Genomic DNA, 226,137 nt, shown 5'->3' on the forward strand with positions numbered 1-226,137 from the left:
TTAGTGTCGAAGTGTCCTTGAGCAAGACTCTGAACTCCAAATTGCTCCCATTCTGTTGCCACCATTGGTGTGTGAATATGGGAAGTGAGGATGCTGGCGTTGACTGTTTGCCGCTTCACCTCTGAATTTATGGATGAATGGACCATTGTAAAGCGCTTTGAGTAAGCACTCTGTGCCTAGAATAGTGATATAAAAATGCAATCCATTATTAGAATGAAAATGTGTCATTTAAATCTAATAATGGAGGCTCTCTGTGGCTCCTCTCACCGTTTACAATACAAACAATGCTTTATCCCTTTGCACTCGTGGCTTGAGCAAAGAAACATTTGAAAACCCACTGAGGAAGGGCAGGCCTCCTGGCAGAGATTTGCGTTCTACTGTGTAGGCACCTTTCTAGGGACTGTTATTTCCATTCTGACACACCAGCGGTAAAACCCCATCTACTCCAATGTGAGGTCTTCGGAAAGCTACAATTAACTGTGCAGTGTAGTCTCGGGAGTGGCTTGGCACTAAAGTCTGGAACTTTCATTTGACTCTGACGGTGTCAAGATTAATAAGATGGACATTTGTGGGTCAGTTCTTCCACTTTCTCGGTTAGATTAACACCACCATGTTCAAAAGGCTTTCCTCTCATTCATAATATTTTTTTTCTTTTTTCATGTGCTAACTAACTAAACCATTAATTCAGAGAGAGGAGCCGTTTATAATATATAGAGCCCCTGGATCCCTCTGTACAATATGGGGGGGTCAGTGGTGGGGAGGATGGCTGTTCAACACTAATGGCCCCCTGTGTGTGTGCCATCCCATGCAGCCATTAATCTCAACGAGGAGTAAAGTGGCTCAAGCCCAGGTGCATTCTCAATGTTCCCCCTATGTTTTACACAGATTAATAGAGTTCTGTCTTTGTTGGCACCGGGCACTTCACTCTAACCTCTTTGGTATTTAAATGGCTCATAACTATGCACTCACCTTTGCTTTGACATTGCTTGATTTCTATCATCACGAATGAGGCATCATTTTGAAATGCACTTTTGCCTTCCCACTCTAAATACCGTCATTTTCTAAAGGGGTCACTCTTTTTTGTGACTGCACATATATGACATTAGACATTAGTGACACAGTGTGACTTTTTACATTAAATTGCGGTTTCTCAAGCCAAAACGGGGAAAGTCTTGTATTCAAAGATGTCAAACGAATTTTAACTTTTATAAAGAAATAGTGTGTAAACATTTTACAGATGCCATTGTTTAAGCAGCATGGTTAATGGATAGTAATGCACTGCTCTTGCTTTGCCACAAGGAGGAACCATTGAATACAATTTGAAGCCCATTGATTATGAAGAATGTATGGCACAAAGGCCTTGGAGCCTTTTATCATAATTTTTTGTAACAATTGCACTAGATGGCGCAAGTGCACAATCCTGTAATCACCCACTTTAGAGACTCCATACTTCAAGAGCCAAGTGACTGAACCAAATGAGAGTATCCACTCATACTGTATCTTAGTTAAAAGCATCACACAGCAGTTGCTATACATTACTGTAACTCACTTTTCCTTTTAGTTAACACACATTAGACAGGTTGCTGTGGGCCAAAATCCCAGGTAAACATCAACATGGCCTCGCATTCATTATCACCTAATCAGTTATGCACAGTTCTAACCAATTGTGCATTGTGTTCAATGCCTCATATGTTTTATTTATGCATCATATCCTCATACTGAGATAATTGGAGGGGGGGGGGGTGCACTGATTACAGTACAGGTTCATTGCCGTCTGTGGCAGCCAGACAGGACAATTTCACATAAACAGGGGAACGACCACAAACTCTTTATCATTTAATCGCATTGATATTCAATTATTTTTTGAAAAGACTGTGCCTTCTTGTCACGATGTACATGCCTAGCCCTCAAGTGTACGCACGCACGAGCGCACACACACACACACACACACACACACACACACACACACACACACACACACACACACACACACACACTCTCTCTCTCTTTACACTTTAAGGGTTTCTAATTAACATTCCACTCACAGGTGAATGGGGACACTAACGGCATTTCGGGATCTATTAAATTACCCTGAAATCACGTTAAACAGAGAGAATTAATCCTTCCGACTGAAATAGATCAGTGGATAAGAAAATTCTCTTTTAAACAAAGAGCTGTGGATTTAGCGGACAGCAATGGGTAATGGGTAATGGGCACTGAAGAATGGGCATACTCACCCTGATACTGATACTGAATGAGTGTAGCTGTGCACGTCTAAAATGTGACATTAAAGTACACTTCAAATCCTTTCATCTCAGAAAGTTGAGTTGTTCAAACAATGTGCTCCTGGCTCTCCGAGTGCAGTGGGTTATCATTGTGTAGTTAGTAGTTATCTAGTTATGTATTAACCCATTTTGACCTGGGAACGATTCTACAAATGTATTCTAAATCCTGACAGTTTTCTGATTTTTCAAAAATAGCAGACCTACAAGCTCGTAGCGCGCCACTCGGTGGTGCGCTATGGGCTTGTAGATCTGCTATTTTTCAATAGCTAAATTATAACCTAATGTTTAAAACAACAAAAGGGAGTTAACACCCCAAAATGGGTTAACATGACTAGATGCTCTCGCTCTTTGGTTTATTAATGTTCTATGGATGCCCTCAGCCTGGGCCTCAGGTTGCTACAGGGGAGCCGCCACATTTTTATGTGATAGGATATTCTTTTTTCACATTTACCACTTCCTAGCATCCCTATATTCTGAGGGGAACTTTAGCCAAACATTGCCGATCCATGCAAGCTTGTAGATCGGCTATTTTTGTTTGGTGTAGAGCAGTGTGGAGCAGTAAGTATTTACTGTGTTTACTGTAAGCGGCTAAATGTCTGAAAATACCCAATAAACACAATACACTAGGGCATTAAGCAACTAGTCGACTAGTAAATCCACTAGTCGACCTTGTTGGTACTAGTTGACTAGTAGGCCTCAAAATCAGGTAGATTATAGTTATAGTAACCAATGTACACAGTTTTTAAATGTACAAATATTTATTTCCAAACAATTTACATAGGCCTATTTGTAGTTAAACAACTAGTCAACTAGTAAAAATAGAAGTGAATGCCCTACAATACACATTCATTAAATACACATTTTGTGTCCTTTTTGGAATAGCATAATATGAATAATGTAAATTATTAAACTGAGTATTCTTGCTGAAAAACTAGACTGAATGGAGAAGATGTGGGATCAAGACATGCTGCAGCATCCGAAGTGTCTGTGATTTGCTAGAGTGAAAGCTAAAGAGAAAAAGATCAATACGTTGCAAATTGTGTGTGGCTTCACTGTTTGATGTAGCGCAGACTTCAAAGAGCATCTGCTAACACCATTGTCAAATGATCTGTGAGATAGAGATGAAAGACACAGCCTAATATTTGAGTTAGCAGCGTTTGATTTAGAGATGGTCACCTTCAAAGGTATACGCACAAAAACCTCTGTCTACCACCAAGAGTTCAACAGATTTTAGTCACTCATGCCCTGAATTTGCACAACCATAATATCAATGAGAGAGCAGATGACCATCATTACTGAAGCTATAGCCTTTTCAGAGTCATGCATGCATAATTAAGAACAGCAAATATTAGCAGAATCGTTCCCAGCCTTAAGATAAGGATCTCAATCAGTTAGCTTTAAGATAATCTGAATATTAATGGACATGTCTGTCAGCAGGCAATATATTGCCAGCATCATTGAACTGATAGTATAGGCCTACTTAAAGGATTCAACATATCTGTGCTGTGGACAGTTCAGAAACCCATGACATAATCAATGTGGAATCCAAGCTAATAGAAACGGCAGGCTTTAAATTCATAGAAAGTTAGCATGCATAGAAGAAAAAAAAAGATTTGAAATCTCCAAACTTGCCTATACCGATGATGTCAACGATAGGTGGGTATCTGAATTGTCCACAGCCCTCCTCTGAAACACAGAGTGAGTAGACAAAATTGTTATTATAATGAGCATTAGTGAGTAGATTGAGTCCCAATCTTTATTTATTTATTTTTATATCATTTTGACTACCAAATCCTGCCGGGTCCATAATGAAAAAGCTCTATATAGGTCTACTCCATTGTGGCCTGTCTTTATTAACAATGTGCCTGATTACAAATTGCTGTGAGCTATCTTGGGCTGTGCGTTGGGTTTCCCTGACCTCGACAGAACTAATGTGGAAAGACAGGCTATCAGATTTTTCATCAGTGTTTGGGTGGATGGCTGCCCAGCCAGGCAGAGTTGGCTATAGGCTAGGGAACCAGACATCCCTTATCACCAAGGCTCTTTCTGTAATAAACCTAATGTCTTCTTCGTATACTAGGGTGGGGGGCAGATAATGGGTTTAAAAGTGTTTCAACTGGTCAGCCAAATGAGATGTATGCAAATATGTGATATTATTACACTAATTGTAAATATGTTCTTGTTCCAAGTGTAAATATGTTCCAACACCACGAAGGTTAATTTGACTTTTAGGATACACAAATAAGTCGGTGTGGCCAAAACGCACAAATCATCTACATGGCAAGGCATAAATGACTATACCTAGAAATATTCAGAAATTGTTCATGGAAAGGGAGGGGAGATATGAACTATGAAGGGAGCAAAATTTCAAACGGCTTGGCACCACTCTGAAGAGCATGTGCATATCTGTCATACTCCGCTGTAAAGCTATGGAATGGTTTACCAGAGAATGTCCAGCATGTGTAATAATTTAATTCCATTTAAGAAAAAGTACAACATGTTGCTACTGAAAAATTGCTCTCATTTCACATGCTTTTTTGGTTAAATCTTTGTTAGCCATGGATGTGCGTGTTTTAACAACACCAACATGCTGTTCCCTTGTTCCAATACCTTAAAGGCCTATTCATAGTCTGGATTTTCGGTTGTGAGGTGACCACCGCTCCGGTGGTGAGCTGACCACCGGAGCTGAAATAACGTTGAGCGGTGGTGAGTAAAAACAGAGAGAAGGGCTGGAGCGGTGGTTTGCTCTTCATCGCGGCTCGTGACGTCATGTTGTAGTTCGGTGGTCACCTACCACCGAAAATCCAGACTATGTATGAGCCTTAAGTCTACCTCTCTAAAGAGTTCAGTTCAGTCCTCCTCACAGCTCTTCATCCCCCCACAGACTCTAGCTTTGTTAACTACATTAACAAAAAATAAGTCTAGCAACAAAATGAAATGTGAATATACAGTAATTGTCAGTATCTCTTATAATGATATTGGATTATCTGGACTGTGCGTATATTCACGCAAGACTAAGTAAAACAAGTCAAAACCATACAGCTTAACCGTTATGTGATATTGCTTTGGCAATATCACATATTGCAGATATTGCCGTGGCATTTAGTCGAGGGGAAGTGGCTCAGGGGTATAGCGTGGTCGCTTGTAGTTGGTATTCTATGTAAACGCTTTGGATGAAAGCGCACTATAGCACTTTGAGATTCCGAGGAATGTAAAGTGCATTAGAAATAAAATCCATTATTATTATTATTATTATTATATAAATGCATCACTTACCATTTTACCTGGAAGAATGGTATTCAAAAAGTATTCAAGTTTCTGGTCGTTTTGTTCCTTTGAACATACACTTGTGCAAGTACACTTTTTCGTATGGATGACATTAACATTTACCAGAGTACACTATGCTGTAAGATATCTTTACTTTTATTCAATAGTCTTTCAAATACTTTATTCAATTATTTGATAGGAATATAGGACTATATGCAGTGTGTACCGGTAGACAAACGGAGAACAGCTATCCGATGCAAATCCGATGTGGATGCTGATTTGCAATATCTGTCTCTAGAAGGACTTTTGTGGAAATATGAGATTAACACACTGTGATATACCGATCGATAACAATAAGTGTACCTATATAATCCTCTTTGGAGTGAGTATCCTGCCACTTTCAAACCTTTAAGTCCTTTTGTTACAATTACAAGTGTAACAGACTTCCCCAAGTTCCCATACCACCACAAAATTATCTCCTGAGCTCTTTTTATTAAATAATTATAGATTAACACTGATACTGATTTTATTCTCATAATGTGTCACACACTGTTGATTTTGTAGACTAAAACTATGACAAAAAACTACCTTTTTTCACTGTCAAAAAATAAAATAAAAACTAAGCTATGATGACTAAATATATTGACAATTTCAACGAATAAAAACTAGACAAAAATTTTAGGGAGGGACTAGAGGAGAAGACATCCAGTAGTTTGGTTGCGCTCGGTTGAAAATAGCAGATATACAAGCTCAGTGCAACGTGTTGTGAGCTTGTAGATCGGCTATTTTCATCATGCAACCAAGTGTAGAATCACATTTAGTCGACTAAAATCTTATGATATTTAGTCGACTAAAACTAAACAAACATTTCAGATGACTAAATATTAAATTGGCACACACACAGAGTGTGCCAAAGTTGGCCTTCGGCTGAATGCCAAGAAAACTGAGGTGATCATTGTTATGGCCCTATGTGGCCTTAGTGTTGTTGTGGTTTGTGTTTAATCCACCGTCAGTGTTTTTCAGTGCTGTATCTATAACCAAACATCCACCTCTCGCAACAACATGAGGCACTGCTCTGAAGGAAGTCAAGGACTTCAAGTACCTGGGCACATGGGTCAACTCAACAGAGCAAGATCTAAAAGTGAGGAAGGCACTTGCATGGAGGGCCCTGAATAGCATGGCCAGTGTATCGAACTCCAACCTCCCCCACAAATCAAACTCAGCTTCTTCTATACAACGGTTGAATCTGTTCTCCTATATGGCAGTGAATGCTGGACCCTGAAGCCAACTCTGCAGAAGGCTCTAGACGGGTGCTACACCAGAATGTTACGTGTAGTGCTCAACATCAGCAAGAGTACACATGTTACCTACGAGAATCTGTATGCTGGAATATTCAGGGTGAGTGACAAAATAGCAGCCAGGAGAATGAGACTTGCAGGACACTGCCAAAGACACCAGGAGCTGCCAGCCAGCACATTGGTGCTGTGGGAACCAACACATGGGCACCGGTCACGAGGGCGTCCCATACTAAAATATGTGGATGTACTCAAGAGAGATGCATGGAGCGCAAAGCACCAACAAGCTTGCCGGATGTATGGAGAACCGGGATGACTGGAACCGACGATGGAAGGCTCGTCTGAGGACGACCTAGTGAGAAAGAGAAACCAGCACCAGCAGGTGCTGGCCAGGAACACATGTGGGATCCTCGATGTAGTGGTGAAGCCTGGATGGTTCTGCTGCCTTACACTGGTCCCTCCATCTCACCTTCACCCAGGAAGCCTTGGAGGTGTCGGCTGGTGTTGTGCGGAGCAGTTCCTGGGCCTATGTGGCAAAAGGGCGACGGGACTTGAGGCGCGTGTGCTGTGGTGTCTCCGTGACGACCTTGTGGAGGAGGTGGGATTCGCTCAACCGTGCCTTCTGAGCAAGGGCTAGTGTGGCCACCTCTCCCCTGACCTCTGCAGGGGCGATTCCAGCAAGTACTGGCAACTGCAAATGAGTAAAATTTGTATAACTACAAAGCGTACAAAGTGTACAAAGCTCGTACACTACATCTATGCTTAAAATCAGACTCTAGCCTGCCAATCTGAGGGAAGTCAAGTGTGGGATTAGAACTGGCAGAAATTTCTAATCCACCCACTGTCACAGCAAAAAAAAAAAAAAAAGGGGGCATGCTTCAGGCTCTCTCTTTCTCTAGCTCACTGCCACTTCCCTCAGTATATTCATGTACTGGTTAAGTCTTCTGACAAGAGGTGTTATCTTCAAAGGTAGATCTGAAGTCTTGTAAGATCTTGTCTCACAGATAGTAAACAGAACATTACTCAAAGCAGTCAAATTTTAGATTATATCACAAGTGCCTGCCCGCATATGAAACGGCCATGAAAAATCAACGACGGCGATGATACAGAGAATTTGGCAAATATTATAACTTCACCAAAGGCATGCATCTCTACGCCTACGGCATGAGCAGAATTGCCTTTTAGGTGAATTATCATTTCTGTTCCCCATTCTCATGATGAATATATATATTTTTTCATCAAGAGAATGGGGAAAATAAATTATATATAATTATATATATGTATATATATATCGTAGAGTTAAAGTGGTCGTGTTTAGGCATTAGCTTAGAGATGGTATTGAAATAAAGTCCAGGAAGTCTTTGCAAAATTACAAGTTTTCAGCCGCTCAAGTAAGATCAGAGTAATTGCATGAACGTCAACAACTGTCATTTGGGCAAACATATGTAAGTAAAGCAGAAAGAAAACAATTCAGTCCTTCAAAGAGTCTTGGATGCCAGGTTAACATATAGCATCGGTCTAAACCACATGCTCTTAAGGGAACCCCTTTTGGTGTTTTAAGCATTATGTTATGAAAATGTGGCGCAAATCTTTGAATATATATTCCTTCAGAGCGAACATTTTTTAACTCAAATCTGTGTCTGTGTCCGTGCGTGCAATATAGTATATTTTGACTTTGGCGGTATTGCTTTTATTTATTATTTATTTACTATTGGTGATGCTCCGTGCAGCATAGCATGAAGTAAACAGCACATGATAAAAAACTTGCATGGAGCATTGCATGCATAGCCACCTCCATAGGGATTCATTTACAACTGAAACCTATTCACGTGGATCAGACTAAAGCGTAAACCTTTTGTTTTTTATCTTTGGCAGTCTAGCTATACGGCATGTGCACAAGTCGGTTGTGAGGGGCCTACAAATGGCCGGCCTCTCCAAAAGGAGGGCCAAGCGGTCAGCAAGGTTACTGCTCAGTATCAGCCATTGCTCAATTTGGAGGAGGCGCTGTTTCCTTTATCCATGATTTATTTCTGCTGTCTGAGCAGTATGTCAACTGTACTCATGTATGTAACAATGTTTTGCCTTCTATGCACGTTGTAACTGGCTGTTCTCCTATATTGTCTGACTGCCCTGGCAGTTTTTATGTCCTTTATATACAAAGTATTCCTGTACGTCTGATTATGCGGACATAAATTAACATTTCAAATGTTCGTGCTTGTGTAACTGTTTGCTTATGACAGTATGACATCACTATTGTATGCTCCGTGCAGCATACCATGAAGTACACAGCACATGATAAAACATGCACAGAGCATTGCATGCATAGCCACCTCCATAGGGATTAATTTACAACTGAAACCCATTCAGGTGGATCAGACCAAAGCGGGTGGAGACTAGGGTGGAGGAGTTTGTGCAAACATCAGTAGCAGCAAACTGCTGCAGTTTCATTACACACATCAGCATATATAGGGTGACTGTGAATGTGTGAAGGCCTCTTAAATTGGCCGCCAAACAGTTCGCTGATGGCCTGACGCAGCATAGCATATGAGCGTTGTGTCAGAACTAGGTTATAGAGCTACTGTAGTTATAAGGTTAGGTTAGAGAAGTAGGATATGTTTATCTTTAAGGTCAAGGTGAGGATCTGGGAGATCAATAATTAATTCCGGATTCGGGTGCAGGTGTCCAGTAGTTCAGCTGGTTTGTGCACATGTCTACAGCTGTGTCATTCGAGAGGACCTGAGTTCATTTCTGACTCTCTGCATGTCTCATATGACTCCCTACTCGCTGACCTTGGTTTCCTGTCCCTTTACTACACTACAGCAAAAATAGCCAAAAAAAAGAATAAAGGAAAAAATAAACAACAGAAGTAACAGAGAGAGAGCGAAGCGACTACTGCATAAATACAAAATACCAGAGTCAAAATTAACAATGTTGACTGTGAAGATTTTTTAAACTTTCTCCACACACATTGCACGCACGCACTCAAATGCATGCAACATGAATGCACAATTTAGGCATTTAGTAGACACTGGTATCTGGAGTGACTTTTGCACGGCTTTGCATTTGGGAGCAGGTGGTGCGAGTCATGGGCAGAATGACATCTCAACAGACAGTCCGTCCGTCTGTCCGTCTGTTACCCATGCCTCCATATATAGTCATGCCTCGTGACATCATGTATCCATATATGGTCACGCCTCGTGACATCACATCTCCATATATGGTCACGCCTCGTGACCCTTAGATCTCATACATGGTGCCTTGTGACACGTCACGCCACCATATATCCATAACCATTGAGAAGACTGGATCATCACCTAGATCTGCATACACTCTATGGAGCCGGCCAGCAACTCTACATCTGACCTCAAACCCTTAGATCTACTGTCTTAGAACAGCTGACCTGTTCTGACATTCCATATGTTGATCCTTCCCCACCAGTCCTTCCTGTTTTGATATTCCATATGTTGATCCTTCCACACCCGTCCTTCCTGTTCTGACATTCCATATGTTGATCTGACCAAACTCAAGATACGCTCCATATATGCCCATGCCAAAGTCTTCCGTCACCCAGGAGGATGTGTGCACGCACCCCTCGTCCTCAGCACAGTACTGTACTTTACTGTGCTCTGTTCTGTACTGTAGTGTACTGTGCTCTGCACTATACTTTGATTATCTTTGGAATTTTATTATTTTGGGCTTGTGCCCAGGGTGCCGGCCCGGTTCCAGTGAGACGCCCGTGTCCAAAACGGTCGAGAAATGACAGAGTTACGTTGTGGGGGTCGACTCACCGGGGATCCCCGGATCATCCAGACCCCCAGGAACGCACCCAGGGCTCGTACTGTAGTGTACTCTGTGCCACTCTACTCTTGTTGCAGCTGTCCATGCTCGGACACAGAGACAAACACACATATACTGTACACACATAGTTGCGTATTGGAGCAGAGGCACCGCTCAAAAAGCTAAGCAATTATGCTTTAGTGTTCAAGTTGAATGACACTATGAGAACAACTGGTGGATCCGAAGAACTTTAGATCGGTGTGCAAATTAAAGACACCCCCCCCCCCCGGCTGCCTCACAGAAGAGGACAGCATGGACAGCTATATTATAGCTCCGGTGTGCATGCACCTTTTATCCGAAGGGCGATTGCTTCCTCATGTGAAACACAATAATGTGGGAGATTGCAGCAGCCACAGCCCAGCCCTGACAAAGCCTCACCCGGGCCCATGCTGGGTAGATCTGCCTTTCCACTTGGAACTAATAGCCGGCAGCTGGCACGGCCGTCTGTCTGTCCAGCAGCCTCCCATTGCTTATAAAATACACAATAAAATCCTCAGTGTTAATTACTCAGAGTTAAAAAATGGACCCAATAGAATAATAATATCAGCCCTGATGCACGTGGTTCGAATTACAGAGGGATTATAGGTTTGTTTGGGGCCTGACTCCTCTAATTAAGATTTGGGTGGGGGGGAAAGAGGTCAGAACAACAGGTTAGGGGATGGTCAAAACATATCCTTCCTACTTTTCTGTCATCCCTAAAATGGACCATGCAGTTTCTTAAAATAGACAGTCATTTTCAACCTTATCCAACCCTATTAAAATTGGCTTGGGAGGGCCGGCGGGCATACCTCTGACTCAGCCATGACCATATAAGGAGTTCCCAATTCAGTGTGTTGCCTAACCTCTATGTGTCTGTGCCTCTCGTTGCTCAAGCCCGCCAGAGCCTCTGAAACTGTAACTGTTTTTTTTTTGTTTTTTTTGCCCAACTACTGCTGTAGTCTTTTCTCACCAAGTGGGCAGTGGCATAAAAAAGGCATTAAACTAGCCTTAAAATAAACACTGCGCTGAGAAGGATTCGATCCCGAGGCACTGGGGTTGAAAGTCTAATGCTTAACGGCGCCATCTGATTTAGCAGGGGTTTTGGGAGTTATATAATGCGGTCCACTCATGTGATAATGGCATTTTTATAGCACTTTTCCAAGTGCTCAAAGCGCTTTACAATGGTTCATTCATTCATACATTGGGGGGTGAACCGGCGAACAGTCAACGCCAGCGTCCTCACTTCCCACATTCACACACCAATGGTGGCAAGCTCACCAACCGACTCATTGGAGGCAATGTAGGGTTCAGTGTCTTGCCCAAGGACACCTCGACATGTGGACAGGAGGAGCCGGGATTCAAACCACCGACCCACGGATCATTGGACGACCTGCTCTACCTCCTGAGCCACAGCTGCAGGCAGTTCCGCGTAGGTCACAGAAGGGGGGTGTCGCCAGTTGTGTGTGAGATCAGGGAGGAGATACAGAGGTACACAGACAGACGCGTACTGTACAACGGGTACTCCCGTAGCCCCAACACTATATATGACTCAGACATATTGGTCGATTGGGTAGTGCGATGTAGGTGTGAAGGCCGCGGAGCGGCCCGAACTCGGACTAGTCTTCGTATAATTGGTCAGCATTGATGCTCATTATAAGATGGTACCATCTCTGTCTACTTGCTTCATGTCTTATTATGTCCAAAACCACTGCAGCTGCGCCGCTGCCTTCTTTAGTAACTATCTGTCTGACGAGGAGCAAGAGCAGCCAATTATACAAATAAACGCCAGTAAACTGGGTGAAAAGCTGACATTTCACATATGCGTGTGGGCACACACAAGCGCACACACAGAAGCACACGCACGCACGTGCACGCACGCACGCATACACACACACACACACACACACACACACACACACACAAGGGATGGGATGTTTTCCATAGGAGCCATATGTTTTTCACTTCTGATTTAATGGAAAAGATAGGAGTCACTCTAGGCTTTTTTATCCTGTGGATGGACCGGTTTTATCTAATCCATTCATTCTGGTATATGTGGACCAGTACCGGATCTCTACAATTGGGATTAAGTGGAATGTTGATTTATTTTTATGGAGTGGTTCCTCGGAGGCGAGCTGTGTGTGTGTGTGTGTGTGTGTGCACCTGTTTGTAATCCCCAGATATTTTTCACATTTATGAATATTATTTTGTGCCCTTGTGAACATTTTTCATATTTTGTGAAGCTATCATCTCAGGCCTGTCAAACCGTAATCCCTCCATATTCAGGCAAGTCTGTCTGTATCTTATATATCTTTCTTTTAGACTATTTTAAGAACACGGTTCAGGCACAGGCCATGTTGTATGCAAGTAACACATCTGCCTACCTAGAGAGAGAACAAACAGGTGCTCAATGAAGATGAATGTTGAGTTAAAAACGTAGATTGGTGCTTATAGGATCAACGGAAACCAGAACTTCAGAGATCTGAGCACTCGAAAAATAATGGAGGAGAGGGCATACAATCATTGTACTTCAAATCATGCAAAAGCCTGCCTACCTCTTTGACGTGTTAATAGTGTCTTTGGTTCATTGTGTGGGTCTGTGTTTGAGCAGAAATGATGAAGGTAATACATCAAATGCATATAGAAATAGTCATCTAGGATCATTAGTAATCTAAGAATCATCCATCTAATACGTAGAATATCCATACATAAGGTGGAGTCTGAAGAGGTGAGTTTTCAGATTACGGTGGAAGATTGGGAGTGAGTCTACAGTTCTAATTGCAATGGGGAGTTAATTCCATAGTTTTGGAGCCAGAAGGGAGAAGAGTCTGGGACACGTGGAGCGTTGTCCTGGATAACTCACACTTTTGTAAAACTGCCTTTCTTGTACTGCATGAGTATTAGTGACTAACTAGAAAAGTCGCTGGTAGTTTCCGCAGTCACTTACATAGGCAACTCCCACTAATATTGTCAGCCAATTACAATGTCTATGATTGTAAAACATAGATTGGTTACGTAACCAACAACAGCCGTACAAACGTTATGCAAAGCTCGGCCAATCACAGCGGAAGTTAGGTAGGTTACTCCGGAAGAAGAACAATAAAAAAGTGTGAACATTTTTCATGAATATATTTGTATTGCTGTCAAATCTTGCTGATGGGGACTTGGGGGTAGTTTTCGACTTAAACAGACATGTGTTTGACCTCATGGGCCAGCACTATTGTGAGGGTCTGACTTGAATACTTTGTTGGTGACCCTGACTACTAATATTGTTGTGTGGTACAATCATAATATATAATATATATTTTTCAGCTCGGAGTAGCCTACAGTTGAGGGGCACGCCCTCGTTTTCAATGTAGTCGAACATGTGCCCAACACAAGCAAGATTGTAAGATTCCCTTTACGTCCTGAGGAAAAGTTGAGCCCTCCATTTGTCATTGTATCATAGTCTCCTGATGCGCACACATCATGCACACGCTTCATGTAACATCACGTGATTGCCGATGGCTTCCAAAAGAGCCTTTCCAGTATATGTTTATTCCAGTGAAATATTTTGAAATGTTTAAGCACTAAAACTGAGGAAATAGGAATAGCCGAGGCCTACTACAGCTCTGCATTATATGTGTGAGTTACTAGAAACAATGGCTCTTCATGACGCACGCACGCCGGCCGGCCGGCCTACACAGTAAAGTCCTAGGCGTTCCTTTGACTCACATAGTCCTAGTTAAAAGGACATTTCACAGTGTGTGTGTATATTCCACCCCCTCCCTGTCATCGCCTGACACCAATACAGCGACACATTAAGATCGATGTCATTGGAAGATGCAGTGTGACTCGGGGAGAATCCTGCACACGGTGAGGAAGTCAACGCTCCAGATTATGTTGCTTTTGTGCCAGACGAAGCACGTTATGAGTGGTGTGTAAAGTAACTAAGTACATTTACTTAAGTACTGTACTTAAAGGACCACTTCATCACTTTTCAACTTATCTTCATATAATTGGTCCTCACTTATGTTCATGATAAAATAAAATAAAAATGTCCTACTCAGTTTGTGTCTTATAGGAGGGCTGTGGGCAGTTCAGAAACCCGTCCACCAGGCCCTATGAGACACAGGCCGAGAAGATTTTTTTGGGCATTTTATCATGAACATTCTTTTTTCAATTTTCCAATTTCCAATACTTTTACTTCTTATACTACATCTCAGAGGCAAAAACTTTTACTTAATAATTTGAAATCTTTAGTTACTTTGTAGATTTTGATTATTATTACAAAACATTATTACAAAGCCCATCTTCTTGACTCCTATTAATATGCTCTTCACATTGTTCTGGAGGAGCGCGGGGCACAAAGCCCCACAGAGTGGAGAGGAGAGCGCGCGCATCACAAAGACTTCATCTGCACGGCAAGACGCAGCGTCGGGGTAGATTCTCTCTCTCTCTCTCTCTCTCTCTCTCTCTCTCTCTCTCTCGCACTTTGAGGGGGGGCTGAGGTTACTTCTTTCTAATCTCTCCCACGCACGGCACGCACCCTGATACTTCTTACCATGGGAATCATTGTGAACCCCACATGAACATAATTTATGTTGGTTCCTGCTGCTGCTGCTGCTGCTGCTGCTTTGGCGGAGATCGAGGAGCGCGGATGCGCAGCTTCAGTGGATCTTCGTGGGGGGATGCGTGGACAAACTGGACATGGTTATACGCGGGCGAAATATGACAGGTAAAGTAATGTCATTTTTGCAACTGCAAAAAGAGCCTGGATTATCTGGATATAAGCCTATACGCACGGAAATTGGGAATAACTGAGTGAGTGAGTGGGGTTTATTTGGAGGGGGGGGGGGGGAAGCCGCGGGGGACACAGACACGCACGATGGACACTGCGGAGGTGCTTGTCTGCGCGCTGGTGGTAGTGATCATCGTGGTGTCGTTGCTGTCCAACGTGCTGGTGCTGATCTGCTTCCTCTACAACCCGGAGATCAGGCGCCAGGTGCCGGGCGTGTTCACCCTGAACCTCACCCTCTGCAACCTGTTGCTGACCGTGTCCAACATGCCGCTGACGCTGGCGGGACTCGTCGGCCAGGGCCAGCCGGGAGGCGACGCCTTCTGCCGCGCGGTGGGCTTCCTGGAGACCTTCCTGTCGACCAACTCCATGCTGAGCATGGCGGCGCTGAGCATCGACAGGTGGATCGCCGTGGTGTTCCCCCTGCGCTACCACTCCAAGATGCGCCACCGGGACGCGGCGTTCGTGCTCGGCTACACGTGGGCGCACTCCGTGTCGTTCTCCACGGTGGCCACCTGCCTCTCCTGGGTGGGATATCACCAGCTGTACGCGTCGTGCACGCTGGTGGCCACGAACAACGCCAGGGACAGGGCGACCAGCGGCGGCGGCAGCCGGACTCCGTTTGTTATCTTCACCGTGTTCTTTCACTCCTTCACGTTTCTCCTCTCTTTTATAGTGCTGTGCGTCACGTACCTCAAAGTGCTCAAAGTGGCGAGGTTCCACTGCAAGCGGATTGACGTAATCACCATGCAGACCCTGGTGCTGCTGGTGGATATTCACCCGAGGTGAGGTGTCGTTGGAATATATATGTTGATTGTGTGTGTGTGTGTGTGTGTGTGTGTGTGTGTCTCTGTCTGTCTGTCTGTCTGTCTGTCTGTCTGTCTGTCTGTCTGTCTGTCTGGTTGTCTGTCTGGTTTTCAAACCTTTTCATTTCAAGGGCCCCCTACCTCTATACCTATCTATCTATCTATCTATCTATCTATCTATCTATCTATCTATCTATCTATCTATCTATCTATCTATCTATCTATCTATCTATCTATCTATCTACGTCCCATGCATGCTGTTCTGCATGCAATAATATGAAAATGAAATAATGGCTGCTTATTTGTGTTCCAATTAGCATTCACTGTGCCACACAGACCTTCATAAAATGGATAATCATGTTGTAAACAACAAAATCTCAAAATCAGATCAATAGGCTACGACAGAACAACCGCAAACATTTATATTGAATGCCTCACCCTGAATATTCAAAGAGGCTTTGCCCCTGGCCCTGCTCCCTCTCCAATACAGTAGCAGTGCAGGTTTTCAACCCTTTTCATGTCAAGGGCCGTCATTTATTCTGCATTTGAGCCACAGACCATTTGATGAGATTTAGCCTCTCGGAGCCAATACTTGGAATATGTTGTCGTCGGATAAGATTTTGTCCACAATTCCATGCTGTATTGATGTTCAAGGTTCAAGGTTCAAGTTTATTTAGGGCAAATTGGGTTGCAGCATAGACAGTATACATTAAACAATGAAACAGTACAAATAAACAAACAGTTCACATAGCAGATACCAAAGTACAAAGGTGCACATAACCATTAAAGTGCAGGCGTTAAAGTGCTATGCGATAGGTCATAAAAAGTGCATGTGCAGACATAAGGCACCAGATGTGGTACCATTATAGGAGAGACTCGAGAGAACAGGCAAACATTGATCAAAGTAATTATTATTCTTACATTCTCTAATTGTGTGTAGACTTCTTGTTAATTAAGTAATGCAGATGTTTAACAATAATTTAACTCTTGAGAGCATAAAATGAAACCAAATGGGTCCAACTGCCCATTTATACGGCTGGGGACCACCTGGAACCCCCCACAAGGACCACTGGTTGAGAAGCACTGGTTCAGAATGCTATAGTGCCATGCAGACATTTGAATAGCACTCATGCTCATGCTCAGTATTGGCGAGGGATTCCTGGAATCTGATTGTGTTGAAATGCTGCTGTGCCACAGACAGCAGTAAAAGCTTCCTGATTAGCACATTACACGTAATTCAATAAAGACCGTGCAACATTAACATTGCTGAGAGAATTATGTGTTGGTGGTTTGGATTTGCCCAAATGTCATCATTATATTGGGGAAGCATTTGGCAAGTTAATGTATAATATAAACGCAGTGGAGTAAAGTAACTAAGTACATTTACTTAAGTACTGTACTTTTGGAGGTATTTGTACTTTACTTGAGTATTTCCAATTTGCAATACTTTTATTTCTACTACACCTCAGAGGCAAATATTGTACTTTGAGTTATACTTATTATAACAAAACATACATTAACCACTTCAGCCCTATACATTTCAGCCATTTGAGAATAGCCGATATACAAGTTCACAATGCGCCGTGATGCGACGCATTGTCATCTTTTAGATCTGCTATTTTCAAAAAATAAATTATACATTTGATAATTTAAGTACTTTACACTTTTGATACTTTTACTTAAGTAAAACATTTGAGTACTTTTTCCACCACAAACTAAACAAAGCCAGTACAATATTTGTCACGTTGGTGTACTCTTTGGCCCATATAGACATATAAACATAGACGCCTCTTCCGGTTCTGGGCATCTGTATCTCAACGGAAGGCAACAAGGAGGCAACGGCGATATTGGCTGTATAGCTTTCCCAAGATTCCTTGCGAAGCATAGCGGAAGCAAAACGGAAGAACGGAAGGGGACGTTCGGTAGGCCAATCAGAGGCGCGACTCCCTCATTCCCAGCAGCACTTACTTGCCTCCAGGATTCCGCTTGACTTCCTCCTCCCGTCGGAGACAGGTCGCTCCAACAAACTGCAGCGACCAATGAGGCATCTATATGTTTTAATATCTGCTTTGGCCTGCAGAGTACACATATGTGATGTCACTGATCACATGCCCCCAAGTTCTAGACCTCCAGTTCTAAACAGAAGGGAGACACTTGTTATTTCCACACAACTCTAAGGTACGCGCAGACAAATGTATGCATGTGCACACACGTTCAAAGACACAAATATGTGATGATAGACAAATGCGCATATTCTCTCTCTCTGTCTCTCCCTCACAGAAACACAGGCATGCATGCACGCACACAAATGGATGCATGCACACTTATACAAATGTTGTACAAATAATGAGACACATGCACATTTCACATCTCTCTCGCACGCACGCATGCACGCACGCACGCACAGTTGTAATCCTGGAAGGTGGGTGGCAGCTTTCATCTGATCAAAGTCTTTGGCATTCATTCTACCCAGCATATAGATCTATAGACCTCAGAAATCAGCTCTGCCACGTCCTTCCTAATTTACCCCCAGCACACAGCACATAGCCTTTCACATAACATCCACGCACACACACACACATGCGCACACACATACTGTACACGCACGCACGCACGTACGCACAGTGTGGAGTCTCCTGTGATCTTTGTGGCTGTCAAACCTAGCACATTACAAAGACACCAGGGCTGCTGTACTGTACTGTACTGTACTGTACAATTTACAATTTAGGCATTTAGCAGACGCTCTTAATCCAGAGCGACTTACATTTAAGCAAGAACAAAAGCATGGGAATACATCACATAAAAGCATTTATCATGAAACATGCGTAAGCTAAGAAAGTAACAGTGGAATATCTATATAATGAAATATACATGCACTATACATATAAACTATACATATTTACTACTATGCTATACATATGTACTATGGCGTGCTATGACTATATACAATACAATTATAGTGCTGTCTACATAACATGCTATAAGTCTGTGTCAAATGCTATCTAAGTCAACAGAAATGCTATCTAAGGGGTTAGGGTAAGTGCTATGGGACATGATGGAGTCTGAAAAGGTGGGTTTTCAGGCTACGGCGGAAGATTGGGAGTGATGCTGCAGTTCTGACTTCAATGGGAAGTGCATTCCACAGTTTTGGAGCCAGAAGGGAGAAGAGTTTGGGACGTGTGGAGCGTTGTCCCGGCGTTTTTAGTGAGGGTACTTCCAGCTTCCCTGCGTTGGCTGATCTGAGTGCGCGGGAGGGTTTGTAGGGTTCAATCATACTTGCAAGATATGGGGGAGCCATACCTTTGGTTGCTTTGAATGCCAGCATCAGAGTTTTGTATTCTCTGCGGGCAGCGACTGGGAGCCAGTGGAGGGAGCGGAGCAGGGGGGAGACATGTGAGAATTTTGGCTGGTTGAAGACCAAGCGAGCTGCTGCATTTTGGATCAGCTGGAGAGGCTTAAGTGCACATGCTGGTAGGCCAGTAAGGAGGGAGTTACAATAGTCGAGTTTTGACAAGACTGTTGTCTGGATTAGGAGCTGGGCTGATTCCTGGGTGAGGAACGGTCTAATTCGTCGTATGTTATAGAGTGTGAACCTACAGGATCGTACTGTACTGTACTGTACTGTACTGTACTGTACTGTACTGTACTGTACTGTACTGTACTGTACTGTACTGTACTGTACTGTACTGTACTGTACTGTACTGCAGGGGTATAGGCAACATTTGGCACCGGTGCCAACATTGGCAGCAAGGATGGTGATCAGTCGAGTTATTGCTCTGACTCTAATGATCATTATAACAATGTGAGACAACATTTGTAAAAGGAAGGGAAAGGGTTATACTTGTGGACAATCAAAATTAGTTACAATTTTCTGTGTGGTGTCATTAAAATGAACACTTGGCACACTGCCTATTTAGAAAATACAAACATGGCACTTTGTTTCACTGTACTGTACTTTCTGCTGTGCCTTGGCAGTGTTCGACAGCGCTGCTTGGAGGAACAGAAGAGGAGACGGCAGAGGGCCACGAGGAAGATCAGCACCTTCATCGGGACCTTCATGATCTGCTTTGCTCCGTACGTGATCACCAGGTGAGTTGAGGAGACAGAGAGGCCCTCCGGGAGCGTGAGAGGAACAAAGGAAGAGAGAGACCTCAGTGGAACACTGCGGCAAGTCGTTTTGTTGCTGCTGGTATCCCCAACCCTCCCCCCAACACACACACACACACACACACACACACACACATACAGTACACACACGCGTCATGCGCACGCAAGCACACACACAACCCCTCTGCCCCCCATCCCCCCCCCCTTTGCTCGCTTCACCCAAGTCCAGAGCCGGGAGATGAGATTGGCTGACCTTGTGATAAGTAATATGCCGCCACTCTGCTGTTGCTTGCATTAGCACTTTTGCCGACCCGCCCCCCCCCCCCAACCCCCTACCCCCCCTCTGGTCCGAGAGATGCACCACTGTATAGCCTGATTCAAGCTCTGGTGTCACACGCCAAAAACAGCTGGTCTACAAGCGACACGTTGTGAGCTCGTAGATATTGGCTGGTTTTGGTGACTCCGGTCAGTTTGGTAGAAATCAGGCATAAGTCAGTTGGCGTTCCTCGCCTCCCATCAATCTATCTCTGAGCTGAGAGAGATGACCGTCCAAAGCTGTCAACCCAGCCAGACACACAAGGGATACATACTTAATTTATTTAACACATTAAAGGTAGCCTATTGGCCTATATAACCATGCAGTAGGAATTTCCTGTAAAACAACCGTAAGCCCTCTCAATCAGAAGCATTCTCACTCACAATATTGATGCTTGGTCAACGTACAGTACTTTTCACAAAGATGCAAGTCAAATGGTGCTGCATTGGCAGAAGCTGCCTTGAGTCCTATGAGTTGTGCCCAAGAGAGGCGCCAGTGCAAGCAAGCCATGCGACCCTGACCCTGTTTTAAGCTTCGAATTCTGTTTGTTTGCATGTAGTTGATGCTGTTTTTGGTGGCGTTTTCAACGTTGAGTGCACATTATGTGTCATGTGACACAGACTACTCTGAACGTTTAAAAGTGTCTCTAAGGGGTTACCCAGTGCGTTGATCCATGGCGCAAGTGGGTCCTGACCAAGCTTCAGTACATCTCCCGTGTTGGGAGTGAGAATTTACATTACTTATGACCCACTAGAGTTGTGTGTGTCTGTATATGTACAGAGAGAGACCCTTCCTTCTACCCCCGTTTTCTTATCCTACTTTGATCGGTGCGTTTGACATCGACCTGCGGGCAGTAAGTGTGATTGAGGCGGGAAGGAGTGTCCAACCTTGTATGTTGTGTTCACAAACCATAAGTGACTACTAGTTTCTTACTCCGGTAAGAAACTAGGCAGTTTGCCAGTTTCTTAACAGATTTACTGTAATACACTAAAAGCACCCGGCGTAGGGTCTCTCCACCAGCGGCTGGCCAGTTTTAAGACTCACACAGTGTGTGGCCGTGTATAGTAAAAGCTTTACTGCGTGGCGATTGGTGAAGGAGCTGACTTATTAACCTCCAACCCTGTGCGTGCATGCACGCGTGTGTGTGTGTGTGTGTGTGTGTGTGTGTGTGTGACTGTGTGTGTGTGATTGTGTGTGTGTGTGTGTGTGTGTGTGTGACTGTGTGTGCGTGTGTGTGAGTGAGTGAGCGTCTATACTGTATGCGTGTTCAGCCGAGTGTGACGGCTGCTGCTGGGTTGCGTACTGTAGTATAGTATAGCCGACCTTCGTGCTGACACAGCTTGATTGCAGTCAGTGTAATCACACAGAGTGGATATACAGGAAGGTAATGGACAGATTTTACCGCTTCCATGACACCACATAAGTAATAGTATAGCGCTATATTAATGAGGCTAATAATAGGGAAGTAGGAGGGAATGTAATTGGTATTAATTTGCAACATCATACAGATTTTTTAACTGTCTTGTTGATCAAGACTGTAACTGTTTTCATACTTTTAGTTTTGAGTGTATACTGTGTGTGAAAGCCGAAAGACGTCTTATTTAAGTTGATCATGAAGTAGATAAAAGTCAGATGAATGTAGCGAATAATTTTGTCAGCGTGTTGGCACATCATGAATATCTCGTTGTCGCTGGCCCATTGTCTTCATCTGTTTTTATTCCTGAGTCACGTATACCGTGCTAACTGTTAAATGATAATTGGTTGCCTCACCCTCTCCACTGCTTAGACGTGTTTGTTCTAGTGTTTGTTCTCCCAACGGGACTGACTCATTATTTTCTGACGGAGAAAAAAAAAATTCTGCTGCAGCAGAAACGGCTGCAACCGGAGAAATGGGAGCAGGGGAGCTTCGGTGCAGATGAAGAACAGCCTCATAAGCCAAAAAAAGTATATATCAGTCAGACGGTCAGGGAGAAGACGGCCCCACTGGGGACAGCTGCCTACCTTCTGTCCAAAGAGTATTGATGTATTGTAGCCTAAAGCTCTAGTGGTTAAAGGGATAGTCTTTTCAGGATATTAAATGAGGAAGGACAGAACTGATTCTAGGAACTTTGGGGGCTGGGGGGGGGGCTACAGAAGGTCCCATGTGGCCCTTCTGACCCACCTCGTCACCACAAACTAAAACTTGGACTCAACAATCAATCAACACACTTAGAATATCACGGTGATGGCTCAGGACTGAGATGCTTGGAGAACTCTTGTAGACAGCCCAAGCCCCAGAAGGGGTAATAGGCATAGGTAGGTAGGTAAGTAAGTAAGTAGGTCTTACTAATTATAGAGGGTTTATGTGGTTAAACTGAAGTGATATTGATGATAAATTCAAAATTTTAGTATTCTGCGGCACCCCTGGACTTGCGTCATGGCTACCTAGGGTGCCACGTGGTGAGAGACTCTGATCTTGTGGAGGATGTCTTATTGAAACCAAGAGAAGCCCATTGTTTGTTTGTTTTACTTTATAATTTTTATCCCACGATTTTGCAACACATTTTTTCAAACGGTGTCAATTGTCTAATGTAATCCTGGGCGCTACACTTCCTCTGCCTGTCCTCATGCTTCCTTCTATGCATGAGGAGTCCAAGCCGCTTCTTTTCACCTGACAGGGGGGAGTTTCCCCGGCCGGACATAGCGCGTGGAAGGAACATGTTATTCTGACCAGTTCCTTTCCCCTCCATCAGGCGACCCGGCTGGCCAGGGGGAGGTAGTTTAGAGACCAGGATTACTGCATGTTTTTTTTGAGGGTATCAGGGTACCTACCCTTGGAGACACGAGGAGAACATGCAAACTCCACACAGAAAGGCCCTTTCGCCAACCCCGCCTCAGATATAGGCACTGATGACACGGAGGAGAGAACACGCCCCCAAGTACTAAGGTACTTGCAAGTAAAGATGCGGCAAGGCTTTACAACATTACCTCCTATATGAAATAAAGTTAAACTCCCTGACGGTGAATTATCTCCCGACAATGACTACCTAGCCAGATATTATCCCTTACATATTCAAGACTGATCTCAAGGCTTCTGCAATTTTATTTTAATAGCCACAGTGTGAAATACTGAGTGAATACAGCGAAAATTATATTATTTTAACAAATCTGTATGCCAGCTAGAGTAAGTTTTTTGAATTTATTACATGGCTTGGTTGAATGCTTGATTCTGATTGGTCAATCGCTGAACTCAGCGGTGTGTTATTTCTTGATAACAGACCGCTCCGCTCTATAACAGACCACTGCCTAATCAAACCCTCAGAGCACCAGCTGCGCCCCACTTGATTTAATGCAGCCATAACACACACACACACTGTGACACCATTACAGCTAAACATTGCTCTCAAAAATGTTTTGGAAAACATTTGAGCTAGAAATAGACTAGCAGTACCCGAAAATGGATTCTATTTGATCAACTCACTTCCTTGTTTTCCAACAGTGCTCCAGCCCTGCATTTGGGCAGACACAGCCAGCACGAATACTTTTTTTGTGTGTGTTTTGGATCAATTTATTATTTCAATTAATGTTAGGTAGCCATGTAGTAATCGGGATAATATCTGGCTAGGTGGTAATTGTCGGGAGATAATTCACAGACTGGGAGTTTAACCACCGAGGCGAAGCCAGCCTAGCCAGATATTATCCCTTACATAACTAGCACATCTGTGTGGTCTCCCTGCCCATTGAGAAATTTCGATTTGGTAATATCGATAAAGTTTTGTGAAACACACAGCTCACCAGATCAGATGCACTATATGATCTTTATTGCATTTCGGACATCGTTGAAATTACCTCTATCCGCTGGGAGAGGAGACAATGGAAATGGAAAATAAAACATATGGCTTTAAGCCCTTCCTAGGAGTGGAAACAGAAAATAATTATCTTTCATTGCCACACAGTGAAGTGGGTGATAAAACACTTCAGACATCGCACATGCTTAGGGTACTACTGAGGGGAGAAAGCGCGATACAAATCCAAAGTGTCATTCATTCAAGCACACACTTAAACATTCACGTCACATTTGTAGTTAAATTGCAAAAACAGCCCATTAAACATATCATTGCAAACAAAGGGATTGAATAAATCAATTGCCCTAGAAGAACCTAAATTAAAATAGCAGACAAAGAAGCAGAACATTGGACTGCATCATTAAAATGAGAGAAGAAGCGGCTTGACAGGTCAGACGCTCTTTAATTCTTGCGTGAGCTCTAGCTCTGGGTTCCCCCAGCCCGGGGCCTTTGGTGGAAAGAGAGCTTTTGGAGAGTCATGTTTAGCATAGGCCTACAGTCAATATATAGAGACAATTTGTAGGGTGAAATGTTGCCCTTCAGGGGCCAGGTGATAACATGTGCCTCTGAGGATAGACATATTTCATTATACCAAGAGTCAAGGTACCGTTGGGGAGCACGGTGGTACTGTCATTGGGGACACTGGGGAGCGCTGGGGGTGTGTTCTCTTCTCATCAGTCATCAGTGCCCATACCCTAGGTGGGGTTGGCGAAAGGGCCTTTCTGTGTGGAGTTTGCATGTTCTCCCCGTGTCCCCAAGGGTAGGTACCCTCACAAAAAACATGCAGTAATCCTGGTCTCTAAACTGCCTCCCCCAGGCCTGATGGAGTGGAAAGGAACTGGTTGGAATAACGTGTTTCTTCCACGTGCTATGTCCGGCCGGGGAAACTCCCCCCGTCAGGTGAAAAGAAGCGGCTTGGATGCTCATGCATTGGATGAGGTCAGTCCGTTGCTCTCCCCAGGTTGGCGAAGCGAGTGTAGAGTCCAGGATTGCATTAGATAATTGACACTGGGTGACAAAATGGGTTATAAAATCGTAGAAAAAAATAATAATTAAGGTAAAGAAGTAAACGGGTGCAACAAGGCCCAGACCGCTGGCGTAGAGGTCCAGTCACAATGTAGCCTGACCCGCGTTGCAGGTTCGAGTCCCAATTCCGATGGCTTTTGCTGCGTGTCACTCCCCATCTCTCTCTCTCCATTTCCTGTTAGCCATAAAAAGCCCCAAAGAATATTTTAGGAGAAAAAAAAGGTGAAACTTGATGGTGTTAAATGGGAAAAAATAGGTGCAACTTAATGGTGTTAACTTGAAAAATAAATCAACGTTAAGTTGTCATGTCCACTGCATTCTTGTCTTTTACAGCATTTTGATTTGTCTCTCTGCTTCTGCTTGCCTGCAGGATCGTGGAGTTATTCCCGTCCGTGCCTATCAACCCTCACTGGGGAATCGTCTCCAAGTGTTTGGCCTACAGCAAGGCAGCATGTGACCCCTTCGTGTACTCCCTGCTCCGATACCAGTACAGGAAGACGTGCAGCGACATCATCAACCGGGTACTGAAGCGTAGCTCCTGGAACGCCTCTGGACGCGGGCATGAGAACCCAGGGAACAGCATCCAGGCAGCGGAGTGACAGAGTGCTCAGCGGTGGGATATGGTCTGAGGGTTGACATGGCAGCTGTCATGATGAAGGGGTTTGTGACTACTAGTCTACTACTGACTACTCCAGTGAAGAAGGATACTGTGCTGTTCCCACGAAAGCCCAGTACAACTTTGCTTGGACAGCACTGTTGTCGATTCCTATACATATGAATACATAGGAATATTAGCTGTGCTTTGTCTGTGTGGTGTGTGCACAGATCGTGCACAGAACAGATCGCGCACAGAACAGATCGGTGCAGTGAACTTGTTGCGAGGTGGTATAGCTTGAAGAGACAGATGGTGTCAGAAGAACAACAAACTTGTAAACTCGTAATTAGGGTAGCTCTTCAGGTTTGTAGCAGTCTGTTTATGTTGTGGTACCTCTAGTTATTTTAATGCACTGTGTGTTCTTGCTATACATCTGAAAAGGAACAGGTGCTGTTTTACCACGGAGCATATTGTCCATGGCGGACAAATAGTTTAACTGTGGTGTATTGAAAAGGTAGCATTGAAAAGTAGCATAAGTCCAACTTGATACAAACTTGAAGTCAGTCCATTAATTATATTAATAATGCAGATAGAGATCTGGTATTGAGGAACGCTACTATACTGAAGAGCATGCCTCAGAAGAACTTAATTGTCAGTTTCATTTGACAAAAAGTTGGTGGTATGTCGTGACTATTTTACTCAAGGCCTACCAACCATGGAGCATGGAAGTGATTATTTTCGAGTCTTTCACCAATGAGCCGTGTGTGTGTGTGTGTGTGTGTGTGTGTGTGTGTGTGTGTGTGTGTGTGTGTGTGTGTGTGTGTGTGTGTGTGTGTGTGTGTGTGTGTGTGTGTGTGTGTGTGTGTGTGTGTGTGTGTGTGTGTGAGTCTGAGTCTGAGTCTGAGTCTGCGCGTGTGTGTGCGTGTGTGTGCAACTGTGCATGTGTGCGTACATGCGCTCTCTGTGTCCAGCTGAAGTTCTTATCCGTTGGTCCGTTGGTCCAGTGCACTTTTAATGGGAAAATATGGTCCATCAAACCAGCTCTGCCATGCTGTCGTGACTGGCGTGACGTGTGCCCCTCAGGTTGTTTGGTCAAGTGGAGCTTAATTGACAGCACTTGCCTTGGCTTTTGCTCCACCCGGAGGACAGATCAACAAGAACGACTCCTCTGTATTTCTCGCCGTCTTGGCTACACTGAGGAAAATGTACTTTTTGTTCTCATTCGCTGTCTCCTTTGCCTCCATAGGGTAACCAGTGCCACATGTGTAACTAATGCTTAATATGAAATTCTTTGTCGCGTGAAGCCTGATTTATGCTTCGTCTTATGGATCGGCTCATTTCGGTGCGCACCACCTTACATGCGATTAATTAGGGGTCGCTGTCTTGCGCTCCACCGCCGTGTGATGAATTATAAATCAGGCTTAATGGAGCCAGGTGGCCCCCCACAAAGGAAACTTCAATCAACACTAACATGTTTGGTATCATTACTGTAGCGTTATTAATTTAATGCATAATCTGGTCATTATGCAGCTTTTAATTAGACACGATGCTGCCTCTCAACTCTAATTCTCATAATGAACGCATACTTTGTACATATTTATTTAGCTCAATTAGTTGTACAGTACTTTACAAACATTCCTTGGAGACAGCTAAGTCTACGCTATAAGCATCTGATGATTGACAAGGTTTAATCCTACCCACATCATGCCACTTCTGTTTTATTGCTCTTTCAGTTTCTGCAACAGAGGAGGCGGCCATGTCTCCATATCAAAGGGCTTTGTGATTGGGCTTTGATTGTTAAAGAGTTGATTTGAATAGAGTGGGTGTTTTAGAATATTCACAGCCTTTATTTAAGCCTTGAGAAATCAATATGCAGAATATATCTGCCAATATTTTCATTTCTCACCTACCTGCTTTTCGGTTTAGACACACTGGGCCGTATTTTGCATGTCTTAATTTCAAGGTCTTATGACTTAACTTAAGACCTGGAGGTGTGGCCAAGCAATGCCACCCATTGACTGCCACGACTGTTCAGGCCCTGTCCATTCATGTGCCAAGGGGGTATTTTAAAGTGAGGTGCCTTATTCAAGGGCCAAAAAGTACCCCAATTTATTACCAATTATTAATTGGATGTATGGGCTGTCAATGGGAAATTGCGGCCAGTTACCACCTTGCTGGCAAGATGGCCGTGGTGTGCATATATGGTCAATGGCAGTGAACCGATGGATTTGAAAAGACGGAGATCTCCGTCTATGGCAGTCGGTGGTTAAGTTATACGACCTCGTACTTAAGTCACACAAAATAGGGCCCACTGAGTGGCACTGGGATAATAGTACGGGAATACGTTATACGTCGGAATGCATTAAAATTGTCAAGACAGTCAATTATTTTTACAGATTCAACATGCAACGTGCCAAAGTAATTTTCACAACACTAATTCCACAGTAAAGCTATAAGGATCAGTAGCTACAATACAGGAATGTGGCATCATGATTCATGATGATTTCCACAGTGCTCAAAACCGAATAATAAATCCACATAATGGTATATGTCTTACATTAGTTTGGATCCTCCTTGTACTATAGGGATGAGTTCAACAGTACTACTGTACAGTATAACCATCCAAGACAATGAAAATGCCTTAAGTTATGTTATAGCAGTACCATTTTCATTCAGAGATGAATTGAAATGGGGAGAAATGGAGGGGGAAATCTATATTGAAATCCTTACAGACAATGAGTTCAGAGATTACAGTAGATATAGAGCCTGTCATTGCCTTATTAAGTTCCCTTCATTATAGCATTGAACAGAATCTGTTTTCTCTTTTCACATTCTGCTTTCCATGGCAACTTCTTGCTGATGTTTTGCACTGATATAGAATAGAATTATTTTTCTCATTAACGATAAATATAGTTACTAATGTGTCAATAGTTAGTGAAAACAAATACAACATATGGAAACTAAAACAAACTCACAAAAAGTGGAGAAAGATTTAGGTAAAATATGTGATTAAAGTATTTTTGTGTCTTTTGATATACATGTAATTTATGACAATAATGTATTTGTTAAGGTGTCGAAGAATGTGCTGCTTCTAATGCATTACAGTATTACACTTTAATTATTGTTGATAGTTGACACTGGATTGAGTGGTATTTATATGCCTCATTTTATTACAGATGTTGACTTTATGCTTCAAAGAGGTTGATTTTCTTTTGTGTTTGTTTAATTTATTTATGTACCGGTACATCTTTATTTATTCTACCTGGTTGGCTTGATACTGCTGCTGATGCTGCTATGATGAGGACTATGGTGTTCCAACCGAGTTGGCGATGATAATGATGATTATCATAATCCCGCTGATGGTACAATGAAGCAATGGAGAGGTGATTTTAAGAGTGATTATGAAGAGGAAAGGTTATAATGATGATTAAAATACTGTTTTTGTGCTTTTATCTGAATAGTCCAATGCTGTCTTTACTACATATTTAAAATACTTACAGTAACATCAAAGCTGCTTCTTATTACTCTCTGTAATAAAAGCCCCTTAAACATTTGTTTGTTATGTTTGCCACTTACGATAGCCCAGAATTCACCTCTGCAGTGTATCCATGGTGACACCGGAGAAAGCATAATTATGCCTTTTCCCTCAAAAGTACATTTTTTTCCCCCTCAGGAAATATATGTGGAATGGTAAGTGAAGAGTGTGGGTGGGGGTTATGAGAGCCTCAGCCTTGCTCAGCCATTCAGGTTGTATTTTCTAGATATGCTTTGTGCAAAAGAAAAGCTTCCCCCCCCCCGCCCGGTTCACACCACGACAATGCAGGTGGTAATGAAGCCTCTGACTGTGGCTGGCTTAGGAAGGCATGGCTGCAAATTACTGTGATTTTTAACACCGAGAGGCTGGAGATTTCCCTTCAGGGGCCACTGGCCACAAGTCATATGGCTTAATCATCACTTTAGATGCTACCTGTGTGGCTGGAACAGTTGTTGTTTTTCAACCTGCGGGGTCGACCGACCCGGCCCCATAGGTGTGAAACAACTTCAACTACACCTCAGAGAGGAAAGCAAATGTCAATAAATAAACCCTTTGTGACTCAACAAGCAATGGATTGAATGGCATTCATGGCAACAGTTCTCAAAAACAATGAGTGCCTTTCAATATTTCTTTATACTTTGTCGTATAACAAATAACATATTAGCTTACATCGTATCAATCACGTTGTAATGCATTGTGATTGTGAACTTGTAAATCTGCTACTTTTGGAAAATGTTCGAAAATCTTGGATTTTGTTTGTCTGTCTTAAATATATATATTTTTTTAAAGGAAAGAAAAGAAGACAATTGAAAAAAGCCAGGATGAAAGTGGTTAAAACAGATCTATTTTCCATTGCAAGATGAGACACACTATTCACGGCTAAATTATTCGGTTCATGCTTATGCTTTCTGTTGTGAAGTGATTTCAAGAGCCAGTTTAAGAATACAATTCTTTTGAGACACATGGAAAGGCTTATATATAGAAAAATTAATTATGAAATAACCAGACACATCAAACCAATGGGGGACACATTCAATGGAGAAAAGTTCTCTTTTGGCAGTTGGCATTCAGCAAAAACACCAATTTCAACTGCCCACAGAGACGAGCTGTATAAAAACAGCTTTTTCACAGATAAACATGTTTTCGAAATGTCAATGTGACTTCTCCCTCAGCATCTCCCAACAAATAGCTTCAGGGCTTAAAAAGCTCCAACAACTCTGCATTTAAATGACATGGACAATTACATATTTTATGGCATTTGTGATTCCAATTTTCCAGCACAGAGCACACTTAACAAAGTTATGTCCTTGAGTGACAGTCTATGCTATATAATACGTGCCTTTTACAAGAGCTTTCAAAGAATAACTTTTTTTCTCACCAGCAGCCACCAGACCACAGTAGCATACTGATCACCAAACATGCCTCTTCGCCTCAGCAGAGTTTTCTCTCTGATTGCTTGGTCAGGCAATCAGAATGATTGTAGTGCTTTTCTATATGTGGACCTGCATGGTTCATCACGTTGTCCTTGAGCTGTTGTGCTGAAGTATCCTCAAATGCTCATACACATACAAATGACAGTGCTACCGTGCCTGAGGTGTTATATTTCACCGCTGCCATTCAAAGAACCCTAACATCCATATTTTGGACATGTCATGTGAACATCGTAGTCGCAGATGGGATGTCTGAATTATGGGCAGCCACAGTGGGCGCCCCCCGGGCCCTCACTTCACACAAGTGTGATTTTTACATGAATACAATACTCCTTTGGGCCTGAGAGCATGCAACATGCACATATGGATTATCACGCTTGCAATATTCCACGTATAGGATATGATTACACAACGTTTTTCCCCAAGAGCGTCCTTCCCTCTGTTTGTTGATCTGTCCCCTTTGATGTCCTTCAAGTCTGCCCGAGCCCCACCATGAGCCTAATCTGCCTTAGCAGCTCAGCAGCGCTGGTGGAAGCTGGAAGGTTAAGAAGAGCTGCTTGAACGCTGCTTCTTGCCACTCCGCTCCTCCGATATCCAGACAGACCATGCATGCTCACACTTCAAAGGTTGGGACAGACTTCTGAGGAAGAGGGGGCTGGCCTTTGAACCGCAGGCAGGGGTCAGCTGTTCCCTGTGTCTTTTTGCACATGCAGCTATACAGCAGACACGCTGGGGTTTCATGCAGCATCCTCATCCTCATCCTCTGCCACCAGCCAGCCATCCACGGCACGCTGCACCTCCCTCCGGGAATCTTATGCAACCCATGTGGGAGAGAAGGCTGCAGCTCAAGCTGGAGCTGGAGCGTAGAGATTCCTGCATGCCCGGTGATGAGACTTAATTGGGTCCAATAGTTTAGGAAAATCATTATTTGTGTGTGTGTGTGTGTGTGTGCATATGCGTGTGCATGTGTGTGCGTGTGCGTGTGTGCGTGTATGGCCCTAGATCCTATAGAATATAAAAATCACACCTGTGTGAAGTGAGGGGCGCTAATATATTAAAGTCTAACTCATGTAGATTAGGTGATGTAATGGTGATGTAAAACAAACGGTGACAAAACAATTAATGGCAATTAATGTTTGTGTTAGGGACAAGATGACGTAAATTTTCCCTTCATTGTCAATGGCGTTTTTAAAACAAACATTAAACCTGTATATAGGAGGGGCTAGCCCCCCTCAACAACATGCCAGAGAGTTTAACAGCCTGTTTAGACTCTGGCTCGCCCTGATTTGTTAAAACCCTTCAATCTGGTATTCCATAAAGTATATCTACAATATAAAGTGGCACATCTGTGGCAGCCTGCGGGCGTGCAGATATGCCCATACTGTATATGGACTTCACTTACTTTACATTTGCTCGTTGTCAACGCAATAACCCGGGCAAAGATGGGCAGGCTAATGGATTGTGAAGCGCTGTGTTATCTAAAAACCCATTATCAACACATGCCTAGTACAGTTTGATGCAATGCATTACACATGCAGTGTAATGTCACATGCCTCTTTCACAGCTCTTGGGAAGGTCAGAATGAGTGTAAAGTTTCACTGTATCCTAACAGTAAGCCTACTAAAAAGAAGATGCATGTTTGAGGACCCCCTAGCTGAAAGAGAGATGAAGCAGCGACCCCCACTATACATAGCCTATTGTATAAAACTGTGTTGCAGATAAATGTTTTTGTGACTTTCATACTGTAGCCTATGTTTTCATAGATTTCATACTGTAGATTCATAGATCGTCTCCACCTACAGGAAATGTGTTGACTGCGACCATGAGACCCGTTTCTGAATCGGTCTATACTCTAAGGTATCCGAGGACCCCTACGGGTCCCAGACAACCCCCCTGTTGAAGACCCATAATTTAAACCAATGCATTACATTAGTACTATACTTGTGTCAGGCCTACTCTCCAAGTTTGGAATCTGGGATTCTATATATCATTCTAATGATTCTAATAATCTAACCATGAATAAAATAATAAAGTTTCCTATGCTATATGCCACCATAGGTTGAAGGTTGATAATGGGTAGCCTATCCTAGCCTGAAAATGCATTTTCTTTTTTTAAATAAAGAGCTGTAGAGAAATGGAGACATATACTGAACAAACACTCTATAGCAATGTATAGGCATACTATTCAGAATATATAGCTATATAACACTTAATAATAGTGGACAAAACTGTGAGTTGAAAAAAACAAAATACTGTGTTATTGTCAGATACTCCCTGGTGGTTATTGGTAGATACTCCCTATTAAGCAAGCTTCACGCGGGCTCTTTAAACTCCTCTAGTCGCCCCGCCCCCTACTCCTAAACACCGCAGTGCAGCCGCGCAAACAGACGATTTGTCACACTCACAACTCACAACAAACAAGCTCCATAATGTTTAAACTAAAACTAGAGAACTTGTAATGTAATGTTCCGACTCATGGAAGTTGAATAGAGTTGTCAGTGTCATCTGGAAGTGTATACTGCCGTTGAGTCACTCACACACTCACTGTGACAGCTGAAAGACATTATTTTGCAACTATTCACCAGGTGAGTTGTATAATGCAATAGACCAGAACTGTGTGTGTATAATGGCGCACTTTCTATTTAATCTCTCAATGTATTTCAAGGCATGTCAGTGTAGCTCTTTTATAATGTGCATGTTTTAACAACAAAACTGAAAACTAAACTAGAGGTAAAAGAAGAAACGTATACTAGGGAAGATGTTTGCTTCTTTTCCTTTACTATTATACCATTTATTTGTTTGATTCAATTAATGCATTTACCATTAATGACTTTGTCATGCTGTAAGAAGCATGATTTTACATCCCATTTGGGCCATTTCACTTGACTTGACTATTGAAGGAAAAGTAATACTGCATAGGCTATATATGTTATCTACACCAGTGGTTCCCAAACTTTGTCATGTCAAGGACCCCCAAATCGACACTTATCACCCTGCAGACCCCCATTTGAAAAGGTATGACAAGGACCCCCATAAGTGAAGACTTTTACAGCTCCAGCAGTGATTCTCAAACATTTAAATTTCAATGACCCCCAGTTTGAACTGAATTAGGCTACTAGCCCCCTAGCCGCAATTTGCAACTCTAGATTTTTTTATAATGGGATGAATCTAGAGTTGCAACAAGCTCCATCCACTTCCTATTCATAATTTTTGGTTTGTGATCTGATTGTCTTAAATGACGTTAAACTCACCAACATTACAGCTGTAGTCCAAGCTTGAATTATCCTCTTTCAATCTGCCGAGCTTGTTTTTCATAAAAATCCACCGTAGAGATGTCATGAGCTACTTTCTGTCAAGACATCCTCTGCAGGTGATTATTTTTCTAATCTAGAGTTGCAAATTGCGGCTACTAGCCCCCAATTTAATGGCATTTCTCTCTGGGACCACAATGTGTAAAATCAATGTTAATTTAACTATTGAGTGTACAAATGGTTCCATTTATACACTCTGAGTTACAGACCCATAAGGGTCCATTTGGTTCCTAACTATCATTTAGCTGGGGACCACTGGAACTCCCTCAAGGACCCCTAGGACCCCACTTTGGGAACCACTGATCTACACTACATAGCCTTTGTCTACTGTAGCTCTAGGCCTATATAAAAAGTAGTCTCCTCTGCTCAATCTAGGCAGACATTATCATTTTCTTTGGTAAGTGCTGTTCTACCAGTATTCTATAAAGTATTACACAATTGACAGTAATACAAGCATAAGATTTAAGAATACTACATTGATATAGTATATATAATATTCAAAATAATTTATGAGAAATATAAAGGGTGTGCTATTATACATCCCTCTGCCCAAGTTTGTTGAGCGTCAATATCTCATTTGGTTTAGAAGCAATTGAAAATACAAATGACAACATGTAGCCTACTTTGTGGTTGAATATCCGTCAGCTATCCAAAATAAAACTGAGTTTACCGCGGCCTGTTCAGTGACTGTATCTGGCTCTGGGATACTGGGACTCCTTTTCCACTGGTTCAGTTCATTTTGGTTCTTAGTCCATGTGCCCGAAAATTGGAACGTTAATTATGAATTGAGTGGTCAAAACCATACCTATATTAGATTGTAATCACCATGAAACTTCCCCAGTTGATTACTTACACGAAGACAATGATTTATTGTATTACAAAATGTATTTATTTATTTTAAGTATGCAAATGAGTAAAATACCAGAAAATATGAAAAAGCTACTACTGATCCTATAAACAATTTAATATAGGTATGGTTTTGCATGCTCAATTCATAATTAACGTTCACATTTTGGAGCTCTGGCTCATGGACTAAGAACAAAAAATAAGTTAACTGGTTCCCATTGGGAACCATTGACCAACCGGTGGAAAAGGGGTCTGTACTGTATGTATGATGTGACAGGCATAGAGTTGGGGTAAGATTAACCACTTTTCACATAAATTGTCCTTGAAGCAAGGCAAAATGAGACGGCAGTAAAATCTAAGTTACATTACATGTACCATTATTTCATGATGTCTTCAATCAGTCTATCAATTGACTAAGAGTTATTACAAAGGGCCTAGCTCTGGTCCATAGCTCTAATAATGGGATGCATTTAGAGCTATGTTACTCTCAACTTCCGCCACCTGCATGAATGCAGACCAGCCTCTCGTCTTTAGTGTAAATAAAAATAAAGTTTTTGCTACTCACCAATACAAAGGCGGGTTGTGTCATTAGAAAGCCTACTTTCCTTAGTGGACGCACTCTGAGCCCCCCACCACACATATAAACCGTACTTTTTGGCCAGAAGGGGATTTTTTTTTCACCAGAGAAAAGTATTCTCTATGAGGCAATTCTCTGGGCATTATTGTTAGAAGGTGCAGTGGAGTAACTAAAAGTATATTTTTTTCTGGTGGAAACAAAATCCCCTTTTGGCCAAAAAGTACCGTTTATACGTGTGGTGAGGGGCTCAAAGTGCTTCCACTAGTAGGCAAAGTAGGCTTTCTAATGACACAACCCTCCTTTGTTTTGGTGAGTAGCAAAAACTTTCTTTTTATTCACGCTAAAGACGAGAGGCTGGTCTGCATTCATGCCAGCGGCGGAAGTTGAGAGTAACGTATGTATTTGTATTCAGTTTGTGCTTGAAATGTACTGTAATTCTGCAAACTGTTAAATATTTCAATCAATCAAACATAACTCTAAATGCATCGCATTAGAGCTATGGACCAGAGCTACAAAGGGCCATAGAAATATGACTCCTCAAAACAAAGTTGTTGAGACACATTTTATAAAAATTTTACATCCCAGTTAGACTACTGCAACAGCAACCTCCATGGCATCACTTCCAACGCCCTCAATAAACTCCCAATATGTTCAAAACTCTGCTGCCTGCGGCTGGCGTGATAATGGTCTCTGGAGTGGTGAGCAGGCAGGCAGCCTGCCCGCCCACCACTCCAGAGACCATATCACACCCAGTCCTGCACGACCTCCACTGGCCGCTTGTCCAACAAAGAATACACTTTAAAATGCTGCTCACCACCTACAGTATAAGGCACTCCACAACATACCTACAGTATAAGGCACTCCACAACATGGCTCTCCCTATACCTCTCTGACCTCTAGTCCCGTTCCCTCAGGTCCAGTGATTCTGGCCTCCTGCAGGTCCCCAAGCCAAGGCTCAGAACCTGGGGCGACATGGCCTTCTCTGTGGCTGCCCCCTCTCTCTGGAGGCCTGAAAACCCACCTGTCAGAATTGCCTTTCCGAGTTGACTTTGATTTCAACTTGCTTTTAGTGTTTTATTGCTTTTAATTCTCATCTCATTTGCTTATCTGAGTTATTTTCCTGATACGGTTGTTCTCTATTTTTTCCCTCTAATCGTGGCCCCACACATACATGTAAAGCGACTTAGAAAAGCACTACCGGTATATTAATTCCAACAAGTATTGTTATGATTACTGCCATTGACTCCCGGAACTCCCAGCAGGCGAGGAAAGCACCGGCGAGCCAGATGTATGGATGGACGTGACTGGAGAGACCGGTGGAGGGTTCATTGATCCAGGGAGGAACTAGAGCGATTGTAACTGCAACTGTATTTCTCTATCCATGGGTTCCAAAGCCAAATAGAAGACGACTCGAGGTAGGAACCTTTTTTTGCTGCTGCTGTTGCTTGTGTTTTATGCTGTGTATACTGTGATTCAAGCTGTTGTACTATTGCTTTTTTTTTAACCCAGTGGCTGGGTGTCAATGAAAAATGCAGTAACTGTTTCTGACTCTGGAATTTAATCCTGATGTGAATGTACGGTTTGTATGTTGTGTTGTGTTTGGCATTGAAGGTATACTAGTGAGTTGCAGGGAGCAGTATGTGCATGTGGCTCTTGGTCACTTGAATTATCCTATATGTGTGTGTTTTCGGTTTCGGTTTGAAGTTCAAGCTAGACGTTTTGACATAAAGCTGCTGTTGAAAGTTGTGATCTGTGGCAGAGTGGCTGTATTGATTCATGACTGGCTTGGGGGAAACACCTCTGTTGGGCTGTTTACGGTGCGTGGTATTGGCTGTGTTTGGAAGACTGGCTATATGGGCTATACGAGTGGCCAGAGAGTCCCCTCAACCGGAAGGGATCAATCACTGAAACCCAGCAACGGTTCATGGACTATAAGAACAAGAAGGTTGTGGAATGATAACGAGTACAGGTCTCTTGATAGCTCTTCAATCCTCCTCCCTGTAAGAGAGAAGCTCCAGAAAGTTGGAGTGTTGTGTCTGGTGTCTGGTCATCTGTGTCTGGTCATCTTTTATGATGTTATAATGTCTTTTATAATGATTTAGTACCGGTATCTGCTTTTTCACTGACTGCACGTTTACTGACAAACTATATCCATACTTCAATACCGGTCTTAATGATGGTGAAAACTTTGCTGGAGGGGCAGGCAAACTCCTTGTGAAGTGAACACGTATGGTGGCACTGGGATAGCAATTCATCATATTAAATGATAACAATTCATTGTTTCAAGTTGTAATGTTACTGTAAGGAATTACTATATGTTCTGCTCTGTTCTAGATGGGTTCTGTGCGTGGTCAATGTGCCGCCATAGAGAAGACACTCAATGCACTGGATGTTGATGTAAACAGCGATGGCATAATTGGAAACATTTAATTAAATGTTATTTATGTAAATTTTAGGCTACAAATTCCAATGACAAAAGTTAACACACACACACACACACACACATACACACACACACACACACACACACACACACACACACACACACACACACACACACACACACACACACACACACACACACACACACACACACACACACACACACACACACACACACACACACACAGAGAGAGAGAACTGACACATTGCTATTCATGCCTGCAGGCAGGGATATTCTGTTTTTGCAGCATTTCATTTTGTAAAGAGAGCCTTGGCTGCCTGTTAAAGAAGTCCATTCAGACAAACATTATGGTTTATTAAATAATTTGCAAAAAGTAATGTGACGTATAAAAACCACAAATCAGAGACATTAATGTCACTGAATCAATAAGTAAATAAGTACTGCTGGTAAAAAAGGTTTTGTAACCGCTTGTACGGGTTATTATATAAAGGTCATTCCTCTTCTGGTTTACCACATACAGGGATTTTTACTTTGATATTTAAAGAGTACAGTTGAAAGAGTATGGTATAGTATCTGAATTCAGTGGACAAGACCAGGGTGTGCGTGAGTATGAGTATCAATGGAAAAATAGGACACATTATTAATAGTATACATAATGTGAGTGAAACAAAGTCAGACAGCAAATGAGAAGAAAACCAGGTACTTACGTAACCAGAACACTCCCCCCAAAACACACTCGACCCCATCTCTTCGCCGACCGCTCGCCCCCATGGCTTGTATTAGTTTAACTGAGGTTAAGGTTATAGGAATAAGTTTCAGTTTTGGCATAGTTTCACTGAGGTTAGGTTTTTGGAATAAGGTCAGGTTCATGCATAGTTTTACTGAGGTTACATTTAGGAATACCTGGTGGCTACTGTTTCGAGGCCGACCAGATTTGACCCTGGGCGAGTGTGTTTTGCGGCGAGCGTTATTGTATTCCTTACATTACAGAGCTTATGCCATGGCAAAACCAAACCAAAGAACAAGCATCTCGTTTTTAAAACCACATAAACCCTAGAGTACCTGTTCTGGTCATGTCATAACAAGTGAGCATTCACTAAAAATGGCAAATCTACAAGCTTACAACTAAGCTTGTAGATCAGCTACTTTCGTTAAAAGGATTTCGTGTAGAGGGGGCCTAGAACAGACCCAATAGACTATTATTCACACGGCGTGCCGTGTTGGCATTTTACATTGGAAAAGCGGGATGGCAAACTGGCAACGGCGTGGCATTTCATTAACTTAAAGGACAACTTTAGTTTTTTTCAACCAAGGTTCATGTTTTAGGTTGTTATTAGAGAAAGTAAAAGATGAGTGTTAATTTTTCTTCATTTGTTGCTTTATTTCGTTTTAGGGATTTTAGGTGTTTTTTACAGGGGGGGCGGGGGCATTCGAGCATGGGGCTAAATATGTATTTCTTTACAACATTTTATGGTGATTTATTTTTGTATTATTTACTATAGTCCTAATAAACCCCAGGAAATTACATCTGGCCACAGAAGATCACAGGATGTACTGAATGTGATCTACCTACTGGGGGAAGGCTTATACTGTGTGTGTATAGGCTCAATATGTCAGTTTGTCACATTCAGTAGATCCTGTTATCTAATGTGGTCAGATGTAATTTCTTGGGGTTTATTAGGACTATAGTAAATAATAAAAATAATAATATATAGTAATATTTTGTAAAAGAATACATACTTAGCCCCATGCTCAAATGCCCCCGCCCCCCTGTCAAAAACTGCTAAAATACCCAAAACAAAAGAAAGCAGCAAATGAAAGAAAATTAACATTCAACTTTTACTTTCTCTAATAACAACATAAAACATGAACCTTGGTTGAAAAAAACTAAAGTTGTCCTTTAATGGCAAGATGGCCGCCGTGTGAATAATATGGTGAATGGGGGACCCCAGTCAACAAAGAATTCAGGGTTTAAGTGGTTTTTAAGCATCAGCCAATCTCTGAATGTGTTGCCTGCCTGTAAACGGCAACTCCATCAAGAGTCTGTATATGCATCGGCTCCCATCCCAGGCTATGAGTCTTGATCACAGCCCAATATGATGAGAGCAGAGAACCTCGTCTGCCCTCATCCCATCCGGTCCCTATGTCCCCGTACGTCTTTGTCTGCCAGTTTGGAGCTGCGCCGGCTGCCTCCCGGGCAATCTGAGTGGCTGCTTGTTGAATCTTTCCATGATCTCCTTGATACGCGATAGGTTCGTCCGGTTAATGGTGAAGTCACACCGCGTGGCCCCCATCTCGTAGTCCACCTCACACTTCTTAATGGAAGAGCTGTAGCCGTCTGCCCTGGCCGTGACTCGGTACTCTCCGGGGTTCAGCAGGCGCCAGTAGTCACCGTCAGCCGCTGAGACACAGAGACGCACGCACGCACGCACGCACGCACGCACACATGCAGAAGCATGTGTGTGTGTGTGCACCCACACGAACACACGGCATACAGAAATACAGTGTCAGAGCAAGTTCATGAGAAAGAGAAAGGAGGTGTGTGTGATATGGAGTTGATTTATTATTCTTTATAGGTGACTAAGCCTACATGTATGCGCTAATAATCACAGGCGCATTATTGAGTCGGACTGTTTCCCCTTTTTTAAAGTTGGTACGAACTGAAGTCATGCAGGCAAAAGAAAACATGGTTTCCGGTCTACTCCACAGTATTTGCTGTAAAGAAGTATCCAGTGAGAGTTAATCAGATGACAAAACAAACACAATATGATCTACAAATAACCCAGAGCTATAACTAAACTAACCAAATAAAGTATTACGTTTTACAGTGTAAACATAGACAAAAGCTTGCGCCTATAGGGCAGTCAAAACAAACAAATACTCCCAACAATTTGAGTTCTATTTTGTAGAAGTATATATATTTATATATGTCTCTGCTTCGTCTCATTGGATTTATGCAGCTTATATTTGCCCAGCATGTTGTGTGGGAGTCGCTGAGTGAACTTGTGAACTGTGATCCATCGATTCACTCGTGAAAATGACAGCTATACCTCCCCCCAATCAGAGCTTCGCCCACACCGCGCCTCAGCACAACCGCTGAGCCCAATGACATATGATGGCAGTCATGTCAGTGCCGTTGACGTACAGCTTTGCCCCCCGCCCCGACGGCGACACGTGCGCACATCTGCATTTGCATCAGTCAGTCGCTTTCCGGAGGCAGAAGGGGGAAAGCTATACCGTAATTGGTTGCTGTAAACGAGCCAATATAAAATGCTAATGAGTTGTAATTCCGAGCAGAGTCTGGGAAAACATCCTTCAACATATCGACGTGCATCATTCTCACCACACTCCCTCGCTGTCTCCTCTCTGTTCATTGTCTGCTAATGATTCATTTGGAGTGAGAGGCCACTAGTCATATTTCTTTATGTGCGGTCGGGGGCGTTTCTTTCTGGAGGTACCAAGGTAAATAAAAGGGCGTGCGTACCTTGCTTCCCACACAAAGCCAAGCCTCCGTTTTATTGTAGGGAGGCAGTTGGAAATGAGATGCATTTTTAAGAATTCAAAATGTTCTCTTCGTTGGCCGAAGGGGGTAATAAACGATCTCCGGGAGGAAACGGTGGTTAACGCAAAGTTCCAGGAATAATACCGGTCCTGGAAGTCCTGCTGGCCATTCGATTTCACGCTCTTAAGTACAAAAACATTTTGACTTTGAAGGCAAGCAGCATTTATTTACTTCTTTTTTATTTATTTATGAATTGACAACGACAACCTTGAGGCTATACATTTGATGGCTGGCAAGACTTGAGAGGGTGAGAGGGTTTGCCCATATAAAGTCAGTTTGATGCCAACAACCTCCAAGTGTTGTTAAGTGCTCTATCTATGCTGTTCCATACAGTATCCTAGGAATCAGTGGTGATTGGGTTTTCTGAAAAACCCATGTTTCTATGTCAGTCGTTCTCAAGCGTTTTCATGTCAAGTAGTAGTACCCTAAAAAAAATTCTGTATTTGGCCACCGACCCCCATCTGAAAATATGTTGTTCCAGGGACCCCCCCCCCCCAGAAGCAAAGATTTGAGTTAAAAATGTTGGCTCTGAAAGAATATATATTCAATGATTTGAAACCACATTTTCAAGACTTTTCAAAAATAGCAGACCTACAAGCTCATAGCGCGCCACTCGATGGCGTGCTATGAGCTTGTAGATCTGCTATTTTTCAATAGCTAAAGCATAACATAATGCTTAGTTAAAACACCAAAGGGGTTCCCACCAATAATGGGTCAAGTACAATTTTGATGTATAGTAATTCCAATTTCCAATACTTTTACTTCTTCTCACTCTACATTTCAGAGGAAAATATTATACTTGTACTGCATGGATCCCCCACATTCTGATGAAGACTGTCTCGAAATGTTAATCTATAAATAATAAAGCCTTGACTACTGGGAGCTTTACAGTGTTACTTCTATTTGTTATATTGCCTTTAATATCCACTGTTTGGTCCTGCACCTGCCATCCAGTGGATGTGACAGTTATTATAGTCTTTCTCTAATGGATCCCTCACATCCCCCGAGCAATGCATTTGCATCAACTTGTTATGTGTTAAGTGCTACTATATGTATGCTGCTCCTTATAGTAGGCTACCCTATATAAATGCTCTGTTGGTTGCTGGAGTTGAAAGTGACTCATCCAGAGGAAATAAGCTCAAATGAAGAGCCGAGGGAATCACTTAAGCCCCGGGGTGCTGTAGCTCTCGCTGCTTTCATTGCAAAAAAAAAGCTTACTTGCATAACTTTTCACAGACACAAGACAAATAACATTCGCAAGCATACTAGTGCATACTGGACATTGTTAGGTTGAATATGTTTTTTGCTGTGAACACATTTGTTTCGCTGTTCTTTGCATAAATTAAACGGGCAATGTCTGCTGAATGAAATATGTATTAATCCATATCGCATAGAGAGTAACACAGCTTCTTATGGTGTAGCGCCTAAGGGGCGAGCCAAGATGTATCCGTATGTTCCATCCGTAAGTCCATCCTTCAGTGTTTGGCCACATGCTAATCGCGCAAAACATTTCTCGTGCAATTTATTGACTGTTGTAATTCCATGACGTCATCAATATGATAATGTGACGTCAGAGATTCACAGGGAAACCAATGAGCCGTGAAGGGTTTAATAACGGCGTGCTATGGCTGATAGTGATGTGATGAAGTGAAAGTACCTGTGCGTATATCATGGTTGATTCCCTCGACAGAGATGATGGCATTGGGAACACCACGACCCTGCAGGTCCCTCACAACACCTTTGATCCCACGGTGCACCTGGCGTACATGGAAAGCAGTATGCCTCATCTATCACCAAGCTGTTTAACATAACTTCTGCTCAGTGGAAAATGATGAGCATGTACAGTCACAGTATATGTTATGGTATGTTGTGGTACATGTATAGAAAATGTGGGGGATTTCCCACATCTCCCGATCTGCTTGGAAATGAAGGAAAATTCAATATGCTACAATCCCACTGCTGTACAGTATAGGTCTCACAATAATGGTGTTTTCACTTTGGTCAACAATCCTAACCTGTTCTGAATCATGTTTAAAACAACGCAGGGAGGAATCTGGTCATGTCAACGACTGTGTGTGTGTGTGCACGTGCGCGTGCATAATTTTTAAACAAGTCACGGTCTATTCTATCCAGCACGGCTTGCCAATCCGGACATCGACACAGTTTTCTGCACCACGAAGGTAGTGACTTTAGCCCTATAGTTTTAGACCGCGACGGATGGCGTGTTCGTCGATGCGCGAGGCCATCGGCTGCTCGGCATGGGCACGCACTCACTCACTCAGTCGCCTAGCTGCCCACTCGGGCGTGCCTCACAAGCCGCGTAGCCTCGATGTTGGCGCGCACATGCCTTGTCTTCCAGTGTGTGAAACAAAGTGAGCACCTCATCCCTCCGGCCCATCAAATCTAGCACTAACCGCCTGAGAGCATTCTGACTGACTGGTGGGCAGTAGTTTTTTTACTTTGACATGTACCGGTATATATGATGTGTATGTAATGTACAGTATGATGAAGACTTGTGATTTATTAACGTATATCTCAGCAGAACATATGACAATTTATCAAGATGGTCCCTCATCGAGCGTTAAAATGTAAACACCTGACAGTCAAAGGCACTTTCACTTCAGGGATTTATTTCCAAATGTCAAGAAGGACATTAGTTTACAATAAATCAGCAGCGTCGTGAGTCTTCAAGGAAAGATGCTTGAGCACTCCACAGATAAGAATGCCTCCAGTATTAGAAGTTGGAGCGATAATGCAGTACTTTACACAAAACAAGATTCCAGGTCAGAAAGTGAAGTCACATTGCCTTCCTAAATATAGTTCCAAGATGAGACGCAAGCGTGCGTGGCTGCGTGCGTGCGTGTGTGCGTGTGCGTGCACAGCGTGCACGCTGTGTGTGCGTACCTGCTCCATGAACACAAGCAGTGATTCACGATTGTTTTCCCACTCCTCCGGCAGTTCACTCTCATGAGGAAATTTGTCACAGCCCACGTACATCGACAACTCAAAACAGTTGGTGTGCAAGTAGCTGAAATCATTTATACCTGCCAAAAGAAAAGACAATGACCTGTTGGCAAACAACCAAGTTAAGATTCTTGAAATACTTTGTTAATATATAAGATAAAATCATTCAAGAGTTAAAAGATAGACCCATATTTAACCACTTAAATCCTATATACTTGAACAGTTTCCCCCAGGGTTCTGGTCCGCTTCCTTTTTTCTCTCTATAGCAAATGTCTTTGTTGAAAATAGTCATAACAACGCAGAACTTTGATTGTCTTATTTTCAGTTCAAGTTCAACCCCAGAATAGAGACACTAGGGTTCATGAGGTTCGTTTAAGCAATAACTCACAAGATGCCAGGGTATAGTTGTATATCACAAGGGGCTAATGATGCCCCATATTAGCTGTGATATATTGCGACATTAATGTACACCGATGCTTGTAGTGGGTTATTGCTTCTATAAAATGCTTACCAAATAAGGCCAATTAAAACTGGCCTTAATGAAGTTTAATAACGATGTCATTAATTATTTCATTTTCTACAATAAAGCAGTCCCCGACTGCTGGTCTCTATGCAAAGTTTACATTTAAAATTTCCTTTAAGTTTGACTATTTTATATATTTTCAATCCTGGTCACTAAACTGCCTCCCCCTGGCCAGCCGGGGCGCCTGATGGAGGGGAAAGGAACTGGTTGGAATAACGTGTTCCTTCCACTTCCAACCAGGGAAACTCCCCCCTGTCAGGTGTAAAGGAGCAACTTGGACACTCACTCAGGCATGAAGGAAGCATGAGTTCAAGTCCGTTGCTCTCCCCTTGTCCCCCATATATGGGGACTTGGTTGGTGGAGGGTGTGTAGAGCCCAGGATCACATTAGATGATTGACACAGGGGTGAAAAATGGGTTACAAAATCGTGGGATAAAAATATATATTTAAAAAACAAGGTTTGACTATTTTCGAGTGGTGCAACCACTCCTACAACCAGCAATGTCCGTGTACACCTATGTACCCATGTGTGTGGTATGTACCCATGTGGTCATGAGCACCAGTATGACTATAGGGTACCAGTAGGGGGCGTCAGAAACAGAGAGAGGGTTAGTGCTGCAATGTTGCCTGCTAATGAGAGAGATAGAGAGAGCGAGAGAGGTGAGGTGACACCGATGTGATTTTTGCTATAGAAGTGGTATACAAGTGGTTAAGAAAAAAGTCCCTGGCTCCCTGCCCTCTTGTTTTATTTCATTTTCCAAACAAACCGAACCCTGCAGAGAAAGGCTTTTTAACACCCATGTTAGCTGGAAGCGAGTCAGAAACCCTCGGGTATACTCGGGGTATACGGTCAGGGTGCCAAAACGGAACGCTAACTAACTGCCTGCCGCCGTGTGCCAGACCGCCCCGTTGATGGTGCCGTCCTCCTTGGCGAAGTCCTCCGTGTGGCAGACGCGCCGGCTGGCGTCGGTCATCAGCCGGTGGGTGGAGGCGTAGGAGAAGGCCAGCCAGCGGAAGACGTGGTCGTCCGGCGTGGGCGTCTGCTCCCGGGTCACGCCCTGGGAGCGCGTGCGGTCGTAGGGGAAGGTCACCACCAGCTCGCCTCCCTGGAGGTTCCCGCCCAGCACGAAGGGTATCTTCTCCATCCATGCCACCAGCGCTCTCGTCTCCATGGCAACCTAGGGGTGTGTGTGTGTGTGTGGAGGTGGGGAGATATTAATTTGTGTGAGTACTGAGCCTGGTTTAATGAACTCCGGGGCATTGAAAACAATTTGTTGCTCCGTATTTCAAACTTTCTTTTATGTTATCATCACTGCTGTGGTTTAATAAATTAATGCGCTGCTGCCGCTGCGTGATACTACAGTATCTTCTATTGATTAATGCGCCACGTCTCTGTATGTCTGTAATCCGTTGACACACGTTCCACACCACCACAGGGAGTGCAGTGCCCGCGGTGTCGAGTCCATTGGATAGCCGGTTGACAATTAGGGATCACCCCTAGATCTCCATATATACTGTACCCCTAGATCTCCATATATGGAGCTGGCCTGCCTGACAAAGAACTCTCTCTCTCTCTATCGATCTATCTATCTGAGCCTATAAGGGACACAGACATAATAACTGGGTGGGTCATGCATTTCCAACTTGCATCGTTCCAAGTAGGCCAGTGCCCAATGGGCACCGCTCTAGTCACACAAAAGTAGAAAATAAATCGATCTATAGTACAAGCTCAACGCTAAGCTATGTTTTTATGTTCTCGAACGTGAAAGTGTTTTAACTGCCTGTGGGTTTTATAAATATGGAACCAATGAAAAGTATTAACATAAAGAAAGTTAAGACTAACTACATAATGTGAACACGGGTTCTCTTTTTCTCCATTTCTTGGAAAGTAACGGTTTTGGACATGCGAGGTTTCGCACCCGACAGTGACAAATTGCAATTACCTTGCATTGCGATCTCAAGGGGGGCAGGGGTGGGAATCAGGGCAAGTGACATACAATGTTATGGTATCAAACAGGCATGCAGCCATTTTGCCATGAGCACAGTTTAAAAATAAACAAAGCCTCAAAAGTTAAAGACCCCCCATATAGAAAATACCCTGGTGTTCAATCTAAAAAGAGAACAAATAATCTCCAGCAGCCATTGGCAAGCCCTGCATCATCCAGCTCATATTTGCATTTATATGCGAGCTATAATTAGAAAACAGGATGGGATATTGCCCGCTTTCTCTGTTATGCGCTCACATTGTTTATACCAGCTGTACTATCTCTAAAGCCCTGGCTGGCTGGCAGACGAACGAGGGCGTTATTTTTTCACAGCTTCCTGAGCACAGATGAGGATCCCAGAAGCTTTTCATGTCCCTGCAGCTGCAGCAGCTATTCCTGAGGCTGTGCACGTGACTCTGCTGCTGCTGTCGCGCTCTCGGCACAACGTCAAAAACACCCGCGAGGGGTGAGTCTTTTAATAGGCCTCTAGGCTTGAATTAGTTCACTGCCGCGAGCTCCGTCGAAAAATACCCCCATCTCTCCAGAAATAGATCACGCTTGAATGACTCAACGCAGCATGCTTTGTTTTTCCCCCCCAAGAGGCACCAGCACTGTCTTAGTCTGTGTTTGTTGCATTTCTAAAAGGATTATAGTCAATTAAAGCATGCATGCTTATCAATTACCACACCTGTGTCTTTGCACAGTGAGGGAAATGGCATTCATTCTTTAGTTTTATTACTATTTTTATACAGTCGTATTCTTTATGGGACACCCCCTCCCCCCCCCCCTGGCCATTATGTTTTCGGATAGTCTGTCCATCTTTATGGTACGTCCGTCCGTCTGTAAGTCCCGTTCTTGTGGAGCGCTGCAGTATCCCAGTAACACTGGCTCCTTGAGGGAATCTGATTACATGTCGCACAAATGTCCTTTTGGACTCAAGGATGAACTGATTATAATTTGGTGATTCAAGGCCACTGTGTGTCCACACATGTTCATGAAATTCCTATAAAGTCTTCACTACACATATGCTACTGATTCATCTGGACAGACATGAATGAAAACTGCAAGTGGTTGCAATTATATTACTATATATATACTGCAAGCTTTAATTTGAGCAATGTGCAAATGTGGTATAGCATTGAGATTGTGTATTCAAAGGCCTTGAAGGATTGTGGATACACGCCTGATACAGATCATCAATTTGTCTGTCATCGAAGCAAAAAAATTAAGATTACAAACCACAGCTTGACAGGGTATCAAACTCTTAAGGAGTGAACTACTAACTACTAATTTGTACCCATTATTAATATACGTTTTTATCCCACGATTTTGCAACCCATTATTTCACCCAGTGTCAATTATCTAATGTAGCGCTACACTTCCTCTGCCAACCTGGGGGGGGGGCTTCATGTTTTGAAAAATCTTGTTTTTAATGGATTAAACAAAATCAGTGCACAGCCTGCGACTGACCGTGGCGTTCTTGGACTGGTACCATTCAGGGATGGGCACGTGGTGGTTCCGCATCCTCCGCGGGATCCATTTCTTGGCCTCGGCCTCCCACAGGATGGAGTTGAGGTCCGGGAAGTTGTGGTGGATATCCATTCCGTCCTGGCTCCATCTCCCCAGGGACCAACCGCTGAGCTCCGAGCCCTGCGGGGGGACCCAGCCAGCGGCATGGAAACATATGTTGACAACAACAACATCCAAGAGGATGGGGAATGCCAAGCAACTGCGCAACTGCACTATAGTACACTGTAAAAACCCTTCGTGTAAATTTGGGTCCATGTGGTTACATTCGCACCCCCCCTCGGAGTTACGGATGGATTAATTTACTGTTGACACAGCAGGCCTTAAAGTGACTTGCTGTCTTTCGATGTGCAGACATGCTTTTAATCATGCGGGTTGCTCATTCTTCATTACTGCACTGAAGCAACTCATCACACGGTGATGAGGTTAATTTAGTTAATTTATGCATGCAAGTCTGCGCCTGTGTTTTATATCGGTTCATGTCCTGATAGTTTTCAGCATGATTCTATTACAATGTGTGAAAATGCACTGATTGCACAGTTAATTCTTCAGAGGGGCGTGCGTGCGTGCGTGTAAACCCTGAGGAACATCTGTGGCAAATAAAGGTTTATAACACTTACAGTGTGCATGTCTTGTTTAGCAAGATAATCTTCACAAATGAACACAATTCTTAAGTGGTGCAAACCACTTCCTTAAGTGAACTATGTGTGTGGGTCCCTGCCTGGCTGGGTGGGCGGCTGGGTATGTGTGAGCACGAAAACAGCATGGTTGTAACTGTCATTTCTCAGCAGTTTCGGACACAGGCGTCTCGCCGGAAGACGTTTAAAGCTTTAAAGCTTTAAAATCCATAAGTGGGGTTTTCGCAGACATATTTTTATGTCGTAGAACAAGATGTTAACATCTCTGAAACTCATGTTAATCCCAGAACCTAATTCAGGCATAAAAAGAAAAGAAAAGACAGACGAGGGAAGAGGAAGTGCAAAAACTAATTGGTTTTAGGACTTAGGCAGAACTTAGGCATTATATTATTACATACAGTATATCTTCAATAGAATATATTCATTATTCTGATCCATTTTCATGCAGACACCTGCCATATACAGTAAATATAGCTACATATAAATCCATAGAGTAACTGTAAGGACAGGGTTGTGTTTTCCCCAAGTACAATACAGTACAGTACAGGTCAGTGATGCCCAGCCGGGGGTCTGTACTGTAAGGGTGGAATGCACTTCCCATTGCAGTCAGAACTGCAGCATCACTCCCAATCTTCCGCCGTAGCCTGAAAACCCACCTTTTCAGACTCCATCATGGCCCATAGCACTTACCCTAACCCCTTAGATAGCATTTGACTTAGACTTATAGCATGTTATGTAGACAGCACTATAATTGTATTGTATATAGTCATAGCACGCCATAGTACATATGTATAGCATAGTAGTGAATATGTATAGTTTATTATGTATAGTGTATGTATAGTTTCATCATATAGATATTCCACTGTTACCTTCTTAGCTTACGCATGTTTCATGATAAATGCTTTTATGTGATGTATTCCCATGCTTTTGTTCTTGCCTAAATGTAAGTCGCTCTGGATTAAGAGCGTCTGCTAAATGCCTAAATTGTAAATTGTAAATTGTAAGGGTCTCTCAGACCTACCGCTTCAAAGGCTCTCTCGTACCCGTCGGGGTTGATGGACGGCACCAGGTGGATCCTGGTCTCCTCCACCAGGTGGCGTACCCTGGGGTTGCCGGACAGATACTCCAGGCACATGAACTGCATCAGCAGCAGCAGCAGCTCCCGACCCAGAACCTCGTTGCCATGGGACCCCGCCGTGTAGCGGAACTCTGGCTCGCCTTGTTTTCAGTGCATGTACAGTATGGGGATGAGGAGAGATTATAGGGAATGAAGGAGAAAGATTAACCCATTTTGACCTGAGATCAGATTCTATAAAAGTCTTCTACATCCTGACAGGTTTCTATGTCAGTCGTTTTTTTCGATTTTTCAAAAATAGCAGACCTACAAGCTCTATGAGCTTGTAGATCTGCTATTTTTCAATAGCTAAACATAACGTAACATAATGCTAACACCAAAAGGTGTTCTCGCCCAAAATCCTTTAACCCACTTCAAGCTATACCACTGTTTCCCCAAACGGTGGCATTTCGTGGTGGTCGCGAATCAATATCCCTAGTCTTGTCGTTTTTAATAGATTTTCTAAAGATTTCCACAAACAATTCACAAATTGTCATGAGTTGAAAACAAATTTAAATCTTTTTCAAAATTCATGGATAAAATAAATAAAGACATTTCCCAAATTAGAAGTTGTGAAAATTGCAGATCTGCAAGCTCGCATTGTAGATCTGCTATTTTCAGTAGTTGGGGTCCCGGGCAAATTCCTGATTTCGCTTTTGGGTCTTTAGCTGAAAAGTTTGGGAACCACTGTGCTATACAGTAAAAATTTAGTGTTAATTCCTTAGAGTATATATGTATAGAGACGGCACCCGTGGAGGAAACCCTGAGGCGAAATGGACATAGTGGCCAAATGTGGTATTGCAGTTTGGAGCCAAACACATGAACGCACTGGTCCGTTGACTATCATTGCGCACGTTCATGATGACACGTGAACGCTGTTTCATACGTGAACGCACGTGAACGCGTACAATGATAGTCAACGGCCAGCGTGTTCATGTGTTTGGGTCCAATCCATCCCAAGAATGCACTCTGTTCCTACCCGGATGGAGGAGTGAAATCGGCTCATGCGCTTCTGAGCAACTTAATGCAAGTGGATGGGAGGAGAACTCGGGTGCCGTCTCTATTCATATATACTCTAAGGTTAATTCCAATTTCCGACCGCTTGAAAATGGCCCCGGCTCGATTTTCACCGTCAGAAATCAGAGTGCTCTGCATGTCGTGCACATGTATGATATTGATCGATGTCCTTTTATTTTATGATAAAATGAGTTTTGCTGATATTCTTACCGACTTCATGTTCTCCCGGGTTGTCTGAGATCTCTATAGCGTAGAGCTTGAGACCGTTGTAGCTCTTCCCTATGTTATAGATCCGTGTGATGTTGGGGCACATGTCACCAACCACCTTCATAAGCTGTGAGAGAAGAACGGTTCGTAATTAGCTTGCATTGCCTCATTGTGTATATTAGTTTTGAGCATATCCCCACAACAGATTCTGCATTCACATAAATCTCAACCCTAAAGCCATCATTCAAACTGCAGGCAAGTCTAAAACACACTCTTTGGGACTGGCTGTCCACACGGTCATCATTTTGCAAGTGATCGCTTCGGATTTTGTATCTGCGTTGGTTGCTATGGTGTTGATGTAACTGTTGTAAAACTCTTAAGTACTGAACCCTCGTCTGGTTTGTCAGACAGGTAGTGTGTGCCGGCTGGGTGGTGTGTGACAATCCGGTTGAAGTATACCTTGGTACAGCGGCGGGGACGGACCCGGGAGAACAATAACGCGACACGAGACAGTATCACGCTAAAGGTTCACAAAGTTTATTACACACATACAGGAAATATATAGAGCTGGATCCTAATGACGTGACATTCGTGACAACAACACTTGAGACATAACAACCGCTAACTGCAGCAAGCTGACCTTGCTGTCTGAGACGCAGCTAACTATAAAGTATGCTACAGTTCAGGCAGTACACAATACATATCTAGTACATTATGTATTCACGTTCAAGTACACAGCCATGGGCGATCAGATTACAACAGTAACGACAGAGTCAGCTCACTGTATGGCTCAATCAACAGCATCAGCACATCACACTAAGTTCAAACTGACTTAAAAGCCATGAATTAAATTATAACTGGTATTTAAGACTAAGGCAAAAGGCCAAAGGGCCCAAGATGTACTTAAAAGACCACTTCACCACTTTTCAACCTATCGTCATATAATTGGTCCTCACTAATGATCATGATAAAATACCGCATTTTTTTTCCTACTCAATCTGTGTCTCATAGGAGGGCTGTGGGCAGTTCATAAACCCGTCCACCAGTGACATCATCGATGGGGATTTCAAGCCAATAGAAACGACAGGATTTATTTTCCCGAAAAGTAGCAATGCAAAAATGGAAGCCATCGTTCACACAATAATACAAATCTAAATATATTTTAAAACAAATCTTGTTTAAAAATAAATCTGCCTAACGATGATGTCACTGGTGGACGGATGTCTGAACTGCCCACAGCCCTCCTATAAGACACAGACCTAGCAGAAAAAAATGATGGTGTTTTATCATGAACATTTAGTGAGGACCAATTATATGAAGAGATGTTGAAAAGTGGTGAAGTGGTCCTTTAAGATAAAGGTGAGGTGAGGATACAAGGAGTATAGAAGTGGTGAAGGAGTTTAAATACCTGGGGTCAACTATCCAAAGTAATGGGGAGTGTGGAAGAGAGGTGAAGTGGGTGCAGGCAGGGTGGAGGAAAGTGTCGAGTGATTTGTGACACAAGGGTACCAGTGAGAGGGAAACTGTAAAAGATGGTAGTGAGACCAACTATGCTTTACGGCCTGGAAACTGCAACAAAGAGACAATGCAGAGATGCAGGTGGCAGAACTGAAGATGGTGACAAGGAGCTACAAGATCAGAAATTATAGGATCGATCAGCTCATGCAGGTTAGACCGTTTGGGGGTAAAAACAAGAGAGATGAGGGGTACATTGGGAGAAGGATGCTGAACATGGAGCTGCCAGGCAAGAGGAGAAGAGGAAGGCGAAAGAGGAGGTTAATGGACGCGTTGAGAGAGGACATGCATGTGGCTGGCGGGTGAAAAATATATTTTTATAAGTTAACGGGGACAGGCAAAAACATTCCAGAAATCTCTGGATATTCTCAGAGATGAAGATTTTCGAGTCTGAATGAAACTTCTAAGTTAAAGTATGATGGAGCTGGACTATCATTCAAACTCTGAACTCGCCTGCAAATGCCACCGTGTCGGCGTGTCGCGGGTACGACTCCCGATACCGATGACCGTTGCTGCCTGTCCGTGTATGTCACAACCCGTCTCTCGCGCCACATTTCCTGTCCCACTACCGTATCTATGGAAACGCAGGGATTCTCTTGCATGAAAGGCGGATGCTTCATGTTTGCTTTCCTACGCGGGAGTTCAATCCCTGGTGTTACAGTTGCAATTACCTCTCTCTGTCAGCCTTGTCAGGAGAGGACATAAAACTTACAGATTGTAACTTTAATAGAAACGATCTGATTCCAATCTGAGGATGTAATTACCTGTCTGCTAGCACTTTGGGAGGGGGATGCCCCAGTAGAGGCTTGGAGGAACAAGACAATATATCAAGACAGAAGAGGGAAATAAAACATTTATAGTTATAGATAAATAAATAAGACGGTAACAACAAATGCGGGCAGGATAAAACAGTTTCCCTTTTTTATTAGCTGATAGACGACATTCTCACCAACGAGACAAAACGTTAACACAGCGACCATTGCAGATACAGTAGGTTGACGTGTCTGAATACCCACACATTGGATCTGATCTATAGCCAAATAACACTCTGGACAGCCAGTAGGTTACTAAAGATCTGAAGAAAGCCAGTAAGATGCCCTGAGGGCGAGAAGTGACCTCGCCCTGAGGTCCCTGAGTCAGTGAGGTCAGATGTAGAGTTGCTGAACGGCTCCATATATGCAGATCTAGGTGATGATCCAGTCTTCTCCATGACACGCGCCATATATGGAGCGTGTCTTGAGTGTACAGGGTTTGATGAGGTCAGTTCAACATATGGAATGTCAGAATAGGTCAGCTCCATATATGGAGATCTAAGGGTTTGATGAGGTTATATCAACATATGGAATGAATTCTCAACTAGCCATATATGGAGCGTGTTTTGAGTGTACAGGGTTTGATGAGGTCAGTTCAACATATTGAATGTCAGAACAGGTCAGCACCATATATGGAGATCTAAGGGTTTGAGGTCAGATCAACATATGGAATGAATTCTGTATAGGCCATATATGGAGCGTGTCACGAGGCGTGACAGACTCAAAACAAAATCGTAATTGTTTCCCTTATGTCCAGCATTGCATTCTCCTAGATCCAATTCTTCAGTCAGTCTGGATATAATTTTCCCATAACAAATACTGCACAAAGTACAGACAGTTCCCTTGGCACTCCAGTGAAGCTCTGGCCTCATAACGTGATGACACGGTGTCGTGCATAGATATTATGATGATGATGTTGAAACACCGTGGCAAAGAGAACAATAACAAAAGGCGTCTTGAGTTAATAATGTTCTGACCAATAAAAGGCGCCGGCCCGAGCAAGGAGAAAGGTCAATGCATGTATTTGGATGAGTGCATGACATTGTGGAACAGATGGACCACATCATTTGCAGGTGAATGAGAGCCAAACGGAGATGTCTCCAGTTGCCATGAACTGTAATACTGCAAAACTTGACATTTGTACACTGAGAGAATTCAGGGTTTAGAAGTTGTCAACCCACTAAGTAGAGGTGGGGACAGAGACCCGGTACTACTCCAAAGGGAGACTTAACAACCCATTTTGGCCTGACCTCGAAATTTAAAAATAAATCTTCTAATTCCTCCAGTTTTCTGAAAAAAATATTTTCCCGATTTTTCTAAAATAGCAGACCTAAGAGCTCGTGAGCTTGTAGATCTGCTATTTTTCAATAGCTAAATTATAACCTGTTTAAAACACCAAAAGGGGTTCCCGCCCAAAATGGGTTAATTACTGGATCCATCAGTACCCAAAGGGATTGATTAAAGAGCCATTATTGAATTGTTTGTAAATCAAATTATTTGGTTGAGGTGATTGTATAAACTGCAAAAACAAATGCACAATACAAATGCTTTATGACACATTGAAGGTAAACATGACCGTATTATGAATTGTGGGTGAATTGTGTTCACCAAATCACCAATGAGATACAGCTGTACACTATCGCTTTGCTATTTGTCACTTCCGTCTGATGTATTTCTAGTTTGCAACGCTGAGGAAGGCTGGCATGCGGAAACGCGTCCGTTTCTCTAGACTGCTGCTGCTTTGAATACCTATTAAAAAACATTATAGTGTGTGTGTGCACGGGAGAGAACGAGAGAACACTGACATGAAGAGGAATTACATCAGGAAGAAGGCTACACGAACACGACACGCAGCATTAATGTTAGACATTTTTGTTTACATGCTCCCATGCATGCACCAGCTGCTGCAGGACATCATTAATCAGTCGGGAGTGATTGGGTTTTAATTGCGGCGTGCTGTTGAACGTAGATTTTTGCCAAGTACAATAATTAAAGTTTTTTTTTATACTCAAAACAAGGGAAGACGTGTGAAATGCTTGCCACGTTCTTGGCTAATGGCCTGCTATTCCCTCAACAATTACACCTGGCTCATATCGCCTGGCACAATGCATGACTTGTTCCAGCATTATCTGTTTTTACCTACAGTACTGAGCCACTTAATCACCACTTAAAGGCTGTTCTGTCTGTGGGAAGTACCATGAACTTAATGATATACGGTACTTATCAGGTCGTAGTATCTAGGGGTGAACGCTGCCATTAAAACAACGGTTTGAGGGAATCCTGGCTGGCAAAGTGCCATGATAATACCATCCCATCATTGTCTTGAGGGACTGCGTGTCCTCGCATGCTTTAGATTAGAAGAACCCTTCAGCATGACCCTGGCTTTTAAACATAACCAGGGGACTCCTGGAAAGAAAAATGATGTAAAAGATCTTTTCCAAAACACCTGTCAAAAAGCTCCACCTCGGGACTCTGTCAAAGCCACATTGAAGACTTTACCCTTGGAGGCATTTTCTTTAATGGAGTAGATACCGTGAGCTAGTTCCACTATTTTCAGCCTGTGAGGTTTTGGTATCGGAGAGTTTAAAGTGTGCTCAAGGATGACAGCGGTACTTGGCCTGCGAGTATTAGCCACCTGCACATAGAGTGACATGTAGAGGGAAATGAGGTATTAAAAACAAATGACCACCAATGACACACATTAGCTGCAAACATTTCTTTTTCCTACTTCAAACCTTTTCACTCCAGCTATACCCGCTGTTGCATGCAGTCACCCGTACCGTTTAATGGTTTGTGTAAAGTTGTCTCATTGAGGTTCTCTCACAACAGAGGTTTGAGATGCTGTCCAAGCAGCGGGCTGTTCAGAGGAGCTGCTTAGAGGAGATTATGATTCACTACGCTTTGTACCTTTCATAGCCATTCAGTTACACAGTGTTCACGCTGGCTGGCAAGTACACGTACAAAAAGTCTTTGTACTCGGTACAATGTACAAACGGGCAAACAGGCTACCGACAACGGCATGAATGAGAGAGGCCTCGACCCTCCAGAGACGTTTGATGCAATTTCATTGGCTTGGTATTGCAACACACAGTCAGTGGTGTAAAATAACTCTTGTAAGTACATGTATTCAAGTACTGTACTTTAAATCCTTTTACTTCAACCCCACTACATCTCAGAGGAAACTAGAAAAAGTGTCCTTCTGGGCACAGGTCTCCACCAGGATTTCTTCCTCAGCCTAGTGGGAATATGCGTGCACAGTTTCATCGCAAACGGACGCTGCGTTGAGGAGTTGTGGCGATTTGTACAAAGCGGGCTACTCCTGAAAACTGTAGGAGCCAATCGTGGCCAATCAGGATGGAATATGAGAAATCAAACAAACCTGTCTTGATCACATGACTATGGAGATCATGTGTACTGATTTGCGTGAAATTTGGATAAAATCTGAAGGAGTAATAATAGAAAATGTGTTTTACATATGTCGGCCTCCTGGTGGCGCTATAAAGAGCAGATGTGAAAAATTCCAGGCAAAGGTTTTTCCTTGGCCTCTAGGGAGTTGGCATACAAAGTTATCCACAGATCCGTGCAGTTAGAGGTACAAACACTTTTCGGCCAGTTATAGCGCCACCTTGAGGCTGAGTTGAAATTGTTCATGTGGCATTTCGTCCTCGGCCTAGTGGGAATGTGGGTGCACAATTTCACGGAAATCACGCGATGTGTTCATGATTTGCAGCATTTTGTTTGAAACTGAGCACTCCTGTGAACTTTGGAAGCCAATCTTAACCAATCAGGATGGAGTCTGAGAAATCTGAAAGACCGGTTTCGTTGAATGGCTCTAGAGAGACTGTGTACCAATTTGCGTGATGTTTGGACAAAATCTGTAGGTGTACTGTGCAAAAACTTGTTTTGCACAAAGCGGCCTCCTGGTGGCGCTATAACAGGCCGTTCTGGAAAGTTTGGGGCAGAGGTTCATCGTTGGCATCCAGGGAGTGTGTGTGCAAAATTTGGCATCGACCGGGTTAACGGTGGCCGAGATATAGCTGCTCACGGACACACACACGGACGGACACACACACACACACACGGACGGACACACGGACGGACGGAGTGCAAAACATACTCTCCCCCCATGCCTTTGGCCTGGTGGAGACAAATATTGTACTTTTACTCCACTACAATTATATGAAAACTGTAGTTGCTACTTGCTAGTAGTAACTACTAACTAGCAACTACAGTAGATTTTGATTATCATTACAAAACACACTAACCACTTCAGCCCTACATTACATATTTCGGCCATTTGAAAATAGCAGATCTACAAGCTTCGCAACACATTGTAAGCAAGTGAGCAAGTAGATAGACTATTTTCAAAATGTCCTTTAATACAATTTGAACTTGTAAAATGTGGACATTCTGCAAAATGACTACTTCTGGTACTTAAGATCTGTATTTTGATGCCGATACTTTCACACTTTTACTCACGTACTGTACATTTTGAATACTGCACTTATACTTGTGACAGAGTATATATATCTACATTGCAGTATTGATACTTTGATTTCATGCGATGATGTGAGTACTTCTTCCACCCACTGTTGGCAAGACGCTGCATTCCCATCAACCTGCTCTCGCAGAGGGCACGCACAAACGGCTTTGATGGATGAAACACACGCATCGTTTGAGCAGCTAACACAAAACATCGTATCGCAACATTACATGTTCTGGTGCTGCTGTTGCAGGATTGATCTACGGCTTGAACCTTTCCATGAATAAATCATGCAAAAAAGGCAGAATCGGATATTGCCAGCTTTATTGCAACTTACCTGCCTCATTTCTTTGTAGCTGTGATGTCTGAAGTCTAGGTTGTCTGTAGTTGTGACTTCATTGCGTCTGTGGTAATAGTTGTTGGGGTCTGCAGAGAGAAAACCACATTATGACATCCTGACGTTAACCAACTTAAACCCTGAATTGGTTTCTGACTATTTAAAAAAAAAGAAATTGCAAAGCTCGCAACGTGTCACAACGCGTCACATCGCAACACATTGTGAGCTTGTAGATCTGTTATTTCCACTACTTTTGTGTAACACTCTTGCATGACGAAATGGGGCATTACCTTATGAAAAAACTAAAAACACTATGGAGAACAAGGTTTCTTCCAGACAGTGACAAGCTTGTACGTACAAGTTGTACAAGCTTGTACGTCTGCTATTTTTGAGAACTGTTCCAAACCGCGGCCAACAACACATCTTCTCTTCTGGGCGGGTCCCTGGCACAAAACATTTTCAGATGGGGGTCCTCGGCCAATTCATATAATTTTTTTGTTTCAGAACTACCGATTTAGAAGGCCTTTGTATTTTGTACAATGGAACTCTTAAAGGGTTATACATACTAGGCCCATACAAACCCGTCACCTGGCATTGGACAGCCAAGGATCTCTGCTCTCATGCAGATGCTGCCACCGATAAACCAGGAACGAGGATTCACACGGATGTACCGGGCGACCACTGGCTTCTGGAACAGGTTCCTGACCGGGATCTCCTTTTCCTTGTTGCCAATGAAGATCTACTGAGGCAAGCGCATACACAATCCATTTTGACATGCGGCCTCTGAATTTCACAGACTGTTGGTTTGTCGGTTAGCCGATAACAATGGATTAGGCAATTGCAGATAAATCGTTCCTCCTCCAGGCTATGTGAGGTAGATGCTGCAGGTGGGTTTGGCAAACTAGCCAATCTGAGATATATTTAACCTCTAGGCTATGGGATGTAGTGAGCCTACTGCTTGTGAACGTGCAGCTTGGTTGTCTTCCCGGAGTTAAAGCATTTTGGGCGGGAACCCCTTTTGATGTTTTAAGCATTAGGTTATAATTTAGCTATTGAAAAATAGATCTACAAGCTCATAACGAGCGCCATCGAGTGGTGCGCTACAAGCTTGTAGGTCTGCTATCTTTGAAAAATCGTGAAAATATCGTGAAAGGATTTAGCAGATTTATTTTTAAATTTCGAGGTCAGGCCTAAATGGGTTGCTTTGTTTATACCAAACTAAGAGGGGGAAAAAAAGTGTTGACCAGAAAACAGTTTAAAATTATTTAAATAATTAATAAATAATGTATTTCATACAGTAGTCAGTAACAGATGTTTGACTGAAGAAGTATGGTATGATGAGTCCGCAATATTCCGTTAAATTCCTTGAGAACTAACCTGAATGAAGCTGAATGCACTTCAAGCTTATTTTTTTCATCCGGTCGTGAAATGGTCTCTTTTACTTTGAGTTATTGCTATTTTATAGGCCTGTTTATCTATTTATCATGGTTCCGGTATCATTTCATTGTATCATAAAAACCTATCCAGACAGGATTAATGTTACTGGGCAACGTCTTGTAATGTAATATTCACTGTTGTAATTTGTGACTTTGGCACATGTGCAGGTCAACGTAATTTGTGATTATTTTATAAATATTTGTGTGGTCTAATCTTACACACTAGTAAACTCGTTCATACACTTCCTCCCAAATAATGGGTTGTCTACTCCAGGGGTTCTCAACGTTTTTGGCTGGGGACTCCCGGAAATGCTTTGGCCTTGTCTCTCTTGTCCCTCGAATTTGTATGTAAATGACATCCTGCACATTCTACATTCATTAAAACTCAGATAATTGACACTGGGTGAAAACATGGTTTGCAAAATTGTGGGATAAAAATGTAAGAAAAGAAAACTCTGAACTCTGACTGGGGAGGGAGATAGTTGGGTTATTGCTATTGAGTCTATTCATAGTCTACCGGTATATCATTATAACAATGTGAAAGAAAATATCAAAATATTTTCAAAAAGGCTGCATAATCGCACACAACTCCGCATATTTCACACCATAAAATCTTTTCACATATTTCGCAACTTTTCACATATTCCGCATTTCAACATTTTTCGCATATTTTCGCAACTTCCTTCGCAGGTTTTTTACCACCTTTGCCATTTTGAAAGATCATTTGGCACAAAGGTTGGTAGAGAGGGTTGACGTGGGAGGTGGGAGTTCAGAAGTACATACCATATTTGGCATCATTACCAGAATGAATGCGTGCACATAATTTTAGGCTTAATCAAAAGGTGTTTTTACTTTGTTTTGCTTTCACCATAGCATGGACAAAAACCTTCATTTAAAAAAAATAACATTGCACTAATTAACACCTTTTAGGGTGATGATTTCCCAGCTGGGTCCTGCATCAACCATGTCGTTCATTATCCCTTGCTTGTCATGCTTTAGTTTAGTCGGTTAAATTCCCAGTCAGAATGACAAACTGAACCCCGTTCTATTTTTTGCCATTCGCTTATACAGAGCCCCCAGAACTGCGGTATAATAATAATATAGTTCACATGAGGCAGATGCAAAGATCACAAGATATTTGTCGCTTTGCATATCTGTTGCTCGCACGGTCGTTGACGTCATCAAGTGTGCGTCCATAGTGACGTGTGTCATTGCCAGTTGTAACGTTGTAGCTTTGCATCTGGACGTTGAACCCAGCTCAGCTTCTTCAATTTGTAGCTTTGTAGCTTTTGCAGCAGCTACAAATGTCGGATGCATCTTTGTATCCACATGTCTCTGGCTTCCATTGACAATGAATGGTAGACTGCATCTTTGCATCTGCCCGTGCGAACGCAGCTTAATGTTACGTTCACGCGTATACGTTCATACCTTCTCCACCAAATGATACTTCCATTCGTCTTTGCGTCTGCCCGTGTGAACGCACCATTACAGAGAAGTTGCTGTCGCCTGGTCGTCAAATCTGGGATTTAAAACGCTACTGTGCCTTTTTTAAACTTGGTGCTTAAGTCTTCTGCATTTGAGCACCAAAATGTGGTGCGCTGCATGGTGAGCAACTTTCATTGAAATGAATAGGTGGGGCCGTCCGCCCTCTAGATACATTATAACTCTATATGGCTTATTCAGTATTTGAACATTTTAAAATTGATTTCTGAATAGACACGTGGAGTGCCCCACTTTATTTGGATGATTTTTAACACAAAATATACACATAGATTTATTCAGAAAAAGATGTAGAGTACCCAGCGTTTTTTGGACGATTAAAAAAAAGAAAACGTCTTTGGGCACTCCAGGGGGTTATTATAAAGACATCTGGAGAAGTCCTGGGCATACAATGTTTAAAATGACTGGTTGAAGCAGGCTACGAGGGGAATGATAAGAACTAAAAGTATCTAAAAATAATAATAATAATAATGTCAGGCAATACTTAGCACGAAATCCAATTAGCCTTTAAACCTAATGTCCATCACTCACCAAGTCGTCCGTTCTGTTCTTCAGTGTAACCCAGGTGTGGCTGTCATTGCTCACCAGCACTTTGTATGATGTCACCCAATCACTCCTGGCCGGTGGTAATGAGAGGAGAGGAAGAGAAATGTCTTGTTAGGCTGAGGTGTCCGTGACTAAATGGAGCGGGCGGCACGCCTCCAGACGAGCACATGTCTCCTCTGATGAATGTTGGTTTAGAAACAGGTTAGGTGGTCAAACCGTGACCCTGAGAACATTAGTTACAATCTGCCACGTGTCAGTTCAACTAAATGAGAGAGAAATATGTCGAGCGCACCATTCGTGGATTCTATCTAACTAGTAGGTGTGTAATTGTGAAGAGAGAATTCTACTGCATTCTAAATCAGGAATATGCAGTCAAATTCATGTAATTATTTGAATTGCAGGAGTTCTTTACAGCAGATACGACTTTTAATTCAGTTCATAGTACTGTAGCACCGCAGTAAGGATGAAACAAAGATACAGGTAAGGGTAGAGAACAAGTACCGGAGTAGTAGTAACACTAGTACAAATACTATAGTATAACAAAAGACGAAAGATGGTATAAAGTGGCCTGGCTGTGTAATGAATATATAGGCCTCTGTCTGAATGCAGCAGTAAGGGCGAAAGGCCGTGCTCTGCAAATATGCACTGTTCAGTGATTCCTGAATGTAGTTAGTACATCGGTCTCGAGCTAATTGCCTCACTTTTGGGTTGTCACCGCGCCAAGCCACATTCCTTGTGTGAACCTAACACTTCTTGGCAACAAAATAGTTTCTGATTCTGCCCACAGACTCTGTTCCTTACAGTATAGTAGCAATAGCAACCTTAGAATATTAAGAGAGCAACTTATTCAGGGCACAGGGAGACATGACACCTCCCAACTTCAAGAACACTCGCTCTCATGCGCATAATTGGAACTCATGCACACACGATGGTACCGATCACTTCATTGCACGTTTTTATATGAACACTGCACCTGATCTGTCTGGTTATACTGGTAGGGTGACGGATAAAGGCATCACACGGTCAGTGGGCTATTCCGGTAAGAATTCCCTGGCCTGCTAATTAAAAGCTCTAGCTGCTATGATCAGAAGTCCCAGAGCTGTAACGTCAAGATGGCTAACCCAGCCCTAAGACGGCTAATTGCTGGGAAATTCTGTCCCTGCCGCCCAGGCCTCTCCATGTCTTCTGTGCACGGATATAGTGCAGAACTTGAAGGGAAATTACGTGCATGCGCGCAAACACACACACATACTCGCAACACACACATACTTGCACGCATGCGCATGCGCGCGCGCACGCACGCACACACACACACAGCACTGCTGTAACTACACAGCAGCAGTTTCCAGAGGTCTGTGCCACCCTTTCCAATTAAGGAGTACAAAGGCCAGAATGTGTCAAATATTATTAGAGGTCAGACGCAGAGTGAACGTAGCTTCTTGGAAAAATGTGATAATCAGCAGAAAGTAAATGGTTTGTTTGGTGAACTGCAGGACCTTGTTCCATTCTTCCCCAGATGCAGCTATCTTTTCTTTTTTTACGATCGGATGCTTCAGGAAGGTGTTTTGACCGAAACGTTGAAAATGTAATAAAAAATCTTTCTTTATTGAGCCAAGAGAAGACCATGTGCTATAGTGTCTCTTTTTCCTTACATTTTTAATCACTTGAATGGTCCCTATACACACGATCAGGATGCGAGTGATTTCTTTTTCCCGTGCGATTAATTTGCCTGAAAGATGAAGTGACAGAATTTGTGTTCATAACGAGATAGATTTCTCACCGCGATAAATTAAGGCATCGACCTGTATGGACTACCAACTACAGTATATTAATAATTGTGATGCTAAATACTCCCGCAATACATACCCGCAATATCATTGTCAATCCACTAGCCCCGATACGTTCCCTCAGTCCCTACGCTCATTCTGTAGCTCCGAGATGAGGTCACGTCTTTCCCCCCTCCCACTGCGGTTCAGAAACGGCGTATGACTTTCAGAAAGAACGCTGCTTACCCTTTTCTGCACATTGTATCCAAAAAGTCTGCTAATTGGCTAAACTAATTTTAATTTAGGAACGGCAAAGAAAATCCAAGTTTAAACAGTTAAACAAGCGTTTAAATAGCTTGTTCAAGCTTGTTCAACTTCCTTGAAAAACATGCTAAACAAGCTATTTTTTAACGTTCGTTGAACCGTTTAAACTTTTCTTTGCTGTTCCTCAATTTAAATGAGTTTAGCCCATTAGCAGACCTTCACTTGGGGGGGGGGGGTGCAGTGCGCACTTGGCAGACACTCATACTCAATATCATGGCAAAGTTTCCACAATTGCATTCAAAAAGTTTAACTTTCATATATTATAGATTCAATGCACACAACATAAATGATTTAGTAGGCTATGTATTTATTTATCTTTACACAATTTTGGCTTCCAGCTCATAAAACCCACTAAAATAGAATTAAAAAAAAAAATAATGTGACAAAATCACCATTTACGTCATATTAGGAAATTAGGATCAAATCAATCAAAATATAGTACTTTTGACCGGACCTAAACCCCATTGAGAATCTGTGGGGTATTGTCAAGAGGAAAATGAGGAGCACCAGACCCAAAAACAAGCATCAAGCATCAAGGAAACCTGGGCTTCCGTAACTCCCGGGCAATGCCACAGGCTGATTGCCTCAATGCCACGGCGTATCGAGGCAGTGATGAAGGCAAAGGGATTCCCTTTGAAGATTGACATTTCTCTTTTGAAAGTACCATATTTTGATTGATTTGATGTGATCCTAATTTCTTAATGTGGCATTCAGATTAAAACATTCAATTCAATTCAACATTCATGCTCTGCAAAAACTGAGGAGTAAATGGTGATTTCTTCACAATATTCAAATTTTTTGAAATTCTGTTTTTAGTGGGTTTTATGAGCTGGAAGCCATGTGTAAGGATAAACACATAAATAATTGAAATCATTTATGTTGTGTGCACTGAATCTATAATCTATGAAAGTTAAACTTTTTGAATGGAATTATGGAAACAAACCAACTTTTCCATGATATTCAAATTGTTTGGAAAGGTGCTGTATATATTTCCTTAAGTAAAAGTAGCAATATCACACTAGGAATACTCCGTTACTAGCAAAAAGGCCTGCAGGCCTATTCAAAACTTAACTTCACCAAATATCGAGTAATATATACACAGTAGTTACAAACATAAACAAACATAAAACATTTTCTGTTGTAGCACCCACACTGTGGAATGAACTTCCATAGTGTCAGAGCTTCTCAATCCTTGTCTGTGTTTAAATCACGTCTGAAAAAACTCACTTGTACTCCTTGGCATTTGAACATATTGATTAAGAGTTTCTGCTTCCACTGCACTGTGTGTCCTTATGTTGCCCTGTTTATGTACTGTTGTTGTTATTTCTTTGTGTACAGCACTTTGTTTCAACCTTGTTGTGCTTTATAAATAAAGTGGATTGGATTGGATTGTAAAAGTAGGCTACTCATTATGTAGAAATGTCAATTATTGTTTTTATTATTGTATTTGTAGTAGTGTATTAATGTGTTCATCACTTTAACGTTGCTACTGGTAAAGGTTGAGCTTATTTTAATTGCTTTAAAGTTTAAACTAAATGCTGCTGGCTGGGTAACTTAACCAATAATAAATTCATCATCATGTATCACTTAATGTTTGTTTTGTATTCGTAAATGAAATAAATTGGTTGTCAAATAATCCTAAATTTAATATTTGCCTTTGAGATGTACTGGAGTAGAAGAATAAAGTATTGGAACAATGTAACAAACCAGTACTTGAATAACAGCTGTGCGTGTGTGTGTGCGTGTGTGTGACTGCGCGCTTCGGAATGAGAATGTGAGTCTGTATGCATACCTGCATGCAAATAGACCAAGAGATTTATATCCACCACTTTCACAATGGCAGAACTTTAATGGAACAATTATTCTGTGAGGAAGATAAGAAGCCCGGCAGTGAAAGAACTTAAGAAGCAATAGCGAGTGAATAAAGTTGGTGGGAGGATGGACGACGCCCATCGCTTTGTTCTGGAAGTGCACGAGGGAGGTTCCATGAACACTTGATGTTAGCATTTTTCATGGCAGGTTAGGTTGAAACGCGTCCGATCGTTGCTCAGTCTGTCCATGGAAATAAAACTAAGTGTGCCTGCTGGCTGTTTTCTCAGTTTCATGATAATGTTGAGCCGTGCACCTTAAGGCTGTTGTTTGGAGTGTATTGCAGTGCTTTTGTCTCTGCAGCCATATTGACATGACATAGTAAGGTAAACGCAAGCCGTACCAAATTATGCTAATTAAAGTTCCGTCCCACTTAATGTGGTAGAGCCTTTCCAGTAAGCCAATTATATTCATGTACAGTACAATAGCAGCAACCTGACTCTGGTTGACCTTAAAGGACCACTTCACCACTTTGCAACCTATCTTTATATAATTGGTCCTCACTAATAATCATGAAAAAATTGTGCAATTTCTTTCTACTCAGTCTGTGTCTCATAGGAGGGCTGTGGGCAGTTTAGAAACCGTCTTCCAGTGACATCATCAATGGGGAATACAAGCTAATAGAAATTGCAGGCTTTCTAGTCCTGAAAAGTTGCAATGCGAAAATGGAAGCCATCGTTCTCACGATAATGAAAATCTAAATATTTTTGTAAAAATATCTTGTTTAAAAAAAAATCTGCCTAATGATGATGTCACTGGAAGATGGTTTCTAAACTGCCCACAGTCGTCCTATGAGACACAGACTGAGTAGAAAAAAAATTGTGCCATTTTTTCATGATTATTAGTGAGGTCCTATTATATGAAGATAGGTTGAAAAGTGGTGAAGTGGTCCTTTAAATGGAACACAACATTAATTAGTATCATTGGCAACTGTGTTCAATTTTTATTTCCTGTTGTTCCTGGTGTTTTTAGTTACTTTTCACAGAGATGTACAGTCAAATCCTGAGTGATAATTTAGGTGCACAGAACAGAACAAAACAAAACGACTTATAAAAGGGCCAAGGGCAGGCCGCTGTTCTACATGGTGTGGGGAAAAAAGTTTTGTTTTATTACTCAAGTATATCCTTTACATAGTCAAACATTAGCTGGTGGGCTTTCAGTATATACTATATACTGCACTAGCTTGAGGGGAGAGAAATGTCTCAACGGTGAAGCCAACGCACCGGAGCAAGTCTGTAGGAGTGGCTTTGTAGTTGTACTCACGACCACAGCGAGCTCCTGCCTTGTGTGATGACCCCGGTGAACTTGGTGAGCCTCCTGCCGTCCACCTCAAACCACTGGAGTGGGTCGTCTCTTCCGGCACACCAGCCCCCGTCATACAGGTCATCTTCATAGATGCCAGCCTGCCAGGGGGAAAGAAGCAGCTTAGCTGAGATTCTCTTTCAGACTTGCATGCGCACTATAGGGCTGTGAATCTTTGAGTGTCCCACGATTCGATTCCGATTCTTGGGGTCACGATTCGATTCAACTCGATTCTCAATCCAAAAACGTATTCTCTATTCAAGATGATTCTCGATTCAATACATAGGATTTCATCACAATCTACTCCAGCCAACTGAAGTCACTATGCTACAGTAACTTGAAAATGACATGATGTTTACTGTGATTAGGGTAAGCTTACATTTCATATCACAAACACCATGTAGTGAAAACTCCTGACACCCCTAATGCGCACACACACACACACACACACACACACACACACACACACACACATGCATGAACACACATGCCCACAAAGACTGTGCAGGTGCTCAAGAGGCAGCGCTGCAGACTTGAGACTGGAGTCCGAAAAACAGCAATTGTAACTTGACCAGGACTCTTCTGTTGTGATACTTGACTTGACCTGACGGAATTGACTGCTTTAAAGCTTGACTTGAGACTCTGAGACTCACTGTATGAATGAGCTCATCTACTGCTGGAGCAATAACCGTATCCAAAGAAAAACAACTCCAACTGTGTCACCAATCGCCATCACAGGCCTTCTGTATTTAATCCTATTGCTTTGCGTACAGTTCGGTGTTTGTGTGGTATTTATTTGGAGCGACGTTGTTAGTAACCGATTGTAGTGATGCGCAGGAGTGGGAACTGGGAATTGAACCCCACTCGCCAGATCGACACACAACCTGTTGTGCCAACAGGGCTGAGTCCGATTGGCAAGGGCGTTTGTGGGCCGGGTCTTGGCTGGGTGCCACACTAACATGGATATTTAATTATGGGGATGAACAGAGGTGGAGACTTGAGACTTAACCATATCATTGTGTATTGGACAAATGTGGAAAAAGATCTACATGGGTAATCATATACACACAATAAATGCTTTGATGTGTGGTTTGCATGTTAATCTGTGAGTAGGAGATGAGCGTATACTCGTTAACATGTTACGCCAATACAGCACTTAAACTCTGCTCATCTTTCACATTATAATGAGTAATAGTGTATTATTGTGCATCTAGGCTGAGACTACAAAGTGCTACTGTGTGAATATAGGCGAGGTTATTTGGACTGGCAGGATCATGGCATCGCTGTAGAAGGGAGTGAACAGGGAGTGACTAGGAGCAAGATATATATATATATATATACTGTACAGTAGGAGTGCAGGCCAAATCTCCCAGACAAGCAAGAGTGCTGAAAACCCCCCTGCCTGTCGCTCTCTGATACAGCTGACTGCATCTCTGAATTTTCTCCAGCAATATGCGGATACAGTGCATTTTCCTCGACGTGTCTCGAGGATACATCGCATCGTGGTGACACTTACTTGGCGTCGGCTATTTAGCAGCTAAAAATGTTAACCCAATTATAATGTGTATCAAGCACCACTCCTCCATCCAAAAAAGGCCAGAACAACTAAGTATAGTGCTATGATGAATTGGGGTTGTTGGCTGCTCACAACCTTAAGAATATGCTGACAGCAGGCTGTGTTCATCCCTGTGTTTTGACAGCGTGAGTTGTAAGTGCATTTTAGCAAATATATCTTAATCACTGACAAGTCAGCTGTCACGTCACTTTGAGTTATGCCACTCTCCTTTGGTCTTTGCACTTAAAGCCCACCAAAAAGTGAATAAGGAAGAATCCATGGAGACTTTCTTTTGGACTTGGCCTTAACTTGTGTACAGTGTGTCCAGTGTCCACACAAAAGTAGTATTTCAGTTACCAAATATGCGGTATAACTCAAAATATGCACATGTTCAATTATTGCTGGTGTTGCATTAATATGGATAAATGTATAGTTTGGTAAGGTATCTCAGGTCCCTTCTGTTGTTTATTGGGGAAGCAGGTGTCAATCTGTTATTAAGCAACCTAGCGGGGTCTTTAGAGGACAGACTAAGAGCGAGAGAGAGCATGGAAACGGATAGACTTTAAGAGCTGGTTGTAAGTTCCGTAATCTGAGTGCTATCTGAGAACTGTAAAGATACGGTATGGAGTACATTTATAGTTTATTATAGTGAGTGTTATGGTTTGCAGGATAGTGTGCTTCATATGCTGAGCACTACACAAGTTGTTGCAGAGTTGAGGTGCTCAGGACTTGACGCCAGAGAGTCCATTTGTGCAAATTGTGCAGGAAGGAACTGTGATTACAATACTTCCCCTGAGGATTTCCAATGAGCTCCAACGACGTCCGCCAACGATAATGGCACCATGAACTGAGATTCAAATCCCCCAGTATTATTTTGTTTTGTTTTCTTGGGGTCATCAGGACATTTTATAGGGGTGGCTCGCATGATTTTGTAATACATACCTTTCTGGTACTACATCCAATCCTTGTGATTTGACAGTCGTCTGTCAAATTAATTAGGTTCATGTGCTAAAACTATGACAGTTTTATGCTCGCAATAACGGTATAGGTGTTTAATGAGCTGACCAGGCCTCTCTGTACCTTAACTCTCTTGTAACTCTCTGTGATCTTGTAACAAAATTGAGAAAGGCTACATACAGTATATCTACATTATGCCCCCAAAATAGTAGACTAATCATAGTGAACTACACAACTCAACTGACACTGTCCCGACTCACCACTTGAAGTAGACCAATCAAGTGAGCATGTCTAACAATACTGCACATCATGTTGTGCATTATAAACAACCGATATAGCTCACAACAGGTCGCACTGTTTTTTCCAAAAAAACGCTCCTATCCTAGTGGAGACCAGCTGTTCCCTCGAGGGCCACTTTTTCTAGTTTAACTTATTTTCAATGTGTATAACACTGGTGTGCAACCACGTATGAATCGGGCTTAAAGGTGCATCGTTTGTCTCATGTTTGAGACAAATTCATCATCTGACTATTATATGCTGTCCCTGTTATCAGAATGTTATTAGAATGCCATTGGTGTCTGGAATGAAATTGGAAAAATTGGATAAAAATGCAAATAAACAGAGACTATTGGAGACGAGCCTGGTTCAACAAGCCACATCTGCTACCCCTGTGTTTCTCCTGGGGTGCATTATCTCTGTCCCTCCCTGATCCTCGATCTGCACACAAGACACAGAAAACACACGCCCCAACAACGCATCACACACCCTTCTGTACTCGGAGAGGAGTAAACAAATCAAACTGAACAACGATGGCTTTGTTTCACTGGTTTTCGATAAACACATTGCACTTCTTGAGTGAATTACATTTGTGTGTGTTTCATTAATCATATTGCTCCGATTCGGAGGCAAACCAGACACCGCTCTCGGCTTCAATGTCCTCGAGGCAGTGCCTACAGTAACAGGAAATACCTCTTCTCCTCCTCCCATATGCCGATCCTCTTTATTAGGTTTGGGGATCTGCCCTTCGGTTTGATGGCAGCAGTGCACTGTTTTCTCTCTGCTTACTTCCCTCCCGTTCTGTTACACTGTGACATAAACTGAAGCATATTTAATGTCACCCACACTGAAGTGTGCTGACTCTAGGGTGTTCCTTTGGCTCTGTAGGAGGCTAGCTGTTTATAAAAGATTCTGTCGGTCTGTATATCTGTCTGTATCTTTTCAATCAGTGGATTTCTTCTGCACAGAGTTGCAGATCATTGTTCTCAAGACTGGGGTGCACTGCCAACTGTCAGTAGGCCATAAAAGAAGCACTCCAGAACAGTTTCACATTATGTTTTATCCTTTTTTAAATATCCTAATTGTATAATGGAATAAAGATGTGTCCGCGACCCACGACCCAGTCCAGCACAACGTGGTTCCACCGCGCCTAAAGCCACATTTAGGCTGGTCTGGTGCATCTCAGGAACAGGACTGGTAACCGTATATAGTAGAAGGAAGGCACTGGATCAGTCTCGGACAATTAAAGCCTTTCATTTACAGGGTGCATTCAAACAACGTTTCAATGTGAATACATCTTTGTTAGGTCCTCCCGACCCAGTGTTGGACTTGGGAACCAGTGTCATAGACGTCTGATGCCTTATTGTAGATAAGTCATGTCACATTCTGGAGAACCCACAAACTTCTCATGTGGATGCCAAAATCCACATCTGTCAAAATATTTTATCACAACTGACATTGTTCCATGCAGTTAACATCATTTATTTGAGTCCCTGTTGTTATATCAAATAATTGACTTGAAAACTCAAACCAAAAGATAATGATGATGTTCGACTTGAAAGCGGTATAGAGCGTCGCAGTCCCGCCACCTCGAGAGACCCGGAAAATAAATCGCCGTTCATTTTCCTCATAGGCATTTCTTAAAGTATTTATTTAAAGATGGTTACGCCGCAGACAAAGCCAACTCGGATCGTGACAAATCATGACAATGAACAGCATTTTGGGCCGATCAAATCATTAGAAAGAAGAAAATAAAGGCAGGAGACAACACTATTTGTTTTGTTTTTCTTCTTATAAATTATTTGATCGGCCCAAAACATTGTGTTCATTGTCATGATTTGTCACGATCCGAGTTGGCTTTGTCCGCGGCGTAACCGTCTTTAAATAAATACATAAATATAATGCATTGGGATTTATTTCCTGGGCCAATCGTTGTTCTGAAAGGGGGAGGGGCTGCGACGCTCTATAGAAGGGCCAAAGTGGCCTGTAAGACTAAAGCTCCATCCAGGGACGGCTTCACTGCCACCGCCACCACAACCAATCACATACAAGTCTGGTTACACTGCTGGGAGCTATGCTGTCTTACAGTTATATTAGGTCAAAGTCAGTTCATTGAATGATTTATTACTCATTAATTCAGTGAAGTATGCTTCTAATCATGCTGTTTATTAATTCCATGCATAACATCCATCAATCTACACGATATTCCCCTGCATACAATATGGATCTACAGTAAGTTTGCACCATAAAGCAGCGGTTCTTAACCAGATGTGATGGCGTTACAGGGGGTCCCCAGATAAATAAGAGTTAAGAAACAAATACCTTACAGGTAATGGAACAAATTAATCCTATTGGTCCCATATGTACAGAGATGGTCTGAGGACGAGGGTCTGAGGGTAGAGTCGAAGTGTCCTTGAGCAAGACGCTGAACCCCTAATTGTAGGTTGGTGCCTTCCATGGTTTGTACAATGCACAATCTATGTAAAGCGGCTTGGATAAAGGCGCTATATAAATGCACCATTTACCATTTATTTACCATTTAGGACAATTGTAGTTTATGTTCGTTCACATGCCAGCTGTCTTAATCATGCAAGTGGCATTGCCTGGGGTGTACTAAAATTATGCAGTATGCTTGCATCATCTTTTTCAGTAGACTTGTGTGGCCAAATTATGCGTAATAGGGCTTAAAGATGGTGTGCCAAAGGACCTATATGTCTGTAATATATCACAATTTAAATTTATTCCCAAAACTGCACATTTAAGTGTTAAAAAGTATCTGTATTCATGCAGACACATCCAACAGCTCTATACTGGATGTCACTTTTTCACCGCCCACTTGTGGTCTCAGCGAAGCATTTCTCTCTCCTGTCTGTCCCCATTGCTAAATGGAACTATTGATCTTTTGAAACACTCCTATTAGTAAAGATTGCTTCACAACAACGACTAGTATAGCTTATCTAAGACATAAAAAAGCTTTTTAAATGTGTTAGATTATCAAGGAGATAACTCAGGCATATATCCCCAAGGAGTGGATTTATGGCAATTAGCTTCTACACATACTGAGGTCGTGGTAGTCTGGAAACCAGATGAATCTGCCAGTGCAATAAATAAATAAAAAGCCCTCAGCTAGTGGTGGTGTTGATGATGCGCTCTCCTTTATTTTGTATGGTCTACATGGCGTTCTTTTACTCCAATGGATTCTGGGGGCTGTTGGAAATGTGGGGGAGGTGTTCTGTATAATGCTTTTCAATGCCAAATATTGGCATATTTGGTTAATTGCTAACTAAAAGGCCTTACCTGGATGTTGAGACGACCTCTATGTGCTCCAAGCCCGTATCGTTTGGTAGTCGATGCGTGAAGCTGGAAGTCGTCAATCTTCAGTGTTTCCAGTCCCATTGGAGGGCATTCTAGTTTTAAGGACAAATGTACCTGTTATTGTTGTGGTCATTTCACGTAACGCATGATGCCACTTAAAAATTATGTGGATTTGCTGTTTGACTATTTCTTTGGCATTGAGGGTAATAATAATATTTTGTAAACCAAAGAGAGAGCGTGATGGAGATACATGTGAATGGAGACCTGAGACCTGAATGGAAAGTGTTTGACTGTTTACATTTCTGGCTAATAAGGTATTCAATCAATCTGCATCAAATTTTAACATTCCCCTCTGTCTTTCCCAAACGGCTAAACATCTAATTTGATTGGCAAATCAAAACAGAAAAGGTGCATGGACCCAAACGAAGAGAAATGGAAAGTAATTGTGTGACTGGTGCTTTATTCTCCCGAGTCCTGACACAGCTATACATTTCAAAGCTACCCATGTAATTGATAAATGCACTTGCCGTGAAGCTGCCTCTTTTCTTTCTTTCTTAATTTGCATTTCTGAAGTAAAATATGCACACCTGTCACCACGTTCAAATATATATATGAGAGCTATTTCAGAGCAGGTTGAAACAGCTATAACATAACTTGGTATTCAAGAAGACTCTTAGATAGACTCTTAATAAAAGGAGATGTCCTGGGGTGTTCCCGCGGCACGGTGCTGTGCTGCATGGGGTCAAACCAAGCCCCCAGAACGATTGGCCGACCTTGAAGCTGCCACTACACACTACTGGCCAAAGCTGGAACTGCAGCACGTTCCGGGACGTTCATGGAGGTGGACGGACGTTCAGTGACGTCATGTGAGTCAACTCTGACCTCAGATTTGAGACCGCTCTCAACTTCCGCTCGCACGAGCAATTGAGTTATAATTAGGGATGGAGCTCGATAACAACTACCCGAAGAAAATCAATAAACAAGCTTATTGAGTACCCGTTATCAATAAGCTTTGGGCTTATCAAGCCTGTTATCGAGCATATCGGCCCATGACGTCATGTTTAAACAATCAAGACAAGAGGCAATCAATAATTAAATCTAATCGAATGCTGGCACAAACATGTCAGTCAAAGTGTATTGATACCTGCCAAAGTGCTGCTCGAGTAAACAAAATTAAGCTTTTAAAGTGACTGTACACAAACATATTAACCAGTTAACAGTTTCTTGAATATAATTGTATTGGTAAAAAGATCAATTGCCTTCCGTCTGTTAGAAAATTATTGTATTTGAAGGTAAAAGATATAGTATAGTAAAAGATACTTGTACAGATGACTATTAACCATTTATTGCAAAGCTATTGCATTTAGTATGGCGGTGTGGCTCTGCTCATTTAATATCATATCACATTTAATATCTCAGATTATCTGTTCATCGAGACACAGCTCTGATATCAACAACAAACCCCAGAGCATTACATAAAGACATTACATCAACAACATAACTTTCAATGCATTCCATATACCACATAGCAGAATAACAGAACTAGATACCACATATACCATAGTACAATCCATAAATCACATGTATAATCATAGAATCACGCATTACAGAACTAATGCCACAGGGAGGAGGCCGGGGAGGTGGAGGAAATGTGAACGCTAACATCTGAACAACAGAGACACAGAGTCAGCTGGCATGAAGACTGAGGACAGGGTAGTGACTGCTGAGTGAGTTAGCTGGCAGTGAATGAGAGTGAGGAGAGTTACTTGACATGGAGAGAGACAGCTGATTTAAAGGAACAGAATGAATGGGGGATTATATATTAAGCCTTCTGCCTTCCCTGTCTCAATGAACTATCGCTGCGCTGGATTTGTTCTGTTCAGAATTTATTGTCTCCCATCTTTCAACAAAATAAAATTCTCGATAGTGGGCTCGATAAGAACCCGGCTTGATAAGCCTGAAATTAACGAGTGGTGGTGTTGATGATGCGCTCTCCTTTATTTTGTATGGTCTACATGGCGTTCTTTTACTCCAATGGATTCTGGGGGCTGTTGGAAATGTGGGGGAGGTGTTCTGTATAATGCTTTTCAATGCCAAATATTGGCATATTTGGTCAATTGCTAACTAAAAGGCCTTACCTGGATGTTGAGACGACCTCTATGTGCTCCAAGCCCGTATCGAGCCCGTATCGAGCTCCATCCAGAGTTATAATTGTACTTCCGCCAGTCTTCTGGGTGCTTCAAAACTCCACTGAGCAATTTCCATTGAAATGAATAGCGGGGGGGGTGGGGCTGTCACTCCTGGTCCCACTCCTTTATAGCTTTCTGGGTCAAACACTGTGCGTTCAGACGTTCACACTAGCCGATACAAAATATTCTAAATTAAGCTTTGTGTATGGCACCCCCATATCTTCTGTGTGTGTGTGCGTGCGTGCGTGTGCTGTGCATCTGTAGCTGAGTCGCTGTTGAATTTTCAATCAACACTCATTGTCGTCAAACATGCGCCCGACAAGCGAGGACAAAGTCTGGGGTCGGGAAGTGATGTGCCATGAGATTGTACAGTATATCTGCTATTTTTGAATAGCCAAACAATGAAATAAATGGTTAAAATCTATAAAATGACACGGATGCTTTCCCGTTTTTAATGGGTTAAACATGACACAGAACTGTTTCAATGGAAGCCAGCAACATGAAGTTTACAAAGTAGTACAATTTGTACACTCTCTGCGTTACAAACCTTAAGGGGGCCGCTTGGAATCAATCAATTGCTATCAATCATTGCACCCCCTGGAACCCCCTCAAGGACTCCTGGGTGTTCCCGGGCCCCAAGTTGAGAACCACACAGACTTCAGTGTGACAGCCTGTCCTTGACATCTCTTTCGTCCTGTATAGGATCCATGATCAGTCATGCACGATGATGCCCATCATCCTTATACAGCCCCATGAAACCCCATCAAGGGCAACGTCTTAACGGAATGACTCCCACAGTTTCCACTTCACCCCCAGTGATTCTATTGATTTAGCACAGTGCTCTCACCCCATAATGACCCACTGTTTGAGCGAATTACACCACCACGCGCGTTGTTGAGGCTACAGAAATGCCTTGGCATTTCACGTCAAAAAACTGAATTGAGGAGTCGTGGACCGTGAAACGAGCCCGTGCGTCGCTTCACGATGCTTTCATTTTGCACCAGAGGCCATGTGCAGTTTGTTTGATCATCTTTAAGCGATTACAGAGGGTGAAATGCTGCGCACCACCAAACTAAGCTCATCGTGCGATCAGCTCATCTTTTATACACCACAATGACCATCATCCAGTGAGAGGCTAAACAACAGGCAAAGCAATGTTTTGACTTGTGAGATCCTGGCTGGCCCGGCCCAGCCCAGACTGCTCTCTCTGGGTCAGATCATAATGTTTGGGTTAGACTTCTCTGGACCAGAGCTATGGAATATCAAAGCAAGTATTTCCGACTGGGCATATAGGTCTGTTTGTCCATGCATGCAGCATGTGCTGCAGATGTCACTGTCCGCAGAGCAACACCAGAAGAACTGTTTCTTATATGAAAGAAGACAGGGCTCTCTAGCTCTGGTCCATGTAGCGTTAAGGAGTTCTCCTTAACGCTATGTTACTCTCGACTTCCTGCGCAGGCATGGAATGCAGCACAGCCTGTCGACTGCTGCAAAAATAAAAAGAACGATTTTGCTACTCGCCATTCGCCAATACAAAGACGATGTTGTGGCGTCTAAAGCCTACTTTCCCTAATGGACGCACTCTGAGCCCCCCAACACTCGTATAAAATTCACTTTTTGGCCAGAAAAGAAAATATTTCACCGGAAGGAAAAATCTGGTCAATGGGGTTTTTCTATTGACAAGATCTGTAGAGGCTAGAGGGCACAGTGTAACTTCCAGTGAAATTCAGTATTGTAAGTTATCAATTATTTATATTTTAGACACATGTAAACACAGTTTGAAATCGGTCTGTCCCATTTATGAGTAATTCCATATATAGGCATAACGGTCTGTAGAGTTAAATTAACATGCAGGACGTTGCTGTGTAGAGACACAGCAACGTAATTCCTTCAACAGAAAAGAGCAAGTACATTGACATGTTGAACAAAGAGAGAAAAAACTAATCTCTTCTCTCAGATCCAAAGTCCACATACCATAACGGCGATCTAATTTATGCTCTGTGAGGATTAACCGCATGCTGTCTGCAACCGGCAGACATCTCACTGAAAAGTCGTGGTGTGAAAGTTTTATGAATAGGCCAGGCATTGCGCGAGGCCGCTTGTGTGACCAATTAGTAAAATATTTACAGTAACCCTATACGGCAACGGAACCACATGTGCTGCCCCACTTGTGACCCTGAGCCGAAAAGCCACGTGTGTAGACTACATATTTCGGATCAGCCCCTTTAACCTTGGGGAATTCGTCACGATCACCTGGGCCCTGAGCGGAGGGGATCACAACAACCCATTAGGGTCAACATGACCCTCATAGCAGTCCAAAGGAACAAGGTTAAGAGGTGTAAACGGCCGCGTGCTATCCTGTCAACCATAAATCTTTATCACCCATCTGTATGCCGTTCTCTGCAGGGAGCGTGCTGCAAATCATCCAACTTTGACAACAATGTAGTATGCAAATCACAAGTGTCTCATCATGCGTTGCTATGACTAGGCCATTGGCCACATCAATGCTGAGGGCCAATATCCAAAACATGAGATTGAAGATTAGTCAGCCATGTGTCACAAGCTGTTAATTCCAGTCTTGTGGTGCATTGCAGTCATAATATTATAATAGATTTTATATGTTCGTTCACTTCATAAACAACGTCCGAAATCTCCGGAATATTTTGTCCCTTGACTAATCGATGCGCATCGTTTGATCGTTTTGGACTTTTGTTGTGCTGCGAGCGTGACGTCAATCGGTTTCACGCACGGAAAGGGAGGAGGCGTCCCGGAAAACTTGCCGAGTGGAAAAGAAGTCTAGAAGAGGGCGTTAACCTCTCTGAGTCGAGGACAAAGTGCTGTGCCCACATAATTGACTAAACGAGTGTGACTCCGCTCTGAATCACAGCTCCCAGCGCACGCGCCCAGACAGCTGCACATCTAAAGCGTGTTCCTAAGACTCCGTGATCTTTGTGATTTCCCTCGTCAGTGGGCCGTCGTAAACACAGAGACGTGCTGTCATATATACTGTACCACCACGCATCCCGTCCATACGTGAGATACTTCTATGGAAACATCTTATGACTGTGGTGTTTTCCATGGGCTTCTCAAAGTGGGTTTCTTGACACAAGTCTAGGGTTGCCTCAGAATACTTTGATCATATTTGGAATTTATCAATGTCACTTAAATTTAACCATGTACTACACCCTCTATGTTTGGTACATTCTTTTTCAGCCTGTAGTTTCACCCAAAAAATAGCAGATCTTTTTGGTGAATGTTCCTCCCAGAATAAGAATGCTGGGGTTTTAAGTGGTTAAGTATAAAAGTTATTTTCAGTCTGTCCTAATGAAAACAGTTTTCCTCGTGACATAGGTACTGTATCTTAGTTTGGGGGAAAGATTTACATATTTACGTACCGTTAATATGACAAAAGGTAATGTAATTCAGGCGGTGCCGTGGATGAAAATCTTATTTACAAGGGGTGACCTGAGACAGAAAATGTTCTATACAGCGTTGTGGTTGACCGGCAAAGTGAATAATACAAAATTACAAATCCTTCTGCGGTTGAGTAAATTAATCATTTAATGAATGTGCTCTTGTTCTGCTGTATGCCGGCAAATGACAATTACCCTGTGCTAAAAAAAAATATATATATATTTTTTAATTGCTTATTTTATTTGGAAAGAGCAGTACAGACCAGTCTTTAGTGTCTTTCCCAAGTTTTTCCCCCCTTTTCCCTCCCTCCCCCTCCTCCCCCTGTACCACCATGTCATCCTTTCCCCAAGTGACTCCATCTCCAATGTCTCTGTATAGTTCTCACTTTTCTTCAGATGCATTACGGTGTTGCACATAACAGGGGCATGCTCACTGATATCATTATTTCGGTGTTACACATAACAGGGCCATGCTCACTGATATCATTACTTCAGAAGGAACACTTCAAAGGAGAGAGAACAAGAAAAAGGGGCAAAAAAAGACAAAAGGAGAAACCACGACAAAAAAAACAAAGTTTTGCTGAGGAGAATATTGTTTGTTTTTTAATACTGCATTTGGTTCTTTTGCACGTTTTTAAGAAGCCTGAAAAAACCTGCACACCTGTGGTGAACTCCACTCCAAGTGTTCTGTGTTTTTACGGCCTTCTTCACTTTCTCACACTATAAAACTTAAGCCCACACGTGTGGTCCAGATAAAGCAGCTGCTCCCAAGGGTCGGAGGCATTAAACAAGCAACATAATTCAGATGGCAGGTCAGTAGTCATCATTTCTGACACGAAAACATGATGTAGGTCTAGGGTCTGTGGCGATCCGTATTCTGGCTGTTTGCTGCAGGGCCTATTAGAAGTGCACATGCTGTGCTGTGCTGTTCTGAATTGTGCCGTGCTATTCTAATTTGTGCTGTGCGGCTGTGCCAGATGATGTCCATGCATGAAGTTAATTCTATTAACTAATTCATTCTAGATAAACCGGTCCAACGCTCTGCTCACAGTCTCCAATCATCTTCCAAATGCACAGTAACTTTCTACCTCTGGCCTGAGTATCATTCCCAACCCATTCAGGATGGGAACCTGTTTTGGTGTTTTAAGCATAATGTTATACTTTAGAAAGTCGTATAAATGTGGCGCAAATCTTTGAATATATATTCTTTCAGAGCGAACGTTTTTTAACTAAAATCTTTTGCTTCTGGTAGGTCCCTGGAACAACATATTTTCAAATGGGGGTCAGTGCCGTGGCCAATTACTTAAAATTTTTAGGGTTCTTGACATGAAACATAGGTTTTTCAGAAAACTGGATTTAAAAGCCTTTTTCTTCTTCTTTTTTTAGAATCGGCCTCAGGTCTAAATGGCTTAAGCTTTTTGACGTACGGCGGAGTCATGCCACAAATAACCAATCTACAAGTTCATAATGCACACCATGTTTTGTGTGTGTTTTCACGGCATGGCCCCTATAGCGACCAAGTGCGTGTATGTGTGTGTCTGGTCAAATCTCAGGAACAGCTGAACTAACGGTGCCAAATGTCTTGCGCATGCTGCCTGCAGTAGGCTATGGAAGTACCTCTATATGCATTTCTCCCCATATGTTTAATATATCTCTGCTGTCAGGAAGAAACCACCTATAAACTACAAAATGTTCATTTTTCAGGAAATGAAAAATATGCATTTTTCAGGAAATTAAGAAAACCTTATATTTTTTAAAACAGAAGCAATACCGGCCTCATCAAAGTTAGTTTTGTGACTATACAGTATATTGTCAATTACCTCCGAGAGGGGGAGAGCTGGTGGACTTCGCTGCTTTCACAGACAGTTTGAGGGCCCAATGGAGGTAAGAGGTTTTGTCTGAACCACTTTTTACTACTTTTTTACTACTGTCATTGGTTCACTATTTGTTTAACCAACAACAAACACCAAATTTAGTTCTAAGTGGTTTCCTCCCGACAGCAACGATATTCTTTTTTAATATTTGACCTTACAGTTTATAAAGTCATATGTCATAGATGACGGAGGTCATAGACTGGCCACGTGACGTCTGAGACCAACATGGATTCATGGATCTCAGGCAGGCCCCTGTCAGCCTGTCTTGTGTTCCTTCCTGGGTTGTTAAACACAACGATCGCTTTTACTCTGCAAATCATAGGCTAATAAATTTACTTTATGGGTTCAATCACAGTCCTGGAAGGTTTGAGGTATAGAGATGCTTAAGTTCCAAATCAAGTCCTCATCACAGTAAGTCTGTTTTGTCATTTCACTTGGCTCAGAAGCATGAGGCAGTAAAAAGCAGAATCAAAACAAACTGCAGTGGCCCAGTGAGCCCCAGCTGGACGTTTACCACAGCATCGCTGGCATCGTCGTGGCAATTACACAGTGATCCATGGCAAACACTGCTTCCTCTGCAACGCGGACTTGACTCCGTTTGCGAGAGTATCATCTTTTGTTATTGCCAATATTTCACTCTTAACCCATTTAGACAAAATGTCTTCTAAATCATGACAGTTTTCTGAAAAAACCTATGTTTCTTTGTCAGTGGTGCTCAACCTTTTACATTTCAAGGACCACCAGAATGATCTGTATTTGGCTGCGGACCCCCATCCCAAAATATGTTTTTCCAGGGACCCAGAAGCAAAGATTTGAGTTAAAAACTTTCGCTCTGAAAGAATATATATTCAAAGATTTGCACCACATTTTCAAAAATAGCAGATCTGCAAGCTATGAGCTTGTAGATCTGCTAGTTTTCAATAGCTAAAGTATAACATAATGCTTAAAACACCAAAAAGGGTTACCGCCGAGAATGGGTTAAGGAAAACAAGCACTGAGAGAAGTGCTGAGAAGGGCGAAGACGGTTTTTGCTTTTGAAAAATAACTCCATGGAGGGGATCATGCGTTACTATATCTCAGTCGGGTGTAAAACGTGTTAACTCACCCTCATAAACGGCACCGTACTGGCCCTCCTCGCCTTCTGAAATGCTGTTGGGGCTTTTCAAGGCGCCCTTCTTGCTCTTTTCCGCCTTCCTGTTGGTCGTTTTCCCTGCAGGTAAAAGGAAGGACACTCGTGTCATGGTGTGCATAATGCAAATACGTTCAATGCTTTCGTCCTCTTTGCATTCAGGCAGTGGTGCGCTGCACACAGAAACGAAGTACATTTTCTTCGTACTAGTGTGCTTTTAAGTAACCCTGCAAGACCCACGTTACAATAATACGATTATTAATTAATTAAAACCTAAACATCACCTAAACATCATCATTGATGTTCACTGCAATGTAATTGGTCATGATATTTGCATATAAATACCCCCCACAGAGGCAGAAATTCACACAACTTAAAAATATATTTTTATTTACCTATGACTTTTGACCTTTAACCCTGATAAAAGTAAGTAAAATGTCTGTAATATATATATTTCTTTGTGATCATTAGAATGTCTAGAACATGTTTTATTTATTATTGTGAAATATCCCCCAAATGTAAATAGTAGTACGTCATCATTGAGAGCTAGTCATACATATACACACCTTGTCCTCTGGTCCCAGCAAATCAGGCACAATTTGCTATTTTATTTTACAAATTATATATATAGTATATGTATGACTAGCTCTAAATGATGACGTAAGAAATATGGTCATGTATGTAATCTGGTCCCAGCAAATCAGGCACAATTTGCCGTTTTATTTGCATACACATCAAAAGTGGCGGGTTGGCTGGGACGGTTTTTGGCGCAAAGTAACCTCAGAATACCGCTAATCAACTTACAAATTACACATATATATATAGTATATTTATAACTAGTTCTCAATGATGACGGAAGAAATATGTGGATTAAAGGACCCAATGCCAGAGTGTAATTGGTTTTCGATGGTGACGTAATGACGATATGTTTTAGTGTTGCGAGGCACTGATTGACATATATGTCACAATCCAAATTCGTCACTTACGTATTCATTACGACATTATGTTTCTGGAGTGTATAAAAACAATGGTAGTGTCCAAACAGTAAATCACAAAGCTTTACGTTAGTACATGTAAAAGATAAAGATCTATATATCATTCTTATGTACAGATCACCTAAAACAGACCTTTCAAAATTAAACACTTTTCTCGAAAACATGGTAAAGTATCTATCATCTCCGACTTCTGCAATTATGATAATAGGAGATTTCAATGAAGACCAATATACTGAGAAAGATAGAAGTATAAAGACCTTCATGTCAAGATTAGGCTTTAAACAATTAAATACAAATCCAACTACAGATTATGGAAGTATTTTAGACCATGAATATTTTAACAAATGTGAAAGTATTATTACAGAAATTGGAGTTAGAGACACATATTACTCTGATCATGATTTAGTATTAATATCACTATAGTCTAAGATGAAATACATTTAAAACAATTGACAATTTACAATAAATAATAAAATTATTATACGGTATAACATATTTTAATTCAGTTTATATACCTTTTTTTCATCACATATCAATGATTTATTTTTCTTTGAAAAACTAAAAAGGGATCCAGAATATTTCTAAATTGATAAAACTATTTCTTATATATAGATAGAAACTTGAACCATACTTATTACTTAATAATACTAGGTGTTTACATGCATAAAGTAGGTATAGCAAATAGTTACACCTAATAATTAGACATTTCAAACGTTCCTTCACAGAGATACTGAGATTCCACAGTTTACAGCGGTCGAAAGTACTTGCGCGCTCTGCTTGCACACTAGTTGGCCATTTATGACCTACTAGTGTGCAACAAGCAAGTATGCACTCGACAGAGTGCAGTTCTAGTTAACAAAGTAATCAAAATACCAGCTCTATAATATTTAAACCCCTAAAATCAACGAAGAGATGAGTGAGAAGAGCAGGAGGAAGACTGTCTTTTCTCTCAGAAACTTCATCTTTTACGTGGCTTTTCTCCGAGCCATTCCTTACGTCTTAAAGACGCTGGGCAACATCTGACCATAGCAGCGTGTCTTTGCTGACCGTTTCAGCGCAGCGTGGACTCTTTCAAATGGACTTAGAGTGGAACTCACCTATGCTTTTTATGGCATATTATATAGGCAGCTCCCGGCAGGATCCGCCGGGAGAAACTTTAGGCACAGCTGCTGGACATGAGACAAATTAATTAGAACGACAGAGAGGAGTGTGTGCGTCATTTTAACAAAGGGATGTTGTTACCATATGGTCCATTTGGTTTCACTTTACACTCTCAAGAGTTCTATCCATTTGGTTACCAAATCTCCAGGACCACTGGTGGTCCCCGGACCACTGGTTGAAAACCACTGTGCTGAACCAATGACATGCCATTCAGCACTGATCCCATGTATTGAACCGACTACCTGAGGGGTTCAAAGCATTCAATATACCCAGCATGAACCCAGGGGGTGTGGAAGGGGTTTTTACATTCCTAGAGGAACTATGAGAGCGAGGAATGTGCATTTCACTTGACTGAGTGTCAGGTCATGATAGGCCCCATGCGATAACAATCTTTTACACATCTGAAAGCCCTTATTGTCAGCCTACTCTGCATGCAGGTTATACGCGCCGAACAATGCTTTAAGCTGCGCATGTGATTTAGGCTAATGGTTTTCGATTGTGCTACAGACGGAGCAGCATGCAGCGACGTGATAATGGATGGAATAAACGCTGACAATATCAGGTGCCAATGAACCTTGGAAATGTCAGGTTGGCCATGAAGCGTTGCCAGATTTCACATTAAACGAATTAATGTAAAAGATACAATACAGTACACGGTACAGCAAGGAGAGCTCTGGGAAGACCAAGGCGCAGATGGAGGGATTACATCGACTCACTGGCCTTGCAACGCCTCGGGATCCCCCAGGAGGAAGTTACTAATGTTGCTCTGGAGAGGAATGTCTGGAGCTTTCTGGTGGAGCTGTTGCCCTCGTGACCCGACTACGGATAAGCGGTTGAAGATGGATGGATGCTACAGTATAGATTAGTCCAATTTCATACACGGTACATATTAGGACTAAAACATCACCCTCATCCTACTGTTCATGTATACGATCCAGGGATGGGAATAATCGATTAATTCAATCATTGATAACCTTACCGATAGATTAACTGGTTAGTTGATAAGCAACGTTTACAAATAAATGAAAAAGAATCTGAGAATTGAATCCCTCAATGTCTAACATAAAACAAAAGGAATATTATCTTCCTTAATTAATCAAATATGTGTTTGACCAGTTGCAATACAGGGCCAGGAAATGGCATATTTTTCACGAGGAATAAAATGAAATGAAAAGTGCACCGTCTTGTCTGTCACATCACATGCAAAAGCAGAGACGTTTCTGTGGCTGCCAAAGGTGGGGAGGGCTTTTTGTTTTAACTCGCCCACTCGCGTGTGCAGACAGCATTACAGTCACAGAAAACCTCCCAATGATGGAACCGCAGAATTTTCTGTCAAGTTTAATTGAATAATCTGTTAACAGCTGTTAATGGAAACGGATGATAGCATGACGGTCACAGTCACATCACCTTTATATATCCCTAATTGGATCAGATGCATATATTTCAACATGGTGGCTTCCAGACTTTTCCATGTCAAGGACCCCCAGTTTGACATGCATTATGGAACCGGGTCCCTTTTAGTTCCATTTGTACACTCTCAGAGTTACAGACCCATTATGCCTCCATTTGGTTCCGAACTATCATTTAGCTGGGGATCCCCTGGAACTCCCTCAAGGACCCCTGGGGGTCGCCGGACCCCACTTTGGGAACCACTGCTTTAGCAACTCTCAACAATGACGAGGAAGCTGATTAATCGTCTTCCTTCTCGAGTCACATACACTTGCAGCAGGTGACCCTGAGGCTTATGGATGCCTGACCCATTAAGTCACTGTCCTTGCAGCTGCTTCAAGTTATCTGCCATCGATATAGGACTGCAGACCAACCCTATACTTCATGTTATCTGCCATTGGTATGGGACTGCAGAGCAATGCTCTACCTTCGTGTTATCTTCCATTGGTATATACTGCAGTGGTTCCCAAGCTGTGGTGCGTGCACCCCTTATGGTGCGTGAGCGCCTTCTAGGGGGTGCGCGACATGAAAACTCTAATGGTGGTGCTAAGGTTTTATTTTAAATATATTAACATATTATGCCAATATATGTCAAGCAATGCAGAATATAGCCTATGCTGCATATATTATGCCATATTCAGGTTCATATACATATATGTGCATATATATAAACATAAATAGGAAATATATGTCTCTATATAGCTTATGGAATTTATATTTCCATGTGGGGGTTGTCAGCTAGGTCGGGAGGTAACATGGGGTGCATGGCCAAAAAGGTTTGGAAACCGCTGTTATATAGGACACCAACCCTATACCTTCATGTTATCTGCCATCGTTGCGACGCATTGTGAGCTTGTAGATCTGCTATTTTCAAAATGTTCAGATACAAACTCATACATTTGAAAACTTGAAATGGCACATTCTGCATAGTGAGCACTTTCTACTTTTGGTACTTTACATACATTTTGATGCCAATACTTTTACTCAAGTGCATTTTGAATTCGGGACACATTTACTTGTACAGTACATTGCAGTATTGATACTTTTACTTTATACACTCAAAAACTTTGAGTATAGGCCTACTTTTTTCCAACAAATGCCCTCAATAGTACCTTCATGCCTGTTAGCAACAGCCTGCCAATCAGCGGGCCAGGATGGAAACCTGCCTCCAGACTATGCCCGTATCGTTGCACACGCTGTGAGCGAGCCCCCTCTCAGGCTCATGACAGGCTCCTGCCATTGCTCGCTGCCTTTAGGGGGGAGGATTATGGAGCTCTGCACGTGTGTTTCGCGCAACACGGTTTCGCTAATGCAATCCTTACCGCCGCTGAGCTGCAGGCAGTTGGATAGGCTTATTATACTGTGGAGGCCACACAGAACCCTAGCTGGCTCTGATCGGTGTCCAACCCATTTAGACCTGACGATGAAGATCTGTGCATCTGTGTCGCCTTAGCTTTTAATCACTTTAACCATTATTTTATACTCTAAAATAGCAGATACAAACTCATTGTGAGCTCTGTCAACACCCCCACTCCAACTCTGCCTCCCTCCCCCACAAGAACCTTGAACCTTGTGCAAATCTTTGAATAATATTCACAGCAACCGTTGTTAACTCATATCTTTGCTTCTGCGGGGGGTCTCTGTATGGAACAATAGATTTTCAGATGGGGGTCGGTGGTCACTTAAAATTTGCGCGCGGGATCCTTGACCTTGACATGAAGTAGTTTGAGAACCACTGACTGAAGACCATTGAGGCCAGGTCTTCATGGACTAAGGAGGGGTGAGGTATGACTACCTGGGGCTATTATATTTAGTTTTTTTCTTCTTCTTCTGCACATCCATCACCGTTTCAATTGAATTCAGCTGGTCCTCTTGAGTGCCTAGAAGACACCAGGGTTCTGTCTTACATTTTCCATTTCGATTCATCAAGCAGTGCGGGGGGGGGGGGGGGGGGGGGGGCATGTCAGTTCACTTTGGGGATGAAAGTAGGCCGTCTCCTCCATGCCTTGCCATGCCATGAAATGAAAAGCTGCTATTTGAACTGCTTTGCTTTTGACTCTGAACAACTTTATCCTCTTCTAAATCATATTTCAAATGCTAAAATAACAATACGATACACAATGCCAGGCATTCCCTTTCATTCAGTGTTGTGCCATTAGTCAGCAGCAGAAACATTTAATCAACAGTTAATCAACTATTTTTGTCCCATTAATATTTATATCTAACGTTATTATACAGTTTGATAGCTTGGGAAATTAAGTGAGAACTTTGAGTTCTACTTTTATAGACTTCAATGTTTGTTTATTAAGTTTCTCACAAACATTTTAGCTGTGCTCTTTTTTTAATTATTTCTAGCACAACTTTAGTTCGTTTTAAAGAGTGCTATATGCAAATAAAGTTTACTTCATTGTTGCAGCATTATTTGGCTAGTAATCAAAAAGCTATACAGTATGGCATCTCGTGACAGTTGTCATCACAGTCAAGTAAGAGTTTTATTATCCTAGAAGTTGTGCCCACACACAACTTCCTTGTCACAGACAATGTCTTATGATTGATTCCCATGGTTTAGACTAGGGTAAACACTATTTCTTTTGTATGATTGCTTTTTGTACAGAATTTGCACAGTGGGGTGAATGGGCTTTTAGTACACTCTAGACCATAAGGCTGACGTGTGGAGTGAAAAGATAACACATTTTATTTCATCATGCTGAGCACGTACTGCACATAAAACTCCTTAGTCTTAATAAAGCCCAAACTACACCAAAGGGTCAAATTGCAACTCATTGAGTTGCAATGAGTTGCATCGGTGTGGTCTACCTTAAAAACCGTTTTGTTCCAACCCGACATTTTGGTGTGGTTTGGGCTTTAGACACATCTGTGTCACCTTAGATTTTAAACATTATTTTAAACTTTAGCTATTGGAAATTTGCGAAATCTTTAAATTCACAACGAACATTTTTTAACTCAAATCTTTGCTTCTGGGGGATCCTGGAACAATATATTTTGAGATCGGGGGGTCGGCGGCCAGATACATATCATTTTGGGGGTCCTTACATGAAACGGTTGACGTTGAACACTTGAGGATTTGGCTGCAGTGTGGAAGTGCCTTTATTTACCTGGCTTGGGTTCAGTGGGCGTTTTACCCGTCTTCTCGCTGCTGACCGCCTTGCTCTTCTTGGGCACTGCTTTCTTCCTGAAAGGCCCCTCCTGCATGCCATCGGACACCGAGGCCACAGGCTGAGGCTGCTCCTCTGGCTCTTCAACAACGCGGTTGTACAGGTCTCTGGAAAGCAGTTCCTGTATATAGTAATCCTCGTCGTCCGCTGCGTGGCCCTGACCCAGCGGCCCTGCGAGGATCCCCAGCAGCACCAGGAGAGCGAGGGAGGAGACGGGGCTGAGGCGCCGCCGGTGTCTCGGTGCGGTGGTGGCCCCGGGCGGCGGGGTCGTCGTCGTCATCTCCGGCATCATCATCATCATGGTCGTCGGGTCCCTGCGTCGTCGTCTACTGCCGTTGCTGCTGCTGACAGGCTGCATCCCATCAACTGGCCTCCCCCTTCCTTCCCACTCCGACACGGAGAGTTCACAAAGTTCTCCGAGTGCTCCTAGGCAGCGGAGCCAGAGGGTCCATGGAAGCCTCAGACTGGGAAAAATGCAGGGAGGGGGGTGGGGGGGGGGGGTGGAGGGAGCGATACAGAGAGAGGGGAAGACGGATGGACTGACGGACAGACAGACTGAGAGGAAAGCCGAGAGAAAGTGATTTTCTTCTTTAAATGATGTCAGGTGGCTCAGGTTGTTTCTTTTTCTCAAGTCTTAAACAAATGTTGGTCTACGAAGAAGACCACACAGTGGTTTTGTGGAGTGAGTAGTTGGTACTAGTGAGACACTGTGTAGGCATATGAGGAGGCTGTCTGGGTTGTGGTGCACATTGACACTTTGCTCCACAGGATCTGCTTTCATCTACGTGCCCTCCCACTCGGGGTCTGGGGCAGGGACTGAGTTTTGGAACCGGAGTAAAGTTTGCTCTTTTCCTGGAGGAGTGGGGGGGGGGGGGTTAAAAGTTCCTTTACCCATCAGTAAAGCACCCCAGAGGGCTCTCTCTAACTCATGTCAATTTATACCTTTTTTTGCGTTGACAGATGCAGCCTGGATTCCCCCCCAAAAAGCAAAGACTGCTGTGAAAATCATTGGTTTATTTGGTTGTCACCAGAGCTGCCAGTTCCGCTTCACTTGGGTTTTGAACAACCGAGACACATAAGGACTCACAGCAATTATACTAGTCTACACGGTGTACTCGTGGCGCAGAAATGTAAAAAAACACATTATCCCAGCTTCCTCTTGTGTGTGTGTGTGTGTGTGTGTGTGTGTGTGTGTGTGTGTGTGTGTGTGTGTGTGTGATGCCCAGACCTGTTTGGACCTAGTCATTTACACATTAATGAGCAGTCTTAAGTATAAACGGAGCGACTTTCTCTCTCTCTGTGTGCAGCATCCAGGCATGCTGCAACACAGAGATGGAACTATGCCCTGTGTGTCAGGGCTCATCACATCAGCGCTGTCTGTTTCTCATCGTACCTCGCTCGACTCTCTGCTGGCTCTCTCTCTCTCTCTCTCTCTCTCTCTCTCTCTCTCTCTCTCTCTCTCTCTCTCTTTCACTCATCATCCACACAAACACCCAAGCATGCTGGCATACTACAGGCTCTTTCTCCCACTGTCGGTTTCTCTCTCTCGGTTTCTCTCTCTCTCTCTCTCTCTCTCTCTCTCTCTCTCTCTCTCTCTCTCTCTCTCTCTCTCTCTCCCTATCATTCTTATAGACTCACACAATGCAAGTGCGCACACAAATGATTCTGCATGCCAGCAGCAGAATATGTACTATATAGTATACAATACTGTATATATGCTGTATAGTCTCAACATAATAGTTAATAGTCACACACCCCAATACAATAACAAAGGCTAAAGTCAAGAGTCGTTATTGCACAACGCCTGAGTTTAGTTAGTTACATTTACCCACCTATACCTATATACAGTATACTTCCGTGGTGTGTGTGTGTGTGTGTGTGTGTGTGTGTGTGTGTGTGGAGCCGCCTGCCTTGCAGGCGTCAAATAATTAGTCATCGGGAGGAGTGCAGGGATTCCACGGAGCAACTTGCTCGCACAACCAAATAACTATACTGTATGGGAGCTTGACATTTCATCAACCTGAGGCAAAGCAAATTAAGGGGAAGATCACAGCGGTGCGGCGTGGCCTCGTGGCGCCGCCAGCTCAGTGGGCTTCCCGCTCACCGCTGAGCCTCTGCACGGAACACTTTGAGCCTATTGGTTCATTAGCGGCGGTGGAGGAAGTACTCGCATTTTGTTTACATAAGTAAAGGTATATCAATACTGCAATGCAGAAGAAGTACACTCTGTACAGAAGTGTCCAGAATTCAAAATGTACACGAGTAAAAGTATCAAAAGTCCCACTTAATGTCTAAACATCTTTTGAAAATATCCGATCTACAAGCACACAATGTGAATGTTTGTATTGATTGAATGTATGTTTTGTCTCTATCTCTACGTCGTCCTCAGACGAGCCCTCCATCTGCGTCTCCAGTCATCTCGGTTCTCCATACATCTGGCCAGCTCATTTGTGCTTTCTGCACCAGCACCAGCATCTTTCTTTAGTACGTCCACATAATTGTAATAATAATCAAAATCTACCAAGTACTAACTAGTAACTAAAGTAAAAGTATTGGAAATTAGAATTACTCAAGTAAAAGTACAAATACGTCAAAATTGTACTTGAGTACAGTACTTAAGTAAATGTTCATTAGGTGTACACCTTTTTTTCTTTCGGGGGGGGTGGGGCGAGGGGATACAGTGTGCTGCTGGGTAGAGGGGGGTTGGACGTTGTGCTCAGAAAAGGTCGCTTGGAATTTTTTCTTCTACGCCCCGGTGTGATCAAGAGGCGTCAGCCGGCTGGACGGGTTCTGAATAGAGGCAGGAGAAGCCGGAGGGGAGGGGGGGGCAGAGGGCTTGACGTGGGCAACGGGCAAGCGGAGTGGAATGGACGGGATCTTAGTTGTGGGGGCGGACAGATAGCTGGATGAATGCTCAGCTGGCACAACCCCCCTAACCAACCAGGCAGGCACCCACTCCTCATTTACAGCACGCCCATGTGAGCTCCCCATCGGCTGAGCTAAACTGCTGGGGAGGGAGGAAGCAGGGTGCGAAAAGAATCCGGGGGGCTGAGATGAGGACAGCAGCCATAGCGCGTGTGGGGTGGAGTGGGGGAGAAGGATGCTTTGTGATTTTGACACAGAGGCGTCGAGACAAGATACATCCTCCCACTCTGCACACCTTAAAATAACTATACGGCTTTGCAGAATGTCAGCCTGCTCCCAATGCATGACATACTGGTGAGGGCGGTGCGGGCGAGAAAGCCTGTATTACTGGAGCAATTAGAATGGCTGCCCAGTGTGCGCTTAAAGACTCCACGACAACCACCAGAACACAAGAATCCCCCTCTCTGTGCTTATAGTCAATTAAAAGTTAGACATATGGAGATTTGGGCTGACTTTGCAAGATCACTTCTTTCAGTTCCCCCTGCCATGTATATGCTGACTGAATGCATCTTTACTTAAGTATTTACTTATATTGCACTTTAATGAAGACGTGTGTCTGTCTGTCCTCTACATTGGCTGTGGCATCAACAGATGGATACCTTCACCAAAAAAGCATCACTGTCAGGTGAAAACCTCATACGTCCAAAACCGTAGCTTTCTATAGCTTTTTGAGGGACGCTGCCGCTAGCCCCTCCTATGTCCTGCAGCTTTGAGGGTCTGTGTAAACACAGACATTGAAGACAAAAGTGTGTAAACACAAACATTGAAGACGAGGCAGAGGACGCAAATTGTGATTTGCAGTAGTGATTGGGTGGGGGATGTGCCATTGGTTGAGAGAATGAGTTGATGTACGTATGATGACGTATGATGATAAGAGTGCCCTTCACTTCAACGGGGGGAGGGGGGGGGGGGGGATCAGTAAGGAGCCCCAAGAAGATGACACTTTTGGTCAAAGATGGAGGTCCCAATCGAGGTCAAAATCTGTCTCTGCCATTATATGATCCTGTTGAGCAGAAACCTTGTATGTCCATTTTATTTATTTTTTAAAGTAAAGTCATCAATGAATTACCAGCTGCTGCCTTATATGCCATGGCTGAGAGGTCGGCTAGAGGCAAAAAGTGTGTGGTTGCCTAGAGACGGTATAGCCAATCAGGACGATAGGTTGTCAGTACAGACAATGACAAACGTATAGGTCTCAATTACAGCAAGTGGGTGTGAAAGCACAGCAGAGAGAACATTGACCAGCTGTGCATACACAGCAGCTGGTAAAAAATCCAAAAATGTAGTGTACGTTATATTGTTTCGGTTAATACTAAACCCACTTATCGGCTTCAATGTTTTCAAAAAATTGTCTACTCATTTCTTAGGGTCATCACTTCCAATTTCACTTGTCTTTCCTGTATGGCTTCTCTCTCCTGATTGGATAAAATTGGTATCCCAACCTGAAAATATCTTTTAAGATCTGGAAGGACAGGGAGAACCCCGTTACTGAACAGCAAACACTCTTTATGATTAAAGAAAATACAGTGTCACTGCACCTTTTAAGGTGGGCTCATGAAGTAAAGATAATTATGTAAAACGTGTTGCCCGAGGGGGACAAAAATAATAAGTGGACAAACCAGGCACGCCTTTCAAGTGACAAGGCCAAGCACACGGCCCGGGAAGCAGGGATGTTGGGACAATGGCTGTCTTTCTCACAAAAGAGCACGCAGGGCAGCGGAGTGACAGCGTCTTGCTCCCTCCATAATCTCTCTTAGAGAGGAGAAAATCCCTGGCTGGATTGTCATTAATTGCGTGTCGGGGAGTGAAGTGACAGGTTAGAGCTGCTGCAGTCGTAGTTAAAAAAAAAAGAAGAGAAAGATCCCTCACTTTGCCTGGCCACCTTATAATGAATGAACGGGGAAATCTGCTTTGATTCACGAGGGACTGGGCTTTCGGTACATTCAGTACCGATATAAATCTTTAGGGTTGGAGAGAGAGAGAGAGGGTGAAATTAGTCACGGGTTTTTTGGGAAAATGAGAAAAGTGCACCAAAATAGAGCACTCTTGTTCTTCTGAACCCAGAATAGTAGATTGGTGGACTGATGGTTTTAAATTGAGATGTTGTACAACTCGGGCTGATTATAGAAAAGTGAGGTCTTTCCCCCACCCCACCCCTTTTCTGGAGTGGAGCTACTGGTAATGTAGGATGAGATGGAAACCTGACTGTGAAACAACGCGACCTTATAGTGTCCCAGATTTCGACTTAAGCTGCTGCCGGTGAGAAATGTGCAGCTGAAGTGAGACTGTAATGAACCCAGAGTTCCTTCAAAATGCTGGGTACAGGCCAACTACTATTAGCATGAGGAGAGTGATGGTAGCCCCCCACTCTCCTTGACGCTGCTAACATAATGTACACGTGCACACACACACACACACACACACACACACACACAGACACACACACACACACTTAAGCCTGAGTTATTCTCCATTGCACATGGGTGTGTCGCACACGGAAAATAACCGATCCACAAGCTCACAACGCGTCACTGAATGACACGTATGTGAGCTTGTAGATCTGCTATTTCTGGTGCACGACACCATTGTGCAACAGAATATAAGTCGTACGTTATGCTCACATATATTTTGTGATCATCCATCAAATAAAACCGTGTGCGTGCGTGTATGTCAAACTGGCTCACAGCCCAGTCTGTCTAACGAATTCTGATGTTGAGAGTTGACAGAGGACAAACAGATCCCTTCCCACCCCGACAGGGACACACTACCTCGTATCATTTGTTATTTACATGTAAAAAATAAATAAAAAAAATCCAATGTGACATATTCATGGATCCATAACAAAGTTTCCATATTACGACCTTGGAAACTGCCTTAGTCTCCTCCAGGCATGTGCATTTCATTATAGGGGTGGGTGGGGGATCTCAACTACTGGCATTATCTACATCTGGGCAGGCAATACAAAAGAAAAAAACGAAATCCGTTGAAGAATGGCTTCAACCGCTACTGCGTGCCGGATGATCCCTCAAGGGTGACACACGGGGTGTGTACTCGCATTTAAAAACTGTCACTGTGCATAGATTTTAGAGACTGACTGGTGTCGTGCTGACTGGTGGTAACAGCCTGTGCTCTGGAAATGGACTACAGGGCAGAGTGCCAACTTCACTTCATTTTTATTCTTCTCGGGGAAGAAAAAAAGCGAGTCAGAAACTATAAAAATGCAAAACTTCTGTAAGTGAGCTTATTAAAAAGTTCACATTCTTTCCAAGCAAAAATCATCAGAGATGTGCCTCTGGTTGACTTCGGGGCTTCCTCGAAAGCCCAACTCAAACAGATAAAACAGATACAGTTTAATTAGGCACAGGGGAACCCATGATACCCATGGTACCTGTTATGGTACCTGTGCTCTTAAACAGAGACGGGGGAGGTTGCAGAAACCTGGAGCACTTCGCAGATATATAGGAGTACAGCACCATGCAGTGTCACGAACCTTTCTCTACCCCATGTCGGTTATTATCAAGAATGTGTTTTCTGTGTTCTTCAGAAAGTACTTGCTGATAATAACACACTACCTGAGAAACAAGTTGTGCGAGTTGCTCAATATTGATTCATTTGCAAAGGCCAATTTAAACGGTTGTTAACAATCATGAGCGGAAACCTCATCAACATTATCTAGATGCTGATGTTGTCAACTCAACGTATTTAATTTCATGGTCTAGTAGTACTATGTGATAACAAATATTATAACTGATTCCCACCCTGTCAGTATGCACATCGGACCGCGCTAAATCAACAGCGTGGCTATCACTCAAACACTCAAAGAATCATAATTATTTTCTCGTGCAACAGGTACAATTTTGATCAGTAGATAGGGCAGTGGTTCTCAACCTTTTCAAGGTTTCCCAAAATAAATGTACTTGAACTGGGGACCCCGGGGAGGAGGGCTTGTACAGTACAGTATACGAGGAGTACAGTACAGTATACGAGGAATACTACAGTACAGTACAGTACAGTATGTACAGATTACAGTTTTTGCGTGGTGCTAGTCACTCCAAGGAACAGCAATGTGGGTCCCTATGTCTCCATGTCCACTTGAGTACGGAACTGTACGAGTAGTACAGTATGAGTAGCCTACTACAGTACACGTAGTACAGTACAATAGGAGTAGTACAGTACAGTATGACTAGCACAGTACACTGAGAGTAGTATGAGTAATACAGTACAGAGTACAGTACTGTACGTATAGTTGCACCACTCAGTTCACACGGGTGTGATTTTCTTATATTAGTTTGTTGATTACTGTCATCTTGGGACCCCCAAAGAGGAGACCCCCTGGGGGGTGTTAAAAAAGGTCTTAAAAGTCCTTACATTGTCACTTTACTGTCATCTTGGGACCCACAAAGAGGAGACCCCCTGGGGGTCCCACTCCCAACCCACAGGCTGAGAACCACTGAGAACAGGTCCTTGGTTATTGTCAACTTTGTGCTATATGCAGAGCTGCCAACCTGCACACATTTTGTGTACCAACCACGCAATTCTAGGTGTCTATACGCCTATAATTGCGTGGTTGGTACACAAAATGTGTGCAGGTTGGCAGCTCTGTATATGCCGGGCCCTGGGCTGTGTTTCAAGCTGGGCCCTGGGTCGTGATTCAAGCTGGGCCCTGGGTCGTGATTCAAGCTGGGCCCTGGGTCGTGATTCAAGCTGGGCCCTGGGTCGTGATTCAAGCTGGGCCCTGGGTCGTGATTCAAGCTGGGCCCTGGGTCGTGATTCAAGCTGGGCCCTGGGTCGTGATTCAAGCTGGGCCCTGGGTCGTGATTCAAGCTGGGCCCTGGGTCGTGATTCAAGCTGGGCCCTGGGTCGTGATTCAAGCTGGGCCCTGGGTCGTGATTCTGGGTCGTGACTCATCAAACTGCCTGGGCCGTATTTTGTGCTCCAGGTCTGCAGCCACCCCCAGACAGACACGCCCATCCCCCCATGAGTCCGCTTCCACTCACTGCAGTTGACAAGCAAAGCCAGAGGCAAAGCAGCACTGTTCTGTTCTCAGACATAAATAGAGGAGGCAGGCTCCTCAGACCCAGCTCTCTGTCTCTGACTGTTCTCATATCCGAGTACGCTATGGGAGGCCTGAGAAGATACAACATGTACGTTGAATAATTACGATTTAAAGTCCTGGTGAAATGGGTTTTTTCGGTCATTTTATTTGGACATTTCAGTCTGAAACTGCCTCGCAAACCAATCAGGAGGTGACGGACGGTCCCATACCTTCAGGCTATATGAAACGATGGAATCTCACTAACTGAAGTTGTGGCCGCAGAGGGCTATACATTTATTATGTAAATCTTCTCTTCTGGGGGATCCCTGGCACCGTCCAGATTGGGATGTCCGCGGGCCAAATACATAATACAATTTTGGGGATCTTTGGCACAAAAAGGTTTTAGAACCAGGGGTTTCCGCGGCCAAATCCAGATAATTGACATGAAAAAGTTTGAGCTCCACTGGCACGTTTTTCAGAAAACTTTTTTTGTATAATCTGGTCTCAGCAGGTCTTAATGGGTTAATCCGCTGACCTTCTGAATACCGGCCCAAGTAGAATAATAAAATGATATTGCTCCCATGTGTCTATGTGGGAATTGGAAACCATGTTAGACGTGGCAGGTGGCCGGTCCGTTCTGTCCTCCTGATGCAGACACATACACATGTGCAAAGCAGTCTGCTTTGGAGTCCTGTTAGCTCTGTTGACGGCTTTTGGCCCATGTCCGGCTTGGAGCACGCTGAGCTGTCAGCCAGCCCATTAAATGAAACACTGGATGTATAGCCTGAGTCTCAGTTGTGTAAAGTATAACATAAGTGCATTTAAGGACACTTCACCCTTTTTGCGAAAAATAAATATATGTTAATGACGTTTAGAAGATTTAGACCACTTTCCTGTGGGTCTTTATGTGTGTAATATGTGTGTAATATATTGAAATGAGACATTCTGCATAATGACTACTTTTACTTTTGGTACTTTAAGTATATTAAAGTATTTCTAAATTGCAGTATTGATACTTTTACTTAAGTAAAAACAGTATAGCCGATATTTATCGGTTGTTGATAAGCATACATTTTGCGTTGGCTATGTTGGTAACTGGGTGTGTTGGTTATCTGCAGCCTACTACTAAGCTTGTTGCCCTAAAGGGGGAAATAAAAACAACAACAACTAAATAAACATTTATCGGTATCAGTATCGGCTATCGCCTAAATTGTTATTTTTAACATTGATATCGGCCCAGAATTTCAATATCGATGCATCTTTAGTGGTTTTAATTAGCTTGATTACTGTCTACAGATCCCAGGCTGCATGGAAACGAGACACGGTGAACGCTTGGCATGCAGATGCAGGTGTTTGTTCGATCTTGTGTAATGCAGTAGTGGGTTTTGGCTTTATTCACGAATAAAGGTCATGTGAGGATATGAAATTGAGTTGAGGTGCACTTTATTTGATCGGTGGAGCAGGTTCACAAACAGTTTGCGGGCTTATCCTGTTTCGTCTGATGGTGTGTTCTAGAGAGGTCTCATATCCCTGATACTGATGAGTACAGCACAATAGCGCTCATGGCTTCCCCTCCTCCTTTGTTATTGGACTGACCAGGTACCGAAACATAAGCCTCTAGTTTCCGATTGCATGTTTTCTTGAATTCTTGAATTTGTTGGCAGTTCAAGTGAACAGAGAATGTAGGCTAAAGCTGCGGCCAGTGATGGAGTGAGACGGAGGAGAGTTTAGAAGTCTGAGCTCGGCTTAAAGAGCGAGCGAGCGGTCTAATCAATACAAGGAACGTTAACGGCCAGCTGGCCTATGGCTGGTATTTCTCAGGCTGCAGATGATTTACAAAAATAGCTGAGTACGTGCGAGATCTAAAGTGGAAATAGAAAGGACATTCTTCCAATGCGAGGTGCATGGCTTTGTTCGATCTCTGACGGCACACAACTTAGCCATGGCAACGGCGATTTGTGATTCAAAGGCTGTTTGCTGAGAGAGACCTGTTGACACAAAGCCATTATGGACTTGCACAGGCCTGCAAAACTGCTCTGATAAACCCTCCAATGACAACATCATATCTCTGTCGAGTTATTATGGCTTCCCTAGACGCCCTCCCTGCAAAAGCGATATTGCAGCTGTCAACGTATCTGGAAAACCATTGCTGCCTGCTGATAGGAAAGGATGTCGAGGATGTCCGGACACTATGCGTACTTGTCATCTTCAGTTAGCGTACAGCGGGTGACCGACAGCAAAGGCTCTCCTTCTATTCATCACGCTGTTGGAGGTGTTCGCTTTACGTTATGCTAAGTGGTGGCCTGAGTCTCGGTGTGCTACCGAACGACCCCCATTTTCCTCTTCTCCTGGACACCTGTGTTCCTCTGCATTCCTTCCATACTGATTGTAGCTGGGATGAGCTCCAGTTGGATGTGACCACACCTAAACAAACCATGATGTGCGTGTCAGTGAACTATAGAGTGACTAATTGGAAAGGCGGAATGTGTCGGGACGACTGTTGCCCAGGTACTTAATTTAACATCTCTCTTCAAATGCACTTTGAGGGTTCTTCTGGTGTTGGTCTGCTTATCTGGGTCGCTCATTTTTAGTTTGGAAGAGGCAAGTGCATATTTTTTAACTTAGTTTAGTGAGGAGTTGACAGAGCTACACAGAAACACGTCTACTCCATGATACGCTCACTAGCGCCCCCCCCCTCTTCAAATGCACTTTGAAGAAGAAAGTTTTTGACACATTTCATGTGTCAAAAACAAACATTTTCCCTTGACCGAAACCTTGCGATATTAAACTTTTCTTTATTGAGCAAATGTTCAAGTGTTTTGGATTATTTTATCATGACATAATACTCCAGGGGTTGACACTAAGGTCTCAGTGGCACTTGCCTGTCAGGCAAGTACAGGTCACAAATGTTGATATGTAAAATGTAGACTTGTAGAACAAATTAAGATTAACGACTTTGAAAAAGGGAACGAGCGCAACTGCTAATTGTAAAAAAAAGGTACCATCGTTCTTCATGAATAGCCAATAATATTTAACACCCTGAGCGGCATAAATGGAGTTCTCCGTCCTATCAAATAGTAACGCCCAGCGCTCAGGACGGAGATTAATAAAAACCGATCGCATCGCTCCCCAGGCTGCATGGGAGCGTCTGTTGGGCAACATTCGATGTCATTTCCGGTTGGGACGTCATCCAAAATGTTCTCCCCCATTTTAGCGGATCAGATCGAAAATCTTAAAAGGTGAATAACTAAAGATTAGGTCCATCGCGGTCCCGTCGCTAGTCGTGTTAGAATTAATCATACCTCCCGTTGTTGTCATTCGCCTCTGGGGTGTTTTGGCTACATCTATCTAGTTTCAGCTACAACCGGGATAGCACCTGGTGTGACGCTATTTTGTGCTCCGTTGCTGCAAATCGCTGGGCGCTCTGATTTAATGGTCCTAAATACCTGAATGCATTTGCCCGTCGGGCAACCTGAAAGCAAACTCCACTGCAACATTAAATTTACTTGTCATGCCCAGGCAGTCGTAACCTGACTCTGCCAGATGGGGGCGGTATTGGGTAACCATGTTCCCCAACACAGCATCCATCTGAGATCGCTCAGGGGATTGAGCTAACACCGAACCGCTCTGGTTCAAACCAATCAGCGTGAGCTAAGGGCGGGATATGTGCGAAACCGGATGTGACGCTATATAGACACGTCAATATGATTGGTTGTGTTTGCACGCCCACACGGTGATAGACAGACGGTCCAATCATCTACCAAGTATCTTGAAAAAAAGGAACAGCCCCGTCATCGAATTGGCTCCCGAGATCCCAGATCCCAATAAGCTGTGAAACAAACTTGTGTAGCAAGCTTCTTGGATCTGGCAGCGTCAGGTTAAGGCAGTCGGGCAACCCCTGAATACTGAACTATATATTAATGGAATATAATATTGTCCAGCATGAGTTAAGTGCTACTGGGCACGACAGGAAGCACAAGGTTTACTGTATGTATGCCGGAGTTGGACACTGCTGATATCCACGGGCTGTATAGCTTACTGTACCCACGGGCACCCTGAAGTACATCTGGTCAACGAGTTGTTGGGAGGAAATTATTCACCCAGGCTGCACAGATGCAGTCGCATCAGAATTCTGTGCAGCGCTTTGTTGTGAAGCACTTGGCTGAGGTCTGAGATGCGAGTGGATGAGGAGCATTGACCCTGGAGAGAGAGACACACACACACACACACACACACACACACACACACACACACACACACACCTACCTCACGTACAGTAGCAGTAACAGAGCACACAACAGCAGGAGGACAAGAGTCCTGGGGAAAGACAAAAAAAAGTACAAGTTCACATCAGGATTAGAACATCCTCCACACAGATAGAGATCCTGGTCCAATAGAAACAACTTCAGTACAATCAATATCTAGCCACAGGGGAGACTCCCAACGACTAGACAAAACCATGTGTTTGCACAAAATAAATAGTGATCTGATTCGGAATGTTCCAAGCTTAGGTTACTGCAGTCAACTGTGGAGTTTTGCCTTGCTCTGTGGTTGGTGATTGTGATTTATCCTGTACATTTTGTTTTATTTGTTTCCTTTGCATTGAAGCGAAAACCCACTAAATGTGGCCGATTCAGAAGTCGACAGCCTGAGCCTTTTTGAGCACCACAACTATGTCGAGACATATTCTGAATCTTCGGCCTATATACTGTAGGGCCCATTTCTACAGTACAGTATAGTGTCCAAAAGGGATAACATTGCATAGTAGTTTATATCACAAACAGATGCTCCGGGGCGGAACCTTTTTTTAAACTATACCACAAATGTTGGACGGAGAGAAAGGACGACCCGACCGGGGATGGGGCTTCATGTTGAACATATCAAATCAAATCAAATCAAACTTTATTTATAAAGCACGTTTTAAAACAACCAAGGTTGACCAAAGTGCTGTACAGATCAGTGGCAAAACAGAGAAACACAATCAGAAATGATTACAAAAATATAAGCATGAAAGGTTAAAATAAGCAAAACAAAAAAGAGCTAAGATAAAGCAAAACCTAAAATGGACTCAAGAGGGATTGAAAGCCAGGGAGAAGAGATGATTCTTAAGGTGAGACTTAAAAACATGGATGGGGCAGATCAGAGCCTGGGAGCAAACATATCAAGGTATATGGTTCCTGTTAAACCATGTTTAAAATTGGCATTATGGTTAGTGAGAAATGTCAACCTTTCTCTCTCACTCACTCACTCACTCACTCACTCACTCACTCACTCACTCACACACACACACACACACACACACACACACACACACACACACACACACACACACACACACACACACACACACACACACACACACTTTTTGTCTTTTCCGTCTTTCTGGATATTTCTCAATTATCCTGTCCTCACGGGGAGTTGGCAAATTTAATTTAATTAAACGCTGCATAGTCGCAATTTAAGGATTTCACGGAGTGATGGAGGACAGCCTTTATACGAACGAACACCGCCCTGTGTTGTCTCACAGTTGTCATTGATTAATGGGGAGATTTCCAAAGCTATCAAACAAAGTTCCTGAATAAACCATTTTCTGCCGCAGGCATTTTGCATGGCATTATGGCGATGGTATCTTTAGATACTCAATAGGCACTGCGTGTGCCTCCTCAGTCATGCCCCTGCTGATGGAGCCAGTTGTCGTGCATGGAAAGAACAAGCAAACCGATCCTCAGGAAAAATGTACAGCCTTGATTGGATAAATGGGGATGTCAGGTTGTTACTTTTGGGCTTGTCATACTGTACAAACAAGGCTCAAGTTAGTGTTTTCACCGCTCAAAAGAAGGGCTGTGTGTGTCTCTATGTCTTTCTGTTTAGAGTATGACCTATTTGACCCCTGGGGATGAGTGTGGTCGCATTCAGGTCACACTGTTGAGCATCTCACTGAGCAGTCAGCTAATTGGGGTCACATTCGAATCACACACACCACACACACACACACACACACACACACACACACACACTCAGTTTCTCAGTTCACATGTGTGAGATTGTTTTTTTTATGCACAATGACTCCTAAACTGCTTTATTTAGGAACTGTGTGAGACATATGGGCCACAGAGTTTGCATAACAGCTGTCCCCTATCTGTCACACTGTGAAGTCCTTTGCAACAACGTGTTTCATTAAAGTTTAATTCTCCAACTCCATGAGGACGGGAGAAGTGAGAGAGCTGCACAGAGAATGAGATATCGAGAGAGAGAGGGGGACAGCAGAGAGAGACCTCAATTCAGAGAGAGTGATTCTGCAAAAGAGAATAATAGAGAGACACCAAATAGAGCGATAGCACCACAGGGAGAGAGACACGGCAAACAAGAGAGAGGGAGAGAGAGAGAGGATTGAATTGAATTGGAGGATTTAATTTAATTTTTGTGCTGCACAATTAATCGAAAAAAAGATTGCGATCTAGATGATCTATGCAATCTCATTTTGTGAAAAATCGTCTGGCACTAGTTGCCTGTCCAATTCATTTTAGTTACTCTTATGTCTTTGCTACAAGAGAGAGACTTTAAGAGAGTTTTAAGTTAAGCTTTGATGATGTCAGTTTAAAGCCACATGCAGTAGTTGGCTCCAGGTGCCACATTATTTATGTAGTAATGTCCATCAACTACAGACTAAATACTATAAATATTTTTCATAGAAAAACACGTGAATCGTGTGAGAATCGTGATCTCAATTCTAGTGGAGGAAAATCTAAATTCACATTTGAGCAAGAATTGTGAATTGAGAGAGCAAACCAAGAGCCAGTGCAACTGCAATAGAGGGACTGAGAGAGACTGAGGGTATAAGCTTGCTTGGATAGGCGATAGCATGAGAGATTTGCGTCGAAACAGAGAGTGTTAAAAGAAAATCTCAAGTTGTGGGAGCAACGACAGCTTGTTTGGCTAAAGCCCTCTGCCTCGAGTCGAAGCTTATCCAACCTGACAAGGGAAATATTACGCTGTGGGAAGAAGATATCCGCACGCCACATCCAAGCTACCTGCAGTGTTGATTCCCACAAATCAGACCTGAAATGGCCAGGCGGTGCCTTCACCTCACCGGCTCACAAACACTGTCTTCCACCCGAGCCACATTCCAACCCTATTACAGTATGTAAGGAGGTAGGCCATGGTACCGCCAGGTACTGGGAGAGAGAGACACAGAGGGGGAGAGAGAGAAAAGGTGAGAGAGAGAGAGGGGAGACTACTTTCAAGGGCAGGTGTGTGATCTATTGCATTGTAAGAGAATGCCTCGTGTGTTTTATCTTTTGTCCCTAAGCGGCCTGAACAGCCGTGTCATCACGGAGCCCACAGGCACAGGGTATCCTACTGCTCCGAGAGGAGGATTTGCACTTGATTCATTGTCTCTTTGTTCACTGAATCACTGGGTCCACTTATAAGGCATATAGAGTTTTGTAAAAACAAAACTTTGAAACTGGAGATTTCCCCCCCTTTTTTTTTCTTGTTTTGCAAGCTGCAAAGTTTGGTTTCACACATTCCTGAGTGACAAGACAATCATTCTACAATCTGTGGGACAGTTAACAGCACACCGCCAATAACCGCCAGCGTACTGAAGGACCATTATGAAATTTCCCACATACGAAAAATTGGCAATTCGAAGAAAGCACGAATGTCTAATTTCCAACAAATGCTGAAACTTCTCAAGTCGCTTTTCATATAATGTTATATTATGTTCTGACAGACATAAAGGGTAAGTTGTGAATTGCAAGCTGGGGATTGAAGGTGGTTGGAGCGCTAATTGGGGCAGAACGTCTTCGCCAAGCCAGCTGGCTCTTTCACATCAAAACAAAATATGCAAATAAGTTCAGAGGCCTTTTTCCCCAATACTATTTTCGATGTTATGAGAAGAAAGAACAACAACCTCGATTCAGATTTTCTCTAATACACAGCATTCTGCTATATTCTGTTAAAAGACGAGGCACAGAGCTAAAATAATTATGTTAATAATAACTCCTTAACTAAAATTACCTCCACTTCGACTGTGGCGAACTGTGGGCGACTGTGGCTCAAGAGGTAGAGCAGGTCGTCCAATGATCCCGGCTCCTCCTGTCGAAGTGTCCTTGGGCAAGACACTGAACCCCAAATTGCTCCCGATGTTCTGGTTGGTAACTTGCATGGCTTCCGCTGCAATCGGTGTATGAACGTGTGTGTGAATGGGTGAATGTAATGCACATCTATGTAAAGCGCCTTGGATAAAGGCGCTATATAAATGCACCATTTACCATTTGTGTGCCCTAAAGGACTGCTGCGTTTCATTGCAATTTTCTAATCACAGATTTGTTTTTCATACCTTGGACACCTGAATACATGAATGCAATTTGGTAAATCGCCTGGTTGAATAGAAATCAGAGGACTGGAGTGCAACTGAATGCTGTTATGGATGGAGTATAGGATGGAAATTCAAACGGGACAGAGAATATGGTATTTAAGTGATTGCTTTCTGCCCTCTGGTGTAGAAAATGGATATTGCACTTCAGTAGCCTATGAGGTTCCACCAAGCTCTCTTGTTCGGGTAGATAATGAAGTAGTGTAGCTGTTTATAGCATCCCAGGGTGTGTCCAATTTGGCTATAAAGATTATCCTGCATGCCTCGGGGGGTTCCTACACGGCTGTTGTGTTAATTGTACATGTTGTTTGAGTTGACATGTTTGTTATCCATTTATCCATCCATCCATCTTCAACCGTTATCCGTAGTTGGGTCGTGGGGGCAACAGCTCCACCAGAGTGCTCCAGACTTCCCTCTCCAGAGCAACATTAGTGACTTCCTTCTGGGGGATCCCGAGACATTCCAAGGCCAGTGAGTCGATGTATTTCCTCCAACTGCGCCTTGGTCTGCCCCGGGATCTCCTCCCAGTGGGACGTGCCTCGAGGACCTCCCTAGGGAGATGCCAGAGAGGCATCCTAACCAGATGCCCAAACCTTTCCAGGCGAAGAAGCAAATTATTCTTTCATGAGTCACCCACACTTCGTAACCGTAGGAACGTAGCTTGCTCTTCTGGCTCAACTCTCTTTTCGTCACAACAGTGTGGTACAGCGACTGCTAAACCGTCCCTGCCGCTCCGATTCAACGGCTGATCTCCTTCTCTGTCCTCCCCTCACTCGACCCCGAGATACTTAAACTCCTTCACTTGGGGTAATGCCTCATTCCCTACCCGGACTGCACATTGGTCCTTTATTTTCATGTTGTGTGGGTTTTGTAGCAGAACCATGCAGGGCAATAGGGGTGGTTGTGCACTGCACTCCTCCTTGCCAGAGAGATTATAATACAAAGAGTTTTGTAGTGACCTTTTGTAGTGGTTGGTTGAGAGTATATAGGCCTACCTTTTTTACACTGACTGGCTTTGAGCAGCAAAAATGATTATATAAAAAAAGAAAATGAGAAATGTCTTAAAGTTGAACTCAAAAAAGGTTTATTCAATATCTGTTGTTTCAGGCTTGAAAACAAACAAACAATAAATAGACTATAAAATATCTGTGAGCCTCCAATCAGCTACGTCTAGCCCTCTCTTGCCCATATTCTTATGCTCTCCTCTCCTCCATGTATGTATGGTGACAAAGCACATTAGACAATAGATATGGCACAGATATGAAGGCCTATTGTAGATCGGCTCCTACAAGTTTCTTATATTAAGGAGTTCCCATGTTCCATCTGCTGGTCATTACACTGGTGCTAGAAGTGGGACGATAAAAAAAGCTATTAATTCCGTTGGTTGCAGCAGGTCATTACTCTGAATGGTCTTTTGCTCCACTACACAATTCATTGAAAACTTTAGTTTTCTAGTTACTTTGAAGATTAATAGATTAGTATCAACAAAAAACATATACATTCAGGAAGGAAGTGTCCATGACATCATGGACACTTTGAAATTCTAAAATATCTAAAAACACATAGTACCCACATAAAAACCCCAGTTAAGTGTTTCTTGTCTCCCAAACATTAAAATAAGACCTGGTTGCAAAAGGGCTGAAGTGTCCCTTTAAAGGGATAGTTCAGATTTCTTTAACTTAAGTTGTATGAAATACTTGCCATTATTATAGTGGTTGCAACTGTATTAATTGATTGCCTGAGTCCCGTGCTGGGAGTTCTGCTCTGGTTTTAGTGAAATCAAAAGTAGTTCCGGTCATTTTGTGGGGGGCACTGGGGCCACGCAGTAAAGGTAAATTAATCCACAAAACTAACGTAATTTGTATTGTTGACCTATTTCTAAAATATTAGTGCAACTTTCGTTCTTTTTCTTACCCCTCTATCACACAGAACCATGTTTTTTGTGTCCATATCACTACGCCCAAAATGTGATGGAGGGGTCAAAGTTGAACGAAAGTCTCGCTAATATTTTAGAAATAGGCCAACAATACAAATTACGTTCGTTTTGTTGATTCATTTACTTTTACTGCATGGCCCCAGTGGCACCCACAAAATGACCAGAACTACTTAATATTCACTAAAACCAGAGCAGAACTCCCACCACGGGACTCGGGCAATCATTTAATACAGTTGCAACCACTATATTAATGGCAAGTATTTCATACAACTTAAGTTAAAAAAATCTGAACTATCCCTTTAAGTAAAGAAATGTTGTACTTTTTCCACCACTGCCAAACAGAGGGACCACGGCCGCCATGAAGTACCTGCCCAGTTGGACGTTGCAGTCGAACTCGAGCAAGTGACTTATGGCTATTAATGAAGGCCTATAGAGCACCGAAGTCTGACGTCAATATCGGTAGAGGACACTGAGTCCACGGGTTAATGCACTTTTTATTTGCATTGTAATCCCCATATGGGAATTTTAGATCACCTCATATAAGAGCTGTGATTGAAAAATAAACATGTCATCCCGGCCGTTACACTCATATGGATATGAAGAATCAACCGACTGAGCGAAAACGCTATTGTTACTGCTACTGAATTAGTTATTCTTTTGCTGAAAACAGACTCATATCATATATGAGTGACTGACTAACTGTCGCAAACGATACAGAGACACCTCCCTGACAATAACGCAGAGACAGTTTGTTTATTTTTGTACCACAATGCTTATATGAAACGATTTTTAGATGACCCCCATGTTATTCTCCATAGAGAAATTACTTCCGTGAACCAGGCAGAACCAGGGGATGAGCGAGTGGTCAGGACTTCGGCGCTCTATAGGCAAAGTGGAGAGTCGAGAGAGGTAGCAGAATTCAGCACCATGGACAGCACTCTGACAAGCTGTAACATTAACAGTCAGTTGGTCAATCAAATCAACCAACTAGCTTTTTACTAGCTGTATTGGGAAGGAGAAGAAAAAGTACTCGCTTGCGTATTTCAATGGCATTCGGTGAGCCTTGAATTGTACAAATGCTCATGCAATGTTCTAGAAGCGTGCAGTCACAGTGTCACACAAAATTACAAATTAAACAAGGTTTAATTTGAGTTCTTTGAACACCGCTGCACTTTCAAAATGGTGGCCATTTGAATCACTATAGCAGTGGTTTTCAACCAGTGGGTGGTTCCAGGTGGTCCTCAGCAAAATGATGGAGCGTTGCTAACCAAATGGACCCTTATAGATCTTTAACTATCACCTTATGGGTCTATTTGGTTTCCTTTTATGCTCTCAATAGTTACATTATTGTTAAACATCTGCATTACTTAGTGTGCAAGAAGTCTACACAATTAGAGCATGTACAAGAATTGTTATTTTGATCAACGTTTGCCTGTTATCTCTCCTAATGGTACCACTATACCAACATCAATACATGATATTGTGGACAAAATCTTATCAAGTTTAGGGTCTGAGAGGCTAAATCTCAGCAAATGGTGGTCCGTGGCTCAAATGCAGAATAAATGAAAAGGTTTTCTCCGCCCCAACACCCTGTGAAAGTGATTAAAGCTTTTGAATTTGCCCTCAGATTAGAATTTCCTCACGCTCCAGGGGGAAAGTCTTTTCAGTCCGAGGTGTCGGAAAGTCTTAATTTTAATTACACAATTAATTTGCCAGACTTTTAATAGCGCAAAATCAAATTACAAAAAACTTTTAATCCATTCGGTTCCTTAATTGGCAACTGCTTTATGAAAGACATCCACCAGAGGAGAGGAAGTCATTACACAAACTTGATCCGGGTAATTACATGGTTATTGCCTCACAGCCCTCAACACAGCCCTCAACACAACACTTTAACAATTTTACTTAAACGTAGCCTAACGTGTCCCTTAACCCATTGTTTTTCAAGTATTAATTACAGCCTAGCCCTAAGCTTTACTGGAGCCAGCCAGCTTCGGTGCTTCTTCAATGCCATTATAATTTGGGGAAGTCAGAATGTTGTGATTTCAAAATGTGATGGGCGAATTACACACACTTTTATGTATTTATATATATTTTTTACATATATTCATACCTACTAGTCCTTATACCCATTTGAATATATGAACACAAAATTATGTATACAGTGCGGGTAATGCGATTTAATACATCATATTTTTGTTGTAGGCCTATGTAGTTTGAAGTGTAATCAAGTAGTACAGGAAAGGTGCAATTCTGGGGAAATTACAAAGTGCGGTTGGCTCGATGGCACATACACCTTCGGAAATATACTCCCCTCCCACTGATTTTGTTAGCCAATTACAATGTCATGTGATCATGTGTAAGTAATTAGGAGGGGATTTATCCCCCAAAAATAATGTTTTTGCAACAAACGTTTCCCTGGGTTATGTTTTATTGGGCGATTTTGATACATTTTAACTAAGACATACAAGTTTTCCACGGCTACTTTGTGACACATCTCACGTTGGGCTCTGTTGATTACACCACCCTCGTGTGTTAATTTGTTTTGGGTGTGTTGGACAAATTGTTTTGTGGCATTTTTTGTCAAATAGGCCCCTCCCACTAACTTTAAAGTACAATATTTGCCTTTGAGATGTAGTGGAGTAGAAGTATAAAGTATAAACTTGAGAGTGTATGCACCTCTACTAATCTATACATCACTGATTTCAAAGCAGCATCCCTGACTATGACCATTGTTTTTGTTCTCAGTGTGTGTACTCTTCTCATCTGATAGAGTGAGAGATAGCATTCGAGTACCCCATAATAATAGGCTAGCCTAGTACTGATGTTGTCTTGTGCATGTCATTTTTATATTGCCAATAAGCACATCCACCAGTAGATGGCGGTGTTGGTATACAAAACACTGCTACCCATCAGGTATGCACAGCTTCAGTGGTGTGTAGACTGTTTTGTTGTTTTCACGCATTGTATTAGGCTTATATAGTTATACATTCACTTGTACTTTTATTGTGAGTGTGTAAAAATAATAATTAAAAAATAAAATTAATTTACGCAACATTGGGGCTAATATTTGTCAGCCCTAGAGCCTATAGAAGGCTCTGCTCAGCCCTCTGGCCCCATGAGGTGCACTGGCTTTTGACCAATGACAGCTCCTCTACCAACACCTCTACGGAGGGATGAATTTTAAATTAATTAATGAAGTTCATTATTTACTTCCTAAGCCGTTTTCTCCATGTCCGTGGGCGAGAAAATTAAGTTAAGAGATTGGGGCATATATCATCCAATGGATTAAAATAACAAAAGGAAAGAGACGGGGCCCAGGCCGTAGCGTAACGGTCTGGGCACCGGACTGGTGATCCAGTCGCGGTGTGCCGCGGGTTCGACTCCCGGACCCGACACGGCCTTTACCGCATGTCATCCCCCCCATCTCTCTCTCCCGTTTCCTGTCAGCCTACTTTCTATCCCTTAAAAAATCAATAAAAGGCGTAAGCCGCAAAAAAATATCTTAAAAAAAAAAAAAAAAAAAAAAAAGGAAAGACGGGTTTGAAATTCTTTCAACTGACAAAAAATATAACTATTTACTTGTCCAGTTCTGCCCTCTTTAACAATTATGTTATCGTCTCCTTCATCTTCTTCCTCGTTCATTTAAATATGCTTTGAATGGTTCTCCCATCTGAAGGAGTCGTTGCGCAGGACTTTAGCCAGCTTCTGGTTGAAGGGCGCGTAGAAGTCCCTCAGGATCTCCTTGGTGATGGGCAGCATGGGGCCCAGGTTCTTGTCGGCCGGTCGCCTGGTGTTGGAGGCCGGGCTGTGAGTGATCTCTGCCTCCTTCTGCTCCGTCACTGGCCCTGTAGAACACAAACAAACGCATCAGCTCTTCTGCTCTGTCACTGGCCCTAGAGTGTAGAACAACAGACAAACAATTTCATATTCGTTGCTGTCGAACGGAAACATATGTCCAACAACGGTTACTTTTCAGGAAATGGAAAAAATTTATCCAATGTAGTTATTGTTTAGTAACGCTCTTAATACTTTTCATTGGTTCAATTGGTCCTACTGGTTAGTGGTTACTACTAGTAGCCTACTTCCTGAAGTTCATAGTGCAATATCTACCCTGGCCAAGCAGACAAAGCCTTATTGGCACAGTGGCAGCGATGTGGTCTCTCATGCATGTGGCCATGGTAGAACAATGAGTGTTGTGAGTGAGGAGGCTTCATCATGACTGCTTAATAGAATTTCCTTACTGCCATTGATTTACTTTACACATGCAAGCACATGATGTGTAAAGTACACACACACACACACACACACACACACACACACACACACACACACACACACACACACACACACACACACACACACACACACACACACACACACACAGGCTCCAAAGACATCCCACCCCTTCATTCTGCTTTGTGTACTCTCTCAAAGCATTCTTTTTAACACATTAAGCACTTGATTTATACAAGTCATACAAAGGTGGGCTACAGCGTGGTGGAAAATAGACCACATAGCCTACTACAAATAATATTAATAATCTTTTTCTTATACCCATAATGATCATCCCAGATCTGGTCCATGGATATATAGATCAGAATAAGTGCAACAGCCTGTTCAATAATACACTGCATCAGCATCTGTTCACTTCCAATTCATTTCAGATAATCACACCACGGCTCTGAACACTGAGCTTTAGGGCACTTCAACTACGGAGTGAACGGCTGTCACAGCAGGCAGAGGGCACTGCCAACATACACACACACACGCACGCACGCGCGCACACACACAAACACGTGCGTGATTGACCAAAAAGCCCCTTGGAATCGGCCGGTCGAATGTAAAGACATGGCTGCCCACCCCTGATGTAATTCTCTCTCTCTCTCTCTCTCTCTCTCTCTAGACTCTAACTAAAAGCTATTTCCTTCACCAGTTTAGGCGGAACCTTTTCTGCTGAGACAGGCCAAAGTGTGCAGAGGAGGTTAGGGAGAGTGGCTTTTGAGTGCAGACTAAGCGACTTTTCTAGGTTCACAGGATGGCACATGGGTTAAACACTAAAGACAGCTTAATGGTTTGCCAATAATTGATCTGCTTTGGGAGCTGAAAGATTCAGATCATGCTCCTTGATAGCCTAAGGGGACAGCAGCGAAACAAATCATTACAACTCATTCATTGTATTCCTCTGCTATTGGAGCAGTCGTATATACATAGACAGACTAGGGGCATTATTGCCTACGACTGTTACTACCTGCCTGGCCTCATATTGATCGGTGCGCCACGACAGAATTACTGCTAGTGTAACTGGACTCTTAACCACAGTCTCCTGCATAGGAAGCAAAACTTCTACGGCACATACAAAGTAGAATCATTCGTCAAAGGAGATTCATTCGTTCATTCATTTACCAGGGACAATTGCACATTAGTCAATATTTCAGTGTAACCGACCGTGCCAATTAGGCTTCTGGTCTAATATCAATTGTATAGCGCAGACCTGGGCATTATACGGCCCGGGGGCCAAATACGGCCCTTTGGCTGACTCTGACCGGCCTGTGAAAGGTTACTTGGAAATTAGAAAATAAAACGTACTTTCTAATTTTCCCCTCCGATGCAGAGGTTTCAACAACATATGGACTAACTATTTATTAACTGAAGTCAGCGGTAATAATGATAATCTTACCAGCTTGTCAAAACAATGCCGTTTACTGCTCTATATAATAGAAATTAAATTAAGATTATGCAGAATTGAGTTCAGCCATTTGGCCCCTTGGGAAAAAGAGTGTGCAGTATGTGAAAATGTCCATGTTGCCTTCATCGCATGGTCCAGATAATAACATACTGGTGATTATCGGTTGAATGTTTTGCACACTCACCCAGGTTCAGGAAATTGAAGACTTTGTGCATTGTGTATTTCCTGTTGGAGGCGTGGTCTTCCAGGCGCAGCACCAGAATCTGATCCCTGTTAAAGACCGTCAGCCAGTCCATTATGTACACGATGTACAGGCCAACCTGCAGTCTGACCTGCAGACACATAATAAGAGAATCAATATGAGATACTACATTAATGTCCAGGAAATTATGTCCTAGCGCAAAGAAAGACACAAGTACAAATTCAATACATGCATGGCTAACACCATTTTAACCACTTAAACCCAATAAACTTTGTTGTATGACATGTGTAAGCTTGTATATCTGCTATTTTCTCTATTTTTGAAAAATGTGAACATTGTTGCAACCTATATTATTATTGTTCACCTATTATGATTTGCACAAAATAGGGACACCAGGTTGGGGGAGAGAGCAGTTTCAATAGCCGTATCATTCATCTCCACACAGTGCAATCGGGTCAATCTTAATCATAAAGTGTAAAGAGTTGATCTTTCGAGGTCCCGATCCTGGCTGTAAGAAAGCTGAAATAGATCTCAGGCTTTGAGCATGGTGCCCCTGAGCAAGGCAACCCCCGCGTTGGCAGACTTGATTCTAAATTTTCCAATTTCATTCTAAATTAACCATTGATCTTTGCCATGTCATTTGGAGACCTGATTGTCTATAAGACTGAGGTATTATGAGAATCTGGGCTGTTGGAATGGCTTTTATAGATTTCTCTATAAGCTGCGTATAGCGCATGAGCACCGAGACGCCCGCAGCCTCTGCAGAGAGACTGGAGTGTAATTGACTGTAATTAGGATGAAACACAGCGTGTTGGGCCTTTTCTTTGTAGCCTCTCTCTGCTGTTTTGGCTTAAACTAAAAGTGTTATTCAGAATAAAATGATGACCAGACAGCTAAACGAGCTCTCCCTTTTTGCCGTATAACAATATGGCACAACACTATAAAGGCCAATCATGCATCTCTTTCACCGCTGTCTATTTGTCTTTGTTCGACCTCGCCTCTCATCTTCCTATTAAAACTTCCACGGAGGGTGCGCGGGCATTAGACGCAGCTCCGCAGACGGGCTGTAATGCATCTCATATGGTCTAATAAGTCAGGGAAGATATTAGTGAATGGACAATTAAGTCAGGAAGGGAGAATGAGCAGCATACTCCCGGAGGGACAATAAACATCCTCGCTGGCAGGCGGAGAGGGCCAGCAGAGAGGAAGACTGCCTGGAAGAGGAGGAGGAGGAGATGGTGGTGGGAGTTGGGGGGTTGGCACCTTCCTCCCTTCTTCCCTCGCTCAGCCACTTTGCCTAAGGACAACTGTGGAAAGCGTTGGCCTAAGGCCCAGATACTGACTGGTACTGAGTCTGCGTGCGACTGAGTGAGAATGACCATGAGAAGCAAGTCTCCATGCCGCTCATGCTTGCATGAGCTTTCTTGCTTTCTTGTGCAAAGAGTGGCTCTGGGGTACTAGTGTGACTGTGATTTTAACAGAGCGGCCAACTATTTTCATAGAGTACAAGCTTTAGCGTGCGGCCGTGTGCTAACAAAGACAGGGGTTTTCACTCTGTCCTCTTCCATCTGACTCTCTCTCTCTCTGTCTGTGCGCTTAAGCACTACTTGATGAACGGTGGCCCTATGCAGCTTTGTGAGACAAAAGCAAGAGGGTGGGTGCACTCACTGGCATGGCATTGTTGAGAGTAGTGTTGTACACACAGGAGCGCATGGTGTACTCCGTGAGGCATCCCTCGAACAGCTGCAGAGATTCCGACACCTTCTCATGGAAATCCTCTGCAGACTTGTTGGCAATGCCGAAGTATAGGTAATCAGAGTAGAGCCTGCAAGACAGCAAAGGGTTCTGTGTTGTTAAAAGCCCACAGGATTAGTTGTTGCACAACGCCATCTAGTCGCAACTGAACTGTGTCAAATCCTACTTAGAGTATAATTCTTTGTGCTTGTTTTCATTTGTGTGGATACGAGGTGGGCGAGGCTTGCCATGTGGTGTAATAGCACGCCAGATAAACTAATTTAAATTACATTTTTGTGTGTGATGATGATCTGTGACTGGATTCCAACATCGGAAAATGCTCTGATGTTGTTAAACCTGTCAAGTGTTTCAAGGAGGAGAAAATAAACACTCAGATGAAATCTCAGATGTTATTTCAGATATCACTAATCCTCTCTCAGATCAATATCCTAGTTGGATGCGGGTTATGTTTTCACACTGTCACTGAGCCAAATCACTAGGATTTTCATGACATTAAGTGGAATTCTTCAGCATCTTCTTCATGTCCCGAATACATTAATTATTTTTTTAAGATTTCTATTTGGGCTTTCGTGCCTTTATTGACAAGACAGTAGACTAACAGGAAATGGGGAGAGAGATGGGGGAGTGGCCATAGAGTTATAAAGGATAGAGGGAGGACCGGAGCGACAGCCCCGCCCACCGCTATTCATTTCAATAGAAGTTGCTCAGTGGCGTTTTTAAGCACCCGGAAGACTGCCGGAAGTACCATTATAACTCAATGGCGGGCAGCAGAGCAGCCCGGACCTCAAAATTGAGGTCAGAGCGAAATGTAATTCAAAGACCTTTTTTTTCCTGTGGCAGATTTGTCTGGTTTCCAGGCTAAGAATTCTAAGGGATAAGAGATGTTCCTCTAACCTCTCCACCGGGTCCCTGAGCATGACGATGAACCTGGCGTCAGGCTGCAGGGCGTTCACAAAGTCCTGGATGAGGAACGGAGGCTCCCCCTCGGTCATGTTGTCATAGAAATAGACCCAGGCGTTGTTGTCCCACATGGTGGAGGCACTGGCTTCTCCTGGGAATGCGCACGCACGTACACACACAGTCTCACACACACACACACACACACACACACACACACACACACGTGTCAAGGTCTGTGCAGGCGGGGCACATACGTTGGTCCGACCGGCTCGTCTGGAGCCTACTGGCTGCGATTGGCGTTGATGACACGTTAACCGATCCTATCGGTCTAGTCAGATTTACTGGACATGCTGGGAGCCTACTGAAAATGACAAGCCTCCTCATACGCTCCCCTAAACTTAACCGCAAGCATGTCGCAGCGCGGTCCTAATATTTACGCATGTTCGTCAACCTTAATCATGTCAGGTTTTTTTTATTAGTCGGCATGCCCATACTCGTCAAACAATCGTACTGATCCTAAGTGATCACTGCGGTCTTGTCTATTGATAACAGTCGAATCGGGTGATAAAACTCACCCCTGGCTTCCCTTTGAGGTTAGGGTTAGGTTCGGGCACTAATGCCTGTGTCGGACCAAACACATGCACCCTGTACAGGCATACGTGTTCATAATTATTATGTATTCAACAATCAACATAATACACACATTATTTTAACAACGATGCATTCTCGCCCCCCACACTCCGCTTGATTTGGAAAACACTGCATTTTTAGCTCGCCACTGTGAAAGCCTCTGGAATGCAAACAGGAACGTGGGTGGGATACACGCCACGTACTGTAGAATGAAGAGGATAGGCTCCGTGGCAGGGACGACGCTGATCAGAGGTCGTTTGAACACAACTTTTGGGAGGAAGACAAAACGGTAAACGCCCAGAGGCTGTGAGTCAAATTATGGAAGGGGACTGCGGCCGTGTCCATCATGCTTTTATAGCCTGTAATGAGTCAAAGGAGGTCATTTCTCAAACGACTTGAGAGTTGAGAGCAGAACATTTCCAGACAGAGAGGAATGCTATCCAAGACTCATTAGGACTGTGTCTGCCTCATTATCCTCCCATCTCTGAAGTGGTGCTGTGATGTATTAGGGATGAAAGGCCAACAACAAGCCTTATCTGTCCCCCAGTTCCTTTGAGAAAAGGGGTTGCATACCTTTCTGTGATGACAATGTGGCGAGGAACACAGGATCGCCACTGTTGCCGTTATGTGAAGCCATGCGCACATAAACAATATCACACTATCGCGCTCAATATGAATGTCTGCCGTGAGGCCGCTGTGGGGCCTGTTTCTGTGATCACGTCTATTTTGCACGCATCCGTGTCCATTAACAAGACTCCATGGGGACAGGCTGTAATAGGGCAAAACAAATGGCAGGGCCACCCAGGCCGGCGTGCCTCTGGCATTTCCCACCAACTCGGTTCTTGGCTGGTCGTTTGAAAGCCAAGGATTCTGGCCATAGGCCGGCACCTTGCTGGGCTCTCCCAGGGCACGGTGTGAATTAGTGTTGTAGTTCTCGAGACATGGTCTCGTCTCGAGACCGGTCTCGAGACCAAATTTTCGTGGTCTCGGTCTTGTCTCGGTCTCGCGCTTCTCGCCTTTTTTTGTATTGTGGTCTCGTCTCGGTCTTGCCCCTCATTTGTCTTGGTCTTGTCTCGGTCTCGCGCTTCTCGCCTTTTTTGTCTTGTGGTCTCGTCTCGTCTCGGTCTCGCCCCTCATTTGTCTTGGTCTTGTCTTGGTCTCGGACCAATTGTCTGGGGTCTCTTCCCCCACCGAGACCACTCGAGACGAGATGCAAAACGTTCTATTATATCAACCCGATCGCAAGGACTGAGAGAGTGAGAGGAGCCCATTTACATTAATTAATTAAAGACAGCTGTTAAGGAGAACAGCGCTGCATGACGTTCATATAGGTCCAAAGAAGAGCACATGTTGATGTTATTATGATTGATTTGATTCATTCTATCATGAAATTATATCAGCCTTAGGCAATGGGCATAAATAAATAAAGTGTCGGCCGGGAGGCGGAGAGTTACGCAATACGCATGCAGCGCCCGGCATACAGCCTGGCATTTTCATTTCAATATTGTCTTAGAAATATTTCTACCAGTGCAAGACTGCAAGCTTTCTGGGTTTTTATAATAATGTGTGTTGTGTTGTAAGTTGCAACTTGTAGCCTGTAGTTGTTTTAATAAACGAGGTTGAGCGGTGATTGAATAGGCTACTGATCTGAAAATAGCCAATCTACAACTCACAACGCGTTGCACTGCAGCGCGACCGCGACATATGTATGAAGCCTCGCCTCGGTTTAGTTTCATCATGAGAAGAGTAAAGAACCACCACCTACCTGACGTTACATCTATACCTAAAGTAAAATCCATCCATCGTCCACCTTATGTGATCATGTCACTTTGTCAGGCTATAATAAAAACGATCATGTGCAAATACTTTGTTGTATAACGTGCATGCATGCCTCATTGTTGGTTCACTACCGATTTATTTACTAAAAGGCTCAAACAGCAGCAAACCAAAACCAACTAATAAACTATTGTTTTAATTTGAAGGTGAGCCATAGCCCATAGCCATTAATCTGAAGGGTTTTGGTCGTAAACTGTCAAGTACTAAAGGGAGGGTTATATGAAGTACTGAAGTACTAAATGGCCGTGGCCACAGTGTCCCACTGTGTTGATGCGGGTAGCAACATCAGCTAGCGTTACGATCGGATCAAAAAATGTATTAAACTATACAAACCCGAGAATCTCGGGTTTGGCGGACTAGGGTACTAATTTAAACATTTGTGTTCCTCGTTTCTGGCGGACTCCGTGTTAAGAGAGACACAATGAAGAATCCAAGATCATAATTTCATAAATAAATTGATAGATTAATACAGGCCAGTGGTTTTCAACCAGTGGTACAGGGACCACCAGTGTGGTCCTTGAGGGGGTGGTCCACAGCTAAATAATTGAGAGTTGGTAATCAAATGGACCCTTATATATATTTTACTCTTGTGTAAAATGAAATGGACCCATAAGGGTCCATTTGGTTTCATGTGAAGTTTACTTAGTTTTCAGTTTTTATATGAAAAAGGTTGAAAACCACTGATTTAGGCCATCCTTATAACACCACAAGGAGATTTACCTATGATGATGTTACGCTGGCTGGAGGCTCCACTGGAGTTAGCGTTCAGGTGGTCCTGGATTTGGTAAGCTGCCAGGTCAAATAAATCCAGGTAGTCTTCCACTGGATAGCGATCGTGGAAGCCTTCGCTAAGACGGATGATACCTACAAGAAGATGGAGAGAACACTATGATTCTGTACTGCAAATGCATACTGCAATATGCATGTCTTATGCCTAGTCCAAACTCTAACTCTAGAAATTATCCATTTTAAATACATTTTAGATATATCCGACCATTCAAAATATATGTTTCTGGGTGTGGAATGTACATAGAGCTTCATTGATCCCACGTGGTGAATTCAGTATGACACATACATAGGAGTGAACCGGTATTAATAATGTATTAATTAGGATTAAAGTACAAAAGACAAAGGAGATTTGGGGTTTAAGAGCTGAGAGCCAGATCTTAGCCCAGGATTCCCATGTTGTATGAGCTATTAACAAGTGTATGGCGACAAACTTATTAAGCCATGAGAGGCTAAAAGCTGGGAAATGTACTGCCAGACGCACTGCATGCCAAGAACTCACTTCTCCAGTGTATTGCGTTTTGTTCATTTATTAGGCAAGGTGTAATAAAACAATTGATTTAGCGACATCATATCAAAGTGCGGTTGTGCAAAGTGCAAATAGTATACAGATGGCAGCATGGTGTTGTCTTAGCGTTTGTAAAGCGGTCAGCAAAGTTGGACTTCCCCGTCGTTCACCCCCTCTCCTTCCATTCATGAAAAGCCACCGGTGAACAGCTGACTTTACTGTCTGACGTACCACCCAACACCACGTGACCATAGTAACCATAGCAACCCATCGAGCTGTCTAACCTGTCACCAACAACAGGTATAACTAGAACTGCACTCTGTCGAGTGCATACTTGCTTGTTGCACACTAGTAGGCCATAAATGGCCAACTAGTGCGCAAGCAGAGCGCGCAAGTCCTTTCGACCGCTGTAAAATGTCAAATCTCAGTATCTCTGTGAAGGAACGTTTGAAATGATTAATGTTTAGATGTAACTATTTGCTACCTACTTTATACATATAAACATCTAGTATTATTAAGTATGATTCAAGTTTCTATCTATATAAGAAATACTGTTTTATCGTTGTAGATATATTCTGGATCCCTTTTTAGTTTTTCAGAGACAAATAAATCATTTATGTGTTGAAAAAAAAGGTATATAAACTGAATTAAAATATGTTATACAGTATAATTTTTCTGTAAACGGTGGAATCTCAATATCTCTGTGAAGGAACATTTGAAATGTCTAATTATTAGGTGTAACTATTTACTACCTATCTACTTTATGCATGTAAACACCTAGAAAAAAAAAGTATATAAACTGAATTAAAATATATTATACAGTATAATTATTGTATTAACAAAGTAAGAAATATATATAATATATATAGTATATAGGCATATACTATATACGTATACATATATACTCTATACTCTATACTGTATAAAGTGTGTAGTTGTAAGTAGATTAGCGGTATACTGTGGTTACTTTGCGCCAAAAACCGTGACAGCTGTTCCGCCATTTGATGCTTACGCAGAAAAACATCAAATCTGTGCCTGTGTTGCTGGACCAAATGACCACAAATGACCATATTTCTTACGTCATCATTTAGAGCTAGTCATACGTATACTATATACATAATCAGTAAAAAATAAAATAGCAAATTGTGCCTGATCTGCTGGGACCAGAGTATGTGGTGTGTATGTGTATGACTAGCTCTAAATGATGACGTAAGAAATATATATAGTATATATATAGTATATAGGCATATACTATATACGTATACACTCTATACTCTATACTGTATAAAGTGTGTAGTTGTAAGTTGATTAGCGGTATACTGTGGTTACTTTGAGCCAAAAACCGTGACAGCTGTTCCGCCATTTGAGGCTTACGCAGAAAAACATCAAATCTGTGCCTGTGTTGCTGGACCAAATGACCACAAATGACCATATTTCTTACGTCATCATTAAGAGCTAGTCATACACATACACACCACGTACTCTGGTCCCAGCAGATCAGGCACAATTTGCTATTTTATTTTTTACTGATTATGTATATAGTATAAGTATGACTAGCTCTAAATGATGACGTAAGAAATATATATAGTATATATATAGTATATAGGCATATACTATATACGTATACATATATACTCTATACTCTATACTGTATAAAGTGTGTAGTTGTAAGTTGATTAGCGGTATACTGTGGTTACTTTGCGCCAAAAACCGTGACAGCTGTTCCGCCATTTGAGGCTTACGCAGAAAAACATCAAATCTGTGCCTGTGTTGCTGGACCAAATGACCACAAATGACCATATTTCTTACGTCATCATTTAGAGCTAGTCATACACATACACACCACGTACTCTGGTCCCAGCAGATCAGGCACAATTTGCTATTTTATTTTTTACTGATTATGTATATAGTATACGTATGACTAGCTCTAAATGATGACGTAAGAAATATGGTCATTTGTGGTCATTTGGTCCAGCAACACAGGCACAGATTTGATGTTTTTCTGCGTAAGCCTCGAATGGCGGAACAGCTGTCACGACGAAGGAGAATTGTGCCTGATCTGCTGGGACCAGAATACGTGGTGTGTATATGTATGACTAGCTCTTAATGATGACGTAAGAAATATGGTCATTTGTGGTCGTTTGGTCCCAGCAAACCAGGCACAGATTTGCTGTTTTCTTGCATAAACATCAAATGGTGGGACAGCTGTCACGGTTTTTGGCGCAAAGTAACCACAGTAAACCGCTAATCAATTTACAACTACATACTCTATATAGTATATGTATATGTATACGTATATGTATACGTATGTCTTACGTCATCATTGAGAGCTAGTCATACGTATACTATATACATAATCAGTAAAAATAAAATAGCAACTTGTGCCTGATCTGCTGGGACCAGAGTACGTGGTGTGTATATGTATGACTAGCTCTCAATGATGACGTAAGAAATATGGTCATTTGTGTAATCTGGTCCCAGCAAACCAGGCACAGATTTGCTGTTTTCTTGCATAAACATCAAATGGCGGGACATTCAATTTATATACCTTTTTTACATATCACATATCAATGATTTATTTTTCTTTAAAAAACTAAAAAGGAATCCAGAATATATCTACATCGATAAAACTGTATTTCTTATATAGATAGAAACTTGAACCATACTTAATAATACTAGGTGTTTATATGCATAAAGTAGGTAGGTAACAAATAGTTACACCTACAGCGGTCGAAAGTACTTGCGCGCTCTGCTTGCGCACTAGTTGGCCATTTATGGCCTACTAGTGTGCAACAAGCAAGTATGCACTCGACAGAGTGCAGTTCTAGTTATAACTGTGTACAGTACGTGTCGTGAACGTGAAAACATTTAGGAATGTAGTGCATAAACCTGGCTAGCGGCATGTAATTTGTTCCCTGTTTTTTGTTTGATTATTTTTGTTGTTGTTCCACCTAGCCCCGTCTCCTGATTTACTGTCTATCTGCAGAATAATCTCCCTTAAAACGCGTCAATATAAGTTCTAAGTTACAGCTGATAGCTGAAAGCCTCTTGCGCTGCCGAAAGCTGCTCTATTATTCATGAGTCCAAATTACTGTTTCAGTTAAAGGGTGAAAACAAAAGCCGTGCCTGTAGTTATTGGGAATGGTATTGAGGCGTTGCACTGCTGCGGAAGGCTGCCAGTGAAACAACAAAAAGCGAAGAGAATGTTTGCCTGCTTTGCAGCCTGAACCCTCTGGGTGCGTCTAATAATGAACTGAACTCTATAATCCAATCCAAATAAGCGCGTCTCTGGGAAAGCGGCCTAGGCCAGCACTGCAGCGTCAGAGCATGCGTGCCAAGGTGAGGTTTGGGTGGGTTATTTATTTTGTCTCGGGGCTAATTTATTGCATTAGGTTTTTACGGTGTACTGTTGCTCTGCAAGAGTCTAGCGGACTTCTATAACAGTGTCTGTGTGTCTGGGGATAATCTCGAGGACCGATCCGCGCCACATTTCTTCTGCAAACTGCCACACAAGTATCTCCACTAATATTTTTCATAATCGATGCTAATAGGGCTCCGATGAGGCTGAAACCTAATCTTAAACTTTGTCTTTGGAGTCATACGTCGTAACGTCATGTGTATAAATGTATAAGCACGTGACATAGACAACTGATGTAATAGATGACTGACGAGGTGTTAAGTTAACTATGGAGTAGTCCCCTTGTAAAGCAAAGCGATTAGCTATCAAGTCGAGTAATCACTCTGTTGCTCTCTAAAATGTGCATAACAGTCATTATTAAGTAAGTTATTTTTTATGCATGTTTTCGTTGCAGAGAACAGTCGAGGGTCTGTTATAGTGAAATATATATTTAAAGAAAGATGATCAGATTGAATGATTGATCTATTCTGAAGAGAATGATTATCTATTGGGTCTAAAAAGTAAAAGCTCATTAGCAAAATATCTTGACACTATAGAGCAAGACGCTTAACCCCTAATTGCTCCCAATGAGCAGGTTGGTGCCTTGCATGATTTCCTTTGCTCTCCGTGTATGAATACTGTATGTGTGCGAAGGGTGAATGTAATGCACAATCTATGTAAAAGGCCATGGATAAAGGCACTATATACACGCACCATTTACCATTTAGATTGCAGAATTGTGCGGCAGAAAAGTGAAAACAGGAAATGTGCACTGATTGAATGTGTGCATGAATGAAGAGGCTTGGAAAGACGCCTCATTCATGTGTTTCAAGTGGTGTTCACCACAGCATCAACACAGTGTGTCACAAACAATAGTGAAATATGTGCTGCACATGTGCAATAGACACACGCTTAATGAGTCGCACTCACTATGTGCACAACTCTGTGTATCTACGAGATAGGGACCTACGTAGCTTTCACAAAAGGCAGCTAATGATGACGGAAAAAATCATGCAGAGGCGGAAACAAAACCAAGACGATTAGCATTCAATACCCACAGCATTGAACCTTGTTAACACCCAATTAAAGCTGTAAAAGTGAAGCTAAACAACTCTTCGGTAGAACATAATTAGCATTTTTAAGTTGATTCTTCGCCTGCACAGTGCGAGGCAGCAGGCCGTGGCAGTATAAAACCTTTGGTTTAAAAGGGAATACCAACTAATTTTCAACATTGCACTATTTCATTAATATTAATAATATTAATACATAAAAAAATGACACCTGTGTGAACTGACACACCTCCCTCTCTCTCTCTCTCTCTCTCTCTCTCATTAGCAGGCAACATTGCAGCACTATCACTCTCTCTGTTTCTGGTGCCCCCTACTGGTACCCTATAGTCATACTGGTGCCCATGACCACATGGGTACATACATATCACATGGGTACATAGGTGTAGTATACGGACATTGCTGGTTGTAGGAGTGGTTGCAACACTCAAAAAAAGAAGTCCCCCCTTCTGTTTAGCCTAGAACTGGAGGTCTAGACTAGACATGGGGTCACTTGATCAGTGACATCAGGTCTGTGTACTCTGCAGGCCAAAGAGTACACCTTCATGATGTCACTGATCTATAGGCGCTAAACAGAAGGGGCGACTTTTTATTATTTCCACAGAACTCTAAGGTACGTATGAAATTGTTCAATGTTGAAAATGAGTAGTATTCGCCTTTAACTGCAGTGGAGCACTACAATAGTACTCCATCTCCATGCTTATTCTAATCTTACTTCTGTTGCAAACTCATTCAAATCACATTCGCAATCTCACCTCGAAGTAGCAACCGCTCATCCCCATTTCCTATGTCAAAACCCAAATTACTTTTTCGTCAAACCTCTGTTACTAAGTGGCCGTGAGACGTGAGCAAAATCAATGATTTGAAGTCGCTCTTTAGTAGTTGGCTGAGAGAAATCGCAGTTTGACTGAGTGTGAGGTCATTAATCAACCCCTATCCACACACAGCATCTCGGTGCTATAGAAATGTAAATTAGCCAACCATTCACACATAGTGGATATAAGCATCTGTTGGAAGGACGCTAACAAAGGAAGACCATAACTATTCAAGTCAATGATGTTGACAAACAACCTTGCGCTTGACACTCCGACGGCTTTTTCAAATTGGCCACAAGCTGCATTGTCGCTGAAACTGTACTTCTCCGACTTTGCTGACTCTATTTTCAACTGCCGTGCACGATTCTGATATTAAATAATTCATCACATATACAGGGCCCTGGCCTTAACACAGCTTTGCAGATTATGACAAATAGCACCATATTTATTTTATACGTGCTCATGCCCCGTCTTGTGGGCTTTCTCGCAGGGGTGTCGCTAAAACAGTTCCATGCCAAGGACCTGCAAATAGCCGCTGGCTGCAGCCCCGATGTTAAGTAAAAAAATCACACCCGTGTGAACAGAGTGGTGCAACTCTCCTCTCTCCCCCCCCCCTCTCTCTCTCTCTCTCTCTCTCTCTCATTAGCAGGCAACAGTCTGTCTCTCTCTCTCTCTGTTTCTGCATGGCACAACAGCGCCCCTACTGGTACTCATTATATGATGCTCATAGTCACATGGGTGAACACATAGGTGAACACATGTACACGGACATTGCTGGTTGTAGGAGTGGTTGCACCACTCAATAAAATAATAATAATCTTTTGTTAGCGTTTAGTTTTTCCGTTTTCAACTTTCCAATAGGCCCCCTGGTGGCACCGTGGGTGGCCACAGCCCCCCACTTGTTATCGGGGAGCCCTCCCATAATTGCTCCTGACGGGCATGGTTTCCTCTGCCAACGATATATGAATGTCTGTGTGAATGGGTGAATTCTGTAATGCACAATCATTGTAAAACGCCTTGAATAAATGTGCTATATAAATGCAGCATTTACCATTTATTTACCATTGTGTATATACTATCCCGTATACCATGGGAGCATGAGCAGAGTCTACAGTGGAAGAAGGAGTGTTCCAAACTCACCAAACCTCTTGCGGGTCCACCAGTGTGGCTCTTTGAACGTGGTGGACATGACATCCGGGTGCAGCCTCAGCCGGTAGTATAGGTCCGTCGTGCCGCACTTTGGCTGGCCGATGATATAGAAATATGGCAGGCACCGCATGCGGTAGTATTTCCCGCCACGGTGAAACAAGTGTTCCCGGAAAGAGTTCCTCAGATATTCGAATACGGTGCGGAATCGCCGCGAGTAGCGCGCATAGAGGTTTGTCCTGTAAGGGTCCGAAGGGATATTCCCAGTGCACTCCTCGTACCAGCATGGATTCTTCACGCCAGGCAGGAATTCACGGGGGATGACAGAAAATAGCTGTAAAAAACAAAACAAAACAGCTCGTTAAAAGATCCTAAAGGCAAGTGACACACGTTCCCAGATAAAGAGAGCTAGAGTATAAAAACACCAACAACAACCTTGAGCTGATCAGTGCTTATGCCAGCTTCAGATAATGTAGGTGATGGAGGATTCCACCAGTTGACCGGACAAACGCTGAGGCATATTATGCTTTATTTCAGATATTAGTGTAGATTTATTTTAGATAGACAGATAGACAGGAGACCAAGATCAAAGAGAGAGAGAGGAAAAAGTAATGCGAGGCAAGGCTCATTCAAACCCTGGCCCTCGCTGAATAGAGGCATAATGTACAGTTTGTGCATTAACTGACTGAGCCACCAGGTGAGCGTGCGCGTGCGTGCGTGATATCACAGTTAGACAGTAGGCTAACACCATCTGTGTGGGAGTTCAGTGTTATGATTACTGCAGGCAGGAGGACAGTCTCTGGAGCAACAGACTAATGAACCTGACATACAATGACTCACACACAACCTTCATTTCTCTCCCTTCACCGCTCTTAGCGCGTCTGTCACTCTCCTCTATATATCTCGTTTACGCTGGTGTTTTTGAGTGGTGCAACCACTCCTACAACCAGCAATGTCCGTGTACCTGTGTGTTAATGTCTGTGTACCTGTGTGTAGTCATGTGCGCATGCGTGAAATTGGAACGATACAGAGAAGAAATTGGAACGATACAGAGAAGAAATTGGACGATAGTGCTGTGCCTGCTAATGAGAGAGAGGGAGAGAGGGGAGTTGCACCACTCGGTTCACACAGGTGTGATTTTCTTCCTACAGTAGCTTTGCTCCCACCAGCCTGGAGGTGTGAGACTGAGTCATACACAGGTCTAGAGGTGGCCCTGTTTCCTGACAGCTGTAGGCAGCTCCCATTTCACAATTCATAACATCCCCACATTTCAAAACTCCTGTCTCTATCATGTGAAATGCCACAAGGTCTGATGTTATGCAACGACTCTCGTCACTGATTAGACCGAGCGCATTTAAGGACAAGTACTGCGCCATCTGCGGGGAGATTTGATATTGATCGCCCCCGAGCCATGTTCCCTTAGCTCACTCAATAAGAAATGAGGTGTGTTGCCAAATAGAGGTGGCAAAAGCACATTATCATTAGGTTTAAGAATTAATTTAAGCAGGCGGTGCAAAGAAGACGAGGCCAAACTGTGGGATGACTTTGAGCTTGAAATCCCTTGAGGGATTTGGAGGCCTCCCAAATCGGGTGCTAAGCACACATGCCATCCGGAGTGTTAACACAAGGTTTTTGGAGCCATTTTATCGGCGCAAATTGAAATGGCAACGTGTGAGAGTCTAGAGTCTAGATGGAAGATGGTGCGGCCAACCTGTAGGCGAGAATACTGATCTCTCTCGGGCATTTCTGACAATTACGATCTGAAGACGTCTTGAGTCTGTTAATTAAAACCCGGGTTGATATCGCGCCCGGCCACATTTTGCATTCTAATTACATTTTAAAGATAATCTTTATGAAATCACGCGCGCTGAAAAGCTCGGCCGTGAGATGTAGTGGAGTGGAAGTAAAAGTATTGGAAATTGGAAACAGTACAAATACCTCACAACTGTGCTTAAGTAAGTAAATGTACATTAGTCACTTTCCACCACTGCTGATTTGTGTTGCAACTGAACTCACATGGGGTTCGCTGTTGATCAGCGCCTTGAGGTCCGGGAGCTGCCTGCTGCTGCTGAACTCCACCTTGGAGGTGATGGTCTGGACCACCAGCTTGATGCTGGCGTAGTCCTTGGCCGCGGAGAGGTTGAAGGCGGCGGGTCCGTCCAGGCCGCCGAAGTGGAAGGGCGACGGGGTGAGGAGGAGGCCCTTCTTGTCGCCCGTCAGGATGTACGAGGCCATGATGAGGAACGTGACGACCAGGCCTAACAGGAAGCCGTACAGCTTGAGCTTGCGGAAGCAGCCCAGCGCGCTCCACAGGCTCATCTGCAGCAGCAGTGAGTATGCATCACATTGTATACATGTCATGTGTATACAAAATAATATTTGGAACCTAATATTTTTTTATTTCTTTTTCAGTCTCACACCGATCACGCCAGAGCACATCACCATCCAGTGAGTATGCATCACATTGTATACACACTTACAGTCATAAAAAATAATATTTGACTGACTTAATTACCCTTATCGCTGGCCTAGGGATTTCCTACAGCCTCGAGCTTGGCCAAAGCCACCTGTCAGCAGGGGCATTGAACTATATTTGTATCAGGTGTGATTGTCAACATCCAAGACCAACCAGTAAGGGTTGGTCTTTTTTCAGTGTGACATGGTGTTTTATATATGTCCAATAATTCATTAAACCACTAATGTAGGTTTAGATCCAGCTTCAGGCCCAGGCACAGTGACTCCAGGCACAGTGCCAGCCAAGACTCCTGTGACTCCAGGCACTCTGTCGGTGAAAGTGATTTTTTTTACCTTATGTTTTGGTTCTAAATAAAAATGGAAAAATGTGGATTGATTTGTGATTTTATTTGTTAACCTGTGCATGACTATGAATTGATTCCATTTGTTGATTTATGATTATGTGATTTTAATTGTTAATGTGCATAACTGTAATCCCAGTTTTCAGAAGTGTACAGTATATTTACCATGTTAAAGTAAGCAAAGTTGTGCGGAAAAACACGTCGACCGCTGCTGCTGCTGTGCCGTTGCCAGGGAGAAATATTATAATGAGTCAAAGATGTGGGAGGGGAGTACCTGGGATGAGGGTGAAAATAATTTGCATACTCATTTGCATTAAACCGGGGGCGCAATTGAGGACATAGTGGTACTGCAACTAAAACAGCTTCAGAAGTACAAAAATAAATGTCATGGACTGATTATATCAGCGTGGTGATTGAGGCTCAAACCATTAGAAATAAGCTTGAGGGACATATACAATATGATATTAAGTATTAAAAACAAATTTAAAATGCATGTTACTTGCGCTTTAAGTGTGTCGATTGTTGAATACTAGGTGTATATGGCACAAGGTGAGCTTGGTATACTATACAACAAGATGCACATGTGGGGGGACATGAAACATATTGTATACCTGGCCTATGGTGAACTGATATCCTGGTGTCCTGGTGAATGTCTGGTGAATACCCCACATTCACAAACACACATCCACTGCCCAGAAGAAGGCTTATGCTACATTGCCCGTGTGCATTAAGGCTATGGGACTGTTGTCTTCGGTAACTACATGGCCATTGTCAAGTATTTACAGTGTAATTAACTGGTAACTACCTAGTAAATGCCTATCATTTTCTGGTAATTAAATAAAAATTCAAAAATCACATTACTATGTAATTACCTGGTTATTACTGTACTGTAAAAGAAAGGGTTACCTGTCTTCCTGCCCTCGCATGAAATGCAGACCAGCCTCTCCTCTGTTGTGAAAATATAAAGAGGCGGGATTGTATTATTAGAAAGCCTACTTTCCATAGTGGACGCACACTGAGCCAGGAAAATATTTTATTTTCCACCGGAAAAAATCATACTTCTGTCCGTCCTTCTTTGTCTGTAAACGTTTCTGCAAGCGACGTGGAACTGATCTGCAATTACAGTACCACACCACACCACAACTATTTAAGCTACGTTGACAAATGCAAAACTAGTTTAGCTTGTAGAACTTCTTGTCTCCTCATGTGTGAGAAGACATGCTCTCCTCCTGGCTATAAGAGCAGGCGAGTCATCTAAAGCTAATTGGTGTAAAAACAGGGAAGAACACATGCAGCTTCTCAGTGTTGTTGTGTTGTTGTTGTTTGGTGTGTTTATTGTCGTTAGTTTGGTAGTCAAACTTAATTAGCATATATTAGCTTTTGTGTTTTAATTTAATTTCAACACTTTTATTTCTTCCAGCTCAATCGGATTGAGCAGCCTCGTCTGTCCTACCAGGTGGAGCAGCCTCGTCTATCCTACCAGGTGAGAGCTGTTGAAACTAGACTCTAAGTACAATTTTTGCCTTTGAGATGTAGTGGAGTAGAAGTATAAAGTATAAACTTGAGAGTGCATGTACTTCTACTAATCTTTACATCACTGATTTCAGTGTGTGTACTCTTCTCATCTGTGCGAGATACACCACAATAGCATTCTAGTACCCCATAATAATAGGCTAGCCTAGTGCTGATGTTGTCTTGTGCATGCCATTTTTATATTGCCAATAAGCACATCCACCAGTAGATGGCGGTGTTGGTATACAAAACACTGCTACCCATCAGGTATGCTTCAGTGGTGTGTAGACTGTTTTGTTGTTTTCACGCTTTGTATTAGGCTTATATAGTTATACATTCACTTGTACTTTTATTGTGAGCGCGTAAAAAAATAAATAATTCAAAAATAAAATAAACCAGCAGAACATAGAATTACATGGTACTGTAGTATCCTTCATTTCTATCTTATTTTTTATACCATTGCTGCTAAATGATATAAAACTGGAAACAATTTGAAGAGACAGACAGACAGACAGACAGAGACGCACACACACAGAGAGAGAGAGTAATAAGAGAGAGATTAAATGAGGTACAACTGTGCAGTCCTTGAGCCAGACTTTTTAGTTTTTAATTAATGTGAGATTGAAGAACAATAGAAGAGGGCTGGTGGAGACAACAAAGCATACTCTCTCCCCATGCCTTCAGCCTGGTGGAGACAACAAAACATACTCTCTCCCCATGCCTTCGGCCTGGTGGAGACAACAAAACATACTCTCTCCCCATGCCTTCGGCCTGGTGGAGACAACAAAACATACTCTCTCCCCATGCCTTCGGCCTGGTGGAGACAATTATCCACCAAGTGAAGTGGATCACAGTATGACCTCCTCCTACACATGTTTGAACTGAAACACATCAAACCAAGCCAGACAACACAGGAGTCTTAACGCTTTGAGCCCACTGTTTTATTTTATACATCTGGTCACAGAAAAGGATCAATTTCTCACACACACACACACACACACACACACACACACACACACTCACTCACGCATGCTCGCGCACACACACTCGCACACAAAGAAAATCATTGGAACAAACCCAGTTGTGCTATTTTGTCCTTTGTTCTAGATTCGATTCATCTCCACTTTTTTAATATAACTTAAAAAATAATTTAAATAACATCGATTTTCATGGGCACTTTATAGAGATGAAACAAAAACAATAAAATAATAGTAATGGCCGATTGATGCGTCAGTGGTTTCTTTCCCCCCGACCCCCCTTTCTTCATCGTCTCCTTCATCTTCCTCCTCGTTCTGAGCACAAGACAGTCGTTTATGATTCATACTTAGAGTTATTGTCAAAGTGTCCTTGAGCAAGACACTGAACCCCTAATTGTTCCTGATGTGCAGGTTGGTGCCTTGCATGGTTTCCTCCGCCATCGGTGTGTGAATGGGTGAATGTAATGCACAATCTATGTGAAGTGCTTTGGATAAAAGAGCTATGCACCATTTACCATTTACTTAGTTGTGTGACATGGTGCACAACCACGTGTATAAACCGTGGCATTTAAATATGCTTTGAATGGTTCTCCCAGCGGAAGGAGTCGTTGCGCAGGACTTTAGCCAGCTTCTGGTTGAAGGGCGCGTAGAAGTCCCTCAGGATCTCCTTGGTGATGGGCAGCATGGGGCCCAGGTTCTTGTCGGCCGGTCGCCTGGTGTTGGAGGCCGGGCTGTGAGTGATCTCTGCCTCCTTCTGCTCCGTTACTGGCCCTGTCGAACACAAACAAACAAACAAACAATAAATTATTCCACCTTCTTTGAATGTTATCAACCCATAATAGATTATAATCCTCAAGACCATGCAATGGATCAAGTAGGCTGTACTGGAGCCTACTTTCCTAATCCTGCGATAGGAAACAAAGAGGTGAATTTACTGCCACCGAAGCGAAAACATCGCGAAACTGCCGCTACACAACAACTTCGCTTTATGTTTACTTCCTTGGCCGGTTAAGACTGAGGTTAGGGATAGAGTTAGGGTTAGATTCAGGGCTAGGGTTAGTAATAGTCGGACAGCCTTGATAAGGAACCTACTGGTTGTTATGGGTTGATAACATTCGAACAAGCTAATTATTCTGCTCTGTCACTGGCCCTGGAGTGTAGAACAACAGACAAACAATTTCATATTTGTTGCTGTCGAACGGAAACATATGTCCAACAACGGTTACTTTTCAGGAAATGAAAAAAAAAATGTAGTTATTGTTTAGTAACGCTCTTAATACTTTTCATTGTTTCAATACTTAACATTTTAAAAAGAGGCTGTAAAACAACCAAAAGACACTAGGTTGGTTGCTGGACAAAAGGTGCCAACAATATAAAATAAAAAAGAGTCCAAAGTGATGCTCCCAAATGTAAACTCACAGACACACTTTCACTTAGAAAAAGTGCTATTGGCTGTTTTCGCTACTTCTGCGCGACACTCATCTAAATCTGGGTACATTTTGGCACATAATGACATGGCCGGTAATTGGGACTCCCATGTAGAAAGGTTGTTAAAGCTGCCATCTGGAACCTTTTTTTTAATGAATAAAACATTAACCAATCTGTTAGTTAGGTAAAGTTAGCTTAAGTTGTGGCAAATCTGCAAAATCACAGAAAGATTTGTTCCAACCCAACTCCCTTGGGAAAACTTTGTGACAGCTGCTGAAAGTTTACCATTATCTATTCTATATTGGAGAAGTTGTACCCAACACATGGCAAGAAACCCAAAGCCACAACAGCTACGTCGCTATTGCAACACCCACAACACCATCTTACACACTACACCCACACACACTCACACGGCAGTGACGTCACACACTTACCTTCGCAGTGTTCGGGACCTATCTCCTCCTATCGCGCCGAACGCCAAAACTCGACACCACCCGCCAAACACTGGCACTGCCACCAAAAATGCCTCCCTTCCACACTCACGCCGCCAATGCATTTGTTTACTACAAACATTATCGCCCGAAGCATCCACACCCCCGGAACACTGTTGCCCTTTCACCACGCTAAATTCGCCAGGTCTATGCAAGTGAGCACAAATTACATGTGAGAAAATGCATTCACAAGCCCACAAATACCATTCAAATGCCATTCAACACACACTACGACTCGCTTACAATTCGCCAACCTGGCAACTACTACCCCGTCTTTTAAGCCACTCCCCTGTGCTGCTCTGATAGTCTCCCTGACAGTCCTGTCCGCAGGAGAATAAAACAAGGAAGGAGAGGAATCTTCGCCTCACGATTTTGCTTATTCCTTCTAAATCACTGTATATAAAATATCGCTTACTCAGCGAATGTCTTAGTTACGTTAACATTGTTCTTCCACAGAACTTGGTTTGTTCCAAACTATTACAATTACACCGTTCGAATTCGCCATTTCGCCTGCCGAGTACTTTTCATTGCGCACACACACACGCACACGCGCACACACACACACACACACACACACAGGAATAGCCGTGCAGCCTATACACAGCGCCAGCGAGACAGGACGTTATAATCTTGAGTTTCATTAAATAACTGTCTTTCTCCGCACGCGCACGTGCGCACACAACATTATTCAACTGAAATGCGTAACGCCAATATTGGGCTAATATAGGTAATATGCTACCAATATGTGGGTAGCCTACAGCCAGGGATTTACCCACGGAATGAATATATATATATAATCATCTATACCAGGGCTGCCCACACTTTTTTTTACTTCAGAGCTACTTTCAAAACGACCAGCAAAATAAAACTATCATCCCATTGGTTTTTATTTTTGGTATTTGACTTTGCTACTGATGATTGTACGCAACAACAAGTATTGCAATGTGTGTTTGAGCTGACAGGCCCTTTTTGATGTCAATCAATCAAGTCATCTCAGGTCATCTCAAGCGGCAGATGCAAAAATCGTTTTTTATATTAAAATTATATATATTTTTAGGGCCACGTCATGTGGTCTACCTGCAAAGCCTTTGTGATCTGTAGATCCTGATCTACCTTTTGGGCACCGCTTAACGTCAGATCAGCCGTTTTGTCGGTCAGCGCCAAAAATGCTCCCCGACAGCATAATCGGAGCAAATACCGGGCAGTGTGTATGAGCCATAGTGTTGACTACACTACACTAATAAGGACACATAATAATAACTAATAACCCATCCGTTACTACATGTGGAGTCAACTCCCGCAATTTCCTTCTTCCCATAGTGCGCGGCAAGGTAATGGTCTGGGATGAGCGGCCACGAAGCGGCCGCGAAATTCTAGTCAACCAATATAAGGCAAAAATAATCATTATACTTTAAGTAGCATGTGACAACTAGGGGGTTTTCAAGATTCTGAATCCATTGCAAGCATTAGTTTTGCACAAAAAAACACTCCTTTGACTACAAATGCCCATAGCCGTCATCACAAATGTGATGAGGTCAGCACATTTGGGCACATTTGGGTAAGTGGCTATGGCCAAATTTAGCCCAAGGAGTATTTTCGTGCAAAACTCATGTTTAGAATGGATTCGGCATCATGAAAACCCCCTAGTTTGACATGAAATTTGGAATTCTTTGCCTTATATTGGTAGATAATGGTACCCCAACTTTCAGCAGCTGTCACAAAGTTTCCCATGGGAAGCATGCCTAGAAGCTCTAGGCATGGGTGTTGTGAGTGAGGAGGCTTCATGACTGCTTAATAGAATTTCCTTACTGCCATTTATTGACTTTACACATGCGAGCACATGATGTGCAAAGTACACACACACACACACACACACACACACACACACACACACACACACACACACACACACACACACACACACACACACAGGCTCCAGAGACATCCCACCCCTTCATTCTGCTTTGTGTACTCTCTATTTATTTATATATTTCGTCATACAAAGGTGGGCTATGGGAAATAGACCACATAGCCTACTACAAATAATATTAATAATCTTTTTCTTTTCTTTTTTTTACATTTTCACCCATAATGATCATTCCAGAGCTGGTCCATGGATATATAGATCAGAATAAGTGCAACAGCCTGTTCAATAATACACTGCATCAGCATCTGTTCACTTCCAATTCATTTCAGATAATCACACTTCAACTACGGAGTGAACGGCTGTCACAGCAGGCAGAGGGCACTGCCAACATACACACACACGCGCGCGCGCACACAAACACGTGCGGGATCGACCAAAAAGCCCCTTGCGATCGGCCGATCGATTGTAAAGACATGGCTGCCCACCCCTGATGTAATTCTCTCTCTCTCTCTCTAGACCCTAACTAAAAGCTATTTCCTTCACTAGTTTAGGCGGAACCTTTTCTGCTGAGACAGGCCAAAGTGTGCAGAGGAGGTTAGGGAGAGTGGCTTTTGAGTGCAGACTAAGCGACTTTTCTAGGTTCACAGGATGGCACATGGGTTAAACACTAAAGACAGCTTAATGGTTTGCCAATAATTGATCTGCTTTGGGAGCTGAAAGATTCAGATCATGCTCCTTGATAGCCTAAGGGGACAGCAGCGAAACAAATCATTACAACTCATTCATTGTATTCCTCTGCTATTGGAGCAGTCGTATATACATAGACAGACTAGGGGCATTATTGCCTACGCCTGTTACTACCTGCCTGGCCTCATATTGATCGGTGCGCCTACAGAATGACTGCTAGTGTAACTGGACTCTTAACCACAGTCTCCTGCATAGGAAGCAAAACTTCTACGGCACATACAAAGTAGAATCATTCGTCAAAGGAGATGAATTCGTTCATTCATTTACCAGGGACAATTAGTCAATATTTCTGTTTCCACATCAGTGTAACTGTGCCAATTAGGCTTCTGGTCTAATATCAATTGTATAGTGCAGATCTGACTGACTGGCCCGTGAAAGGTTACTTGGAAATTAGAAAATAAAACTTACTTTCTAATTCTACCATATGTCAGATGCAACATATGGACTAACTATTTATTAACTGAAGTCAGCGGTAATAATAATAATCTTACCAATGCCGTTTACTGCTTTATATATAGAAATTAAATTAAGATTATGCAGAATTGAGTTCAGCCATTTGTTTGAGAAAAATAGTGTGCAGTATGTGAAAATGTCCATGTTGCCTTCATCGCATGGTCCAGATAATAACATACTGGTGATTATCGGTTGAATGTTTTGCACACTCACCCAGGTTCAGGAAATTGAAGACTTTGTGCATTGTGTATTTCCTGTTGGAGGCGTGGTCTTCCAGGCGCAGCACCAGAATCTGATCCCTGCTAAAGACCGTCAGCCAGTCCATTATGTACACAATGTACAGGCCAACCTGCAGTCTGACCTGCAGACACATAATAAGAGAATCAATATGAGATACTACATTAATGTCCAGGAAATGTTCTCCCTAGCGCAAAGAAAGACACAAGTACAAATTCAATACATGCATGGCTAACACCATTCTAACCACTTAAACCCAATAAACTTTGTTGTATGACATTGTGAGCTTGTATATCTGCTATTTTCTCTATTTTTGAAAAATGTGAACATTGTTGCAAACCTATATTGTTCACCTATTATGATTTGCACAAAATAGGGACACCAGGTTGGGGGAGAGAGCAGTTTCAATAGCCGTATCATTCATCTCCACACAGTGCAATCGGGTCAATCTTAATCAGAAAGTGTAAAGAGTGGATCTTTCGAGGTCCCGATCCTGGCTGTAAGAAAGCTGAAATAGATCTCAGGCTTTGAGCATGGTGCCCCTGAGCAAGGCAACCCCCGCGTTGGCAGACTTGATTCTACATTTTCCAATTTCATTCTAAATTAACCATTGATCTTTGCCATGTCATTTGGAGACCTGATTGTCTATAAGACTGAGGTATTATGAGAATCTGGGCTGTTGGAATGGCTTTTATAGATTTCTCTATAAGCTGCGTATAGCGCATGAGCACCGAGACGCCCGCAGCCTCTGCAGAGAGACTGGAGTGTAATTGACTGTAATTAGGATGAAACACAGCGTGTTGGGCCTTTTCTTTGTAGCCTCTCTCCGCTGTTTTGGCTTAAACTAAAAGCTACGAGACAGCTAAACGAGCTCTCCCTTTTTGCCGTATAACAATATGGCACAACACTATTAAGGCCAATCATGCATCTCTTTCACCGCTGTCTATTTGTCTTTGTTCGACCTCGCCTCTCATCTTCCTATTAAAACTTCCACGGAGGGTGCGCGGGCATTAGACGCAGCTCCGCAGACGGGCTGTAATGCATCTCATATGGTCTAATAAGTCAGGGAAGATATTAGTGAATGGACAATTAAGTCAGGAAGGGAGAATGAGCAGCATACTCCCGGAGGGACAATAAACATCCTCGCTGGCAGGCGGAGAGGGCCAGCAGAGAGGAGGATTGCCTGGAAGAGGAGGAGGAGGAGATGGTGGTGGGAGTGGGGGGGGGGGGGGTGGTTGGCACCTTCCTCCCTTCTATCCTCGCTCAGCCACTTTGCCTAAGGACAACTGTGGAAAGCGTTGGCCTAAGGCCCAGATACTGACTGGTACTGAGTGTGGGACTGTGTCTGCGTGCGACTGAGTGAGAATGACCATGAGAAGCAAGTCTCCATACCGCTCATGCTTGCATGAGCTTTCTTGCTTTCTTGTGCAAAGAGTGGCTCTGGGGTACTGTGTGACTGTGATTTTAACAGAGCGGCCAACTCTTTTCATAGAGTACAAGCTTTAGCGTGCGGCCGTGCGCTAACAAAGACAGGGGTTTTCACTCTGTCCTCCTCTTCCATCTGACTCTCTCTCTCTGTCTGTGTGCTTAAGCACTACTTGATGAACGGTGGGCCTATGCAGCTTTGTGAGACAAAAGCAAGAGGGTGGGTGCACTCACTGGCATGGCATTGTTGAGAGTAGTGTTGTACACACAGGAGCGCATGGTGTACTCCGTGAGGCATCCCTCGAACAGCTGCAGAGATTCCGACACCTTCTCGTGGAAATCCTCTGCAGACTTGTTGGCAATGCCGAAGTATAGGTAATCAGAGTAGAGCCTGCAAGACAGCAAAGGGTTCTGTGTTGTTAAAAGCCCACAGGATTAGTTGTTGCACAACGCCATCTAGTCGCAACTGAACTGTGTCAAATCCTACTTAGAGTATAATTCTTTGTGCTTGTTTTCATTTGTGTGGATACGAGGTGGGCGAGGCTTGCCATGTGGTGTAATAGCACGCCAGATAAACTAATTTAAATTAAATTTTTGTGTGTGATGATGATCTGTGACTGGATTCCAACATCAGAAATTTCTCTGATGTTGTTAAACCTGTCAAGTGTTTCAAGGAGGAGAAAATAAACACTCAGATTAAATCTCAGATGTTATTTCAGATATCACTAATCCTCTCTCAGATCAATATCCTAGTTGGATGCGGGTTATGTTTTCACACTGTCTGTCACTGAGCCAAATGACTAGGATTTTCATGACATTAAGTGGAGTTCTTCAGCATCTTCTTCATGTCCCGAAGACATTAATTATTTTTTTAAGATTTCTAATTGGACTTTCATTAATTCTTTTTTAAAGATTTCTATTGGGGCTTTCATGCCTTTATTGATAAGACAGTAGACTAACAGGAAATGTGGAGAGAGATGGGGAGTGGCCATAGAAGTTGCTCAGTGGCGTTTTGAAGCACCCGGAAGACTGCCGGAAGTACCATTATAACTCAATGGCGAGCGGAAGAGCAGCCAGGACCTCAAAATTGACACACGTTACGCACATGTCACTGAACGTCAGTCCACCTCCATGAACGTGCTGCAGTTCCACTTTTCGCCAGTAGGTAGTGGCAGCTTCAACGTTGGATAGCCTTACTGGGGGCTTGGGAGTGACACGCAGCAAAGGTCGTTGCGATTTACAAGCTCATAAAACAAGCGATGTGAGCTCGACTATTTTCACCATTAAAGTCACAATCGAGGTCAAGGTAAAAAGTAATAATAATAATTTGTCATATTTAAGGGGTAAATGGCATATCTCGACTGTATGATTGTTGACTGTATATTGGTGTAGAATAGATATGCGCTATTATCAGTGCAAACCTTTTAGTTCAGATAACATAGTATTTGATTCAGAACTGATTGTATGAAATAGATATTGTTGAAATGCAAACATGCAAGAGATTGTAAAACAAAAAGTGCCTCAGCTGTAAACAAGTCAAGTAATAAACACTGCACAGTTAAACTAATTGAGCATACAATTCATTCCTCTAGAATTCTTCTGTTGGGCTTGGTTGCACATATTGCCATTTGACAAAGGCAATTAAGGAGCGCATGTTCAGACATTCACCGTTGTAACGAATCAAGATTGGGCTGCAAATGAATGCCCGTTTAAGGGAATCCCTTGCTGGCTTTCGCAATATAAGCCACCCCACGGCCACGCACACATGCACTCACAGAGTCTATTGAGGCTTTACTATGGCACCATAGAAGAATGGTTCTGAGAATGGCTAATAACAGTTTCAATTGCCTTTCCATCTGCTCACAGGTTGGCACGAAACCATTTATTAAATTGTGCCCATTCTTGTATTTTTGGCAGTTTCCTAACCATGTTCAACATGGCCGAAGTGTGCCCGTGGAAGGGCTTAATAATGCTATTCATAGAAAACTATTCATAGAAATAAAAACATCAGCTTCTCAGTGTCACCATATAATTTCTTTTGTGTAAAGTGTCTCTCTATCTGTTATATTTAATTCAAAAGAAAATGTTGTGCACATCCAAAAAGTCTGCACAGCAGAAATGTATTCACATTTTCACAAACAAGGCCCAGTTCACAAACACTGAATTGGGCCTCATTGTCTGATTTTTTTGAACAAACTAATCAAATGTTGCAATTAATATTGCCAATGATTGGCAAAGCTAGCCCCAATCCACAACGGAAATAAGGGCTTTCTTGTATATCCTCCATCCATGTGATATCTTTGTGTAGGCCGCTACTGTATGTTTGTGGAAGTGCTATTGTGCTCAATCAATCGGGCGCCCCTGGCCTAGGGGTCCAGGTGCATGCCACCTAATATGTGGCATGCACCTGTCAGACATATAATAGGCTCTAGTCTAGCCTGACAGCACGTTGTGTGTACGAGTCTAGTTCATGACGTCGACGACCTTTGCTGCATGTCTCTCCCCTTCTCTCTCTCCCTCTTTCCTGTCGATCTTCACTTATCTATCAATATAGGCAGAATAGCAAAAAAGAATAATAAAAAAATCAATCAAAATTGTATGGGAGAGGTGCCAAGCGAGCATGCTAGATTTGGAAATAACTCGGTTTTGGGTGATTTGGTCAAGAAGACATGATACATACTTAATTTAACGTTATGTGCCCCAATCATGTTTGCTTCAAGCAGAGCAAAGAAAAACTGAAACTGAAAAAAGTCAAGAGAGGCATCAAGACTTTTCAGCCAATTGCTGATTGCTTTTTGCCATCTCATCGGGATTGTCACACACGCACAGGTCTCTTACCTGGGGCTAATTTTTTTATTCAGAAAACACAGGTTTAAGAAAAAAGGAAAACTGGCATGGTCTGCCGCCTTTCAGATACACAGGTTGGTTGTGTAGCTGTGTGTAATCCCACTTGTCATTACCTTTCAGTTTTATGCACAATTGAATGTCAACTTGTGTAGCTAATGACCTATAATACACTTTTGTTTTGTTTATTCCTTTCGGCATTTGCTTTATTTCAGATCAGGTCAGAGAGATAGAGAAAATCTAATTGTCTCAAACACACTGGTGTCTGGTATACTGTAGGTAAATAATTCTCTGGAATGCTCTGTCCAAAAACCTATCTACAATACATAACAAAATTACTTTCAAAAAATATATCAAGAGATACCTTGCCAATCTGTGATTTGTGTATTTGTTTACTGCGAGATTTGTATTCTTTTTTTTGGTGTTATTGTTCTTGTTGTTTTATTTTAATTTGTATTCTTAGTTTGTATTTGCTTTATAATCAGGACCCCAGGAAGACTAGAGGCTTCATGCATGTGCTCTAACGGGGGATCCTTTAATAAACATAAACATAAACGATAGGAAGATAAGAAAGCAACAGTCCAGACTAGATGTGGCCTGGAGTCTATAATAACTCTGGCCCTGCTGCACTCACAGGGAGCATAATGGGTTGTTGTTGTTGTACTAACTGGCTGAGCCACCAGTCCCTGTAGCTTTTTGAAGGGCTTTTCTATTACTGCTGATTCCAGGTCCACTGTAGTGGAAACTGGAAAGCCCCAATAATAACCCTTCACACAACTCCCCACAGTGGAGTCAGTCTCTATGGCCTCGGATTGTGGTTGTTAGGCCTCAGATTAAGTGGACTATGACCATACAGTAGTCTTATGGTCATAGTCTGCAGGTCATCTGGGTGTGGACATGCAGTGAAAGAGATGCAGTGGTGTAAAGTAACTAATTACATTTACTTAAGTACTGTACGTAGTTGTAGTTGAGTATTTCCAATTTGCAATAATAATAAAGGTTCATACAATACTTTTATTTTTACGCACTACCACTACATCTCAGAGGTAGATTTTACTCCACTACACTGCATGCAATTATTTGAAAACTTTAGTTACTAAAGTTACTTTGTAGATTTTGATTGGTATTACAAAACAATCGATCTACAAGGTCACAATCAAAGATCTGCTATATTCAAAAGATTGATACCAATACTGTTGTACTTTAAGTACGTTTTGAATTCCGGACTTTTACTTCTATTAGTATTTCTACTTTCTAGTATTGATACTTTTACCCATTAAATACAAGAAACCCTTTGGTGTTTTTACCCTTCAGGACGGGAACCCCTTTTGGGGTTTTTGTTTTTCACTATAGTTTTTAGAATCGGCCTCAGTCCTAAAAAGTAAAACATTTCAGTACTTTTACACCACTGGAGAGATGGCAGAATTATATAGCCTGGCATGGCCAGACAATATCACTGCGTACATATTAGTCTGGAACTTCGGTGTGGAAGATACATTTTCGATGGGCGGTTACAAACAGATTCCAATGTCACAGCGAAAAAGTATTGCTTTTGAATAGTTGTCACCCACAACTCTTGGGTGAGCGAAATGTAATTCAAACTGAGGAGTGCCAGACCTTTTATTTTCCTGTGGCAGATTTGTCTGGTTTCCAGGCTAAGAATTATAAGGGATAAGAGATTTTCCTCTAACCTCTCCACCGGGTCCCTGAGCATGACGATGAACCTGGCGTCAGGCTGCAGGGCGTGCACAAAGTCCTGGATGAGGAACGGGGGCTCCCCCTCGGTCGTGTTGTCATAGAAATAGACCCAGGCGTTGTTGTCCCACATGGTGGAGGCACTGGCTTCTCCTGGGAATGCGCACGCACGTACACACACACACACACACACACACACACACACACACACACACACACACACACACACACACATACACACACGTGTCAAGGTCTCTGCAGGCGGGGCACATACGTTGGTCCGACATACTAACAGTCTGACATGCAACAGTCCGACAACATGCGTTGTGTGGCTGGTTAAGACTCACCCGTGGCTCCTGACATGTGTTGCCGGTTAAGTATACCCGTGGCTCCTCGCATGCATTGTCGGATAAAACTCACCTGTGGCTTCCATGTGATATTAGGGTTTAGGTCGGACCAAACACATGCACCCTGTGCAGGCATACGTGTTCATAATTATTATGTATTCATTTAACAACGATGCATTCTCGCCCCCCACACTCTGCTTGATTTGGAAAACACGGCATTTTTAGCTCGCCACTGTGAAAGCCTCTGGAATGCAAACAGGAACGTGGGTGGGATACACGCCACGTACTGTAAAAGGAAGAGGATAGGCTCCGTGGCAGGGACGACGCTGATCAGAGGTCGTTTGAACACAACTTTTGGGAGGAAGACAAAACGGTAAACGCCCAGAGGCTGTGAGTCAAATTATGGAAGGGGACTGCGGCCGTGTCCATCATGCTTTTATAGCCTGTAATGAGTCAAAGGAGGTCATTTCTCAAACGACTTGAGAGTTGAGAGCAGAACATTTCCAGACAGAGAGAGGAATGCTATCCAAGACTCATTAGGGCTGCGTCTGCCTTCATTATCCTCCCATCTCTGAAGTGGTGCTGTGATGTATTAGGGATGAAAGGCCAACAACAAGCCTTATCGGTCCCCCAGTTCCTTTGAGAAAAGGGGTCGCATACCTTTCTGTGACAATGTGGCGAGGAACACAGGATCGCCACTGTTGCCGTTATGTGAAGCCAAACAATATCGCGCTCAATATGAATGTCTGCCGTGGGGCCCCTGTGGGGCCTGTTTCTGTGATCACGTCTATTTTGCACGCCTCTGTGTCCATTAACAAGACTCCACGGGGACAGGCTGTAATAGGGCAAAACAAATGGCAGGGCCAGCCAGGCCGGCGTGCCTCTGGCATTTCCCACCGACTCGGTTCTTGGCTGGTCGTTTGAAAGCCAAGGATTCTGGCCATAGGCCGGCACCTTGCTGGGCTCTCCCAGGGCACGGTGTGAATACTAAGAGGGGCTTTGGCACACTCCCCTCTGCTCACATGGATTATTTATTTAAAGAGGGGAAACAAAAACAAGGCGGTGTGCTAAGCCACGCTCAATGCACCGGCTCCGTCCAACGTGAAAAGGCGACTGTTGCAAGCTCTAAATCACTTTTGTTCTCTTTCTCTCTCTCTTCCTCCCTCCCTCCCTCTCTCCAGCCAGGCAATTCTTCAATATTGTGTTTTTCGGATGAAGGCAAAGGAGACAGATGGAAGGACAGCGGGGGCTGAGAGGAGCAGGATATGAAGATACAGGAAGGAGGTTTGTGAGACTTCTCCGCCCCATCACGGATATTATTGCTGTCCGAAATGCAAAAACAATGCTTCCATTATTCGCTGCAGTGGAGTGGATAAGTGGTTGAGAGTGAGGTCCAGTATCTATAAGGCTTTTATGAAGCTGCCTTCAGTTCTATTTAGACTACTAATAGAGCTAAGATTAAAGAGATATTATGCACAATGGCTCAAAATGTTAGTCACCACGTGGCAGGATACTGGGAAAATGTCAGTTCCTCACCCTCTATATCGTGAGCTTATGGTCCAGTTCTGATGGAGCACGTCAAAACTATTTAACTCAATTCACGCCAGCATTAATTAATCCCTCGATAGCGTACTGCCAAGGTTTTATCGGGCGTAACACTTACTTTGATGAGCCAAATATCCGTAATTGCATGTTACAATGACAAACTGCTATGTGTGGTCTCATACCCGGATGTTGTTGTGTCGGTCGGTGGTGGAAAGAGTTGGTAATCAAATGGACCCTTATAGATCTTTTACTCTTGTGTAAAATGAAATGGACCCATAAGGGTCCATTTGGTTTCATGTGAAGTTTACTTAGTTTTCAGTTTTTATATGAAAAAGGTTGAAAACCACTGATTTAGGCCATCCTTATAACACCACAAGGAGATTTACCTATGATGATGTTACGCTGGCTGGAGGCTCCACTGGAGTTAGCGTTCAGGTGGTCCTGGATTTGGTAAGCTGCCAGGTCAAATAAATCCAGGTAGTCTTCCACTGGATAGCGATCGTGGAAGCCTTCGCTAAGACGGATGATACCTACAAGAACATGGAGAGAACACTATGATTCTGTACTGCAAATGCATACTGCAATATGCATGTCTTATGCCTAGTCCAAACTCTAACCCTAGAAATGATCCATTTTAAATACATTTTAGATATATGCGACCATTCAAAATATATGTTTCTGGGTGTGGAATGTACATAGAGCTTCATTGATCCCACATGGGGAATTCAGTATGACACATACATAGGAGTGAACCGGTATTAATAATGTATTAATTAGGATTAAAGTACAAAAGACAAAGGAGATTTGGGGTCTAAGAGCTGAGAGCCAGCTCTTAGACCGCCCAAGATTTACATGTTGTATGTGCTATTAACAGGTATAATTATAACTGTGTACAGTACGTGCCGTGAACGTGAAAACATTTAGGAATGTAGTGCATAAACCTGGCTAGCAGCATGTCATTTGTTCCCTGTTTTTTGTTTGGTTATTTTAGTTGTTGTTCCACCTAGCCCCGTCTCCTGATTTACTGTCTATCTGCAGAATAATCTCCCTTAAAACGCGTCAATATAAGTTCTAAGTTACAGCTGATAGCTGAAAGCCTCTTGCGCTGCCGAAAGCTGCTCTATTATTCATGAGTCCAAATTACTGTTTCAGTTAAAGGGTGAAAACAAAAGCCGTGCCTGTAGTTATTGGGAATGGTATTGAGGCGTTGCACTGCTGCGGAAGGCTGCCAGTGAAAGAACAAAAAGCGAAGAGAATGTTTGCCTGCTTTGCAGCCTGAACCCTCTGGGTGCGTCTAATAATGAACTGAACTCTATAATCCAATCCAAATAAGCGCGTCTCTGGGAAAGCGGCCTAGGCCAGCACTGCAGCGTCAGAGCATGCATGCCAAGGTGAGGTTTGGGTGGGTTATTTATTTATTTTGTCTCTGGGCTAATTTATTGCATCAGGTTTTTACGGCGTACTGTTGCTCTGCAAGAGTCTAGCGGACTTCTATAACAGTGTCTGTGTGTCTGGGGATAATCTCGCAAACCCCCAGACCGATCCGCGCCACATTTCTTCTGCAAACTGCCACACAAGTATCTCCACTAATACTTTTCATAATCGATGCTAATGTGGCTCCGATGAGGCTGAAACCTAATCCTAAACTTTGTCTTTAGAGTCATACGTCATGTGTATAAATGTATAAGCACGTGACATAGACAACTGATGTAATAGATGACTGACATCACAGGCTTGTCACATGAAGTCCGAGATCCCCATTGGAGCCACGCCGTACCCACATGGATTCCAAGATCCACACGAGCGACTGTGACACTTTTCAATTAGGCTTCACTCCCGACAACTTTACACTTACAACCTGGTCTCCTTCTCTGATGACCACACTCCTTTCAACATCACAGACGGGCAGGAAGAGAGGAGCGCATGAGAACCCCCACACATTCACCGTTCCCAGAAAGGGAGCTGGAGAGAGAGGGAGCAGGGCCAAACCATCAAAGGCCCACTGTGTGTACCTGACTTTCTAGCTCAAAAACATCCAGTTTCTGAGTTTATCTCTGAATTAGGCTGGATGACAAATTCCTGCCTGTCAAGGCTGCATGAAAGCCAGCTGTGTGCAGTGTGAGGTAGTGTGTTGGCACTAGGCTAGGTCCCTCTGATAACTCCACTCTGAAACCAGACAGCAGTTTGATGGAGGCCAATAAAGCGGCTTTGAAACCATTAATGGTCTTCAAGTAGAAGACATTCCAAAGGAAAGCCAAGAATAACGATTTCTCTTAAATTAAAAAGGTGTTAAGTTAACTATGGAGTAGTCCCCTCGTAAAGCAAAGAGATTTGCTATCAAGTCGAGTAATCACTCTGTTGCTCTCTAAAATGTGCATAACAGTCATTATTAAGTAAGTTCTTTTTTAAGCATGTTTTCGTTGGAAAGGATAGAGTCGAGGGTCTGTTATAGTGAAATATATATTTAAAAAAAGATGATCAGATTCAATGGTTGATTGATTGATCTATTCTGAAGAGAATGATTATCTATTGGGTCTAAAAAGTAAAAGGTCAAGGCCATTAGCAAAATATCTTGACACTATAGAGCAAGACGCTTAACCCCTAATTGCTCCCGATGAGCAGGTTGGTGCCTTGCATGATTTCCTTTGCTCTCCGTGTATGAATACTGTATGTGTGCGAAGGGTGAATGTAAAAGTCTATGTAAAAGGCCATGGATAAAGGCACTATATACACACACCATTTAGATTGCAGAATTTTCATGAGACTTGACGCTATGAGGACATGTGTAACCTTTGAGTCAAGAAGGTTGAAGAACAAGATAATAATTCAGGGCAGTGTCAAAAGTATTCTCATGCATTCTGCAGAACACAATCTTTCAACTTAGAAACACTCAACTCAGTATTTTAAAAGAACGTGATTGAAAAGCATTTCTCCTGGCAACACCATGGATAGCCATGGACAGAAGTGATTACCTTGAGGAGGACACAAACAGTTGTAACAAAACAATTTTGAGACTCAACACTGTGCGGCAGCAAAGTGAAAACAGGAAATGTGGGCACCATTTCATTTCGGTATATGATCCGGGAGGGAGCGGATGATATCGTTTCGTCATGTTGTAGTATTGTTTTGTAGTCGACAGGCAGGAACAACAGGCGGCAACTTCCTTTTCCCTCAAACCGATTTTTCTCAATAAAGGCTACAGGCTACGAGAGCTTTTATTGAGAAAAATCGGTTTGAGGGAAAAGGAAGTGTTGTTCCTGCCTGTCGACTACAAAACAATACTACAACATGACTTAACGATATCATCCGCTCCCGACAGGATCATACAGACTTTTGAAACAGAGACCAGGCTTTCCTCCGAGGTGGTGGAAGGCGAGGTTAGGAAATGTGCACTGATTAAATGTGTGCATGAATGAAGAGGCTTGGGAAGACGTGAGGCCTCATTCATGTGTTTCAAGTGGTGTTCACCACAGCATCAACACAGTGTGTCACAAACAATAGTGAAATATGTGCTGCACATGTGCAATAGACACATGCTTAATGAGCCGCACTCACTATGTGCACAACTCTGTATCTACGAGATAGGGACCTACGTAGCTTTCACAAAAGGCAGCTAATGATGACGGAAAAAATCATGCAGAGGCGGAAACAAAACCAAGACGATTAGCATTCAAAGTGGGAAATACCCACAGCATTGAACCTTGTTAACACCCAATTAAAGCTGTAAAAGTGAAGCTAAACAATTAACTCTTAGGTAGAACATAATTAGCATTTTTAAGTTGATTATTCGCCTGCACAGTGCGAGGCAGCAGGCCGTGGCAGTATAAAACCTTTGGTTTAAAGGGGAATACCAACTCATTTTCAACATTGCACTATTTCATTAATATTAATATAAAAACGTCCCCCCCCCTTCTGTAGGCTAAACAGAAGGGGGGACTTTTTATTATTTCCACACAACTCTAAGGTACGTATATTAATGAAATAGTTCAATGTTGAAAATGAGTAGTATTCGCCTTTAACTGCAGTGGAGCACTACAACATATACTCCATGCTTATTCTAATCTTACTTCTGTTGCAAACTCATTCAAATCACATTCGCAATCTCACCTCGAAGTAGCAACCGCTCATCCCCATTTCCTATGTCAAAACCGAAATTACTTTTTCGTCCAACCTTTGTTACTAAGTGGCCGTGAGACGTGAGCAAAATCAATGATTTGAAGTCGCTCTTTAGTAGCTGGCTGAGAGAAATCGCAGTTTGACTGAGTGTGAGGTCATTAATCAACCCCTATCCACACACCGCCTCTCGGTGCTATAGAAATGTAAATTAGCCAACCATTCACACATAGTGGATATAAGCATCTGTTGGAAGGACGCTAACAAAGGAAGACCATAACTATTCAAGTCAATGATGTTGACAAACAACCTTGCACTTGGCGCTTCGAGGGCTTTTTCAAATTGGCCACAAGCTGCATTGTCGCTGAAACTGTACTTCTCAGACTTTGCTGACTCTATTTTCAACTGCCGTGCACGATTCTGATATTAAATAATTCATCACATATACAGGGCCCTGGCCTTAACACAGCTTTGCAGATTATGACAAATAGTGCCATATTTATTTTATACATGCTCATGCCCAGTCTTGTGGGCTTTCTCGCAGGGGTGTCGCTAAAACTGTTCCATGCCAAGGACCTGCAAATAGCCACTGGCTGCAGCCCCGATGTTAAGAAATGGATTTACATATGATACATATGACATGCCCGAAATTGGACACAGCTTTGCAGATTATGACAAATGGCGCCATATTTATTTTATACGTGCTCATGCCCAGTCTTGTGGGCTTTCTCGCAGGGGTTTCGCTAAAACTTTCCATGCCAAGGACCTGCAAATAGCCACTGGCTGCAGCCAAGAATGGATGGATTTACATATGATACATATATCATGCCCGAAATTGGAACGCCAGGTTTAAAGTGGTTAAAATGGCACAATAATCGTATGAATTGAATTTAAATAAAATAATAATAATAATTTTTGTTTAGTTTTTCCGTTTTCAACTTTCCAATAGGCCCCCTGGTGGCACCGTGGGTGGCCACAGCCAACCCCCCCCACTTGTTATCGGGGAGCCCTCCCATAATTGCTCCTGACAGGCATGGTTTCCTCTGCCAACGGTGTATGAATGCGTGTGTGAATGGGCGAATTCTGTAATTCACAATCATTGTAAAACGCCTTGAATAAAGGTGCTATATAAATGTAGCATTTACCATTTATTTACCATTGTGTATATACTATCCCGTATACCATGGGAGCATGAGCAGAGTCTACAGTGGAAGGAGGAGTGTTCCAAACTCACCAAACCTCTTGCGGGTCCACCAGTGTGGCTCTTTGAACGTGGTGAACCTGACATCCGGGTGCAGCCTCAGCCGGTCGTATAGGTCCGTTGTGCCGCACTTTGGCTGGCCGATGATATAGAAATATGGCAGGCACCGCATGCGGTAGTATTTCCCACCGTGGTGAAACAAGTGTTCCCGGAAAGTGTTCCTCAGATATTCGAATACGGTGCGGAATCGCCGCGAGTAGCGCGCGTAGAGGTTTGTCCTGTAAGGGTCCGAAGTGATATTCCCAGTGCACTCCTCGTACCAGCATGGGTTCTTCGCGCCAGGCAGGAATTCGCGGGGGATGACAGAAAATAGCTGTAAAAGACAAAACAAAACGTCTCGTTAAAAACTCATCCAGTGCCACCTGGTGGACACCATTTTTGGTACTCGTTGCCACCGAAGCCCATTATAAATAAAAGAGAGAATTTGTCATTCTATTGTGCATGTAATGTGCATATCTGCATACCTGAACACCAGATTAGAGGAATTTTCCAAATCTGGATGAAGTAAAAAGAAATCACACCCGTGTGAACTGAGTGGTGCAATCTCCCCCCCCCCCCCCCCCCCCCACACACACACCCCCCTCTCTCTCTCTCTCTCTCTCTCTCTCATTAGCAGGCACAGCAATACCCCTCTCTCTCTTTCTGGTGCCCCCTACTGATATAAATAAGTCACATACTCGTGCTCACTTATACAGGTACACAGGTACACAAACAGGTACACGGACATTGCTGGTTGTAGGAGTGGTTGCACCACTCAAAAATATATTTTTTGAAAAAATAGACAGATACACATGAGACCAAGTTCAGAGAGAGAGAGTGAGGAAAAAGTCATGCGAGGCAAGGCTCATTCAAACCCTGGCGCTCGCTGAATAGAGGCATAATGTGCATCTGTGCATTAACTGACTGAGCCACCAGGGGCTTCAGTGTTATGATTACTGCGGGCAGGAGGACATTGTCTCTGCATCAAAAATGAACAGACTAATGAACCTGACACATACAATGACTCACACACAACCTTCATTTCTCTCCCTTCACCGCTCTTCGTCTGTCACTCTCCTCTATACATCTCGTTTATGTTGGTGTTTTTCTTCCTACAGTAGCTTGGCTCCCACCAGCCCGGAGGTGTGAGACTAAGTCATACACAGGTCTAGAGGTGGCCCTGTTTCCTGACAGCTGTAGGCAGCTCCCATTTCACAATTCATAACATCCCCACATCTCAAAACTCCTGTCTCTATCATGTTAAATGCCACAAGGTCCGATGTTATGCAACGACTCTCTCGTCACTGATTAGACCGAGCGCATTTAAGGACAAGTACTGCGCCATCTGCGGGGAGATTTGATATTGATCGCCCCCGAGCCATGTTCCCTTGTTCATTATCTCACTCAATAAGAAATGAGGTGTGTTGCCAAATAGAGGTGGCAAAAGCACATTATCATTAGGTTTAAGAATTAATTTAAGCAGGCGGTGCAAAGAAGACGAGGCCAAACTGTGGGATGACTTTGAGCTTGAAATCCCTTGAGGGATTTGGAGGCCTCCCAAATCGGGTGCTAAGCACACATGCCATCCGGAGTGTTAACACAAGGTTTTTGGAGCCATTTTATCGGCGCAAATTGAAATGGCAACGTGTGAGAGGAGTCTAGATGGAAGATGGTGCGGCCAACCTGTAGGCGAGAATACTGATCTCTCTCAGGCATCTCTGACAATTCCGCTCTGAAGACGTCTTGAGTCTGTTAATTAAAATGCGGGTTGATATCGCGCCCGGCCACATTTTGCATTCTAATTACATTTTAAAGATAACCTTTATGAAATCACTCCGATGTGCATTACCCCACTGTGTCCCTTCTGAAACAATTTTCCAGCATGCACACTCCAAAAGCCCCACCCCCACAGTTTTCACATACATGTAGTGGAGTAAAAGTAGAATATTTGCCTCTGACGGCCGAGCTACACCAGGCTTTTCAGCGAGCGTTTTCGTGTATATGCACACTCACTTATAGGTCCAGTTGTCCTATTTTAAGTGCACGTACTGTATGCAGGGCTCGCGTGTGTGCGTAAACGCGTGCTGAAAAGCCTGGTGTAGCTTGACCGTGAGATGTAGTGGAGTGGAAGTAAAAGTACTGGAAGTTGGAAATACCTAAGTAAAGTACAAATAGCTCACAACTGTGCTTAAGTAAGTAAATGTACATTAGTCACTTTCCACCACTGCTGATTTGTGTTGCAACTGAACTCACATGGGGTTCGCTGTTGATCAGCGCCTTGAGCTCCGGGAGCTGCCTGCTGCTGCTGAACTCCACCTTGGAGGTGATGGTCTGGACCACCAGCTTGATGCTGGCGTAGTCCTTGGCCGCGGAGAGGTTGAAGGCGGCGGGTCCGTCCAGGCCGCCGAAGTGGAAGGGCGACGGGGTGAGGAGGAGGCCCTTCTTGTCGCCCGTCAGGATGTACGAGGCCATGATGAGGAACGTGACGGCCAGGCCGAACAGGAAGCCGTACAGCTTGAGCTTGCGGAAGCAGCCCAGCGCGCTCCACGAGCGATGATGATGATGCCTCGTCGCCGCCGGCGGCAGCACCACCCGCTTCAGCTCCAGCACGGCGAACAGGCTCATGGGCGCCGCGTCGTCCACCTGCAGCAGCAGTGGCCTCTTGCGGTAGTCCTCCAGTACCGGGGAGCCCAGCAGGCTGTATTTGTAGTCCATCTGCTGCGTCATGGCGGGCGTGTCAGCGGGGGCCCCCCGGGGGGTTGGGGTTGGGGTGGGGGCCGGGGCGGCGGGGAGCTCAGGCGATGGGAGGTGATGCGGACAGGCGACCCGTGACACAGGAGCGTGTTGGTTGGCAGAGCGGCCCGGAGCCGTCGTCCATACTGGGTGGTTGTGTCGGAGCAGCCCACTTCATCCACTGGTGGTTCCCTGGAGATAAAGTGAGAAGAATGATTGGTTAGAGCTAAACTAAAATAAAACTCTCTGAAAGATTCAGTCAGTTGCAGTTCAGAGTCGTCGGGTTATCAAAGAATGCCATTGCTACCACCTTCAGACAGTACAGCGAGGAATAAAACATGAAGGGAAATTTAAATTATGGAAAAGCCTTTCAATAAAAGTACATTTTTATGAAGTAATTCAAAAGAAGACACTGAACTTTTGAAAGTTAGAGATGCCATCCAGGTCCCCAGAGTTTTAATTTATGCAATGAGAGTGGATCTTTTGGGGGGTATGATCAGAATGTTAGTCACATCCTCTTTAAGTGCTGACTTGCATTTATGAGTCAAATCTGTTCAGGAACTCGGTTGCAAATGCAAACAGTAGCAAAACACAGAGAGGGGCGATTAGATTTCCCCGCATTTCAGCTTAGTTGTACAATTCTCTACCCAGAGAGTGTCCGTGTTGCGGAGTGAAATCACATGCGTCGGTTGCGGAAAATCCTTATATTCCAGGATTTGAATCAATCAAGCTTAAGATAAGCCTAAACATCAACAGCTACATATCCTTTATGCATCACACATAATTTAAACAGTGACCTATTAGTGACACAGTAGCAACAATCAAACACTTAATTCATTAATTTGATCATTCTTTTTTTCTGCTTATAGTCCGACTTTATCATTAAATGATTGACTTAGCAGCCTATAATAACATTTAAAAGCTGTGGTTATTTTCACTGTCAACCTGGCAGGTGATAATGGTACAGTAAATCTATCCAATCAAATGCCCCAAAAGACTGCCCACCGCAATTCCGGGGTTTGACCAAAGTTGAGCGATAAGCATGGTTAAACTAAATTCCCAGTCCGTTTGACATATCTCTCTCTCTCTCTCTCTCACTCTTGCTGTTTTAATCCATGTTTACGGGACACGGACACACACCATGCCCCCACCACACCCATGTGGCAGAACATTCACAATGTGGGGCGAGCGATAAGGGGAAAGTGATGCACACACTAAGCCCTGACACAACCAGGCTACAACGGCAGCCCACACCTCCGGGGGACAGACGGGGATATGTGAGATACCTGGTCTAGACCGAGGAGGGATTATATCATCAGAAAATGGTAGTATAGTCCTTGCTGCGAAGTCACGTGGATCAACTGTCCCCCTATAGATAAACGGACCACCAGCGGTTAGACGTCTGCTTCATCCATGGGGGATGTCTTTGTACCTGGATCTCGGCCGACAGCAGCATGCCAGTGAATTCATTTACAACGACACAATGACAGGTAGCACCAGCACGACTTATAGATGGGGTCATGGGCGTCCTTCTTGGAGACGAGGCGAACAAGACTGTAAACAGATCTGCATGCATACATATAAGCTAGTGTATGCTGTACGCAGCAATAAGGCGGAGATTGAGGGTGAGATATATCGTATAACGTGGAAGCCGGCCCTCCAACACACCCCTCTTATAAGATAAAGACGGCAGGCAAGGGATTGAGTCATTGTTCCTTCTCATGACTGCTGATAGGCGGCCGCACATGCACCCCCCCCCCCCCCCTCCCTCCCTCCCTCCCTCCCTTCCTCCCTTCCTCCCTTCCTGATAACATGATGGCTGGAGAGCGCCTGCCGGTAATGTAATTTACCTCCTGCTGGGCCCTCATTGGCTTCCACAGCAACGCTTCCCATTCTCTCCCGGTGACAGTCACGGAGATAATGAGCCCCACTCGGGGAGACCGATTTTCAAACCCCACCCCCCCACCAATAAATAAAGAATAAAGTTTGTCTGCCTGGAACTTCACAAGGTATGGGAAAAAAAGAAAAGAAAAATAGGGGCAAGTGACGGAATAAAGGCTTCGCCGCATGAACCTGTCATGCTGGATTGAAATCAGCAGTCGGATAGGATTAGGTTTTCTATTTCTGTTTTACAATGATTCCTCATCTCGGCGTGCTTTTTTAATTTATTTATTATTATTTTTTCGATCAACTCCTGTGAATGACAACGGCAGGGCGAGAGCAACGCAACGCATTAAGATGGATAAATAAATATATATATATATTTTTAGTTTTACAGCGTTCATACTTCACTTTTTTCCATTAGGTTTGACGGCACGTGTCATGGTGTGTCCAATATTTAACAGCTTTTGTTACTTGAATGTAGATGACAACTGCAAATAGGCTTTGCTTGTTGTTGAAGTTTAATGGTATGGATGCAGCTTGCAGTTGTAAATGTCATGGAAACGTTGGTATGTAATCAAGAGAGATCCACCGTGAAATCCTTTCATTTATATTTGTGAATCTGTGAGTGAACAAATGTATGGGTCCATTTGTTTACCTTTTATTTTACATTTGTACACACAGAGGAGTTGGCAGCACTTTTAGGATTACACATTGGTAGTAGTATAGTAGGCATGATGAGATGAGTGAGGTATCCCCGCCCAGTCGTCGTTCCATCAACGCTTATTGACCGCCTGTGTCCTTCATCAAGGATGATGTCAATGGCACACGTGGGCCTGAGGCTGTTTTAGAGGAAGATAAGGGGGAAAAGGGAGATAAGTGGGTAGGTGGGCAGTGCTGGGACGAGGCGGGGAGAGAGGGAGAGAGAGGCAGACGCAAAGAAGCCCAAGGGGCGCACCAAGACACAGACAAAGGGGGAGAGAGAGTGCAGGATATGGAGAGAGAGCAAGATATGTCAGCCTTCAGGGGATCCAGCTAGTAACAGCAGCAAGGAGGGACTGGCACCTTGACAGATTTGGTCTATTCATAAAGCAATTTATATGTATCCCTCATCCATCAGCCCATGATGAAATAACTCAATTCCAACCATATTGCACGCACCATTACTGGAGGTTGTTCCCGATGCATCTTGGACATGGATTAACACATCACCCTGACACACAATTACCACTCGCCCAGGGGAGTCCGTTCACAACTGGAAGTCAGGCTCATCAGAAACCACAACCTCACAGACGGTCCCATAATGAAAGGCACAAACTAACATCAACGGAGTGGGCAGGCATGCTCGCTGTGAGGCCTCCCTCCCCGTGTGTCGCAAAAGGATTGCCATGGCCTTAATAATTCATTAGAGAGAGCCCTCTCCGTGTAGTCATTCACAGCGGCTGATTGGGGAATAAGGCAATCAGGCAGCGTTGTGTCAAGTCTGCCCTTCGCTCTGCAGCTGTTAGCTGTCCATCTTGCTTTAGGAAAAGATGGGCTCGGATCCAAACCCAATCATTGGGAGATAATTATCACTCGAGCGTGCCTTTTCTCCACTTGCCATTACAGTCTTGTTGACGTTTGTGCAAGAAATCTGTGGTGACTTCCACTGCTGTAATCTTTTCTTTATCTTGCCATTTAGCCGTCTGCCAAAGCAAAGCAAAGCATGAAAAATCGGGACTGTATTCCAGCTCTCTCCCACACTGGCAGTGCTGTGAAAATAAAAGAAACTGACTGTGAAGACCAAGATAAATGCGTCTTTACAGTGCAGTTCTATCATAGCCAGAAGAAAAGTATATCCTCGTATACTGCAGTTGCTTTGTCACGTGGAGAATGTCAGAGCAATTTCTTCTGGACAACAAAACAATGGCAAAATGCTTCTCATTTTCATTTTCTCATTCTCATTTTTCTAAACCATTCTTCACGCTGGAAGGTATGGTGGGTCCGTTGACGGATGTCAAGTCGACGGAACACATTCACTTTCTATGGAGAGCAGAAGATGTGGCCGCACAGTGCATCATGGATACAGCACAGTCAAGCGAGTTGACACAACAACTGGAATATAGGCATCTATGAATTTACATAATTACGACTCAAGACCTCAACGTTATGCAAATGAGGTCGATCCATCACAACATGGTGAGCTTGTGAAACTCGGGTCAAAAGTGTCACACTAAGGCAGGCAGTGCTGATGGAATATAAATCAAGATTCTGTTACTGCATCATACATAAACATACATGAGCGTACTGTTAAGTTGTATGTACAGTACGTCCATCCTATTGGAGGGAAAGGGGCAGAAAAAGAGTAGTCCATCATAACCACGTCCATCCTGTAGGATTCTTATCTAGGTTCATACGGAGAAAACCGGTAGAGTTTAGAGAACAATCAACATGTGAGTTATGGCACCTTATCACGGTACAGTACTTACAGTACAGTCTCCAGTAGGTCTCATGACCATGGAAACTGAGGGCATCCTCTCTTAGTTATTCAGCAATCCAAGATCTACTGTTTATGGTTCATGAACCATAAAACGTCACTCTTTGTTGACAGAAAACACACTGCACAGTATCACAGGAAACTGTTTTAAAGTCCTCATACCCTTTCCATGAGTTTGCTGTTGTCTACAGCTTTGAGGGGGGGGGGTGCATCAAAATTGATTTCTGTTGGGCACAATGTTGACCCATTTACAGAGGGAATCTAAATAGAAAATTATGCTGAAAAACCACTTTGCATATATGTCTTTCGTCACCAGAGGAGGTCCTTTAATGCCGGCGAGTGCTATATATTTTTATTATTCAATGTGTGACAACTTAAACTTCACTTATCTACAGGAGCAACAGGCAGATTAGAGGTTCTGTGCCAGCCGCCAGACCACGAGAGACGTGCTGGAATCAGTGGAATGTGATAGGAGGTTTTGGACCAGGCCAAGTCGATATAAGCTCTAAGCAAACCTAATATTAACCAAGAACGGAAAAGGAAAAATGTTCATGTCCTCCACTGATGAAAAGATGTGGGGTATAATCATATGGCTATCAGGCTTTTCTCAAAGCTGCACACATTACAAGAGCAGCGCACGTTACTCATTATGAGACACTTTTGATCATGAAGCAATTTAATATGATCAATGAGGCCCAATGACTGATCATTGCTCCCTGAAGCTGATAGGGAACAGTTGTTTAATACATGGACTGGGATTTGAAACTTTAACTTGAATTTAATGTGAGCAATGACCTAGAACTCCAGGAGGTTTGTGAAACCACAGTGGAAACATGACACAATACCAGCTAGGCAAGCGGCCCTCTGTGCCATTCACGTCCCTTTTCCAATTGCAGCATAAAGGAAATTAAGAAGGAGGATATGAAGCGATATGGAGTGCACTGAAACACTGTTCAAGTGGCTTGGGAGATATTGAAAATAGAGTAGCACGTTCTGCGCACGGCCGTCGTGAGCAGCTCTGCCCATGAGGACTCCTGACCTACTCTGTTCTGTAACCATCACAGGAAGCCTGCTGTAACCCAGCCAGCCCTCTCTCAAGTGGAACAAACTCGCCTTTGTTCAAAGACAGTGCTGTCCACGTTGGCACAATTGAGCCATTCCACCTTTAGGGACACTTTTAGTCGTCTTTTGAAAACAAACAAAACAAATAGGAAGAATAGAGTGTGCAGCTAATGACACCGATCAGACAGTAAGCAGAATCTCTGCAGACTCAGGCCGTTTCCAGTTATGGCTTTATCTATGAGAAGAGTGATGAGGGGTGCAGTGCTTAGTTTAGACAGTTTTTGGTTTAGACTAGTCATTGGTTAGACCAGTCATTAGTCATACAACTACAACCTATCTCAAACCCTCACCCTAAACCTAACTTCCCACGGGGCAGCACACCTAAACCTAACCTTAACCCATGTCTAACCATGCAATGACTAGTCTAAACTAAGTATGCACCCCGTGATGAGTGGACCGGACTGTCCGATGCTCTGGCGGAAGCATTAGAAACTGTTCCAATCTGCACTGCAGTCCCTGCTTAGGCTCTCGCTCCCCTGACCTATTGACCTTTTCCAGTGAAGGGAAGTGGATCCTGGTTTAGTTCCACCACAAACAGGAAGTGCGTTATTTGCCGAAGGTGCCACAGGTATGACAGCTCATAACAGTGCCTGCAGGCGTCAGGGTTCCATTTGTAAAGACAACAGAGGAGCTTAAGCTTAACAACTTTAAACTTAATATACTATAGTACTATACCTTGTCGAAGTTGTCGTACAACACTTGTGTGTAAATAGCCGATCTGCATGCTTGCTTGTAAACGTTATTTTCGCTGTTTCAAGAATACAGTATATATTATTAATTTATATGAATTCATAATAATGAAACTTTTAGTGACAGGAAATTTAATTAATTCTGACCAAAAGGGATAAGACATATCCCCACCACTGCCACCAGCCATAAAAATGAATGACAAGAGAGGAAGCGATATGTATAACAGAGGCACGCCCCACCCCCAGGCAAATAAAACCACTGCCAGCCTGAGATATTAAAAAAAAAGAAATCTGAAAATGTGTTTTCCGCAAGGCCACTCGTGGTAATTAAAGATCAGCTTGAGGCCACTGCGAGGGCGGAACAGCCATGAGACACATGCTAAAACACTGACTGGCTGAGCGAGCAAGGTGATAAGGAGCCTCGCCAAGAAACCGACGTTGCGTTCCTCGGGCACACAGCTGCCTCCTCCGATTTTGACGTGCGTCTTTTTTAAATTGCCTGGCGAGCGTCTTAAAGGGCCGAGACGTCCCTCCACAGTGTGGAGCAACATCAGGCCACATAATTAAAATAAACTATAGATTTAATGAATAATTGTCATTGGTAGGAGTAAATACATCCCAGAGGGAGGGCCGCAAGGAGCCAGTGAGGCATGAAATTAATCCTTGAAATGGCACGCGCATAGCATCCGGAAATGGTATAGGCCTATTGCAGTCAAGCTGTTTCTCCAAAGTACAACAAATCTGGCACGAGATGACCCCCCCAATGACCCTCCAAATGATGACCGGTGTCAGATTTTTGGGTCCACTCCAAATCCGATGTGGCTAGACCAAAGATTACTGAAGTTTGGACAATATGTTGTTAAAACGAAAAAGGAAATAATTTTGATCAGCTACAATAATTCCTGATACCGATGTCATCAATACTTGAAATAATGGCCCATTATATCAGCCAAACTGATTTTAAGCAGTCGAGCTCTACTTCAAATATGTCACTCCTTTCTCTGCCACGCCCCCCTCCTCGCCCCCCCCACCCTCACCGGGGGACTCTGTCAAGACCAAATCCAATAATGTAAATCATATCCATGTAACACAAGCATGGATCAATATTCATTGTGGCTCAGAGAACACTCATTCTTCATATTACCCGGGGAGAGGTCGTCCATCATGTTCTCCGCTGGATCACAGCCACCGCGGACCAGGGGATCAGAATCTAATCTGCAGGAAGTTGGACGCACGTCCCTGGGGAACAGGTGAAGCCCATGCCTTGAACCCACTGAGGACTGCGGCCAAGTGTGAGTTATATCTCCACAGGGCCTTGGAACGCTCTCACCTCGACTGCAGTACGTTACAGACATGACCTCTGACACGGACTCTGCAAACCACTTAACCCGTTTAGGCCTGACGTCGAAATAAAAAAAAAGGTCTTCTAAATCCTGAAATAATCCTTTTCTGTAATACCTATGTTTCTAGGCCTATATCACACAATATTTCATGTCAAGGACTCCTTTTGCCTCAATGATTTTTATTTACAGGTGTCGGGTACTAACATGGGTTCCATTTGTGCGCCAAACTATGCAAATTTATATGTTGGGTTCTTTGAAGAAAAGTATGTTTTTAACCCAGAACGAAATGCACATTTGCACAAAAGTTTAAAATGGTATAGGTATATAGATGACGTTTTTTGCCTATATCAAGGAACCAGTGATGAACTTAACGAGTTTCACCTACTTTTGAACAGCTTTAATAGCAACCTACAATTCACTTGTGATTACTGCTCGGAAAAGGTTTCATTTCTTGACATGTGGGTCGTAAAAGACAACACCACACTTATTACCACCCTGTATAGGAAAGATGATTTTTGTATACTTTATTTAACAATATTACCATTTGTATACTGTCATGATTAATATGGATTATTATGATTTTTTCTTATTACTTTGCATGGGTGTATTGAGTTTTTTATATGACCTTTTTGTTCTCATTTAACCACATGAGTACCTGTCACCTTAAGTTGAGTGATGTCATGTCATTTCGTTTGTTCTGATAGGCTTACCTTTAGGCCAGACAGCCTACAAAAAGGATGCTTTCTCATTTGTGTTCATAAAGATAGCCTGATAAAGGCTGCATAGGCCGAAACGTTGCTATTTCCCTGTAAATAAATGGTGGTCACTGCATTTGAAGACAGTGTGCGGTTGTTTTCCTTGTTCATTTTTGGGGCACCGTACCCTCTCCTACGCACCTGTCGCTTGTAGGTGTGCAAAAGCTTTGCTTTTCATGTCAAGGACTCCAAAAATGGTATGTAATTGGCCACCGAACCCCATCTCAAAATATGTTGTTCCAAGGGCACCCCCAGAAGCAAAGATTTGAGTTCAAACCGGTCGCTCTGAAAAAATATTACAAGGTTTGCACCACATTTTTCACGATTTTTCAAAAATAGCAGACCTGCAAGCTCGTAGCGCGGTACTCGGTGCCGCCCTATGAGCTTGTAGATCTGCTATTTTTCAATAGTTTTAAATTACAGTTTTAAACACCTAAAGGGGTTCTCGCCCAAAATGGGTTAAACCCCATAAATTTCATTGAAAGGGTTCCCCCACAGGTCTGTACTTGGTCCCCTTATTTTGTTCCCCCTCAACATCAAATCTTTTTGCAGTATCGCTGCAAGGTTCAAGGTTGTAGATCACTACACTATTGTAGTGTAGTGTACTGTTCACTATTTTCACTTAACGTAAAGAGTAAACTCGTATACTGTATGCCTCGCTGTCACAAACAGTGGATAATGTTTGTGTATGACAGACGGAGCACAGTGGTGTGAAAAACAGAAGTGCTTTGATGAGTGCATGTGAATCAACCTCCGTTATGATCCAGAGCCACTTGCCTTTACTGCAGTACTTTACTAACCACATCCCACAGACTGAAGGTATACACCAGTGATCTGCCATTTGCTAAGTCATTGGTTCCCAACCTTTTCTGGGTCAGGACCATAGACTGTAAAAAAAAATATGGACAAAGCGTTCTGCCGTTCTCCGGGTCTGATATGGACGTAAGATGAAGTCTGTCAGTCCTTGAATTGTAAATCGCCATCTTTCTAGATCCGTTTGGGCCCAGCTGGCCATTGGCTGGCCCAGACAACGAGGCGGGACTTCTTCCCCCTTCTTCTTCATTGGTTTTTATTTTGACTCGAGCGGGGGGTGGATCCCGATCATAGACTGTAAAGGTAGCCACGCCCCTCAGAACATACTCGACTTTATGGTCATCTTTTAAATAAATGGGACCAACATTTTCCAAAAAGAATATTATGACATGAGAAATGAGACTTTAGACTAGTGACTGGAAGCAGAAAGTATTCATGACCATGTTTATTAAGGTAATACAGTCTAGGTGAAGTTGCCATTATATTAACTTTCAGGAAGTCAGGATTTCCTACTGGCTTCAGACACTATTGGCTTCACTGCCCCCCCTGGTCAGGACAGGACCAACTTCAAAATCTCGAAAGCCCTTGAGGCTCACCTATCTGACTAGTGCTGCACAATTAATCAAAACAAAATAAAAGATTGCGATCTAGTTTCAGACAATCAGACACCTATGCGATCTCATTTCTAAATTTGAGCAAGAATCGTGCAGCACTAGTTGGCCGTCCAATTCATTTTAGTTACTCCTATGTTTTTGCTTCAAGAGAGAGACTTTAAGAGAGGCAAGCACTTTGATGTTGTCTGTTTAAAGCCACCGTAGTCTTGGCTCCAGGTGCCACATTACTACATGAATGTAGTAATGTTCAGTAACTATTACAGACTAAAGACAATAAATATTTTCATGGAAAAAATGAGAATCGTGTGAGAATTGTGATCTCAATTCTTTCCCACTTGCAATGCCATCACGGCTAGGACGGTATTTGTTAGGCCAATGGTGTGACTTCATCATTCAGGGTCAAACCGGTGCAGAAACAGCTGGGATTTGAATTATTGATTTTTTTTAATGGGAGGGCAAACAGCCCAGGGTGTTTTGAGTAGTACTCAGTAGTATAAGTACTCACATTTATACAAGTAAAAGTATCAATACTGCAATATAGAAATACCCAAAATGTAGGCTACTTGAGTGAAATTACCAAAGTATCGGTTTCAAAATGTACTTACTGTAAAGTACCAAAAGTAAAAGTACTCATTATGCAGAATGTCCCATTTAAAAAAAATATTTTGAAAATAGCAGACACGACACATTGTGAGCTTGTAGGTCGACCATTTCCAAATGGCCGAAATATAGGGCTGAAGTGGTTAATGTATTGTTTTGTAATAATAATCAAAATAACAAAATAACTAGACGCTACAAATAAATGTAGTGGAGTAAAAGTACAATATTTGGATCCGAGATGTAGTAGAAGTACTGGGAATTGAGCCTGGGCTGTGGCTCAGCGGTCCAGGCACCTTGGCTGGTAATCCAGTCTGGCAATGTGTCGCGGGTTCGACTCCGGATCCCGACGGCCTTTACTGCATGTCACCCCCCCATCTCTCTCCCCATTTCCTGTCAGCCTACTGTCTATCCCTCTATAAAAAAATCACACCCGTGTGAACTGAGTGGTGCAACTCCCCTCTCCCCCTGCCTCTCTCTCTCTCTCCCTCTCTCTCTCTGTAATTTGCAGGCAACAGTGCAACACTATCTCTCTCTCTCTGTTTCTGGCACAACAGCGCCACTTTTACCCCTACTGGTACTCGAAACATATTATAGTCACATAGGTTAATGTACTGTAATTACTGTTACTGTAATTGGAAATATGGTAATAAAAGTAGGCTACCTCAAAATGTTACTTACGGTAAGTACAGTACTTGAGTAGATGTACTTAGTTACTTTCCACCACTTTGGTTTGTCTAGGGTCATGTTCAATGACATACAGACTTTCTTTTTGAAGAAGCACTTCAGGTTTGAGGGGCATATGCAAAGCAGTGCTGTGTTTGCACAACAGTCAACAGCTAGCTTTATACAATGAATAATACATTACAGTGAACTTAGATGCAATGTGTTGCGCCTTATTTTTATTCTTTAATTTTTTTCCGCTTTAGAATACAACTCTAAAGACCTCATCTCATGTATGTCAATATATTTTTTTGATCAGGTTTTCTTTTATTCAGATGATAAGTGTGTTCTTTGAACAGGCACGCTGTCAAACGCCTTTTATTTTTTCTTCTTTTCATCAACTATTGTTTTTTTTGTTTTGTTTTTCCTTTTATCTCAATTTTATCATTGCCAATTCCCCCCAACCTGTCACTGCCAACCCCTACTGTTTTGGTCTCATGGGAAGGTGTAGACAAGTGATGCTCGGTGGGCCTGGAGGAAATTACAAATGGGCCCCCTAATACATTTGGCAAAACACTATGATTTTAATAATGCAACATTATGCAGGACAAATTATGTTGTTTTTTCTTTAAAACCTCGCAAAATGTCATTGTGATAAAACGGAACCTAAGAGTATTCTACAGTACATTAGTTGTATTCGATTACATTTCAGAGGCAAATATTTATTAATAGTTTTACTCTATACATTTTCAAAGTTACTCTCACAAGTTACTGTTTATATTTATTACAAAACATACATTAACCAGCCACACTAGCATGTCTGAGAGGTCATTTTGACCGTTATTCTTTTGAGATTTTTAAGTTGATTATCTTTGCCCATGAAGCTTTCAGAAGGTTCCCCTTCCATGACCATCATCATCCATCACCATTCTATCATCTCAGAATGGTTTGACATCTGAAACATTTTCTAAATATGAATTTAAGCACATGCTACTTGTGTCTCATTTTACTTCAGTCATGCTAGTGTTAAGCCTTTTATTTTACACTTTGTCTATAAAAAAATTGCCGATCTACAAACTTTCAACGCATCACAATGCAACACGTTGTGAGCTTGTACAGTTAATCTGCTATTTTCGAAGATTTTGACACATTTTACAAAGAAAGAATCACACCCGTGTGAACTGAGTGGTGCATCTCCCCTCTCTCTCTCCCCCCGCCCCTCCTCTCTCTCTCTCTCTCTCTCTCTCTCTCTCTCTCTCTCTCTCTCATATTAGCAGGCAACAGTGCAGCACTGTCTCTCTCTCTCTGTTTCTGGCACAACAGCGCCCCTACTGGTACTCATAGTCATACTGGTGCTCATTAATGTCACATAGGTGAACCAACACATGAACACGGACATTGCTGTTCCTTGGAGTGGTTGCACCACTAAAAAAAAAAAAAAAAAGTGAAATGGGACTTTCTGTATAATGATGAATACTTGAACCTTTGTACTCTGTACTCAAATCAAATACAGGCCTATAACCGTTATGGGTTGTTTTTTTGTGGTATCTCGGTATTTGACTTAAACGTAACAAAATCTGAGTACTTCTTCCACCACCACTGGCTAGGAGGAGTCAACAGAGAATGTCTTGGTCTCACGGCTTCCCACCCGCACACAGCCCATCGTGTTTGTTGGAGTGTCCGTCCTGGCCAAGCCCGAGCACCGCATGGGAATTGAACCCCAATGCGGTCTCCATGGTGACCGACCGACCGCAGAGCGTGAACCTGTTGTGTTGTGTCTCTCATCGAATCGTCTGTCAGCGCCGGTCAATTATGGTCCATCTTGCGTTAATTTAAATCTCCTATTTGTTGGTTTATGTGTCTGTCTGGCTGAAAATCAGATGTGGCTTGAAAGCTAAGTGGCCAAAAAAAATGTTGTGTGGGAGGCGAGGATAAATGCGGCGATGGAAAGGAACCACAGAAAAGAGAAACACTTTGAAATCCCAAGAAATCCCAACATATCTGTGTCCCACGCCAACAGAAAGACGAGGTGTTTTTAATGTGGCAGGAGGATTGCAGCAGCTGACTGACATTTTACATCAGGCGACTCCTTTCATGGTAGGAGGGGAAAAAAATGAATTGTCTCTGCCAACTCATTGCACAGGTGCTCCATTTATTTATTCTCATAAATAAATGGAAGTGTAGGGTGGATACAGTTGCCTATGGCCTCATCGAACAGTAACACATTACAATTTAGGCATTTACTGTAGCAGTAGGGGTGTTTGTGATATGAAATGTAAGCTTACCCTAATAGTAAACATCATGTCTTCAGTCATTTTCAAGTTACTGTAGTATAGTCACTTCAGTTGGCTGGAGTAGATTGTGATGAAATCCTATGTATTGAATCGAGAATCATTTTGAATAGAGAATCGTTTCGAATCTGGGAAAAAAATGCTTTTGAATAAAATAAAAAAGTTTTTGGATTGAGAATCGAGTTGAATCGAATCGTGACCCCAAGAATCGGAATCCGAATCGAATCGAATAGTGGGATACCAAAAGATTCACAGCCCTATTTAGCAGACACATTGTATGATGACAGTCACATTTTTGTGTGCCCCTTTGTTACTACTACCACTTTGTTTGTAGTTTCTCAATCCTACAACAGACAGTCATTTTAAAATGATGAATGAAATCAAAACACAGTGTCTTGAAAGAAGTGTCTGAACCTTGAGAGTACATCAGAATACTCCATATTGTCACCTTGATGTCATATGGATGGGTTATGTCTACAGTATATCACTCTCATTGAGCAGTTACGGGTCTGTACCCTGAGATTCAAGGAGTTAAATTAGCAATGGTCTTTACAGTGTAGAAATGGGGGCGCTTAAGCCCCATGGCTCGCAGCTTGCAGGGCCCTGTACGAGACTATTTCAAATAGGTACAGCTGTTGATTCCGTTGAAACCGTATTCATAGGCCACTGATTTCAATGTAACACAGCACAGGAACCCCCGCAAGTGTTTTTGGTCGTCCAACAGTTTCTATAGACCACTGAGGAGACTCAAAAATAGCAAATCCAACGTCGGGAAGAAGCCTGGAGCAGCGGCATTAGTGTTCGTTCATTTCGTTCACTGGGCGCGCGGACTCAAAACTTCTCGTCCTTGATTGTGTTATGCGCGAGCATGGGGGCCTTTTCATTAGGCGTAGCGCCAGGGCCCTCGGAGGGGTTGAGTAAAAGAGATGCACAGCGATGATAATGGGCAGTGGCTCAGGAGGTAGAGCGGAGCAAACGGTTCCCTGTCTGATGATCCCTGACTCTCCCACGGGTTAGTGTGGAAGTGTCCTTGAGCAAGACACTTAACCTATAACTGCTCCCAATGAGCAGGTTGGCGCCCGGCATGGTTTCCTCCTCGCTGTCAGTGTGTGAATGTAATGCTCCTTGACGACGGCTGACCTTTTCATCACCGTGCACAAACACCATGTTAGAAACACCTGTTTCTCATTTCTATACGCAGTACAAGGCCCCTGGAATGCATTTTTCTTAAGTTTGACAGAATCGGAAGCTGAATCTGTGGTTAGGGTTAATCTTCTATCCCGATAATTATGTACTGTTAATCTTCTATTAACAGTAAGCGGCAGACATACCTGGGGGGGAAACACATTGGCAATAATCCAATAGGAATGTTTACTGTTAACCAGTGGAATGTGTCTGAACTCTGAACCAGTGGTGCAAGTACTTGCATGTTTTACTTAAGTAAAAGTATCAATGTGGCAATGTATAAATACTCTGTTACAAGTTAAAGTCCAGAATTCAAAATATAATTGAGTATAAAAGTATTGCCATCAAAATGTACTTAAAGTGCCAAAAGTAGAAAGTACTCTTGTCTTTATTATGTCTCATTTCATGTTTTCAAATGTATTCATTTTTTTTTAAATAGCAGATCTACAAGCTCATAATGCGTTGCACCGTGACGCATTGTGAGGGTGTAGATTGGCTATTTTCTAATGGCCGAAAGTATATAGGGCTGAAGTGGTTAGTGTATGTTGTTTTGTAATGCTAATGGAAATCTACAAAGTAACTAAAGTTTTCAAATAATTGTAGTGGAGTAAAAGTAAAAACTTTGTCTCTGAGATGTAGTGGAGTAGAAGTAAAAGTACTGGAAATTGGAACAAATACCTCAAAATGTATTAAGTAAATGTAATTAGTTACTTTACACCTTACACCTGGTCTGAAGTACTCTGAACTCACATCGCAACATACCTGGCGCCAGGCCCAAACTAGCTCACAGAAAAAGTCCATATTTTTGGATAAACAGGGATAGCGTGGAGAAGAAAGGGATGGAAACATACACGAGAACGAATAAAAAGTGGGAAGAATGCTTTGGTTTTCACTTGTTTGTGTTATATGGAGGCTGTTTTAAGAGCAAGTGTTTTTTTAAGACTATTGCCAGCCACTTGAAACAAATAGCTATTTCCAGAATGAGAGGATATATTTCCCCTTACATATCCTTTTCCCACCGGTGTCTCTCTCTCACACATTTTTTCTTTTCACTCATCTGTAAACATCCACTCTGTACTTTGAGGTCACAACACATTTCCAACTTGGTGAACCGCTTAAGTTAACTTAAGCCCCAAACAAACAAAAGAAATTGACTTTTACGACACATCTGCAGCTATGTTTTTGTAAACATCTAGAACGGAGCCATGATGGAATGATCCATCCAAGTTCAACAGCTCATTACAGCCACCAAATGTAAACAGTCTGCATTAGATCTGTAATGATACATAATATCGTGCGTGCTTGCGTGCAAACTGAACCTTGACTGCTAATCATCCAAAGGAAAGTGTTTATATTGATGACTTCACTGGAACTGAAATGAAATGTCTTTCATTATTTATCTATATCGTTTCTTGCTTGGAAATGTCACATCGTTTTTTTTAGTTTTTTTTGTGATAGTCAATATGCCCCACTTCTTCACAGCAAATATCTGGCACAGTAACTTCATTTTTACACAAAAAAATACTCTAAAGTCTCCATAGCAGCTTGTGAATCATAAAAGTGCATAATTCATTATCTCCTCTCGAAAATGCACTTGAATTTATATTATTAAATATAATTCTTTGCTCTCTCATGCCTCAGCTGTTATAATCACAAGTTACGACCGCACCGTGGCACTATAATAAAATGCACCCGCAGCGATCATAACATAATATCCGCTGTCACAGTGCTTCTGAATTTTTAACAAGTTGCGAAGTCTCAGAGTGCATGTATTACAAGTTAGCAATTTGTGCTGCGACGTGTTGTGTGTCTGTGCTGGGCTGCACCCCGGTCGCAAGGGGCCCTCTGAGATGGCTGGAGCGTGCCATCATATCCTCCTGTAATTTATTGTTCTCACCAGACAGCCACAAACATCAGCTGGCAGTGAGTTCAGCACACCAGAGAGAGAGAGACAGAGAGAGAGAGAGTAGTGCATGCCATGCACTGTTGCAGTGCCTGAGTGATCTGTTAAAGGTCAGCAAAATGATTTCCTTGAGAGATGGAAAGGAGAACGAGGGAGTAAGCTGAGTTCATTTGTTACAGTAAATGAGGCTTTACTTTCACAAAGTAGTCCATTAGTAGAATAAATGTGTTTTTCAGTAGAGTGTTCAGAAGCCCCCCCTCCCAACCCCTTATCCCCCGATTAAATAAGCGTGTTTACACACCCGAGCGACTCTCAGTCTAGAAATGACTCACTTGAGTATGCTTGCAGACCCCTGACCAAAACAAACCACCCCTGCAGTTCTGACTGATTAACTCCGCACAAGTCAAAGATTTCCCCCTTGGAACTTTCCCCCTTGGAATTCCCTGCAGGCCCAATTTGGAAGTTGTTGAAGCTCATAAACTTGGATTCCCCCAACTCATGTGCATCTTTGTTCATTGAATTATACCGGAGGGAAGTCATCCAAAGGCTCTATAGAGCACCAAGAGCACCTCGCCATGTGTCAGAGAGACCTTACAGTCCGCTATGCTTCTATAGAAGGCTATAATTACAACCCCCCCTCACACACGCACACGCACACACACACACACACACACACACACACACACACACACACACACACACACACACACACACACACACACACACACACACACACACACACACATCCTGAGGTCCTCCAGGAGAAACAATGTAGGTTTCCCTCTACAGTTGACTTTAGACTCTAGAGTTCAAAGTCAGAACCTCTTTTCCTGTGTTTACAGAGCGTCTGCTGCCAGGGGTGCAGGGATGCAGACGTGGTATGTGCAGCGTTAGTATAGCTGGCCTGTGACTGCATGGCAAGAGAACGAGAATGTATATTGATCAAACTGGTTCAGTCACTGTGTAAACTGTCACATCTCAGAGATAGAGGGATATGGGCCCGCGTTGCAAACAGATTCAAGGGGACGCCATCGTGGCGCACCCCAGAGGACAATGAATTGCCTTGCCAATTCTCCGCTTATGAGAGAGACAGTATTTGATCTGCCTCCTATTGCATTAGTCTTACATAATGGGTTGTACAACAAATACGTAGGCTTCACAGGATGGCAGGTTATGGCTCAAATTTAAGTTAAGAGCATTATGAGGTCTCTCATTACTTTCGGAAGATTAATTACAAGGTTACCTCAATTTGTTTTGTGTTGTTGAGGGGGCGCGTCATTTGATTTTCGCTTGCCAATATGTTCCACCTCGATCTCTACCAGAAGGATCGCTTATGCTGTCATTTAAGGGTATTTGGCCATAAATCTCACTAATCCTTTTCAGTAGCTTGTAGCAGAGCAGAGGCAATTTCATCACAACTCTATCTGCTTGGCCAAGCCATGACAAATTGCGGGTGAGGGAGAAATGTTATGACTACGCCTCCTCATCCATCTTGCCCAATGTAAGAGCCTCGGTGTCTGACTATTGCCCTTTACTGGTCCAGCAAGGTTCACACAGGCATGGGCTGGCGGCACAGATATGGAATTCCAGGCACACATTGGCAACGTCATCCCACAAAATGATAGCTGCTGTAATGACACTAACATTCACACAAATTCCTTTGCACTCTCCAAGTGACCTCGGCTAGTCTGCACTAGTGTTGCCAGGAAGTCTGCGAGATATAAACAGCCCTATAGGGAAGTCTCACACTTCAACAAGACATTTCAAGCCTGTCTGGTAAACGGAACTCAATATTAACCCCTGACCCCGGCGAGACGTATAGCTGCTTGACAAGTGTACGGCAGGCTTTTGTTTATCACTCTCTGGGTTTCTGGTTTGAAGACTGGCGCGCACTCGGCTGGCGCTGTGTTTTCTCACAGTTCTACGCATGTGCTAACAAAATGTCCCATCTGCGCTGAGATTCCCAAGTAGCTGGCGTTACTGATGCCACTGTGTCAGCAATATTCTGCTGTGAATGTGCAACTTTGACTGAGTAGCCACGACAGCCATAGCTTTTTGGTGATGAACAAGAACTGTATTGCCGTATCGCATCATGAGAATTATATGAATTATATGCATCATACTGTATACTGTAGGCTGGAGGCAAACACATCCCCTTTAGAGATACGGTTAACCACATGGACCTTGGTGTCCCTGTTCTGGTATGAACATTCTAAATATCTTCACCCAAAATAGAACGGATTCGGCTCAACTAAGTATAGGGTTCTGTTTTAGTGTGAAGATAAATTATGTCAGATGTGTTAGTGTTACCAACAGACATTAGTGAAATTTCCAGACAGTGTGCAGGACCTCTTGATATCAAAGATCCCTTTGCCTTCAGAACATGGAACATATCCCCAGTATAGGCCGCTTGCGCTGGTCTACTTCACAAGACTGTGTCTGCGTGTGTGCGTGCGTGGGAAATTGTCAACAGGGCCCTCCAGGATCCCACAATTGTCACAGCAGTTGTTTGCTTTTTAAACAAGTTGTTTGCTTTTTAAGCAAACAACAGCACCCCCATGAGCGTCGTAATATCTCAGAGGCCCGTTTGTACATACTGTAGATAGTACTATACATGCAGTCACACTTATCCATGTGCAACATGCAAATTATTACATACAGTTTTAACTGTACATGCGCACATGCACACACGGACATGCACTCACACACTAAACTTCACACTCTCAGTATTTGGTTGCCTCGTCTTATGTTTGATTATTATGTTCAACTTACTCTTTTTTTAAATTTTAGTTCAGAACCTTTAATAAGCCCTATAGGGTTGGTTTCCTGCACTTGTTTCTTTGTGTTTTTAAATTGTTACCTTATTAGTGCTATTTGGATTGTGTGAATCAATAAAACAAAACAAAAACAAACTCTCCCCATAGCCCTGGGTACCATTGACTGTACTTTTAATGTAATTTATACAACCCATTTTAAGGGGATTTCATTTTTGGTTCAGTGTCTATTTGAACGCATCACATTTTTTTAAGTACCACTTTTACTTTAAACTTTTTGTTAAATGAAAGCAATGTTATTTTTAAGAGGGGAGTCTACCAACATGCCTCAAGCCTGGAACAGCTGGTCCGGTGCATCACAGGAACAAGGACACTTTAATGCAGAAGGAGGAGAGGACAGTGGAGCAGCACGGACATTTTAAGCCTTTTATTAGGTGCTAGTTAGCCTCGGTACCAGGCTTTCATTTTTGTTGGTGCAAAAATTGAAAGCCTGGAGGAACGCATTGGCCGCTCTGGTCTAAAAGTGGGAGTCAACCCTTCCGGGTGGGCGTCGCTCCAAATGATGTGACGTAGCGCTGCACTAGGGGGGAGAGGAGGGGCCGGGGGTGACGGACAGATCGATGAGATCCAATCAGGGTGTGCGCAAATCTCAGCCGCGACCCGCCCCTCTAGACCAGAAACCTAACACGTTAGCTCAGGCTAGGAGCTAGTATACAAAAAACGACTGACGTTTCGACCTATGCGGTCTTCAGAATCCTGACTCTGATGAAGACCGCATAGGTGTGAGAGGGGATGCCTATATGCTTGATCAAACATAGGGCAGCAAAGGTTGAAGGATGGCACTGATTGGTCCAGTGGTTTGTGAGATTGGGTATGGACAAACACGCACGTACGTACGCACGATTGTTGGTTGTCTCATGTTGTCTTTAGTAGACTGTAGGCTTGACAGGTTTGCCAGTCAGTAATATATAGTATAGAATAGGACCATGAAATTCCATTAACTGGAAGAAGCTGCAACAAAGCATTTTAGAAGCCATTGGGCAATTGCGATCATGTACAAATCACTTGTTTTATGTTCCGTGTTGACACTGACGGAAGGTCGACCACGTCTCCATGGGGATACTAACCATGTGCAATTATCAAATAGATGATATAACTGATTACTACTGTATCGATAATAACTGATTAACTGTATCGATATGCAACTCGGACTGAGTCTTGACCGGCGTGCTCAGGTGCAGGGCTTAAACTTCTGCTGGCCTTGTTTTCAAAGCCAGCATCTTTATTGAGTCATCGTGATCCGCAGGTCAGCATTCCTTCGGAGTCATGGGGCACAAAAGGCATCATTATAGTGATGGCTGGAAGGGCCGGCCCTTCCAGCCATTATAATGATGCCGGGAACATCAGGCTTAAACTGACCCCACTGTGGTTCTGCCCACTGTCACAGATTCACGAAAAGGTTTTAATGGTAAGGTTTTAAAGGACAACTTCACCTTCAACCTATATTCATATACAGTAATTGGTCCTCACTAATGATCATGATAAAATGTATCAATTCTTTTCTACTCAGTCTGTGTCTCATAGGAGGACTGTGGGCAGTTCAGAAACCCGTCCACCAGTGACATCATCGATGTGGAATCCAAGCTGATAGAAACTGCAGGCTTTCTATTCCTGAAAAGTTGCAATGCGAAAATGGAAACAATCGTTCTCACGATAAATCTTGTTTAAAAAAAATCTGCCTAACGATGATGTCACTGGTGGACGGGTTTCTGAACTGCCCACAGTCCTCCTATGAGACACAGACCGAGTAGAAAAAAATAGTGGAAATTAATCATAAACATTAGTGAGGACCAATTATATGAAGATAGTTTGAAAAGTGGTGAAGTGGTCCTTTAAGGATACAAAGTAAAAGGTGTTCATGTTTAAGGACAGAAACGTTGTTTGCTTAATACAGTTTTTTGCAAGTCCTAGAGCACTGTGCACCTTTTTCTTTGTGTGCATATTGACCTTCGTCATATGACGAATCGCAAAAATTGTTTGTTATGAAATTGTTTTTATCTTAGCTTTTGAAATGTTCTTTGAACTGTTTCGCCTACGTCCAAAACAGGGACACCAGGTTGAAAGTGGTTAATCATCAAATCAAATCAAATCAAAGTTTATTTATATACCACATTTGCAGTGACCGAGGTCATAATAGTCGAGCCTCATACCGACTGCCCAGAGCAGCAACTTTTCCCTTCCACACCAGCTGTACCAATCCCGCTGCTGTGAATCAAACTTATGGGCCCATCAATTGCGCTGCCAATGAACTTTTGCATTACCGCCCTCAAACTAGAGCTCTCTTATTTGGGGTTTTTTTAGACAGTGATTTACCGTATTGGTACAATCACTATAGTACAGAAACAACACATCCACATATAGCAGGAACAGATACAAAAAACTGCCTGTGATGCTCAGAGAAGAGCAAGAAGTCATGCGTGCTTAGTTTGTGTATGTGTGTGTGTGTGTGTGTGTGTGTGTGCGTGCGTGCGTGCGTGCGTGCGTGCATGCGTGCGTGCGTGCGTGCGTGCGTGCGTGCGTGCGCACACACATGGAAGGTTATGCCGTATGTTCGTAGTTCAGCTATAGAACAGTGAGGTGAAAAATGTGGGTGGTATTGAAAGGTTTCACAGTTCCTTCATTGGAAAAAGTGTAGCCGGGAGGTAATTGGAAAATGAACACATCCCTCCCTAGTGATGTACAAGTCACGGGGGCCCCCACAGCTCCGTGTTGAGGCCCATTAGAGTGACATCTGGAAGACAGATACTTCAGTAAGAAGCTCCGCTCCACAACCACTAATACTGGGTCTTTCTGCAAGCCTAAGGGATTCCATGGCACTGCATGAAAGTGGAAGCCCGTGTGTGTATATACTGTATATATAGATGCTAAAAAAGATCACGTGTGGAAAAGGAGAAACTCCAATACTTTTCACAGATATTCTGTATGTATAGGCTATTAAAACATATCATTTCCCCGTTGACTAGTATTTTCTTTGAGATGAGTTGTGGACAATGGAAGAATTCAGTGGGTTGTCAATGCGCGAGACCTAATTGTGGCTTGTAATTTGTTGCTCCAAAACAAGCACTGAAAAGAAAATGATACAGGCCTAACTAGATACTAAATATGCTCATTTATGTTAATGTATGTGTATGCTGCTATTTTAACTGCATCACAACATTGCCAGTTTTGGACAGTATATATATTTCACTATCAGGAATATTTAAATATCTGACCTGTTTTACTTGTTCTTACTTTCACTCTCTCTTCTTCCCTTTCCTGAAAAGCTTGTGTGGAAGAAAATAATTCTCCCACTTTTCATTCCACCTGTAAACCTGTGATGATGATGATGTCTCTATGTGGGCGGCGGTGGCTCAGGGGTAGAGTGCCTGGATGGCAACCGTAAGGTTGCCAGTTCGAACCCGGGCTCCCCCAGAGTTACTGTCGAAGTGTCCTTGAGCAAGACACTGAACCCCTAATTGCTCCCGATGTGCTAGTTGGTGCCTTGCATGGTTTCCGCTGCCATCGGTGTATGAATGTGTGTGTGAATGGGTGAATGTAATGCACAATCTCTGTAAAGCGCCTTGGATAAAGGTGCTATATAAATGCACCATTTACCATTTAACATTTATGTCTATCTTTGTGTCTCCATAGAGAACCACTGCTGGTCACCAAACCACAAAACGACAAAACCAAACAAATATCCATGAATTCAAGTCTCCATGGGGTGAGTAATTGATTGAAAGAAAAAGTAATTTTGGTGGTGAACTATCCCTTTAATGGCAACAGTGACAAACACACCATGAGTCAGTGGCTGGCGTGAATAGCATATTGCTGACCACAGAAATAATTCTTCCATTTCATAGGAAAGCCACAACTTAAGAAGCGGTAGCGTCCACCGTAGGCATCCCATCCATCAAAGTGCTATTCTCATTTGATGAAATCATTCTTTATAGCACAACTCAATACAGATGGCGAGGCATATAAAAGTCTGTTGATTTCTTCATGCGTCATTAATGCAAGCAATGACCCACCGCTTGGCAGTGGCGGGCAGAAACTCTGGGCTGCCAGATGCACCTCCTTACTCAGCAGTTCTAACCCAAACCCTCAGCTTGATGGTCACCTTACATGCACAATCTCATGTTCTTAACAAGAAAAAAGCACATACGGTCCATTTATGCTTCAAAAATCACATTTAAGCGTGGAGAGATTTATAAAAACTCCCCTGGATTTCTCTTTGCTTTTTGAAGGACTTGACCAGAGTAACCACTTAAGCCCTGGCCTACAGTATACTTTGTCTTATGACAAATGGCAAAATTTGTTCACCTATCCCTGAGTTACTGTAAAATCGAAGTGTCCTTGAGCAAGACACATATAGCCCATCCTAACTGCTCCCGATGAGTTGGTGCCTCGCATGGTTTCCTCTGCCATCGGATATGTGAATGTAATGATGCACACTGTAAAGTGCTTTGGATAAAGGCGCTTATTATAAATGCACCATTTACCATCTTATTTACCATTTCATGCCCACAAAGGGGTTGAAAGTGGTTACCTGCTCGGACTGAGATTAAGGAACGCTATCACACTTCCCCTTGTGTTAATATACTTCTAGATAGTGGAGTCAAACACATTGGATAAAGACTTCCACTCATCAATGCCATTCTCAAGAAGAGCAGATTAATGGCTGTCGGCGTGTTAGCTTAATCACGGAGAAGCCCATCAATCACATTGAGCAATAGCCTCGTTTTGGCCCCTTTCAGACAGACATCACCTCCTGGAGGCGTTCGGCCCTCTCGCACATCCACATAAATCCATCCCGGCCATCTACATACTCTCATCAGGAATACATAACACAACTTCGCTGGGGCACCCATCAATCAACCAGCCTCTCTCTCATGCACAATTATTATTTTGCTGGCAGTCACAGTCCAACTCCTACTCGGCCAATTGCTGCCAAAGCAAACAACATTTGCGATTTAGCTCACCGTAAGGCATGTCGCACACTGAAAATTGCCTATCTACAAGCTCACATTGTGAGCTTATATCTCCTATTTCCGGGGTGCAGCTCCATCATACGACGTAGAGCGTAAGTTTAAGCATTGTACTCCCAAGCTATAGAGCCTGCTGTCACATAGATATGGAACTGGAAGCCCACAAAGCAACTTACGTTCAAACCGCAGTCCACGACAACGAGGTACCGGTGACAGGCCAAACACTATAAGCAGTGTGTTTAAGGCCTGATGTCTTTTGATAGATGATTGATAGGCCACTGAATAGCCAGGGACATTTCCTCTGGATTGCGATGCAGGATAAGAGGGAACGCTATGCGACAGCCAGTAATCTCTGTTTTTTGCGTTTGATGTTGCAGCATTCTGATGAGTTAATGTCTCCGGAAAACACACTCAGGGGGTTTTTCTTGCTTTATTGTACAAGCAATGAGCTACATAGATATTTGATGAGAAAATAACCATTAGGACGGCAAACACCCGACTTCGTTGAGGCCAAGACTGAATTGCTTGGAGAGCGAGTCTGTTTACAACAGATGGCATATGCACTCAAAAACACACGAGCAACTCATTTTTGGCAGGAATATCATTACAAACCGCAAACTCAAGCCGTTATGGTGGCAAAAGACTGGAAAGGTCACACATCTGACATTTGAGATGGCGTGTAAATTGATCAAAAGAATAAACAGGAAAAAATGGAAGATGGTAGAATGTTTCGGCCACAGTTGGCCTTCATCAGGTGAAATTGATGCCACAGAATTAATCTAAAGGACGCCTCTCCTGAAAGAGTGCTGTCCATGCACTTTTTCAGGAGAGGCGTCCTTTAGATTAATTCTGTGGCATCAATTTCACCTGATGAAGGCCAACTGTGATTGCCAACTGTCATTGTTTGCAGCCTCATTAGTGGCAGGGCTCTACAGATAGCTATGCCGATGGCTGTCTGTCCAACATTTGCTCATACTTTTTTATTGTGCACCTTTTTGCTCCCTAGTGCAACAGGGGGTCCGGTAACCCCTAGGGGGTCCTCACTCCTCAGAGATACTGCAGGGGGGCTGCAAAACCGTCGTGTGATAGGGACTTACGGGATGTATTGAGGGTTTAAGTGGTTAAATGTTTAAAAACACACATTTAACATGAATCCAATATGTATTGGGGGTCCATGCTTCATCTCTCTCTCAGAAAGGATCCTTGTTGAAGGCCCATGCCCTGGACTCAGAGAGGATGGCCCTTACTGACTTTGGTGACCCCTTGGCCTTTCCTCTAGCGCCACCATTTGGCCAAAGCTTCCATCTATGTGCAAAAGATCCAACTGCATTCACACACACTGGATATATCTCCAAATTAATTCCCTTCGGACCCATTATCAGCGCCTCATGCCGAGTCCCTTTGTTTTGTTTTTTTTATTTTTTATCCCATGATTTTGTAACCCATTTTTCACCCCTGTGTCAATGATCTAATGTGATCCTGGGCTCTACACACCCTCCGCCAACCTAGTCCCCATATATGGGGGACAAGGGGAGAGCAACAGACTTTAACTCATGCTTCCTTCATGCCTGAGTGTCCAAGTTGCTCCTTTACACCTGACAGGGAGTCTCCCTGGTTGGACGTAGCGCGTGGAAGGAAGGAACACGTTATTCCAACCAGTTCCTTTCCCCTCCATCAGGCGCCCCGGCTGGCCAGGGGGAGGTAGTTTAGAGACGAGGATTACTGCATGTTTTTTGTGAGGGCACCTACCCTAGGGGACACGGGGAGAACATGCAAACTCCACACAGAAAGGCCCTTTCGCCAACCCCGCAGAGTCCCTTTGTTATATCCTTTCTGTCTGCGAGCATTGGTGTAGGACAGGTAGACAAGTTGAGTGTCACAGTGTGCTCTCTAGACTTGAGAAAGCCTTTCAAGCTTCCACATAAAAGTCCTTGATGACTGACACTGTGTGTGTGTGTGTGTGTGTGTGTGTGTGTGTGTGTGTGTGTGTGTGTGTGTGTGTGTGTGTGTGTGTGTGTGTGTGTGTGTGTGTGTGTGTGTGTGTGTGTGTGTGTGTGTGTGTGTGTGTGTGTGTGTGTGTGTGTGTGTGTGTGTGCGTGCGTGCGTGCGTGCGTGCGTGCGCGTGCGTGTGTGTGTGTGTGTGTGTGTGTGTGCGCGTGCATACAAGACCCCCTGTAGTACACGAGTCAGATGCTTCATTTGAGAAACAGAGAGAGACCTTTCAGAAAGAGGAAAACAGAAATAAAAGGTTGGTGTGAGGTCAGAGCCAGGCCAGGATGTGAGGGACTTTTGGGAGCCGTGGTCAGAGGTAGTGAGATGAGACACCCTGCAGCTGTACTGGGGGAGCCCCCCTGGGATCAAAGTCTGCTGCCCAACTTATTAGACACAGTGTATGCTGCTGTGCACATTAAAAATCATCTGTGTTTGTTTAACTATGAGAAGTACAACAAATATTTGTGGTTTTGACTTCCAGCGCGAGTACAGAACACCAGGGGGAACCTTGACCTTCCCTAAGGCTGAGTCTATAACACGACGATGCAAATCCCTTTTAAGACATGTTTGTTTCTTACGGGTCAGGCAGAGCTGTTCTCTTTTCTTAACCACGTGAACCCTAGCCATATCTCCACATTCTGGGAATGGGAATATAGGCAAGCATTCTGCTTACAATGGCAGATCTGCAAGTTTTGTTTGACATGCTTTGGGCTTGTAGATTATAGCTATTTTCAGTGAAGAGATTTTGGTGTAGAGGAGAATAAGGAGGAGACCAAGACCCCTGGGGTACCCCAGTTAATGAGGGTTAAAAATGTTAAATATTGCAGTCCAGATATGTTGAAGTTGTGTGAATTTCTGCCTCTGTGGGGGTGGTATTTATATGCAAATATCATGACCAATGGCATTGCAAGACTAAACAATGGAAATCAATGATGATGTTTAGGTGAAAAAATAACAGATTTTTTTATTTATGAATTAAGTAATTAATTAAAATGACAAAGCTACACTGGGCCTTGCAGGGTTAAGTGGTTAAAGGAAAAATAATTCATGCAGCATTCTTTCTTTATTATGAGAAGAAACAATTTGCATCATTTCTGAATCCATGTGGGACCTAAACGGGGGATCACGGGGATGCAGAACAAACCACTTGAAAGTCTTGATATGGACCCAAGTGTCCTGACAAATAAAGGACGTGCCACTGCCCAGAATACGCAAAGCTTATTCTTTGTAAATGACATAAAAGGCAATCCCCTAACGACGTGGGACCATGAGAGCCATCCAATAATAGTGGATAATTCCTAGATGGAATTAGGCTTCCCACAAAGCCCCATGCAACACTTTCATGAGAGCAGAATCCACACTACAGAAAAGGAAAGCTGTGTGTTTCATCTCATCGCAAAGTCCCATTAATCCAATCTGTGTAAGCAGCACGTTACGGCGGCGAGATGTGAGGATCCATGTGACGGGTGTCAACGGTTAACCCATTTTGGGTGGGAACCCCTCTTGGTGTTTATAGCATTATGTCATGCTTTAGCTATTGAAAAATAGCAGATCTACAAGCTCATACGAGCTTGTAGGTCTGCTATTTTTGAAAAGTCGTAAAGATGTGGTGCAAATCTTTGAATATATATTTCCGAGCAAACATTTTTAACTAAAATATTGGCTTCTGGAGGGTCCCTGGAACTACATATTTTAAGATGGGGGTCCGTGGCCCAATAGAGATAATTCTGGGGATCCTTGACATGAAAAAGGTTGAGCACCACTGACATAGAAACATGGGTTTTTCAGAAAGATCTTCGGATTTAGAAGCCTTTTTTTTATCGACCTCAGTCCACAATGGGTTAATGACCTAAGGCCATGAAACTGAAAAGACCCCAACGGCCCATTGCATGTAATCTCATGTGCTGCTTACAGTACATTCTTTCCGTTTTCCATTATGAGATGCCCATAAAAGAGGCCGTTTGAAATCAATTCTTCTGGGGTAGTGAGAGTAAAAGTCAATGCCTGTTCAGGAGAAAGGGACATCTTCCCACCCCGACACGGATTTCAGTAAAGTCCTCCCCTCCCCATACCCTGATGTGTACTGTATGACGATATCTGAGTCAATTTGTCTCTGCTGTAAAGTCCTGAGTGTCCATTTATCTCAGATGGAACCAAATGGACCCGTAACTGTCCACTCGGTTCCATTTGTACACTCTCAAAATAAAATGAACACTCAGAATTGTGTTGTGTATTTAGTAGGTCATTAACTGAGCACTGCCATATCAAAGAAACCTCACAATTATGGAAGCCTTGGCACTGATGGAGAAGTCATCTCCAATGCTATAATTGCCACTGTGATGGCTTGAACAGGCATTACATACAAGGGGGGGGAAAAATCATCTTGTTTGTTTCATAATTTAACTGTCACTCACAACATATAAATGTTATTCATTCACTGGTGGTCCATATTCTTTTCTGTCTGCACCATAGACACATTATAAACCGCTGTTGGTATATCCAAGGCAAGGCAATGAGTGTGATTCATTACTGTAAAAGTTTAAGATCCCTGAAATGAATACTTCATCAGCGCGCCTATAAAAAGAACAAAGTGGGGCTTAAATCAAGAACGACGACAAACTAAAACGCTGCGTCTGGCCATATCGCTGACAATGCGATCTTATTAAAGCGCTTGATTCCCTTCATATAGCCTTTCACAATGCGGGAGAGATGAAATAAACCAGAGACAGACACTGGAAAGAGAGACTATACGCACGCACTCCCTGCATGCACACACTACACCCAGTGGTGGCATTTATATCATTGTAATCATCCAGCCCACTCGCATGCATAATAATATATTTCACAGACCAAAAAAAAAAAGAATCCCCCTCTGTACTTATCACGCCCCCACAATCACGCCCGTCTCTCTACCCCCCCCCCTCCCTGTCCAACCCTTCTCGCCGCTATGGACCACTTAGGCAGACTGTTTCTAACTAGTGGGGCTGCTTGAGCAAACAGCTCAATAGAGCTATCCACAGAGAGACACGACAAACACAGTTCAAACGAAACGGCATTTTGAGGTACTTTTACTTTACTGGAGTATTTCCAATTTCCAATAACTTTTACTCCACTACATTTATTTGAAAACTTCCGTTACTATAGTTACCTTGTAGATTTTGATTATTATTATTACAACACATACATTAACCACTTAATTTCGACCATTTGAAAATAGCCAATCTATGAGCTCTACAAGCTTGTAGATCTGCTATTTTCTAAATATTTGTATACATTTGAAAACGTGTGAAAATGGACATTCTGCATAATGAATACTTTACATTTTGATACTGATACTTTTGTACTTTTTTTGAATTCCGGACTTTTACTTGTAACAGAGTATACTTCTACATTGCAGTAGCCTAATTGATACTTTTCCTTACAACATTTGAGTACTTTTCCCCCCACAGTCACAGAGACACGACAAACAGAATGTCTAGCTCTTTCATGATAGACCTGAACATTATGTCTGCATCATCGTGGGGGGAATACGAACCTTCAAAATGTCACCTCTCTACATTAGGATAAGTCTACAGTCTACAGGGTGTGCTCCTGCAGCAAACGGACTGCATTTTGACATTTTCTTTGAGCTTTAGCCGGGATTTAATGCTGCTATTTTTTTGTCCCTATAATCGGTTAATGATACGACGGGATTAATTGGTCGGAAGTGATATTCAACTTGAGAGAATAAGGCTGGCAGACTGACGCGAAGAGCAATAAGCGAAGTGATGCACCCTCATGTGTCAAGCACTGCATGCACACCATGCAAACACTGTGACCCAGTGGTTCCTAAAGTGGGGTCTGGGGACCCCCAGGGGTACTTGATGGAGTTCCAGGGGGTCCCCAGCTAAATGAAAGTTTGGAACCAAATGGACCCTTATGGGTCTGTAACTCAGTGTACATTTGTAGTTGAATTGAGTTTGATTTTACAATATGTTTTGGGGTGGTGTCCCAGAGATAAAAATGCCATTAAATGGGGGTCCGTAATGCATGTCAAACTGGGAGTCCTTGAAATTAAACGGGTTGAGAATCACTGTTAGAGCCGTAAAACTCTTCTCTTATGGGGTCCCTGGCATATCTTTTCAAATGGGGGTCCGCGGGCTAATTAGTGTCAATTTGGGGGTCCTTGACATGAAAAAGTTTGGGAACGTTTCAATCGATCGAAACGTTGAGTCAAATAAACCAGTGGAGCTGAGTTTTCATACCAGTGTTGCGGACTCTATTTTTTTCCTCTTGTACTGCCTTTTGTCCAGCACCTGGGCTAGAGTGGAGGTGCATGCTCTATTTCCTTTGTTAACCACTGCTGTAACACACACACATATGGCCCATGGGGCAGGACTCGGGAGTCTATCTCTTGTTTCTGTATAGCATGAGGTGGCTTGATGTACAATTACATCCCCTGGACATGACGCTATATATTGCAGGGACTTAGGGGCCCAATCCATCCCTTGATGCCATGCAGTGCCAACGGACCGGGTACCATATGACCCGCTCAGGGAATCGAACCCCGGCCTGACCTCTCCCAATCTCAGGGCGGACACTCTATAACCACAAAGACCACTGAGCTGGTCGCACTCTCATGCACGCACGTACGCATGCAAACACATGTCATACGATTTATTAAGTGGTTCCCAAAGTATGGGGTTCTTGAGGGAGTTCCAGGGGGTCCCCAGCAGCTAAATGATAGTTTGGAACCAAATGGACCCTTATGGGTCAGTAACTCTGAGAGTTCACAAATGGAACCAAATGGACCCGTAACATTGATTTTACAAAATAAAGTGGACGTCCCAGAAATTGGAATGTAGAAAAACACTGTTAGAGCCGTAAAAATCTTCTCTTATGGGGGTCCCTGGCATATCTCTTCAAATGGGGGTCCGTGGGCTAATTAGTGTCAATTTGGGGGTCCTTGACATGAAAAAGTTCTTGATACCGGTTGCATGAGAGCAAAATGTGTCCTTTTAAAGAACCACACCCACTGCCACAAATAAAGCCCCCGCCCTTTACACACACACACATATAGGTATGTAGCCTGAATAGATGTTTATAACTTTAGCAATAGGAACCTTGCACACAGACAGACATGCACATGCAGCACCTTAAAGCACAAGTGTGCTTGCAGCATAAACACTGCATGGCTTTTATTGCTGCTATTATAGCCTATACATAATTATGTCTGAGGATCCAGAACAAAATAATTGTATAGCCTACTATATACTCAAACAATATGTAACAAGAAAATGCTGAAGCTTGATAAGACAATATGCACTTACATGCAATTTCATCCTACACAAATATCCTAAATCCCTGATATACAGTATAGTCTCATGATCCATCATCCAGCCGTGTGTGTGTGTGTGTGTATTGCTGTATTGTTCTTTCTGCTTTGGCAATGTAAACGTATGTTTTCTCATGCCAATAAAGCCCGTTGAATTGAAAATTGAATTGTGTGTGTGTGTGTGTGTGTGTGTGTGTGTGTGTGTGTGTGTGTGTGTGTGTGTGTGTGTGTGTGTGTGTGTGTGTGTGTGTGTGTGTGTGTGTGTGTGTGTGTGTGTGTGTGTGTGTGTGTGTGTGTGTGTGTGTGTGTGTGTGTGTGTGTGTGTGTGTGTGTGTGTGTGTGTGTGTGTGTGTGTGTGTGTGTGTGTGTGCGCGCGTTTTTGTACGTGCGTGCGGGGTGGGCGCGCCGCGCGCACCTTGAGTGGGCCACCTCCCCAAATCACCATTCACTAATTCTGGTTTATAGAACAGCCTGGGCACTGGGCAGGGAAATGGGAATCCCAGGGATATCAAATCATCAAATGAAAGTGGTATAAAGATTTGATGCGACCAATTATTCCTTCGCCAATTATCCATGCTTGCTTGATTCTATATGAAAATAATCTTCTATCCTAAAAGAAACATGCCTTTGCACGCTGTTTTTGGCACGCGGCACTGTCGTACGACGAAGCATAAACGGGGCTTCAGGTAGGACAAAGAGAGAGCAGAGAGGACCACTCAGCTCCCTTCCTACAGCTTTTGTTTAGAGAGAAAGAAATGAGTATTTGGGGTTCTGGCAGACTTTTAACAATGTATTCCCTTGGAAACAAGCCATTATTTCTATATGGGATAATGTTGTGATTGTGAACAGGAGGAAACAAAATCTCGAAATCCGTTATACACGTGTGATTTTGGTTGACAGACAGCCATAGGGCAAGTGCTGATCATTGGCGATTTAACGCTACATCATGATGCACAATGACCACGTTTCCCCTTTACTTTTCACTTCCATCGCGGCACATTTTTTCTCCCACTTAAATTCTGAGCAAACTGTGTGAACTCTTGAGTTACGGAAGAATACATAGTAGCCATTCATTCATTCATACACGCGAGCTGCGAGTCGAGCGACCGGCGGGTGCCTCCTCTCCCCTGAAAGGAGTCCGTTATGTTTGTCGGTCTCCAATTCTTCTCCAGGATATTACACATTAAAAATATCACTCAAAGTTCCCCAGGCTCTGCTCAAATTAGCGCTACTTTAATTATCCCTAAGACTAAGAGACAATGTTAGATCGTATAGTTGCTATAATACAACTTGAATGACAGTTAAAGGTGGAAACAGCGGACAAGAATGTTCGCTTTTAATCTAGAGTCCAATTAAGGCAATAACCAAAATTGTAATGGGCTAAAATGTGCAAATAAATATAATAGTAGCCTAGGCTACATTACCATGAGCGTCTTCTTGAAGTCGGCGGCTCTACGCGACCATCCGTGGTGTGTAACAACTTATATTTGCCGGCTCATATAATCCCATATCGTTCTCCAATAACGAGATAAACGCGGTGGCATTTGTGAGTCCCTATAGTTGACTATTTTTATGTTTTATTTTTTCCCTGTTAGCGACAACAACTGTGCTTCAAGTTAAAAGTGTCGCCTGGATGCGCGAGTCAGTGTGGTGACAGCTCGAGGTGCTCTCTCTCTCTCTCCTGTCTATGAGGAATCACTGTGGTTATTTCTCCATCTCTCTCTCTCTCTCTCTCTCTCTCTCTCTCTCTCTCTCTCTCTCAATCTCTCTCTCTCTCTCCCTAGCTATCCCTCTCTCTGTCTCTCCCCCCCAGGGTTCAGGGATATTTTCCAAGTTGTAGACGCTAGACGGGGTGAGGTTGCAGGGGGGTCAGTGGGGGAGGGGGCCAGTAGGACAGCTGCTCATGGACACTCTGTTCAGATCATATGGGGGGAATGAATGACAGATAGACTCCCATTTGTTGTGTAAGGGAAACTAAACACACAAACAAATAAATAAATACACAAATAAATAAATAATATATAGCCAAATTTGTGAATACAAGAAGACTCACCCCGTTTCTGTTTTCCTCCCAAAATCTTCCCCAGTGAGGGGTGGGAGAGGCTGGACAGCAGACGGCTGGATTTTGAATTTCTCTAACTATAAACTTTCATGACAGCAGACAGCCTAAGTACAAATATAATTTATGAAAAGCTACTACAGTGAAGTCTGTTCACAGAAGTTGTTGGATATGTGGGGATTATCTGACGAGGTACCATTTGAGGGGGCAAAACATATACAAATTACATATACTAAATAATACTAAATTGTTTATAGGGTCAATATAAGTAATATAATATAGCCTTTCCACAGGAGGATCTTTTTATATTTTTCCAAAAATAATACAAACAGCCAATAGCATATTACAAAGTTATCCCCCTCACTGGGGAAAATTCCGGGAGGAAAAACTGGCACGCACCGGGGTGAGTCTTCTTGTTACCAAATTTGTGGTTGTCTTTCAATAAAGTAAATTGTCTGCAGCTCAGACCATAATATCTGAGACTCTGAGAGGGTGCGGCTAGGCTTGCATGCTTCCTAGCTCCTACAAAAAACAGAATAACAGTGGTAAAAAAAAGGGACCAGAATCTTGCATTCGAGAACAGGCGATACAACCCCCCCCCCCCCCCCCCCCCACACACACACACACACACACACACAGCTGCTGTTTTAACCCCAAGAGTCAGAGATTGGTAAGACCTGCAGAGAATCACAGAATGATTCATTCTGGCTGCAGACACACTCAGTCAGACAATTCACCCATAATGAATGTGAGCGTGACCACACGTGTAACCATGTGTGTCCACGCGGCTCCCTCCATCATCGCTCTAAATGTGAAGTCATTTATGAAATATAGGCTGTTCAGGGTATTTTGCCCTCCAGTAATTTGTTAGTAACCCCCAGAGGCCGGTGACACATACTGTCACCAATGCAGGGCCCAAATCACAGTGGTGGAAAAAGTAGGCTACTCAATTGTTTTACTTATAAGTAAAAGTATCAATACTGCAATGTACAATGTACAAAAATATTGGTATCAAAATGTACTTAAAGTACGAAAGTTTTCGAATGTATAAAAATCTTTTGAAAATTGCAGATCTACCAAGCTCACAACGCACGTTGCATCGCAAGCTTCTAGATTGGCTATTTTGTGCCCGAAATGTTATATAGGCTGAAGTGGTTATATGTATTGTCATTTCACAAAATCTACAAAGTAACTATAGGCTAAATAAAGTAAGAGTAGGAGTACAATATTTGCCTCTGAAATGTAGTGGAGTAGAGGTAAAAGTATTGGAAATACTCCAGTAAAGTAAAAGTACCTCAAATTGTAGTTAAGTACAGGAAAGAAGGCCCAACTAAGTACATTTACTTAAGTTACTTAAGTAAATGTACTTAGTTACTTTCCACCACTGCTGGAGGATGACCGCCAACATTGAACACTGTTGCCATCATCGTCATCATCCGCTCAATAGCCACAACAAGTATAGGCTAGTATATCTTTGCTCTCCCTCAACTTCTCCGTATCCAATATACCAGATCTGTTGGTTTTCCCCCGGTAAAAAACTTGCCCAGCGACAGTGCTTACACTGGAGATTTATCGTTATCTCTCTATAGATTTTTCTACCTGCCTGCCTGTACATTATCAACTGTGTGCGTGTGTGCGTGCCGTGCACGTGCGTGTTCGACGGAAACGCATGGATAACCAAGGCGTGTTAATGAAGATGACGATGACGACTGTGTGATCTGAGTGAGTCTGCCTGTTGGTCTCCAGAGTAAATTAGGCTGATATGACGCACACACAGCCTCCAGCCCTATGCTCATTTTTTGCCGCCTGACATGCCTCACAGGGATAGCCTATTGAACTCTCGTTCCCTAGTTAGAGCATGATGTTGACAAATACTGAGGGGAGGGGAAAAAGCAAAGCAAATTGGGAGAAAAAAATCACTTTATATACCGCCCCGGCTGCTAAAGAAAATCACCTTTTGTGTGTGGTTGATTTAGCTTCACAAATACCCCTCAAAACACATTTAATTCAAAGTGTGGGTGTGATACAATTTTCCTGCTATATTTTATTCATCAGGTAATGCACACGATAAAATGTCGGTTCCTCTGCAGTTACGTGGTTCAGGTGTTATAATACCACTGCCATACAAGCAACCAGTTAAGCACCCTGTATGGCTGGCCGGTTTTCCACTAGTTCTTCAGCATAGTTTTAGCACCTCTATAATGGCTCTAGTCTATAGCACCATTTCAATACAGGAGACCTCAAGTTGTTTCAAACAAAACGTTTTATTGAATAGAAGATAAAACATTTTGGCCATTAGACTCCATTATTACATGGCTTGGTTGAATGCTTGATTCCGATTGGTCAATCGCTGAATTCAGCGGTTAGTTATGTCTTGATAATGGCTGGGTTTCCCCAATACATTTTGTGTTGCACGTAGCTTGAACGCGACATACCAAAGTCTACACAGGTTGTGCAGTCGACACGCTGTGATTGGCCAGTCGTTGTGATTGACAGCCTAAACCTAACCCTAACCTTAACCTCAGTAAAACTATACCTAAACCTAAGGGAGACCTATTGTCTCTGACTGTGGTAGTGAAACGTACCAAACAGCTGAATATATTGAACACTTTCTGAACCCCCTGTCTATAAAACATGCCAGCTACATCAGGGACACTTTGTTAATAAAAATCAAAGCCATAACTATACCATAAAATGCATTTTTATTTTCAATCGATATTGATAGTTTTTACACAAACATCAAAACGGAAGAGGGATTACAGGCAGTGAAGGAAGTCTTTAATAAATATCCAGACAGGAAACACCCTGACACAGAACTACTGGAACTACTGAACATAAATCTGACCAAAAATGATTTCGAATTTAACAAGAAATTCTATCTTCAAAAACCAAAGGCACAGCCATGGGGAAAAATATGTAAATATCTACATGTCTCTGTGGGAAGAGACATGCAGCTCTAAAAAAATGCAAACTCAAACCAACACATTATTATAGATTTTTTGGTATTTGGGAACACACCAAAGAGGACTTCCAAGATTTTATTAATATACTAAACACACACCGTAGATCAATTACAATCAAATATGTGACGAGCAGAGAAAAAACAGATTTCCTGTCGACATGTGGCGGTAGTAAGTGAGTGGTGACTTTCTTCATCTCATTTAAATATACAAACTTTGAAATTAAACAAACATGTTTAGGCCTACTTCAGCATCAAAGAAATTAAATTGCCATATATATATATATATATATATATATATATATATATATAAAATTAAGAGTGAAGAGAGCCTATACTGTCAGCTGTCCAGCAGTCCAAATATTATTAAATTAAATTTCAGAGGCGAAGTGATGTCGGCAAGGTAAATGTAGGCCTATATGAAAACACTATACTGTCCCATTGTGCAAGTGAATTAAATTGAATAACATTCGATTGGCCTACCATACCATACAATGTCAGGCCTCAGGCCTACCATTGCGTGGCACATCTATGCACGGAATATCTATGTCCACAGTGAAAGGGGGTGTTGTTGAGAAGAACCACACGCATACACACTATGCATATTTCCTTTGGGAAACCCAGCCAATGACCGCTCCGCTCTATATAACAGACCTAATCAAACCCTCTGAGCACCAGCTGCGCCTGCTTGATTTACTGCCGTTTCCAACATGACAGCCATGTAAACACACACTAGTGACACAATGTCATTTACAGCTAAACATTGCTCTCAAAAATGTTTTTGAAAACATTTGAGCGAGAAATAGACAAAGCAGTATCCGGAAATAGTTTCGATTTGATCAACTCACTTCCTTGTTTTCCGCAAGGACTGTCTAAAGAGGACAAGAAGCGAAGACCGTACGGGCGACGCCATGTTGCTCATGGTGCTCCATGGAAGGAAAGAAACATGCGCAGTTGCAGACCAAGGAAGCTGAACGCGGAAGTGTTGGCTGCATAAAGCCCATTGCGCATGTTTCTTTCCTTCCATGGAGCACCATGTGAGCAACATGGCGGCGCCCTTACGGTCTTCGCTTCCCGTCCTCTTTATACAGTCCTTGGTTTTCCGACAGTGCTCCAGTCCTGCAGCTGGGCAGACGCAGCCAGCGCAAACTTATGGAATACTTTTTTTGTTAGGTAGCTATGTATTAAGCGAAATAATATCTGGCTAGGTGGTCACATGTCGGGAGATCACCTTCAGGGTGATTAAACTCCCTGTCTGTGAATTATCTCCCGACAATGACCACCTAGCCAGATATTATCCCTTACTTAACATTTAGCCTTTAAGATTAGCTTATAATAGGCCTGGGCCGTGGCTCAGCCGTCGGGACTCCCGATCCGGATGGCCTTTACTGCATGTCACCCCCCCCCCCCCCATCTCTCTCTCCATTTCCTGTCAGCCTACTGTCTGTCCCTCCATAAAAAATATAAAAAAGGTGAAAGCCACAAAAAAAAAGGAAAAAAAAAAAAAGATTAGCTTATAATAAGGAGTAGTGGCAGTGCAGATGAACCTCCTTCCTTCTCAACTCTGTCTAGACGATTGAGACTTTACAAGGTGTAGTTGGGGCCGGGGGTGGAGGTGGGTTGCTAGTTGAAAAGAAAATGACAGGTCAGAGGCAGTGCTATTTAAAGGCCTGATTGCCTGATTGACTGACTGCAGACTGGCTGGAAGTGCCCACACTTCTTCAAGCTGTGAATGAAAGGTTGCTAGTTTGTGAAGCATCCCCTGCAATAAAGCTGACAGTGTGAGAGAGAGAGAGATCTTCATTATTGAACTTACGCTAGAGCTAGCACCTACTATGAGTGTTATTAGCACCAATTTTGTTTAGTGTGAGGCCATGCATACAGTATGTGAATGTGTCAAAAGGCTCATGGAGAGTAACTCCCATCCAATCAAGCCTGAGTGAGTGGCAGCTTGTCTATTGGCCACGTGTTGGAGGCTATAAGTGGACCTGTCCTGCACTCATTCCCCCATTCAAGCTTGTTGTCTACCAACCTCCAGCACCATTTCTCTCTTCCCCTCCAACTGTGTGCGTCCACGAACCAAACGTGAGTTAGGTGATCATGGACTGTATATTGTTTCTCCTATTACCAGCAGTTCTTTAAGTTGTTTATTTAATGGTTTGTTTATCACCTCATCTGCATGGACTCACTGCACTGCCCATGTGCTTTGAGTCAACTGCTTGTTATGTGGGTTATTTCCGCTGGTTTATGGAAACTGCATGGAATGTATAATGTTTGGCCTGCCTAATTGGGCATCATGTATATATATTTGACATATTATAGTTATATTTATGTTTATGTTTCATATATGATTGATTGATGCTTTCCTTATCTATTTGGCCTGCATTGTTCCTGATTGATTATTTAACATAGAGATATAGTTTCTCATATATATATTTGAAGCTTTGAGATATTATATATATATATATATTATTATATATGTATATTTGATGCTTTAAGATATTATATATATATTATATATATATGTTATATCTGATCTCTAATTATGCATGTTTGATTTAATTATGAATATTATTTATACTCTTGAATATGGATTGAGCTGCCATTTATGATTTGTTGTCTGATAGGCTTATTGATGCCGACTATTGTTTAACCCTTTGTACAGCACACACCAATTAACCTTAAACCGAAGCCTCGTCTTGGTCAGCCTGGCCGGTGGCCTTGCCTGCTCACCATTTTGTCCATTACACCTCACCTATACCCATATACGAACTATTCCGAGTGCTGCCACTCTTTCAGAATGTGTAGCCTACTGTACATTTGCGAGACGAGTGACGACACCCGGCGAAATGTAAGAGATCTAAATTTAACTGATTCTGCTGTAGGCTGAGTTCACGTCTGTGAAATCTAAATGTGTGACAATGTAATTCTTTTTTATATATACAGGCATGGTAAAGGCCCCTAGCCTCTAGAACGCTATTTTGTCACATGTCTGTTGCTGTTTTGTACTGTTTTTACGTTTCAAGCTTCTACGAACTGCTGTAAATCAAATTGCCCTCCTGGGACAGTAATAAAGAACTTGCACTTGAACCGCATGTACGCCCTTTGGCCTATAGGATAGAATCATAAACTAACCATAGCAGAGATTCACTCTCACTCTCTCGCACGCACGCACACACACACACACACACACACAGAAAACTCTGCCTTTAAGTTTCCCATCGATCCAGCAGTTATTTGTATTAACAAGCAGCAGCTCCTGTCAGCTCTGCCATATTAGACAATTTCGCTGCTTTTTGGTGTTGCGCAAAAATGGAGATCGTTTAAATGATTCATGAGGACTTGGCAGGGAAATTGGATGACCCAGTCACGGTTATATATGACATTAGAGAAAACAACTTATGTGAATTAATGCTTCTCAGCAAAAGAGGATGGGAAAGCTGTAAGATTAAATCTCAACATTTGTCATTTTCCTGTAGGAGAAGTTAAGAGAATAAGGCTTGCATAACAGTGTTGTTTTCGTCGACTAAAACACTATTTATCTTTTTTATGGATTCCTGTAGTTTTTTAGGACATATTTATATTCAGAGTATTGTCTTGCACTTGATATATTTATTATTGTATGAGCCTGTGTTGTCTTTTAACTAGGAGAAACGTAATTTCGTTTTTTTCTGCTGCTGCAGAAATCTTGAATCTTGACTAAAACTAAGACGAAAATTGTTGGTCGACTACCTTTTTTCACTGACGAAAACTAAGTGGAAACTAAGCTATGAGGACTAAGACTAAATATACTGACAATTTCGTCGACAAATAAATACTAGACTAAAACTGTTAGGAAGGGACTAGTGGCCAAGAGATCCAGTATAAGTCATTTTACACTTTGTTGCAGGCTGAAAATAGCAGACCTACAAGCTCACAACGCGTTGCAGCGCGACGCATTGTGAACTTGTAGATCTGCTATTTTCAGCAAGTGTAAAAAGAAAAAGTCATTACGATGGCATCAAGGCCCGCCAAATTGACTAAATCAACTGTAGATTTAGTTGACTAAAATCCTATGATATTTAGTTGACTACAACTAGACTAACACTAAGACATTCCAGGTGACTAAAATGTGACTAAAACTAAATTAAAACTATTCAAGAGACTGCCAAAAACAGCACTGTTGCATAATGCATTAATGCTTCACTCTTTCCAGTCATGTTTAGTCATCGAATGTGGACGTAAAAAATTTATCTGGTCATCTTAGTCAGGGGTTCTTTCCAAGTAAGTGTATTATTGACTTAATTCATTCCTTATTTATGTCAAGAACAACACCAGTTTCATTATCGTACATAGGCCTACTGAATAATTCCAGGCTAATATCAAGTCTTAATAAAAAAATAAGAGCCTTATTAGTTATTACCCAAAATAACGTCTTTCATTATTCATCCAACCGTTTGCAGTGTTCTGCTTCTGACACCACATTGCAGGAGGATTGTGAAATATTGGTCGTCCAATTAGAATGCATTTTTGATGATAAAGGCATTAAATTTGCACTTTCCTTTTAAAAAGTACAAGTTACAGCAATAAAACTTTAATGAATGTGTTATGGGATATGGTTGTCCATGGTGCCGTCATGTGCATGGAACAAACCAAAGCGCAAGTAAATGCAAAAGACAGCATTTATTAGTGTATCTGTTCTCTTGCTCAATCTGTTCTCTTGCTCTACTATTTTTGGGACATTAGTACCCTGAATGTCTTTTGCATTTTGTGACAGCTCCCTTTTTCCGTTTGTTTGTATTTGTTGCCCATGGGTGCAAGGCTTTGACTTTGTTTTCTGCACTGTTCAGAATGTGCAGGTGTTTGATATTAGCGGATCAGTGAAGCTCGGATCCATGTGATTAAACAACAAAGTGTCTTAGAAGTACTGTAGCTACCTATATCTATGGGTTTGTGCCTGATCTTAGCTGTGCTTAACAATAATGTAGAAGTGACACAAGGTTAAAAAAACACACCTGTGTGAAGTGAGGGGCGCTCTTGTCATTGGACATCATCATGATGTCACATGTTGATTTGCTCAGACACATATGACGTAAATTATCCATTCATTGTCAATGGGAATTTAATGTTTGTAAGGGCTAGCACCCCTCAAAAAAAGAAAAAAGATTAAGATATACTCCCTCTAATGGCCAGTCCATGTGCAACATGCAACTACTTGAACCACTTCCCCAATGGCGTTGCATTGGTGTGGACGTCTAAATATTGTACAAGCTATTGGACTGAAGAACCATAAGGAGACATATCATATCATGTATAGCTATAGAAAAGTGCTGCCTCAGCAGCTCGAGTGCAGTTCAACTTTGAAGAAGTGGCTATAGTTTCCCATTTTCTTTATGATGCCTCTTGGTGCTTTAGGGGCTCCCCTCTTGTCGTCTTTTCTCTTCCTTTTCCTTCAAATCAATAGACGAGGGGGAAAAAATGAAATCATTGCTGTTGCCATATGTCGCTGAATCGATAAGTCGCGCGGTGCATTGACCGCACTTCTAAACCTGGCTCAAAGGATAGTTGTGGGGGAATAGAGGAATTATAAATGACGGTGTGAACCTACGCGTTTGATTTACGAACTGCATGTGCACGTGAAGTCACCTCTGGTGGGGAGGGGATAGGGTCTGCTTCTAACACGGAGGATTTTTGCAGTGTGTGCTGGAGAAGACTGTCTCTGGAGAGTGACAATGGAGTAGAATTCAACATCTGCCGGCTGGACCCCATACATCAGTTTACCAGGCTGGGTCAACACCTATTTCCCCAGGAGACCAGTACTCATGCAAACACACGCGCGCGCACACACACGCACACATACTGTACACATACATTGTACATGCACACAAGTACGCATGCACAGATGCCCTGTAGCAAAAGTGCACTGCAACATTCTGAGTGTCAATTTAAAAACAATTATCCAATCAAGTCCATTTAAACCAGAGTGTCTGCTTTAAATGGACTTGATTGGATACATTTTATTTAGACTCCCCGAGTTAAATTCAGACTCAGGATTTTCAGATTCAGATTAAACTTAATTTTCACTTTTAACAGCTGTACTATACTGTACTGTACTGTACTGTACTGTACTGTACTGTACAAGCCCTCCTCCCCTGCCTGTGTGTGTCTGTGTATGTGTTTTAGGCTGTGCAACAGTGACACTTGGTGGTGAAAAAACGCTATAACGCTATTTTCGTGCTCGGACACAGCCACAGCTGTACACAGGGACAGACCCAGCCACACACAGCTGTCTATAGGAGTGGTTGCACCATTCAAAAATACTTTCAGTAACATCCCTTTAGTTTTTATCTTGCTTAATCACTGTCAACACTTTAATTTAAATGCAAGCGCCGTCTTAAAAACAATTATGATTCAAGGAAGCATGGCCTACTTTTTACTTCGCTCGGCTGAGTGGCAGATAATTCCTATAAGTGACCATACAGGAAGGCCAGATGAATGGGTTGGGTTTGTGGGACTTTAGCCAAACAGATTGTTTTCACACTGACAACAGTTCAGCTTCTGCATGGTTCTGCCCGGCATGGTCCCGGGGAATATGAGTTGATCGGATTATCCCACAGACACTATGCAGCTGACATAGCGTAGGCCATCCCTTAGCTGTTCCCTTGGAAACAATGATTTACAGCTATATATGGCTATACCTTCCGTACACAGTCTCATATACGTTGTGCTGTGGCGACGGCGTACATATGTATACTGCATATCAGGGCATTCCACAGTCCTCAGGGGGTTGAATGATGATGTTGTGGGCTACATTCGTCGTGTGGTTTAAACAGATGTCGGCTTCAGGAAGCTACGTGTCAACGTTTTCTCAGGAAAGCATTGGCTTCCATACAGTATGTAGATAAATGCTATAAAAATGGAAAGTAATCAATTCTTTACTGACAGACGATTCTTCCTCAGTCGCTCGGCTGTTTTTTTCTTTTCTTTCCTTACAGACACAGCGTATATATGCCAGGGAAAACCCCTCGCTGGTACAGTATAGGCCCAGAAATTTTAATGAGCCAAAGGAAATCAAATCACAACAAAGCAAACAACATGAAATAAAAGATGGCTGGCGGTAAATAAAATAACGTATGCGGTTTGACTCCGTTATTCATACATTCTGATGGAAATTAATGAGGTTGTCAAGTGGCAATAACTATTTTAGAGACGTCGTAATTAGTTAATTACAGGAGCAGGGTAATGGAAACCTGTCATTCAGAGAGTTACTTTATTTTCATTTGTGCCATTTAATTCAGCATCACAGCTTTCTTTTACACGTCCGAGGCAAGAGAAGAGTAACCCTGTGCTGTTTATGCAGTGCCGCAAACCCCGTTTGAGTTTATTTTTGTGATGTTTGTGTTCGAGGAGACAGAGAGCACATAGAAGCTTTTTAAAGCGTTGCCTAGTGAACAACTCCAAACTCACCATCTTTATTGGGCCTTATTGGTCTTACTGAATTTTGTGAGCTGCAATCTGCATCTCGGCAGCTCTGGAGACTTCCCTGTAAAAACACAAACAAAGGATTAAATATTATGCCAATAGTCTTTACTCTTTATATACAATTTAGTGGCAACTCAGTAGAAATTCTCCATTTTCCAGATGGCTCCTCAGTCCTCACAGGCTGTTTATCCCACATCTTGAGGATAGCTGATAGCTGCTGTATACCACCTCATTTTGAGGGGACACCAGGCACTGTGGATGATGGCTGCACACTCACATGTATATTCATGTGGTGCATGATGGATGGATTTATTCCATTAAGCAAATGGAGGGCTCACAAGGCTAGCAACTCTGACAGCTGCTAACAGGCTGACAACGACAAACCAAACGAAAATGTATTTATTGGACATCACCTGAGATATACGATTCAAAACAAGGCCTAATAATGGCGTGGCTTCGCCGTTGCAATTGAAAATACTTTCAGATTAGCTAAATTCATTATCACTCACTCACTGCTTACATCTTAAAAAGCCAGTCTTACTGTTGTGGGTGAATTGCTTTGTCTTCATCATTTTACATTGGCTACAGACAGTAACTGATGCCTCCTTCAGACACGCCTCGCGGGGCTCAAGGCAGCTTCTGTCGCACGCTTGCTTTGTTTTCAAAGCTAACATCTATATTGAGTCTTCATGGTCCGCAGGTCCGCATTACTTTGGTGTTAAGGTACACAAAAGCTGGCGTCAGTTATGATGCTGAGGGAACCTAGTACATAGCCCAAACTAAGCCCACTGTGGTTATTGCCCACAGATACTGTACAACAAAGGTTGTGAAATGTGGTATGATCTATATTAATTTGCCTATAAATCCAGCATACAAGTGAGAGGAGCACTACTCTCAGATGCTACTGTATATTAGATTGCATTTTAATTGGCGTGAAGCCCAATAACATAAAAACCCCTGCCCTGCTGTATTTAATTTGAATGTTATCGGACTTTCTCGTTAAGGACACGCAGCAACACATCAAGACAGTTTTTCACACAATTTATTTTCCACTTCTTCGCTCACACGCTGGCTCTCGAGAACCAGCGTAATAACAAATACATTGGAAATAGACTTCATAATCCTGCCCAATCTCCATGCAAAACATTTCTGGAATTCAAAACTGGAATCTCTGGAAAGCGAAAACCTTTAATGATAAATATTGTGTCGCCATCAAAGTTTGAAATGTGTACACCTTCAAGGTTCAGTCTTTGTAGTGGGCACCCTCAGCCAACGACCTGAGGGCAGCAGTTCAAACTCAGACCGAAGTGGGTGATCCGAGACCTCCAGGAGGGAGAAGGCTCTCTTAAGCATCTGCCTCTTGTACAGTTCTATGAGTTGGAACTGAGACATTGGCCTCAGTCAGACCTTCTGTAGTGGGAGAATTGCTTTCCCTCACCCTTTCACACTGAACTACTAGTGATATTTATCTTTTTTATAATATTTATATATATCTTGAGTTGAACAATGCCTACACTTTACACATTACCAGAGGTGTGCAAAGGTGAGCTTTATGTGCTAACGGGGCTGTGCTGTGATTGGTGTAGCAGTGTCAGCTCAGTGTTAGCAGTGTTGAGCTGTGCGTGATTGACTGTCAGCCTGCCACAGCAGCATCATTTGAGCTGTTATGGCATTTTGACCTGAGATCAGATTCTAAAAATGTCTTCTACATCTTGACAGTTTTCTGAAAAAGCTATGTTTCTATGTCAGTCGTTCTTCGATTTTTCAAAAATAGCAGACAGCACAGACTTCATGGATTTCATGGATTTCCAGGTCTCCTTGATGATAAATTACATTACCTGGCTAAAATATTAACATAATGAAGTAAATTAATCAAGAATGAAGGTCATTCATCATCATTAGGACAAAATCAGCCACTGTGTTTTCAATGAGTCTGATATTAAATGTGGACTAATATAATATGATCATAGTCTGATCAAATCACAATCAAGTTGTGAGTGTGAATTCTGCGGTGCAGCTGTGTACTAAAAGATGCATGGCATGCAACTTGTATTTCATTCGGCACTGTTCACATTCAGTCCTATGATCAGGATTACTGAGTATCCACCACATAGCAATATTATTGCTTCATCCTCATATGAAACGCTCTGACACTGAGCACCTGGTTTTGGTATGGTGTCCATCCATACCTGTGAAAACGTTGACGTGTTTTTATACAGGGCGCATACGGTGATCCGACGTACGAACAGTCCGACATGCAACAGTCCGACACATGCGTGGCTGGTTAAGACTCACCCGTGGCTCCTGACATGCGTTGCCGATTAAGACACATGCGTGGCTGGTTAAGACTCACCCGTGGCTCCTGACATGCATTTTCATATGCTGATATGTTTTCCACCTGCACAGGAAGCATTTCTGGCTTAGTTCCATAGTGCGATCTATCAATTGCTCATTTTTAATTGTGCACCTGTGTTCTATATGTTCCCTCCTTCTCTATACCCTCTTCTAACAATTCCTGTAACTGCAATGTTGACAGCCTGCTCCGCACAAAAATATATTTCACCCACTCTTTTACACCGGTATTCATGTGATAATAGTGAATTTCCTGTCAGTTGATGTGTGAGCAGTGCCCTGCCACTATGGACTCACTGTCGCATGTAATTATCTAAAGAAAATCTTTCTCATTTTGGTGAGTGCTGTATATTTCCCCGAAGAGCATGCAGGGCCAGCTAGGCTGAACGAGAAGTATATTCTTGTGGCGTTGCAGCCACTATCCCCCGACCGATCAATATCCATTCCAATGCAAATAGGTGTAATTAAAGCTGATTTCACAGACACAAAAGCCCTGCAGAGTTCTCGTCAAACCTCGACATTGAAAATGATGGTCTATTGCGTGTGATTTGTACTGAACAGTGTAATTTAACAAGAGTGAGTTAACTGTTAGGCCCACCCACAGTTAACCATGAAGAAATAAACAGGGCTTTAATGGGGGGAGCGCACCCAAACACAGTGGTGGTAGATAGTCAAGACGGTAATGGTGTTTCTTTTTCTTTCTTTTTTAGCTCCATTAATTGGCAACAGACATTTTGAGACATGCAGGGCAACGGATCACAAAAACCCCCACGAATAAAACTGGATCTGTGTAATACAAAGAATGAGCATTAAGATAGCTTCTATTACAGAGCACTTAGTGTGCTCGCAGGGCACGTCGACGGGCTGTTTTACTGCGTCTCCAAATGAAAAATAAAGTCAGAGCAGGTGCCCTGACTTTAAGAGTGCTGCATTTGTGCAACGCGCTGCACAAGATTTGGACAGTAGCTCGACTTATGTCTTAAAGGGACATTATAGTCCGCAGCTGGCAAGTGGAAAAGTTTGCTCAGTCAATTGACATTTTGGTGGGCAAAACTGAGTTACAAAGTGTCACGGTTTCGCTGGCTGTGTGTATGATTTTTAACTGGTGGCGGAGTCATTGGATCATGTATAACTAAACTGGTCCTTATAATCTAAACATACTCCCTTGCACAAACTAATGATTTTAATCAACCACTCGACAACAGTACAGTAAATTCAAAGTGACTTGGGTTAGCAGACTGATGCTTTCATGGAGCCATCGTGTAACCCAAGAATGTGACCGAGCCCTTGGCAGCACATTCAATGGCAATGAAAGAAAGACTCCTCTTGTAAGAGCAAACGGATCCCTGAGAGCATACAGAGGCATTCATATGGGACCCTCAAATATTAGCCAGCCTCGGCCTCTGTGCAATAGATTAGTTGATCACATTACAGAAGAATTACGGCCTGTCGTGCATTGAATTGTTTAACAATAAAATGGCTGATATAGAGCTCTGTTTATCAATCAGTGGTCCACGGACAACTAGTGGTCCATGGCATTACAGCGAATATGGTCCATGTATTAATGTATAAATGTATACATTTTTTAGTGTGCTTTGGTATACTTTGTTGTGTGTGGTGTCGTGGCCCAAAAATAGCCGATCTACAAGCTTGTTGGGCTATTGTGCAATCTACAAGCTTGTTGGGCTATTTTAGGGGAGGTGTGATGGGGTGGTCCTAGCGAGGATCAAACAAGGTTCAGAACCACTGATGGAAGAGAAGAAGGGGCTGCATGCTTTGTCGTGCTGGCTGTTCTTGAACCAGGGCGGCGCTGCAGTGACTGGGCCTAAAACGAAACTAATGGCTGTATAAAGGCCGATGCTGAAGATGAATCAGTATGGGGCTGCGTCCTGGGTTTGCTGTCTGCCTGGCTATTTGGCTGCCATCCGGCCGCGTTCCCAAGTTGCAATCTGTCAGTCAGGCGTAGCCAGGCAGGCAGAGAGAGAGGAGAGAGGAGGAGAGAGAAGGGGAGAGAGAGAGAGAGAGAGAGAGAGAGAGAGAGAGAGCAGCTACCTTCCAGGTGCCACGCTGTGTTCCTCTGCCAGGGACTGACTTCATATCCTCCAACAATAACACAGTGTCTCATTCACAGAGAAGTGCAGAAGCAGAGAGGCAGCTAGGGTGCAGGAGTACTCGGGAGGAACGGAAGGGTTCAACTTCAGACAACGGTGAATAGAGGAGCGGCGGGGCGTAAATAGAAAATACAGCTGTGGTCGGAGTCAACTGGGGCTAAGACGTCTGAGGAGTGTAGAAAACAACACGGCTACCAAAATAGCCGGAGAGAGTATCATGATAGAGTGTCTGTCTGTGGACATACTGTATACCCAGCTCCATGTCAGACAGACACATGCATGCACACACCACCACACACCCTGGTATAGAGGGTATGCACATGCATTAAAGTGAGTTTAACATCATTTAATGCAGTGGTTCTCCACCTTTTCAGGCTGGGAGACCCTCAAAATAATCACATTTGAGGAGTTCAGTTGATATATTACATTTAGTTTATTCAAATATTGTAACTCTTTCTTATATTATTTGACAATTTGACAAATGTTTCACCACTTTTTATAGTATAGTAGCCCTATAGTTTGTTGATACAGTAATGGGTTTTTTGAGGTATTAAAAAGGTCTTATGTCCAGATGACTTCACTGTCATCTGGGGACTTCACTGTCATCTGGGTAAATATATATAATATATATATACATATTTCCCACAGGCCCACAGGCTGAGAACCACTGATTTAATGCAATCAGATAGAACTTTTCTGTTTGGATGTATGGGCTGTCATGGCCAGAAACCTCACTATGGATACTATGGACTCATGCACACACTCACATACTAGTATACGGTACACAAACACAAACACACACGCCCACACATATACCGTGCACAACACACACACACACACCCGCTCGTGTGCGTAGCTCTAGCTCCATATCTCCTGAGCTTCATACTGATAGCGGGCTGCCTGTTTCACACTCAGCTGGGTGCTGAACTCAAAGCTCGCACACAAAGCACCAGCAGGTCTGCGAGCGGAGCAGCAGTCATGGGCACACGGCCAAGGTTACTGTTCCTCTACAAGCCTCTATAGAACACGAGCTTCACATACTGATTCTGTGCCGATGCCGCCCTTTGACATTCTCTGTATCCCCATTTTTAACATTTCTTTCCTTCTAAAGATTATATCTGCTTTCTCATTGTCCTTTTGTCACTCTCCTTCGCGCAGGACATGATCTGCTGGGAAAAGCCATCAGGATTCCACTAGTCATTTTCTTTTCATAGCTTTGAGCCTATTTGGCCAATTAGCAGAGCCAGGTCCAGTCCCCACTGAGCACTGAAGGACATGTCAACCACTTGAGCGCTGTTTTTAATCCAGCTATTCGAAGAAAGAAAAAAAGCCAATGGACATTGCAATGTGATACAGTGTGAGCATGTAGTTCTGCTATTTTCGATTAATTTTGAAGGTTTCTTTTTACATACATCTTGAAAGGTTTTGATGAAAATGGGGATGCCAAGAGTTAATGTGGTTAAAACAGATTTGCAGCTTTGAGAGGCAAATCCACCCTCATGTCTTATCTCGTTCTCTTGGGGTTTTTTGCCACCATACAGCGTGGCCAATTTTAGTTTTATTTTATTGCCAGATCGTGGCAGGCCCAAGCTGCTTGCTTTCATCGAAGCACTGGAATAGGCCATCGCCTGTCATGTCCCACCGTGAGGAATTGGGGCACGAGTTCAAAGTGGAGGCTCCTCTCGATCGGTCCCACAATGCTTGCCATGACTGCCTCATTTTTCCATGCCAGACTGACTCAATTCAGACACACAATAGCTGGTTGTCATCGTTTGCTGGCGTGTGAGAAGAGCAAGGCTGTATGCTGCTCAATATCAGAAAACCAGGCAGGCTGGGGCCTTATTGCCGCCTTGCCTTTCACTGATGTGGTTAGAATTGATAAACGAAAAGATTAACAATAATGTTTCTCATCATGTCCCGGCTAATACCCCTCCCATCCATAATTTGCTGAACATGTTTAAAAACTGATTTTCAGACTTTTGCCTATGCAAAAATATATTCATTCTTCTTTTTTTCTTTTTTCTTTTTTCTTTTCCCATAAATCAATGGTATAGAGAGTATGCACATGCATCATTTTCCCATCAGGACACGCCCCCCTCATCTAGACTGAGTGGCAAAACATTGAGCAGCATGGAGTGTTGGAGTTTGGAAGCGCTCGTTGGAAATCACTCAACCGTCCTGCATACCACCTGTTTCTCACATAATGCAGGAGGCAGCAAAATGTTGTTATTGAAAACAAGCACTTCCAAACATCAAATGCAAGGCATTTCTTGACAGAAAGTAGCTCATAACGTTTCTATGGTGGATTTTCATGAAACAAAAACTTTGCAGATAGAAAGAGGATAATTCAAGCTTTTCGTTCAGCTGCAATGTTGGTGAGTTTAACATTGTTTAATGCAATCAGACAGGACTTTCTGTTTGGATGAATGGGCTGTCAAGGCCAGAAAGTAGTTTTTTGCCACTCAGTGGGTGTTCCTGCATAACTTCCAGGTACGATGATGTCAAGCCCTCTATTGAACACCCTTTATGTCTGCGTGTTGTGTCTGTGTGAATGAAACGTATTCGGACAAAACCTTAACTCCATATTGGACCATTTTTAGTAAAAGAACCTGTGATGCATTGTGAGCTTGTATTTTTGCTACTTTTGTGTGACACTGTAGTAGCCTATGACAAAGTAGGACATTCATTCAAGTTGAAAGAAATTCTGCCCAACATTTATGCCCAACAGCACCAATATTTTGAGACAATGCAAAATGTGTTTTGCACTGTTCAGGGTTTGTGGGTTTGTATCTCGATCACTAATTTAAATGTAGCACATTCAGTTTTCAGTTCCGCTGCATTCTCACCGTGCAGCTGAGCTGCACGAGGTGTGTATTTGTATGTTGATACACAGCTGCTGTCAGGAATGATTCATCTTTGTTTACAGACCCAGGGAATAGAGAGGAGTTCAATTAGCCGGCAAGTTGAGCTGCAGTCCCAATAGACCCCCAGAGACATGTAGAGACAGCAATTTTACCAAAATATATGTTTCCCGCAAGAAAGGGCTGACATAGCAAAAAAAAAAGAAAAAATTGACTTCCATAATGGCCTGTCGCAAATTATTGTATTTTTTTCATTTATTAATTTTAGCTAATTTGACACCTTTTTTCTCTTACATTAGTGATCATGCCATTAACCCTCCACACACAGGTATATGTTGCCACTGCTTTTGTACCCTACTGGCTCGCCTGCCAGTGAGGAGCCCCCACCGGGAGGACATACTATGTTGTACTCTACTGGCTCGCCTGCCAGTGAGGAGCCTCCACCAGGAGGACATACTATGTTGTACCCTACTAGATTATATACAGTAATGATACATCAACACCTATAGGGTTTCCCAGTAGGCAGTTAACCCATTTTGACCTGAGATCAGATTGATAAAATGTCTTCTACATCCTGACAATTTTCTGAAAAAGCTATGTTTCTATGTCAGTCGTTCTTCGATTTAAAAAAATAGCAGACCTCGAGTGGCGCGCTATGAGCTTGTAGATCTGCTATGTTTCAATAGCTAACTAAATAACATAATGCTAACACCAAAAGGGGTTACCGGCCCAAAATTTAAGAAGACACCTTATTTGATGACTGTATCTGATTGTCCATCGTTCACCTCCCCTGGCAATATTAAAATTATTTTCCCTGAAAGCCCTCAATGGGGGTTGGGTTTTTGTGCTAATTCGCTTATTTCCATCGGAAATAAGTAGTAAAGTGTGCCGCTTGGGATACTATTTACAATACGAAGAGAGGATATATACAAAAAAGATTTTTGAGTGATAGAAATCTAAGCGAATTAGCACAACACCCCGATGCCCCATTCAATTAAATGCAATTCAATTCATTGAGGGCTTATGGTAGGGGAAATAGCCAATAATGCACTTTGCACAAAATAATACCTGGACCTCTTTGGTGGGGATGTAACGACTACAAATAAAGCTAAGAAAGCTTTCTAGCATGCACTTCTCCTTTAAGTAAAAGTAAGACACATGCAGTACGAAGGGCTACAGTGCAGGGGTCATCTCCATGCTGGCTTGTGGTGGACATTTTTGTCAAAATTAAATTTTTGCCACAGTCATGCAAAATTAGTGGACAATAATATTTCCAAGAAACACATCAAGAGCTAGCCCTGAATGACCTGATAAAAGGGTCTGTGACTCTGAGTGTACAAATGGAACCAAATCCCTTAAGGGTCCATTTGGTTCTCAGAGTTATATGGTGTGTAAAAATGTAATCTAAAAAAGACCAAGTCTTTTCCACGAAACACATTGTCCATGTACGGTACGGACATATCGATGACCCCTGCTACAGTAACAGCTCTCTTTCCTTTGATGGAAGAAGTGGGACGAATGCAGGATCAATGAGGTTGTTCTTCACCTAATTTAATCATACAACGAATAACGAATCTAAGATTCGTTATTCTAAGATTCGAATCTAAGATAGATCTAAGAATCTAAGCGATGTTTTTCCAGTTTTTCCAATTTTATAAAAATGTTTTGAAATGTTATTTTACTTTCTACTTAATTTACATATTTTAAAAGCTTTCACCCGTGACATGTACAAAATTGGGATGCCAGGTTGAAAGTGGTTGACTCGGACAGTCTGGCGGTAACGCGTGTTTACGGAAATATCAGCCCTATGACCACGTGGGACTGCCCGCCAGAGACACTGAACGCGTCTCTCCCGCCTGTCAGTGTGATTCACGCTGAGGGAAGATGTGTTTTTGAACTTTCTCTACGCTCATTCAGGGGCATCACATTTCTCTAATGCGGAAAGTATGAGTATCACTCTCTCCACTGGAAACTACTTTCTGGTCACAGCATTGATGCTCCTCCATGGACGATGCCAAGTTGCTGAGCTGCCTGCCCGGTACAGAATGTCTCGACACATCAACAGCATGCACTTTTCCCCAGCGGTCTGTTTCCTGCTCCATTTATTAGGGAAAGGTCAACGCTGTATTCCACAGTGCCTCCGCTGTGGCGGTGACAGCCTGCGGGTTAAGGACATAACGAGTGGAAGTGATAATGGAAGCTGTTTTTTGAGAGGTTGACTATAAATGACATGCAGGTGGACAAACACACTTATGCGTGTACACGGTTCGTACGTAGGCTACGTTCCCTGGAGTGGACACTCGGCTTGCTATGGTGGAAAACATCTGCAGAGTTGTTTTGAAACATGTATTATCCTTGTACCTACTGTAGCATAACACTGAATGGACCATATCCTGCGCTGCAAAACCGTGGCAAAGCTTGGTGCACACACAGAGCTGGAGGGAGATTAGAGGGAGGTGGACATCGCATTCTTCCAGCCAACCTTTGTCAGATCTCCTTCTTTGCCTTTTGAACCGAGTAAATATTTCATTGAGTCTGATGAAAATACACACCCACACCTGAGGTATGCGAAAGCGCATCCGTGAAAAGCATATTGCAATTATCTACCTCACATGGAAGCACTTAGAGGGAAGTTTGTTTAATCATCCCCACAGCTTACTGTATAAGCACGAGAGGCCACCACACAATTTCAGTACATAAAACAACGATGTGCTCAGGAGAGTGCGCAGACCTCCGCCGACAATGCCTAAAAAAAGTTCATGGTCACATAAATCAATGGGTGCCTCCCTCGTGGGAGCATGCATTTGCGTAGAAAAATTGCGTGTCTGTCAGTACAATGAAGGGTCAAGAGATACTGTATCTGTTTCATTTGAGAAATGAAAGTTTGCTCTGAGTTTGCTAGGTAGAGGAAAGGTCATGTGGTCGCCAAAACTAATGGGCTTCTTCCCCTCAGGAAAATGAACAATTGTGCCGAAATGTTCATGGTAATCTGGCCTTAACTTTGTTTTGGTCATATGCAGACAAACATTAGCAGAGGTACTTTGTATATGAATTCATATCGGCCCCAATCTTTCCAAGGAAAAGGTTGTTACTTTACTTATTTTTTTTAACGGTTCAAAAGGCTACCCTGACTCCTGAGAAAAGGGCCTCAGGTGGCGTACTGCAGTGTGCTGATAAAGAGCCATATTCCGCAGCTTTGATCTCATGAATATTCACATCACTGCCTCCTTAATTGTAGATGGTCCCTTGTGTTTGCACGTTCCACTTAGTATATATAGCTATATATCACACCTGGGATGGCAGATCACACACACCATTAAAAGGCTATCATTTGTCAACCTCGACACTCCTCCTAAGCTGAAATCAGACTACGTCCTGTGATTAATGATGCGTCGCCGAATTACCAAAATGACATCTTTTTAATGGAGAGGGGACATGGTCAGTTGCCGATATATCCTTATCGAGGATTCTTTAGACGTCGTTGCTTACCTTTTAATGAATTAGACACATTAGGCAGCGCATTTTAAACGGTACCCTGGTTTTAAAGGCCAATTACGGAGCCTGCATTATATTCATATTAACCACATGAACCCTATATATAGCGTCCCTGTTCTGGGCCGAACCAATCACGATATGAGCTTGTACGTAACTTTATTTTCAGCTAAGAGTTTTGGGGTAGAGGGGGAAAAGGGTAGACCAATGGAGGACCCTGGTTAACTAAACTAAAGGATGTGGTTCCCAAACATTTTAGCTCAAGACCCAAAAAATTAATTAGACATTTGCCGGAACCCAAACTAGTGAAAATAACAGATCTACAAGCTCACAAACACGTCACTTTGCGCCGCATTATGAGCTTGTCGATCGGCTATTTTCACTACTTATTAAACATTTGTTTTGTAATTCATGGCATTTCTTAGATTTTTCTTTGATTTCTTCATGAAATTAGTGAATTTTGTCTTTAATTCATGAATCTTTTTAGCTTTTGGAGGATTCTTTTTTATTGAAAATGCTTTGAAATAAACAAAATGTAGGAAACAAAAAATAAACAGACCCATAAAAATGTGTCCGCAACCCACATTGGTTGGTCTCGATCCAGTGTTGGGAAAGAGTGGTTAAATAAATCCCTGAGTTATATGCCAGTATATTTGAAAGTATTTTGGTTTCCATTTGGCCTTCTGCCTTCGGTATCACTGGTCGTATACTATAGGTAGGTATACTGTAGGTCAAGGCAGGAGGATCCATTTCAGCATGGAAGGAACAGCCAGTGACATCTTGGCCGGGTTGCAGTGCTCTTGGCTGGACATGCGTATATAGTAGTATACATAGCTCTCCAGCACGGGGTCGTGTTCATTTGTATTCACTAGCTGTCAGAGGCCACCGCAATAGCTGGAGGCAGACGCATGCACAGAGACATGCATCCAGCATGCACACGATAGTGGCTGCCTGCCCGGGCATCCATTAAGCTTATCTCTGTGCACAGAAAGATCCCTTATAATGACAATATTTCTGGTTCCATTTGACACCATGATTAAAATAAAAGAAAGCAATAAAAGCAACACAAAAAAAAGCATCAATGTAATTTGGTGTTTTCCCGTAATGGATTATAGATTTTATTATTCATTGCAGGGCGTATAATGCGGTTACACTGCAGCATAAGACCGCAAGCTGTAAAATAGCTTACTAGTTGTGATTTAAGAGGGCTCTACATTATGCTTAAAGCTTGCCCCGGCTTGTGGACTGTGAGAAGCTAGTGTCCTCAGCTCAGTGCCAGCCACACTATATAAGAGAGTACAGGCTAACCCAAAGGTTAGGGCACAGTTCACAGGGGTTATCTATTTATTTCACTTGTTTACATCAACCCACATACACTACTCTGTGAATGCTTGCTCAGGCATACTGAAGTGGACAGGTCTGCTCCCTATATGGGGGAGAGTTTGTCTTCTTTTCACTCAGGATGCGTGACTGAGGGCTAAATTCAACGCGTCCCCCAGGGAATATTTTGTTTGACAGTCATAGTCAGTTATTCACTGAACAGTTCAAAGAGGCTTTATGTAATTTATTTTATTTACTTGTTTTTCTATCTTGTTTTTAATCAGAGGATGTCCCACTATACTTCTTTATCTCCCCAATATGATCTGTTCTATTCTCATTGCAGTGCTGCTGCTATGACAACTGAATTTCCCTGAGGATCGATAAAGGTCTATCTTACCTGGATATAGTCTCCGTTTGCTCTTTCTTATCACTCTGTCAGAGAAAGGAGCCTCCGTTGGCCACTGGATCTGAAAAGCTGGCTTTATCCTAGAGCTTGCCTTGAGAGTCGAGCTTATGAATGCTTGTTGTTTCAACCCAGAACCGTCCATAACATGAAACTTAACAGAACCCCAGAAGTTCTTTGTATATGTTTGCATTATAACCAGAACCATCCCTGAAAGGGACCTATTTAATAATAATTATTATAATAACAATAATAATGGTAATAATAATAATAATAATAACGATAGGGTTAATAATGATAATAATAATAATAATGTTTGGTTTACTATTTTCACAGATGTATACTTTAACTACTTTTAACCTGTTATCACTATTTTGGGCATGTCCAGATAGGCGAGGCGAGAACATTTTCGAATATTCACAAAGATTTACATTTTTATATAAAAAAAGAAGAAAACAAAATAGGGCTTAATGGATCACAAACTGTGGTTCTGTGTTGCTCTATATATAGTATGTGTCATCACAACAACTTGACCAATCCAGAGCAACAGCATCATTTGCTTCCCCCATGGGTCGCCATGAACTCGGCGTCATCATTACCACCTCCTGAGGGCCCAAATTATAGGTTCTGAGAGCCTAATCTGAAACCGAGCCGTAGTTTATGGAAACAAATCCACCAGAACCCATGACGTATGGCATGGCACGATACCCAGTCCAGGACAGGCTTCAGATGCGCCTCAGAACTGAACTTAAGAGGACGCTTTTAGCCCTTTTAGCACTTTTAGGCGAAAATAGCAGATCTACAAGCTCACAGAGAGCTTGTAGATCAGCTATTTTCGGGGCGCAACCCAGCACTCTTTAGCTAGTGGACATGCGGTGTGTACGACATGGATTTCTAAACAAATGTGTTCAGCGCAATATACCGTGTTCACGTTCAGGAGACTTCGGGAAAAAAAGTTATTCTCCTGAATGCTGCCTTTTCCGGCATTTTACAGACGGGTAAAAGGGCAGGGGTTGAAGCCCCCTTTGATGTCTATGTGTGCACGTCCCTGGTTAGGAACCCGTTGCGACCGCATGCCCTTGCTGACGTCGACCCCAGGCGGGGTTCAAACCCACGACCTTGCCAATTATCCCATTCTGGGCGGGAACCCCTTTTGGTGTTAGCATTGTGTTATGCTTTAGCTATTGGAAAATAGCAGATCTACAAGCTCATAACGCGCCACTGAGTGGCGCGCTACAAGCGTGTAGGTCTGCTATTTTAGAAAAATCGAAGAACGACTGACATAGAAACATAGCTTTTTCAGAAAACTGTCAGGAATTTTTAGAATCTGATCTCAGGTCAAAATGGGTATAGGTTGCTGACAGGATGTTTCCACTCACACCATGAAGGGTGTATCCTGCATCCTTCACTCACTTCCATCACACATCCGTCACTTCCTCAGAGAAAAGTCACTTCTTCTGTGTGACTCCACAATGTGCAAACAAGAAAAGGCAACACCAGGGTAACTGCTGTCCTCTCAGCACTCTCACTGCTCAGTGCTGTTTATATAGGAGGAAAACTATATTTTATTTTATTTATTTACTTATTTATTTTTGAGCCCCCCAAAACCGGTCTAAACAGGCAGTGGTGTAAAGTGAATAAGTTAATTAACTTTTTTTTAAACTTTTAAGTACCGTACTTTTACTTATTTCCAATTTTCTATACTTCTACTCTACTAGTACCACTACATATATCTGAGGAAAATATTGTACTTTTACTCCACTACATGAAAACTGGTGGTTACGAACGTAACCCAGGTTATTTAAATAAAACTAGCGAAGCAACTCGCTTAAGGGAGATTGCGCCCTCTGGCGTGATCACAGAAGCATTACATCATACACTCACAAACAATGTCATTGGTTGGGTATGGGCGCCTGACCCCTCCCTCTCTCACAGGTATCAGGCGCGTCCTACCATGTTGTCGCCATTCCAAGATAACATTGAAACTTCTCATGAGGCATGCTCACAAGAAGGGCGTTTTTGCGAGTTGCTTCGCTAGTTTTATTTAAATAACCTGGGTTACGTTCGTAACCACCAGTTATTATTAAATTAAAACAGCGCTCAGCAACTCGCTTAAGGGAGACATAATGCACTCCCTTCTTGTTATCACAAAGTCTAGACCCAGAGTCGTAAGGGTCCAGACCCACTGGTTGCAAGGTATATGAGAGTAGAAGATCTACCTCTCACATCAAAAAACCGCCTGACAGTCATCAACACGTCAAAGGCCATCGGAGTGTCAACACATCCCTCCAGGTTCTGACAGTCCATTACAGTTCCATAGAACAAGATTACCAGCACATCCCCTCGCCTACGGCGAGAGGGAGAGAGGAAAAACTGAACCTAGAGCCTGAGGAACCAAGGGACTCTTGTTCCTACTAAGAAGCTACACTTAAGACTGCACGCGCCACTGGCGCCGCTGTCACATCCAGTCTGTAAAAGGTCGCAAAAGTTGAAGAGGACCCCCAACTTGCTGCGGTACACACATCCTGAATGGAAACCCCCTTACAAAGGGCCCAGGATGTCGCCATGCCACGAGTAGAATGCGCCCTCACCCTCAGTGGAGGCTGCAGCCCTTTACTCGAGTATGACCGCTCTATAGCTTCCACTATCCATTGTGAAATCCTCACTTTGGATACAGCCTTCCCCAAAGATCTGGGGCCCCAGGAGACAAACAGTTGTGTCGTCTTCCTGTCAGTCGCTGTCCTATCCATATAGACTCTCAGAGCCCTCACCGGGCACAGAGTATGTCTCCTCTCATCCTCCACAGAGGCAAAAGGAGGCGGACAGAATTCCACCAAATCCACTGGCACGCGATCGGTCCTGTTGGTTCTTGGGCACGAATGCAGGGTTCGTCCGGAGGACCACCCTCGTCCTATTACCGGAGAACCAAGCACACTCCTCGCTCACCGAGAAACCTTTGTTATACTGCAGTAGTACTATTTTCAAAAGATGTTTTATACATTTTGAACGCGAGAAATGGGAGATTCTTCAGTACTTTCTACATTATTATACAAGCACATTTTGACACAAATATACTTTTGTACTTTTTTCTCAACTTTGATTTTGAATTCCGGACTTTTACTTGTAACAGAGTACATTGCTGTATTGATACTTTTTATTACATGACAAAATCTGAGTACTTTTTCCACCACTGACGACAGTCACGGGGCTGCTTTGTCAAAGATGTAGAGAACAAGCCAAACCAGCTCTTGGGAATTATTTTGTTCCAGCTGGCTGGACATCACTCAGGTGCTCGTCTTAAACACGCCATCCATCGCAGCCAGCTGAAGTCACTTATAGCTGCACGGAGTCTCTTCAAACAGCCATTCCACCTTTCAGCTCTCTATACCTGTGGTTGCTAATTGCATGCCAAAGGCCATTTTCAGAACTGCAGCCCGTACATAAGCCTACACGTTGTAATGGCACCTTTCCACTGGCTCAGCTTGACTCCACTACTCACTGTACTTTGTCTCGCACTGCAGATACTATATGTAAGCCCCGATATTTATATTTTATAGAACACGTTTATCACAGACAATATCCAGTCTAATATCATAATATGGATATAATAAGATGCTATAGGGATGTCCCGATTGCGTTTTTTGGCTCCCAATCGGATTCCGATCATTTGAAAATGACGTGATCGGCCCCGATTTCCGGTCACCCGATCCGATCGGGACAAACCTACCCTCAATGTCATTGGTTGTCATAGCAATGTCTAACTCTCTCTTGCATAAAGTGCAACTCTCTGCATTATCTAAAATGCAGAAAAAAGTTTGAACACATACGTCACTCTCACTGACTTCTAAACAGCCCATTGTTCCTAAGTACAATTGGTCCAACGGCACGGCACTGAGCCTTTAATTAACCCTAATCTCATCTAGTCTATAACCTAACAATTTTCAGACTATTGGGATATCCGTTGGATTAACCAAGCTCCTCTTCCAGAAACAAATAATTGATTTTAAAGTACTTCAATGTTGTTAAATCTATGAACGGCTTAGCTCCTTCCTACGTTGTTGACACACATGCTCACTGAATGAATGCACATCGGACAGATCAAAAGTGCCTTGGTTATCTTGGTTCTGTCACCAGGAAGGTCAAAGTCGCTACAACTAATGAAACGTTGCAGTGGAAAGAGAGCCGTCGGGACGAAAACACTAGATTTATGGACTTTGTATACTGTAAAACCCTTGGCCTTGTCTGTCCTAATTGTGCCTGTTACACTTGTACCTTTTAGTGTAATAAATGTTTTACAGTTTTTTTATATCTTGTTTTATATAAGCAGAAAACAAAGTGACATGTTAGGTTTCGGTACCCAGCATTGGATGGATTATTGTGGGTGAAATAAGCTCTCTCACTCTCTCTTTCCCTCTCTCTCGCTCCCTCTCTCTCTTTCTCTTTCTCTCTCTTGCTCTGGTCTAACATCACACACAACCTCCCTCTCTCGCTCCCTCCCCAGCACCCCCCTCTACACACACACGCATGCATGCACGCACACGCGCCCACGCAAACTCCTGTCATATGAAATGTTCTAGTATTGTTGTCATGTCCAAAAGAAAGTCCTCTTATGACACTTTTCCACCGCATAGTACCAGCTCAACTCAACTCTAGAGTACATGCCTTTTTTTGTCTTCCATTACTAAGGTACCTGGTACTTTTCTGGTATCACGTCCATTAAGGTTCCAGGAAAGTAAAGAAAATCAAGTTGAGCTGATAGTACCATGCACTGGAAAAGCGTTGGACTTTCCAACTGAATTGGAATGTTTACTGTGGCTGCGGTGGCACTTTGCTGTGTATAGACCCCTGGCATTACCAGGTGTTTAGCAGAGTCTCCATATAGAAGGCGTTAACCATGGGGCTATCCATCTTCAACCGCCTATCTGTAGTCGGTGCGAAACACCAATAACCAGGTGTTTTGCAGAATCTCCATATATAGAATTAGAAGGTGTTAATGCCGTCTATACTCTCTGGGAGTAACAACGATGGATAGGATCAGGAATGAGTATATCATAGGGACAGCGCATGTCAGATGTTTTGGAGATAAAGCCAGAGAGGCCAGACTGAGATGGTTTGGACACAAACAGAGGAGGGATAGTATAGTAGTAGAGGACAGTAGAGTATATCGGTCTCTTAGCATCCGATGCAGACCCTTCTACCTCCCGAGGGAATTCGCTTCAATCATCTTGGTAGCTGTGTACATCCCCCCACAGGCTGGAGCAATGTCAGCTGCTCCACAGCTAGCTGCACATATCACGGAATTGGAAAATGCCCATCCACATTCAGCCGTCCTTATTATGGGAGATCTGAATCATGTTAACTTGAGGAAGTCGCTTCCGCGGTATAAACAACAGATCCACGCTGCCACTAGAGGTGAGAAAACTCTTGACCAGTGCTACAGCACCATACCCCACGCGTTTCATGCCGTGGTGCGTGCCCCTCTCGGTCTGTCGGACCATAACTCTATCTTACTGATCCCCCAGTAGAGGCTTTTAAATTAGCCAGATATGAGTTTGAACATGCTGTGAAAAAAGCTAAAGCCAAATATAATGACAGTCTGCAAGCCAAGCTACGTGCCAATGACACCAAGGGTGTTTGGCAAGGGATGCAGACCATCACAGGGTATAAAGGCAGCCGCCGAGCCCCAGATGATGACCCCCTCCTCCCTGATAGATTGAACGAGTTCTATTGTAGATTTGACATGCCCAGAGATGTCCATCCCAGTGAAGCAGCAGCAGTTAGTATATAGAACAAACTACCCCCCCTCCCTTTATAATTAGTGAGCAAGAGGTAAGAACCCTCCTCCTTAAACAAAACAGCAGGAAAGCAGCAGGCCCAGATCAGGTCTCTGCTTTTACTTTAAAGCACCAATTATCTCCTGTCTTTACTGATATTTTTAACTGGTCTTACACTATGCAAAGTCCCTGCTTGTTTTAAATCTGCTGTGGTTATACCTGTCCCTAAGAAGCCTAATGCTGTTAGCATGAATGACTACAGGCCTGTCGCCTTGACCTCTGTCGTGATGAAAATATTTGAACGCATTGTCTGTAATCGCCTGTCCAATTTTGATATGGATAACTTCCAGTTTGCCTATCGAGCTAACAGGTCTGTAGAGGATGCTGTGTCTCTGTGCCTCCACAGTATCCTACAGCACCTGGAGGCCCCTGCCACATATGTTAGAGTTTTATTTATTGATTTCAGTTCTGCGTTTAACACGATTTTGCCCATCAAATTATTTGATAAGCTCTTGGCCATGGGTATTAATCACTCTCTTTGTCTCTGGATTTTAGACTTTCTGTCAAACCGGAAGCAAGTGGTTAAGATTGGCAACATGCTCTCTCAATCCAGGACTCTTAACACTGGGGCCCCCCCAGGGCTGTTCTCTCAGCCCTCCTCTTCGCACTTTATACCAATGACTTTATTTCACATTCTCAATTTGTTTCTTTTTTTAAATATGCAGATGACACAACTGTCTTTGGCTATATTAAAAATGGTGACGAATCAGCCTACAGGGCCGAGGTGGCAGCCCTCATAGACTGGTGCACTTCGAATAACCTTATCCTAAACCTGGCTAAGACCAAAGAAATTATCTTTATTTTCCGGAAAAAGGGGATTATGCCCCCATCCCTGGTTATCGATGACCAGCCTGTCGAAAGGTTCGACAGTTTTAAATTCCTTGGCACCACTATATGCTGCTCCCTGAAATGGGAAGTTAACACTAGTAACATCTTGAGTAAAGCCCACCAGAGGCTTCACTTCCTACGCCTCTTAAAGAAGTTCGGTGTGACTGGGGAGGCGTTGGTTCACTTCTACAGAGCCACTGTGGAGAGTGTCCTCGTCTTCTCAGTCACAGTGTGGTATGGAAACACCACCGACTTAGAGATGAAACGGCTGGAAAGGGTGGTACGCACAGTGTCAAAAATCATTGGCCTCGACCTCCCATCCGTCTCCTCTATCTACACCATACGCACTAAGCGCAGGATGTAGAAGGTGATCGCTGACCCCTCCCACCCTGCCTGCTCTCTTTTCGCACCCCTGCCCTCAGGTAAGTGACTCCGGTCTCTAAAGTGCAAAACCTCCCGCTTTAAGAACAGCACTTATCCCGAGGCTGTTCGCCTCCTGAATGCTGACCCTCTTTTCACTCGCACTTTACAGCGTGAAGCTGCTTTGTAAAACGATGAACTGTGATGAATTTGCTATTTATTTATTCAACATGAATCGTAACGTTTTGCATTTTCTTATTTATTGGTCCCCCTCATATGATGTCTGTACTTTTGTATCGTGTTCTGTCTGATTATGTGATGTGAATATGTGTATGTATCGTATGTATGTTTTTAGTGCACTGAAACAAATTCCAATCAACTCTGTTGACATGGCAATAAAGTCTTGAATCTTGAATCTAGAAGTATGTTGAGGTTGGAACTGCCAGGCAGGAGACCTACATATAGAGGGAGACCAAAGAGAAAATGTATGGATGTACTGAAAGAGGACATTCAGAAGTTAGTTGGTGTGAGAGAAGAGGAGGCAGAGGACAGGGTGAGATAGATAGAGGCAGATGATTTGCTGTGGCTGAAAGGAGCTGAAAGGAAAAGAAGAATGCCGTCTATACAGGTGTTTTGCAGAATGGTCTCGTGGTGGTGGAGGTGGTGAATGTCATGCTTAGACTAGCAGAGACTCCCTATTTACGCGTGGATCAGTGGGCTGGAGTGGATTGACAGGAAAATTACCGCCACAGTGACGGAGTGCTTACATTTTTCTCGTCCGCCGGTGGAAAAACTGGCACTGATATGAATCTATAATATCAACAAAGTGGATGGCATAATCCAAATAGGGTGTATGGAATCCAGTCTAAATATAGTGTTTGTGTGCTCCTAGGTTTACAATATGGGGGGGGATTTCTGTTATTGCCTAGTGCTGGCAGTTTATCTGACACCACCATCATTATCCCAGCTTCCAGCTTTCGGACGATTTTTATCCGCACTGAAAAAGGCCATTGTCTCCCCGACAGCTGATTCTGACTTATCACCACACGGAAACCGACAAGTTCTAGCGTCTTTTTTTGCATATACTGCTGTGTTTGCATAACAGTGTGCACAATGGCCTCATTAGACGGATCATTACACAACAGGACATATAACATATAATTAACATCAGCCGAGAAAGTGAGGTGAGACAATTGTGGGGTATACGCATCCGCCATAGGTTGTGTCACCGTGACGCCAGAGTATTAAAGTGATTCCTCAAAGCCGTAGTAAATGCTGCTCGGTTAAAGCAAAAGTCTGAAAATAAACTAAAGGAATACCGCATCGCGGTTGTACGGATACGCCTCTGCCAACCAGCCATAGTTTACTTCCACAGTATGGCTGTCATAATATTATATCAGCTACACAGTTATTCCATCTTTTTTCCTTGTAAATTAATTATATTGGTCATCCTTTCATTACGTACTGTAAGCTCTATTTTATACTTTGCTATGTACACAACTACACATAGCCTACAGTGCTGCAAAAAAAAAGTAGCTAAAATTGCAGATGTAGGCTACAAGCTTGTAGATCTGCTATACTTCCACAATAAGGATACCAGGTTGAAAATGATTCGTCTGTGGGGGTTTTATTTATTTATAAATATTTAACCAATGACAAGAATTAACGAGAGCTTGTGATGAATTTATAACTACAAAGCATTCAATGGAACACTGGCTATTTCTTTTTTCATTAGGCTACCTGAAAAGTAACAGCTTTGGACTGGTTTCTGCTCGATATGTAATGAAGACTTTGAAGGATTTTAATCAAATGTATTAAGTGTATTTGTAGGCTAAATATAAGTAATTTGTAAGTTCACAATTACCTTGACCTGAGCTTTTTGACTACCAAGGAAAAGTCAGTTCAGGGGCGGCTGTGGCTCAAGAGGTAGAGCAGGTCGTCCAATGATCCATGGGTCCTGGCTCCTCCTGTCTACATATCGAAGTGTCCTTGGGCAAGACACTGAGCTTGACACCATTGGTGTGTGAATGTGGGAAGTGAGGATGCTGGCGTGGACTGTTCGCCGCTTGACCTCCAAATGTATGAATGAATGAACCATTGTAAAGCGCTTTGAGCACTTGGAAAAGCGCTATAAAAATGCAATTCATCATTCATCCTTGAGTCCAAGTGGATGTTTGTGCTATTATGGGTAATGACAGTGTTGGCTCTATAGCCAGAAGCCTGATAGTGTCTGGGTGTGTGTGTGCATTCACATCGGACACGTGCACACAATTTTTTCTTGTCTTTTGAGGTTATTTGCCTTTTTTGTAAACCTTTTTTTTCTTCTAAAAACCATACTGTGCGGTGGCAGGTCATTATTGTGTCCCACTCCCACCAAACAATAGGAGAAACACTGAATGAAATGACCTCCATGTGTTGAGACACCATGTTCATACCGATTGTGACGGACTTGAGGTCACAGTGGCCTTGACCTTTATCGCCACAAAAATATAATCACTTCATCCATAGAGTCCAAGGTGATGAATGTACAAAATGTGAATACATTCCCTCAAGGCAGTTAGTGACATGACATATAAAGACGAACGGACAACCGGCCATGCAGGGCTCTCTGCTGGCGGATGGAGGCATGAAAATGCAGGTTATGATGAGAGGGAGGAGGAAATTCTGTCATGTTCCGCGTGACGGGTGATTCTAGAATTCCTTTTGAGGCTCTGATGAGGCTTCCGGCTGACGGGCAACTCATCAAAAATGTAGACAGCCACTCGTCAGATACGTGATGTTGTGTGCCCTATCCGAGGTGTGTGTGGTGTATGTATGAGTGTGTGTGTGTGTGTGTGTGTGTGTGTGTGGGAGGGTTGGATGGATAAGAGGGAGAGCGAGGGAGCGAGTGAGAGAGAGGGCCTATAGGCATTTTTGATGCGCTCTGCTTGTGATTTGGAGATCCACCGATCAACCCGCTGTGGGATAAACCTTCGGTGTCGAGCGGGGGGGGGGGGGGGGGGGGGGGCGAGCGCTGTCAATCACGGTCCCTATAGCCTGCAGGTGCGGAGCTGCCTGCTATCAGAAGTATTTCTATCAGAGGGTTTCTTTCTCCCTGTGGAGAGAAACAGAGAGCTGAGCTGGGTGAGAGAGCAGGACACAGAGGGCAAACTGCTTTGAAAGTCCCCCGTGCGTGGTGCGGGTTGGGGGTTATACCCATGAAGGCCCGGGGGCCAAAACACTGGCTGCATCCCCAAGTACGGATATTTTTAAATCCGTCCTTTTGACCCTGCCAAAAACGTCTGGCCCGGGGATCACCGGGTGTCTAGATGGACCCTCACGGGTCTGTCACTCTGGAACCTCATAGGACCACTTCACCACCTATCTTCATATAATTGGTCCTGACCAATTATACCACCGTTATTTTCTACTCAGTCTGTGTCTCATAGGAGGGCTGTGGGCAGTTCAGAAACCCGTCCACATCATCGTTAGGCAGATTATTTTTTAAACAAGATTTAAGAAAATATATTAGATTTGTATTATCGTGAGAACGATGGCTTCCATTATCACATTGCAACTTTTCAGGAATAGAAAGCCTGCCGTTTCTATTAGCTTGGATTCCCCATCGATAACATCACATGGTGGACGGGTTTCTGAACTGTCCACAGCCCTCCTATGAGACACAGACAGAGTAGAAAGAAATAGTGACATTGTATCATGAACATTGGTGAGGACCAATAATATGAAGATAGGTTGAAAAGTAGTGAAGTGGTCCTTCCATTTGTACGCCTTTGCAGTTAAATTAACATTAACTAACCGCTGCTACATATGATGCTAATGTTTCAAAATAACATCTGTTTTCACATACGCTTTGCTTTACACCTGTGGTGTGACCATTAAAACCGATTCGGATTCTAAAGTTTCGGATTCGCATTCTAAAGGATTCAATGAATTAAACCTTTCTGAAATAAATACCACAGATCAACACACATGTAAACAATGTCCAGATCCCAGGATAGACGCCCAGCACAGTAAGAGCTGTGTTCGGCCAGCTGTGAGTTCGTCTATGACGTTTTACAGCCAGCCCTGTGTTGGACCCCAGGGGCACTGCCGTATAGAAGTGTCTCCCTTCAAACTATTTTCGGGGCCGTTTCCAGCGGGCCCGAGACAGAGCTATATATAGGCCTGTCTTGTTACTATGGACTTGGCAGGCGCTCTGAACAGTCGCAGCCCTGTGCGACAACACCACAGGAATTTCTGATGTTGTAATATGAAAACCATGGCCCCTCATAGATGTTAGCTCTGGCAGGGCCCCGTCACCGAGGTGCTGCAGGCTGGCGGAGTGGAAAAGCAAACTTTTCACTGATTTTTTTCACAGCACCGGCTGGAGGAAAAGCAGATATACTGTAGACTGTTATAGACGGAACATCAGGGCCGGGGGGGAGGGGAACCTGCGTAGCCGGGCCGAGTCGGGGTATTATATACGAAATGACGTGCCGAGTCAAAACTGAATTTATTCTTATGTTTTTCTGGTGTACCTTTGTCTGTGCGCCGGCCTCTTGCTTTGTTCACATTGTTGGTTGCTTACTTGCTTCGTCTTTTTGGAACAGAATAACCATGGTGTCAAAGTAACTAATTACATTTTACTCAAGTACTGTACTTTATATACAATTTTGAGGTATACTTTTACTTGACTGGAATCCCAATGTTCAGTACATTCCTTGTACTCCACTACACCTAATATTGTACTTTTAGTTTTAACCTCACTACAATTATTTGAATAATTATAGTTTCTTTGTAGATTTTGATTATTATCACAAAACACACATTAACCACTTCAGCCCTATATACTTTTTGGGCCATTTGAAAATAGCCGATCTACAAGCTCACAAAAAACTAGTTCTTAACAGGCCCGAAAATTAAGATATTACCCCCCATGACAAAGCGCCAGCGCTCACCCAGCACAGCTGTCACCCAGGCGGATATCTACGTTGATACGACACCCCATTCCAAAGCGCCAGCGCTCGCCCAGCAGTCTACTGTCACCCAGGCGGATGCGTGCCCTCAGGCGTCTTACTGGTACTTAGTAAAAGTAAAGCTTTTTACGCTACTTTTTTCCACCATGCACTGAGAATAGCGTGCGGGTGTCGTCATGGCGTCAGACATGGCACAGCCAGTCGTCCAGATGCTCATTAGGGGACTAGTATACTCATCATCTCACCGAACATCATTTACAGTGAAGGCTACAGCTGTGGCACTGTGTGCGAGGAGGCGCTGTTAGCTTGTAGATCGGCTCTTTTTGGCAGACGACACGGTCTGCTTATCGCTCCCTCATTATTGACACAGCAGAGCTGTGTGCCATAATATAGCACTCACCACACTGGCCCAGAAGGATGACTCATTCCGAACTCTGTGCTATTCATACATAAATATACATTCCAATCATGCTTTCCAAACCACAGCCTCAGTTTATGCTGAACACACGCACGCGCGCGCACGCACACACAGCTTTGTCGGAGACACTGTGATGATTATTCTCAAGGGTAAAAGGCCAATCATTTAGACAGAAGTAAGTCCCCGAAATGTCCATTAGGCAAGTCTGATTCACACATAAGCACACAGTACACACACACCCACACAACCACATACAGTACGCACGCACGCAGCGAGCGCGGCAGTCTCCAGACAGACACGCATAGTTAACTTGCCCGCGGCTGCAGGTGAGCACACTGAGGCGAGTCATCAGGCCCGTCTCGTCTCATCACTCCGTTAGACACTGCACTGGCTCTGTGACAGACAGCCTCATGCACACACACACACACACACACACACACACACACACACACAGTGGAGCTGTGAGTCTGATGTATGCTTCATAAACTGGCCCATCTGAAAGCTCACAATATGTCGTCAACCAACATGAGCTTAGCTATGGTCGTTGGCCATGCACGCAGGGTGGAAATTCATGTATATGCAGTGGTGAAAAAAGCACTGACATTTTTTACTTACGTAAAAGTATCTATACTGCAATGTAGAAATACATTGCAGTATGTAACATTTACAAGTAAAGGTCCAGAATTCAAAATTGACTTGAGTAAAAGTATTGGAATCAAAATAAAATATACATGTAGAAAATACTCATTATGCAGAAGTTTTCAAATGTAGAAAATCTTTTGAAAATAGCAGCTCACTAACAAGTTATTGTTGTGAGCTAAATTGGTTAGCACTTAGTTCCGTTCCCGGGCGTCTGTATGTGGGTTTTTATACATATTTTACCAACGAAAAGCATTAACAAGAGTTAATGTACATAGAATTCTGTGGAACACAGGATCTTTTTTCAATTTTCTCTAAAGAAACCCTTTTGATCGCAGTCCGATCAGCGACGATTTGTAGTGAAGACTTTGGCGGAATTTAGTCGAAGGTATTAAGTGTATTTTTAGGCTAAATGATAAGTTGCGTTGACCACAACAGTCTAATGTGTTCGTCCTTGAGACCAAGTGGACGTCTATGCCATTATGTAATGAAATTATACCTCCAAGTCCTCCATCCTGAGACTTCATGTTCGTGAGATTGGCATGGACTTGAGGGCATAGCAAGTAACCTTGACCCTTTGACCACCAAAATCGAATCTGTTCGTCCCTGAGCGTATATATATTTGTGCCAAAGCAATGACATTATCTCACGGCGTTCGTGAGATTTCATGTTCAGGAGAATGGGACGGACTTGAAGGTCACTCTGACCTTGACCTTAAATTTCCACCAAAATTGAATCAGTTCATCCGATGTTTGTACGACATATGGTGCACAATATACGGCACACAACGTCGTACAAGCGAATAAAGCTGTACGCAAACATCAGTCAGAATGTGTGTGTGTGTGTGTGTTGTGGAGAGGTGGGATGTGCTACTGTATGCTATAGGGGCCCCTCAGCTCCCACAGGAGCCCACAGATAGGAGATATTATACTCTGATGGGAGGTGTGATGTGTGATAGGAAAGTATCATCTAGAATGAAAGGGAAGATGTACAAGACGGTGGTGACACCAGCTATGTTGTATAATGGTTTAGAAACAGTTGCACTGAGGAAAAGACACGATGCCGATGTATAGGTATAGCAGAGACTAAAATGTTGAGGTTCTTTCTGGGAGTAACAAGGATGGATAGGATCAGGAACGACTCGACTCGAGCACATGAGAGCGAAGAAGGATGTTGAGGTTGGAACTGCCAGGCCTAGAGGAAGACCAAAGAGAAGATTTATGTACTGTATGTACTGAAAGAGGACATGAAGTTAGTTGGTGTGAGAGAAGAGGAGGCAGAGGACAGGGTGAGATGGAGGCAGATGATTCGCTGTGGCGACCCCAGAAGGGAAAAGCCGAAAGGAAAAGAAGAAGATACTCTGATGGGAGGGTTTTAATCTGAGACATCGATTCAATACATACACAAATGAGATGATGTGAACTGATTCAACTGAAGGACTGTAGCATTCCGTATAGTGATGCACAGTAGAGTATTTTATGTCTTTTAATGCACTGAACTGGTTTGCTAATCAATTTCGTTGTCCCCGAACAATGACAATAAAGATATTCTGATTCTGATTCTTCAGTTTTGAACGTAGTGCGCGGCCAGTTTGTTGGAGGTCAGCTGTGCAGTGTGTGTGCGCAGCGTTCGGTTTGGTAGCCACTAGCCGCCCGAGTAGGCCAAGTTCACTCGAGTGCTGATGATGACGCACATACATATATAGGACTGCCAGTGTTGAGACGACGCAATATTCATGCACAAATCGGCATCTATAAGCGAACACATACGTAATACGCCTTTCATTTGGCGAGCCGACAAAAGTGTACGAATTACGGAAATAATTAAAAGGCCTCCTTTTGTGTGAGTGCGACAGCTGTATTGATCAACAGTCAGCATTGTTGATGTCAATGAAAGGAACATGCGTCAAAATATAGCAGCTGAATGTACGCTGCAGTTGACTCTTCCAATACATCACTGCCTTCCTCCTCCTCACCCCTGCTGCCACATTCACTTCTGTGTGTCTTATTCTTTCTTCTTCCCGACTCACCCCCCCTCCGCCCTCCCCCCCTTCTCTCATCCAAACAAACTCTGACTATTTGCGCCCACAGCTGTATTCAGATGGTGCTTGGCAGTGACAGAGCAGCTTCACAAAGCTCTTCCAGGGAGATATGAAATATGACAACTGTACGCATGCCTGTTTAAATGTGAACTAACTCTCTTTGAGGATTCAACCGTGTTGTCTCACTATTATGTTTCCACGATTGATTTATTTCAAACAAATGGCCATGGCCGGGCTGGCTTCCAGTCGGAGGAGGAAAACAAAACTCAATAGTGTGCATACTGAATAGTTATTTTACTGACTCAATTAAACGTGCCTCTCGTGTTTTTATTTGTATTTTTTATTGCAAGTATGGAATATATACAGGAAGTAATTGATCTCTTTATAGCTCACACCCGACCTCTCTGTTCTCTCTGTCTCTTCCCTCCCATGATACCTATTTGGGAGTGCTTTCCATATATATAGTTTATAATACTGCGTAATAATACTCAAGAGCTGCCACTATAAGTTTTGTATCCAAGTTAGAATAGTAAATTAAGCCACGGGTATATGAAGTCTCCGGTGGCTCCCCTGGCTTTGTTCAATAAAAAATGCCCTCGCTTCTTTAACGGCTGCCATATTCCGCAGATGGCTGCCCCCACATTTACGGGGGACATTTTATGCATCCTTCCTTTTTTCATTAGCACATGGTGTGTGTTCAAAAGCACACCAAACACAACACATCATCTACGGGGCTATAGTAGACGCGTTAAAGTCGCTCTCATTCATCTATTATAACAAGAGAGAAGTTGTACCCAACACACGGAAAGGGACCCAAAGCCACAACCGCTACGTCACTACTGCAACACCCACAACACCATCTTACACACTACACTCACACACACTCACACGGCAGTGACGTCACACACTTACCCGGGAAATTCTAGTTAATCACATTCGTTTTCATTCTTGTTTGTCTCCAGGGTGATTATTTAAATGGAATGTACACTGACTAACCCACTGTTTCTCAATATCAGGTCCACGGATGTGTAGATTGAGGTCCCCTAGAGGTATTAATTGTATGGAATGGGGTCCGTGTGGCCTAATGCTATATCAAACTGGGTGTCCATGAAATCCAAAAGATTGAGAATCACTGCATTAATCAATTTTGGGCGGGAACCCCTTTTGGCATTATGCTATGCTTTATCTATTGAAAAATAGCAGATCTAGAAGCTCATAGCGCGCCACCGAGTGGCGCGCTACGAGCTTGTAGGTCTGCTATTTTTGAAAAATCGAAGAACGACTGACATAGAAACATAGCTTTTTCAGGATGTACAGTAGAAGACATTTTTAGAATCTGATCTCAGGTCAGAATGGGTTAACCAACAGGGTGCGGACCCTATAGCTGTGAGAGAAATGCACACACGACACTGCAGTGCACACGCCACACATCAGCATCATAGAAATTACTCAGTCAGCCCCCGTTTTGCATGTAGGTATCGAACTACCTGGCAACCGCATTCTGCAACCACGTCATGTCCTGTCCGCCTGAGTCTTCAGTTCATGTCTGAAAATTGATATTGGCAATTACTGTGGATGTGATTGAATTTTCACATAGAGTACAGTGGCGAGGCAAGGAAAGTTATAGCATATTTAATAAACAAAGATGAATCAAGGTGCTTTTTAAGGCAGGAAAGGTCATTTAAGACATAAAAGTATCAAAGCGTAATAAACCGGTGTCCGGGCTGTAGAGCACAGAGTCGGTAACGATGGAAGTTGGAGATCCATGCCCCACCTGGCTGTGCAATAGCCGTTGTACCCGTCCGTGTCAGAGTATCCATTCCACCCATCTGTCTGTGTCCCTTCTATGCCCATATATGGAGATTTCTGTATCTGTGTCTCTGTGTTCCTTTATTCCTATATATGGAGTTCTGTGTCAGGCATGCCCAAATATGGAGTGTTATGATGTCAGAACATGCCAGCTCCATACATGGACCCTGGGCAGGGGCCCTGTCCAGAGGC

General features: G+C 43.0%; 4 protein-coding genes across 4 annotated transcripts; 1 reads left to right on the plus strand and 3 right to left on the minus strand.

Annotated features, from left to right (window-relative positions):
* Window positions 1-15,527: 15,527 nt before the first annotated feature.
* On the plus strand, window positions 15,528-26,115 carry LOC310874228 (G-protein coupled receptor 26-like; the record flags this gene model as incomplete). Its single annotated transcript, XM_083786944.1, has 3 exons — window positions 15,528-16,222; window positions 20,219-20,332; window positions 25,887-26,115. The coding sequence occupies 3 exons, from the start codon at window positions 15,528-15,530 to the stop codon at window positions 26,113-26,115; spliced, it is 1,038 nt and encodes a 345-aa protein (XP_083643070.1).
* Window positions 26,116-40,134: 14,019 nt separating this feature from the next.
* Window positions 40,135-89,833, minus strand: cpxm2 (carboxypeptidase X (M14 family), member 2). Its single transcript, XM_083788061.1, has 14 exons — window positions 89,071-89,833; window positions 82,326-82,430; window positions 73,727-73,836; window positions 67,603-67,742; window positions 62,366-62,450; window positions 59,487-59,637; window positions 58,899-58,987; window positions 51,755-51,878; window positions 50,435-50,631; window positions 48,719-48,898; window positions 46,144-46,441; window positions 44,681-44,820; window positions 43,434-43,533; window positions 40,135-40,615 (listed from the first exon to the last, which is right to left on the minus strand). Exons 1-14 carry the CDS (start codon window positions 89,486-89,488, stop codon window positions 40,356-40,358), a joined length of 2,397 nt encoding a protein of 798 aa, XP_083644187.1. The 5' UTR covers window positions 89,489-89,833; the 3' UTR covers window positions 40,135-40,355.
* Window positions 89,834-111,048: 21,215 nt separating this feature from the next.
* LOC310874058 (carbohydrate sulfotransferase 15-like) lies at window positions 111,049-128,453 on the minus strand (the record flags this gene model as incomplete). The annotated part of the gene is made up of 7 exons (XM_083786726.1): window positions 111,049-111,251; window positions 113,277-113,424; window positions 114,963-115,119; window positions 115,944-116,100; window positions 119,136-119,279; window positions 126,129-126,468; window positions 128,151-128,453. 7 exons carry the CDS (start codon window positions 128,451-128,453, stop codon window positions 111,049-111,051), a joined length of 1,452 nt encoding a protein of 483 aa, XP_083642852.1.
* A 2,932-nt stretch (window positions 128,454-131,385) lies between these two features.
* LOC310874026 (carbohydrate sulfotransferase 15-like) lies at window positions 131,386-185,718 on the minus strand. The gene is made up of 8 exons (XM_083786687.1): window positions 185,468-185,718; window positions 152,125-152,796; window positions 149,866-150,205; window positions 144,905-145,048; window positions 142,623-142,779; window positions 138,322-138,478; window positions 136,639-136,786; window positions 131,386-132,210 (listed from the first exon to the last, which is right to left on the minus strand). The coding sequence occupies exons 2-8, from the start codon at window positions 152,596-152,598 to the stop codon at window positions 132,008-132,010; spliced, it is 1,623 nt and encodes a 540-aa protein (XP_083642813.1). The 5' UTR covers window positions 152,599-152,796; window positions 185,468-185,718; the 3' UTR covers window positions 131,386-132,007.
* Window positions 185,719-226,137: the final 40,419 nt, after the last annotated feature.

This window comes from Protomyctophum parallelum (genome assembly GCF_964188405.1).
Source record: "Protomyctophum parallelum genome assembly, chromosome: 17".
NCBI lineage: Eukaryota > Metazoa > Chordata > Actinopteri > Myctophiformes > Myctophidae > Protomyctophum > Protomyctophum parallelum.

What these genes read in the sequence shown, in the direction of transcription:
- cpxm2 (XM_083788061.1), bottom strand. Translation starts at nt 89,488, where the DNA reads ATGCAGCCTGTCAGCAGCAGCAACGGCAGTAGACGACGACGCAGGGAC. An exon ending in CCCGGGAGAACATGAAGTCG is followed by an intron (nt 50,632 to 51,754) that starts GTAAGAATATCA and finishes ACTGAAAACAAG; the next exon opens with GCGAGCCAGAGTTCCGCTAC. An exon ending in ACGAGAGAGCCTTTGAAGCG is followed by an intron (nt 48,899 to 50,434) that starts GTAGGTCTGAGA and finishes GTCCCCCCGCAG; the next exon opens with GGCTCGGAGCTCAGCGGTTG.
- LOC310874026 (XM_083786687.1), bottom strand. Translation starts at nt 152,598, where the DNA reads ATGACGCAGCAGATGGACTACAAATACAGCCTGCTGGGCTCCCCGGTA. An exon ending in TGATCAACAGCGAACCCCAT is followed by an intron (nt 150,206 to 152,124) that starts GTGAGTTCAGTT and finishes TGTCTTTTACAG; the next exon opens with CTATTTTCTGTCATCCCCCG. An exon ending in CCAGCGTAACATCATCATAG is followed by an intron (nt 142,780 to 144,904) that starts GTAAATCTCCTT and finishes GCGCATTCCCAG; the next exon opens with GAGAAGCCAGTGCCTCCACC.